This window comes from Numida meleagris, chromosome 2 (assembly GCF_002078875.1).
Source record: "Numida meleagris isolate 19003 breed g44 Domestic line chromosome 2, NumMel1.0, whole genome shotgun sequence".
Lineage (NCBI taxonomy): Eukaryota > Metazoa > Chordata > Aves > Galliformes > Numididae > Numida > Numida meleagris.
In genome coordinates, this window is record NC_034410.1 from 43,661,419 (window position 1) to 43,949,776 (window position 288,358).

Consider the following 288,358-nt stretch of genomic DNA (forward strand, 5'->3'; position numbering starts at 1 on the left):
GGCACAGTGATGTTTTCTGCTTTTTTCTCTGGTCTTTTACCAGTCATTTCTAATAACCTAGCTGTCTTTCTGATTACAGCTGAGCATTAAGTCACTATTTTCATTGAAAAAAAAATTATGCTAAAAGATAGACAGAATAGTTACAAGTAGTTTAGAGCCTGACATTATATATGCATAATTTGAATGATTTTCCTTATGTGCATTGCTTGACATTTATCAGTATTGAATTGCATGTCATTATGTTATCTTTGCACTCAGTATCTTGAAAACCTTTTGCAACTCTTCTGTCAGTTTTAGTTTTCACTACTGCAAATAACAGCAATATCAGGCAGCTCTCTCACCTCACAACTCATGACCTTTTCCTGATTTCTTATAAATAGCACATGTTGCAACACGGATCTCGGCAAAGCATTTTTTTTTAACATGTCTAAATTTTTAAAAGTGATCTCTATTCTCTACTTAGTAAATTTTAACTAGCTAGAAATAGCTGATATGTTAGAAGATAAGAGGGAAGGTTCACAGGTGGATTTTAAGAGTCTTCGGTGCACGAGTGTTAAAAACTTTTTGGAAATCCAAGTTTAGTATCCAAAATCAGAACATTTCCTTAATGCAGATTCCTGCAAGGAAAACTCTGCTAGTAAGGTTTGAGCACCCAGCAAAAGTTGTGCTCACTATTCCACATTTTCATCAGCCTCACAAATCAGATGGGTGGGAAGAAGAGCACAATTTAACATCAATTCTTCTGCAAAGTCTCTGTACTAATTTATTTCCAAAAAGAGAAAGAGAGACAAGCCTTAGTTTCAGAGTAATTAAGTATTCAACCACTGTGGCAAGGAGGTTTGTAAGAAACAACTGTGATTGCAGCCTTTTTGTCTCCACTGTTCAGACCATGTTAGACGCACATGACCTGCATAGCAAATACATGTTCTTACTTCGTTAGTAACAAAGAAACATTACCTCAGCTTTTACTTAGCCTCGCCAAACTAAGTCCAAGCTCCACAAATAACCAGAAAAGAGCAGTTATAACTCTACAAGAGCCCACAGTGGAAGGATCCAATACTAGCACAACCCTGTTTAGGAGAAGTACCCTATGGTGGAGTACTATACATCCAACAAGGATGTGTAGTCAACAAGGTGAATTCATGCAACATATACATACAACCACTGCGTATTAATGAACTAGCATATTAACAACCTTCTCTGTTATCACTTGTAACTTAGGGTACGCTTAGATGGGGAGCTTAACCCTGTTCTCAAGCCCAAAGAACACAGCCAACACTACCAGCCTAAAAAACTCTCATTTGCTTACAACTGAGTTTCAGAGATCTTCAGATTAGTGTTTATGGACAAATCCTTGACATTTGGTGTAACACTTGGTGGACTGAAATGGCAAGCAGGCTTAAAGCCTGGTCTAGTAGTACTTCCGAACCATGCTGTTCTCAGGTGAAAATCAGATCCAAGAATTAACTTGCGTGAAGAAACTATGTTATCCAATCCATGAAGTTATCCTACCCAAACTAGCAACAAATGAAATACATTATCTTCAGAGATTTTTCTAGAGGTCTGTTACTCTTTCCAGTGTGCACCTTTAATTTGCAACTACTGACCAATATCTTCTCCTAATCCACAATTCAAGTTAAATGCAACAAAGCAAAGACTATCAGCTTCCAAAACCTTTGTTCCAGTCACACGTAAGATCTACAACAACTAACATCATCTTGACATTTATTCTCATTAAAATTCCACATACAAAGTTGCTGTTGAGATTTTCCATGGGATTAGGATCATGCTGCCTTCAAACTTCTTTAAGCATCTGATGGAGGCACAGCATGATTCTCAATGTTTTTTATATTCCCAGTAATCTCTCAGAATGTAATAAAAACAATAATCTAATGAATGCTAGAATGAACTGGGGAGAAGAATGACATTTCTGCAATTTTTGTTTTAAAAGTCTTCAGAAATCCAGAATCTTTTTTTTTTTTTATTCCCCACTTTGGGGAAGAGACAGCTCTGATTGATTGACTCAATATGTCAATTAGTACAGAACTGGTTTCTCACACAAGAAAAAGTCTCTTGTCATGTGGATTAGCTTAATGGACAGAAAGCCACATGGGGTGTACATTTTTAATCTACTTCAAAAGGGAAAGTGATTGATGAAATGCCGTATAATATGTCCATATAGTTATGCCCTACACTGACAAAATTAAGGTGTCAGTAGTTAGATCAGAACAGCTTGTGGATGAAGAGCAACACATGCTGAATGCTGAATCAAGAAAAGACTAAGACGAGCAGAGAAAAGCACTTGCTGAAGTTTCAATCCCCTGTGTTGTCATCTTCGGTGAAAATAATAACTCTTATATTGTCAGTCAGTAGATTTCCATGTCACACAGCTTTTCCCTTGACTTCTCATCAAGCAAATCATCAGGCTTATGGTGCTTTTATTTAGGCTCAATTTTTAAAAATAGGTTCTAAAACTTTCAGGAGGAGAATCACTGCTGACAACTTTTGCCTGAACTATAGAATAACTTTTGTGATTCAGGTAAGAGATCATCTGTGTAGTATACAGAGCATTCTTGGGAGCTAGTTGGAGTATAGAAAAGACTCCCACAGGAACCAACTGACTGCTGTCATGAACCTCATCTCATCACTGTTGAAAGTGCACTGAATTACCATAGGTCTTTTTTCAGGAAAATAAACACACAACAGAGAAAAAGAAGAAAAATATAAGTGATACAGTTGGCGTAGAATTCTTCCAGTTAATTATATCCGAACTGTTACCAAAATTTTAAAATATGTATTTATAACATTTACTATACTCATTTTTTAAGTAGCTTTCTCTTTTACATACATAGAGGAAACAAACATTTGGACTTGTGTTAGTTTACAAAATCATCGTCTGCATTCCACTCCAGTCTATAGAGATTAGACGTTTTGGTCTTCATCGTAACTTTTGAGTACAGAGTTTTGTAGAAACTTGCTGAGTTGCACCTACTCAGCATTTGTCCCTGCATCTTGTAAAAAATGCACACAACTGCATACAAAACGACTGCTCACAAATAGCTCTCCATTGAACACTTTAAATTATTTTCCCTTGACTTTACCATACTTAGCAATATATAATATAATCAGTCACCACAGAAATGAATGTTCTCAAAAACTCTTGAGATTGATGTTTTTCGTAAACTTGATCACAAAAATCAATTTACTCAATCTTCTTTGCTGAAGACACAAATAAAAAGACAAATCAAACATGAAGTAAAACCTAGAAGAAGCACATATTTTCTTCTCATTTTGAGAAAGAACCTGAAATGTTACTCTTAAACTCTTCTTAATTTACACAACTTTGATTGCAGCTAAATTAAACCAGATCTGAACTGAAAAGTTACTGGTTCTGCTTGCTTAAAACAACTTCACTTTTTATTAAATTCACTAAATTTACTAAAAAATGCATTTCATCTCTGATCAGAAATTTTAAAGAAATGTCAGTTATAATGAAAAAAAATACATCCTCTCAATAAGGTTTTGGCTTCCCCCCTGCCTCATTCATAAAACACTGCTTGTAACCAATTTTATCTAAATGAGCAATCCAGGCTTCAGAGATCAGCCTAAAATACACATTTCTCTCCAGTAAGAGAGTTTCCTATTAACTGCTGTTACACTTAAATATTGATCTGGAACCTTGAACATGTCTTGCTTCAACTTTTTTAAAAGGCATTAAGTTCCGCTGGGTGTTGGCATTTATATTCATAGATTCCAGTCATGCTCAGCGAGCAGCAATTAGAAGACATCCCTTGAGTAACAGCATTTCTAAAAATATTCTGTATGCATCATAGAAGATGAAGTACTCCTTTCTTCTAAAGTAATGTAAGCTGTACATTCAAGTATAATTAGCACACTAGACTTCGTAAATAGTATTAAACTAATTACAGTTTGCACCACTAGTGGCAGATGTGGTTAGAGATTACTAATTACAGTGGACAATTTTGAATTTAACATACCAAATTGAAAGCATTTTTTCCACTTTATTTTGTGTCTGAATGGCTATTTGCTGAGTGTCAGGAGGGCTCTTCAGCCAGGAGGAACTGCTATTTATGGAAATGAACAAAGTCATAGGTTTTATTTTCTCAAATGAAGAAAAAAAGTTGTTCATTGACAAGGATACAGTTATTTTAAAATTAATAAATTTCAAAACACACTTATTCTGAATCAGGAAAACTATTCTACTGAAGTGCTACACATCATAAATTTAGTCACTGGACAGACAAGCTGTTTTTATGTGTATCTACATAAGCTTATTTCAGATGTTCAGGTGGACTTTACATAAACATCTAAAACTTTCAACACGTGTGATGAAGTAAAGTGGTCCTTAAGAATCTAGGTAAGTAAATAAAACTCACCTATCACTAGGCCAAGGGTTAATTGGGTTATATGGTACATATTTCTGTGAATATAAGTCACACTGATAACCCATAGAAGTAAAACAACTTTTTAAAAGTTGAGGTGGTTCTAGAATGATGTTATAATATAGTGAATTACAGGCAGACAGACATATAGGAAAATATAAGTAGGTATTCATACCTCACCTACATTTAGCTTTCTTTTATAGAGCACTCTTTGCCATACTAAACTGTTCCGTTCTATACTATTTGCTCGTTATTAATTGGTCAGATTTTTGTGGATAAGAACCATTTATTTGAATAATACTCTTCATAGGTTGTGAGAACCAATGAAAATAAACATGACGTTATTTGAATTCAATTTTTTATTTTATTTTAATGTTTTCACTTACTTAGGTTTTACTAGCTAAGCATTCAATTAATATGCACACCAAACAGGATGCAACATCTAAAAATATTTCATTTCTATGATCAGCCATTCTTCCCTAGCACAATCCCTAGGATCACTCATTCTTAATTAGCACAACTTGCTAGAATAAAGCTCATCTTTACTTAAGTGCTATATTCAGCATGCCTTTAACCTAATTTAAGTACAGACACACAAATTTCAATTTGAATTAAATGTCCATCCCAGGCATGCTTTCAGCGAGAGCTCACAGACAAATGGGACAAGTTACAAGAATTTGTCAGTCACTAAATCAAGCCTTCTGACTTACCGTTTTGCTGACAGTTATTTCCCAACACAATTCTGGTTTTAGCCATCCTATCTCAAAACTCAAACGAATTAAATCAAAAATTTTGAACAAAACTATCCATACTACCTTGAAAGTATAATGGCACACAAAGTGGGAAAAATTTAACTAATGTGTAACAACATACTCGCTTATAGAATCAAGTATGATATTTGAAAATAATTTTAAGAAGTGTTATTTCTAATTTTTAAGCAAATATCCTCCTCATTCTCTCTGCAATTTCTAAATATAGTAAACTAAGTCTGAATGTCTTGCATTTTGAGAAAATAAACCTCTTCATATTTTTTCCTCTTAGAAAATAATAATAATAATTAATAAAAATAATTTTTTCCTCTTAGAACCACAATACAATTTAAGTTATAATTCAAACAGCTTCTAAATTTCAAATTATTTAATTTGTCAATGGGATTCAGCCAATTACCCTGCAACTATTTAATTTGTTGCCAGACTTACAGTCAAGTGATGGGTTCTCAACAAGGCAGGATGCAGTGTTATTGCTTCAAATGTTGATAAAGTACTCTTAATCAGTTCTTCCGATGCAGCTGGACCTATTGGTAAAAACCATTACATTTCTTTAAAAAATGCAACACTTCTGCAATGCCTAAATATAAAAGTGCAAGTAATATCATGGGTTAACTTACCTATTGCTCCATCCAAATTTGTTTCTCCTGAATCTATCGATCTGATAAAATTCTACAGAAAAAATCATTTATTTCAAAACACGTCAGAAACAAGAATTAAGAGGCATAATCACTGAATAATTACAAAATGAAATTTAAGGGATTGAGTAAATACAGAATATTGATGCATCTACAGTTCTCATGATAATTTAGATATGAAAGACAAAATGTTCATAATCTGGCAATTATAAAATAATTTTGCAAGTCTTTAATGCTGCTGGACAATTAAACATAGAGTACAGTAAGGATCATTACTTTGACTAATGCCAAGAATGACAGCATTTCCAGCTAAATAGGCAGTAATTAAATGTCTTACTGTATTGTTAACAGAAAACTGTACTTTCTAAAAAGCCTTTGAACTACCTTGGATATGCCTATGCTAAAATAACTCACTAAAAACACCAAAGATTCTCCTGGAAAATGCAATTTTCTGTTATTTGTACATCTTTTTGATCTCCATGCCTGCTATTCCTACTATGGAGACACTTGCACACATGAGTACATAGAAAAAGACACAGCCTTCTACTAAATATCATCTAAATAAATTAGGAGCAATGAAGTATTAAAAATCTTAGATAAGTAAATACTGTACAAGTACACCTGCTATTCTTTTGCCTTTTAACCTTGATTTCATTCTCTTTCTTCTACTTTTATACACAGCTGTCTATTTAACAGGAGACACAAAAGACATATTAATGACTCTTGCTAGAAAAAGAAGAAATACCAGCCAATAATTACTTATGCAGTATTTAACATACAGTGAATGTATCACGTGGATACATGATAATACAATGGATAATATTTTCCAATTTTCAATGTGCAAACATATCTCTGTACTTGTATGTGATGTAAAAGATTAAGAAAACGATCATTCTGAAACACTGATTTCATATCACATTATCAATTAAAACTTTGTTGTTACATATTAGAACAGCAGAAATGCCTACATGGGTTACTTTTCCTCTGTATGTAAGAGACATCTAAAGGATGTCTCTGATAAGAAATTCTGATAGAAGTTAACTGCATATTTCATAATATAAAAGTATCTCAGAAGAAGTCATAAAAACAATTGCTTCTATAAAATAGCAGGTGTTTTATCTTCCTAATCATCTGAAGAAAATTATCTGCTGTAATCTAATTAATTTGTTTTGGAAGAGAGCAAATTATTTTATTTTGTTTGCTCATTTAAGATCATTTCTCTTACAACTATAGTGTCACGACCAATCTGGAAAAATCAACACATTTGGTGCATAGACTGTTTCAGCTACTTTTGCTTATTTTCTTTATTTTCTATTACAAAATTAAGAACAAGAAGAAGGTGCATTTATATGCCATCTGTTGGTTTTTTTGAGCAATGGAGGGGAACTGTGTGTATTCTATGACAACCAAGTCTGCCCTGTGCATTCCACTGGGAGCCTACTATTAGCTGTGCCTTTGGGGCAGAGCAAGTCTTCTCCGTGTCTTTCTATTTACAGCTGAAAACATGAAAGGACTGTCCCAACTCCTTCTCAATTTCTTTTCATGGGAGCACTGAGAATTACAGTGATGATAGAAATAACTTCAAAGCAACAAGAAAAAAGATATTTCTCAGTGAACAACAGTTACAGGAAAATCAATACTTTTTTTCCCTTCCAAATACCAAGTAGACATCTTTCCGCTCCTAATCATTTCTCATTGTAATGAGTAAGATTTTGGAATAAATTAGGAAAAAAAAAACTTGAAGGGCTAGCTTGCTCAAGACTTAGAGGCCTCAAATAAAGCACAGTACGTTGAAAAAGTACAAGCTGAGGACTGAATGTTCTTTTATGGATGTCAGTGGGAATTCTGGTAAACAAAATTCCAGAGTAGACTGTTCCCCAGTAGAATGGATAGTTACTCTTTCAGAATTAATTACATAGTTATATAAAATAGACTCTGATTTCATATATGTTTTTCAGTTGTATTACTTCCCCACAATTTTTAATGCATAAATTCAAATAGTATATTTAAGTTCCCGAATTGCCTAGCTCGATGGAGACAAGACATAGGAAACAGTCAGTCAAGTAATTTTCTTCTTGATCTGAGAGGAAAGCTGTAGTAACATAATTAGCCTTATTTCCTTAGTCGGTAGTTCAAGCAATTTGAAGAAACGTCAAAAGAAAATGTATGTTGTGCTTGGTTTACTGTACCAATACTGTTGACAAAAGAATTTCACCTCCTAAAAGGGTGATGCAAAATCATTAATAAGTCTACTTGCTATTTACAAGTGCTTGAGGGAGATAAAAGATTTTCTAGTTCAGTTTCTACTTATTTTTGTTTTATTCTACTGCAAATTTTTCTACAAAAACTTTCTCACTGATCATGAGTTCTAACTTAAACCCATATTTTCTTGGAATCAAAGTCAGAGAAATAGAAGTGAATACGAACAGTAAAATTTTACTTAGCTGTTTGTGGTGAAGCATTTTTTCTGCATGCAATTGTGGAAGTTAGTACATAGCTGTCATTTAAGAACATGTGTACTTAAAAGCTTTTTTTTTTTTTTTTTTTTTTAACTCCGATAGGCAACTTTAGAAATTGGCTATTTTCCTCATTCAGCAGAAACAACTGCTTTATACACAGAAATTACATTACAATTGTACTACTTCATTTTAACTGTACTATCTTATGGGACAGTTAAAAGTTCATTTTCCATCACTAACATCATAAATAGTTTATATATATGTTACAAGACTAATATCTCTGTAGCTTGTAATACTCAGCTTTTCATCAACTAAATAAAATAAGTGTAAAAGTACTGGCAACTTTAATTTATGTCTCATTTCTAGTGATGGTTTCAGCAAAATTTCTGGAAATAATATTGTGTGCAATTCAGAGGTAATTCTACTGTAAAATAAAGCACACAGGAAACTTTCAGTATATTATGTCAGAGATGTAGAGAGTATATTTGAGCACCAGACAGCATATTTTCCATTCAACTCAATAGATTACTAAAGAAAACATTTTCTGACAATATACGTAGCTTTTAATAGAATAGAAGAAAGTAGAACAGAAGAGTTCAGTTGTAAGGGACCTGCAAAGATCATTGAGTCCAACTGCCTGACCACTTTTGGGCTAACCAAAACCTAAAGGCACATTACTGAGGGGATTGTCCAGCTGTCTCATGAGCACTGACAGGCACAGTGCACCAGCCACCTCTGCAGGAAGCCTGTTCCAGTGCCTGACCACTCTCAGAGGACAGAAATGTTTATAATATCCAGTCTGAGCCTCCCCTGGTGTAGCGCTGTGTCATTCCTGCACATCCTGCTATTGGTTTGAAGTGGCAGAGCCAGCACATCTCTCTGCTTCCCCTTCACACACAACTACAGAGAGCACTGAGCTCACCTCTCAGCCTTCTCCAGACTGTGCAACCCAAGTGCTGTCAGCCCCTCCTCAGAGGATACACTTTCCAGCTCCGACACCAGCTTTGTCACTCTCCTCTGGATTTGTTCAAGTACTTTAACATCTTTCTTATACTGTGGAGCTCAGAACTGTACACAAGATGCAAGGTGAGACTGCATCAGTGCTAAATACAGTGGGAGTATCACCTGTTTTTGCCAGCTGGTTGTGCTGTGTTTAACGCACCCCAAAATGCTGCTTGCCATCTTGGCTGCCAGGGCACACTGCTAGCTCCTGCTGAACCTGCTGTCACCAGCACCCCAGGTCCCTTTCTGCTGAGCATCTCGTCTCCCAGTCTAAACCTGTGTCTGGCATCGCTCTCTCTCAGATGCAGAACCCAGCATTTAACTTCATTGAATGTCATGCCATTGAAGATTGCTGAAAATCAAAACTAAACAAATGTATTCACAATAAAGATGTCTCGCCAATGTATAAATGTAATGTAATTACTTTGCATTAAAATAATTCCCAAAATTGTATGCAAATTTATTTTTTGCAAACACCATTTAATTTAGATGGTTATACTCACAAGTAAGGTCCCATAGTTGAAAAGAAACTCCTCTGTGACTATCCGAGGACGAAATACCTATTTGAATTTAGTAAAAAAGTTAGAGTAACCACATATCTTATGACCAGAGAAAGTAAAAGATATTTCATAGTCATGTTGAAAAAGAAGGAAAAATACGCATTTGCTTTCATCATTAGAGTTATCCCACAATGCGCAAAAACAAGGTTACATTTTTAACACTGCTACTTAGCTGAAATACTTGTCAATATAATCATACATTAAGATATATTTGATCCATACTGATCCTAATCAGCAGAAGTTAGATTTCTGGAAATTGAAAGAGTTTGGGAAAAAGAAACTACCTGGGATGTCACAAGATGAAGCACTACAGGCATCATGGGAAGGCACATCTTCAGCTGTTTGGCCTGAACTGTTGATGGGTGTTTGCGTCCAGAGACACTAGTTAAGGTACTGAGAATGTCACCTACAGAAAACAACATTTCAGACTAATCTAACATAATTGGTTTACTCAACAGCAAATGACATATAAAGCATTTCTGTTGCAGTATCCTCTTTGCCATCCCATCTTCTCCCTCCTGATGAAATTTGTGCTCATGTGCATGATGATAAAATCAGGCTGATCCAACACTTTTATTTCCTATTTAGTTTTCACCCAGGTCAACCTCCTGCTCCAGCTACAGGGACAGGCACATAAAGGCTACCTCTGGCAAACTGCTGAGGCTAGAAATACGAGGCAGGAGTAGAAACAAAGGTGAAATTACTCCCCTCAGCAACGTGGACTTTTACTGGCTTATGGTGATTACATAAGCATGGAATTCCGCTGTTGAAATGCTATCAGTGCAATTTAATTCCAGTGAAATCAAAGGCAAAATTCTCACAACTTCCAGTTGACCAAGAGCTTCACCTAAGTCAGTGACATAATGCATCTTTTTCCTGCAGCAATAGTACTACCAGAAGAAAGAAACAAGCAACCTCCACCACTTCCTAAAAAGCCCTCAATTAGCTGTGGACTCATAAACACAGGTTTAACAATGCTGTAAGTTACCTAAAGCAAGAGAACTTTTCATTTTCTCATAGAAAGAGTTAGGAGCAGGTTAGTGACAGGAGTTGGTCCATAACAAAACACAGACACTACAATAAGGGAACAAAACTCTAATTTCAATATTGAAAATTGGAGTTTAAGCTTCAGAGGAGACATATAAAATCATGCTCAATTTGTGTTACATTATTGTTTTAGAAATCCAAGACTACTTCTGCATGGAATAAAGAACAGGAAAAAAAAGTACATCACAGAGTTTACTCACACTTAAAAATAACAATGCTTTTCTTCTGGTTCCCTGGAGTTTAATTTTCAACATAAGCAACCAAATTTGGTTGTAACAATACTTAGCCCTAAAGATTTGAATCATTCTATAATGTACCGCTCATAAAAGTGTTGTCTAAAACACTCTAAATGTGTAAAACAAAATATTGTTGTTTCACAAACGCATTCTTTAATGACTTACAAAACTGTAATTAACAGATATCTCTGTGTTTACCAATAATCACTGAACACTCCACTCTCTCTGTTTTAAGGTCTATATATTCACCAGATTCATCAGTTTCGATAAACAGATATAGCTAATTTAATTCTTAGTTTGATGTAAGCAATTTACATTTATCTTCCAGCAATTTACATTTATCTTCTAGCAATAGGTTAAATATTACAAATACCAAAATAAAATTACTCTCTTACCTACAACAACTGAAAACTTGAAAAAAAATTATCCACAAGATTATCATTTTATTTATTTCAATGCATCTTTAATGGCAATTTCTACAACTTGTCAACCTATTTGGTTTATAGCTACATCTGCTGGAAGAAGATGGAATCAGTAAGAAGCTCAAATAAATGCATATTAAGAACTAACTAGGATTAATTCTAAATCAACAGTTAAACTGCTTTTAACTGTTCCACTTCACAGATCTTGTCATTTTTCTTTGGAGATCATAATTTTTATCTCCTCAAGCAGAACAGAATCCTTCATGATACTCTCAAAAATAGAAAGCAAAAGCCTTTGACATATATGGACAGATAATAAAAACAATGAAAACACAAATCTAGACTGAAAAGGCAATTTTAATATAAAATTAAGCTTGAGATATCAATTTTCCAAACAATCAAAGAATGCATTAAGTTTCTATATCAATACTACAAAAAATAAAAAGCAAAAAAAAAAGCAGCAGAACCCTTTTTAAAGAAACAGACGCATTCTTTTTTAGTAATAGCAGTAACTACATAGTTGACATATCACGTTTTCAGGTTCTGAGACTTGCAAATCCTACAATATACTCAACATATGAACCTGATACTTCATTCAAATCAGCTGTTTGCAACAGGGCAAAAAATTGCATTGTCATAGCAAGTAGTTTCTTTTAAAATAGCAACATGACTTTTGCAGTTTTACCATTACATTTTCAATATTCTAGCAGTAATGTAGAGAATGAAAAATAAATCACCCATCATCTCACAGGAAAATAAATGTATGCTATTTTTCCCCCACTGTTTAACGACAAGCCATACACATTCAGGGTTGGCTTAGCTCCATTTCACTTTTTCAAGACTCAGTATTCCTTCCTCGTCTTGCTATTTATCTTTCTTTCTTTGTTCTGTGGTAGATCTCACCCACCAGAATTTTTAATAATAATTTTAATGCCTATGATTCAGACTACCCACATCAATCTCATATTTTGTCCTTCTTTCCTTCCTTTTCTCTTCTTCCTTCCTTTCCCTTCTTTCCTTCTCTTCATCCTTTCCACGGAAATTTTCCGTAAAAATTCCCTGAAGCGGATACTCAGTATATTACATTTAAGTTTCTAACACATACTCACAGATATGCTGTTACATCTCTCCTTGCCCTGTACTTTACAAAGCAAGTTTGCTTTTAGGTTTTCCAATCATTGGAATATCTTTAGAACATTGATAAAAGTTCTTGCACAGTTGGGCCCCTTTCCTGAGTTGAATCTTACATTCAAGACTCCAGTACAAAATGTCTGATCGTGACAAAACTAAGGAACTTCACGAAGTTGACAACATCCAAACTTCATATAATCAGAAAACACAACCTTTCCATCTGTATATGTATAGGGAGATATCTAAGTATTTCTCAAGGGAGTAAGTAAAGATAAGATTAGTTCAGTTAACCAGCTCAGCTTACCTAGAATCCCTGGCAGCTCCCGTACAATGTGATGGATGAGAAGATCCAGGCATTTTGACAGGTATTCATTGCCGCTTTGCTGCTCTTTTCCTGCTGTGGTCTTTCTGCTGTCTCTTTCAATATACATCACAAGCCTACGTTTAAGCACGTGCAAAATGTTACCTCTCATAATACCAAAATGATACTATATCTGTAAAATACTACTGCAGCATGCATTTCTAGTACTTGTGGTTATAATCAAGATAATACATTTGTGATAATTCAATCATTTTGTTGAAATTTCAGGGTTTCCCCTTCAAATAGATAAAATTTTAAGATAAAATGATTGTGTAGAGGAACAACAGGAAAAAAAAGCTACTGTAAATGCAGCTTTACTAATTTAAATGAAGATATGATACTAATATAGGGAGTGAATCAATTAGATGTAGAAATTCACTTTATTTTGAAACATATGACCAACATACACAGTACAAGCTGAGACTAAAGACAACCTTTCCCAACATGTAAATTATTCTGGCTCTTAGGATTCTTAAGTCAACGTAACAAGTGATCAATCTGTCAGTCAAGAAAAATCATTCAAAATTAATCATAAAATAGCCTACTCACATTTTAGCATTACTGAGAATAGCTATAAAGAAAGAGATAAAAAAAAAAAGAGATAGAAAAGTCTAACTAGCATTATACCTTCCTCTGGAAACATGATTTTCCAGATTTCTAAAGACAAAACCCAAAGCTTACATTCTAACTGACAAATGCTGTAAAATTATGCTGTTCTGCAGGATGACACTTTACGTAGTAAACTATGGTAACCAATTTATTAGCCATTGGCTAACTTACAAGAGATTGCTTTAATAATACACCTATAACAGAATGCTTCAGGCAATATTTTAAAATACTCATTTGAATAGACAGAAGGGCCAGATTTTCCTTTAGGGGCCTAATATTGACATCTCTGTTTCATACTCAAACTCCCAGGGGGGTTGGCACACAGAACCATCAGTCACTGGTGACTGAAAGCCATGCTCTGGAGTTTAAGAATGTATTTTAGTATTATCATTTTTCTTACACACTCTTCTTACAATCAATGCTAATCTTAATTAACCTGCCACAGGTGTATACAACAAAACTGAAGGATCAGTAATACAAATTTTTATGCTAGAAAGTGTATGTTTCCATTGTAGACATCATTCACTCAACTAAGTAAAAGTTACTCGAGAATGCATTTTGCAGGATCAGGCTTCAAAACAATGACCAGTTGCTCACCTTATCCTTCCTCAACTGTGCTACAAAGATGAAGATAGAGAGAAATCACAAGACCCATTCAGTAACACTTTCAGCTGCGCTTCCCATAGACTATGGGGACATCTTCGACATTTTAATACAACTTCCAGAGATGGCAAGATTACAATGGTTTCTCATTTGTGTGGTCGATGAGAACTACTTAAAAATCTGACAATGCTTTAAACAAAATTTTTCTTTCAAATGCCTTACATTTTTATATATATATACATATATAAAAGAATGTTTTAAATTACAACAGTAGAAAGGACACTAGCCTTTCCAAACAACTAAGTATTTTACACAAAAACTGTTTATGTAAATTCATGTGGTTTCTTTTTGTTGTCTTCCCTATCACAAAATTGTCTTTCATGAGGATTTTCTAAAAACATGCACACTGATTTTTCCCTGACAGTACTGTTCAAATAAATGCTGTCTGAGAAAATTGTACAAATTCATATATAGTCATGGAACATTTTTGTCTTTATTTTCCTTCAACAAGTCCCTCAGTCCTTTGCAGAAAATCAGTTATTTTTACTGCCTGAATAGTCTTAGTGTTCTGTCTAATGGGCAAAATCAGGCCTATGGAAATATTACACTTTTTTGATATATTCAGACCACATGTTTGACAAGCACCCAGCAATGCATGACGAAGATACACAGGTGTTACTAAATTAAGTTTCGTATCATTAAGACCGATTGCTTTATCACATTCAAACCCACCCCACAACATACACGTGAAGTATGTATGCATACTGAAAAATTTCCTTATATTGGCTATCTTTTTCATAATCAGATCATATAATCTGAAGAAATAAAAATCATGTTATGGTTATTAGCTGCAAATGCTAAAGACAAGCCAGTAAGTATAAATTACATGCATTGTACTACATAATCTTTATAATTCTCAAATATCTTTATAAAATGATTTGAGTATATAGAATCATTGAATGGTTTGGGTTGGAAGGGACCTTTAAGATCATCTAGTTCCAACCCCCTGCTATAGGCTGGGACACCTCCCTCTAGACCAGGTTGCTCAAAGCCCCATTCAGCCTGGCCTTGAATGCTTCTAGGGAGGGGGCATCCACAACCTTGCTGGGCAACCTGTTCCAGTGTCTCACCAGCCTCACAGTAAAGAATGTCTTCCCAATATCTAGTCTAAATCTACCCTGTTCCAGTTTAAAGCCACCTCCCCTTGTCCTGTTGCTACCTGCCCTTATAAAGAGCTCCTCCCCAAAGTTCCTCCCATATAAAACACTTTCAATAGTTAACCATGTTCTTTCTACTGTACTAGAAATTTTAAATTTATTAGTATTAATTTCTCTTACAGAACTGGAGATATTTATCTAAAATACAGTGTTGAATTACTATTAATAAAAATTAAAGAATATCCATTATCTCGGCTGGGCTTAAGAAAAATTCTTCCAGAGTTCAGGATATCACAAAAGTAGCTATCCCCACACAAAATAGCTCATTTTTCCTCTCTCATCCTACTGTAATCATCTTGCATTCTAGATATAAGATAAATGTTTTAGTCTAGATCATCTGCCCTGCGGAGATACACTGATTGTTGAAGAGAAGTTGTGAAGAAATCACAACAAATGAAGAATAGGAGTTTATGTGTTCAGTAAAGCTGCTATAAGGCTTACCCTGTTGTTTTAGCTAGTATGTTACATAATGTTTTGGTCTCTAATCTGCTCTGCCTGGAGCATCACAAAACAGCAGCACAGAATTCACAACACAACAGCCCAAACTTACAACACATTTTCTTCAGAGATGCTGCTCAGTGGAAAGCATCCTTAATTTAAAAAAAAAAAAAAAAGAAAGAAAGAAAGGAAGAAAAGAAAGAATAAATTGCCACTAAAATGTATTGAAGTTCCTCTCCTTCACGTAACACCTTAGGTATAGATAAATAAATATTAACAGTCAGTACAGAACAATGGTTAGACATTCCTCCAAATATGTCTCAGCCGTATGTGCTAGAAGAAGCACATAAAATCATCATACATTCTACACTATCCAGAACACATCATTTGATAAAGCATTTTTACAAGTACAAGATGCACAACAGCGCTTGTAATCAGCGCTTACTCTCTACAATCTACAAAATTTGGCATTTCTACAGATACGTATGTGAGTGGAGGGGTATAAAATGACAGCACTCCAAAAGATGTCCCCTCACAATGGTTTGATGGTATAACTCACCTGCTCCTTATAAATCCAGCCCTCTGACTCCACATACACATCTTAATTCTTCTCAGAAAGCAATATAAGATATAGGGAAATTATATTTGCTGTCAACAGACTATAGCTACCCACAAGACTCATCCTTTTTTACTTTCAGTTTCAAATCCACTTTATTCCAATCCCATAAACACTGGGTCTACACTGTATTTCACTGTTACAAATACTCAATAAAATTTCTTTCAACTTATTTCTCCAATCATCTCAAAAACACGGTGGCAATTTATATTCTAACAATCTCATTTCCTCTCATCTTATATGAGAGTACTATTGTGCAAAAAATTCCAATAACTATTCCACTGTGAATCGAATTGAATTGAAAAGCATCCATTTCCTGCAAAGCATTTTAAAACATAGGAACAAATAAAATATTTCATGCAAAAGTCACAGGAATTCAGTGATTGTTCTGCAGATCACGTCAACAACATAAACAGTCATGAAACTTTATTCTACTTTCAATGTACCTATACTGAAGAGACTACAGGTTATATCACATCCTAAGACGAGGATGGTACATGACAGACCTTTTTATTTTGCATTCCCACCACAGCAACAACTCACTGGTACAGTATTTGCCCCACCCAAAACAAAACCTGTTCCGTGCTTATCCTAACGGGGACCACCAGTTACTTTTAAAGACTCTCCTTGTAAGCCAAAGTGGCCTCCCCTTGTAAGTAATCATCACCTGACAACAAAAGACAAAACAGAAAACTTTTTTCTTGATATTCTTAGAAACAAAAAGATCTGCATTGCACAGAAGATAGTTCATAAAACACTGACTCCAAAATACACGGTTGGACTTGATGATCTTGAAGGTCTTTTCCTACTTGAGCAATTCTATGATTCTATACAACATATTGAAAGCGACTTAGACACAACTTTGAAGCACTGCAACTCTAACCATAAATTCCATTATCACCTTACCTTGCTTGACAGCTGAGTAGCAACATTTCCCTGCTATTTATTAAAACTTGCAATAAGACCAGAAATGCTTTCGCTCGTATAAAAGTTGAAGGACTTTCAAGTAAACGAATAACTGTAGTCACAAATTCCTTGGTGGGAATAAACACAAAAAAATTATTATTATCTTATGTAAAATGGTTACTTGCATTATATTTTATCACTGTATACATTTTAAATGCCAAATTTTCATTTGTGTTCTGTATTAGCATGTCTCTTTTCACTCCATTCCCGTAGCAAATAAAATCCATACAACACAACTAAATAAATTTTGTCCAAAATAGACAGGCCAAGTGAAAAGCTGCTCTGTTCAACTTCACACATGCCACAGCAAGAAAACACTATCTGTTCTACTGAGTCCAAAATGGACTACCAAGCATTAAAAAATATCTTATATTCATCCTTAAGACGAGATATTTTAACATACTTATCTCTAAGACTGACGGATTTTCAGAATATATATACACTTCAGCACCAATAAGACAAAATGTTTACCTATTAATTCCCAAACATGCAGAAAGATAAAACACCACCTTCGATGGATATAATCATGGCTACATCAGATCATAAACGATGCAGCAGATGCTCCAAATAGATGGTAATACTTGGTAGATAGTTTGTACCTTGTCCATCTGTACTTACCTAAATTAGTTTTATTTTAGGTTCATTAACTAAAGACCACCTTTTCAAGGAACAACTCAAATTAGACTTGCAAATCAAGAAAAAGGATAAACCAAATGCAGTAAAGAGCCAATACTTTCCTAATCCACTGATCGTTCCCCATTCTTATGATCAAGTCAATTCATAAAAGCCTAAGGTTCTTGCTAAATCCTTCCCTCCAAATGAAAGAAGCATTTTAAAACTTTAACAAAGAGAATGAGGAAAAAAAAAAAAAGAATAACAATACACAAAATACTTCCTTCAAGAGGTAAGCAATAGTTAGCTGACTGGATTCTGAAATTACAGCTTTTTTCCTTCTCTCTATTTTGCCCTGAATATAAAAATGATTTTCCTTCTAGTTTCTGCAGTGCAAACTGACATCTGGAGAGATGTGCAATGCATGTGTACCGTCTCAACTTTCCGGGAAATAAAGCTGCTGAGAATCAGTGGCAGGAATAAAGAGGAATTCTCACACTATCACTAACAGCAGTAGGTGTTACGAATTGTAAAAAGGGTAAGATGAGGATCATTTATGGTTTGTCCAACAGTATATTACAACTCCTGAGGAGATGGAGGTGGGGAAAGAATACCATTTGGAGGATCTGAGAGGAATGGATCCTGAAGATATTCCCATGTTATTAGTCTCTGAGGAATGAAAATAGCCTCTACTGATATATACTCTCCTTCCTGGCAGGAAGACTGTTTGGGTTACACAGTAACTGCAGGATGCCTTATTTTGAAAACATAAACCCTACCTCTAACCTGTCTCTCTGATTCAGAATTAAAAACTGAGTCCAAGAAGATGAGAAAGCACCAACGGCCTCATCACCCAGAAACTATCTTCCAATAACGTACACATTTGAGCTGGATTCTCAAGAGTGATACCATGGAATAAAGCAGCCACCCAGTATATACACCGTCTCCCACAGTATTCTCCTGGAGAAACTGGCACCCTGTGGCTTGGACAGGTACACTCTTTGCTGGGTAAAGAGGTGGCTGGAGGGTCGGGCCCAGAGAGTGGTGGTGAATGGAGTTAAATCCAGCTGGCAACTGGTCACGAGTGGTGTTCCCCAGGGGTCGGTGCTGGGGCCTGTCCTCTTCAATATCTTTATTGATGACCTGGATGAGGGCATTGAGAGCACCCTCAGTAAGTTTGCAGATGACACCAAGCTGGCAGGAAGTGTCGAGCTGCCTGGGGGTAGAGAGGCCCTTCAGAGAGACCTGGACAGGCTGGATCTCTGGGCTGAAGCCAACGGGATGAGGTTCAACAAGACCAAGTGCCGGGTCCTGCACAACCCCAGGCAGCGCTACAGGCTTGGGGCAGAGTGGCTGGAAGGTTGTGTGGAGGAAACGGACTTGGGGGTATTGGTCGATGCTCGGCTGAGCATGAGCCAGCAGTGTGCCCAGGTGGCCAAGAAGGCCAATGGCATCCTGGCTTGTATCAGAAATAGTGTTGCCAGTAGGAGTAGGGAAGTCATTGTCCCTCTGTACTCAGCCCTAGTGAGGCCCCACCCCGAGTACTGTGTCCAGTTTTGGGCCCCTCACTGCAAAAAAGACATTGAGGCCCTGGAGCGTGTTCAGAGGAGGGCGACGAAGCTGGTGAGGGGTCTGGAGCACAGGCCTTATGAGGAGCGGCTGAGGGAGCTCGGATTGTTCAGTCTGGAGAAGAGGAGGCTCAGGGGGGACCTTATCGCTCTCTATAACTACCTGAAGGGAGGTTGTAGTGAGCTGGGGGGGGTCAGCCTCTTCTCTCTTGTAACTAGTGACAGGACGAGGGGGAATGGCCTCAAGTTGCACCAGGGGAGATTTAGGCTGGACATTAGGAAACACTATTTTCTGAAAGAGTGGTCAGGCGCTGGAATGGGCTGCCCAGGGAGGTGGTGGAGTCACCGTCCCGGGAGGTGTTCAAGAAACATTTAGATATAGCGTTGAGAGACATGGTTTAGTGGGGTAACTGGTGGTAGGTGGATGGTTGGACTAGGTGATCTTGTAGGTCTTTTCCAACATAGCTAATTCTATGATTCTATTCTATGATTCTATATAACTGCACATTGTATATAAAGTTTTAAATCCTGCTATGATGCACATTTAACATGCTAAGTGTTATTCAAACTCCCTCTTTTGCTGACAGAATAACTGAAAGGCAACTTCTTCCTCATAAAACTGAAAATCAAGACCAAATGTAGTTTGTTAGAGGCAGACTGCAACACTTCACTGGAAGAAAGAACATAAGTGTGAAATCCAGCCAATGAACCATCAGATTTTACTGTGATACTATTTAAACTTCGTCTTCAAAATGTAGATTGCCATCAATGCAAACAATAAGATGTTCCAGAAGAACAAGCTATTAATTATTCCACTAATTCTTTCTCATCTTTATGTCATTTAGTTTATAAATAGATAACATTCTTCAGTCTCATGGTTGATGAGACTGAACTGCATAAAGTTAATACTTTAAACAGTTCAATTGTTCATGGAGCAGGACTTGCAGCTCCTCCAGTGTGAATCTGCAGCAATAAGTTTTTTAAAACAATAAACAAATTAGAAGCAAAGGTTGAAATTTTGGTAAAGTGGTATTTTGGCTTTTTCTTTTTTGTAAGAAATAACCCAGAGCAACCGCAAAAAAAAAAAAAAAAAAAAGAGCTTTTACAATAATAAAGTCTCAGGCTTAGAATAACAGCATGTACAATGCAACACTGCCTGCTAACACAAATGGACCTGACAGACCAAGCACTGAGGCAACATGACATAAACACATGCATCTACAAGCCAAAACACAGCTGTAGTTCTATTCCTCACAGTTTGGAAAGCAAGAACATTCCATTTGCAGGGGGTGCAATTTTAATTGACACAGTCAATTAAACTGTTGTTATATCAAACTTATCCAACTTACTTAAGAATGCTCTAATGATCTGTCTTAAGAAACGAATGTGACATTTTGTAATTTACTTTTTTGCCTGGTCTGAGGACTGCCAAACAGCAACAGTTTATCCAAAGAAAATCTGCAGCACAACTTTGCTGACCTGCAGAACTCAAATCAGAAAAAGCAAAAATTGCTGAAATACGAACATATTAATTATGAATTGTTTCACTGTTACATTGTTCCTCCCTTGCTCACAACTGTTTGATGTATCCATGGAGACTCTGCAGGGTAAGGACACTGCTTTCATTACAAGTGAGCAACTCTACCACAACGAGATCATGATTTTACATTGGATATTCTTAGCATTCTTAAAGCAAATTTAAAATAAATCAAGAAAAGCAATTAACCATTTAAACTGGTTAAACAAGAGGAAAACAGACCATTATTTCGCTATACAAGAAACTCCGAAGATGCTATAGCAAGTATTTGATGCTTTCTAGAATATTTTCAAATTTGCTTCTTATGAACTGCAAATATCTCCGTAACATTATAAATTAAGAGTTATATGGAAAAAAAAAATACAGCAATAAAAAATAATTCAGAGCTTTAAACACTTCCACAAGGCCTGAATCTGTTAGCTTTCACCATTTCATGTCCTGAAGGGCTGTATAAAAGAACCAGGAAGAGGATACCCTCTGATCTTAAGGACTCACATTGCTGAATAATGAGGGCATGGTTTACACAAGAGGTGACTGGTACCACTAGCACACACACTCAAGAACCACCACAAAAACAGAGATGGTAGCTGACTCATGTCTTTTGGTCAAGACAGCACCCAAAACATGCTGGCCATGTAGGTAGATCCAACATGCAGGCTGGCGACTTCCCAGCAGGAGCATGTCAGTCAGCTTTGTGCAGACTTATCAAAATGTCAATTGTTTTTCATTCATTCAAGGGTGATACTTGACAGCCAGATTAATTTTCTTTTTTATCTACTGTTATAGTGTTCAAAGATGTTTGATTCTAAGTTCTTCTTCCACATTTTACTTTAAAAACATCATTTCATACTATTACTGTTTTTGTTGTTGTTTTGTTTTCAAAACATGAAAGTATAATAGAAGATAACTGCATCAGAGAGGGATAAAAAAAAAAAACTAAACCTTTTAAGCCACTGTAGTTCTCCAAAGATTTATATTGGCACAGATGTCTACAGAACAGCATTTCTCCTTTCTATTCTCCTAGTTTTTATTTTGTAAACTATTTCATTCCGTTCTCAAAGGGAGTCAAAAATAAAGGCAGGCTTAAGGCTTGCAAGCTAAGGGGGTTTCCAGATAAAATACACAGAGTTAAATGACTTCCATCTTGAATTTGTATATTTAAACATAATTTAATATGTTGGTTTGCAGTTCTATTAAAAATTACCCTCCGTAAACACTGAGGTCTTTCTATTTCTTACGGTACAGTACACAAGAATTCAACAAAAGATAAAATACTTGGGAGACTGACACTGGCCACTTGCTTTTTCTCTTCCTCTTCTTTCATTAGGATGCATGTGTGCGTCACACACAAAGAATATTGAAAAGTGTCGACTTGGTGTAGCCATATGCTTGTTACACACTGAATTCTTTCCCTGAATGTTCAAGTGAATGCTCTTTGAACATGCTTCTCTCAATAGATCACCAATGTGCAATAAGGTGTTTGAAACTGTGGCATGACAGGACAATTTGCCACCTGTTAATGCTGTTGTAAGTGGAATCTGCGGAAAGCTCAAGGCCAGCTGATAGGCATTTACACAGAGCACATTGACAACTCTGACATGAAACTAAATGACTTTCAGGAAGAGAATGAGTAATTTCAGGCTGCAAGAAGAGATGAGTGGAAGACTATATTATTTCCTCATTTAAATATTGTTGTTAAAACCATATATAGAGAAACTAAACCAATGCGTTTCAAGTAAAGTCTAATGCATTTTTCAGTCAAGATGAGTATCAGGTTACAGCACATACAAAAACATCAGCTCCTCTCTTTAATTTTTTTACTCTTTGAGTAGAGATGAATTGATTTTGTTTGTGAATTGTGCAGATGTACTGACAAAAATTAAACATTATTTCCCTAAACATGGAATATTTTGGTGATGAATTAGAAAGCTTTCGATCATCTTGAGAGAAGAACATACTAAAAGCAGCTCTGCAGAGAAGGAGTTAGAGGTGCTGGTAGATGAAATACTTAACATGAACTGGCTATGTGTTCTTGCAGTCCAGAAAGCCAGAAGTATCCTTCAAAAGCAGTGTGCCAAGCAAGGTGACAGAGGGGATTGTCCGCCTCTGCTCCACTCCCATGAGGCCCCACCTGCAGCACTGCATTCAGCTCTGGGCCCAAGTACATGTAGCAGTTGGAGCAGGTTCAGAGAAGGCCATAAGGATCCTCAGAGGACTGGAACACCTCTCCAATGAAGAGGGGCTGAGAGAGGCGTGGTTGTTGAGCCTGGAGAAGGCTCCAGGGAGACCTGACAGCAGCCTATCAGTACCCAAAGGGGCCTACAGTAAAGGTGCAGACAGACTCTTCGTCAGGGAATGTAGTGACACGACAATGGGTAATAGCTTTAAACCGAAAAGGATAGGTTTAGGTTAAATATGAAGTAGAAACTCTTTTTTATGAGAGAACAGTGGTGAGGCACAGGCACAGGCTGCCAGAGAAGCTGTGGATGCCCCCTCCCTGGAGGTATTCAAGGCCAGGTTAGATAAGGCTCTCAGCAGCCTGATCACATGGGAGGTGCCCCTGCACACAGCATCTACACAGATCTGTAAGGTCCCTTCAAACCCAAACCTGATTTCTGCAAGACATTTTGCTTACGAATTGGTCAAAGTCCTTTAAAGAGAGAACAAAGTATAGCTTTAGATTCATTTAGGACACTCATTATCTCTTTTAAATGTTTAAGAGTGCAATGTCCAGGTAGTTATCTTTATTTCTTCATGTTTTTCTTTAGGACCATAAAAAACCCGGTTTTACAGTCATACTAGAGTTTTCTAGTATGTTTTAGTATTTAGATTGAATCCTAGCTGCAGTAGGAATATATATATATATCCATTAGTATCAGCTCTTAAGGATCTGAGAATAAGAAACATTATACACCTCATTATTTGTATTTTCAACAAACAAATATAAAAATAACACATAATCTATATTACATGAGCAGGTAGTAATTTTCTGTAAGTACTAATTTTTGAAGGACATTATTGAGCCCTCTTTTTTTTCCTCTAACAAAATGCTAAATTCACAGATCCTAATTTTGAGAAAATGGAGATCAGTTCCTAATTTTCTGTTATTCAGGTACTTAGCTGTTACTGAGCTGAACATTTTGAAAACACAAAAGCACTACGTAACAATTCGAAGGACCAAGATGATGGAAAAGGCATTACAAAAGAGGTGGAAGGACCAGCACAATAGCAAGCTGCTACAAAGGAAGGGAAGTAGATTGCTCACCCATATCAGAAGATTCTGGGTCCGCAGGGAAATGCTTCAACCAAGGAGGGATCTCCAGAAAGAGATCCTTCCTCAGTGGCAGTCAGCCCTTAAATGAGGGCTAAGAGGGGGTGGAGACAGGTCACACAGTGAATTGCCTTCACCTGTGCTCCCAGGGCTGACTGGGTCTTTCCTCCAGGTGCTCAATCACTGGCTCAGGCCATGACTCAGCAGTTCCCAGACACACCACCAGAAGGAATTTTTTTTTAACTTTCCATTAGTAAATTTCCATGCCATTGAATACTATTAATCTGAAATCAAACCTTTTCTTGCATCAGCCTCTGGAGATGAATTCCACATGACAACATTGCAGAAAACATGGTGAGCACATTCTGCTGAATTTTGCATATTCCAGTTACCAAGGAATTTAGTACAGCTGTTAATCCCACCTTCTCAATGACACTCTGGAAAGCACTGGGTGAATAACGAGTAATTCTGCATAAGGCCTACAAAAGCAAAACAGAAATACTGTTTTTTAATAGAGTTTTTAATAAAGAATGCACACCATTTCAGTCATAAGATAAACATAAGCAAACAAAAACCAGTAGTGTTCAGTGTTCTGTTCAATTCGGGAGTGTTTAGTGTACACTAACTTAGCTATTTCCTAACAAAAACTATCAAATTACCTCCAAGGTGGATTAGCCTTCAACTCAAGGTTTCTTTTAGCTTTTAATGCTTCAGGGAGTGCAACCTTCATGACACTGTAACTGCTTTTGCTGTATCCAGATGAGGAAAACATGACTCTTCAGACACTTAAAATAGTTTTGTTTTCTTTGGCTTGAATGTAGTGTTAGGATAAGGAAACAGATTATTTGATTCATGTGAAAATCTGAATTAGATTTAAGCAACTTTATTCTGAAAGAAGTAGTCAATATCATCATTTCTTTGCTCTCTCCTAACCAGCTATATTTAGAAATTGCTTCTAACTCAGTGCCCATTCAGTAGTGAGCTCTCATTTCAGAGGAGGAAAAAGAAAAAAAGGAAGGAACAAAAAAGACCAACCTAAAACATGTCTTTAAACAAGCACTTTATTGATGCCATTCACCTACTCAGTACCCACACCTTCTTGTCCTTTTTGGTCCTACAATAATATTGATTACAGCTTTTTCCTTTTTTCCTCCCTTTTCTTTCCTTAAAACATAGGCATTCAGTCTGTTTAAGTACAGCAATGTCTGTTTCCCCAGGGATACAATTCAATCATTCATCTCTAGTCTGAGCTCTCAAAATAAGCAGGCCCAAGGAATAATGCATCCTCAGGGTTAACATTACCATGAATTGTTGAGGCCTACAGACAAACTTTGTCAAAGCAAAAAGGACAAAGTTGTTACACTAACATGGTGTTTGCAGAGTTACCAGTGCCTGAGCTCCCTGCTACAGACCTAGTCAAAAAAGGGGTAGCCACAGCCACAAGGGCATTAGAAACATCCAGGCAAACCTTGCAGAGACATGGCTGTCTTCTAGGACTGTTTTGCAGCTTCAGAGACAGCAGGAAAGCTCCATCCCTCTAACAGCAAAGGGGAGAAACTTTCAACTCCTGTTATCATTGAGCGCTCTGTTGAATGATTGAAATGAACGTTTCAGCAGAAAAGCAGATTGAGCTTTATGGGGAATAGAAGACAAATTCTCATAAACCACTTAAGTAGATCTGCATTTTGAGAAAACAGATGAGACAGGTGAAAAAAAGCAGTTGGACAAGGATCTGGAAATTATGAGAACATGTAAGAGTAGAGGAGATCCCACATCATCCTCTGTCAGAAGCAGCCTTTGAACAAGACATGATCACAGCGATAGAAAGGCATTTGTAGAGCCTCTCTTAGAATGAACTATTCCACCTTTGGTCTCCATCCAGTCTTAGCACTGCAGTTTTTCTCCCAGCAGCCACAACCCCAACAATATTTGTGCCTTATCCATTGCTTCCCGGTCTTATACAATATATAGCATCTGGGTAACATTCATCCTCTCAGGATGCACTCTATGCGTCCCAAATTTGAGAATGAATGCTTTAATGCATCTGTGGTCGCTAAGTCTCAAAAAGAAACTATTCAACATCAATTATTTAAGAAAACAATTTCGTTGAGCTCTCCCATTTTCTTTTTCCACGTAAGTGGCTTATGTTTCAAGTAGTTACTTCTCCAGCAGAAGCTATTTCTTAAGATTAATAATTATTTAAAAAAATGAGAATAACTTTCCATATACTAGAAAAAAATCTTGCTGCTGAGCTTGTCAGAATGTCATTTAGGCATCTTACTGAATTATTTCTATTCTGAGTCCAGCAAAACAAAGATATAGTTAAATATAATAGCAAAACTAAGGCAGGCTGGACTACCCCAAAGTGAGCAAAAATACCGAAGCAATCTCCATTTGCACCTCTGGCAGGTAGGACAGCACAAAGTGTCATTTCTTGATGATAGTGGCTGAGGACTGAAAGTCGTCCTGATATATTTTTGTTGCTGATTGAAATAATTATTAAGTAAAATCCCATATTGCCTTACTGCTGATATACTTCATAGACAATGTGCTAGCTCCAGGTAAAGATACAGCACACATGTTTCTTAACATAAGTGTTTTTTTTATAGTGAATAAACATGTCAGTCAAGAATACATTCTTCAGGAGAGATTTAAACAAGGCAGAATGATACCATGATAAAACATAATAGGACACATTATCAATATGCAGAATAAATAATGCCTACATATCTGCGGCAACGATATGCCACAATGCTATTTAATGAAGGCAGAAAATATATAGTATGATATAACCTGAGAATATATTAGTATGCTACTCCAAAAAAATTTATGTTATTTAAATCTCTATAAACTTCAACCGGTGTAAGACCTACCTGTGCTAGATTTCAATATCAGTTGGTTATCTGAGTGTTTTCCAAAGTTAAGATTACATGCTCAAACAACTCAACAGTATTAGTACATAGCTATGATTTATATAAGATCTTGACTAATAACTGCAATAAATAGAAGTTCAACCTCTTGCTCCTTTGGTGCTCAATTACAAAGCAGCAAAAAGATTAGAGGAACATCTTCATGTATTTTACTTTAGAAAGCTGCAGATCAGTTCACTTCATATGCAACATACAATAATTACACCTCAAACATTCAGTAAAGGGTGTACAATTCTCAAAAAAGTAGAGGGGAAAATCCAGTAACAACTTCAGACAAAAAGTACACTTATGTGAAGTGACATGTATGAAAGAAGATGGAATTTGCTACACAGATAGCAATAATTTCCATTAAAAAAAGCACCAAGAAACAGGGCAGCTGGATCAGTGATGTAGAAGACCAAGCATCTCATACTCCTGCAGTCCTTCTCCCTGCTGCCTTCATTCAAACCTCGCCAGTATGCTGACCTGGAGCAAGCTCTGCCTCTAGTGTGACTGTAACCTCAGTAGTCACCCAAGTGAGAGGTGTGATCTTCCAGTAAGCCTGTTCCTTCACAGGAAAAAAAAAAATGTTGGAAACAATGGCTTTTTTTCCCCCTGTAGCGATAAGCAGGACTAACGCAATGGAAACAGCGTTCCAAAAAGTGGAAGGAAAATACAGCGCTCACCCAGATCGGAAGATTTGGGGCTCACAGGAAAAGGCTCCCACCAAGGAGGGATCTCCAGGCAGAGATCCTTCCTCAGGGGCAGTCAGCCCTTAAATGAGGCCTAAGAGGGGTGGAGCCAGGCTCCACCCCTTCTGGTTGCACAGGTGAATTGCCTTCACCTGTGCTCCCAGGGCTGACTGGGTCTTTCCTCCAGGTGCTCAATCAGTGGTTCAGGCCATGACTCAGCAGTTCCCATACACCCCCTTATATGATCCTTGCATACATTTATACTGCAGATTTGCACATATTCAAGAACAAGATGCTGAGGAGATTTTTGCCTCAGCAGAACTCTGTACACACACAACTTGGTCATCTCTTTAAATGGATGGCCTGATGCTGAAGCATGGTCTTGTAAGGAACCTGGTCTTCCCTGATAAAAAAACTAATAGAAAGAGCATTTAACAAATCATTCTTCTTTACGGAATCCTCGTAATTGCTGCTGTCATGACCTTAAAAACATAGCTTGGTACTAACATATGCCACCTACAAGAGGGCACGGCAGAGTAGTTCCTGAGGACAAATAGGCTTTGACAGCTACATTCTTGATTTTACATGAAAAGTGAAAAATAAATTTAAAAAAAATTAAGGAGTGAGAGCTTGGCAAAAATGGCAATATCATTGTAATGCTAATGAGCGCCAACCCAGGACTGTCAGATGATTCAGTTTTGAAGTACTACATAAATATGGTAACTCACAGGCTTCTATTATGTATATTTTGTTAAATAAGATGTACTTAAAAGTCAGTGCATTTTCCCTGTGTTTGAGCAGTTTATTCCCCATGCAAGTGTTTGCCAAAAAGGCATGCTGAGGTCAATATTTAATAAATACATATATATTTTGTAACAATATTTTTTTCTACAGTTTATTTCTTCAGGCATGCTTAGATGTTTTTAATTTTCTCTCATGCATTACCTCACTGCTAGATGTGTTTAAGTGCATACTACCGCAGCAGCAACTTTACCATTTTCTATTTGAGAAGCCAACACAAACTCAGTGAGCCTGAACGCTACTCAGGAAATCAGCATCCAGTTATCACACTCTGTTTAAACAAAGTCAAATTACTGTTCAGTCCTGAAATGTTACCAGTATTGGTGGCTACAGCTTTTATTTTGTAAACAGGAGATATGGTTAAACTCACAGCTTTGGTGAATATTGTCTATCTCACAAATCTTTTTGTTCCAAACCTTTTGTTTGCATGTCACAGCTCTTTGCTTGTCATACTATCAATCTTACACTAACTTATGAATTCTTCAGGCAAAGACTAGCTGCAACAATTGTACAGAAAGTAACATGATGATTTCAAATACGTCTTCTAAGCAAGCACGTTATAAACCACATAAATACTTCTGAAGTAAAATTCATCACAAAAAATTTTGGAAGAATTCCTTGATTCCTTGAAAAAAATAAAATTTTCAAATAAGAGTCACGATCTCTAGCATAGGAAACACATGTTCAGGAAAATGATGAATCGCAAGGACTTTCCATACACTTGTTTTCAACACAGGTAGCTAATATTAAGTTTTAATTACAGGTCACCTCAAGAAATGTAGAACAAGATGAACAAGGGCAGTTCCCACTTTATAAGATACTGCCAAAGAGGAATAAAAATATGAATCAAAATGCTACAAGCCAACTAACTAACACATCTCTCTGATCCATCTTTTAGCCCTTTTAGGCAGGTTATATTGGTCTGTTTTTACACTAAGTAATGGTAAACTGTATTCAAACTGGTGCAAAATATGTGCTCTTATCAGTTATCTGCAATACATTTCAGTATAACATAAAATACACATACACAGAAAGCAGGCTCAAAAACATTTTCATTTCAATTCAAATTACGTTTCAAGATAAAACCTTAAAGACTCCCATATCGTGAAAGGAAATTTCTTACCGAAACAGCAGTTATTTTCAAAGAATCTATGGTAGAATGTGTGAAAAGATACCATAAGACAGGTCCAATTTCTCCTGTAATAAATCCTTGTGCATAGCAGGAGAGAGTAGTGCAAACATTTTCAATGATCTTTGCTGCCAAATGGTTTACTATCCGGTCTTCCTATAGGAACAATGGGAAAGGAAAACTTACATTCAAATATTTGTAATGTTTCTGACTTGTTTTCAGAGCAATTCTTATGTTTATGTTTTATTCAATGTTTATTCAATGTGTATTAGTGTGGTTTCTTATTTCTGCTTGATATTTGGCAAAGTCTTTCATAGGAAATCTTAATTTGTGACAACGTGTTTCCAAATTCTATGCCCCCCCCACTTTATCCCTTACTATAAATATGACAATTAATACAAGTATAATTTAATACAAAACATTTCTGCTCCAAATGATCACAAAATTAAATGTGGCCACTGAAAAAAAAGGCTTTGTTACATAAGAGATGCTCCATGATCAGTGTTATTTGAATATGTGTGTACCAAAATTCATCACTAAAATAGCTTCTGAACAGCATGATTATGAGATGTACATAAGGAGAAATAAAATTAAGTAATTTAAACTCTCTTTATTAAAAATGATGAACAATTCTCTGGGATAAAGAAAAAGGCCTTACAAGGCCAGACATTCCAAAAAGCTCTTTTTTTCCCCCACACTGTGAAGCAGACAATCCTGACCAATGTGTGCAATAATACACTGGGTCCCATTTGCTACAGCAATTCCTAGATTTCCCTAAGGAATTCTCAATCCTGCAAGCTATTTTTAGTAAGAATCAAATCATTTACCTGCAAAATCATTTATGGAAAACCACTAAATGATTCTATAATAAAAAATGCAGCTATCTATGCATACCATAAGTAGTCTGCAAACATTGCTTTAGTACCTATGGAATACTATACAGAGATCAATTTCTCCAAGGAAGAAAAACCATGTCAGAGTAATGACAAGACCACAGATGTCACAAATTAACTTAACTTAGATCACTTGAAAGCAGTCTTTATTTCTCTCCCTCTCGTCTTTCTTTTTCTTAAATGATTCTTTTAAAGTCTCTGGTTTTGCTGTGTTTGTTTGTTTTTTTAATTAGTTTTTTCCAACTCTGCTTTCACTTAAAAGGAAAGCCTTTTAAAGCTTAACAGAACTGGAAGATGCATTCCTAGTGTTTGTTTGGCTGTGTATTGTCCCACCTTACTTCCATCTTTAATTACGAATAAGTGAAGTCTTTCACCAATGTCTTAAACTACACTCTTAAGTTCCGCAAGAGTTAATTTTAATATGAGAAAGACAACCAATTTAATTTGTCAAGTCTACCTCATAGTCTGGCTTCACAAATAATTCATCACAATATGTAATGTGTTTCTTTCTTATACTAATCTCCACATTATCCTACTACCCTTTGGATTTCTGACATTTATCTACACAGACTCACCAACAACTGTGAGCAATGATAATGAAACCTTTCAGATAGTGGTACAAAAGCCATCCAAAAATGGAGAACATACGCTTCATTAAAAATACATTCAATACTCATTCCTCCTCCGACAGATATGCATTCTAAAATATAGACACTGATGCACAAGTATTTCAGAAGTCCAGTATAATATTGTTTAAAAAAAATCTGTATTCATCATTTTTGTTTTAGTCCTTTGCTCTCCCAAAGAGCTACAGCTCTACTCAAAATACTTAAAACAAATACCAAGGCCAGTTCTCACTTAAACCAATGATGCTTTGCTGTAAAACGCTAATTCCTTTGCTCTTCCTTCTTATTTACAGCCATGAAAGCAAAGGAGATTTAGGCTTCTGTTTTTACACTTTTCATTACTGCAATAATTGCATCAACTCAGCCTATTAAATACCTAGATGCATACACATGTTTACCAAAATCCAGCTTCTCAAAACTTTTTTTTTTTTTTTTTACTTAACTAGCATTCATTTAAAATCTATTTCAGTATGAAACTTCTGATTTTTTCTCTACAGTTAAGGTAAAAAAAAATACACAGATTTATCAGATTAACTATATTAATTTAAAAATCAAATCCGTACTTCAAATGTTAATAGACAAGTTAAATGTCTCTTACGTACTAAGTGATTACTAAGAATACTAATTGAGGCTCCATTGCTACTTTGAACAAGTAGCAGCAATTAATATATGCAGTATATAGTCCTGCTCCTTCGGCTAGGAAAATATCAGGTATGGTCATAATGCACTAAAAACTCAATGAGGCTTTTATAATAATTCCATTTACTGCCATCTGAGATTGTCTATCTTCACTCCCCTGAGATCTATTTCTGAGCACTGCCTAAGCAACTAAGACTTGCACCATTTTCTGCTTAATTAGCTCTCCAGAAGAGAAGCCTGACCTAAACTAATATTTGACCTCAAAACTAAAGGATTCATCCTGTCAAGTTACCAAGATGTAATCTATGTTAGTGAATTAAAAAAAAAAATCAAAATAAAAATAAAGAGGTTCTGTGTAACTGCACCTAATCAAAATACATGAATAAAACTGTATCAAAAAGAAGCATATAGTTCACTTTCACTGTTTTAGTTTTATAAATTGCACTGAAAGACAGAGCTTCTAAATTTCAGTCATGTCAAACACTTGCAGAAGTGTCTGTTTCAGTCAGTCATGGACATTTAGCAAAAAGAAGCCCTAAGAAAGCAAATATGAGAGTGGTAAATAGATATTAAAAATATTTTATTATCATATTAAATGATGTATAGAGAAATATATTTAGTAGAAGTGTAATACTGATTAAAAAAATCGGAAAAAACTGACTGAAAATGCCATCGTTTTTCTAACTCAACTTCCATATAGTTCTTCCTTTAGCCTAAGATGACAAATAGAATAAAAAGAAACTACAAATATAATTTAATGAAGTAAAGCTGTACCATGCTAAGCATTCATTACTCCAAGAGTTAAATGTTAGTTTGGCAAAAATTTGTAATCTAATGCCGAAGAGAAGAAGGAACATGTAGAAATATACATGTTAAATGCCTTTTGTGGAAAAATAAAGAAATATTCCATCAGTGAGCTAGAGAAGAAGTTAAAGTGATGAAGTATACAAGTCAGTCTATTACTTTTTTATGATAGGCAAATCCATTAGTAAACTAGAGAACTGGAATCTAAAGAAGAAATTAAAGTGATGAAGTACACGATTCAGACTATGTGACTTTTGTACTATAGTTTATCCCATACTTTGAGAAAATACACAATGTTACTCTCCAGTCCAAATTCTCCATCTTCAAATTCACTGTAAAAGAACTGCTCTGGCTTAGAACATACATTAGAAACCATTTCCATGATCGCTTTACATATATTATTGCCCTATATTAAATATTGGCAGTGACATTTTAAAGTTAGTTTTTATTATTAAAATTTCTCATCAGATCAGAACCAAAAACCTTTGATTCATATCTTAATTCCTCATAAAGGAAGATAAAAATCTCTGCTAAATTAAATGATGAAAAACTAATTTATTTGAAATCCTGCTTTTGCAGCACCTTGGAAAACACATAAAAAGACAAAACTAACCTTTTTAAGCTTAGTCCCTATTTCTGATTCAAATACTTTCTTCAGGTGCCATGCTTGAAATGAGTTACGCACATTCTAATTTGCACAAGCAATATAATTAGCTATAGCTATCTATACTAATTCATCCATGCAACTATATTGCCTATACCTTTTTCCCAAGTTCTATGAAGTGATTACTAAAACTGTTTATAATGTTATCTTATATTTGCATACCGTTCTATTAAAGCAGAAATGGACAGATACCAAGCTCGAAGCCACTGTTTCAGTAGTTCCTTCCTGCCTTCACACAAACTTAAAAGGAGGCCCGCATGCAGCTCCTGACTTCACCATCTATTTTCCTAGCTTCAGTGAGGGATTAGGTCAAAGCAACATAGTCCAAGCCAAAGCGAGACAAGGAAAGTGGAAAAAAACAAACCACCAAAAAGCAGTCTGGATGAGAACTATGAACACTATAAAAAAAAAAAAACGTTCGAGAGAATCTAAAGGGGCAAACATTGAAAATTCAGAAACAGACAGTCTTGCACAAATAAATTTATCATTAAATAGCTTCTGACTAATGTACCCTAGAATAACATTTTACTCTTAGTTATGAGTTCTAAATAGTCCATAATACAAACACGGTTGTGTGTGTTCTTGATCATCTGAAGATTTGAAGATGTTAAAATGCATCTAGACCTTTTCTCTATTAATCACAATCTGTAGGCAATAAAGATCTCAAAAAGAAAAAGATGAAAAAAAGGTACTTCTGTTGCTTTCCCTCCTCCAGCAACCTCCGTCATGTTTCCTGCCTTGAGCTTTGCCTTGGGCAAAAATAAAGTCAAATGGTCTCATGTAAACAGAAAATACCAATCCTCTACTCAATTCTTTTTCGATTTACAAAATGGAATTATAAGCATGCTTTTATTCCCTTTTTGTAATACAGCTAAGTCAGCACCAAGAAAAATTAAGAATACAGCATAGTATATGTAGTACAATTAAACTAATTACTACTTTGGGGCCTCAAAAGAACACTAATAATCCAGTAGGATTGCAGCTTTCCAAAACTATACCAGTCACTTTAAAAATCAAAAGTAAATCTCATTCAAAAATGCACCATACAGAAAGTAAATTGCAAGAAAATACTATAAACTGTCAGAACATCTCTCATAAGAAAGTCACAGTGCTACTAAATTTACTAACAGTAGCTTTTATTTACCACTTCCCAAAACCAAGCAACAGTACATAAATGTTGGATGTAGAGAGAACAACATGGAATTTTTGCATTCATCTCTGTTTAGGTCACAGTCTTATCATTATTATTTAAATTCAAGAATACCTTGGTTGACAAGTTATTGCAGCGCTGCAGGCTACAATCCTCACACAATGCCTAAAGGGTTATTACAGTGGAGAAATCCTATTGAGGACAATGAAAGAGCCTTACCCCTTCCCGAAGACACCTCATTAGCACAGTGTAAGCCACCAAGGGAACAGCCAAGCATTCTCTGGGGTGCTCTTTTTTTACTTCCTGAAATGAAGCCAACAGCAGAAATGATTAAATCAAAAAAAAAAAAAACCACAATAATCTCAGCCACATGAATGGGTAAGATATTTTTAATAATGTTCATATTATATACACTTCAAATTAACATATGCTAGAAAATATATTATTTCAAGGCAGTATTAACATTTTATGTTAATTCATGTGCAAAGAAATTGACATTTTATTATTTTAAATAGTCTAAAAAAATCCATAACAGAATTTGTCCTACTACTCCTTTGTTTCATGATTTCCTTCCAACTCATAGACAAAGAGTGATCTTGTACTTCTCTTAATCATTTTGATTATTTCAGAAAGGGACAACTGATTATGAAATGCAATAATGCTTCTCTACAAATGTGATTTAATTATACCAAACAAAGTAATCTTGTTTGTCAAGTGAAATAAAGTAAATTTGCTTTGGAAAAAGATATTCGAAGTCATTCAGAGAGACATAAAGTACTTAATTAAACTTACTGCATGGAATATCCTTCATTACAAATCAATACTGTTCCAAGATCCTTACGTATATTTCCTTGAAATTACCCTGTTAGAGACACTGATTCACTGCTAGTTGAATCAGCATTTTGATTCTGCAATTAGAAGTTAATTAACTTCCTTTTTTCCCACCCCATCCTCAAGCAGTCTACTGTAAATTTTCAAATTTAAAAGAGGACATTGGGATATCGTTAAGATTTGACCAAATCAAGTGCCATCTCTAGGCTAACAGCAGAGAGATATTAACAACTGTGAAAAAAATAGACTATCTGGAAAGGGAAGGATGAGGCTAGGAGTTAAGACAGTTAAAATGACAGCGTATGCTGGAACAAGCATGAACTTGTTTCCCATTTCAGTCATCTAATTAAATAAGAAGCTTTGACCAGTTTTCTCCCACTACACATATTAAGGGTGCTAAAAAAATAAAAGCTTTAAGAAATGACAGTCTTGAAATATTAGTCGTTCTTCCATTTTTCAAACTGATGAGTGGTTTTGTACAAGGCTTAGTCTCAAATCAGAAATAAAAATTATCACTGTTGTTAATTTTCTAACCATACCTACACCGTTTTACATTTAATAAGTTTACACACATCACCAGACTTTTGAAGAGCTTCTTACTCTTTGTTCAAAGCTCCTGTTGATTTATTAAACTTTAGGTTCTCCACCCAAATAAAACAAACGGTATGAAAAGAAGAGAAATATTACATAGAATTTGAAAGTTTTCCCTAAATGCAATTTGCTTAAAAGGACCAGAACATCCTCTGTAGTCAACTCATGCTACTTCCAATTTGCTCTTGCATTCTTTTTGGAAGAGAAACACAGATACGGAGTGCAAGATCTCATCAATGAGATCTCATATGCAAGTGTACACCCAATACCATCATTTAGGATTGCAAAGGAACATTGTGATTATCTGGACTTTTTCTGGTATTTTCTAAAGTGCAGAACTGCAGCCAGGGATGCAGTAATATAACCTAATGAATCATGCTACACCTGGATAGTTGACAGATTAAGCATCTGATAATTTACGATTTACCAAATGCTCATGCTAACTGCAAAAATAAATTATCATTATCTAATATTGAGGTAGAACATAGAAGCACTTAGGAAAACTCAAGAGGAAAAAAAATAAAAACTAGGCATGACCCTACGAGTTTATTGCTTAATTGGTAAGTGTTTATAAAATACAGTTGATGTATAATTCTTAATGAATCAGACAGTTGCATTGTCTTAAATTAGTTAAGGCATAAAGCTCTGCTGTTTGAAGATATAAACTGGGAACAAACATTTCTGTTAGCTCTTATTACACTCCTACTGACTTGGTGTATGATCTCGGCAAGGTCACTCCATGCCATGTTCTGCAGTTTAAACAGCAATTAAATGTCCACCACGCTACAGTATTCTGAAGTTGCATATGTACAGTGTAGAAAAATGATTTTTTTTCTGAAGTGCTTTTTTAAAGAAAAATAATGATATGACTGAAGTTAGTTTCTCCAAGCACAGAAATCACACCGATATATTTGAAGTTTTAACGAGACACAGTGCCTTAAGATGGTAAGTGCAGATAAATCTTCCTATTCTCTAACTTCTTACTTATAACTGAAAGCAATTCAACACATTGCTATCGCTCTTCCTGAAACAGAGAGCTTTCATTTAAAAACAAGTTAATATGCTTCAAACATTGTGAAGTCTATAAATACATGTAGACTTTACAGTTTCTCAGCTCAAGTTTTCATAAGAAAAGGATGTTAGGATTAGCACATGTAAATCTCTTCAGTTATACAGCCAAGATAGACAGATTTGTTTTAATCACTAAGGATTAATTTGAAAATAAAATCAAGCAGTGTATAATACTCTTGCCATATGCAATCTTCAAGTTTCAGTTTTTATTAGTGGTTAAAAATTACATAGCTTGCAATCTGTCTGATAAGTACAATTTTTTTCCCCTAAAGAAAACTAAGAAAAAAGTGAAAACACCTAAAAATAAATTGTCACTGTATAAGTATTTTCATAACAATTTCTCAGTGTGAGAACGTGTTCTGTGACTTCACATGTTTGAGAGTGATTTTAGCAGCTGTCTAACCAGCAAATGAAGCTTACTGCCCTGCAAAAAAAAAAAAAGCAACCACTTCATTCTGTGGGACATGCAAAGAAGCTAGAATGAAGACAATTAAATATGAAAGCCATAATTACAGGAAGACCAAATACAAACCTAATTGGTGTTTTCATTCTTTCAGCAAGTGACCTCACACATAAACCGATAACTAAGGTGACAGCATTCAGACCAATTAGCTGATGCAGTTAATACAAACACTTCAGAGAAGCTAGGGCCAAGTTTCTTCTGTTTGAAGTTGCATTCACCTCTAATTTAAAAAATTAATATTTTGTTCTTGAAATAAGGGAAAAGATAGATAAGGGTTTGCAAGAGCTGTCATCTTCAATTCTAATGTTACTAGTATTTCTTGTTTAAAAGTAACTTATTTTTAAAGTACATTACTATTTTTAGACCGAAGGTTTAAACCAGTTCTAGTCAGGTATGCCCATTATTCCATCTGAAGTTAGCCTGATCAGCCCAGTCTCTTTTCCACAGCACTGTGAATCCAAACAAGCTAGGATAAGATCTAAACTGAACTAGATATATTAGTTTATAGCTATGATAGGTTGTCCTTATACACCCTGTTTAATCAGAATCTCTAGCTAAGATAGGCTAACTCTCAGATCGGCAAGCTGGAGGCCATCAGTCATTACAGTGACTTGATATAATTGTTTCACAAAATTAAAATTCTATATTTGAAGAATGCAATTAAATTTACATCAGATGAAATACAAGATTGGCTTAGCACGTTCCTTATACATCTCCCATACAAAGACATGAAACTGTTGAGAATAGAAATGACAAAATCTCTTGATTTTCTGCCTACTTCCCATGGTAAATTTTTTTTATAATCTATTACAAAATTTGTAAGGATCATTTGACAGTCTTACCTCACTGGCTACAAGATAAAGAAGCTCCCCAAGTGCTGGTAAAAGACATTGTTTCAATTTGCTATTTCTGAAGTTCTCTCTGATGAGTTCTGTTAGAAGTATAAATGCCTAAAATATAAAGAAATCATATAGTAACATGCATAATCCTTTCTCAAGCAAAATGTACCATTAAAGGTTACAGCAGCTTTATCTGAAATGCCATCTTAATGATATACTCCTCAATTCTGCTAAACAGCCATTCGCAAAGGATTTAGTAAGAATGGAAGGAAAATGATAATTACAAAACACATATTCAACATGGACAAAAATACAATAAGTAAATAGCCTAGGTGATAAATTGTCACTGTCAGGTTAGAAAAACAACAACAAAATGCTGTATTTTGTTTAGATATTAAATCAGAATATATGAACCCTTATAATTTTTCCTTCTGGAAAACACTTCCCCATAAACATTAGGTTAAACTCTGGCCTACTTGAGTAATGCCAGGCTCAGTCTAGAAAGCAAGACACCATTTAGGTACCACACATTAAACTAAAAAGCGTGTAATCTGCTGGCTGGGATACAGTCATGTCTCCAAATACGCTCCCTTATGTAGCAAGCATATAGCTACAGATGGCAGCAGAGGGGCAGTCTGACAGACTGGCATCCAACATGGAAATGCATATGAAGCAAAGGCATGGAACTGAATTCCTCCATGCAGAAACAACTGCACCCATTGACATTCACTGACACTTATTGAGACCAAACCATGGATGTGAGCACAGTAAGGCGGCGGGTGCTGCATTTCAGCAGTGATGACACTAATGTGAAAGACAAGCCATTTTCTGGACAGACAAGCACAGCTGCCACACCACAAAATGAAGCGTGTTTCAATAAGCTCATCCACACAAATCAGCAAATGGCAGTGACTAGGTTGAAAAACTGCATTTTGAAGCTGAGAATTTGCTCTATCAAATAGTGCCCTTCTGCTCTTTGTATCTGCTGTAGTTTCCACGGAAATAAATAAGAGGCGTTAATTTTGGAGTTTATAAGCATAAGACTGAAATAAAATACGTACTCTACTTTTGGAGTTTCATTTTTATAATCTTTCAGAACACTTCAGACATTACTCAGGAACTTTGAGTAGCCTGCCATTCCAGAGAGAACTTAACTTTTATATTTAAGTAAATAAATCTGTCTTTGGGCTTTAAAGCTTCTAATATATAAGCCTGAGAAAGTAGCAGTCAACTTGATTCAATTCTAAACTAGACGGTGAACACATAATGATAGCTTTTTATCCTTTATTAGATTTGTTTTCTAGAGCTGTATAGAATTACTCTTCCTTTTGTAATAAAGTATATGAACTTTGTTAGCTATTTTCACTGTGGATTCAATACCAACAAGATATACTTGAGTACTGTGGCGTTAACACATATTACCCGTATTCAGTTAACACCTCCAGAATTGTACTCCAACCACGCACAACTGATGAGCTGTGTGATAACATGAGTTGCAGACAACGATAGCAGCAAACTAGCTGAGGACATTAAATCATTATGATACCTAAGTTAAGATTGCTTGTTTGTTCATAAGCAGGACTTGATGAAGAAAATGCAACTCAAATCTGGCAAGCTGTTCAAAACTATCTGTTTAGCGATGCATGTCGGTCAGAAGAAAAATCTCATTTAATATCAACATTGATCTTGTTGAGCACCTGTAAACTTCATTTTTCCAAAGGCTGGTTAATGAATTGGTAAATTTTGATGATACGATCTAAACACATTTATGTTTTCAGTCCTAAGACATAGGAATCTGAAAATTTTAAGTTAAAAATTAAGAAGTTAAACTTCATATTTATTAAATTGTTCCTTTACACACTTCCACTATGTTCTACTTGTCTGCCTCCCTATTTAGGAGAAGTTAAGGAAAAGTCATTTATATTAATCATACTAGGTCTATTTTTTGGTTGTTCATTAAAATGAAGAATTTATGTTTAAAACTAAGAGGAAATCAAAAAACAGTATTTGATGTTGGTAAAGAGCAATTAGTATTTCTGATTTTGCTCTCCTTCAAGATTGTAGGACTTCCAGATTATTTTTATTCAGAAGCGATAAGAAGAGGAAGTTGTTCTCATAATATTCCAATTTCTGCTGGTTTTTTTTTTCACTTCATACTTAAACAAGTTGATGATTTAACAAAATTTAAACTAAGTTATTTTCTTCCCTATGCACTCAGACAAAAACCTGCAAAAAAGGCAGTCAGCTGTGCAATAAACTGAAGTTCTCATCTGAATAAATAAAAAAAATGGTTTGTTGAACAGGAGAGAAGACCTGTCTGAATAAAATCAGTGATCGACTTTTGATAAAACTGCTGAATCTTTGTTTAAAAAAAACAAAAAATGAATTGCATGATTCTTTTATACTGATTAGCTCCAAGATACACACAACTACCAGAATCCAAAGATTTACAGAACTGTGTGGGAGAGCTAATGCAGAAGGCAGTGAACAAATAATTACCACGTTACAGAGGATACCTGCTATTCTTAAAATAGATGTTCATGCTATTTTAAATACAAGCCTATATTTACTGTAGTCACATAATGCCTCTTTCTCTTTAAATCACATGCATTTGAGTAATCAAACATTATCCAAGCGCAGGAAGAAGGATCTCACAGAGCATGTCGCATACTGATCAGAGTGTTTGTGCTGTTAACCCTACTTAAGCAGCAGCTCTTCACATGTCCGCTGTAACAGAAGCTATGCAACAGGAAGTCATGTTTCAACATCTATATTATATACACAATATAATCACACAAAATAAATTTAAAATTATATACTAAATTAAAATTAAAAAATAAATATATACATAAAGGATTCAGGAATATATATTTTAACAATGCATATTAAATGTCCTAAAAGGAGGAAAGCAAGCTGTTTCCTGCTTTGTCATATACACAGATTACTTCTGTTCCTGATAATAGTGATTTTTAACAGATTTAAAATACTTGTTCATTCTTTCATAAGGAAATAAGTATAGTGTAAATAACTATGAAAAAATAAATTTGCCCAAAGATTTTGATACCAGGTTGAAGCATAATATGATTTTTAGGCAAATTAAGTTTATTAGCTGGAAAAACGTACAACAAAAAAGCTAATTTATGTTAACTGCACAGTCTGACAAATAAAATCCTTTTCTCATCTACAGCACATTCTTTCCTTTCAACCTGTCTACATTTTCCCTTTCAACGAGGTAAGCAGTAATGATCTTGAAGTCTCACATCTACTAAAAGCATCTTAAATTTAGCATAGTACTTAGACCTCTTACACTAGCTGTCAAGATGGATGGATGTAGCATAGCTTTCATAAGAGAAGAAAGATGCTTGGTTCATAGCTGGATAGATAGTCATTACCTTCATTTACAAAAATGGTATCTGAAATTGGTATATTATCTGTAGCAGATTCTCAACCCATTTCAAGTTACATCTAGAAGTTTCCCTGCATTTTTATCAGTCCAGAAGTGAAAGTTATGGCATATTCAAAAAGAGGAGGTATTTCATACATTAAAATTTAAGTGGCAATGTTCAGATTTACAATATTATGACATCTTTAATCTGTCAGTATGAATGCTGGCAAGCATTAGTAAAAAGTACAAAATTACATTTGTAATTTCTGCAAACCCTTATAGAGATTAAAAATCGTCTATGCCTCAAGCATCATGGAAATTACCCCTCAGCTTTTTTTCTTGTGAGTAGACACACATCGTGTAACATATGCAAGTAACGCCATGGAAACCTCACTTTCCTTGGAGAAAATAAGTCTCAGCAGGCTGAGAAAGTACACTGTACACAACAGCTGCAACTACAATTATATTTACCTCAAGTAAATATTTTTAAGATAGAATATGAAAAACCAAGAAAAGACTAGTGTCCTCTGAGCATCTCAAACACATTGCCTACTTTCTCCTTACTCAGATGCATAGGTAAAACATTAAAAGGGATAACTTAAGCAGGTGTTGGATCCAAGTATTCCTGTGATTCACTAAATTTCAGTGAAAGATGATTAAATATCCAATGAATAAGCGGCTTGACCGAAGAGGGCAGTGACAGGACAGAAATAGATAGTTCTGTCAAACTCACACAGATAGAAAAGGAAAGAGTCTGAACAAGCAAGATTCTCTAGATTTGCAGATTTTACATTCAGTACAATAAACTGGGTCACAGAACATGGATAACCAAAGGAAAATCTAACTCAGAATATGAACACAGTATAAATAGATTCCAGAATGCAGAAAAAAGAATCGTACAACATACTGCACAATTTACGCAGCAGTATAACACATCTAAGGTGCAGTACGTGTAACATTTGTTCAGGTAGAATATCATCCAAAATTGATTGATTATGAGAACTCCTACGTTTTTGAATTTTACGTAATTGTTGTAGGAAGAGGCCTTAGCAGCAAGCGGAGCAGCTAACCTATAATTCAAATGGAGGTTCTATTAATACACTTCGGAATCAACTCAAGATCCCAACTGAAAACAACGAGACACAAGCATTAGGAACTAGGGAGGACATTCTGAAAGTAATTCCACCTATTTCATTATGTTGGCCCATGACATCAAAGGCAGATGTCGGTGGTATGGAGTAGGGCTTGTACCCTCCCTACAATACTCAGTTACATATTGTTGCCATGCAACAGATAGCAGCAGAGAGACAGCCTGACATGGAAGTGCATCTGAAGCAAAGGTGTGGAACTGAATTCCTTCATGTGGAAAATATTACACCCATTGACGTTCACTAACGCTTGCATTACATTTCTGGAGACCAGTAAAGCAATAGAGAGCATAACAAGACAGGTGAGCAGCAAGGTCTTCAACTACAGCACGCAAGGATCTGCTTAAATATGATCGCAGTAGGCACAGATATAAGAGAAAGAAACTGCTTACCTCTAGAAGGTCTGCGAGGTCCTCAGTTGGGCAGGGAACTCCTGATGAGACACCCTCATCTCCACTGCTTAGCCCTTAAATCAAGTCTGGGAGGGAATGGATCCTGGCTCTACCCCTTCCGGTCACTCACTTGAGACTGCTCACACCTGAGCTCCCCTGGGTTGGCCCTGCCTTCCCACCAGGTGCTCAATCACTGGTTCAAGCCATGACTTAGCATTACCACTACACAACCAACCAGAGGATGTTAGTACAGTGAAAATTGGACTGTGTGGGCAACATTTTCCTATCGATGACATCATCATAGCAGCTGTGGAGGTGTGGGTTAACTCCATTGGTGCAGATTTTTATGAGCATGGCATGCAGGCTTTTGTTCATTGCTGGTGAAAATGGATTGCTAACAGTGGTGACTGTTGAAAAATAGCATTTTGTAGCTGAGAGTTTTCTCTATCAAATAATGTGCCTGTGCTCTTTGTAACTGTTGTAGTTTCCATGGAAATAAATAGGAGGCATTACTTTTGGAGCAACCTACCTAATTACAACTCTGTTACATTTACTAACAAATCAAAAACATACCAACTTAAAAAAAAACAGCAACAAACAAAAGCCACCTGTGTACTAGCTTTGCAATTTGTTTTGTTTAGAAAAAAATAGTTATTTCTTCTCCTCATTGTGTGAGATGTACTACAGTTTAAGATCTTCATAAACAATTCCATTTCCCCCGCCTTATAAGTTTGAAGCTTTTTAATGATGGGAAGTATCAGGTAAATACGTTTGCCTCAAATGGAAAGGATGTTCTGTTTTCATTTTTGCCAGTGGCACTAATGAAAAGGATTACTCAGGAGTCCAAGAAGTGATGGGTTCTTGAATTAGGAAATTTCTGCCTCCAAAACTGCAGTCAGTGACAATCACCTGAAGCAGATTTACATCTAAAAATGCTAACTAGAGTTCTACAAATCAGTCTTCACAGAACAAGATTTGTCAAGAGCATCTGAACAGGTAGTTTTCTTTCTTTTTCTTCTCTTCCATTTTGCTTCTGCATATTCCTCTATCATCAACTCCATATTTCTACCAGTCATTTGTGCCATTTACAAATAATACATTTCTGGATTCTTATTCTTTTCATTTACTATATGTGATCTACTCCAGATCATCTTTAGCTTCTGGGTAATGAGTTTGTTATCAACTTGAATTAGAAACCATGGTAAGGACGCTATTGAAGTTCATCAATAAAATACCCATGTAGAGATGCTTACATTTATTTATTTGTTTTATGCAGAGTATCCCATATTTTAAAAAATTATATTGACAGCAAGTACTTTCTATGATTTTTCTTTGAAATTAGCACTTTTTATTGAGGGAGGTCAGAACAGATGATCTTTAAGGTCCCTTCCAACCCAAACCGTACTGTAATAATTGCAAGTGTCTTCATTCTACTCAGTGAAGGTGACAACCAGATCCAACACCATCTGGCTAGAAATTTCTTTCTTAAAAAACAAATGTGCTTCAGGCTAATATTCAGATATTCAGAGGAAAAGCTGGTAGTACAACAATTATACAATTGATCTTGCATAACACTGAGGCTGCTTTGAACATCTTTTAGTGTGTAATCAGAAGACAGCAAGAAACTGAAAAAAAAACTGTAACTGCAGACTGGTGGTAGCTGAAAAACCTATCACAGAAATTTGTGGTAGCCCAATTGTGCCAATCAAGCAAGTATGTGCTTTAGAGGAAGAAACTGGATTTTCTTCTCCTATTACTACTATCTATAGTTTGATAAATTTGCAAACATAAGATGGAAAAATGATTATGTTCATTCTTCAAGCTACATATACTTAGTTGACATTTCAATAACCAAATTGAGTTAGTTAACTAAAAAAGAAATTAAAAGTATGAAAAAAATTAAAGCCCAATCCACAGCTATGATAAGCTTTAATTAAAAAAAAAAAAAAGAACTAATAGCCACACAGTATAGAACCACAGTAGTGTACAATGTAACCTTGTAAACACTATGAAAATACTATCAAAATTATGCTAGGAAATAGAAAAGAATTGCACAGACGTCTTTTCCAGAATTAATGGAAGAAGTCATGTTTCATGTCAAGAAGGTTATGCATGAAAATGTTTTTCAGTGTGGTCTCTTTTGTTCGCAGTAGGAATTTGAACTTCACGATTCATTTTCTGTGTGTTTCAGGGTTCTGCTGATACCCATGACAATGTAAGAACGAAGAATATTTCACTCCTTCCACAGACAAAAAAAAAAAAAGCTGTTCTTGTTAGAATAGTGTTCCTAAAATAACCTATCTAGCTCACCTGGCCTTTCATGCCCCATACACATCTCCGTGTCTGTGACATATCCATTTACTTATAAAGTAACGGATGTTGGCTCTACACTTAACTAGAATGAAAAAATAGGGGGTGGGGGTACAGGAAATCACACGTTGCCGATGTCTTAGACATAATAAACGTTAAAAGGAATCTGCTGGGGATCTCTTTTTAAATACATAAAGTTCTCTGCTTTGTATTACATCTCTTCAATACGTTAGAAATATTTGAGATACTTAGAAAAGCTCTCGACAGAAGGCTCCACTTAGTTTCAATTTTAAAAATGAGAGAAACATCAGAGAAACATACTGTTTTCAGCCTATTCATTTTAAAACTTATTTTTCATTTTCCATTCTGTAATATTTACCCACAGCATGCCAGCAAAAGTAACAAAAAGCAAAGGCCAATTTTGATGCATGATGCCAAAAATTCTAGTGTAAGAACACATCTAATTTAAATCTACAACACGATAAATTCAGCTGTCTTTCTGCCCCACAACGCACGCCCATGCAAAACTCCATACTTGTGTTTTGCTGTACTGTTCTCATGAGAATTTGGGATAGAATATGTGCTGTTAAATCCCAGATGTAGCATAAAAAGAAAGAAGAATTCAGACAATTCTTCTATCACATCTGCCTAATGGAGGAAGGCTTTGGCATTTCATCCTTCTCTGCAATTGTTTGAAACCTCTCATTCAACTTCAACTAAAACTACTAAGAGTAAAAAATTCTTAGCTGCCTTGTTTTTGTGAAACCTGTCCAAACGTAATAGCAATATAGAAGTGAAAGAAGACTGTGGTACAATTTTTTTTCTTAAGCAATGGAAAATACATATATGAAAACATTTTGAATACATTAAGCATAGAAGGTCAGAGACTACTCCATTAAGTATCAGAAAACATCCTCCTAAACCAAGGACTTACTGTTTAAATGTCCTGAGAGCTAACAAAGCAAAGAGGTGAAGATGGTAAAGATGACAGGAGCCTTTATGTAATTAAGTTTAAAAGTCAGCCAACTGCAAGATAGACATTCACAAGAAAGCCAGCTCATTTAGCTGACAAATCTGCTTGGTAGCTGTTCAAGTATCCCTATTGCATTTTCTACATATATATCTAGCCATTTAAATACAGAAGGGACTGCAGGTAGTAAGTGTTCTCAGAGCTCTACAATTTTTATTCCTCGTTGAAACAGCACTCAGCGCCCTCAAGAGGACAGGCTTTACAAAGAAAATTGGAGGTGTATTCCCAAAGGCAGCTTACCAGGAAAGTTGCTTACAGTTTATTTGTTAATATCACATTCATTTAGGATAGCTGACAGGCTGACTCTTTGCATTTTCAATGCTGCAGAATAACCACTCTTATATTTTCATGAAAATAATCACAAGCCACCTTAAATTGGCTATACAGAATTTGAATTTACTTTTGTGTGTGTTAAAAAAAATAAAATGCGTAATTTTTTTTTTTTTGCACTGTGTATATATGAATGTATGAAAAGCTCTGAGAAATCACTGAATATTTTCCATTTAGATTCCCAAATACAACCAATAAGGGCAAATTATTTCATGCATATACAGAATAAGACACAAGTATATATTCTAAAACCTCATGAAAGTGATGCTGAAGGAGGTACAAACTGAGACAAGTTCAGCAAAAGCGAACATAGTACAACAGTCAGGAAAACCCAGTACATACATAATAAAGGCAGCTACATGCAACTCTTCAAGTAATCATCATTTTCCTCTGGAAGTTAACCTGGAACTGTTTATCCCCCTAGGATAAAGTTAAAAAACATAAATCCTATTCAATAATAGCTGCCTTCCAAATCAAAGTAGCTTTCAGGTTTTATTCTTTGCAGCCCTCAGAAAGGATGATTTGCACAAACTAAAACAATAAGTAATTTCTTCTCTTAAACTTCTTAAAAACCCTTAGTCTAAAATTAAATCAGTAGATTTAGGAATAGGAAAAATAAAACATACATACATAATTATTTTGAAGTTTTCTATGCAGCCAAATTGAAGGGAAAATGACGATAGAGTCAACACTGAGCTATCAGCCTAACATTTGTGCTCATTTTACTTTAACAATAACTACTGGGTCATGCTGTATTTCTCAGCAGGTTTTCAATAGTACAAATTTCTTTGCATATTTCCTGCTCTGAAATGGAAAAAAAAAATGTATTTACCTCAAAATTTTGGAGCAAATTTAGTCCTCAGTATACATTAATTACTGTTAATATTAAAAGAAATTACTGACTAGACAGCTGCCATGCAGGTAAGCTCCCTTCAGTTGGAATTGTTCTCCAGTAAAAGCTACCTGGGAATAACTTAAGACATAAGAATACCCAGAGAATTAAAGACAGAAGTATAACTTCTATGTTATTATTTTAAAAGTGATTATTTTATAGTGAAAAAGAAAATATTACTTTTAAATATAAACAAAAATATTTTAATTAACCAAGACTTAGAACTCCTCACTGTACATTTACATTACAGTGGACAGAATGAAAGAAAAAATGGAGTTACTAAAATGTCATAAACAGCTTGAGCAGCTGCATTTTATACCACATAGAATTATTATTTCACTCTAACAGATAAATACTGAGATCTTCAGCTTCAAATACTCTATCTGTACTGCTAAAGAAGTCATTTAACAGCATTTTTGTAAGAACAGTTTCATTAACTGCATTAATATGCAAATAGTTATCTAAGAGAGCAAATGACTATGTAACATGAAAACAAATGAGTATGTAATACGAAAATACTGTGGAGAGGCCCAAGGTGTACACCATTACTCAGCAACAATCAAACCATCAGTGCACTATTAATCCTGTGTCAACTGCCACAAGGGCATGGGGAAGGCAGTGCCAACTCAAGCGATGGCAAATACTTGTACGCATTTTGATACATTGGCTAAATACAGCACTCTGAACAGCAAAGAATGTGCAGCTGTGCTTTCCTTTTTGATAAAGGAGTTTGAGGATAAAGGATAATGGAGTTTGTGACACCATTTTCAGTTGAAATAAATACATTCTCTGCAAATTTTCAAACAGAATATATAGAGTTGGAATCAGATACTCAACTCAAAAATCTGTTAATGTCTTATAACCAGGCTTTCACAATCCCTCTCTGGCCAGAGAAAAATACCCTTTGCTTCACAACCACACCTTATTCACATCATCTCTTTTTGACAATACACACGTTTTGAGCAACTATTGTCAAGGATGAAATACATTTATTAACTATACATTTATTAACTGAAGAAAAGGATCCTAGGAGCATAGCTCTTAATTATCCCCAAAATAATATATTTTTCTGAGGAAATAAAACATTCTAAGTATAAGAACACACTAACTTGAAGAATATTGCGAAGAGGTATACTGGCAGCCTTACTGATGTCATTTTAACAGAAGAATGTATTATTGTGTCTTTAGAAGAAAGTAAATTTAACTGTCTCTATGAAAAGAGTGTCAGTTAAATCTCTGTTACAAAGGTAGAGCTTTTGCATTCTTCAGGCAATTAATCTGAGAAAAATCACAAAAAGTGATTTAATTGTGCAATTAGCAATGTAACTTTTCAGTTACCAAACTGAAACATTCTTATTTTCTACTACTAACTTAGGCTTGGTTTATTTTTGAAGTCAAAACCAATTAATTTAGATAGATAGAATTAATTTTTTGAAGATCAAAAAAAGAATCTTCCAATGTCTTCATAGTTGGTCCAGCAATCCCGAATTCCCATGTAAGACAGATCTGTTGTCATTAACATTAGTTATATTTATATTTTCAGCTTATTAAACTTCTCAAATACTCTGAGTTTCTGCCAGCAGAACCTAATTTACCTGAGAAATATTGATCTTTTATTTGCCCATCTTCCTCCCGTGTGCCCTAGGCAAGCTAATGCGTTATAAACAGTGGACTAGACTGTTGAAAATAAATCGAAGAAATTTATTATAGAGTTGAAAGCTTATTAAGAGTCACTCAAAAAAATTAAATGTCATCTCATTGGGTCAAAAGCATTAGGTGACCATACTTGTTATGCTAGAAAGATACATTTTCATCACAATCATTTTGCAAAACAGTAGATGTTGGTGTGTGTGCAAATACACAAGTACTCCTACGCATACATTCTGATACAGCTTATGGTTATCTTATACTACTTCCTAAAGTTTGGGTGTTTTTTTTTTTTTAATTGGTATTATTTTTATGTAAGAAGAAACATTACATGTTAAGCTAGGTACCGTTGGAGGAAACAGACAAGGATAAACTAAAGTTATGATCACTTGTGAGCAGATTCAAATAATCCTTCTACAATAAAAATACCAAAACTAAACAGGTTGGAATAAAAGTTCAAATGAAACCTTTTATTTTAATTTGAATCTCCTTACAGTATGGGCAGATGTGTATAGGCCTAGAAACTTGAATAATCAGAGAGAAGCCGGGAACAGGACTTAAAGTCAGCATTGTGTGAGAATTTTAATGAGAACAAACTGTATACCTATTCCAAAAGTAGACGGAATCAGACTAGCTAGAAAAAGGAACCATAAAGCTGAACTTATAATGATGCAGCTGTGCTATGTAAGCTGTACAAAACAACTAGCAAATTGTACTACAAGAATGAGAAATAAAAAGGCTCAAGTTATATGTAGTTTCAACTTGGATGAAAACAAATTAGGACGCTCCATTGCTCTAACAAAAGACTAAGGTTCTAAGCTCAGTATTAGAGACATTCTGTCATTCTACGCGGGATATAAAGTTCATTAATTTTTCCATGGAGTTCCATAACCAAAAGCTTTGCAAAGAAACTTGCAAGTGAGAAAATTGTATAGCAAGGTCTCTGAGCTCTCTCTCAGCAGAGCAGTGGACCCACGTCCGCTGAAAATAGGCACAGCTGCCTAAGTTATAGTGCAAGTCTGACAGCAACTTAAGTCACCAAACTTAAAAGAGAGAAACAAGAGGAAACATTTTGCCTCTAAAAAGTAGAGGGACAGAAAGTGATTCCTTCAGTGGGGAAGGCTGGTCCTGTACCTGACAGAGAAGGGCATTGCTCCCTGACATGAAAGCATTTGGCGAGGTTGTTTTATGATCTCCTTGAAGATCACTAAAATGAAAGGCCAAGGCAGAAATTTTACAACAGAGTAGGTGCGCCTATCCAGAGGAAGGCACAAGGTATACACAGAGAGGAAAGAACAATAGTTTCTTGTCATCAATAAGATAAATTAGACATACATGGAAGCAAGCTCCCCTAACTTGGGAAGAGTTTTTCTCCCAAACAAAGGGCAAGCAGATTCTTCTAAGAACAAGCAGTTAGTTCTTTAAGAAGCAGTTTCAAACCATAAGTACAAAGCTTTAGCTCTTTTACTAAGTTAACTAGGAATAAATAAAAAGAAATTCTATTTCTGATTTGTAAAAGGCAACGTCGTAGAAAAAATACCAAAAAACTTGTTCACGACAGCCGTTAGCAGGTCAGAAAATAATTTACCTATTCAGCTTCAGCAACTGCCTCAACAATTTTTATTGCATCTGCCAGGTAAAAGAAATTGCACAAAATGACTTCAATCTTATTTGAAGAATAAATATACAAGAGATCAATCTCCCTTTCATATTCTAAGATCAGTCTCTCTTTTCTATTCAACAAAGTACTGTTCTAAAAAACACTTAACTGGAAATAGATCAATTGCAAGTGAATTTACATTAGAATATATCAGCAGTTTTAGAATATATGAGCAGAATCAAAATAGTATGTAGTTCCACTATCATATATCTGTCTAGACTTTTCCAGCAGATGATGATGTGTGAAATAGTAGTTGACTTGCATTTTATTTTTGTGTTTTAGTGACCTCTAGTGGTTATTTATGTAAAAGTGTTTTTCAGAGATCAGCTTAAAAACCTTTTTCCCTAAGGAAAAAAAACGGAGGAGGACTGTTAATTCTTCAAAGGGCAACAAATCAAAGCCTTTTGGCATAAAGCACGTGAAAATTTATCATGTGAAGTGAGGATTAAGTTTCTTTACTTTCCTAAAGTTTTTCTACTTCTGCGGCTCAATGTTGCTGCTATTTAACAAACAGCCTGAACAACAAAACCAAAAGATTAATGGTGCAATTTAAACTTCAAAAATAGAGGAAGTGTCCTTAAGTAAATGCGTAACTGGGTAAAAAATGGGAAATTAAGGGTAGAAATGAAGAAATATTTTGCCATGAAACAGTCAGCAGTGCTATCCTGCACAAGTCTCTCTGAGGTCCCATGCTACTTCTAAAAGTACAAAAGAAATCACAAACAACTGGATGACGGACTAATGAAGTAACAAAACTACAAAGGGACTGTAACGCAGCAATAAAAATGGATAAGAAAACTTAGACATAGCACAGTATGCACAGAGGCAACAGTAATTCTGCCTTTTCATGCCACTCTGAACTGACTTTTTCTACTTGAGAACAAAATACTGGGGCTGGAGGAAAGAGGTGCACAGAGATCAAGTCTGCCCAACAGTGGTAAAAAAATAAAAATAAATGTTAGTAGTTACTAGGAACAGAATGGAAAGCAAATAGAAAATCAACTACCAGTAGATAGATCGCTTATGTGTTTGCATCTTATTAGAGGAAACTGTCTTGGTCCCCAGTCTTAAAAAGGCGAAACTGGGATCTGGAAAAAGAACGTAAAATGGCAAGAAGGAGCAACAAGATGTTAAGAGCTTCAGCACGAGGAATTAACAACGTTAGAACATTTCTATCTGGAATAGAGATGAGCAAAAGAAACAAACAAAAAGCCTTAAGCATCCCAACATAACTCATAACTGGCACAGATAAGATAAACATGAAAGCTTCTGCTTCCTGTGTAGTATAAGAACAAATGGGCCTCAGAATGACCCTATCAAGGGCAAGTTCACACCAAATGAATACTGCCTCACACAGCGTATTGTTTAACTACACAGGCTCTTCTCAAAGGTTGTTATGGATGATAAAACTTTTAAAGGGTTTAGAGGATTACTAGATGCATTCAAATACCTGGTTCAGGAAATCCTAGAGATGCTATTGCTGGAGGTATAGAGCGTATCTTGGAGAAACAGGAGTACATTACTCCTCTGTGCTTCTCCACATTTCATGTATTTGCCCCTGTACTACAGAAAAGCTAAATTAGCCCTTTGGACTGAGACGCACCAACCTTAGCTCTCTTTAGTAAAGGACGTTTTTTTTTTTGTTAGGGCTTACAGTTCTGGGACTGTATGTTACAGATTGAAGTCCTTAAGAACTGGATTACACAGTCATTTTAGATTATTAAATTCTGACTAGTCACAGCTTGATCTTGACATTTCCTAAATTACATCAGCCATCAAGAAACTTCAGCTGAAGCATCAGTTGGTTCATATAAGAGGATAAAATATAGTATATTTTATTACATTATATAATGTTGTTCAAAGTTAGTTATTTTTGTTTTTTTCTCTTTTTAAGAAGAAACAAGAAAATAATTCTAACTTTTAAAAAAAGCATCACACAACATGCAATAGCTGACAGTCCCAAGGAACGATAAACTAGCAGCTTGAGGGAGGCAGGAATCATGACTGTAGACCAGAATTTACTACACTGAAGACATTAAAATATTAGAATTAGATTTTTTTCCTCATTCTAGTCTTGTAGGCGTTCTAAAATATTTTTTTAATTGAGAAATTATTTTAAGAGGAAAATTTGCAATAAGAGGAAAATTTGCAATAACTGTCCCTACAGCAAGCACAACAATTGCCTTTTGAACAGCATTTTAACTCAAACTCATTGTCTTTAAAGTCCTTATTTCCTATTTAGTGCATATAAAATTAATTTTAATTCACGTAACAATGAGGTCAAAGTGGTAGTGAGAACTAATTCTTGTTTCTAGTCCCTCAGTGTCACTGGCACCAGATTTAACTTGCTTTTTTAAGCAGAGGCATATTTCTAAAAATGCTGAATTATATTTGTAAATGACTTATGTTCATATAAAACCAAAATAACCATAATTATTCTAGATAATGAAATTACAAGGTGCAATATTCAGTAAGCGGGGAAAAAACAAAACAACAAAAACCAATACATCAGGACCTTGACAAAAAGAACCTCCTTAGCTCTATTGCCAAAAAAGTTAGCTATTAACCAGTAACTGCATTTACTACATACCAGATCTGCACAGTGTAAAGGCATATGATCTCATTGCTCTGTACAGCATTCTGAGGAGAGCAAGTATAGGGGGGTGCTGGGCTTTTCTCCCTGCTCCTTGAGGACAGGACACATGGGAATAGTAGAGCTGTGCCAGAGGAGGGTCAGACTGGGCACTTAGGAATATTTTCTGTACTATGAGGATGGTAAAACACTGGAATGGGCTTAGCAGAGCGGTGGCTGATGCCCTGTGCCTGTGAGCGTTCAAAAGATATATGGACAATGCCCTCAGTAAAATGGCTTAGCTTTTGGTTACCTCTGACACGGTCAGACAGATGGACTCAATTATCTTTGAAGGAACTTTAACTGAACTATTGTATTCTGTATTTGCAAAGTGGGACAAGAAGTTGTGTTACTCACATTCAAATACTGACTGCATCTCATGAAGCAAAACCAACGTCAACTTCACAATTTAAACAGATATTGAAAAGCAGATACTGTTATGTTGTGTAGTGCTTATGTATAACAAAAAAAAAACAAATAAGATCACATTAATTATTCTTGAGTTTGAGTCAACTGCTGAGAATACAAAATGAACAGAAGATTCAAAATAGTTTTCATCTCCACAGAAAATCACTTAACTTTTCATTATATACATTCGTCAAGAATTGATAGAAATCTCAAATGAGTCCCAACTCCATTACTTCTTATAGAGGGGAAAAAAGATCTGTAAGAAGCAGTTGTACTATTTTTATGCTAATAATAATTACATTTCAGAACAGAAAAAAAAGTAAACACTTACTTTGCACATACACAAAACAAAAGTATGACAGTGACTACTTTATGTTCTGTAAAGGAGAGGGAAAAAAGGCTGAGATTTATCATACTCCAGTGTTACCAGAGCTTTCTAAATATCACAACCACAGCTACACAGAATGAACGCACAGGTTTATATATTTAATTGAATTATTTCCATTTTCAAATATGAAAGAAATAAAGCAGTGAAAATCTGACATACAAGTAAAAGCATTAACAACATTAAAAGAATGAAGTGGAAAGTTACCTCAGACACAGGTACGTTTTCTCCAAGCTCAGTTGTGTGCAGTGCCAGCAAACCAATCACTCGAGCCACTTTAGCACGTCTGCATATGAAATACATTTTTTTGCAAGTAAAGAAAAACTATTTCAAAAAATACCACAAAAACAATTATATCCTTCCTACGCGTATTTTATATAGATTACCAAGGGGAGGAAATATTTGAAGTGCTATTTACAGGTGAAATATGTCTTTTTGTTTTTTTTATGCACTACTGTATTATTTCTGTAGTTAAGCTCAATTTAGCAATAAATCCATGCATAAGACGTGTTTATACCCTTCAGCAATGAAGAATGGAGATTCTTTACTTTGTTATAGTCTTAACAATCAGTCACGCTCCCATTCAGTTTTCTTAAAATACTGAAAAACCCAACAGATCCTTCTAGGATTTTAGTATAGCTAACAAAAATGAAATGTATAGCAGCAAATCTGTTTAAAATGCATCACCGAAGAAAAAAATAAATGGAGTAATATCAACATTTATTAAATAAGCAGTAGAGGGCACTATCACCTTCAAATATTTCTAACATTTAAAAAAAAATCTACCATTAGAGATATTTTCCTATTATTATGGAATGGCTTGGTTTATTCAGCGATTTTAAGCAATAATATTTGATATAGTAAGTCATGTAGCTTTTAGGTAAAATTTTAGACATTTAATATAAACTGAGGTCTTACAAAAGTGGAGCATATTAATTTAATGCCAAAAAAAAGAGCAATGTTACATAAAACATCATACTGCCAATCAAGTACCACAACATTTTGAAAGGCCAAAAAAACTCCCCCAAAACCCTTATGAAGTACATCTGTAATGAAATTCAGTAATAATTCCATATTTGAACAAATTGATTAAAATAATTGTTACTTACATATCCCAGTTGGCAGCGGCACGCAGCTGCTGTATTAACACTGGAAACTATCATTTGAAGAAGAGAAGCAAATATTAATGATATAGTTATCTGATGCATCCCAATGATAAATAATAAAATGAAAATATTAGTAATTATGTACAATGTTTTTGGATAGCATTTGCAAAAAAAATTATAGACAAACACTGTGGACATTGTCCTACATATCTATTAAGAACAGAATTCCTGGGTGTAAAAATGGGATTATTTTCAAAATTCTTGCCTTAAGACAAAATGATAAACATATACCAGCTTGTGAAAATAAGCATTTTTTTCTTCATGAGTACCACTATGCAATGGAAAAACTGATGCTTTCATTTACAAACATAGATTATTATACTGTGTTATTGAACAGTTATTTAAGAAGTGAAATTGTTGGAAAATGCTAAAATAATGAATTCAAAGTTAACACACAATCAGCACTTAAGCATTAACTGCAAAATTAATAGCTTATTTCTAAAGTGTTCTGCTAATTGGCAATTACGTTATTGGATTATTGTAAAAATAATTAATAACAATTCTCCAGTGATAATAGAATACATATTTCCAGCATTTCTCCATTAGGAAAATAGATGGGGAATTCAATGCATTTTGTTTTTTTTTTGTTTTATACTTAACTCGCCTTTTCTCTTCACTTCAGTAGTTTTTTTTAATATACAACTAAATGCAGCTGATTTTTGCTACAGTGCCAAGGCTGCATAAACCATATTGATTCCTTCAGAGCTTTATTATTTACCAGCTGAGAGTTAATTAGCCTGCTTGCAACTTCCTTGTGGACAGCCACAGCACAGAGGTAATACAGTAAATTCAGTTTAGAACGTGCTGTTCCTGGATTCTTCTCGGTGGAATCAAGCAACAAACATGCTTGTTGCAAGAAGTCGTTCCAGTCCACATCTTTCAGAGATGACAACTTCTCAGCTAACATAAGAAGCAAACAAGTGGTTAAAAACCCTTTATGTTGTCTTAATACACTAGAAAGTAACATCAACATGAACAAATTAGTTATAAAATTTTAATCTAATCAGAATTAGAATATTTCATGCTGTTTCATTACAGCAAAGTTGAGGTAAAAACTAATGAATGTCAGCAAAATTCTCTCAGAAGCAATTGCAATAAACCTACAATATTTATTAAAATTAATATAGACAGAAGACAGATATCCATCTGGTTGGGCCTTAGGAGTAACTAAACACAGATAACTTCAAGAGAGATACAAGTCAACAGCCACTAGGATGATGAGCATAATCATCATCTCCCTGATCACTGTATGGGAACAGAACTTTCCAAACACTTCCTTATCAGTCTCAAGGACTAAATTCAATTCACTTTAGTAATCATACATTTCCTCACTTTTGGTTAGTTACTTACTAATAACTTATCTGCCATCCTGGCATGCTCCAGTACAGAATATTTAAGGACATGCTTTCTACCTTTGATATCTATTTTATATGTAAGTAACACTGTCTAATGAACATTTCATGTTAGCAAAGGTGAAAAGCAGTATGAATTTCAGGTATTTATTTTTTACTCTGTATTGTTTTAATGGTAAGGAAAAAGTGTCAATAAGCAGCACCAAATTCATTATCTTCAAAAACAAATCAGGAAAAAAAAAGCTACAACCCTAGAAGAGTTGCAACCACAAAGAAATTAAATTCATGGTAAATAAATATAGGCAATAACAGCTAACCACATCTAAACATCAGACTGATAGATTACATGCTTAAATGCAAAATTAAATGAAATACCACTTCCTTAAGTATTTGAGTATGGTCATTTTTGCCTAGGACGTTAGCCAAATTCAGAATGTTTTCTGCTACTACAGTCTTGAATAGAGCATGTTATATTCCTTTCCAACTATCAAATTTTTTAACAAACTGACTCTTTGTACTTCAGAGAAAGAAAAAACAAGGAACTTTGTCTAGGTAGAGGTGCTATCTGAATTCTAGGAGTAACTACTTGCCTAACATCCCTCTTCAAGCACTGTAAAGCCTAACAATACTACCCTAAATAGACCAGAGGAAATAGTTTTCAGAAATAATAGACTTGCTAGAGGTTAAAAACACCACAAGACAAAAAAGCATCCAGAAATCAACACTGTCCATTGGGAACATTTCACAATTATATGCAGGACTGCCAAGGCTACCAAGTATTGTAGCCCATCAGCACTACGCATTTCAACATCCTGTTTTCTTTTGCTTCCTTGTCAAATCTTAATCTGGTTGAATATCTCAGTTATTTACAAAAAAGAAAAAAGGAAAGAAAATCTGCTGTTTTTCCATGCTAAAAAAGAAAGTGTTGGCTGTCTTATTTTTAAGAGCTTTTTAAGAATGGCTTATAAGATGGGAGAAGAAAGGGTATATATATAACATTTACAACTTCAGCTTCAGTAAAAACAATTATGAATTTTCCCCTCACCTCAGCTGATTTACAAAGGGAGGCTATCAATCTTGCTATAGTTATACCACCATATACAGAACAAAGGTTTCAATGTCAGCAGAGCCATACCTGAATATGCTGGTATATGTAAAGCTTTTGAGTCAAATCTAACTGGCACTTGCTTCATTATCTGGAGAAATAAACACATCACAACCTGTTTTAATGCATTTTTTGAATGTTTTTCAGCAGTTAAACATGAAAACAAAGACACAAAAATGGTACAGGATGGCTGTACAAACCAATGCTTATTCTTGAGGAATTTTTCAAGGTTGAAAGGAGCTTACAGGCAGGATGGGGACCAGCTTTTTACACAGGTGGATAGTGATAAGACAAGGGAGAATGGATTTAAACTGAAAGAGAGGAGGTTTAGATTAGATGTTAGGAAGAAATTCTTCACTCAGCGTGGTGAGATACTGGCACAGGCTGCCCAGAGAAGCTGTGGATGCCCCGTCCCTGGAGGTGTTCAAGGCCAGGCCTGCTGGGTTCCTGGGCAGTCTGATCTAGTGGTTGGTAACTCTAACCATGGGACGGGTTAGAACTAGATGATCTGTGAGGTCCCGTCCAACCCAAGCCATTCTATGATTCTTATAACTTCAGGCCTTCCTTTCCAGAGTAAACAAGTTCATACTTTTTAGAAATACTATGTCTAAAGCTTAGAGAATGACAAAAGTTGTTCTGGAAAAGTTTAACACCTGAACTATATGGCTTCATGAACAGCTTTGTTTTCTTTATACCAAAACACACTCAGCCTTGTATTCATTTAAGTAATAGATATTAAAGCAAATTATCAGAAAATAAATCTACAAAACCACTGAACACAGCATTTAATAGCTTCTATTTATTGTAAGACATTATTTAACATTACTATACAACCCCAGAATAACTCTATTCTCCAAATTAGCAATACAATAGGACTATAAAAGACAGCCAAAAACTTGCATGAGAGCTTGCCAGATAACTGGGTGGAACTGCTTTAAAATTTGAATTACAAAATACAGGAAATGAGTTTCACCCTGATTAAAGATTTGTCTGCAAAACTAGCCTCACCCACGAGTTCCTGAAACTTATATCCTATTTTGCTATACCTTTGGATTGTCAATGATTGGTGTTACGATAAGATCAGATTCAGTGTAAATGAGCTCTTTCAATGCTGATTCCATATCTTGCTGACTTGAGCACACATTTTTAGCCTAGAACAAGAACAAAGTTTTCTGAAACATTGTTTTGCACAAAAGAAGAAAGTTTATGCTTACCCCCACAATATTTCACTTAATTATTATACCACAGAGTTTGGTCATGTAAGTAATATATTCTAAATAACTTTTTATTTGTGTAATTACAGATAGAGCCTAAAATTCCCAACTAAAAATTATGAAAAACATGCACATCGGAAGAAAGACACAAGTCTAAAACAAGCTTGCAACTTAAGTTTAAAAAGTAGATAGATAAGAAATATCTCTATCTTTTATGCATTGAATTAAAGAGAGACTAAACATTTTTCTCCTAAATTGGAAGCTCTGCAAACATTTTTTTTTTTTTTTAATATTTTAACACACTAAAGGAACTACTACTGGAGGAACTACTTTTCTGTTATAATTATAGGATGAGAAAGAAAGCTGTCTTTGTTGTACACTCTAGGCTAAGATTTTGACTATGATTATATTACTGCCTCTTAATATTAATTCTTCTACTCACCCTTGTCAAGCATGAATCCTTTTGTGGAGAATTTTGGATTGGGGCGATAGCAACATCATTGACATCTACTGCAGTGCTGGTTCTTGGAGTAGGACGAGAACTTCAGAAGACACAGAATACAGATTAAATCTCACTGCAGGTTACTGTTGTGAGGTTTTGTTTGTTTGTTTAGGGTTTCTGGTTTTTTTTATATTCAAGTCTCACTAAAGTCTGACAAACAAAAATGTTATGTTGTCCCCAGCAACATAACGTGATCTTCCTATCTTTAAGCACGTCCTGACAAAGTTAGAATTTGTCTGTCAGTTAGAAATAGGAAACTTTCTGGGTTTGTTTGTTAAATAAATGTAGTCTGATTGTTTTCTTGCACAGTCAGGCCTCCATAATGGACATGACTAATTCAATTCCTAGTAACAAACAAAATGCCAGCAGAATTAACTTGACAAAAGTCGTAATTGTTATTCCTCTCTTCCAACTGCCAAATCTTTGTAAGATAATGGGAATTAAAAACTGCCTCGTTTTCATAAATGAATGTGAAGTGGGATTACTTTTCCGTTTTTATTTTTTAAAAATCCTGTTTCAAAATTAGAAAACAAAAGTAAGGCCAGAGAAACGTAAATCTGCAATTTTAATAAAGCTGCTAGTAAACTAATTTCTTTGATTTGAATTAATGTATACTATCAAAGTGTTTAACTTTAGAACCACTAAAATTAGCAGGCCAAGAAACACTGATTTAATCAGCAACTTTAAATAAGTGTTTTCTTGACTTCCAAAAAGTAATATAGACATTTAGTTGCAAACTGGTTTTATACATTATAAAAAGCAACTAAACTAAAAAATACCAGTATCAGACAGAATTAAAGATATTCATTAAAGTCAGTGATCAAATGATCAACAGTTCTCATTCTTATTTAGATAAAAAATAGCATCTTTTATATATTTTCAACTGTAACTTAAATTTAAAAGGTAGAAATGAAGTGTTGCCTAACTATTCCCTACTAGCTAGATCAAACTACATGAAGAGTAGAACTTCAGTTCTACTCATAAGCTTAAGAAATTAAATTTCCTTAACTAAAAAAGCATGATTTTGAGCCAGGAGGAAGGACAAATTCAAGGTTCCGACATGCATCAAGAGGCGTGTGTGCGTGTGTTAGTGTACACGTATATAGTGTATACATATATATAGATGTCTATAAGATGTAAATACATTTTTTCCAAACTTAATTTGCTTCTACATATGCTTGAGAGAAAATCTCTCACTTTTCCAGTTCTTGTCTTGTTTTAAACTGAGATACAAGTTAAGAAAACACTGAATTGAACTAGTTGAAATGAACAAGACCTATTCCCTTTGCATACATAGAAGTTACTTCTGTCAAAAGCTGATTAAATTTCTGAGTAAATTTCTGTGCCAAATGACAGGTCAGCAATTCCCTTCCATTTCAATTCTTTAGAACATTAGCTTTAAGAAATTAAATCATACAAGCAAAGAGAGTAGCAAAACAACAACAATCTACTTCTTATGTTTCAAATGTTGTACAAAGTTTACTCATCATGAAATACATGATTTTTAAAAATACATTTTTAGATTACATGTTTTTATATAAACTGTTTGTACTGTCATTGCAATTTTTCTTCTCAGCAAATTCCTAAAGCAAAGAGCAAAAGATATTTTTAAATAGTAATAATATTATTTTTACTGTAATGGTAGAATGTAGAAACAAAATGAGTAGTAACACTTCATTAAACTGGAAATAACTGGAAAAGTAAACATACTATCATGCACAAAAGCCCTATTTCAGGTTATACAAGAAGCTTGAACAAGTATTGAATTTTAAACTGGAATATTTCTATTTGATGAGGACACGAACAAGATCTATTTTTCTAGATAATCTTCTTGGCTTGAAAGCTAGTACAAGTTTCAGAAACTATCCCGAACTGAAACATAGCACTGTTAAACCAAACCCATGTTTTTATTTAATATCTAGTGCAGTACTTAGTAGATAGCAATATCTTGTGATGAAAAGCGGGAGGCAGAATTTATTAGTGCATTTCAAGCTGTACAGTTCTTTTATAGCTAAAGTAACCATATTCAAAGCATATTCTCATATATCAAAAGAAAGAAGTTCTAAGCAGAGTCTTATGTTTAGGCAAACAGTTAAGAAATCAAAAGGCTCCTATCAAAATCAGTTTCATAAAGCCAAAAAAGCATTGCTTTAACTGCACGTTGTTTTAACTGCATTTCAAGTGCGTCTTAACTGTTAGAAAATTCAAAAGTAAATACTTACTTTTTATTATTCTATTTGTAATATTTTGTATTTTAAGAGATTGGGGGGGGGGGGGGGGGGGAAGACTTTCAAGGGTTTTCTGACTGTTCTTTTGATTTTCATACCTGAGAAGAAATATGGATTCATTTGATTCACCAACTGCGTTTTTGGGGCGCAATTCAGTCGGATTTTCTACTGAAAAGAGAATATGAACTTGCATTTAAATGTTAAAATAAACAAAACACAGGGAACAAGCATGTTGGTAAGACCAAAAAAATAATTTAAAATAACATAATGAATACTACCTGTTTTGAAAGAATTGCTTAGTAGCTTATTATCTGCTCTTGAAGATGGTAGGTTTTTACAAGCGTCTTCCAGCTCTTTGGTATTCCATGACTCCATGTCTTCATTGCTGTTTAATAAGAGATATTAATTAAAAAGATTTTTAAAAATCAGCTGGATCATATCCATTACTTATTGCAACTATCAACATGGAATTTAGCTGTCATTCTCATAGATCAGCTTCCTGTTGTAACATGAGCTACAAGTACTTTTTATATTAGTAATGGCAATGATGAAAAATTGCTTTTGAAAAAACGACTTGGTGAATATTAAAGAGCTCTCTAGCTCTCATAGTACAACTGGCATTGAAGAAATTAGGAATACATTTATACTCTGGAATACCGGAGTAATCTTGTAAGTTTTAGAGATCGTTCAATCTTCAGAGAAAAAATTCACAGCCAATGTACTTCTAATATTAAAGCCTGTACCATGCATTAAGATCAATAAAAACTCTTTTTTTTTTTTTTTCCTTAAGGATCAACATGTTACACTTAATTTCAAGTTTTTCACTTTTGCTTCTACATTTCTCTGTACTGTTCACATGGAACTAGTTCACAAGCCTTCCCTGTGGGCTTCACATTTTGAAAGGAAGAAGTGCAGATCTTCTTTTGCATGCCAACACCATGCCCTCGGTTCTTCATGTGTATCAATTACTGCCTTAGTAAATATTTCAGAATCACTAGAAGACCCTCAAAAGTGAAGACAGAAAGTCCAATATTTTGTGGGTTATGATTCTTCTGATTCTCTGAGAAATGGTAAAGATGAATCTAAGTCTCACTGATATTTTAAATAAATTCTGATTTTGAGATATAAACTCAAAATCTTGATTATTTACCCTGGTGGTTAAAGTAATAATAAAATTAAAAGACAAAAAGCACTATCTTAAATTAGAACAAACATTAGTAACGAAAAATACTGCAGCACTGGTACCAGAAATAGGTATTTCAACAACACAAGACAGAATGTTAAAATAGATAAAACACAGAAGCATGCAGCAGTCTAAAATAAAGCTATTTCCATGCTTGTTCCCTGAATGGAACTAGAAGTATCATTCAAATATTCAGAGCAACAGATAGTTAAAAAAAATACTCTAAATTGAAATTGAGAAATTAAAAACAGCAATATTAACAGACATTTTGAAGAAGCGTAACTATTTCATGTGTAGAGCCTATTTTCACAGAAGGGCTGGGTGTTTCTGCTTATATAGGAACGCAGAGCATTAAAAATTTAAATATAAAAACATTAGATTAATGCTTTATGAGATAAACAAAGAATATGGATCAACTGCATTCACGAGGCTAAAAAACTGAGATACTGTGCGGATAGGTTTTTTGATGACTTGAGGTTCATGCATAAAAACAAACAAACTTAAATAGAGATAAAACTGACTCATTTATAAGGCTCTAATGAAGCTTTTGAAGAACAGTATTGTAAGTCAAATCACTGTTTATCATTGTTACATAAACCAATAAAAAATAGCATTCTATAGCTAGGAAAAGTTAGTCTCTTGAAAGCAAACGAATACTCTTAGTCTGATAGGATACTGTAATTCCTAAGGATTCCAAACGGCTCACTGGATAGTGTAAAACTTAACACATTAATTAGTTAACAAGATTAAAATCCTAAGCAAAATTCAAAGACTGAAAAATTCACAGGAAAATATTTAAAAATTGTAATATGTATATATTTGTTCATACATCCTACAAAGGACATCTGCTAGAACATTCAGTACCTTAAGCCCTGGCTGTCTGAAGAATCACCATCACAATGGTTAAGGGAGTCTTTCCAGAATGGATGTTGCAATAGGTCGGTCCAATTGAGCCTTTTGAAAAGCAACAGACAAACTGAAAAAGCAGGGGCAAAGTACAGCTACAAAGACATACCGGGCAGAATCCAGTGATACTATGAAGCAACTATTTCTGTTCTTAATTGGTATGTGGTCAACAAATAAGTTACCTTATAAAAGAAATGTTCTGCCTAAAATTGAAATGGATCATTCACACAACACAGAGAGATGAGATTAAACATTAAGGAAACTGTTTAGCCAGTCCCAATATTTACATTACTCTATAAACAATAATCTTATACAAAAATATAAGTGTAACATGTATAAATTAAAGTCTTATAAAAACAGATACACCCGTTGCTCTGGAAAAGCAAAGCCATCCAATTTTAAAAGCTATCATACCTGTTAAACAGTTACCTCTTTAATACCACCTACAAAAATACAAAACTATACAGAATTAGTGTTTTGATTAAATAAAGTTTTGCAGGAGAAAAAGCACAGTTTCTTCTTTTATGAAGGAGAAAATCATTTTTTCAATGTCACCAGATAGTATCATAGTTATTTTTTTTCCAGATATGAAAGACAATGTAAACAACCAGTTTACCTCTTCTGAGGATCCTTTTGAAGCAAGCCATCAAGTAAGCTAATGAACTCTGCAGAAGGTTTCTGAAAATCAGAACCTGCAAATAGAAGCAATTAAGAAGTACTAGACAACAGAATCAACTGTCAACTATGACAAAGTAAATCAAATCATGATCTGAAGATGACATTAAAGCAGTTTTATTTAACACTAATTTCATCTGAAAAAAAGAATGTATCAAAAATACTAAAGTCTTTATATTAAAATGATCTTCAAAAAGTCGACAAAAACCAATACTTGGTCAAGCTAATTATAAAATTCATATAATTTTATAATTATATATTTTAATGTATTCATAAATTCGTATATTTGTATATTTTATATAAAATATGATGCTTCCCATTTATCATATATATATTAGAAGAAAATAAAGTGGGGCTGAAAATTGCTCTAATTGAAATTTACCCTAGCTGTGGCAGTTTTAAGCGGACTATTATTGCATCCTGTTACACAAGAGGTTTCCTGAATTCCTACTTAACTGAGAAAGACCACTTCTGAGAGCTCAAGATCATGAAATATGATTGATCTATCCACTTCAAAAATAAAATTTCCCTTACAAATGAACAAGTAATAGTTTTAATTCAACAGATCACGTTTTTGCTGTATTACTTTTAATTGAAATTAGAAACTAATAAAGTGTCTCCATGAATACCACTGATGCCTTGAATGGCAAAGTTCAAAAATTATATCCCAGAACTTATTTTTAATCCTTAACACTAAATGATACACCTGTTTATCAAGAGAAATATAGGTATTTATCATTAAAGGAAGATGTCTATAGCAAAGTAAGAACAATGGTAGCATTCACTTTGGAAAGCTAAACAATTCATGCAATCAGCCTCAGAATAAACACTGCAAAGCAAACCTAACTTTGTTACTATTAATGTGATTTGGCGCATTTAACAAGAAAAGAATGTTACCCTTTGGCCTAGGTGGCAGTGGATCTTCATACAAAATCTTCTCAGTTAATTCAGAAAAGTTGTCTGAGAGGAATGGTGGTCTTCCTAAAAATAAATGGAAGTTTATTTCCCAGGTTATGGAAATTTCCAAATAGCTGTCAGGTGCAATTATATATAATGAGCTCATTTTCCTAAGGAAATATTCAAAGCAATAAACATCTTTGATCTGAATTCTATTGTAAAGGTTCACTTAAAAATAAATCCTTGAATTCAATTCTTCTACTGTGAACAGCCAAAGAGACCAAGGACTGAACATGTTCTAAAGAGAGCTTGAGGTAGGCCACCACGAATGCTCTATATGAATCAATAATGAGACAGCAGCCAGAGAAGGTCAAAGCAGAGTATACTGATCCAGCAGATCTGCGTATTGTCTAAGATTTCAGAATACTGCACTGTAATTCTTTTGCATTGAAAATTTCCTTCCAGCTGCAGGCAATGCTAACTTTATCTGCAGGAAAGCCAATGACTAGTTTTAGACTAGTTAAAGTTTTCTCCCTCAAAGGTCAAATTAATGCATCCAGAGTTTAATACCGAAGAGATTAAGAACATTACATTGCCCAAACACAACTACTGCTACAATTTCAAATCATAGTATTTGATGAATATAGGTTGGTTAATATCATTATATTTCGATCTCAATCAGAAGTACAATTTAATAGTATTGTAGTAATACAATAGTAATGTATGCTTCAAGAAATATTTAAAACCTGTCTTACATGTATCTGTTTCAACTTCTTTAAAAAGTAAACAAGAATTTAAATCGAGATCACAAAGTAGGTTTTCATTATCACAGATATTCAAGAAATACACAAACTTACAACCTGAGAACATTTCATAAAGTAAGCATCCCAAGGACCACAGATCACTGGACTTGGAGAAGTCTTCTCCCTTTAGTACTTCCGGAGCTGTGTATAATGGAGAGCCTACAAAATACAGTACATGTACACCTGATTGAACATTTATCCTGTAGAACACCTAAAATTTAACCTCTAACTCACTGAAGTGTGGAAAGAATCTTCACTTAGAGATAAGAAACATGATGTAATTGTAAATGAATGTCATTTGAAAATAATTTTTTTCCTCCTAGACTTTTATTGAATTATGTAGGATTGCAGAAGCCATTTTCTTGTTTACTTCACTTCCATCAACCAACTTGGTTTGCTTGGTTTGTGCTTATACTTTTCTAACATGATTAACGTAATAAGTTGTTTTGTTTTGTTTTTTTTTTTAATCTTGACAGCTTCCACAGCTAAACCAATTGAGAATATTAAACCAACATAAATCTCATGCGATTCACAAAAATTATTAGGTTACCTCAGGTTTTACATACATAAAAAAATATCCTAAGACATTAACTCACATGTACTTAGAAAACCGTTAGAATAAACAAGGTAGTCAATAAATTGGATCACCGATCTAGTTATACCTATTCTAAATACTAACTAGTTTCTCCAGAATCTCCATAAAAATTACAAAAACTCAGCAAAAATGTAAATTCCATAATCCTTTAAGAAGCTTATTTTGGATTTTGCTATCCATTTTATTTAAGTGACGACAGGTTATTAAACAAACATATCAAAAAAACTGTTTTGAAAGGTAACAGGAAAGAGATTGAATTTGTATTTCCTCCTGGAAAAAAAACAAACAAACAAACAAAAAATTGTTCTTGGTCTTCATAATTCCAGTAGGTGCTATCTGCAGGAGACAGTATTAAGAAGATCTCTTTGTTCCCATAAAACATTGCCAAGATTTCCATTGTTCCAGATAACAGTAACTGCTATGACGCCTCATTATCTGGGAAGTAGATGTCTCTGAGATGCTCCAAGAAACAAACTATTGAAAGATTCTGAAGAGTAGAACCCAAATTCTAAAGCTTTCTTATTTGATGAAAACAGAGCATAGCAGTTGTAGCCTATTGGATTTGCATGGATTTTCCTGCGGAAATTAAAGCACAGTAACAACATTCTCATACTTCAAAAATAAACAGTCTTTCTAATGTAAACTGTATTGAAACAATCATCATACTGGAAATTACATAGATCATTTGCAGCAAAAAGGATGGTGAAAATCTTATGTCAAAAATCATGAAAGCCATTCTCTAAACTATTGTTAAATGGATACAAAATCTCCAATTAAAGAAGTAGTAATTCTGTATAGTACTTTCTGAATTGAGCGCACATTTAACAAAGTTAATGGAAATTAGTCCTAGACCCTAGAGAGAACATCTGCGGCACATACTTTTTTCATATATGCTAAGTACTAAAATTATAATTTCATCAATTAGGAAAAGCAAGTTAAGGCTCAGCATTTCTGAAGCTTTAGTGATTTTCTTGTTTTTATAATTCTACTACTTATACTACCAATATAAATTGGTGATATGTGAAATGCATCAAGGACCAATGGTATTTCACAGATTTTTTTTTTTAATCCACATTAGTTTTCATTGAATAGTGAATTTAATTAAGCCCCGTTAGCAAACTCAAATGAAGAATTAGCATTTTCAGTTAACTAACTACTTCGAGCAGTTTCAGATCTCATTCATGTATAATATTTGCTCAGGATAGGAAAGCAGTTTGTATACAGGATGGGATGGGATGTCAGTCGCAAAAAGCATTTAAAATAATCCAGTTACATGGAACTCTTATAGACTATATTATTTAACAATTGCCTATATAGAAGCTTCAAAAATTATGCATAAAAACATCTTTTTCCCACTTTTATTCCATTCGTTTCGTTTAATTTCAGCTTGTAAAAATATTGTACCTCGAAGCCTGTTTTTCAGATATCTTTGTGGAGTGCTTTCAACATCTCCTCCTGTTTCTTCAGATCCAACTAAAGCGAAAAATTCTTCCAAGTCTTCTCCATCTGCTTTAGCCAAGCAAAAGTTACTGAACTTCAAAGTACCAGGCCCTTCCAGCAGAATCTAGAGGAATAAACATAATCCAACATACAAGTACCGGGTATTAACACTGGTGACCACTCAAATTTCTGGTACAAAATATATTAAATCACAATAATTTAATCATTTAAGTAAATAGAGATGATCACTATCAAATCTAAAAGCACTGAGAAGTTTAAGTCAAAACAAATCACTTTTTTTCTTATAATCAAAAAGTTACATAAGGTGACAACAGAACCATTTATGGTTCCATTCACATTTTTGTTTACTCATTATTAAGCTGAAATGAATGATGATGGATGATGTTACGATAGAAAAGAAAGTAAAAAAATAGAGTTAAAGTAAAAATGTGTTGTAAAGTAAAAGGATAGTAAAAGGAACATTGATTCGAGGGGAAAAAAATGTGAATTTTTTAATTTTACGCTGGATAAAATTTTAAAGATTTTGATAATGAGAATGAGAATTTTCTCTATGTAGTCACTGGTTATTTTCTTAATTAAAATATTCATAGTCCCAAAAATCTTATCTGGAAAAATAACCCATTTAGTTGGGGGGGGGGGGGGGGGGGAGGGAGGATTCCCCCCCAAATCTTGCTTTTGCACTCTGTACTCTGTGTTCAAGAGTACTTTACAGTTTTCTCTCTCTTTTTTTTTTTTTTTTTTTTACACATTCATCTTCAGAAAAATACACACGCATTTCACTATGCTTTATTTACATATTCACTTCTATTTACTGTTCTTGGACCCACAAATGACAGAAATCAAGTATGACTGTGCAAGTTCTACAGAAAACTCAGACAGAAGAGCAACTTGACCTCTTACAAATCAAGACCAAAAACAGAATTACTGTTATGCAACTGGTTTCCAATACTAGATAATTCTCTCGAAAACAGTACAATATGAATAAAATGTTGATTGCATACAAAATAATATGTGATATCCACTATAAATAATACTCCTTGTTACCTTTCCAGGTGTCAGCTCACAAAAGATAATCCCAAGGTTATGAATGTGGTGTAAACCAGTAATCAAATCTACGCCAAATTCTCTCACTACATCTTCAGGTAGATGTTCATCTTGAGCGATAACTGATTCTAGAGAACCACCTGAAATATGTTTACGCATGGTCAGCAAAGGAATTACTTGCATGGCATTTGCCGTGCACAATTTGTATGCACAATGACATGATGCAAGTCTTCAAAAACTATCAAGCAAAAATCGTTCCCAATACACATTAAAAATGTCAAAATGTATACAAGAGAAAAATCTACTTCCAAGATTGTGATATAAACCTTAACTTTCACTACAATTAAATTGAGTGCATGACTTTAAAAACACTTATATATTGCTTTATTTTACAAAGGAAGCAGAAAGGAAAACATAAAACTCATACTGTCACAATGCAATAGTTCCCGGTGGGTTTATTTGTATGTCTTCCGCATGAGAACAAGCGGTACCAAGATTAGGCTATCAACTTCTGTGAACAAGCTGTAGAACTAATGACATGGAATTTCCCCCTGAATTCATAGACAACAAAAATAGTAAAATTTTGGGGTCCTGGGGGCCAGAAGTCTGTCTGATCCAGCAGATACATTTTGTTTGTTCTTCACACATGGTATTTTTATACCATACTATTCTTGATTCTTGTCCTGCCTGGTTTTCATTTTCTTCCTTTCCTTTTTCTGTTTGTTTAAAAAAAAAAAAAAACAACTCAAGAATAAATTTCCTCTTTACAGGTTTATCATACAATTCCCATCTGACTGGCCAAGCAGGTTCTCTTAACTCTCTGTACTTCGCATCCTAACATAAGTTTCTTCTGTGTCATTACTAAGTTCCCACTCTCCTTCTTCGCTAACTTCGGACCAACGCTTCCTCTATTTCTGATCTAAGTACACGTACAAAGCATGGCAAATATCCCCTACATATCCTCTGTATCTTTCCCCAGGTTTCATATTTGCTGTCTATGCTTTTCCCCACTGATTGTTACTATTTCTCTGTCCTTTAAAAATCTTGCTTCCTCCATCACCTCCTTCCTCAAATCCCACAGATTCTCAGGTCTGTACGTCAGACTCATCCCACTCCTGTTCTAACTGTTCCTAAGACTTGGACTTCTCCTAATTACCTGTTTCCTGAAAGCTCATTGCTCAGCCAGTCTCTCTCATACTTCCCTCCCATACAAATTTCCCAACCTAAATCCCACATTCCCATCTCCCCCATGATGGTATTCCTCATACTTATTTGTCCATTTACTACTCTTGCACCTAGTATATTTCCCCGAGACTCTGACTTGTATTTCATGAATTATCTATGTGTTTCTAGATTATCTACCACTCATATATCAACCAAATCATGCAGAGTAAAAAAAAAAAAAAAAGAAAGAAAAAAAGACAAATGTGTCCGCAAGTGGAAATAAAGATTAAGAGAGCTTTTCATGGAGAAGGATAATAGATCTTTTATTCCAAACCACATATTTTCCCTGAGCATTTTTTCTCCTTTGCTTACTAATTTATTTCAGAGAATACTGAGATGCTAAGGTTTTTCACCACAGTATTCCTCAAATTACTCAACGATGTTGAATCTTAAAGTTATTTTAAGTCTTTTTAAGTTGTTTATTAAATCAGTCATACCTTCAGAACCAGCCTCAGACTGTATGACTTAGTAAAGAATTTTCCATCGTTCTTAACATTTTTAAAATATATTTTAGAGGGCTGTGTAGATATGACCAAATATATCAGGAAAAATTAATAATGCAATTAGCAACACAAAAGTATGCTGCATTGCCATTGTGAGGCAAGTTTCAAAACCAGTTTTCAAGGCTCTACAAAATTAATATGAAATTCAACTCTCATTTCCATTTACATTTGCTGCTAAGAGTGTCTTGAAACAAACTGCTGTGGGAGAACATAGGGATTCCAAGTGCACAATGACACAAGTACAGGTCAGACTGACCACAAAGAGAGAACATTCAGGCAGCTTTTACCCCTCTACTCCCCTGCTCTCTGCCAAGTGATTGCAGAGACCCAACTCATACACTGTTTCAAAGAAAACAGAAGTGAGGAAAAAGTCACAGGAGTGTTAACAAAGTCAGGTGTCCACCCTTGGGAGAGATGAACTCCAGCCAACTATTCACAAGCTAACAAGGCCAAGTACCCATGTTTGGGAGCGATGGGCTCCATAAGATGCTTGCTAACTGCCACAGTTCACACTATGGAGAGATGACTCTTAGATGGCCTGAAGGAATAGGACATTAAATGTAAGATAACACTGGGGATTGTGCACAACCCCAGACTGCTGGTTTTTATTTGAAATTAATGTTCTTTTAGTTAGGATAAACTTCTTAGCCAGACCTCTCTGGGATCTTTAAGAACTTTATCCCCACACTGCAATACTGCAAGATACAATACACAGTAATTGCTCTAACTGTTCTTAATAACAGGCTGTCTGCCTAATAAATTACATACAAGCCAGTATGTTAGACTAGGCAAATAAGACAAGACCTCCAAATCAGCCATCTAATTTTAATTCTAATAACTGAAAGAATGACCTGATTATTTTTCAGGTCTTGTAGCTTCTCCAATAATTCTAGGTAGAAAATAAAAAAGACTGTGTGTAATATTGGCTCTTACTATGAAACAAACTCCATGTATCAAAACATCAACATGCTTCACTTGCACAAACAGGCCTTCTTTTCTTTCTACATGGAATCTATCTTCTGCTTAAAACATGCAGTCACAATTGGAGAAAGCTTTAAAAGAGTTCTTTAAAAGATTGTTGTTAACTTATCAAAACTCCATGAATCACTTAATACAGTTTTGTGCTCTCAGTGCTCCCAGATTAATGTCTTAGCATAAATCTTTCGTGAAATAAATTTTAGATAACTACCCTCCAATTACACACAATTTGTTTTTAAGTTCCTACGTCACCTAAATTAATATTCCAGATACACTGTGAAGTAGAAGAGAAATATGAGTTCTGGGGATTTCTAAAATCGTTTCAAAACCCAACATTTTTAAGCATGCATACATATATCATATACAATACCTGATAATGAATTTAACTTTTTTCAAAGATCTAAAAAAGTACTTTTTGTGAGAAACATTTATTATAAGAAAACTTACACATATCTGTACTATATATATATATATTCATCCATTTGAGCATCTTACCTGTGCATAACTCTACTACAAGCCAGAGATGGTTGCTCGTTTCATACCATTCATGAAATGTCACTATATTCTTGTGTCTGATTTCATGAGTCAGACGAACCTAGAACACAGTTCTTAACATTACTAATCGGGAAAAATATCTGTATATATGGACAGGAGGGGGACTGGAGACAACACAGCTTTATGCTAGTTAACCTACTCATTCCTGTTCCTATTTGAAATGTTTAACTGTATCAATTACCATTTCTTTTCCAAAAAGCAAATGTTTAAAACTTTGCCAAGGTTTTACAAACCAAAATTAATTTACTTTAAATGCTATTCTTTCATAAAAAGTAATTTCTTCTTAGGCACCATTATGACTGGATTTGCACAACTGATAGAAAAATAAAGTAGACCACTACAGACTTACATTTATAAAAGGTTCTTTGACGTATCATAGAAACAGTAAGTTTATAAGCATGGTTTTATGCATGTGACTTAAACTAGAACAAAACCAGGTGAGAGAAATAAACACTTTAAACAAGCACTTTGTGTTTTTCTTTCATATTACCTGTGCTACAAGGATTCTTTTTAAGTTTGATCTTTTCCCAAACTTAGCAGGAAGAGTATTACTTACCCAGTTTGTTATTTCAGCTCTTTTGCATTTATCAGTGCAAAGAATTGCAACAAAATTGATTGTCCCCTTTCTTCTTCCTTTATAAACAATGGTCTTGTTTCCTCTTCCTATCTCTTCATAAAGAATGAAGTTCTCCATACTTAAGGATGCTTTACTGGCAAGGGAGTGGAAACATGGTATTTTCTTAGGCAGATAAACCTTTAAAGGAAGAAGGGGAAGAGGGGAAGCATTCCAATTTAAAAATCATTGATATATCACATTTACTCTCCCAATTCTTAAAAATAGAAATTATGTTTGATCTTGCTGGAGGGATGTAAGTACTTCAAAGACCACCTTGGGAAATCTGAGCCAAAGTTTGAATAGGTGACTATTTTCCACTTGCAAAGCTCTTAATACATTCCACAACTTACAGGTGAGCCAGTAACTATAGATTCTCAATATTTTACTGTAAATAAAAATTCCTAGCAATACTAAGATGCATGTAGCTTTACCAGTTATAGGAGTTGGCATTAGAAATTTTTTCATGGACAGAAACAATCAATTTTAAAAGCCATGTAAATTCATTGGCTAATTGTGGGAGTCAAAGAGTTCCACAAGAAAATTTTAGTTCAGCTTATAACTATCATTTTTTGTCTCAATAATTTTATAATAGCTTAATTTACATAGTGAAACAAATTAAACTTTTGTCATTCGTTACAAAGGTTCCAAAACAACAGGTTATGTTGCTACCTAGTACTCAACGAGCACATTGTAGTAAGTTCTTCTTGCCTCTTCTTATTATTCCTTCTTTCCAAAGAATCCTTCAAACTTGACATGAACATTTCATCATATTAATGAAATGCATACATTACACAGATGGAAGATACCTTCATGATGGTCATAAGAAAGGCATTATCACTCACTCATGCAACAAACCACATGAACGTACAGCACGCTGACTGACACAGATATTTCTGATTGATTGACAGAAGCAAGGTCAATGACAAATGCATGCTGGGACCCAGTCATCATGGTCACAGGACAGGGAAGCCTTCGCTGCTACCTCATAGCAGGCAAAACCTACAAATAAGGTCTCAATGGTAGCTCTGTGAAAGGCTACAAGGAAGAGAGCAGCTGTCCCCGACGGCTCTCTGCCCCTCGGGAGGCCTTCAACCAGGGTGCCGCCTGCATTCACACCTGGGGGCTGCGAGCCCGGGAGCAGCGGGAATGCCGGCGGCCACTGAACGACCGCAAGGCTACAGCAGCCGTACCTTCAAGAAGGAAGCCACCCGCTACCGCGCCGCCATCAGCTGAACCCGGCGGAGCGCTCCACGCCCCGCTGTGGGGGGATGTGAATGCGTCCCGACGAGGAACCCAGCGCCACGCACTGAAGAGAAAGAGTCAGAAGGAGAAGAATCAGGACAAGACACTGAGTGACTTCGGAAGATGGCTTTTATTTTTCTTGTTCTAGCAAGGGAACAGGGTTCTAGCCTGCCCGCTCTCCCCCGCGCACCGCTCCGGTGGTCGCCGCCGTGACCCCGTCTCCAGGAGACAGGACCGGACGCCGCAGCCGCTATTGGGCCGCAGCGTGTCCACGCGGGGCGGGGCGTGGAGGAGGAGGCACGGTAGCCTGGTTGCCAGGCAACCGCCAGGCCCGGCCTAACGGTCGGAGGCTGCGGCAGCGCGCGCCGTTATTTGGCGCGCTCCCCTCGGGCCGCCATCCGCCATTACGGCGCTAAAAGCGTTCCGCTCCAGTGTCGGCGCTGACGTCATGGCAGTTTGTGATCGCCCAGCGCGAGGACTCGCTCTTACGACAAAATTTAGCCCTTACAATGTCTGTTAGCTCACCTTGCCCTCCTAACAGTTCTTAGCCCGTCAGTCCATTTCCACATGGTTTCATAAAAGAAAAAATACAATGTCGTTGTCAGGAAGGTTTCAGTGTTTGTAAGCTGGATGATGGTGGATTTTGACCTTCACTGTGGAAAAAGCTTCAGTATGAATGTAACTTCACCCTTAACACTGCTAAAATAAATGTCAAAAACCACCCTACTAGGGAGAGATCTTTTAGGGCAGCAGCAGAGCTGAAAGCAATATGCCTGCTCTTCATCCCTCAGGCAGCAGAGCTGTAGGCACAAAGAAAAACGTGACGGAGATCAAGCTTCTTTCACAGAATCTCAGAATCACAAAATCATATTGGTTGGAAGGGACTTCTGGAGATCATCAAGTCCACCCCACTGCTAAAGCAGGTTCCCTACAGTAGGTTGCACAGGAAAGTATCCAGGAGAGTTCTGAATATCTCCAGAGAAGGAGATTCCACAACCTCTCTGAGCAGCCTCTTCCAGTGCTCTGTCACCCTTACCATAAAAAAATTCTTCTTGTGTTCCGGTTTGTGCTCATTGGCCCTTGTTCTGTCACTGGGCACTGTTGAAAAGAGCCTGGCCCCATCCACTTGATTCCAACCCATAAAGAGCCTGGCCCCATCCACTTGATTCCAACCCATTATCTAATTATAAGCATTGATAAGATCCCTCCTCAGTCTTCTCCAGGCCAGAAAGGTCCAGGTCTCTCAGCTTTTTCCTCATGAAGGAGAAGCTCCAGGCCTCAGCTCACCAAACCTTTTGTTGCTGTTCACAGGTTTGGTAGGGAGTCTACAAATTCATGTGAGGTCAGTGCTGAAAACAGACAAGATTATTGCCATTCTATTCAATTGAATGGGCTAGCAAGTGCTGAAAAATATAATGTGCGTATGTGCAACAAAATCAATCATTTCTCAATAACCTTGGATCCTGTCCCATTTTGCAGCATGATTTCAGCAAGTAGAATTGAATACCAACAACGCCACAGCTTTGAAACTATCCAGTTCTTTTTTTAATATAAATGGGTAGTTGACTAGATATAAATAAACTGAATATATAAATAGAAGTCACCTAGTTTCTTTTAGTTGTCACAACGAAAGTCAGCTCTGAAGAGGGATTTATTTAGATTTTAGAAAGCTATATATATTGTCTTTAGCTTTGATGAGGGCGACCGATATAAATCAGAAGGAACAGAGCATTAGCTCAAGCACATAGCCAGTTCTGACAGCAGCATGATGCAGATCTTAGAAAAGTCACTTAATTGAATTGTCCCTGCCTAAGAGGACATAATAACAATCAAGTTACTGCCTTTCCTTTAAAATTTCTGATGTTTTGTCCTGTGCAGAGCTTTCTACTAAATTAACCCAGGTTGAGACTGTTTTTATGCAAGGATAATTATCTCATTTTTTGAGAATGAGGTGGTATGAACTTTAACAGTCTTTTGAAATCTTCATGTAATAGTGGCCATAGCAATACTGAGCACAGAGAAACACAAAATGCTTTAATAACAAGGCGGAGATTCATAAAGAACATTTAATTTGAAAGTCTATAATGAAGAATGTTCAGTACAATTAAAAGCAGACTAAGGGGACGTGTTGATTCATACCTCCCATTTTTCCAGTTCCTCTTAGGATCTATGCATTTTTTTTGTTTGCGTTATTGATGAACACTTCATTACACATTTGCATCCTTCTCACCATCCAGATGTACAATTTCAAAATACCCTGGGTTGGGATTTCTTCTCCTTGTTAAAAGAATCCCTTTGGTATAAGAACTGGGAGTTATCCCTTCAAAAATGTCACTTGCTTCCTGTATGAGATTTATCTTGAACAATTAATCTATATACAAATAAAAATCGGAGCTGTAATTCTGCAACTCTTATCATTGGCCCTTTTCCTACTGTTTTCGTCTGTTGCTCCTTCCACTGTGGGTTACTGAATATGACTTCAAGCATTGTACTCAGCTGAAGTAAACTTTTCTGTGGGAATATTTTCAGTATTCAGGAATGGAATGCTAAGTATTCTCTTTGCTGTTTACAGCATTTTAAAACTCTTCGCAAACTCTACAGCAAACTCAGCTTTGCTACTTACTTGCCTAGCTATCATAAGGGATAGTCAGATAAAATCAAATTCTTGTTCTCAAATAAATATGTGATCTAATTTAAAGTAAACTGAGATCTCGTGATTGGACCTACATAGTTCAGGAATGCTTAAACACTTCACTGCTATGTCCTCAATGAGTGCTGTAGAAGCTTCTGACATTCAGCCTGATTCCCAAAAGTCTGACTACTAGTCGCTTGTAATATTAAAATGTTTCAATCTTTTGTTTTCCTTGGGTAAGAAACTGTTATTTAGTTTGCTTTAATGCCTGTTGAAGACCCGATATGCTTCTGTTCTATTTTGCCATATGTACTAGAATTTCTCCCAGCTGTGATGATTACTCATGTTCTATCCCATCTTCTCAGTACACGGTGTTTCCTACTCTCTTTAGCTACATCTTTTCCAAACTGACCCCCCATTCCTGTGAGAGTTTCTATTCTCAGTGTTTTGGGTAATTATGACTCAGTTGCCTGTATATAATCTTATGTTCCATTTGCCTTGACAGTTCTGTCATTCCTTGGAAGTACACAGGGCCACTCTTCTGGACTTAGACCATTTTGGCAGGATGATGGATGTGAACATGAGCTCATCTTTATCTTGTACTTTTTATTCTCAGATTTTTTATCCAGCACTCTTGAAACTAGCATAGACTGTCACTGAGGAAAACTGTGTGTGCTTTTCCTGTTTCTTCAGTTCTGTGGTACTACTGTGTTCCTTGTGTTATGAATTAGTCAACTTGTTTTTCTGGTACAAGACTCAATAAGGAGTCAGCTCTATTCAGCAGTCCTTCTTGAAGTTGTTAAATAAATTCAAATGTTAATGTTTCAGTATCATATGCTGCTGATATTTGGGAGTAGCAATGATTTTTCAAATTATTTGCTTCTGAGATTTTTCTTTCTGGAAATTTGTTTTTCCCATGAGAGAATGTCAACTTTTCACTCTGGAAACATTATTGCAAAACAGCCCTTGCCAAGGTGCTTGTTTTCTTGGTGAGGCAAAAATTACCAGTGGTCTCTTTTATAATAACAGTGCTGCCAGTCTTGCCTCACTGGATCAACCTGTAAGGTCACCAGTTGTGCATGTATAGCATGCTTGTGTTCTCTCTTTCTCCATTATGGTCTCAATGCTTTGTTTATGTCCGAGGTTTGAGAGAGAGATGATAAGATAATCTGCAAAATCCAATACTACTCGAGTTAATACCTTTAAGGGTAGGCATAGTACAATCTACTTTTACTTTCTCATAATCACTGTGTTTCCTTGATTCCTTCTCTGTATATGATACTGAAGTAGAAAACAACCTCATCTTATTTTTGTTTGCATTGAATTTTATCTACTAATAAAAAGTGTTGACTGTGATGGATTACCATAGTTTCTAACAGGCATTCCTTACGTCACATTTCTGAATATCATCAGAGGTGATAATGACTTGTGAGGCTGGCTGGCAGAACTGATATTTGGCTGCAAAATTCACTACTGGTGAATGGTACCAATGTATGCTAAAACGGCTACTCTTGCTCATCCAGGAAGGCTGAATAGGCCTGGTCAAAATCTTGCTTTTTCTATGGCTAGCATGCTGCTTATGTAATTTGTAGATTATGTAAAATTATTAATGATGCTTTACTTTTCTGTCTATTTCAGTGTTAAAATTATTCCTTATTCTAATGCTAGAGACTGTGTAAAGCAGATGCTGTACTGGTTGAATTACTTTCATCTGTTGTATGTATAGCATGTTGGGAGGACATCTCATTTTCTTCAAACACATACAGCAGCTTGGACTTGTGCAGGAGTCAAATGCTTTGTTACCGAGTAAACAGATTGACTGTTTCAGCAGAAAGCAATGGCTTTTATGTTGCATAGTCTGAACTCAGGATAGCCTTTGCATCCTGATTAGAATTCACAGTATCTTGAAGGGTATCATCATCGTTCTACAAAGTAATTTTCATTTGACTTTGCCTCATTGAACTGTTTTTTTCCTTTTCCTCCAAGGTGCAGCCCGGTACATTTATTATTATCTCACTATCCTGCATTTAATTTCCTCTTTGTTTTTCTACTTGTCTTCACTTCTAATGCTAATCAGAGCTTTACCAACTATTTATTTCAACTTGCATTTCATTAATGTTCAATATGTGCAAACCCCCATCCTCAAAGTCATTCTTTGCTTTTTCAGTGCTTTTTTTCAGATTGTAAGCTCTGGAATAATGCTTTCTTTTGCTATGATTATTACATATGATTCTCTATGCAGGATATTTTTAGTGAATTTTCTTGTTAAGATCTTTCTGCCTTCATTTTATTTGTCTCTTCAGCTTGTGTAGGCCGTAGTTTGTGTGTAAGATTTCATCTTTAAGTTAGTCTCTCACTTTGCTTGTGTTCTTCAAATTTTGTGTCTGCTCTACTTAGGTCACAGCTTCACTAACACTTCAGACTAATGCCATAAGCTGGCATTGCTCCTGAAAAATGCAGGAGCAGGAAAGAAAATTCAAATAGGGAAGCTGCTGAAGAAGGGGTAAGCATTAGTGCTGACATGCCAGCTGAAAGAAGCTTACAGCTCTGAACCACAAAATCTTTACAGCTGATTTGATTCTTCCAGCAACATCTACGCTCCATATCTAGTTGTTTATATATATATATATATATATGTAATCAAATCATAGAATCCTTTGAGTTGGAAGGGACCTTTAAAGGTCATCTAGTCCGACACCCCTGCAATGAACAGGGAAACCTACAGCTACATCAGGGTGCTCAGAGCCCCATCCAGCCTGACCTTGAATGTCTCAAAGGGTGGGGCTTCTACCACCTCTGTGGGCAACCTGTTGCTGTGCCTCACCACCCTTCCTGTAAAAAAACTTCTTCCTGATGTCCAATCTAATTCTCCCCTGTTTTAGTTTGAAACCATTTCCCCTTGTCCTGTCACAACAGACCATGCTAAAAAGACGTCCTCTTCTTTCTTACAGCCCCCGCTTAGATACTGAAAGACCGCTCTTAGGTCTCCCCAGAGGACTTAGAACATTACTTAGTTCATGCCGATATAAAAGAAGTGTGAGAAATAGGGCCAGTAACACCAGGTGTCAGCAGAACAAAAAGAGGAAGCACAGCAGTTCCTTCCCTTAGATCCACTACAGCTATTGAGATACATTTGCAGGATATGATTTAGTGATTTTTTTTTCAGATCATTTATTCATACCTGTAGGAATTGGCTTGTTTTCCAAGATTAAAACCATCCACTGGACAATCATAGCTGTAATTAGGATCTTCAGCTGGCAAATAAACCAGAGATTTCTAAAACTATTTTCAAATGCTTTTAAAGCAATATTGTATTATTTAATTGTTTTACAGGGACCATAAAATAGTTGTAGAGAGAGCAGGTGAGTGAGGAACATGCAAACATCAGCATGTGCACTCCATGCTGAGTGTACACTGAAGCCTTCAGAAGCAAAATTGAGAACGAATGTGATAAATATTATATGGCAATCAAGAAAGGAGAGGAAATTGAGAGAATAATGAAACAGAGTGCAGAGAAATATGGGAAGCTTTTTCTTAAATGGTAACCAGATACTTTAAGTGACAAGCTTCAGAATTACTAGGTGGGTGAAGTGAGACAGGAGTAAGAAAGCAACACAGTATGTTCTAGGGCACCATGCAACAAAAAAAATCATAAGGAGGATTTGGTGCAGCAACCCACAGACAACTGCTGTCATATCCTGTGGCCAGCACAGACATGCACCACACATGCAAGAGGCTGCTAATCCCTTAGCCCCAAGTTCTCAACCCTGACATACTCTCTCCTGGGTAGCTGCTGGGATTCCTCCTCGATCTTCTCTGTGTGGCATCTGCTCTCCCTTCTATGCTGGCAACCTCAATGATGCTAGGCAGATCTCATCACATCAAAATATGTATTAACTTACATCTGTTGGGACATTGTGTATAGGCAAATATGGAGACAGTCCAGCTGTGGTATGATACGGTATAGACAAAAACTGCTGCTTTTAACAGGAGGTCATCTGGTCATAATACACAGAAGAGTTTCCTAATGAGAAAAAGGCATGAATTTGCTACATACTTCTGTGCAGTTCAGATTTTCTTCAATCATTTCTGAGAGTAAACCTTGCTAAATAGCCATTGTTAATATTTTGTGCATGCACATACTAATTTTTTTCAAATCTGTAGTATCCAAGTATATCCAGTTTCCATATTTGGAACTATTTAGCCTGTGATTCATGAACAAATTTCAGTTCCTTGCAAATTGACTGTACACAAAATCTGCACATTTAAAAATAATATATTTATTCATAAACAAAAATGTAGGATTGTGTATTTTGCTTTTGTTTAAAAAGTTGTTTATAAATACACAAAAATCACAGTTGTGTAAACATAACCAAAGAGGTTTTAGTTTAAAAGCTACTGCTTCAAAGAGCTATATCGAAGAACTATAATGGACATTTTAATGAAATTTTAACTCTATTTAAATTAAAGTTTCTTCTTGTGTATATACAGTGCACACCACTGCCATTTGTCCCACTGTTAAGGGCTTGTGCGCACTCTCACAAGACCCTTCTCAGTCTCAGCAGTTCATCTCAAATCCTTGTTCCTTACAGATAGGACAGACCAATTGGTTCTTCTCTCTACCAGAAGTCTGCAGTCATGCAGACTTGTTTCTCTCTGCTGTTGGTGTGGATCTTCATTCACTTTTCTACTTGGTTTTCACTCTGTCTTTCTGTCTTCTGTGTTTTTCAGCACTGGGTTCTAATGCCATGATACTTTTGCTCTGCGCCTTCCTCTGGTTTTGTGGAACTGAAAGCTCTTTTTTTTTTTTTTTTTTTCCTTATCTCATACCAGTCTATCTTCACTCTTCTTCTGCTTCTCACTGACATTCTTCAAAGCATGGAGCAAGCTCTGTTCCTCAAAACCACTTCCCTTTCACCCTACAGACCCTTCCTCCTCACTGCTCTCTTGGGCTATGTTACACATTATTATTATAATTAGTGCCCTGCTGCTGCTCAAAGGATGGTGCTGCCTCTTGTTTACCACTGCACAGATTTGTTCCTTCTCTTGTGCAACCTCCATTTTGGGAATTTATCAGAAAAGTAACCTTTAAATCCCTCTGATTTTCCTCATGGTCCAGCCCAAGGGTCACATCCATAAAAGACTGGGCACGAAGGAAGCAATGCAGCATGCAAGTGAGGGTGAGAAGTAGAAAGGTAAGGGTTGGGGTTAGGGTGATGTCCAGGCGTTAAATTTCCTAGCAGTAGCATGAGGTTCCTGTTTTTGGGATGAGTTGGTTTCAGAATACTGACATGATGTAAGAGTGCAGTGCTACCAAAGGAGTGGTCTTATTCCTCCAGTACACACAGTTTCACCTCTTCCTTTATGCTCCCTCCTGATACTCGTATGACCTGAAGGCGAATCTACTTGTTTCATTAATTTGGCAGAAAACATACAAAGAAAACATTGGTTCTGTCCTGTTTGCGAACTGAATCATGACTCAAGAACCATGAGAGGTAGAGGCAGCCCCAGGAAAACCCAGCAGTGACTGGCTGGCTCCTCCACAAAGCAGGGGAGAGCAGTCCGCTCCCCTTAACTGTTCCCCCTTTTCTGTCACCCAAGCTCACCCCTCTGTGTCTTTGTTTGTATCTGGGAACCATTGGGCCATTTCTTCTTATGGGTTACCCAGAGTCAAACCCTGAATCCATGTGTACTTATTTGTGGTTAACATACATCATGTGCTTCCTGATTCCTGTCATTAGTACCACTGCAACGTTCTTGCCTTACAGCCGTAACCTCAGACACAGCTCTAGTCTTCCTTCTAGTAAACAGACCTTCCAACAACAGATAACTCGGCGAGCTGCAGAAATGGCGAGTCGTGATCCCTCTGGTTTGCTTTGTTTTATGAACCATTAAGAACCCAGACTGAAGCTTTTCTCTATCGGTGGCACAGCAGCCAGAAGTCCTTCCCCCTGGGGATTTTCTGTTATTGACGCATCTTGCCCTCATACTGCAACTTTCCACCGGGACACGGGCAGCACTCCCCTCCCAAACTCGAAGCGATACCCATTCGGAGCGCTTAACTTCCACCACGACCCCTACTCCCGCCTCGCCTGACCCGTTCCCCGGCACCCCCGGAGCGGGCGGGCTGCCCCTCCCAACGGCAGGGCTGGGCCATGAGGTAATGGCCGCCGGGGGTTGCGCTGCGGCCGCCCCTCGGTGCCCGCCCACCGAGGACGCCGCGCGGCCCGGCTGCATGCCGCCGGCGGGAGGGGTTTGCGGCGATCTGCGGGCGCCGCGCGAGAGCGGGCGGCTGGAGCGGCGGAGAGAGCCGGGAGCAGCGGAGAGCTCATGAGGCGCCGGCGGGCGGAGGGCGAAGCAGCAGCCGCAGCAGCGCGCCGGCCCCAGCAGCCCCCGCGCCCTGCCCGTGCCGCCGAGGGGCCGCGGGCCGCGGGCGGGCCGTGAGGGGGGAAGCAGTCCGGCAGTGGCCGCCGCCGGCAGTCAGGCTCCCCCCGCCGGCGGGGGCGCCGCCGCCCGCGTCCCGCCGCCCAGGGGGCCCGGAGCAGGGTGAGTGCGCGGGGCGCGCTGAGCGGCTGTGGCCGGTGGGGGGGGGACGCGGTGACCGCAGGTGAGCGAGCGGGAGTCGGAGGCGAGCGCGCGGGGCCCGCTCCCTTGGCCGGGCGGCGAAGTGGGTCGCCGGGCGGGATGTTGCGGCTCCCGCTCCTCGCAGCCCCGGCGACCTTCACAGCCGGCTGGCTGGGAGCGGGCGGGCGCCGGGCTGTGCCGCCTGTGTGTGCTCTTTTGTCCCCTCCGGCCGCTGACAGGACGGGGGCAGCCGTGTCCGGGTGCTCACCGAGGGTCAGGGATCGCTTGCAAAACCGGACCTGTAAATTATTGACAAATACAGTGTTGGCGCCGTCAGCCGGGAGGACCCCCCTAAGAGAGGGAGCTTTCCGAGCCGCTGGGAAGGACTTTAAATATTGAATTGGTTTCCTTAGCGTCGAGGATAACAGATAGCTTTCAGAGGTATAGGTCTTAAAATATTCCATTATATTTTTAGCGTCCGCTGGCTTGCAGCTGGCTGCTTTGAACTTCGTGTTTAGATAAGCTAATGTTTTGTGTAAAATTAGGAAGCAGGAGGAAATGTACAAGGAATGGAGCATCTGTCAGTGGGTGGGAGGCCAGACTTCTCCTCCTCCCATGCACACAGTTCTTTGTGAGAAGCTGCTGTGCGGACTCTGCCTTGGCCGCTGTAGCCTTATTTGAACCCTTCAGTCCACTGAGATTAATTCATGGGTATAAAGACTTTTGGAGAGCAACAATGACAAAGAAAAACCAAAACAGAAAAAAAAAACCAGTTCTGATGATGACGTGAATGCTTTACTGTTGTACATTACACAGTTTCATGTACTGTGAGTGAGACCCTTTCTTCTGTCCATACTGGAGCTGTTTAATGGCGTGGAGCTGTGGCAGGGGAGGGTCAGGTGGGGGTTAGGGACAGGTTCTGCACCAGAGGGCGGTGGGCATGGAACAGGCTGCCCAGGGCAGTGGGCATGGCCCCAAGTGCCGGAGTTCAGGGAGCATTTGGACAATGCTCTGAGACATAGGGTCTGAATTTTGGGTGGTGCTGTGTGGAGCCCAGAGTTGGACTCAGTGATCCATATTGGTCCCTTCCAACTTGGGATATTTTATGATTCTAGGTTGCTTCTGTTAACGGCTCTTCTGGAGCTTCCACAAGAAGCGTGGTGGAATGTGTGTTCTTTCCCACCTCAGAAGCTGGATGCACAAAGCTGTGTCTTCTATTAGGCACTGTAACCTGTTATAACTGAGCCTGATGTCAGCAGATAAAAATAATTTTAGCAGCATATATGAAAGTGATATTAAACCATGATCACAGCCATTTGTCTCCTGTTTTCCAGTGAGCATCATTGTGGAGGAGGAAAAACAGAAGTGTAAATGAGCCGCTGTGTTAAGAGGAGCCCAGGTGGCTGAATACATGGATAGAGCTTGCATTTCTTTTGAAGTAAAACAAAAGTTTCTGTCAGTTGCATGCATGGGTTGTCACTTGACAGAGGAGTTAACCACATGGTGGATGACAACAGTAGAACTAACTCTCTGGATGTAGGGCAAAAAACCCAGCAAGCCAGTCAACAAAACTCCTTTGTAACAGGTTGGTTCTAGAGCATAGGATAGTGCAGCAGTGTGTTGAGGTGGTGTTAACGTCATTTGGCACGTATGTAAACACGTTTGGTGTTCCTTGTTTGTTATGTGTATGCATAAAATCTCAGTGAAATGTGAAGTTGTTGCTGCAATGTCTGATCATTGGACTGGTTTAATCCAGAGTTCTGGCCAGAGAAGCAATACTGGCATGTGACCTGCAAGTTTTGCCGTGTATTTTAATGGATGTTAACTTGGCACTTCATCAGCTTGTGGAATGCACATGAGGGTTGGTGAAGTTGCCTGTGGCAGGGAGCAAGATCAGATGGAAGAGATTGTCTGGAGCGGTTTGGATGTCCTGCCTGCAGGTTCCTGGTGTTCTTCTCTGCTGCAGCCCCCAGTTGAGCTCCTGGCTGCTTCACGTGTTCTCTCTCCTGTAGCAGTGCCAGCTGCTTTTGTAGCAGTAACTTGACCGTAGCTTTTCCACATCCTCCAATGGATTCCTTTTGCGTTCTGAAATATCTAACCAATCCATGTAGGGATAGAAGAATGAGATTAGAATTGGACAATTAGTACAGGTTAAATATTTTTGGTTTATATGTTTTCTTGACCAAAACTAGTATTTTGTACTGTTTTCACTGTATAAGTATGAAGCAATTACAAGGAAAAATGCTGAAGCTTCCCACTTTATCTGCCATGGTAGTACATTAATGCAAGATTTATTGATTTTTAATGGCTTAGTAGAAAGCATTCTTAGAATGAGTGCTGTTGAGGCAGCATCTGCAACATTTAAAGGCAAGAAGTTAAAAACAAAGCTTTCACTCTCTGACAGCTATTCACGTTTTTCTTCTGATTTCCTATGTTCTTTAAACCTTCCCTTGGGAGAGGGGAACGAATAAGGGGGAAGTAAATACATAGGTTACATTTTTTTCTTGCTTTGTTTCCTTGTTTTTTATGAATGCATTTATTTGCTGAGTCCTTAAAATATTTTTCTTTAACTTCCAGAATTGGAGTGGTTTAGCGCTCCTGCTACTAGCATCAGAAGTAGCATTCGTGTCACGCCATTTATTTTGTGTTGCCTGGATGTTGTACGTTGTTTGTGGTACTCAAGGTTAGTGGAGTGTTTCTTGTTTGTAAAAAAACAAAACAAACAAACAAACAAAAACGTTATTTGCTTCAGATTTTGGAAGAAATACCTTTCCCTCTGTCCCAGTAATACTATTCCGTGTACAAAAACTGGTGCTTTCTCTAGCAAGTCTCCCGTTCTAGGCCAGTGACATCATTGGTGTAACTTTTGGAATAACCCCATTTTAATTCTTAAAAAACTTATCAGTTGCTTTTGTGTGCTGTTTATTTTCCTAACACTTCTGTATGAATGCAAGAACAGATATAGGAAGTCTCGTTAACCAGAGCATGGAATTAGGAGCTGTATTTTAGCTTGTTGATCAGAGAACTATTACTGATAGACTTTTATTATAACTGATTCTGTTTCCCTTCTGAGCTGTTCATGTTTCCAAATGTACAATAAGTTTTGCTGCTGTAGAAAGCTTAGTAATGCCACCACGATCACGATTAAAGAATAAATAACTCTCAGATTGCTTGTAAAGTGACCAAAGGCATAGTGCCATTTTCCTGTGTGATGATTGTACTGTTCCTCCTTTCTGTTTTGAATGAGACTCACTTCTGTGTTGTGTAAGGGCCATTAAGAGGAATAGACTCCAGTTGCAACTGTTTGCCGAGTGTCTTTCAGAGCCATCATAAAAATGTAATAAATAGGATAAATACTTTCTAGTCTCTGTATGCATCTGAGTTGTAGACAGTGCACTAAATGTAGTCAGCTTTGTAATTCTGGGACTGTAGAACTGGTTTGTGATCTACGATGCCTGTGCAGTGAAGGTACGTGCTTCTGAGTCACGTCTGTGTCATTGAAATTCCATGAGCAATACCATTGCCTCCTTGGAATGCTGCACTTGTGTGGAGGAGTCAGTTTTGTGGAGTCAGTTGTGGGATCAGGGTAACTGGGAGAGAGAAAAACATGGAAAACTAACTTTCTGTTAATGTAGGCCCTCTGAGATGCCACGTGCAGTCTGATTTGAAGCTCGCCTGCTTGTCCAGTTTGATTGAGATATTTGCAAGTTCACAAGCATTCTTCTTTTACTTTATAGTGAATAATGTGATGCCACCTACATTGATTTCAGGAGTTCGCTGTTAATATTCTTTATTTAAAACTGTCCTTTATTTGAACTTTGATTCATCATTTGCATTGATCACAGTGCAAAAAGTCATGCCCTATAGTCATCCTGCTTATGGTTGTCTGGCTAAGAGTCTTATTGATAGCACAAACAGATTAGCTCAGAGACTTAGATTCTATTATGTTGGCAGATTTGCTTTAGTTAAATCAGTTAGTGACGAGTCGATTCTTTGCCTTCTTACTGCTTCTCTGGACGGGATGTTGTCTAACTTTGCAACTTGCAATCCATTAGATGCTGTAAACCCAAACAATACTGTGGCTTGTAGCTGTTCTATTTCCTTGAGAACTCTTTTTTTTTTTTCCCCCTTTTTCTTCTTCTTCTTCTTCTTCTTCTTTTTTTTAAAGTATTCTGATGTATACTAGAGCTCTTTTGAGTCATAACATCATAGAATAGCTTAGGTTGGTGGGGACCTTAAAGATCATCTAGTTCCACCTCCCTGCTGTGGGCAGAGTTACCAGTCACCAGATCAGACTGCCCAGGGCCCCATGCAGCCTGACCTGGAACACCTCCAGGGATGGGGTATTCACAGCCACTCTGGCAACCTGTTCCAAATTGGTTTTGCTTGCATTTACGGCAGAATTTTGGAGCACTGTAGGAGTCAGAGAAATAGAAGGAAATGTCAGAGGTTCTTGGTGTGAAAGCTCTTGCAAAGTTCTGTTATTGGCTTGTCATGACACAAGACCATATTGCTGCCTAGTGGGTCAAGTTTTGCTCTGACTGCGGATTCCCTTTCCCACCTCCTCCTGTGTCACAGTGTGCTGGGAAGCAACTCCATGATTTAGTTGAGAACTGTTTTTTTTTTTTTTTTTGAGGTTAGTTTTTAATAGGATTGTCTATCTGATCTGACCCAATCCTTTGGGCAGCTGAGCACGTCTTAGCAGTGAAGCGAAGGAAGCAATAGGAGTAAGTGGCTGAGGCTTTGGTGTCAGGTGAGAAAGCCTTCAGTGAGCCTAAGCTGATTGTGAAACTGCTATGCTCTAAGCTCTGGTATAGTCAAAACCCAGTTACATGTTGGTAGGTGAGATATTATTTCTAATATTGAGGCTGACAGTAGCCAGCATGTATTTGTGTGCTTATGAAATACTCTTGGCTCTCAACATCTTTGTGAACAGAAGGGGAAATGCTGAGCAGTTGAAATTTTTAGGGTATACGCATACATTTTCCTTTGTGATATGGAATGAGAATGTGCTTAAAAATCAATTTGAGTATTTTCATTCCACTAATTTTCAGTTCAGTCTGTGTTTCTGAGTGCTCTTTCCTGAGCAAGATGCCCACAAATTATATTCTCTGTTGCGAATAATACAATCCTCAAACTTAATGTGTAAAATGTTTTAAATGCATGAAGTAATACAAACTAACTGAAAGACCAATTTACTTATACCTTCTTCATTTATTTGTTCTTAGCAGACTTCTCTGGAAAGACTTTTCTTAAAATTCATACAAAATCGGTAGAGCATATTTTCTTTGGTCGTATGAAGACCTGTGGATGTTACAAAGCCAGAAAGAACTACTAGGTGGTTATCAAAACTATGAGATTATGACTCCATGCTGGAGTGTTTGGGTGTGAGTTAGAACTTCTATATAGATGTTAAAGCACTCTGGGGAAAAATTGTCCCGATATTATGAATTAAATGTAACTTTCACAGTGAAATATCCTGAGGAATCAGACATTCCCGCCGATCTGCAGAATAGTTGAGGATATTGTTTGCCCCATCATTCAGATAATTAACTGAGATGTTAAACGGGATTGGACCCTTGGGATACTTGCATTGGTCACCACCCTCTTGGCCATTCAGCCAGTTTCCCATCCACCTGACCGTTTATTCAGGACATCCATTAACATCATGTCTAGGAAGATCTTACTGAATTCAGTGTAAAAGGCTGTATGGGAATGGCTAAGTCAAGGCCTGAACCAATGATTGAGCAGCTGGTGAAGGGACACAGCCAGCCCTGGGAGCACAGCTGAAAGCAGTTCACCTGTGCGACCAGAAGGGGTGGAACCTGGTCCCACCCCCGTCCCTAACCTCATTTAAGGGCTGCCTGCCACAAGGGAAGGGTCTCTTATCTGGACACCCCTCCTTTTGGATTATTTGGGGAGCCCTGATGCTCGGGATGGGTAAGTAAATCTTTTTTTCTTTAACTCGATTGTGACTATCACCTTTTTTGGGGATAATTTAGGACCGGATATCTGTCATCACCTTTCCCTACATAGGTGTTATTTAAATCAAAGTAGACAATATCCACTTCTCTCCCATTATCTAGATCGTTTAATCCTAGATGCTTATCAAGTTGGTCAAGGGTGAGTTTCCCTTAGTGAATACATGTTGATTACTACTAACGACTTCCTTGTTATTCGTGTGCCTGGAAATGGCTTCCATGATGAGCCGCTCCATCGCCTTACCAGGGATGCAGGTGAGGCTGGCTGGTCTGTAGTTACCCTTATCTTTCTTTTTGCTGTTTTTGAATATCGGAATGATATGATCCATCAGAAATCATCAACAGTGGCCTTTCAGTGACAACTGCCAGCTCCCTCAGCATTGGTGGGTGGGTGGGTGGGGATTTTTTTTCTCTTTTTATTCGTGGTTGGTTTGTTTTTCTCTAACCGTTTAGAGTAATACTGGCCTAACAGAAGGAGCTGTGTTTAGCCTTTCTGAAGTTGAGAGAGGTTTTCTGCTGATGGGTTTCTGAGAAATGTTATAAAGTGAAAAGCAGTCCTGAAAATGCTCCTCAAAGAATACGTGTAAGCGATAGAGGGATGCAGAGAATGCCCAAGAAGATTAGACTTTAAAATGTTAGTATCGTTCATTCATTTCTGTAGATAAACTTGTAATCTAGTTTCCTACATCTATTACTTAAAGGAGAGGGACCACACCCTGCTCTTCCCCCAGTGTAATAATTGCAGCACTTCAGACAAAACAAGGAAAAACTGCTTATCATCAGTGTTCAGTACAGTTCATTATAATGCTACGTTGATTTATCCCATCCTTTAATAGAAACCAAAGGTTATGAAATGTTCATGTGGTGGAAACATTTATAGCTCGCGGGGGAAACAATGCAAACTGTGGATACGTTTAAGTAATTCCCTGCACCTGTTTGAGGCAGTCAGGTAGTTGCTGTAAGTTATGATCATTTAGTGCACATCGGTGTTGTACGTTCATATCGCTTGTACTTCTTTTTAAATACAGGTGCTGGCAGTGTTATACTAGACTTCAGTTTCGTGCCAGTCAGGTCTTTGCATGACTTATGGTCACAGTAGCCATAGTTTGTTGTTCCAGAGAATATGAAGCGTAGTTGTGTTTGAAGAGAAGGTTATATTCTTAAAATGGCTTCTTGTTACTTAGTGTCCATTGCGTGTTGGTAATGGAGACTTTCTCACTTACTGTTTGCTGAAATGGAGCTTGTTTTACTAGCAGGTGCCTGTTCCAGGAAGGCTAATTTGACTATCCAACGCTGCACATCTGCATGCTTTGCAAGGAGGGCACCTTCTGCTCTGCTGCAGTGAGCAGAAACACTGTAGTTCAAATCCCTAAAAAACATACTGTCCCAATAGTACTTGTACAATAAGCAGAACTGGAAAATGCCAGAGTGGTATCAAAATCCTCTGACTGGTTTTTGTTTCGTTTTTGACCTCTCGTAGATGAAATTTCTTTCTGTGCAGCTCTGACTGTATAGAGCAGCTGTATGTCAGAGGGTGTATAGACGTCAATGTAAGGTGATGAGGAGGAAATCAATCTTTCTGATATTGTCATTTCTTTTTCAGAAACTTCTCCTGTTGCAGGATAGTCACAGATTGCTCTGCATTCAGAAAGAAATGATAGACTTTTTTTTTTTGTGGCAATACAACAGTGATGATCATTTCCAGGAAGGAAAGGAAGGGTTACTACATGGAAGGGATGGTGATTGGTGTTTACCAAAACCATTGCTTTCTTTAAGGCATCCTATAATAAATTCTGCAAACCTGCATGTGTGAAGGTCATAGCAAGAGTAGTGCTTCTATAGCTGTATTTCCTGAATGTTATGTAATCTCGTCAGGTGGTAGATAAGCGCTTATGGTTTGACCTGGTGACTTGTGGCTGATCTGAGTGCCATAAATTTCCAGTATAATGTGATCTGAACTGAAAATGCTTCTTCTGATTGTTTGAAGTGTTTGTAACCTTTGATTATTTTCATATTTCTCCCTTGAATATTATTCCCTAGCAGCTCTCTCCGAAATCACATTTTGCAAGATAACTTACTTTGTTAGAATAAAAAGACTGAGAAAGGTTAGATGCTGTGCTCACCAGACAGAATACAGTCCTGTCCCAAAGTCCAAAGGAGTTCCGACTGTAATCCTGTTGGGTATTTGTTATGCTGTCATTTTTTTTCTTTAGAGAACATGAAGTTCTCTGTGACAAGTCACTTGTACTACTTTTATCTACTAAATGAGATTTCATTTAGGAACTGCTGCAACTTTCTTAAATACTTTGCCCTTTTGCATTGCGTAAGTTAAGAAGCATTCAACTTCTAATGAATTAAGTACTCACAGGTCAACAAAATTAGTCTTCGCTCATTTTGCAAAGGATGACAGGGTCAGCAAGATCAAAACACTTGACTAAGGTCATTCAGGAGACAGTGCTAGTACTACAACTAAATCCAGTTCTTGTGCATCTCTGTTCTAAGCCTGTCAGTCACTTAGATCAGTGTGTTGGCATGCTTTTTCTGCTGTTAGCAGTTTTGGACCTGTCAGAGTGGAGTGTCTGAGCCAGGCAGCCTGAATGGACAAGAGAGCTACACCTGCCTTTTCTTAATACTAGTAAAACTGGTAGCGTATATTACTAATTCCTCCTACAACAGAATAGCGCTGGGTGCAATAGAGTGCATTTTACAAAAGCTTGAAACAACAACTCATGTTATTTGGGATAAGGCAGTGCTTGTATTATGGTAGTGATTTTAGTGAAATCTATGTGTGTTTTCTTTTTTCTTGCTTTCAGTAACACTGGACTGGGAAGCTAACCTAGGGTGTACTGCTCTGAAAAAGACCAGTGTTCCAAATGGGAGGGTGGGGTTTTCAGATGCTGAGAACACAGCACATCCAGGATAGAGTGCCATCTCGCTTTGCTCGCTGTTGGCTGTTCTATGTAAGTCAGCCTCGTAGCTTCTTTGGCCTCATTACCTCTCCCCTCCAGAGGTAAACACTGCACCCATTCTGTTCCGTTCTATTTATTAGCTTTTGGAGGATTGCTGCTATGTGTTGACATTATAACAAAGCTTGCAATTTTATTTCCTTTAGTGTCTCCTGTACTGATGTACTGCATAGGAGGAAAGAGGGGATTTTGTTTTTACTGAACGTGTCTGGACATCATTTTTTGTTGTTGTTGTTGTTGTTCAAATTCACTAAAATTTAGAGTACTCATTCCACAAAAACAGCTACTAGAGATCTCAGTCTGTAAAAGCAAAGATGTGAGGTAGGTGTAGTTTGAAGGGAATAAACATAGAATCAGTGGTTCACAACAGATGCCTAACTGTAATGAAAAACTTCCGAGCCTCGGTGGAGCAGGGAGCTCCATGCTGCTACGGGTGTGGATGCTGAATGTTCCTCCTGAAAATAGAGTGGGTTTCTTAAATTCAGCATTCATTATTTTATTATAATCTTAGCTCATTCAGTGCAAGTTATTTGGTTTCTTATTCTGTTCCCATGTTACCGTTGATGATACTTGATGGCAGAAAATGTATACTAGTATACACTTAAATGTGGTTTAAGTGATTAGTATGAAAATCCTCAAAGCTTTGTATGAAATTTGGGAAGTGACTGTTTAGAAAAAGTAAGAAGCAAAGCCAGGAGTGGTTTAGATGTTGGACTCTTAAGAGTTGTGGTTTCCTGACAAGATATGGAAGCTGCAGAAGAGGGCAGTCCTTCCTTCTTCCCCCTCCACTCTACTCATTTAAGCACTGATTCTTGTATGGCCTTGCAGTGGGCCAGCTCAGGGAGCTGACGTAGCTGAAAACTGCTTTAAACCAGCCTCTGTGTGGTTTGCTTTCTGCCCTTTTCCTGTTTCAACCAGGTTTCTTTCATTCACAAGCACTAGTGTTTGTGTGAGGAAAAAGAAGTGATGGGAATGTATAGCTTAAGGGTAGGTGTTTGGTAGGGCAGGTGTGCCTTCAGGACAGCCTACGCTAATGTGAGCCTGAGATGGCTGGGGAAGTGTGTGCTGAGAGGCTGTGCAGCTGGGTCAGCCTGGTCTCACAGCTTGCTGCCCCTGCTGGGAATAGTCCTGCCCTCCACTGTCCCTTTACTGCTTTGTCCTCGCATCTTAGTGCTGTTACCAATACACATACATGCATATGTGTTTGTGTATGTATACATACACATATATAACACTGCAGTAAACATCATCTTAATAATCTTGATTAGCAGAATTTCTCAGGGAAAATTGAATACCTGGTGCTATTTCTGTTATATGAAATAGTAGATTAGCACTAATTTCTTCGCCAAGAAGGCTGAAGAGGAAATTCCTAAGTACACCTAGCAGCAGGCTTATTGTTTTGATCCTGTGACCAACGGGAAGGACTTGATGATAAAGACATGATATAATGTCATAGCAAGAGAAATGAGTAAGAGGAAATAGGAGGGGCTGCGTCGTCAGGATTGGCTCATAGTGTAGTTTGTTATAGCAGATGGAATACTGTGTTCTCTTTGTTTCTCAGACTTTTATCTGAAAAAGAGAAGATAAGCAAGCAGTTGTTTCAGTGTGGGTAATAAAAGATTTTTTTGACTTAGCAAACTCTTAGATTGAACAGCTATAGAATACCTATTTCTAACTGCAGAAATGTGGAAAGCATGAGATAAGAGGGCTTCAGCCTGTTCTGGTTCTGATTTGAATCCTGCAGTAGATAATTCATTTTTCTTCTGAATAGTAATTGGTTGTTATTGATTGCTCTGATTTCTAACTGGAAACTGTTGTTTGTTTCATGATAAAAAGCTAATAATGCTGTGGTATAGCAACTTGGAACTCGCTATACATGAAGCTGAAGAATAGGCCTGGGGGAACTGTTTTTGTCACTGCATTGTTTGATGCTTTTGTCAGAGTTATCATTGAAGATGTAAAAGTACTGAGACGTTTTCTAATTGAATGTCAATTATGAGAAGTGGAGGACATTCCTGTAACTCAGGAATGGTTCCTTGGGTAAAATCTAGATCGTGGGGTTGTGTATTAGCATTTACATTTACTTATTTGTTCTTCCATCTTCACGCCCATCTTTTGGGACCTGGTTACAGGAGCCAACCAAAGAAGTCTGGCTGCAGTGTTTGTACTCTAAAAGAGAAAAAGCAGGCTTGGAATCGCACTGGTTAAATAGGTTGTTACTTGTTGCTTTTTGTGTGAAGATCAGCCATAGTTTGCGTGCTGTGAGAAGGTTGGAGAAGGAAAAAGGAATGTAGGCAAAATTTGTGTTGTTGTGACATTTGGATCAGAATGGTTAGGGTTTTGTCTTGGGAACCTGTACTGCATACCTGGGCTGTTCTATTTTTTTTTTTAATTACAACTCCAATTGCTATTGCTAGATACAGTAATGCATCTGGCTAAATATAGTTAGTATCTACAGTACCTCATCTGTGGAGGCAGAAGAGTCTAGAATCCTTGATGCCTTAGGTGTGTCTCTAAATCACAGCGTCTTGGATCTTGCACCCTGCAATGCGTGGCTGCGATCAAAATGTCAGCAGCTGCTTTGCACGTTTGTAGTGCTGATAATATGACCTTCAGGTTAAGAGATCTCCACTGACGTGAGCTCTGCACAGGGTATGTTTGTTTTACTCTGTATGGAGCTTTTGTGGTTGCATTCTTCCAAGAGACCACAAAGTAAAGAGTTGTTTCATACACTTGTGAATGGCTGTTGTAGGACTTCTGTACTGACACTTGCACTTTTTCATGGTGCCCTGGGGTATGGCAATTTGAGGTAAAGTGTGTGGACAGCTTAAAAGAGAATAAAGCGTGAAAAAGAGGAAATGTATTTCTTAGCAGCACCAACACTGATTGGATCAGCTTCTGTTTGTACCTAGGTGGGTGGGTTTGCAAATGTGGGATTTGGCTTGGGTGATGGTGTAGATAGGAGGGCAGAGTTGGTCCGTCAGCCTGTCTCACCTCATTGCTGGTAAATGTAGCTGGGCATAGTGATGCTGTCTTGGATATCTTATCTAAGTTTTGCCTCTTGTCTACGGAGCATGCTCAGCTCAGAAATCAGTACAAAGCTGTAACAACACGAATGTGCTCACCACTTCGGTTAAATACTGCTTTGATATTTTTTTCAAGATAAGGCTATTAGATGGCACAGGACTCAGACATACTGAAATAGCTGACTAATAACTCATAGGGTTTGTTACTTCGAGCTAAGTTTAGCCAAGTGACTTGAATTGGAGCCTGTCACCTCCTTATATAAAGTGCTCAGCTGATGTGAATGAAACTGCAGCAGCTCTGAATATTAAGGTTCTGTGAGGGGGAACTTTCCTGTTCAGTTGTGGCTTGGAAGGCCTCTGGACTACTCTGGTTGCACATACCCATGATCTGGTATGATTTATGAGCTTTGTGATTACAGCATTAAAATTGCTCCTACATCCACCCTCAGTCATCCACGTGTGGAGGAAAAGACGGCATTTTGGCAGTACTGTTGGGTGAGGTATGTTCACAAAAATGGGAATTGTGCCAAGCTGGAGTTATTACAGGTTACGGTAACTATCAATGACTGTACTTTGCAGTTACACAGTGTTTGCATTGTGTCTTTGTTCCCTTACGCTTTTGTTTTGCATGCCAGCCTTCTGATTTTTCAGTTTCCTGAGTAGCAGACGACCAGCTCTATCAGGACAGCAGCTGAGTGAGGTACATCTTAAAATACTTCAGAAGGGAAGCTCTTCTCTTGGAAAACTTTAAATCATTGAGATGGTCTAGAATGTAGGCAGGTTAAGATTCCTGTTATCTTCCAATCAATGCCTTGATCTTGTAAGTGAAGAAAAGCTGAGTATTTGTAAATTGTATTCAGACGTTGTGTTGAGTGAAATAGTGCGAGTACAGCATAGATGGTTAAAGACAGTTGCAGACTCTTTAAAGTATGAAAATGCTAAACCCCTGATGGAGCTACTGCATGTGGCACCAGAGAGAAGGGAAAAGAGCTGGGGCCTATCAGAAGCAAGAAAATAGTTGTGTGCACTCTGAGCCAGCAAGTATGAGCTGACTTAGGCAGGACATTTTTTCTGTACTCTGTGCCTGAGACATTGTAGAATCATAGAATTGTTTGAGTTGGGAGGGACCTTTAAAAGTCATCTAGCCCAACTCCCCTGCGTCTACAGTAAGATCATGTTGCTCAGAGCCTTGTGCAGCCTGACCTTGAATGTTTCCAGGGATAGGGCTTCCATCAGCTCTGGGCAACCTGTTCCTGTGCCTCACCACTATTATCGTTTAAAAAAAAAAACATTCTTTCTTATGTCCAATCTATATTTCGCCTCTTTCAGTTTAAAACTGCTTCCCCTTGTCCTGTCACGACAGACCCTGCTGAAGGGTCTGTCCCCTTATTTCTTACAGTCCCCCTTTAGATACTGACAGGCCGCTCTCACGTCTCCTGGACACCTTCTCTTCTCCAGGCTGAACAGCCCCAGCTCTCTCAGCCTGTCCTCCTCATGGAGGAGGTGTTCCATTACTTTGATCATTTTTGTGGCCTTCCTCTGGACATGCTCCAACAGGTCCGTGTCTCTCCGGTACTGAGGACTCTACATCTGGACGCAGCACTCCAGGTGAGGCCTCACCAGTGCAGAGCAGAGGGGCAGGATCACCTCCCTCACCCTGCTGGCCACACTTCTTTTGATGCAGTCCAGGATACAGTTGGCTGTCTGAGCTGCGAGGGCACATTACTGACTCATGTCCAGCTTGCCATCCAGTACCACCAGGCCATTTTTGGCAGGGCTGTGCTGTATCCTTTTGTTCCCCAGTCGGAATTGATAGTGAGGTTGCTGCGACCCAGGTGCAAGACCTTTCACTTGAGGAAATCATGCAGAGAAGGCTGCCCTTCACAAAACAAGCAGAGTTGAAGGGCATCGAGTATCTTATTTGTAGTTACTGTATCTCTTACACAAGCAGCAGCGTATCAAGGGACTTCTTAAATGTGTCTGATGTTAAATTTATTTTTAAAAAGCAGTGTTATTCATATCTGGTGCTAGCCTTTGCTACAGCCAGGCTCAACATCTGTGATGCAGCTATTGCTGCTGTGGCTCCTAATTGCAGTTTAAGGTTGAGATGAAATGGTTTTCCCTCACTTGTGCTGTCAGAACTCTTCAGTCTTCTGTGAAGGTCTAGAACTAGACAGTGGTGTTGTGCAACTTCTGGTATTGTTATAAATGTTAAATTTTGGATGAGAAGGTGGAATAGTTTACTTAGTTCCTTAAAATGCTTTTTTTCAATATGAAGTCAGAAATAAGAGTGTAGTTTAATAAACCTACTTGTGAATCTAATGGAAAAAATCCTGCCTAAAATCTATCTTGATTGTAATGGCTCTGAGAATAATTAAATATTAGATAAAGGGCACATGACTGTAATTATGTATGTCACAGCCAACTGATCGCTGTAACAGGGCTGATCATCTTTATTAGCTTTTCTCAGATCTCAGCGCTTCACGCAAACCGAAAAGTAACTTCTGTGTTTTCAATTCTTCTTCCTTTTGTTCAGTGATGTGATGGAGATTAAGTTATCTGCCAAATGGCTCTTACTTTAAAATGAGCCAATATTGTTGGATAGTGTGGGCATGTATCTGCTTTTGTGTTTGTTCACTCTGTCCGTTGTGGGAAACAAGAATGGAAACATTATTTAAGGAGGATGTTAGTGTCACATATGGGTGTTTTAGAGTAAACTGATTAAATGAATTAGACGTGGAATTTGGAGCTCAGTATTCAGTCCCTTGTTACTGTGGATACAGCAATTTTCTTTTTAACATTTTCTATATGTACCCATTGTCAAAGCTGCTGTTAGTTCTTAACTTACAGCTCAGCGTTATTTTATGAAACCAATGGAGTAATGGGGTGGATTTCTATGTTTGTTTGTTAATTGGGAATGATCTGCATCTTCAGTCTCTGGTGGAGAAGTGAAGTTATTGAAGTGTAATGATAGCTTTGGGGTATTTGGGTTCTTTGCATTGTGTTTCTTTCAGGAAAAAACATTCAAATCAATCCAGCAGTAAGATCCTATGCTTGTGTGCAGTTAGAGAATTCAGGAGGGTACAAGAAATTTGTGTAGCAGTGTGCTTCTTAAAGCTTACTAGCCTTTCAATTTGTGATGCGCATTGTATCAAAAACTAGTTACAAATTTTATATGAGCATTTGTTTTGAGAAAAGCATTTAAAAGCAGAAAATATGCTGTGGAGTTTGTTACTCAAAAGCAAAGAATCTAGACATTGATTATTACCATTAAGAAACCATTAAACTGATATTGGAACTATTGCTTCTACTTCCTTTTGGGAGACAAAATATGAATTCAATTTGAGATGTCACTATTAAATAAATGAATGATTAAAAGGACATGACAAGTGAAACTGTTCAGTATTCAAACATTTTATTTCCAGAACCAATAAATAGATAAATAAATGAAAAGACCAGGGAACAGAGAAGGTGTATTACTCAAGCATCTTTCCAGAACTGTCTGTGAGGTCTCAACTTATGGACCTGTAACTAGTGCTGCTGTCCCCACTGTGGCAGCTGCAGATGCCACTGAGGCTGCCCATCAGGTGTCCCCAGCATGGCTGCTGCAAGGGGTGAGGTGAGGAAGGCCCGAGGAGCTGCTGTTCTGCTGCCTGTGGGTGCCATGGAAGCTCCTGCTGTGCTGGGCCGGTTGCAAACCTGGGTCCTATTTGAGGAAGAGGAGCAGAAGCAGCAGCTGAGGTCTGGCTGCTGCTCGGTGGCAGCAGGGAGGGGGCCAGAGGCTGGCACGTTTCCCTCTCTGCTGCTGCAGCAGGGTCTGGCAGGGTTGCAGCAGCGCCAGCTTAGGTGGTGGCTTGAGATACTGGCTTGGCTTGCCTCAGAAGAAATGTGAGGGAAACATTTGGTTTGCTCTTCATCAGAAGAAGTTTGTGAATCCTTTTCTTCCTTTATCCACGCTATAGCAGCATCCCAAATTGTTCCTTTCCATCCTGTCCTGGAGGATGAGGAGAATGGGAGTCTGAGGACTCACCCAGCTTCTCTGGCTCAGAAACAGAAGACCTTTCTGATTCAGGCAGCTCAATTTTAATTTTTCTTGTCTCAGTTGGACGGAAGTTCTCACACAGAGGCATTTCTGTGTCGAGCCAGTCTTTGCCCTACCAGTTGCAAGCAAAATCCAGTGGAACCTTCAGGGAGTTCCACTGGGACATGCTCAAACATCACGTTGATGCCCATATGTCATCACAGTGATGTCACTGCGTAGCACCAGGGCCTGGCTGGCTGGAGCAGCCAGAGCAGATGTCACTGACCAGCACTTGTTGCTGGTCCTGCACAGAGCCAGGGGTGTTTGAGTCCAGAAGCAAAGAAAACTGTATTTAAAAGGGATTGCTCCTCACCTGGACTTTGCTTCCCTTTCCCTTTGTGGTCCCTGAATAGCTTCCTTCTGGCCTCCCTGGTATCTCTTTGGTTCTCCAGATGGGAGAGGGGTGAGGAAATCTGTTTCCCAAGCAATGTTAACAAAAGAAAATGGCAATCTCTTTCCAGTTTGTCTCCATTTCTTGCAAATGCTCCGTGATTTCAATACCATGGCTTCTGCAAGACAGTAGCTGCATACCCAGGTGGTGCTCTGCTATGTCAACAGTGTCCCAGAGGCTGCTGTGTAAGTCAGGTGGGAGTTAGGGAAAGGTTCTGCACCAGAGGGCAGCAGGCATGGCCTCAAGTGCCAGAGTACAAGAAGCATTTGGACAGTGCTCTCAGACACCGGCTTTGAATTTTGGGTGGTGCTGTGTGGAGTCAGGAGTTGGACTCGATCCTTGTGAGTCCCTTCCAGCCTGGGATATCCAGTTGCTCAGGTGACCCTCCCTTGTACTTTCCCAAAGATTGAACTTGTCTGCGGAATGCTTGCACTCCTTTTGGTGCTTTGTAGAGGTGGTCGGTTAATTTGTCAGCTTTACCCTTTTGTGGGTGGACCTGCACACATTATATTAATTAATAAACTGAACTTATGCCCGTTGACTGCAGTAAGCTTCCAACATCTGTGTATATGAAACAGTAACTAGGACAGAGGGTGGATGGACGTGTAATGCAGCGGGCACCCCACTCCCAGCAAGAAACTGCTTTCTTTGTTCCCACCTTCAAGCCATGCATAGGGTTTGCTAGCTGCACCCTTTGGCAGTAGGAATCCTCAGATTCTTCTTTATAACATCTGTATGATAAATGCCTATTAATGCCCACAGCTGGCTTGGTGTGAGCTAAAATGGAGTTCAATTTCCTGAGTTCCTTGCTGTAAGGATTTTTCTTTTCCTTTGTAATACAGCTTGTGAACATCTTTAAAAGAAGGCATTTAGAAATATTGGTTTTTAAGTTAACTAAATGTTCAGGAACGGAGGGCAGTCCATGAGTTTAAAGGGATGGATGGAACAGATAATGGGTCTGTAGTACAGTGAAGTGCAATTAAAGCATTTTGTTTCTCATCCTAGATCACTCAGATTGCAGTTATTTTCTTGAGTCGCTTCATTTTTTGAAATATGGAGTGCTCCGTTAAACTGGAGCGTAACGAAAGGTGCATGGGGAAAATCCTATGGAAATGGTGACTGTTGTAAAGCTACTTGAAATGTAAGCATTTCAGTTTGCTTTCTGTGTCCATTTGTGAAATGCAAATGGAGTTAAGAATGAATGACGGTGTCCAACTGTGGAGCATTTCTGGGCTCAGGCTGGGCTGGGGGTAGTGTCAGGAATGTCACGTGAGTCTGCTGAGGTCATTAGATTGGGGACACCAGCTGTGCTATTATTAGGGGCTTTAAAGTCTGTGGCAGATGTTCCTAGGCTCTCTTCCAGTCCCCAAATGTGGTGCAGTGGAATACATGGAAAAAGAAACATCTGACTAATTGTTTTTCCATGCAACAAACAGATTTTCTTCCCATGTTACTGAGCAAGATATTTTATGTTAACTTGCATGTATCAAAAATAGTTTGAAGTGTTTGAAGCAGAAGAATGAGAAAAGTGATCCTATGAAAATAAATACAAGTGCTGTGTTTAGAGAGTGTGACTCAGGAGACTAGCCAGGGCTCAACTACTTAGGTGCGCATGTTTTACCACTCGTGTTTGGTTTTATTTTCTTTGATACTCCTGTTTAGATGGTGACCATTGTTGTATTGCGTTTCGTATTATGTGTATGTGATAAGACATAAGATGAAATGTAATGTGCACAGAGAAAGAGGTATGAACAATATTGTGATTGAATATGTATACAGAACTGTTGTTATGGTGATACAGCATGTAGCAATCAGGGAAACTTGTGTGTGTGATAGGAGAAGTATATACATGTCTTGTTTCATTTGTCCCCACTGGAAGTCAGTTAAGTAGTTTAAAAAACCCTGGAAATATAAATCCCAGGCTGCCTAGCATTGTATGGATTTCTGATGTGCTTGGTGTTGTACAGAATGCAAAAGGGAGGTATCTACCAAGGAGATACAGGACTGATTAAATAGCAAAACAAAGGTATGTGAAGCTGAAAAATGTCAATTTTTTTTATAATAGGTAACGAGTATGTCCTCTCAATTTCTTGTATTATGAATTGCTTTGACCCTGTAAGCATGTTGTTACTAAGCATGACAACATATGTTTAGACAGTTCCCCACTGTCATCTTTTCTTTTGTCGTTAGTGTTTGGGTCTTTTTGAGCTGAAGCAGCTGAATGGTGTCCTGTGTTACAAAGAGAAAACAAGATTTCATGTTTATGTCTTTATATGCCCATCTGTCAACTTCCTAACTCAGACTTCTCTCATACAGAGATTTTTGTATGATTAAAAAGAATAGTACTCAAAGTAAGTGATGCAACATGAAATTCTTGTTGAGGTTCTCATGGTTTTTTCCATGTATTTTTTGCTAGGCACGTTCTCTTCTGGTTCTTACAGGTACAGACCATTCAGTTGATTAGAAAATCTAAATGCTCCTTTTCTGTCTTTTATCTGATGCTGCAAAAAACAATGATGTAAAGCTGAAGTTTTTTTGCTGTTGTTTTCCTCTTTTTAAGTCAGTGAACTGGGTGCTTAGTCAGGTGCTAGGACCAATTGTAGATGCACATTTGTGGCAATAGGTTAATCTCTAGCTCTTGTCTGAATGTGATTTTTTCCCCCCCACTCTGTCCCCAAACAGTTAGACTTCCTAATTTCTAGTAGTAGTGTGTTAAACCACTGGAGACCCAGGCAGCTTCTTCCCACTGAACTTTGGGAACAGCCCGAAGAACAAAGTGCCTGTGCTTACTGCAGTGGGATCTGTGGGGAATGTGTCCCCAAAAGTCTTCGGTTGCTCACGTGGATGAGTGTAGTTTTGCCCTGTCATTTGAGAGCGCTGCTGTATGACTGCACCCAAAGTAAGCTGCTCTGTGCTGCAGCCTGGATGCTGATTGCTTGGATTAGTAGCGGGGAGGAATCAGCTGCTAGTTGAGTAAGGTTGTGGCAGTCCACACGGCCACGTAGCTCCTGGGAAAGGAACAGTGCCTCTGGTGTTACTGAGATTATAATGCGGGACTCAGAGAAAATTTAAGAGGATTAGTCATGGCATATTGCATTAAGCCTGACTGCTTAATCAGAAGGGTTTTTTTTTCTCCCCGAAAATTTTGTTGGCAAAATGGAGAAAATCAGGATCTTGATCTACAGGGGCTTATTCTGAAGGCCTGGAGCAAGTGCAGTCACAATGTGCTAACACGACTGGTTAGAACATGTCTTCCCAGGGAAGGGATGAGCTGTCAGGTCTTCACAATGGGAGAAGGCCCTGTTAAATGTGCTTGGGATTACTGTACTTTAAAGCAGTTCTTTGTTGGGAGTTAGTCCTTGTTTGACTGGAATCCAGTATTTATATATCCTCTTACAGTATCAACAACTTTCTGACTGGGAAATAATTGCTCGGATTAAAGCGCTCAAGACTTGCACTGAGGATATTAAGCCCTAGACAGAGCCCCCCCCCACCACTACCCTGCCATGTTCTGAACTTCAGCAACCTGTCCGGCTCCTTGCATGGGAGGTAAGCGGGCCAGGAGAAGAGGATTTGCTTATAGCAAATTTCAGAAGTTCCAGAAGCACGTTTTCTCCTTCGTCCTTCTACTCTCCCAAAGATGTACTAGAGGAAGCAGTCATCCCTGCTAAATCCTAAATTCTGGGCTCTCTGCAGCTCCAGCAATGCCAGCAGTGGTGCAGCAGTTGGATCTTCTGGCAGAAGATGCTTCTCCTGCAGTTAATCCAAGGTAAACAGCTGCCAGTTAGAATGTAACTTATTTAAACCATTATACATTTACAAATATGCAGATTCTCATGTGAGTGTACATCTTCCCGGGAAGATGGATCAACTTTTCACAGATGAAGTCTCATCCTCTCACTGAGCATATGTCCTAAATCTCTTCTGGGAGAATGTGTGGGATTCTGCTTGCCAATTTCTCTTCCTCTTCAGCCTTAATCAATATGTTATAAATCATGTAGGAAAAAACCTTGTGATGGGTGTGTGTGTATTTAGTTATTGAAGGCTAATTTAGTGAACTGGCAGATTGATAGGTTAATACATGCTCTTGCTTCTTGGGGGGGTATTGAAAATGGGCTGTGATTTATTATTATTAATTTGCTTAAGCTTGACACTTTTTTTTGTTGATATCTTACAGTACAGACCATATTCTTGCTTCAGGTCAGCAATAAAAAGATAAATTTACGTATTAAATGAGTGAGGCTTGGAAGAAGCAGATCTCTTGCTCTCTCACTCCTGTTAGGTTAATATCAGATCTGCTGGCCTCACAGAAGGGGCTTACATATCTTGCCCGCTTTCCAACTGCCGAGCAGAGGCTGTAGTCATGCTGAACAAAGCAGCAGCATTCCTGGATCCTTTTAATGATGTATTCAGAACTTCATTGCCTCCTGATTTAATGAGTACAGTGAATGTATTCACAACTAACAAGAGCATGCTCATTAAACAGCAGTAAGTTAACTGTCCTATTCTCTTCTCACAATCTGATTCATAATTAAATAGTGCCATATCTGAATACAGTGCTGGGTTGCCAGATGGAGAGGGTGGATGTTTTGAGAGTATGCATGGTTAGATAGGATTGTTGCAGTCCAAGTAATTTAGCACAGCTTGCCTCGCTGATAGGGCTAGTTTCCTTGGTGGGAGCCTTGTATTCTGTATTTTTCCAGTCAACCGAAACATTTAGACTTAAGCAGTTAGGAAAAACATAGATTTCAGTAGCCTTTTACTTCGTAAAGCTTTGGGTTTTGTATTCTATGGTGTTGTACTGTGGCTGTTATGTAAATCCAAGGTAGCGTAGCTGTACTAACTGGAATCACTAGGGTGTGACTGAGGGCAGAGCTGGACGCTTGGTTTGCTTCAGACTGCTGTATAAATCCAGTCTGAGAGTCCTGATGGTAAAGCTGGAACGTTTAAGAATAAAGAGATGAGCTTGATGTTTTGGGTTGGCAACTGCAAGCTGAGCGAAGGGCTGTGCAGCCCAGAAGCATGCAGGGGCTTGTTGGAATTGTCATCAGTGGTGTTGAAGTAAAAGTACTGAGTAAGTGCTTACAGAAGTTATCTTCCTCCCCAAAGTGCACTTATTTTGATTTTTTTCGTGGAACTAAGGGTGAAAACGTAAATACAGAGTATTTATCTTCGCTCTTATTCTGATGTCTATTCTGAACTATTTTTGTTTTAGTAATGGTAAGCGCTACTGAAAAAGAAATGTGGAGGCAGAGGGAATCCGAGGCTGTGAGGGAGATGATACGTACAGTCTGCTTTTCTAGTGGCCACCTCCTGACACTGTTTTGGGGGCTTTTGGCATAATCAGAATGACAGCGAGCCAGTTCTCATTTTAGGAACAGCTTTCAATCTAGTCTGCTTGTGCTTTCTTTTATCCTTCAAACTGGCTTCATAAGAAAAGCCTCTCAGCCTTCAGTACCTGTTTGCCATATGGAACAGCAGGCTCCCAGGAGGATGGGGGCAGATGTCTGATGCAGCCGGCTGCAGCTGCTGCCTCTTCCTGCAGGCAGTCTGTGCATGGCTTGATCTGTACTCTCTAGCCAGGGAACACAGATCCCTGCAGGTCCCTGCCTTGGGAACCCGTCAAAGCCTAGCAAACATATGCTGAGTTTTCTAATAATCATTGCTTTTGTCTCTCCTTTTTTCCTTAAGAGCCATTTTCATTCAGATACGCTGAGTAGGCAGCCTTGCTTCTCCTTTCTATCAGTCCATTTACATTAATGAGAATGGTAAGGTTCCCTTTTTAGATGTAGACTTAATGTTCTGTTCAGACTGGTGTACGTTGCGCAACCTATGCAAGAAGTAATCCAAAATAAAATGACTACTGCATGCTCGGAGTATGGAAGAACATGTTCTTTCCATCATTAGGAAAGAAGAATGAGCCAGAGTGGTTGATTGAAACTGGGAACCACTTGTTTACATGGGGTGTCGTGTGGAGACATGCTCACAGCTGCTGGGGGCTTGTGCAAGGTGGAGAGGTACAGTGAGTTGCTGTGCATACAAAAAGAGGCAGGTTGGGGGCGAGACGTCAGGGTTTCTTTGGGTTGTTCTCAGTTCCCAGCAGAATTTCCCTGCTGCTGTGTGAAATGGGTGAATTGGGTTATGGGGGTCTCTCTTGTGTCTTGGTGGTGGAGGGGAAGCAGAGTGTGTCAGGGGGGTGTCATACAAAATGGAGCATGGAGTGATGTTTTGTAAGTTGTGGTGCTCTACCTCTGGCCCCAGTGTGTCTATATTACTCAGATTGGCAAAAGGCCTGAGTAGTTTTTCCCTCGTATTGTTGATGGCAGAAAAAGACTATTTCAGGAACAAGTTGCTTTTGTTTTATTCTTATTTTTGACCTTGAATAGCTTGAACTTTTTTTTTAATACTGGACCACAAATGTACATTAGAGAAGGAGGAGGAAAGTGGAAGCAGTTCCTGTATTACAGTGCTCGCTGCTATTTTTTGCAAGATCTTTCTAAAAGCATCCCCAACACTGTCTGCATTATGGCTTCTGATTTGTTTGCAGTAGCATAGCACTCACTTTATACTTCTGATGTTAAGGCAATCTGCTACTCTGCCAGCTTGCTCAGAGAATCTGTTTACTGACTCTGCCTGGGTATTGGAGAAGCTGGTAAATATTCTAAATGTTCTAGCTCTGAATAATAATTTAGCCTGCCTACATACAGAGGTTTCAGAGAAGCTGCATTGAACTCCTATTTGCTTGTGTGGGTGCGGAATGGCTGTGTAGGGGATATTCTTCACTAGAAAATGATGCACTGCTCACTCTTTAAGCTTTCTTGCCACATCTGCTCAGTTGGATCTTTGCATCCACCATATCTAATAATAGGACATAGAAGATACCGACGTTACCTTGCATTAGTAATAGCAGCGCTAGCTGTTAGCACTGACAAGATATTCCCTTCTTCAACCTCTCATTAGGTTATTTTAAAAAGTCAAAGACCTTTTACTTCCTCACTACCCTAGTGGCGTGCTGAAGTGGTGCTGAAAGCTATATTAAAACTTATTGAAGGAAATAGTTTAGAAAGGCTGAGTAGAAATACATTGCAGGTAAAGGGAATCAGAAAAGCCTGTGCTTTGCATGTAGAGCTTCTTATGAGGGTTGGATTTTTTTCCTGTTGCAAATGGACTATGAAAGAATCTATGTGCCAGAGAGAATATTTGGTGTCACTGCAGAGGCATTTTGATAAACCCACAAAGACAGTCCTGAGGATATGCAGTGAGTGTAGGTCATGTAGTCCTGGATTGTTTCTACTGTGGTGGCATAATGTATTATGGGTAGGCAAGAGGCAACAAATGAATCATTTAAAGATGAATGGAACAGATTGTCTTTATTACATGAGGTGTATAGTTCTGGCAGTTCACATCTATAGTTGCATAAGCACTTGTGCATGGAGGTGCTCAAAATACGTAGGAAGCAATGACTTGTGTTTCAAACTGAACTCTTCCAAATACTGAAGCTTCTATAAGTTGCTTGGATTTATTAGTCAGTCAGTTGTAGAGTTAAATCCTAATTTATCCTGCTGAATATTTAACGATGTCACAGTCTGGCAAAGGATAAATAGTCTTATTGTCTGTTCATTCGTGATTATAGTGTCAGCAAATTTTCATGCTGTTAAAGATGCATGGGCAAGACAGATGGAAGATGGCAATTACATGCACTTGTTGGAAAATTGGAAGAAAAATGTGCTGGCTGAAAAATTCCTTATTCTCAGGAAAAAGCTTCATAACTGAAAAACGAATGAAAAAGAAAAATGCATTTTCATTAGACACTTCATCTGCTGGGGCTTCAGGGAAATGTGGAAATCCCAGCTTGCATGCAAAAGGTATGAACAGGAAATCTTCATTCTTAGTTTTGCATGGTGGTAGAAAGAAAAACGTTTTTTCTCTTAAATGTAAGCCTTTAAAAATAGCGTGGGTTTTTTTGTTTCCCATCCCATTCCCGGAGCACTGAAGTGCTGCATTTGTATATTGCTATGTACAAATGGGGATGGGAAGATGTCTTCTTTGAAACTCGAAACAGCTGTGTGAAATATTTTCACTTGTGATTACTTTTAAGCCAAACAGTGAAGCAATGAGGTTAAATTTTATTTCTCTTATTTCAGGGATTTGCGTTCAAGCTTACGGTGATGCACAGAAATGCTCACGAGAACAAAGTTATATTTGCTAATCTAAATTACCTGATGAAATCTACCATTCACCATATGGTGAATTTCAGTCTCCTGTAATGACAGCCTGATGCTCATAACAGTCCTTGCACTTCAGTAAAGCTGCATGAGTCAGGACTGTCGTGAAGCAGGAAGCAATGGTGTGAAAAGGCACTGGGAATATCAGCAGCTCTGCTGATGAAGTAAGTGATGGCTTTCCGATCTTAAAGGCTGGACTTTGTCCAGGCACGTGGTTATGCTCAGTCTTTAACAGAAGAATAATAGAATGACTGTAAATCAACCTGAAAAACGTGTGTGAGTGTGAAGGATTGATATGGCAAGAAGACAGTCTGAAATGAGGATTTTTTTTAAACTGAAATTGCATAGTCAGCATTCGAAGGCTGTTGTTGTAGGAAGCACTGTAAATAACCATCAGTGTAGGTGTGAGTCTTTTGAGTAATTACAGCTGATTTTCACAAAAAAAGTCTGGATAGTTAGACAGGATGGGAGGGAGAATCATAATAAGCAGGAGCAATTGAGAAATGCTTAAAAGTGGATTATGCTAGGAGGGAGTTGCATTCCATATCTGTGGTGATTCAACCGTTTGTTACTGGTGTGGACTTCCCCTTGGAGTACCAAGCTCATGCATCCTTAGTTTAGAAGCAGAGAAGTGGGGGGTCAGGCTGCCAAGAGAACTGCTGCTGGGAGGGGAGGTGGCTGCAAAGTTGCCCTTGTAGACAGGAGGTGGGCCGAGGAGTGTGGTTGCGATCTGTTGTATATGAGATGTTAGCAAGTTAAGCTTGTCATGCCTCGAGAAAACTACAGAGCAATTATTCCCAAATTATTAAAACTCAGAATTTGCTGAGTGACAGCTCACGTATTATATACAAATGCCATTTTGAGAGGGACAGAACTTGTGTTTCTCTGTCCTTTAGAGCGTAAACTCAGCACAACAGGGCTTACTTTGTGGGAGTGCTTGTGCGATTGCCAGATGAGCTCATGGCTCGGTCGGTCCACCGGTGTGTCTGGACTTGCAGCAGAAGCCTTTGTCTGTTGAACTGTGTGCAGGTCTGAAGTGCTACTTTATTCTGTAGTTAAATGTTTCCACCTCTGTGAAGACTCTGGAAACGTTTTGTGGTGTATTCACCACCGTATGCATTGCCTTGTTTCTGCTTACGTTGTTTATGAGGAGAAGATTGCTAACCTCTGTTCTGTTCAGAGGGTGTTTGGCATACAGCTGTCTGTACTGCTGTGTGCTGAAACTAGACATTTTGGACATGATTAAGAATGTAGATATTGAAAATTCATTTTAAAGATCACAGTTCCAGTGCAGCTGACTGAAGAGAGGAGTAGTCTAAGCCTTTCTCTTTGACTCAGTTTGGTAGCTCGTGTAACTGCTCAGCTGAGAGAGGGCGAGGAAACTTGTGCGGGAGCCAAAGTTACAATAGCATTCAAGTGACCTTACAGCATCAAGAACTCTTCGTGTGGGGAAAACGCAAATAGAACAGAGGCTTAAAGCAAGCGTGCCGGCCAAATGGTGAAGTTCTGGAGGAGAAAAGCAAACTTGGGAAAGGAGGAATGCTACGCAGATGATCAAGAGCAAAACGGGCAGCAGAGCAGGTACAGCAGTGGCTGTTGTGAAGTTGCAGTTTGCTGATACTGTTTGTGAGTTTCATAGAGCTCAACTTTGAATGTAGTAATGTATGCAATGTGTGCAGAAGCATTGCTAGCTACGTTTTCAATCAGCTCAGAGCATGCAAATGCTGCTTTAGTGCTTTTCGGATTCCCTTACTCTGCAGTTCAGCTGAATATTGTTTTTCAGCTGCTGTGCTGGATAACACTGCCTGGACTCTTACTCCAATAACGCTGAGCTGCTGTTGTACTGTCACACACAGCTTTTGTACTGGGGGGGAAAGGAGGAAGTACTTATGCTTTGGTATGCAAAAGCAGGGCATCAACAATGCACTGGTGCTTGGAGGGGTCCAGTGTTGCTGGATTTGAGTTAACGAAGCCTTTAAAGTCTGTGAATGGAGCTGCTTTGGCCATCAGCTGTCTGAAGTCATGGTGTTATTATTATACAATTATTAAACAATATCAAACAAAAAATCCATGCAAATTTACAGGCTTTGGGCACAAAGAAGTTGCAGTTATTTGGGAAGCCCATAGGATGATTTGTTTGTTGCATACTTCTGTTGCTGATCCTGGAAAGGGCAGTATATATATACATATGCTGTGTATGCTGATCTTAATATATGCTAACATACTTCAGTAACTTCAAGCCCCATTATTGAAGCAATGCCTGTCTGGCTGGTGTGCTGGACTTTGTTCTGTTGTTAACATGGAAATAGAGCACAAGATGACCTGTACTGGGGTTTGCATCATTTTATTAAGCTCATTTGAGTTTGATTTTTTTTCTTGTTTGTAGGTAAATTTGAAACCAGAACATTCAAACAGGAAAAAACCTGAAATGGTTACAAATTACTGCATGAATTTCAAAAGTATCAACTATCTTTCATAGAGCTCTATTATTTCAAGACTAATTGCTTAAATCTTGATGGATATGAGAAACTTAATTGCAGTTGGAGAGTTAAGTGCTTGCATTCTGGTGACTGGAAAGTGGGAAAAATAGAATTTTTTTTCCCCCTAACAAACATAATTACTGCAAACTTTAAATGCAATTGCTGCGAAACTTAAATGTAATAAATGAGGAAAAAAGTATATGTAATTTACTGTTTCTTTTTACTACTCCACAGTTTGGTTGTCTGAATTCTGTTAAAAGAATGAGTACGCTCAGGGAATCTGTAAAAATGGGCAACTGCTTCTAGTCAAGTTAAAACAGGAATTAAGTGTAACTTCTTTTTTCCACATGTTCTTTGTTACAAACCCCACTTTATCTCTGTGCCAAAACAATTTAAAGGGCCTTTGCATGTCTGGGCGCTTTTCAGCTTTGGAACAGTGCCTGCAGTGCTGCTCCTCACTCTGTGATTGGCTGACTTGAGGGAAGGTGAAATTGCTTCATCAAAAGCCTTACATTTACCAACTTTATGGAAATGCAGTGGACTGGCAGTACCTGCAGTGCTTCAAGTCCCTAACGCTCACAAAATCTTGGTGCTGTTCTTAGACAACTGCAGGAGAGCAAAGGGAAGGAAATGAAGAATTTTTGAGTTGTTAGCATCTGTAACATGACTTTGCAAATTATAGGAGTGTAATTGTAGTTCGACGGGGATAGTTTGTATCAGGCAGAAAGAATGCCTTTCTTGTTAGCTCCCTTTCTCTTTCCTGGTCCCCACTAGTTCAGGTTGGTATACACTGCAACCAGAGAGCACCTACTTTTTCGTAGGAGCCCTTGTCCATAGGAGTAGACTTTAAAAAAAAAAAAAAAAAAGTATTATTGAGTGGAATACATTGGACAGATGTACCTGATCATTTTTATGTGACTCACTTTCCTCTTGTAAATTCCTGTTTTGCCCCGATAACACTTGGGTATAATTAATTCAGAGTTGCTGTTTGCCCTACGCACTTAACGTACCTATGCTTATTGTTCCTTTCCACTGAGTGCGCTTCCTTTGGGGCTTCTGATTCATTCCACAGCAGTTCAGAATTTGTCCCCAGTTATCTTTATTTGTAAAATATGGAAGAGCACTTGTCTTGCACAGTTGTTGAGCTCCCCCCCCCCATGTGTTCTGGGTGTTGCTGTTTGGTATATCTACATCTATGCTGTGGACTACAATAAAAATAAATTTTTCTGTTGAACTGTGTCCCAAAATGTGTCATTAACAAAGACTATAAGAAAGCTAGAGGCAGAGGAAGCTGCGTGAGAAGTGCTATTAGAAACTGCCTGGTGAGTGGGGCTGAGGTTTTGTTTCATGAGACTGGTTCTGAATGTGGGAAGGTGGCATGGATAAAAGCAGAGTAGGTCTGCACCAAAACCTGCATTCTTTGTAGACTAGAAGGAAAGCTGCATAAATTTTAATGTGATCTTTTAAACAGGACTGGAAGTATTGGAACTAATTTATAATACATTTACTAGCCTTTCTAATGAGGATTTTAATGTGGATTATTCTGGGACAAGTAATTTCTCATATGAAAGTAGAGATGGAGATGGATATGTGGCCTTTTAGAGCTTGACTTTAGATCGCTGGTAGTCATTATGGGGCTGTACTGCAATTACTGGGAAAACATGAGGATTAGAAGGGATAGGAGTGCATTTCATATTGTGGTTTGTGTTATGTTTTTAAATACTGAAACTATTTCTTCAACTGTGGTACTGTTCCCTCTGATCACATCTCATCCTGAAAACCTTTTACTCTAACAGAGATGAAATGTGGTTCCTGATGTCATTTGGCTTCACACACACAGAGTTGCATCACAGAGCTGCAACTGGAGTTGAAAAATGTAGTTGACAAGGAAACTTTCAATACATCACATGCAGAGGGAATAGCTGCCTAGTTAGGCTCAAAAAATCATGTGAACTTGAAAGCCACTCAAGAGCTTAATTTAGTGGAAGACTGGCCTGAGCGGCTTAATATAGATAGCTCAGATGTCATGTGGAAATTCTAATTTAGACATGTATTGATATAAGAGACCTTGGGATTATTTTCACTCGTTCCCGGCTGGATTGCTTGTGTGGTTTCCTTCCCTTAACCCTACTCCTTATTCTCAGGAAATACAGTACGCTGGCAACTGGTAATGCACAACTACACCTAACTGTGCCAGGGAAAGTGAAGGGAAATGGGCCTTTCACCATTGGTGCTTTCCCTGTGTTAGCCAGTTCTCAGTATGAAGTCTTCAAGCAGTTTGGTCTTCAATAAACTTGTTTGGTATTGCTCCCAGTAACTTTGACAAGGAAAGTAAAATAAAGAGACACGTCTCTGGTAAGGATGACCTTCAGTGTGATAAAAGGTATTGGTGACTTTTGAACTGGGCTTTTCCTTCCTGTAAGTGAAGCTCTTGAAGTGATGACAGAGAGAATGCATGTGAAAGGGAAAACACCTCTGACAGTTGAGAGGAAGGTAGGTAAGTTTAGTTTCAGGACTGTCTCATCCTTCCAATGGAAAACCAAAAGAAATTTGAAAGGTTTATCCTAAAATGGTGGTTATTTTTTTTTAAATTGTAGGTAACTGGTGGTTTACTTGCATGTTTTCCAATGCTATAACTTCAAATCACAGCTATCAGTATCAAGAGCACAGTAATTTTCAAATAGATCCTGAAAATTTTGTTTCTGGCATGGTCATTAGCATAACATCAATAGGAAGGTCATAGTGCAACTGATGAGACTTGCCCTCCAATGAAAATGTCATGGGAAAAACAAATGGACAAATGGGCTCCCTCTGTACCTCTTGTAGCCATGGAGAATCCTGCTTTGCTAAAATCTCTTTGAGACTTAAGAAGGAAAAAAACACTCTAAATCTTTACTTAACAAAACATCGACTTTTTTTTTTTTTAATGTTTTGAAGCATCACTTCAACTCTGGACAGGAATTTCTTTGGGATAAAACTGTCCTGTTTGTCTGGAAGCGCTGGGGATTTTAGCTGCACGAGGAAAAAATACTTCTAGAGCATGCGTTCGGTGTGGAGTAACTGCTGATATCACTGCCAGGCTTCTTAAAATTAGAGCTCTTAATGCATTCGCAGCTTATGACATGTGACTGTGCTGATGGATGTATAGCTTCTAAAAGGGCGAGTTACTCTGGGAGGTGTCAATGGCAAGGTTGCTGTTTTCCGTGTGAAGAATTAAAATGCCTCAACAGTTCTGTCTGAGGTAAAATATCTCAAATACAGATGCTGTGAGGCAAGATGATTTTATTCTTTAAGATGCCTTGAACGTTTTAGATGGCACTTAAGCATAGCTACACGGTGTAGAGCACAATTTCATGCGGTGTCTGAAGATGACCTGCTTCTTAATGTGTCTCTTACTTTGTATTTACCATAACTTAAAATCAAATAGAATCTGTCAGTTAACATAAAACTGACTTTTTGGAGGAGGAAACAAGGGAAACACTTATGTTACAGCTTCACTGAACAATATTGTGTTGATACTGATAAGAAATAGTTTCCTCAAACTTCTGAGAACATCTACTGGGAGACAGCCTCAGTCTCTGATTCATTTGCATTAGAAGTAGATTTTGTTAAAACTACCTTCCAAAATGCAAACCAAATGTTTTTGTTCCATTAAATGCATGCTGTTAAACAGAACTCTTTTCCAATGGCATAAAAGGGAATAAGCAACCTTTTTTATGCTAATGCATTCTTGCATTTTATGCAGTGCTGTCAAAGACCTTCCATTTCCAGTTCTGACAGAGACATGCCTCGTGTTGCTTTTACTTCTGCAGCTCAGAAGTTTGGGTAGTGAAGGATCTCATGCATTTTCCCTGGAGTAGCGACCATAGCATGCAATGAAATAACAACACTTGTGCCACAGGTACCACACAGAAGTGACCTGGGCAAAACTTTTAACCTCTGCCTGTTTTATCACCAGTTTATAGTGAGGAAAATAATTTTGGAAGTGTTCAGTGTTGCCCCATGGCCTACGAGGTATCATGTACTTCATTACATGGTGCTTACATACATCCGGAGAAAGAATCGTAGAGGGCTGCAGAATTGCCATCTACTGTACATGTATATATACTAGAGATTGTTGGTGGGTTTCTAGCATATTCCAATTTTACAGTCAGTGTTGCTTATAATGCACTTATGCTCATGGGGATGGGGGGGGGGGAGTGGAAGAAAAACAATTATTTCCAATTCAGTTTATTGAGGTTGCTTGTGAGGCATCCACCACTGTGGGGAAAAGTATACTTGTTCTGTCTGCAAAGTGCATGCAGTAAAGGCTTCCTGAACTCGACAATTCTTCAGTCTGCCTCTTTGGTCTCTCCGTCATCACACTGAGCTGTGCGGCTGCTGCGAGGCCTGTGTGAATGTTTTCTGCTGATAATGTGCATGTCTTGTAGCCGAGGCTATTTTTAGCAGTCTGCTTAGATGCTCGGAGTCACTGAGGGACAGAGTCCTGCAGAGAGCTCTGAAAGAGAGCTGCCCGTGGTTTGCAATGGGAAGGGGGAAAAAGGTTCCTTTCATTCCCAACTTTTTTTTTTCTATTTTTGATTCTTCATATTTCCTGGTAGCTTGCAAAGAAAAGACATCTTTCTCAGGTTTGCTAGCTTGAGAAAGAGAGCATATGTTGAGCTGGGAATAATCTCCATGTTACTGAGGGCGAATTACTTGAAAACTTCCTTCTTGTGGTGGGGGTCCAGAGGCTTTGTGATCTTAAGAAAAAGAGACCTTTTGGCTAGAGTGAATCTCAGAGCTCTTCATGCGTTAGTGGAAAGGCTCTGACCTGAGGCAGTTTGGGTGAAGTGGGAGTGACAGTCATTTGTGTACTGCATTTGCTTATGCACGGTAACTAGAGAAGGGTGGTACAGATCATGCCACCAAAAAAACAAATTGGTTATAAATGTTGGAAATAATCAGCTACAGGCAGTTTTTTAATGTTTAAAATTTGATATATTAAAAATAAAGCAGTGAACTTCAGTATGATCTTTTATTCACAGAACCCTTGTATTTAAGGACAGCCGAGGAAATAACACAAAGCACAAGAGGGCCCAACGGTGAGCACATCTCTGTCCTCCACTATGAACTTGAGTCAGGAAGGCTGCTCTTTTTTCCTGGTGGCAAAACAGCTAGTGAGACTCCCCTGAATACACTGTCCTGCTTTCCCTGCATCCTGCCTTTCAGCTTTTTTTTTAATGTGTATTTTGACTTAGAACAGAGAGAATAGTCAAAGGTCACCCCAGTGTTTTGATCTCCATGTGCATGGCTGAGTGGATGTGCTTTTCTTGGCTTTCATGTTTATCTTTGCAAATAAAATGTACAGGTAGGGAATTCAAAATGGAATTCTAGGCTGTTAGAGACTTCTCTAAATGACATGACTGGGAACTCTGCCACATAGCAGAAACATTTCGGTGATGTGTATTTCATTGCTGCGGGGACACTGAAGACAAAGTAAGCTAAGCCATGTCAGTTGCTACTGTGCTTCATAAAATGAAGTTCCATGAAATTGAACATTTATAGGTGTGCTGAAGTAAAAGATTGCCTGGCTCTCTTTCTGTGGTTTATTGATAAGTTTTATATGTGCTGCCATACTGTCCCTTCATATCAGGCATACTGTCATCTATCTGATGTGAAAAACTTTTCTCCTTCTTTCTCTCAAATGAAAATATCATTTGAAGTGTGTGTCTTCTTGCTTCCGCAAACCAGTCTGGATGTGTTTGTGCTGTGTGTCATCTTCCTTCCTTTTGACTGGTGGTATTGGCCATGCTGAGACTCCTGTATGGGAGCTGACTTCTGTGCTATTTGTGCTGTCTTGCCCATTTTGTTGGGCCTAATCTAGTTGTGCAACTCTGCCTCTGTGGGATGTTTAACTCTTGGAACTTGAATTTTAATTTTAAAACTATTTGTAATGCGTCTGAAGAGCACAGACCATAGTTAAAACCCAGAGGCTATGGTGGTGCCCATGCCTCGCAGCTAGAGGAACTGATGATGAATGCAAACTATACTATGGTAGCTAGACATTAAATATTGGGTTGAAGGCTGCTGACATTCATAACTCTCACTGAGCTTGGTGACTGATCTTGGGAACAGACTTTCTTCCTGTCTCTGTAGGAGTGTGCTCTACCACTGTGCTCTGATGTGCATCTAAATTACTGGAATTGAGTTTTTAAATAAATAAAGAGTAGAATTAAAAAAAAAAAAAATCAAGAACTGAGCAGGACAGATCAGTGACATAGTTGAGATGCATGACTGTAGAAAGAAACTTCCTAATAAACAGGAATAAACTTGTGCAAGAGGAAAAAATTGTCCAAATCTGGAAACCTTCTGCAGCAGCTAAATATGCCAGTAAATCATGTGTGGGTTTCAATAGCAAGAAAATAGTCTTTTGTGCTATGTGTCTGTTTGGGTTTTATATGGTTTCTTAATTGCACTGTAAATTTGTGCCTCTGTGTAAAGGCCTTTGAGAAGTTGATGAATGGCTCTGTTCTTTGCTTGTCTAGTACATGTAGGCCTGAACATGATGTAAAGCTTGAGGCAGAATGGAAACCTATGAAATGACGTATAATGCAGAAGTCAGGAGGAGAAAAGGTGCATAAATTAACCCCAAAAATATGGTACCAGCTGTTAAGTGATCTCTTGTCTGCTGTCAGACTTGTCCTGTGTTGCTCCTTTCCCACCTCGCTGTAGGTAGACTTCGCCATAGCTGAAATGAATGCAAGCTGTAAAACACCCTTCTGTTTCTTATCAGCATTGGCATGTTAGCACTTGTTTCCCAGTAGGACTCTGTGGGAGACCTTACAGGTGTATGCTGTATTGTTTCCTTGCAATTTCATGGTGTGACTGGAGAAACTGGTCTCTTATCTGGCCCTTTTGGTGTCCTGTGCAAGTGATCTTAGCCTAGAAAACCACAGATCCGAGTCAAATGGGTGACCTTTTCTTTCTGTTTATTAGTAGATCTTCTTGTTTCTATGACAGCGTACGTAGAGAGACTGAGGAAGGGGGCATTTTGGCAGTGGTTCATCCCTCAAAAGCCAGCAGGAGAGTACCTCACTCAGATTGCAGGGGTCGCTTGTGCTGAGGGCAGGTGCCAACACATCCAGCTCAGAGAGGCAGTGCTAGATTTAATGCTGCTTAAAAGCTGGCTGCCCTTTTTAACTATAGGAGAGTGGCTGGTTTTGGCCTTGGCATGTCTGTTGCTGGAGATGGTGGAACTTTGCATGGGAGTTAGTGCACCTGTGAGTCACAGGAAACTGCTACTGTTCTTCCTCCCAGAGAGGCTCCAGTGCGACGAGGAGCTAATTACCAAAATGACCTACCAATATTTTTATTCCAGAGAAGGGCAATGAAGCTGGTGAGGGGTCTGGAGTACAAGTCTTATGGGGAGTGGCTGAGGGAACTGGGATTGTTCAGTCTGGAGAAGAGGAGGCTCAGGAGAGACCTGATCACTCTCTACAGCTGCCTGAATGGGGGCTGTGGTGAGGTGGGGGTTGGCCTCTGCTCTCAGGTAACAGCAATAGGATGGGTGGGAATGGCTTCAAGTTGCACCAAGGGAGGTTCAGGCTGGATATTAAAAAACATTTCTTGTCTGAAAGAGCAGTGAGGCACTGGCACAGGCTGCTCAGGGAGGTGGTGGAGTCCCCATCCCTGGAGGTGTTCAAGAACCGTGTGGGTGTGGCATGGAGGGACGTGGTCAGTGGACATGGTGGGGGTGGGTTGGTGGTTGGACTAGATGGTCTTAGGGATCTTTTCCAGTCTTAATGATTGTATGATTCTCCATTTAATGATATAAATGAAGTATGTGCCCTCTTTTCCCTCTTTCCCCCCCCTCTTTCCTCAGTGAGGGACAGGCATGTGAAAACTGAGCTTTTCTGTGGTTGGCGATGGTTCATTAGGGACAGAAGAGCCCATAGAAAAGCACTAATATTACAAAGCACAGCTCTGAATTGATGGCAGAATGTTCTGCTGAGAAGAGCAGAACACGATTCTTAGTAGTAATGAGGTGCTGTGTGTGAATCTGGATCCAGAACAATGAGGGAGGTAGGTATGATCTAGTGTGCCAGGCTTCTACTTTGTAGTAGGAATAACTGTAATGTTTAATTTCCTGCATCTTGTTAGGGAAAAGAAGGCAGTTTTTGTTTTGGAATACAGTCACTACTTTTGCTAGAACTGGTGTACGATGGCTTGTACTGTGGTATTTTTCTGACTGAAAGGATGCCCAGTAATTTGTTTAACAAATCCCTGACTGCTAGTTGTTAGGGGGAAATGATGGCGTGGAGATCTCTGCTGCTATTGGATGTGTTTTGTAACGGCAATTCGGTATTTCTTGTGGAAAATTCTTGGACCTGAAAATCTCAGATGCTCTATAATATGTCAGCTTGCTTGTGCTTAAAGCATGGCTGTATTTGGATGGAAAGATTTTCCATTTAAACTGTAGGAAGAGTTAAATGAGTTGACTTCATTTCAGGGAAGCCAGTGTCCATAGAGAATACAGAATTATTTTCCTGACGGTGCTGTTTCAATGATGTGATGTGCAGCTGTTTTCAAGTGGGCTCATTCTTCCTGGTCTACCAAGTTAGGCTGCAAGGAGGTGCTCCCCAGGCCCTGTTTACAGTCACATGGAGAGTTTCATATTCTCTCCTGTTAGTGGAAGAGATGCAATAAAGCCTTGATGTCTGTTTCTAGAACACAGTAGACAGAGAACGAACAGCATTAATGAGGGCTAAGGAATGAAATTTGGGTTGCGCTCTCTCAGGGCACTTTGAAATGTTTTTGGCTTCAGCTGTAGATCTTGGCCATGTTTTTTACCTGTTTTCAATCAGTGAAGAGTTTGTATGCCAAACGAGCAATCTTCATGGACAATTTACAGAGTAGGTAAAGTGATCTGTTCCTCTCAGGAAATCCTGTGTTTATATTCAAGATTGGACATGCAGACCTGGCTTTCCATTTTGGTTGTTGATCTGGAAATATGAATCTTCATGGCTCCCTTGACAGACACTTGCTTTTTTTTGTGCACTAGCAAAAGGTATTTAAAACAGTCAGGCAATTACTTCGTTTTTTTTGTGATGCTTTCTTCTGTTGTCATAGGTTATCGTCTTCAAAGATAATCACTGGTACTGGAAGTCCAAAAGATGTCCTAAGTCAGGGTAAATATTATTATATCATTTTTAGAAAGCTGAGTACTAGATAACTTTGCTTGTGATACCGTAGAATATGTGTACAGGTCAGGAATTCAAATCCCAGTTGTTGTTCTGCAGCTGATAAGGCCTTTGCCTTCCTTAGGCCCGTCTGCTGTGTTTATGCTTTCTTTTCAACTGGAGGACCAAAACAAAAAAAAAAAAAGCATTAGTGAGATTTTTCTGTTTTCTTCCATTGAAAGAAATGTGTGTGAGTTTCAAATGCTGTTTCCTCTGAACTTGTAAACCCTCATGTTTTTCTGCATACTTTCAGCTTCGCTCTGTGTTTGTACTGTTTTACTGAATTTGTCCTGTTCCTTTCAGTCACTATGCAAAGGTTGTTTCTTCTGATACTGTTCTGAAAAGTGGGTTTTCAGAGAAATTTCAGTCTCCCAGTGGAATTGTGAAGCACGCATAGAAAGATGCTTAGCACAGGAATAATGTCTATCAAAGAACTTCTCCTGGCGAAGAACTGGCTTGGTTGCTTGCCTGAGGCTATTGGTATACTCAGAATGCTTTCTGACTGGGTGCTAAGATATGAATAAGTCATGAGGCATGCTGATAAGTGAGAAACTGAATTGACTGGTGAGCAGTCAGCTTGCCTAGCCACATACAGCAGTTCAGTCTTTCCTCCATCAGCAGAAGTTTGCCATGGAGGTAGTGGGAGGCAACTGGGCTCAGTGCTTGCTTACTGCCTGTGTTGTGACTAGCGAGTAAGGGAAATCCCATGTCCAGAACTACCCCTGGTGCATTCTGGAGAATATGTATGTGCATATAGGAATGTACCCAAGGATGTCTTCAAAAACAAAACAAAAACCAAAACCTCTCAATTGCACTATTGCACTTATTTTCCAAAATCAGTTTCCAGACTTTTGGAAAAATGTGATCTTTCTCTATATAGTGACTTCAGATTTTTATTTTGGTGATCCTTTAGGAAAGCCGCAGTACTGGATTTCAGCTACATTACATAATTTGGAAAGATGACTTATTCTTGAAGTGAAGTAAAACTTAACTACACTAAACTTGCATTCTTACATCTTAGCTTGTGGTCTTGTGTAGTTCTCCCTTTTGTGAGATGTTGTGCATAAAGGCTGTATTGCATTGTTGCTATTGCCGTGTTCATTTAGTGCCCATGGAATTTTTGAAAAATACTGTTCCAAACTCTGCTAGTGTAACTTTGACTTTAATGGCACTAAGCCACAGATGAATTGGCCCAGTTTCTTAAAATTCCACAGCCTGTTGTTATGATAAACAATTCTGGGTTCCCAGGAATACAGATGCATGTATATGGTAATACACTGGGTATACAGGGCGACCTTTAAACAACCATCTGTTATTTGCCTCTTTCATTTTTCCCACTTCATTATTGATGCTTGCACACAAGCTTCATAAGCAGAAAAATGTCTTGAGAGAATAATTATGCCAGTTTCTAAATGATGCTGTCATGTTTTAAGAACAGCTGTGGGGTTTCTCTCTTCTGCTGTTGACTTGTGCGGAGGCCGAAGGAAGGCGGTCCCACAGAGATGGTTGTGCTGAGATGCACCCTGGTTAGTCAGCAGCTCGTGTCCTGGTACCGGGAAGTCCATGTGACCACAGCTTGGGTAGAAGGCCAAGAATTGCTGGTTGCTTAGGTTATTTGTGGTCTTGTTGTGTCCCTCCTCAGCACTGGCACCTAAGAAGCTTTTAAGGCCTGTGTATCCACAAGTGTTGGTCTGGCTTTGTACTCCTTCAAGAGAGCATCAGTCTGCATTTCTTCCCAGCCCGCAGCTTTGGAGAGGGGCTGTAATTACAGAGCTTCTGTTGAAGCTAGGTTCAGTTCACACACTCCCTCTAAAACACAGTATCGTGCGGTTGAAAACATTGCTCCCACACACAACTACATGAGAAAAGACAACAAAAGAGGATGGATATGAGGCACTTTGACTTTAACAGCCAGTTAGGAAGCTGTGGGGTAGCTTCCAAAGAACTGTTTGCATATTTAGAGTTATAGGGCAACCTCAAAGAGTGAGGGAGGTTCTCATTGCATAGTACCAGTTGCTGGAGTACAGGGAGAGGCTTGCTGCCTGTGAATGTGGGCCACTGATGCTAGCAGATCTTCTTAGCATCTTGTGCAGAGCAGGAGTTGGTGGTATGGCCTGCTTTAATGGTAAGCCTCCAGATTGGCATTGCCAAAATGGCTGCTGGCAGTGGTAAGAAACTTCTGGTGCTCACTTTCTGGAAGAAAGGGACCTTCTTACTGAACAGATTGGAGGATTTTTTTTTTTTTTAATCAAGGCACTTCAATCTCACTGTCTCTTTGTAGTAAGAAATAGTGAAGAAAAGCCCCAATCTTGGTTCTGTTCTGTGGTATTTTATGTAAATGAAAGACAGCTATCAAAATTTGAAATAATTACCCTTTTCCAATCCTATAAAACAGTACCTTTTTGTTCATGTTGCGTTTTTTGATTATAACACTATATAGACTCTTAAATCATTGTGGAAAGTGGGAAAATAAAAAATTATCCTGTAATAGGAGAAGAACGATAGTCATGCAAAACAAGATTAAAATCCACCCCCTCTGGTTTTAAATCACAAATTTCTGGTTTGAGTCAGTCTGTTCTTTGTTTAGAATTACTCGACTAAAACTGTGCAGTTGACTAAAGCTGTTGGCAGTTAGGTTAATGGTATCTTTGTTTAAATACAGATCTGGCCAGGGGAACCACCATTATAGTGAGGTCTTTCAGCTCTTTTCACTGTTTTCACTTGTGCTCTCATCCTGAGGAAGAAGGATTTTGGCTTGGAATGGTAACGTATTTTAATGTGAATATCTCTACGTGCTGCTTGCTGTCTTAGGCCCAGGTGTTGTTCAGTAGGGTTGTTGGTTTGTTTGCTTTGCTTCCCCCCTTGCTATTAGCTAGTTGGTATGTGTTTAGTGTATTTCTGCCTCACTTCTGGGCAAGTCCTTTTGCTCCTCCGTCCTGTAGGGAAGAAATGGGTCCAGGCAGTGTTTTGTTTTTCTGCTGGGTTTTGGAGAAGCTGTGGTCTGCCTGCCTCTCTCTCCTGTGCCTTCTCCCAGCTAGTGGAAGAGTAGTAGTTAATACTTCTGTGGTCTTTGAGGTATATGGAGAAGCAGAGAGCTGGGAAATGTTATGTTCCTGTGGTGCGTAAACACCACTTCTTAGGCTTCTGTTGACACCATTCTTGTCTATAATTTTTGAAGACCTGGTTTGCTGCTGGTGTAATAGTTTCTGTCATACGTGAGCTGTTTGATGGGTCTTTGATATGTGTATTTTTCAGTCGTATTGGAAGATGTGCTGTTAGGCAGAATGTGTGTTTATACACTGAAGCTGACATTCATGCAGTGTAGGTTGAGTATTGGTTGTGTCTGAGACAAGAGTTTGTGTGCTAAATATGGCAGCAGCCTAATTCCAAATATTCAGTGTTTTTGTGGATGTTGGTGGTACTCGATTTTTTTTTAAGTCATTAGATTCTTTCCTTCAGCAACTGTTGAACTGTGTCCCTTGAGCCATGCCCATCTTGCCTTGTTCTTCAGTGAGCACACTGTGCATCCAGTAGTGTGAATAAAAAAAAAGAAGTCCAGTTTATGGCTTGCAGTGCTGTACTTCTGAGCTCTGTGTTATTACCTGACGGGTTCCTCGTCACTGCCTGCCAGGTAGGCAGGATGTCTGGCTAAGGTCTCCCAGCCAGCAGCACGGTGCATTGCAGGGAAGGAGGTGCACTGATTTTTTAACTGTTTTCAGTTTATTTGCCTCACTAAGCAGGAGGGGGAAGAGGGGAGGGCAAGTTTGGTGGTCTATGTTAAATAAAAAGAGAGGGAGCTGTACAGAGCTCCTGATGTAACATGAAACTTAGACAAGGAAAAACTATTAATAGAGCCCTGCAGCATTTGCCTTGAGGAACTTTAGAGGGGGCAGCATGCATGAAGAGGCTGAGCACACGTGTGTGCTCTCACAGCTGCCAAGGTCACAGCAGGGTTTGTCCTGCAGAGTGCTTCCACTTTCCCTTGCCCTGAAGGAAAGAGGTTTATGGGCTTGTTCTGAAGGCCAAGTCCTGGTGGTGAGAAACTTTGGTTTGTGGAGAACAGTGGGGGTTTTCTGTTATTTTTTTTTTCCTTTTTCTGGCTTTTTATTTGCAGTGTTTTGGCTTGTATTACTTTTTGAGAAAACATGACTCAGTCTTGGTGACTTATTAGTCAGACAAGGCCAAGCAAGGTCACGGAAGCAGCTTTGAAGAGACAGAGATTAAGGTTTTATGCTTTACGTGTTTATGTTTTCACTTAGGCATCTTTTTGTTTATCGTTGTTGATATTCTGGCTTTTGCTTTAATGCTGACTTTTTTTATTCTAAATGACATTGCCATATGATTGATTGTTAACCAGATATTGATCTCTTCTTGGGTGACTTCATATGCTTAATCCTTGCTGGTTATGAGACTTCTATTAAAAAAAAGTCTTGAAGGCATCTAGAATCTTCAGCTTATAAATGTTCTGTAGTGGTTTCATATGAAAAGTCATTACTGGCAGGTGAAATCCCTGGTGACTGGAAAAAAGGCAATGTCGCACCCACTTTTAAGAAGGGTATAAAGCATGACCCAGGGAACTACTGACCTGTTAGCGCTGTTATCTCAGTGTTGGTGAAGATCATGGAGTAGGTCCTTCGGGAAGCTACACTAATGCATGTGGAATAGAGGGAGGCGTTATGGGATAACCAGATGGCTTCACCAAGGACAGGTTTTGCCTGACCAACCTTGTCCCATTTTAAGATGGTGTAACTGCATTAGTGGATGAGAGAAGAGCCATTGATGTAATCTGTCTGGACTTCAGTATGGCCGTTGACATGGTCCCCTGTAACATCCTTTTCTCCAGATTGGAAAAATACTGATTTGATGGGTGGCCTGTTCCATGAACGAGGAACTAGTTATGAGATCGTACCCAGAGAGTGGTGGTAATCAATGGCTCAGTGTCTGGATAGAGATTGGTGATGAGTAGCGTCCGTCAGATGTCAGTTCTGGGACAGATGCTTTTCAGTATCTTCATCAGTGACACTGACAGTGAGGTCAGGTGCACCCTCAGTAAGACTGCAGATGACACCAAGCTGTGGGGTGCAGTTGACATGCCTGAGGGACAGGATGCCATGCAGAGGGACATAGACAGGCTGGAGCAGTAGGCCCAGGAGAACCTCATGAGGTTCAACAAAGCCAAGTGCAAGGTTATGCACCTGGGTCATGGCAACCCCCGCTAATGGTATGAACTGGGGGATGTAGGAATGGAGCACAGCCCTGTAGAAAAGGACTTGGGGGTACTTGGCAAGCTGGACATGAGCCAGCAATGTGCCCTTGCAGCTCAGACAGCCAACTGTATCCTGGACTGCATCAAAAGAAGCGTGGCCAGCAGATCGAGGGAGGTGATCCTGCCCCTCTGCTCTGCACTGGTGAGGCCTTACCTGGAGTGCTGCATCCAGATGTGGAGTCCTCAGTACCGGAGAGACATGGACCTGCTGGAGCACATCCAGAGGAGGGCCACAAAAAATGATCAAAGTAATGGAACACCTCCTCCATGAGGAGAACAGGCTGAGAGAGCTGGGGCTGTTCAGCCTGGAGAAGAGAAGGTGTCCAGGAGACGTGAGAGCGGCCTGTCAGTATCTAAAGGGGGACTGTAAGAAATAAGGGGACAGATCCTTCAGCAGGGTCTGTCGTGACAGGACAAGGGGAGATGGTTTCAAACTAAAAGAGGGGAGATTTAGGTTGGACATAAAGGAAGAAGTTTTTTTCAGTAAGGGTGGTGAGGCACAGCAACAGGTTGCCCACAGAGGTGGTAGAAACCTTGTCCTTTGAGACATTCAAGGTCAGGTTGGATCAGACTCTGAGCACCTGATGTAGCTGTAGGTGACCCTATTCATTGCAGAGGAGCTGGGCTAGATGACCTTTGAGGGTCCCTTCCAACTCAAAAGATTCTATGATTCTATGTAGGAGTACCTGTATTGTGGAGAGCATACCCCTGAGAAGGTCCTTTGTATCAGGACACATGACACAACTCTGGGAGGTGATTCCTACCTGAAATAATTTAATTGGCTAACTGAAAAGGTTCCCAACCCACCTCAGGAAAAAAAAAAAAAAATGAAGTGTGGAGTATAGTTCAAAAGTACTACAAGGATTGAGTAAAGGAGTCTGTATGATGTTGGGGCAGCAGATAGCTTTCCCTGAGTCAAAGCATGACCCAAAACTCTGTTAAGGGAGGGGTTGGGTGCAGTGTTATCTCCAGGGAAATCTATGAAAGACTTTTCATTGAAAGGTTCTTAAGTGACTTTGGATAATGGTATAGTCTAAAGTTTTCCAAGGTGGTTGTCCCTTTAATTTGCTGTGAAATTGATCGATCTATTCTAGCATCAGAAATGCAGCACTTACACAAAAATAAGTTGCTGGATGGTAAATAAACTGCTTGTTGCTTTCTGTCTCGTACAAGTGACACTTTGACTGTTATGTCTCCCTATTTAGGTCTGAGCCATCAGCGTTCTTCATACATATTTAAAAGCTAGCTTCTGAGTGAAAAATAAAACCCCTCTTATTAGGTTATGTAATAAAGCACAAGACTAAAATGACTCAGAATTATTTGGGATCAAATTCAGTCTTGAACTAAAAAGTGAATCTACATCTTAAAGTCAGTTCTATTGCACGTAGTTGAGTTTTTATGGTCTGACAAAGTGTGTTTAAATGGGTATAGGGATTTAAGCCCACCCACTCAGGGAGGAAATGAAGAAGGAAATACTACACACATGCAAAAAAACAGAACAGCGAAAACTTCTGTAGATGCTAATTTCTGTACTTATGCATATCTTGCAAGCTGTATGCTTGAATCTTATGAAGTTGCTTTGGTCAACACAACCACTATTTCTGAAGCACAGACCAAGGACTTTGTTCTGAATTACAGGGGGGTGTGAGCATGTTAATCTATTTCACAGATTGGGAAGACATCAAAACTGGCTTTGATTCGCTCCAGTCTCTGGATGGGGTATTTTGCATCAGAAGAAAGTTTTTCATGTAAATAAGAAGCTTGAGGGTTCTTCTTTAAGAACTTTGTAAAACTTAGCAGACTAAGTAAAATGGAGATGTTTATTGAATTTACAAAATGCTGTACAGAACGGGGAAAACCTTTCTGGTGGGACTATTTTGCAAGTATGTGAAAGGGAGAAATTTGCACACCCTGAAACCCTCTGAAGTATATAACCATCAGACTTAGCCTGGAGCTACAGAGCTCTGATCCTGTACGTGCTGAATGCAAAACTTCCTCGATCCTGTGGTACCCAGAGGCTCTGTCTAAATTAACAGAAACTTTGGTCAGTAAGAATGAGTGAGTAGATAAAAGCTGCTGGCACTGACACTTCTCCATCTTTATTATAGATTTGGGTGGATTACTTTAGATCAGATTTAGTTCGGCAGCTTGTGCTGAATGCCCCCACTATCTGTGCAGCCTGAAGCTTTCTGAAGGAGAACAATGCTGTAGATACACGTTCAGATGGCTGAGCAATGATGTAGCCCGTATAGTTACTCGTAGCCTCATCGTGTTCCTGTTTGGTAGCAGGCTGCATCTGAAGCATGCCCTGTGGCAGTTTTCAAGTTCTCTTCCTTAAAAGTGAATTGAGTTCATGTGAACTGAAGTTGTTCTGAGAAACCAGCTAGCTTAGCAGCAAATGGTTTTGCTTCAAAACTGTGTTCTTGCTCTAAATTAACAGATAAAGTCTGAGTGTTTGCAGAGCAAAAGGATGACCTGGAAGAAGCGGGTAGATTTTGGTAGCAGCACTAGAAAGATTCTTTTCTTCTTTTTTGAGAAAATATTTATCTAAATTTGCAGATGTTTGGTCATGCTGATTAAAAATCGTTCCAAGTGTAATAATCAGCACAGAGGCAGTCAGTGGCTTTTGGATAACATGTTGGTGGTAGGAGTTCCTGTTTTGTGACTATAGTCAATTGCTGTCACTGCAATCCAAGGTGGTAATGAGACTAATGTTACAGATTCTGCATGGCTGGCGTTGCTGGTCTTTGGTCAGTCACATCAGAGAATAATTCCATCTCTTGTGGCTCTTGGGGGAAGAAGTATATTAACTCATTTGCATCATTAGATTCAAAGCTAGGATGTGTTTAATCCTGGCTGCAGGAAAACTTAATGTCAAATGAGTGTGGAACAAGTGGCTTATTTCATTTGTGTTTATCTTAAGTACATGGTGTATGAGACTTAACTACCTTCCCCTAAAATGCTCTGCAAATAATGAAGAATTTCTTCTAATAGAACCTAGAAATTGCTAACTGACATGGAGAATTGTTTTGTTCTTTACCGCAGAACTGCCAAATTTTGGCTATTCTCTGATGTAAATGTGTTTCAGCTTTGAACTGTTTTGCCTCAATAGTTAGAGCCGGCTAACTTCTCTCAATATAGAGTGCAGTGCTGGCTAACCACAAGTCAATTTCTTTTTTTTTTTTCTTTTGTAGTCAAAGCTACCACAAGTATGCTGCAGTCCACTTTTTGGTGAAGTCTTTATTGCCCTACAGTCATCATCCAAACTATTATGTAGATGTACTTACTATTAGATGACAGTAGTATTTGGTGTATGTAGAATTCAAGCTTTTCATATAGCGAAGTTCACAAAGGTAGCATTTTAAGCATTATTGGATTAAGCTAAAATCTGTATATGGTGCAGAGGAGGTATATAGGAACAAGTCTTCATGCTTGTGTTGTACTTCTTTAAAGTGCAAGTTTTACAGAACCACAGAATCACAGGGGTTGGAAGGGACCTCTGGATGTGATCCTACAGGTTCCCTGTAGTTGATTACCCAGGAAAGCATCCAGGCAGGTTCTGAATATCTCTAGAGAAGGAGTCTCCACAGCCTCTCTAGGCAGCCTGTTCCAGTGCTCTGTCACCCTCACAGTAATGGATTTTTTTCCTCATGTTAAGATGGAATTTCCCATGTTCCAGTTTGTGCCCACTGCCCTTTTGTTTCTGTCCCCCATAGCCACGCCCCATTGTTGTGCACCACTGAAAAGAGCATGGCCCCCTCATCTTCGCACTTGCCCTGTAGATATTTTTAAGTTGGTAAGATCCCCTCTCAACCTTCTCTCCCTCTGTCTGAGCAGCCCCAGGTCTCTCAGACTTTCCACATAAGGCTCCTTGTCATCTCTGTAGCCCTCCACTGGACTATCTCTAGAAGTTCCCTGTCTTTCTTGAACTGAGGAGCCTAGAAATGAGCAAAGCGCTCCAGATGCAGCCTTACCAGGACAGAGAAGAGGGGGAGGATCACCTTCCTTGACCTGCTAGCCATGCTCTTTTTAATGCACCCCAGGATACCACTGGCCTTCTTGGTCTCAAGAGCACACTGCTGACTCATGGCCAACCTGTTGCCTTCCAGGAAACCCAGGTCCTTCTCTCCAGAGCTCTTTTCCAGCAGGTCCGCCTCTAACCTGTACTGATGCATGTGGTTGTTCCTTCCCATGTGTAGGGGAGGAACTTGCTCTTGTTGAACCTCACATGGTTCTGTTCTGCCCAGCTCTCCAGCCTGTCCAGGTCTTACTGAAAGGCAGCACAGCCATCTGGTGTGTCAGCCACTCCTCCCTGCTTCATATCATCAGCAAACTTGCTGAGGGTGGACTCTATCCCTTCCTCCAGGTTATTGATGAAGATTTTTAACAAGCTTGCACCCAGTACCAATGCGTGGGGAACACTGCTAGCTACAGGCTTCCAATTAGACTCTGTGCCGCAGCTTGCAACCTCCTGAACTTCGCCATCAGCCAGTTCTCAATCCACCTCACTGTCCATTCATCTACCCTGCACTTCTGAAGCTTACCTACAAGGATGTTATGGGAGACAGTGTGAAAAGCTTCTCTGAAGTCAAGGTAGACTACATTCACTGCTCTCCTCTCATCTAACTAGCCAGCCATGACGTCATAGAAGGCTACCAGATTGGTCAAGCATGATTTCCCCTTGGTTAATCTGTGTTGACTACTGTGATAACCTTCTCTTGCAAATCAGTGTTTTTAACCATGTCATTTTACTGTGCAAAAACATCTGAATGTTAAACTTTAGAGAATTGCAGTCTTTCTGTAAACAAGTTAACTATGAAGAAATAAGTTAAAGCATCCCAAATTTAAGTACTTTTTAGAACCCAGGTCTGTTTATTGACTCCAAACTGTTATTTTGTTTAGACTGGTGGAAATGGTGCATTGCAGCCATTGAGGCAAAACCTGAGTTAAGTCATACTAGGTAGAATAGAAGAGTTTAATTAAAATCCTGTATGCTGACACAGACGTCTTATGTTGCTGCTGTTCACATATGGAGTAAAAGGAATGAAATGCATAGGTTTTTGATCAAGAAAAGTCACAATTTGGCTTGTAAATTGTGTACTTGTTTGGCTGCCAGAAGGAGTAAATAGGAAACTGCAATGACAATTTTATTGTCTTCTAGTTGTGATTACTGCATATGCTGTTGGGACTGATTAAAAAGAACACTAATTTTTCATATTTCATGGGAATAGTAGTGTCTGTCTCTCTTTATGGCTGACTTGGGAGTGTGGTAAATACTGCTCAGCTGTAATTTGTTTTTTCTTTTCTGCAACACGAAAATTTAGATGAAATTTTAAAGGTGTAGTGGTGGAGAGTGTGCCCTTCATCCAGTGGCTAAGATCTGCCCTGCAAGGGAGGCCGTGCAAACAGTGCCTCTATGGACTTCACAGATAGGAGTGCAAACAGCATTTTTCCCACTGTGTGTGGAAACTGAGAATATTCCATAAGGTCTGAGAGGGAACAGGCATATGCATTTATTCCTGCTTTGTTCTCTTTGTGATACAAGATCATAACATCAAGGCAAATTCTCTGCCTTAATCCAGAATCTGACTTTCTCGCATGGATTTTACATGGGTTTCTGCAGCAGACCAGTCAAATGGACTTTTTTTTTGAGGGGATATAGTTTTTATTGTGTCTTTGTATTTGAAGCTCTATTTGTTTATAGTTTCCATAAGTACCAACAGTGAAACAGCTTGTGTGAAGGAAAAGCATGGATGACTCTCTTTGTTCCTGGATGTCTCTCTGTTTATTTGCTCCTAACAGTGCAGTTATAAAAGGCAGAAGCTGAGCTGTTGGGGTGTAACCTACAGTGAAGGAGGAAGAAGCTTAGTCCCGTGGTATTTCCCTGAGGTGGATGTTAACCTGGGTAAAGGAAGGAGACGAAACTCATTCACTGCAAACGTCTAATGCAATTTGCAGTGTTGCATTCTGGGCAAAGGTGGTTTTAATCAGGAGTGTGGGGTGTAACATAATGAATCTGCAGAGACAATCGGGTATGTTGGGCATGGAATATCAGCGTGTCCAGAAAAGTTTCAAGTGAATTTCGAGAATCTGAGATCTTGTAGACTTCTACACACAACTTACACCTCAATTTATCAGTGTTGTTTCATTTGGTGGTATTTTTATTTTGCTGACTTTCTGGAGTTGCTAAGGCAAGGTGTGTGGAGGAGGAGAAGACATGGCATAGCGAGCGTGAAGGCTCCTGTTGACATTTGGTTACCACCTCCCAGCCATGTCCTTGTTCACAACGTCAGATTTATCTTAACAGTTTCTCATAAGAAATGTGAATTGCAGCTGTGTGGTAGCAACTATGACAAAATGGAGCTCGTTTAGTTATTCAGTCTGCATTTCCAGTGTGTTTTCTTGCTTATACCTTAAACTGATTCCGTCATCACTGCAGATAAAATGAAGCTTTGCATTTCAATTCCAACTTAATTTAAACAACGGCTTTCTAATATTGGTAATCTCTCCTCCGGCTCCCACAGAGCCACTTGAATGGGGACCATTTAGCAGTAATCATACGAGGTGACCCCATTGTTCTTCCCAATGCATACTGTGATGGTGCAGGCTTAATGGATGCTCTGCAGGGGAACTGTAAGATTTTCTGTTAGAACACTCGAGTGAAGTTTACTTTCCCACAGCAGCTGCGGTGGAGCACCATTTATATGAGTATGCCATCATGAATCTATCATTGGATTTAATCTCTTCCTGTAGCTGTTATGATTGTTAGAAAATACAGGTGTTGAGCCTCTGAGTATGGGAACTATTTCCAGGCTGTCCAGTGCCACACAGAAAGATAAATACATGCAGTTCAGGAAAATCTCACGCACAAAATGACATCCTGTAAGGTTTCATTTTTTCCCAAGGTTAATACTACCTGTACTTCTTCCAGTTTTCCAGTTGTGGTATTCAGATCTCAGTGCAAATGAGTCCTCACTGAGACACTGAGAGGAGAAGAGAATTTTGATTTGTCGTTCTTATGCCTGCAGTGAAAGGGAGGGAAAAAAAAAAAGGTTGGGGAAGGGGAGCGTGAAAATTGCTATAGTGATATAGCTTTAGTGCATGGTTTCCTTGAAACTTTCCCCCAGAAGGTCTGGAATGCACAGTCTGCATCGTGGTTGTTTAGAGGGAGATGCTTCAGTCTTGCAGAGTTTTCTAGAAATAGTCATAAATACTTTGTTGAAGCAATAACATTATTTACTGGGAATGCCAGAAAAATAAGATGCCAAACTCCTCAGCGTTAACTTTAGGAATATGTCCAGATAATGTTATTTTACTGTTAAAGATGAAAGAGAGCCTTTTTCTTAGAATACCCCAGGCAACTGTTTTATTCCCATCTCTCAGTGAAGCAGCAGAGCATATTATGTTGCTGCACATCCATATTGAGTTGCTGCATACCTTTTGCTTGCAGACCAAAGCATTTCTGTCATCTTGCTGATTTGCTCTCTGCTTTTCTTCTGTAATCTGAGTGTTCTTCTGTGTCCTGTTCCTAAGACACTAATTAACCCAAGGCTTTGGCAAGGAGTTGCTCCTCTTTTTTCTTTGTCTAATATAATCTCGCTGGGTGCATCGATATCCCTTTTTGAGGGACTTTGTCCCATGTTTGAGGTGGAAGCACTGAGTGGCAGTGATGAGTAGACACTGTTGTCGTGCAGTGCACCTTTACTTCTGTTTCCTTGTGTAAAGTGAAGGGCAGAGATGGGAACAGAGCAGGCAACTCCAGGCTGTGCAGGGTGGCCCGGTGGAGAGAATAAGCTTAGGGGGTGATGAATCTAAGATCCTAATCCTTCCTATATTGTTTGGTAACAAGCAATTTCGAATGCTGATGTCCCTGAAATATCAGTAGATGTACGGGTGATGTGCAGCCTGTCTGCTGCACGAGTGGCTCATGCAGGAGGCTGACCTGGTTTACAGAGTGCTCTTGCAGCTTGAGTGAGAGGCAGGTGGTGAGTGAGCCACGGTGGCTGGACATAGCTTACACCAAGTTGGGTTAGGCAAAATTAGCTGTTGAGAAATAACACTATACAAGGAATAGCACTTTTCTACTCTACAACCCTGCAAGGTGCAAAAATAGACAGCTGCCCTATATACTGTATTTGGCTTTCAGTATTTGCTGAATTTGTCAGGTTAAATTAGTGCTTAAGGAAAAGAAAATTATTCTGATTTATGCTGTTTGGAATGGACTGAATTAAGCGTTTGTTCCTTTTTTGTTTTGCAGACTTTGTGAAGCCGACTCCAGCAAAGAGAAGGAGTTCTGTTTCTGCCAGCCAGACCCAGTCTCCAGTGCTGGTCCCCCTGATGGCAGTTTGTACAACCCTCTGAAACCTGCCAAGCTGGACGCCACAGATTTGCACGACTGCACTTTGGCCGCCACTGTGCCTCCCTCGGAGCTGTTGAACCATGCAGTCCAAGCCTGTGACACGGGCATTCATGAAGAGCACTATGTAAGCGAAGCAGTGGAAGATGATGTGCCAGACTGCAGGGAGTACAGAGATGCCTGCACCATTACTGGTAAGCAGTCATATATTTTATCTTGAGAAGGCTGTGGAGATGTGTAGTTAAGCTTCTGTTCTTAAGCTCGTATCCGGCCCATGGATGGTGTTGGTGCTGCTGTTGTGCATGTTTTTACTTACTTAGTAGGAGGCTTTATGAGAACCTGAATTTTCAGTAACTCTTTATGAGGCTTAGGGTTCTCACAGACGGGCTGGACTGATGACAGCTGTGAAACCAGGACACTGTACTTGCACGCTTGGGAAGTCAAACCATTTGGAGCATGTCTGGAAAGCAAACCAACTGAGTCAGGAGTGAGAGGAAAAGAGTACTGCAGCTTAACATTATGTTTAGCATAACTGAGATTTCTATGTTGACGTAAGAATTTCTTTGTGGGAGAAGGGAATAGGAGAAACGATACAAAGCATCCAGTGTTTTGACTGTCTATCTTTTCACTTTTCAAAACTGTTCTGGTTTTTGTCATGTTAGTCCTGAAACTGTAAAAGTTTATGTATAAGGAGGAGCTTCTGCATGTTGTATGAAGAATTAAATGCCTTTTTATCACACAGTTCATACAAATGAGTGGAACGTGTATTTAAATATGGCATTTTAAACAGAATTAGCTTCTTAGTTCTGTGGTCAATTGACCCAATTCTTTTATGCTTGAATAATCACTGTAGCTCAGTTTAGTCATGGATATGGCCGCAAAATAAATGACGGGTTGTTTCCATTCCACATGCATGGGGTTTTAGCTGAGCTGAACTCTGTTAGCTTCAAGTGACCTTGTCAGTTCCTGGGTCTTCTGGGAATGTTTGAGAAGTTAGCTGAGTCTTCAAAAAGAAGCAATGTGAGTACTGAAATAAACAAAAAGAAGACTGGGGCTCTTCTAGTTAGCTGCCGGATAGCTGTATCCCAAGAAAGTTCCAGTCATTTCTAGAATTCTCTGAGGTCAGAGAGCTGGATAATAAAGTCTTTTGACAGATATTTCTGTAGTGTACCTTAAATCAGCCAAAGTGTTGTGTGGTTGTTAAGGGTTGATACTCTCAAAAAAAAAGAAAGTTAGGCGAGGAGTGATGGTCTGAATGCCTCTGTTCTTTACATTCCAGGATGCTGGAATCTGAGTAAGGGCACACATGCACATTGCACACAGAAGGGGAAGTGTGAGGAGATGACAGTTACTGCTTTGGAGTGATGGCTTTTAAGGATAACAGAGCAGGCAGCACTTCTGTGAACAGAAAAAGGAGGCTTGCAGTGCCTGTTTAGGTATTGCAGATGAAATTGTGATGACTAGTCTAGAAGTTAAGGTGACATACTAGTGATTTGGTTAGAATAGCTGCTTGTGTTTGAGAAACCTTCTGCTTCATTCTTAGGGAAGGTTGCTGTTTGCAGCTAGCCTGCCCTCTGGAGTTGCTTGCCCCTGCCATTATAGCCTTTATTTCCATTCTCTTTAAAACACTATTATAGTTCTTTTTGCAGCGCACAGGCAGTATGTCACTTTCAGTCAGATATGCTTCCAGGTAAAATAAAGTTTTTGGTAACAAGATAGCTCCTCAACCCTGGTTTTTATTCTATGCTTTGTTTTCCTGGCTCCTTATAGAAGTATCTTTCTTGCAAGTTCTGTTGGTTGTGTCCTGACCCTCCAATTCTGTTCTAGCTTTTTCTGACTTTTTTTAAAGTAGTTTCTCTTAAATTGAGGTCAGTGCATGTCATCCTTCCTCATGCTGTTTCAAGCATGCTGTACTTTCTGAATCTCATCTTTTTCAGTTATCCGCCAAATGTGGTTTGCCAATTGCTCCTGTAATGTTTTTTTTATTGGTTAACTGTTCTGCAGCAGTAAACTTGAACTACTTATGACCTGGAGGCCAGACAGTAAGATTTGCAGTAGAATTAGGTTGGTGTGTGTGTGTGTGTGTATATATATTTTTTTTTAATTTCAACTCTTTGCTGTGCTTTGTAGAAGTCTCAAAGAGTGAAGACTGGGAGTTGGAAATTGGTTTTCTACTTGCTCTGCAAGATCTCTTCTTGGTCAGTAATACATGCTGGTATATTTTGTAAACACTTGACACAAGGAGGGGAAGAATTGTCAGAGGTTTTAATGTGAACTCTGTGTAAGCCTGGCAGGTCAGTACTGTTTACATTTTAAGATCTCCAGAGGAAAGAAATTCTTCATACCAAGTCTGCATATGCTGTAGTTTTTCTTCTAATGCTGAGCCTTCACTCAGCTAAGAGCAAACAGTTTCAAATACAGCAACTGGGGCAATTTGTTTCCTTTTAGTCCAAGGCTAACATGTAGATTTTATTGTAAAAGTTATCTGCAAAAGTTCTTGCAAATAAAGGCTTGAACACAGCAAGCAAATCCTGGGGAAATGAGTGGTAGTGCTCTGTGGTGATGCTTTGTCAAATGTAACCAGTGAATGGCAGTTGACTATGATATATCCTAAGCCTATGAGCATGGTATGCTTTTTAATGTTCAAGGAGGCTGTAGGTGCTTGAAGAATTTTAAGTTCTCGTTGCTTTCTTTGGATCTATTCTGTTTGCTTGCAGCAGATAAGCACTCTAGTGCTCTGTCAGCAGTGTGGATTTTGCTGCCTGGGACCTAGGGGAAGATGCATTACAGCTGAAGGTGTACTGTGTATTCTGATTGAACTGAGCAAGCTATCTCTAAGGGTTGTCTTAAACATTTCCTGTCCTCAGCCTGCCCCAGCAACATGTGTATGCAGATTTTTGTGGGACTATGTCTTTTGAGGTATTTTAGACAGCTGGTCCAGATAGAATCTATCCCCCACTTCTGCAAAAGAGGTGATGTGGGCGTTGCTTCAAGCTGGGTCATATCTCTGAGCTGCTTCACCCTCTGGCTTAGGAGCAGCTGTGTTGGCATAGCCAAGGGAGTGAGCTGTATGAGAGCAGGACTGCGTGACCAAAAAAAAAAAGTGAGAAGAAAAGTTTGCATAAGCTAATGCTAACACTGGTTGGAGGCAGCACCCTTGAAGACTTCTTTCCTACCAAATTGGTTGGTGATGAAGGAATTCCAAAGCTTGTAGTTGCCATAACTGAAGCGTTACACCTGTGCATGTGTACAGTCTGAATGTGGGCTAGTTTGAGCAGGGGGCAAATAAAATAGGCCAGTTGAGGCCAATTGATTCATTTAAAAAATTGTGAATGTTTTAATAGCCATTATTAAAAAAAAAATAAATCACGGGTGGATCACTTTCAAAACAGCAACAGTGTTAAACCTGTAAATGGATTCAGTATCTATGTGTCAAGTATTTTGGAATTATGATTTCGTTTTTTGTTATCACAGTTTAAATGAAGTTTCAGGTTCTGAAGCTGATGGGCAGTGGGGCAGCGCTGTTTAACATGGAAACATCACTCTGCTACTACACGTGTGAAGGCCGTATCTTGTCCCAGCTGTTTCCTCCATTGAACTTTTCTTTTTCTTGCTGCTGCTATTCCAGAACATGGATACGAACACGAATGTAGCGCCATCTAGTGTCCTTTTCCATAGAAACGGAACGAAAGCGCTTCTGAAAGTGTAGGTGTCTTTCCTTGTAATTGCAGTGCAGGCCTAGAGGCCTCCAGTCGGGTAAGTGTTGACAGTAACAATACCTGGGGGTGGGACTTCCTCCTCCAATCTAACACCTCTCATCTCTTCATCTAAAGATGAAGGGCTGCAATCTTGATAGGATAAAGCGGAGTATCACTATTAAGTGTCTGTTGCTAAATAATCCAATTATTCCAGAAGCCTCTTAATCAGATTGCCTTTTCCATCTCCGTCATCTGCTGTCAGACAACTGCTGTCCTTCTGGAAGTGGAGAGTACAATGGAAATGGAAATCTGAAATATCATTGGAGCATAGAGTTACTCTTCTGGCATCCTGGCATCTGTCACAGTGGATTTCTGGCTTTTAAAATTTTTTTCTCTTAGTACATATCTAACACAGGATTGTTAACCATCTTCAGTAAGTTAACTTTACATGCTTTCTCATATCTGAAGACTGTATTTGCAGCGGTTTTGGCACAGTGTACTTTGTAATTCAAGTGCTAACTGTTTAATATGCTGCACAGGTTTTCCTCATCCTTCTCTGAAAAAGAAGAGAATGAATAGACTGTAATTGAAATTGCCCAGCTCGTTCATTAGTTTGCAAAATTCATTTGTCCATTATACTGATTACTCTTTCTGAACGTATGTGGGAGAGTGTTCTCTGGCTGTCAAGTTCTAGGCAGTTCCTTGAGAGTTCTTGGGAAATTATTTGTGGTGATAACCACTTCTGTTTCTTGTTTGTGTTTAATACTTCTCAGTAAGCTCTATTCTTAATGAGGAAAAAATTAATTACATCACTAGATAGGTCAAACTATATAATCTCTATTTCTCTCATCAGAGAGGTCTCTCTGAGAAAAGTTACTGTTATTTGATCTTGCAGGTCAACTAAGTTCCACCTTACTTCAATGATGGGCACTTAGCATCCAGAGAAACCACCTTTCTCTTGCTCTCAAGCCTAGCACAAGCTCCTGCCAGTGAAGGTTTTCCTTGGATTATCATCTTTTGTCCTTATTAAGGCTTTAATTGTGGTCTCATATAAACAAAACTTCAGTTTCCTTCCATCAAATTTTGAAACTCTTCATGGTAATGATTTGATCACCTCTCCTACAGTAACTTGTATAATTCTCATCATTTTTCTTCTGTAGTCATTTGATTTTAAAGGGCATCTCCAGAGCCTACAGGATTTCCTTGCTAGTTCCCCAATCTCCATGACGAAGTTGTGTCTATCTCCTCCAGCAGCAATGGCAGATGTTGGTATGGAGAGCCCTTGTGCAGCTGTTCTCGGTCTTCGTTTCTCAGCACATGTATGCCCATCATGTAGAACTGCTGTACTAGAGATATAGAGGGTACAGCCCTGCCTAGTTCTTTTTGTGTCCACTAGTGTTGGACTCTGTCCATGACTTTTGTTCTAATTCCCTTTTGAATTTGCTGATTGTATTGCCACGTGAGTTCATGGATTTTACTGGCTGTGTACAGTGGTACTCAGACCAATCTCCAACTGGTTTCTGTCTTGTGTTTGTTCTAGTTATGTAGGGCTTGAGTAATCAGTTCTTCATTCACCTTACTTACCACATTCACGATAGTGGAAAAACATCTGTCATTTTCACTCACCATCCTTCTCCCCTCCTATCTCTTAGTCTCTCCTTGAAATAAAAGTTTGGGAATGTGGCCTCTAAACTCACTCCATTTACCTTGCTATTGCTGTTAGCAGTCTCATACCGTAAGCTTGACTTAGCAGTGCTCTCTTCTCCTGCTTGTTTCCTACCACTTCATATACCAGCTGTTGCTAAATTTAGAGCACTCACTCTTTCTCTAAAGCATGCCAGACATGCTGGTAATGTTGTGTGATACAGCTCTCTGCACACAACTGGATCTATGAATCTGGCTTCTGTCTGGTGTACTTGAAAAAGAATGATATTCTCCATGCTTGCTGCGTTATTGCCTCTGCTTAAATTTTGAGTGGCTTTTGATGGATTCTCATTCCTCTTCACACAGCTTCTACTGCTCCTTCTTTTACTTCTGCTTCATATCAGCTGTTTGCCAGCATTTGTTCCTTGCCAGTAACTTAGTGTTCTTCCTGACTCCCTTCCTGTATTAGGTTGTCATGCTATCTCTTAACCTGTATCCTAGGTTTGCGCTTTTTTCTTTCAAGATTTACGTGTATTTTTTTCCAAGCAGTCTTCTGCAGCTGCTTATCCAGCCTTCTTGCTGGCTTGCATCATAATAAGAAAAGGGGTATATGGTTTTTAGTGTAAATTGTCAATTCTAGAGTCGGCGTGAAAGTGACTGCAGGAATTGCTGGAATCTTTAGTGGTGTTTTTTACTTAGTTGCTATATTTTGCATGGTTTGGGAAGCATGCTTGTTGTTCCCGAATGTGGAATTTATTCATGGTAGGGGAGAGCAGGATGTGTAAGTATTCCTTGGTGTTCTGGGTTTGTTCTTCGGAGAATTAACTCCTAAGGGCAGGTACCTGGTGATTGGTTTGTTTTTCCCTTTTTTTTAAGCACATAAAAAGTACTGGAAGACTAAAAACTTACTTTTGTTTATTGGTGCATTTAAATATGTGAAAATACTCCATTATTTTGTCTCGCTGGCATGCAGTCAGGGTGTAGCCATGCGCTCCTTGGATACACATGTATGTATCCATCTGAAAGCAACATCTTTTCCTGTTAAAATCAACATCTGTAAAGAGTGAGTTATGTAAGAATTAATCCTTTTTTTCTTTGTGATTCCAAAGCATTATTGACAGCTGTTGTGCAGGGGCTGGCACATCTTGTAGCAGGGCTGAAAAACAAGCAAAAGCAGGACAATTGCTTTTCAGGGTTTTCCATACTCAGCGACTTATCAATGGGCTCCTTTGCCCTTTCGAGACATTTTTCGTCTGTCTTGGCAGCGAGGAGGTTCTGGTGGTTAATGAATGTGTTTATTCTTACTGTTGCTGAGCAGTGTTCTGCCAGCGTGCATTTGATACATGAATAGCTTTTGTTCTTGCTCTAGAAGAATGGCTGCAGTGGTAGAATTTCCTTTGATTTTCTGTTAAATATAAAAACAAATGCATGAATGTGGCTGCATTTATGTAGAGAGAGAAACATTTCCATACTGAGGCAAAATTCATTTAAATTGATGCCACTAACATACACTAGAACCTAATAGTTCAGAGGCCTCTCCTTGCTTAGATCTGTTTCACCCTGTTACATCCAGCAGGAATTTGTGTGTAGGATGAAACCAAGCAGAGACGTTCTGACCTAATAAACAACGATACTGTTCACAATGAAACTGCAGTTTGCAGAGGTTTTATCTTTGTTAGCTTTGGCATTCCCTGTTTTGTCCCCATCTTTATCCGTTGTGTTTTGCTCAGCCAAGTTTCTCTCAGCTTACCTCTTCAAGATGCTTTCAATGGCTGAATTTAAGTAGAATTTCCCACCAAGGAAGCTAACGGGAAGGAAGTACAAATGCTTTACACACACAAAAGTGCAGACACAGACTGTGTCCTCCCATACAGGTCCCCGGACTGTTCTTTGACTTGTCCATACCATGCACAGGCTTGGCCAGGGCTTGGCATGGCAGTGGGGGTTGATCTCTTCTCTCAGATAACTAGTGATAGGATGAGAGGGAATGGCCTCAAGTTGTGACAGGGGAGATTCAGGTTGGATATTAGGAAAAATTTCTTCTCAGAGCGGTGAGGCACTGGCACAGGCTGCCCAGGGAGGTGGTGAAGTCATCATCCCTGGAGGTGTTTAAGAACCGTGTGGATGTGGCACTGAAGGATGTGGTCAGTGGGCATGGTGGGGGTGGGTTGATGGTTGGACCAGGTGATATTTAGTGGTGTTTTCCAACCTTAATGATTGTATGATACTAAGGAGCAGGTAATTTTTATTCTACTTTGCTTGACAGGTAGTGTAATGATTTTTTTCCTTTGCAGCGGTGTTCCTGGAGATGAGATTGAATGACCTGGTCCTTAATACCAACTCTCCTTTGTAGCAAAGGATTGTTGGAATGTGTTCTGTGCAGGTTCCCTCTGACTTTGCACAAATCATTTAAAACCTCTGAGAAGAGAGGAAATTGTTGTTGTTGTTGTGTTTGTTTTTTTTTTTTTTTCCCCAGTAGTAAAACTTAATTTGTTCAGAGGGAAGGAGTGCTGGGATGGGGGAAGAAAAGCAAACTATTGAAGTCTTTTTGTTGTCCGTTCCTATTCTCACCCTTGTATGTGCATGTTTCTATGAACTGAAATATGAAATGTCAGATATTTGAAGTAAGAAATGGTATTATATGGAGAATACGAGAATCCCATTTTTGGCCTCTTATTCTTCTCCTTGGACTTGGACTTCTCCCAAGTTCCTGCTCTGTGAGGCAGTGTGCCAACTGAGCTGCCATGCATGCTGCCTGCCCTGCCATTCCATGGCATGTGCCCTACCTGCGTGCCCTCCCTGGTGGGAGCTCTGCATGCAGAGAAGGAGCTGTGCTGGCATTGAGTTACACAGGTCAGTTGGAGCACAGCTGTGGCAGCCTGGAATGGGGCTCCCAGAGTCTGACATGGGGTGATTTATTTTCCCATCAAAAGCTGAATTTGATGTGATATTTGCCATGTATAGAGGCAGAACCACTGCTTAACCAGCTCTGGTTAAAGGCGTGTCAGGACTTGCAATTCTGAAATCCTGTCATGCCAATCAAATTGCAGAAGCTGCTGGGGCTGCCTGAGGAGGCTGAGTTTTAAAGATATGAGACAAAGCTTTTCAACAAGAAAGCTTCTTCATGCAGTTTGGCTTTACAGTCAGCAATGAAAATTGTCATGTTTAGGGGGCTAAAACCATCTTTCCCCTGTGCGCATCAGCTAGTTGAGAGGAAGGTGAATTATTCTTAAGAATAAGTCACTTTCTTTGTCCCAGAAGCTAATGACATCTTTACAAACACAATATGTGAGTTCAGCAGCAGCACTTGTGAGACTTCAGTATAATTAGCTGTATTCTCGTCATCCTAGAACTGAAGGTAACAACATGGTGGATTTGTTTTTTTGACCAGTAACAGGTCAATGTGTAGAGTAACCGTTAACTTATATCCAAGACGTGCTTGTAATTTGGACCCCCGTTAGTATTTAATGCCTGTCTCCGTGCGGGTCTTGAGAACTCGAATAATGGACAACTACAGGCTGTATTTCCTTCCTTAGCAGACTAGCAAGCAGCCTAACTGTAAGGTTCAAGTTTATCTATAATCTAGCTTTCCATTTATGTGTGGATCTGTTTGCAGGATTAACGAGTAGTTCATTCCAGTATGGTCTGAATAAGCAGGAAGCATCTGAAAAAGAATGCTACCAGGCTGCTTCACACAGCCTGGGAAGTGTCTGCTGCATTTAGAGAGACCATTTTTCTTCTATCCCAGAAGAAGGATTAGACTTTTGACTTGAGGCTGATGACAAAGGAGAATCCTGATGTAGCTACGGCCTCTTGGTTGGTGCCTAGCTGGACTAGGTGACCATTCTCCAAAGGAGTTTCCAGATGTTTCTCAAGGTGGTGGAATGGAATAAGTTTGATCACTGTGGAGTTGCATATTACTTTACCCTTTTGAAAATGTGGCAGTACGTTGAGAACCATAAATGGAGCACTTCCTATTTAAAGAGTAGAAAATAGCATTCTGTTGTCTGAAGGTACGTGTACTATAGAGTTTCCCCATTTTACATATGAGGATACGAAATTCCCAAGTGCTTACCTATCTTTGGATTCTGAGAAAGAACTCAAAACCAAAATGGAATCTGTGTTCATGTTCCCTGCATGCATGTGTATTTCAAAACTTGCTATCGCGATTCACTAGTATTTAGCATGAGTTAGCTTCAGGTTGATGGACTTTAATTTCTTGTGTTACATGTGGCTGGACTTTAGACTCCATGCAGTAGCCCCGTTCTGCAGAGAAACTTCCTTTTGCCTAATTAGTGGGTAGCTGGCCCTGGAGTTGACCCATTTTCAGGTACTGTGTGCTTTAAAATAAAAATAAAAATTGTTACTTATTGATGAGCTATTTTCATAGAGTTTTTAAGTTCATCTGTTTTAAACATTAGAGAATTACGTGTCAAGGGAGGAGTATAGTATGTGGAGGGGAGTGGGAAATGGGATATGATTGTAGAACAGGGAGAGGAATGGGTAGTTCCAGGAAGTAAAGTGGTGACTTCTTCATTCTTTCTTCAGAGAAATTTCCTTGTTTCTCTTATCTCTTTTTCTTTCTGTACTCTTATCTATTTCATTTTTCTGCAGCCACACAAGAAGGCTATGACAAATTAGAAAGCTTTAATTGTTGTGGCAAATGCAGGAATTTGCCTGTATGACTACCGTATCTTCTATTATTTTGATTTTTATATTATTTCTTATTTTTTCACATACATTTTAAAGTTTATTTTTTCCTTTATAAGGAGAGGAAATTTGGAATACCCATTTCTGGCTGTGTGCTGAGCTCTAGCAGCTGGGAGGTGATGGATACAGTGGAGTCTATTGGAAGATGTCCAGGGCGGGTAAATGATACAACCTGCTGACCAAAACTTGTGTTTTGAAGGTTGCCAGGTAGCACAGCAGTTCCCCGAGGCCAGACCTTGGTGTAGTTCTGCTGAATTTACTGCTTCTGCACAGCAGTGGCTCCCCGTTTCTCACAGGAGCCATTTCAGGGTAGCACAGCTGCTCTGATCTGTTTGCATGGTGTCGACCTCTATAAAGGACACAGCTGGGGAGAGTGGTGCTCCAGGAATGGTGCAGTTTCTGTAGTTTCTGAGCAGTTTTCTTGTAGTCTCTTATGATTTTCCTTATGCGTTCCCACCGAACCCTTACTGAGTGCAGCCCTGACCCCAGGGTGGCTTGCCTCATTGTTGGGATTATGAGGAATTGCTTTTGTGGGCCTTGCTCCATTTACTCCAATGGTAGAACATGCTAGATACTGATCAGGGCTCTCATCCCAGTGGCCAGGCAAAGAGCGTTCTCTTGAGAGGAACTAACCCCTGCAACTTCTCAGAGACTTTTAAGAAGGCAAAAAAACATAGTCCAGTGAGTACTGCACATGGTTAGTTCTGCAGAGATACTGATAGTCCACATGAGGAGAGACAACTCTCATGAGAAACTGAGGAACTGTTGTTTGTCGTGTTGAGGTACTGGGTAATAAGGCCCTTCTTGCACCAGGTGGCAGTATCCACTGCTTGGAGGTGCTTCAGTGACCTGGAAGGCCCTTTCACCTTGACATGGGAGACTGCTTGAAAACAAACCAATTAAACCATAAAGACTGAGGACAGTTTGGACTAGCATTCAGCAGATCCAAACTAAACACTTAATATTCCATGCACTGGCTGTATAGTGTACTGTTTCTAAAAACAAACAAAACTAACCTGGAAATACCAGGCTTTGAGAATCACAGAACTTGTTTGCTGTGTGTGTATTTGTGCATGTTTTGTTTGTTTTACTTATCCCTTCTCTATTATTTTCTTCTCTCATTTATCAGTATCTTTATGTGAATTCGATACTAAAATTGAAGAGATACTCCTTGTTCATAAATCTAGCTAGGTATTATTTTTACAGTATGGTACATAATTGTCTATTCAGACGAAACTGCGAACAGGTGAAACTCAAGCCTGGTAGGGAATGGAGTGTGACAGATCAGCTGCTTTAAAGGAGCCATGTTGTTTAGAATGAGATCTTCAGATCTGTCCATGTGTATTTCCACTGTCCCTCCACCACCTTTCTCATGTACTTCATCCTTTCTTTTGTCTTTATAGCTATAATTAGTAGTAGAGAAGGCAGATATTAAAAGCTAACTTGAAAGCTGAGGTTGAATTGCCTGGTGACAAGGTGCTGGCATAGTTCCTCCAATCCAGGATGCCCAGAGAAGTAGAAATACCCTAGTTAGTCAAATGCCAATGTATAAGAAAACATGGAATGTGTTAAGAAAGTGTGTTAATAATTACCCAAGATAGTTAAGCAGTAAGAAAAAAAAATGCAGAAGCTAACTCAGCTGGAGTATTCTGCCTGATTTTGAGTTGTCTTTATTGAATGGGAGGATTGGAAACTGAAGCAACAAAACATAAGCAAAACATAAGGTCTCTGGAAGAAATTGTTTTAATCTGTTTCATATCTGAAAATATGCAGAGGAAGGAGAGGAGTAATGTCAGAAAATCCGACAAAGCACGCTGAGCAACTTCCTTATCTTACAAATAGGACATGCAGAAGTTTATTTTGTATCAAAAAAAGTTGAGATGGGGTGTTCCTGCATGTGCCACATCTAAGCTATGAGGATAGCAAAGCAATGGAGCATACTACTTGTAAAAATAATACAAAAAGGATTTAACAAATTCACAGATTGCCTTTATCTATAATTATTCCTATGGAGTACCATAAACTGTAGTCTTCTGCAGTATGCAGTAGCCTTAGCAAGTCTTTCTTCATAGCTCTTTTCTTTCAAAAACCAAACTTGTAATGACTCATGCTCTGGGAGGAATCATGAGTTTGTAACTCCTGAGAGAAACATTCAGCTCCTCAGATGCGTGGTAATTTGCTTGTAGAAGTTTCTGTTAGCCAAGAAAGTCCAGAAAATGGCAAGTTGAAAATCGCTTAGGCTACAGAAAAAATAGATCTGTAACAGAGCAACTTCAACTGTAGTTTCCTGAGTCGTTTATATTAATGAACATCTAATTGGTTTAGGCTTATGATGCTGTTTAACTCAATAGAATAAAGTTACCATGTAAGACAAGAGGAAGCTGCAAGAGTTTTACGCCTGCTGAATTTCAGTTAACTTAATTATAAAGCATGAGTAATGTCTCAGGTGCTCTGAGTAGAGGGCTTATCTTACTTGCTTATCTTCATAATATTAATCAGAAATATTAAAAAAAATTGGAAACCTCTGTACCTACTTATGACATAAAGTTCCAGCACCTCAGAAAAGCATGGGGAAGAAGAGTGAAGACTGCATGACTGTGGCACTGAGCGTATTGCCATGATTTAAATGGTGAGCTAATGTTTAGTCATACACAACCATAATTACTGTGTCTTGTTTTTTCTAAATAGGCAGTTGTATCAGAGCCTGCTCCCATTTCCTTCTGGTAGACGGATTTTAAAATCACAATAGAAGTTGATAACAACAGTATCAGAATATGTTGCCTTTAAAGTTATTCTTTAATCTATCTTTTTCAGTTGTTAGGCTTTAAATTGCTTAGAAACACTCAGAATTTATTATGTAGTAAAGCAGAAAAAGTGTCTTGCTTGACTTGTATTGCACTATAATTTTTAATTCTCTATTGTATGTCCTTTTGTGTTCACATGGATTTCTTTTCCACAATAAAACTGTATGCATCTCTTTTGTGTGTGTGTGTGCATGTGTGTTTTTCCCTCAGATTCAAATGAAAACTTCTTTTGTTTTTCCTATTTTGCTACATTTTGACAGAGCAAACCAACTTACTTCTCTGCACAGAAGTACTTGCTTGAAACAGTAAGATAACTCAATTCTTTTGAAATAGTAGCTGAAATTCAGACTCTTTAATTTTCTTTTTCAAACATTTTTATATTCCTGTTTGCAAGAGGACCACCTTGGTCAGGTTGTGCAGGACTTTGGTACTTTCCACAAGAGAAGAACTACCATTTCAGCAGAAAAAGAAAAAAGACAAGAAAAAACAACCTTGTATTCTTGACAGTGAGTGCATTAGGTAACTGAAAGAGATATAGAGTCTATAGGCATGTAGACTTTATGTATATTTTTGTAAGGATACATAGAAAAACATCTTTAAAAAGTTTAGTTTACAGCAGCAGATGTTTCTTACAATATCAGCTGGCTTCTCTGTAGTCAGATGTTCGCAGACACTAAAGTGGACATGATCTGCACTTCAGAAGCAGCCAGGCAGAAGAAACGTTTGTACGTACTTAGTGCTCAGCTGCGGAAGCAGGGGAATAAGGTCTTGTTTCCCTGTGTAAGTTAGTACTCTCTCAATCTGGCAAGTTGCTGCAGGACCTCTTGAAGTGATGTGTGTGGACTGACTTGCTCTTTGTAGAGAACTCCACAAAAATAGCAGTGCTGCATATGAGTACTTCCGCTAATCTTTGTATGTATTTTTCTGCTACGAGTTTTGGAGAACACTTACATATGTCTAAAGGGTAGCAGAATACTTTGGATAAAAGCAAAGAGCATATAGATCAGTGGGGACCTTTGGATCTTCTACTCAAAGACACTCTTTTATACTGGGTGCTCAGGGCCTTGTCCAGGTGAGTTGTCTGTCTCTCCAAAGATGGAGATTTCTCAACTTTTCTGCACTCTTATTCCCATGTTCTACCATCCTCATGGTGGAAAAAGTGCTATGTTGAAGTTTCCTACATTAAAAAAATTATCTTTTTTCCGAAATTTAAATCGCCAGTGTGAATTGCATCATGTTTGCAGTTGTTGATGGCCCTCAGTATTCATTTTTAAAACTGCATGTAAAGTTGATTTCCGTGTGAACATGAAGGGTTGATATCACAGAATGTATGTTGAGATAGTGTTGAAAAGTGCTCTAGAAGTTCTTGCAGCTTGCCTTACTGTGCATCTTCAATGTGAATTGTAACAGTTTGCTATTGAAGCCCTGGATTTCTTCTTGAGAAAAATCTGCCAGCAGTGAAGGCAAAATTCAGCAATACTCAACTACGATCAAGGAACAATTTAAGAAGAAATATAGAACTTGCAAACTAAGAATAATCTGTCAAGTAAAACTTAAAAAAATATAAATTCCTGTATGCAGTATCCTTTTTTCCATACCCGCAATTTTACTGCTCTTAGTCAGTGTTCTCTTGCTCTCTATTTTGCTCCCTTCCCAAAACTGTATTGTTCAGTATATGCATCCCTGCTGTAGGGGTTTTTGTCCCCAGTAGCATATCCTTTCATTTTGAGCTAGTTGGTATCTCATCTGGGAAGAATTTGAGCTAGTCTTGTTTTCTAAATAATATCTAGCTGTTCATGAAGAAAAATCTTGTTGATAACTGGCATATTTCCATATTTCCTAGCTTATACGTGTAGCACTTGGTTTAAAGCAATTACAGAGGCCATCTTCTCTTTCTTTTGTCAGATGTGTGCAATAGTACCAATCTTCCTGAAGTTGAAATCATCAGTCTACTGGAAGAACAGCTGCCTCATTATAAGCTAAGAGCAGATACAATCTATGGTTATGACCACGACGACTGGCTTCATACTCCTCTCATTTCTCCTGATGCAAATATTGACTTAACAACTGAGCAAATAGAAGAGACCTTGAAATACTTCCGTAAGTCAAAAATTTATGAATTTTACTGAGGAATAAATAAAACTGTACTATTTTTGTTACTGCCTCTGAAGAATCTGTAATTCTCTAACAGCTGTGAAAAGCAAGAGAACTGTTGGTTTTCAAGTTTTATGGTGGTTAGTAAAAAAAAAAAAAAAGGAAATAATCAAAAACAGCAGTTGTATTTGTAATTTGTCCATGTACCTCCCCACATTATCAAATATTGGTGAAACTACAAGACTTCTTTTTGCTTGTCATCTCTCTGGCAAGAGGCTGAAACTTCTATATTTATAAAATGTAAAAGGCTTAGGCATGTTGCCTTTCTTGCTTTTTTTGAGAATACTCTCTGACTCACTGTAATGTTGTCTGTTCTACTGTATGCCTGCAGCACAAGATGATATCAAATCATTTTTCTACAGCTTGAATTTCTAAGACAGACTTTTGAAGAACCAAGCTCTGAGCATTTAGTGAAGATGATCTGTCCCCTTGTTCTTTCTTTTGTTCATATTCATACTGTTGTACGGAAAGGTACCGTTTGTGCCTGGAGAGAAAGCTTGTAGTGTTGTGACCTAATGCATTTTTCATTCTTTTGTTTGAGCCTGTAGATCCTTTTATCGTGGTGAGTGGATTCATGTCTCTATGTTCTTCTACTGTGGATGTTGACTTAGCTGTGCAAGAAGACCAGACATCTGTGATTCATCCTCTAGTTGCTCACTAATCATGTAGTTTATGATTAAATGGTTCTTCTCCTCTCCCCCCAGCTTCATGCGAAAATGCAGTTTTGTTACATTTGTGAATGTGTGTTGTTAAAATAGTCTGTAGAGCATCAAGCCGGTAGGTGACATACTAAAGTTGTAGTAGTTAGACTTGCATAGTACTGGATTTACATAAATTATAGCGGTAAGTAGATTTAGGTAGTTATTGAGGCACTGTGGTGCTCAAAAGAGATGATGAGTTACAGGGCTCAACACAAGCCTTTGGAAACACAACTTCATTGTATTGTCATGCACCTGGAGAATTCACTTTCTGTGAGTTCTGTAAGCAATTACAAAGAACTGAGTTACTGACTTCAGAGCCTCAACAAAAGGCATGAAATATATTGGTAGATATTTTATATCTACCAATCACTGAAACAACATTGAGACATCATTGTGGCCTTCCAATATTTAGTTCATTAAAACTTGATTTCCCTTATGTTTACACAAGTGTAGGTAATGGAAGGGCAAGTGGAATGGTTTCAAACTAAAGGAGAGGAGATTTAGATTAGGTGTTAGGAGAAAGTGGTTTTTTTTTTTTTTTTTTTTTTTTTTTTTTTTTACTGAGAGAGTGGTGAGGTGCTGGTACAGGCTGCCCAGAGAAGCTGTGGTTGCCTCTTCCTTGGAGGTGTTCAAGGCCAGATTGGATGGGGCCCTGGGCAACCTGATCTAGTACTTGATCTAGTGGCTGGCAGCCCTGCCTGTGGCAGGGGGGTTGGAACTTGATGATCCTTGAGGTCCCTTCCAACCCAAGCCGTTCTATGAGTCATTCTATATACGTTCTCCACCTTCTCCCAAGTCAGACAAAAACAGTGCAAAATGGCAGATGTGGGCAGAAAGCTGATCAATGGGATGAATTAATTTTTGTTTTGTAGCAGGCATTTAATGCAGTTGAAATGATGGCACTAGTTGGCCTTCTGGAAAGTCGGTTTTCCAATACCTGTAGTAACAGGATTAATTATGTCTAATCCTTAAGATGGTCTATGCAAAGGTCTATGTTGCATTAAGTACAGGAAAGATGATTTACTAATGGGGAAAGGAAGGCAAAAATCGATATGGGAGTATCCCAAGTCTGTTACCTAAGGTGCTCATGGGATATGTTATCAGTAATAGTGCATGACTGTTGAGAATAGGTACTTAATGAAGCTACTTGCATCAGAGAAATCAGATAGCAGTAGGTGCCTGTAACTGTGCACACTCAAACAATTTTATCCAGCATTTAGCTTACAAGCATAATGGCTGCAAGCTTTACCGTGCGCTACAATTTGAAAACTTCACCCAGTCAAATAGCTTGAATGCTAAAAAAAAAAGTGACAATATTTTTTCTGTTTTCATTGAAAATTAACTGCTTAAAGAGAAGGAGCTAAGCAAGGAGAACTTCTGTAAAGGAAGTTTGTGGCTTAATGCTTATGTACAGGCATGTGTACAATAGTGGCTTAAGAAGTTGAAAATGGGCAAAGTAGAATTAATCCCTAGACTGGGAGCTGAGATTACTGCTTTTACCCTTGTTCAGTTGTCGTGAACAAGTCATATAATGCAAGAATACAAGATCATAAAACTCCAGCATGTTTGGAAGTTATGGCACTGATCATAAACATTGCTTTATGAAAAATGAACCATCAAAATAAAGATATTAAGTACGTTGTCATGAAAGTGAGTTGTACCATTACCACTCTGCAGAGTGTTTTCCAGGGTGTGACTTCTAGCACTGTGATTCATTTTCAGAGCTGCAATCAGGGCACTCCTTTTGTACATGTTTACTTTGTTTTAAAAACCTTGATGTAGGAGGAGGGGGAGGTAAATATATAATGTAACTTGTCTATGGGAAAACTTTAGGACAACCTTACAGATTTCCACCTTATTCAAAGCATTATTCTTGTGGTATGAGTTCTGTGAGTGTATTTTTATATAATAAATAACAAAAGTGAAATTTATAATCTGTCAGATTTTCTTAAGTGAAGAAAGAATTTTCCTGCATCAGCAAAGGATTTCCTGCAAAATCAACACTATTATCAGAATTAAAATGTACTATATGTACAGATTGTTATGTCTTCCTTGAGCTTTTTAGAAACACTTTGAGTAAAATATAGTTGATGTTCAAGTCTGAGCTTGTGCAAAATATTATTAGGTCTGACAATGAAATCTTTTCTCTGCCTATGGTTCCTAGTATTGCAGTATCGATCAGCTTTGAAACCACCATATATTATGAATAGTTGAGAAGTCTGAAGGAAGGGATACATTGTGGCTTTATTCAGGAATTGTGTACAGACTGAGAAATATTGGACAGAGACAGTAATGTTTGAGCATGTTTTAATATATGTAAATATTGTGCGTAGATAACATATGCAAATATGTATTCTGTAAGGCTTCCTGTTCTTTTTGTGGAGAGTTTATCAGGAGGAGCAACGTTTTATTACCCGAGCTCTCACCACACCAGTTAATTAATGGGTAACTACTTAGTTTGAAAATAATCTGAATAATAACTCAATTGTGTTACTCTCACAGTGTAACTGAGTTGTTTTAATAATGTTCCGATACCTACAGTAGACTACTGGAATTAGGCAAGGGGAACACTTCTGTTTTTCCACTAGCTATAAATGTTAGTGATTTTTGTTTGACCATGGAGTGGTGTAATTTTTTTTTGTTGTTTTGGCAGCAATTGAGAGCAGCTTTTTGCCTTATTCTGGCTGCAGGCTTTAAACGCTTCTGTGGCCAGTTACCATACTCAGTGACTCTTTAAGTTCTGCCTTGGTTCTGATCCATGTCTCTAGCTCTTGACTCAGTTTGCTAGTTTTGATCAACATGAATGTCTGAACCTTTGAACCTCAGTGCTGTATTACGTGAAAATAATTTGAGACCCATAGGTGTAGGAAAGCGGTATGATCTGGATATATATATTATATGAGCATATGTAATAAGATATACATATAGGTGCATATATATATAATATGCATATATTGATGTACAATTGGATTTGTAGTTATCCTTTTGAAAGAACTTTAATATCTAATGACCAAATTTCAAATCTCTAATCAAAATGAAAGTGGTTCCTTAAATGCATTTTTGGTTAAGTCTTATAAAGTGCCCTGAAGTTCTCCGTGGACTATCTATCTCTGAGAACTGTACTTCCAAAAAAAAAAAAAAATTACTTGCTGTTTAAAGTCTCATTTGTATATGAATTATAGTACTACTTTTATTAGGTATGTGCACGTAGATTTTGACGTATCTGTGTTACATTCTGTAATGCATTCTCATTATCAGTCAGCATTTCCCTTTTTTATAAAACAGGCTTGGTACTAGGAAACTTATGATACTACATACTTACGTATTTGACCCTGATTTTTCATTTCCAAATAGTATATTTAATAATAGAGATTGTGTGTTTGTTTTGATAGATTCAGATGTCTCCGAAGACCATTGTCTGTGAATGAATGTAAATCACTTGTAGTGACAATATTCTCTACTTTGAGTTCAACTGTGTTTGTATTTGCTCCCAGGAGAGGATCCATGAGATAAGCTACTTCCAAGAGTGATTCAGCTCATAATGTAGCTAGCAGCTGCCTTGCTGTCCTTTGAAGTAGAAGCATTGAAGTGATGGAGCTTTTCTGAAGAGTTGGTGGGTGTATGGAGTAATGTATTAGCAAGCTTTCAAAGTATACAGATAAGTTTTCACTCAGTTAAGAAGCGGATTAGTAGCAATTAATGTTCACCCATACCAGTTCTACTATCACTGAACTGTGTTTCAGAGGATAGAGGGAGAGGAGATAGCATTACGTGTGTGCTGTTTCCATTTTACTGTAGGAAACGTATCTCAAAGGATCACTTGTATTTAGGAAAATAGACTGTCTTTTTGAGTGAAGGGAGAAATTGTCTTTTCTGGATTGTGAAGTGACAAGAGTGACAATGCTTTTAATAGGGCCACTATCTTAATGGACATCTCCATTTGGTCCTTGATCTTTGTTAATCGTTTCCTTAGGTCTCCTTGGGTTTGTATATTCATCTTTTTATAATGGCATGCTGTACTAAACTGAGAAGAAATCCTGAAGTACGCCACCTCTTTCTTGATATTCAAAGAATGCAGTGTATTCTTCTATTATTTCTCCTTAAAAATATAAAAGAAAACTTCTAACAGGTACTGGAAGCACAAGGGTGTGGGGAGGAGGGAGTGCTTCAGTGGAAACATAGATTAATGAGTTCACTATGGTATGGGAAGGTTTTCAGTGAAATGAAAGAAAAATATCTACTGTGGCTTGTGTATAATGAGAAACTTGAAACTAAACTAGTTTAATTCCTTTCCAGACTAGCAAGACTCCTCATATAGAGGTCTATAAAGGATAGTTCTTGGTTACTGGAGTGCTTTATGCCAGTTATAAGTGCTTTAATACAGACTCTTTTCATTCGCCAGTCCCCTGAACTTGTTTGGCCTAGTTTTCTAATGACGTATGGTTACAGCTGAGTGAAGATCTGGCCCATTAAATAAAAAAAAAGCAATGAAATTTTGAGGGGTGTTGAAATGCGTTTGTGCATATGGTGATAGTGGCAATCTTGCACCTCTCTATTAATTCTTTCTTGACTTTAAAAATCAGTCTCATTTTGTTAGGTGACATAGTGCCAGTATTCTAGGGCTGGTTAAATTCAATAGGATTGAGAGAATACATTTCAGTACCTCCAGACAGCGCAAAGATCTTACTGAAGAGTATTCGTTATCAACCGTAAAGGTTTTGGCTTGGTTAGTATTTACAAAAACAGTTTTTGTGCATTTAGTGGCTGCTTGTGGAACGCTCAAATGTTTAGCATCTGCATTCTGTTTCCTCATTGCAGTTTGATGTATAAATCAAGCTTGCATGTTGCAAAAGTCTGTTAACAGTAGGAAAAATGGACAATAGTTTTCATCTTAGCAGTGGGTTTTTGTGCGTGTATTTTAATAAGCACTAGCAGTCTTTTGGACTTCTAACAAGGTAGGATTCAGGTTGCCCCTTCTCTATAAAGCTGGACAGACAATTTCTTAAGTTTGATTTAAGTAGATATTTGCTTCTTAATATTTGGGGATGTTCTAAGGCAGGAAAAAAAAAAGCAATTATCTGTTTTCTCCATTCTGCATCTATTTTTCTCCATTTTAAACGCATCTAGTAACTTTATTTTTGTGATGGTGCTGTTGTTGATTAGGATCTTAGACAATGCCTCATGTAATCCCTACTCACTGTTCATGGTGACTGCAGCTGAGCAAGTCCCAGGCTTCAGGAGGTGCCTGGGGCGTTGGGAGAAATGGCCTTCTTCCCTGCAGGTTTGTCCCCTTTGCTGAAGGGCTGTGTCACCAAGTAGAGACACTGAGAGAAAAGAGGTAGTAGCATCAGGGAGGATAAAAGACACAGAATCTGAAAGGAATGGCTAAGGGTTGTGCTGCTATTCAAGAGGACCTTGACAAGCTGGAGCAATGCGGTGAAGAAGAGCCTTATGCAGTCCAGCAAAGGGAAGTGCCTTGTTCTGCACCTGCAGAGGAATAACTCCAGGCAACAGGACATGCTGGCTGACCAGATGAAAAGCAGTCATACAGAAAAAGACTTTTAGTATTCTTGATAGATGTATATATATTTGAGTATTCTTAAAAAGTAGCATCTTGTGGAAGTGGTTGGGTCTTGCTATTACGGTCCTACAGTATTTAAGCATGACCAGCGATACCTTAATGAATAACGAAAACAGTTTTGCAGATATGTTTGAAGACAGCATAAATTTTCATTTCATACAGGTGCAAATGTATTACTCTTCCAGAATCATTCAGGAATCACCAAGCGTACCACAGAAAGTAACAAAGTTTTCCTTGGTCCTTTCCAGGGGGAGGGGAGAAATAATCCTATCATGTAGAAAATCAGATTTTGTCCTTAAGTAACTTAATCTGCCTGCTTCTGTCTTGCATTAAATTGTCTTGTTTCAGTAGGAGAATACTTAAGATATCTGCTTCATAGGAGTCTTTTGTCTGTAGTGGATGAGGTCATTTGGCCCTTACGGTGTTCGGAGGGGAAGAGAAGTGACCCTAAACTCTGTTCCATGTGTAGAAAATACTTGTACCATTTTGAAGCCTTGGACAGTAATTATATTTTGACTAAAGAGACGTGATCAAATCTGAAGCACTCATTTATTTTAAATACTGGTTCTGAAAGCTGCTGGTACAAGGCTTTCAGTGTTCTGGTTCCACTCCTTTCAGGTTAAGCAAGCTGCTGTGACTTCTTGCTTAAGCAAAATACTACATTGGAAGAGGTCATTGTCCTGAGCTGCAGAGTTGCTTATTATTACTACATGTGCAGTCATGGAATTACTCTTGCTCTGTGTTATTTTAGAAGGTGAAATACACATAACTGTTCACTTCAGTAAATGAGATCCCAGCTTAGAAATAACAGTATGCCAGCCTGTCCTTGAATGTTGTACATTTAAATATGCTCTGTTTTCCTTTTTAATGCTCTTTAATAACTTAGAAAAGAAAAAAAAAAAAGGAAGTTGAAAAACATCAACTTGCAAATGAGCTATTGTGGCAACGCCTGATAAGTAGCAATACACAATGCATAATGGTGGGCTGTACAGCAGCTCATCTGGCAGAAAGGACTCCAGCTGATGTTAGTGGTATGGGTAGCTTTATCCTGTGTGTTGGTAGCTCTGGAAAATGATGAGAGGATATAGTGTTTAGTTATCAGAACATCCTGATTTGATGCTAGAGCCAAGAGAAGAAATGTGTCCCAGAGGTAATTAAATGGGAGCTGATACACTATTTAAGCTACCGTTCGTCCAACATACTGCATCCAGCTCTCATGTTTGTTTTCACAAGATCTTCCTGGAATTGGGAAGGGTTTGGGTAAGAATGCTGGGAATGACTAAGCATGGGGAGGCATGACTGATGGTGATGTTTGAGATAAGTATATTATTTGCTTTCTTTGCCAGCAGAGATGACTTAGTGCTTCTTTGCTCCCTGGCAACATGGTTGTCTACCTTCTTGGGTGTGCTGCTACAGGTTTCTTGGGAGGCAATGTTTGTAAGTTGGGCAGCTGAAATTATCTTTGTCAAGTATTCTCTCTAAAGAAAGAAAAGGATTTGTATTGTTTTGTGACCTGGTTAATTTGGGCAGTTCAGTTTAGTGTTGGCCTACGGCGTAGACTCATTGCAACAAGAGGGAAGGAGGAGAGCGCTCATAAACTTGGCAGCCCAGCTTTTCGGCCTAAATATACCCCTTTCCGACTGCAAACTTGAGTAGTTGGTCTATTTAGCTTGTCAACATTGGCTACTAGAATTCTTTATTAGTCTGTGTGTTTTGCTGTCTGGAGAACAAATAGAAGTTTCTTTGTTTTGTTTAAACTAAGTGTGGAAAAATGATATAAAATCTGGTAGCTGGAAGGGAAGACCAAATGAATGTGAATAACCGTATTTGGATTTGGAATATGAAACATGTCATGGCTTGTAATCTCAAATCTAGTATCTGGAATCTTTCCTAAGCTCAATTATCTGATAAGTATTAGGCAATTATCATGGTGAAACTGAAGTCAAATGCAGTTTTACAATACAGAGGTTTGAATACAAGGAGGTTTAATGTCAATAGAAACAGTCCACTAGAAAAACATAATGTTTGATAGATATTTCTTACATAAAAACTGATACGTAACTATGTGAAGTAAAACTGGGCTGCAGAAGTTGAAAGATGCTTCTGCTGGTATGCAGCTGCTTTGCTGGCCTGGCCACACTTTTATTTCCAACCCAGCAACCCTTCCAGCGTGCCCCTCCTATAGCTACAATTTCTCATGTAATTGAAGGGCTACTTCCCTGTGGATACCTGGATTTATAGTATTCTAACTGTCAAGGTGTCTGTCTTCAGGTTGGGAAGGTCACATACCATCTTTCTGTGTCTCTTGAGTATTTCTGAAATCATTTGACTGCACAACTGGCTTTCTCCACAGAGAGATAATGCCTTTCTGGATTATACCAGTGTGTTTTCAGTTAGCTCTGCAGAATAATACCAATAAAACTGAAAACAAACAAAACCCACCACCAAAAATAAAGAAACAACAACAAAACCAACAAAAACCGACACTGAAAACTGCATCCCACCTTGAACTACTTTTTCCTCTCTCAATGAAGTGTGTATGTATAGAGGAAGGAGGAGTGGGAAGAAAATTCCAGTATGTTTAAAAAGTTTTCCTTTGTCTATATTGTCAGGAAATAGAAAGGAGAGAGTCCTTGCAGCAATTTTGATCTGGTAGCCGGCATCCACTCTTTGTATGTTAAATGCAGATTTAATAGCATTACCAACCTTAAATTACCTTTTAGACAAAAATAATACAAGTGGAACAAATTGCCTATGTGCAGAGCAATTGAGTTAATGTTGCCACAGAAACCTTTATTTTGTTATGACAGTATTTTAACAGCGTAGCCTTAACTGCACTTAACAGCATATCCTTCTCTCACCTTGTGAACATTTAGAACTGAAACTCTGCAGGGCTGAGCTAGAGCTGGAGTGTCTCTTCACATTCCTCTATTTCAAGATGGTATGCCCAATGTGAGGGCAGGTTGATCCCATCTGGCAAAATTGCTCACAGAATTCAAAATGTTAATTATTTTTTCAGAGGTGTGTGTGACCTTTGCATGTCCAAATGCTGTTAGTGGGTTTTATATAACCTTTTTCTATTTACTAACCTGAAATTTATGTACGCTTATTTTGTTGCTTTCCCATCAGTATTGAGTGTAGAATGTAAAAAATCTAATCAGCAGTATGAAGCCAAAAATAATACGATCCCTGTCAAAATGAAAGTAGGTTTTATTTTTCAGAGCCTTTTTATCTCTTAGTGTGCATCTTGATTTCAGGATGCCAGAAATAATTTCAGGAGTAGTGTCTGTTGGGAAATAAGAATGATTTTTGTGCCTTTCCCATTGTGAGGCTAGAAGCTACTGGGGCACGACAATTTCCTGGCTTCTGGTTGGTATGGAGTAGTAGGAGCTGAAGATAACAGCTTGGGGGCAAGGTGCCAGTAAATGATTTGATTAAAGCTCTGCTTCTTTGTTTTGAGGTAGCCTCCCGAGAATGGCAGTGCTTCCAACCAAGAGCAGCATGGCTGAATTTTGCTCAGGTATTACACCAGCTCAGCCATCCATCAACAGAAACTAGAACACAGATGTTAGATCTCGTTGTCTGGAGCCTGGCTGGTCCCCTGACTGGGAGTGTAGGAGGAAGGATGAAGAACAGGACCATAGGAGTAAAGTTAAACAAAACCATGGGTTTGAGTAAGCTATTTCCTGGAGTGCTCCACCCAGGAAGACCTCATAGGTGCGAGATAGAGCTGTGTTTGCAGAGGAGCTCTTAACGCTTCACTCTGTGATTCTTTGAAATTCACAGTGGTCTATTTAGGAAGTTAAAAATAAGTATTTTCAGTCATGAAAAAAGTTCAAAGATTCTTAGTTTATGGCAATACAGTGAATGAAGTAAAAAAAAAAAAAAAAAATCAGAGGCCCATGAACTACAGAATGACAGCATGGCTGAGGTTGGCACAGACATCTGAAGCCACCTGGTTCAAGCCCTGCTCCAGCAGAGCAGCTAGGAGTAGATTACCCAGGCCCATGTCTGAAAAAAGCCTGGCTCCATCATTACACCTTCTGTTCAAGTACTTATAGATATTGTTGAGATTTCCCTGAGCTCCTCCAGACTGAGCAATCCAACTGTCTCAGCCTCTCCTCAAATGGAAGATGCTTCAGTCCCTCAATTGTTTTAAATGAACTCTCTCTAATTTGTCTATGTCTCCCTCCTGCTGAGGAGCCCAAAACTGGACTAAATCCTCACCAGGACTAGTTAGAATCCTGTGTGCATTGCCAAAGAGGTTACATTATTGTAGGAGATGAAGACAGATTTATTTATTGATTTTCAGACTGAGAAACACATTGTTTTCTGATGAAATAATGTATTTGCACTCAGCGCTGTCACTGAGTTTGGCCCTGGTCTGGAACTTTGGAGGTGAGTGAATAATGTAATTCATTGCTGCTAGCTGCTGACAATGTATGTGAACAAATATCTATGTCTGTAATTCAGCAAACAATATGCAGAAGAATGTGATATTCTCCAAGCTTTATGTTACTGTGGTGATAATTACTTACACGAGTATAGCTGAAATACTAATATGGTCATTTTAGTATTAGCAGCTTACATATTTGCCTCTGGATTGCTTGGCTGCTCATTACTTCAATTTTTTTCTAACAGTAAAGCTAAGTTGTAGCACTCAAGGAGTAGAATAAGCAGTAACAATCTAGAAAATACACGAGTGAGGGGAATTTAATAGAAACCTGAAATGAATGAAATAGAATGGAGAGAGAAAATGAGTGTTCAGTTCACTCAGAGGGTGGTGAGGCCCTGGCACAGCTGCCCGGAGAAGCTGTGGATGCCCCATCCCTGGAGGTGCTCAAGGCCAGGTTGGATGGGGCCCTGGGCAGAATTGAACCAGATGGTCTTTAAGGTTTCCTTTCTAACCCAAGCTGTTGCATGGTTCTATGATGTCCAGAGCTGGAAGCATAGAACCCAGTAAGAGTGAATTTGAAATCAAAAGGTGATAGTTACTTATATCATAAATAGTAGATATGTGGATCCTTACAAGAGGATGTTGGAGGTGCTATAAACATTTCTAGGCTCAAGAACAGATGGTTCTCCTTTGAGAACTGCCAAGAGTGGAAATTGCATCTGTGTCAGACTGTATTCAAAGCTGGAAAAAGTTGAGCTTGGGAGGGCAGCTGAGGGAAGCATTGTCAGGCCTCCCTTATCTGTTCATGGTTGTTCCTGTGGATGGATGGAGTCTGCTTAGACAGACAATTCCAAGGCCAGGCACCAACACGGCTTGCCTTGTGTTATTAACATGTATTGCAACTGAATCTATTCTTTCTACTGGTGCTCACAGAGTAATATAGCTGCCTAGAAAGGAGAAATGGTTTAAGAGCAAAATGAAATGGATCTAAATCCCTTGGCATCTGTACCTGAAGAGATTCAGGCATGCTTTTTGGATGGCTGTGCTTGATGCTGATTTAAGGCAATCTATTCTTCAGATTCTCTTACTAGCTTAAACACATTAGGTGCTATATAAGTCTGTTCTTTGATTTTGTAATAACTGAGCAAAACGTTACACTATCCTGCTTGAAGACCTTGTATGTTTTTATGAAGAGTGGTGAAAATTCATCCAAACCTCTTGATTTCAGCTTAAATTCTTAAATTAGAGGGGGGGGGAGGGGGAAGGGTCAGTAGTTCACGGAGAAGGCAAAAGGCAGAAGATTAGCTTTATTGCAAGAAAAATGTGTTGCTCTACCCATTTTTCAAGTTCCTTCATTTTTTGTTTGCTGCTTTTTTCAGTAACAGTATGCATGAGGGATTCTATTATATCAGCCCGGAATAATATAACGAAGCAATAATGTTTCATTTTCCATGGGGAAGGCAGGCTTTTATCAGTACATGTGGGAGAGAGTAGTAATGGACTGGCTTTTCATTATTAATGTGCAGCGTGTACCCAGTGTATTACGATGGCAGGATGCTGTTCAGCCAGCAGTCAGCAGAGAATTGGATCCTCTTTCTGCAGAAGGATTTTTCATTTCCAGCATGGAGGGGCACTTCTAGTCTGCAAAGCCAGAAGCAGCAGAATACATTCTCTGCATCTCCTCCTCTCTTCTGGAGCCGGCTCATCTCCATGGCAACTCGTTAGGCTGAAGGGGATGTGGAGCCTGGGGAGGGATGGGTTAGAGACATCCGGGCGGTGGTGTGTGCCTCCACGTCAGTGTATCCGCCTCTTGATAGGGCGAGCTCGGTAACACCCAGCTGAGGCTCCTGTGCAGAGCTGCTTTATTCTAGCAGCTGCCAGGGCATCTGCTTGAGAAATCTCCCTTCTGCATCCTTCTATATATATATTTATATTTTCCCCCCAAAATTACATCCCGTCTTCCTCCACCCTTTAGTTTAGTTGCAGCCTCGTTGAAGATGTGCAGCTCATTTTTGGCTTCCTGTGAGCTGCCTTGTGATGTGCTGGTTTGCACAGGCAGGAAGGCATGGCTGCGTTTCACTTGACCTTAGCAGCGAAGTGCAGTCTCGTCTGTTGCTGAAGGATACTGACTATGCAGAAATTTATTGAAGCAGATTACTATGAACTGGATTGGTATTATGAAGAATGCACGGATGGTAAATCTTTTTTTTTCCTCATTTCTTGGTGCAGAATCTGAAGCTTGTAAGACTGGAGCATTGTTATCAAATGCTTTTAAAAATGAAGTACCTTATAGAAGGCAGCACCTTGGTGGGGCAGAGATGCCTGCATCTCTGCTGCACCTCAGCATCTCGTCTGAGCATACTGCAAGAGACTGCTGTAAGGCTTTCTCTTTTCTAAGGGAGTGGCAGAGGAACATAGGCACTGTATGAAAACTCCCTAGGTAGGGGGGAGAAATATTTGATATGCTTGCTGTATGTATCATAATTGAGCTGGATTTGTATATGCTTAATGTAAGATTCTGTATTGGTTTGTGGTTTAAAGCTGCTTATTTTTCTGCAGTGCCAGCATAATGGAATATCTGTATAGTTAATGTGTTAATAGGCAGTATGTTTTCTCTCTGGCTATTTGTCTATGAAAGACATTTGTTATGTGGCTTCTTAATACTTCTGGAACTGAAAAAATTACAAACTGTGTTGAAGGTGATCATTTGAGCCCCTTGTGATCTGTCTGCTTTTTGCCTAGATGGTCAGGGTTTTTTTATCACACTTCAGATAGAATGCATGTGAGGAAGATGAGGAGTGCCCAAAATTGTCAGCAGAGTGGAAAAATCAAGATTTTTCATCACTGGCACGGCGTGGTAATCTGTAAAACAGCATGCAGCCTTTGGGAAGGCGGTAGTTGTATTTAGATTTTATTCTGGTTGGGGAGCTTGGTTTAAATGAGGCAAACCCAAGCTCACAGCAAATCAAGGAACAGAAAGCAGTAAGGAGTGAAGCTCCAGGGGTCTGTGGGTTACATGTATGCAGCACAGAGAGATACTTTGTAGTGCTTTAATAAGTGCCGAGAGGGGACGAAAGTAGTGAAGATGTGTGACAAAACTTGAGTGGGTTATTGTGGTCTTGTGGGTGGCACATCGCTCCATTTGTGTCTCTGTACTGCATTTCTGAAGTGAATACAGTGTCAGAAGGTTGTTAAACGTGAACTTCACTGTTTCAGTGATTATTCCTGACAAGGTGTTCAGGGGATCAAAGAGCAAAGGTGCATATTTATTTGAAAGGTCTGACTACTTTTAGTAGGACTGAATCCATTATGTAACTTTTATCCTCTCAGTTTAACCCTAGTAAATACTGTAGCATCTGATTAATCTCTGTGATGTAACAGACTGGGTTGGCCTGCTTTTGGAAGCTTAAGAAATATGACAGTTGTACTGTCACTAAAAACAGTAGCTGACTTTTTTTCAGGTTAAGGACAGAAGGCCTTCTTTTTATCATTCTTTTTATGATCTTCTATCTGTCTGGTCGAAGTGTCATTATGCAGGAGTGTGACATGTCTGAATATCTGAGCTAAGAACTCCTTTTCTCATCAGCTTGGCCATTAAGGTGTGCACTGTGCTGGAGAAACCATGGGAGTTCCACGGGAATGGAACATGCAACAGGTATTGGGCAAGCACTGCAATACCTTGTGGGATCAGGGCCTCCAGCACCACGGTGGTTGGTCTGATTCTGGGCTGACAAGTTCCTGTGTGAGCACTGAGCCCCCACCCAGCATCTATCTTCCAGGAGCCAAGATCTCCTACAGAGTCATCCAGAGCATGTGCCAAGTGCTTGGGAGAGAGCACCTCTCTGAGACAGCAGGGTTGGATGTCTGACAGGGAGAAATCTCTCCTGTGGGTAAGGCATAATGCTGCTTTGTTTTTTTTTTTTTAATATTCCTTTTGAATTAGATGGAATGATGCTGCTGTCAATCCTATCTCAGCCTCTTAGGTGAGCATCAGTCTCAAGGTTTAATGGAATTTCATGGCTTTTAGCTGTCTTCTCCTTGTCCCAGTTAAATGTATGAGAGAGGAGAGGGTTTGAAAGGTGCGGTGGAAGCTCTTTGGCCTTTGGTACTGGTATTTTAATTTGGATTGAAAATAGCATCAGCATTTCCTGCTGATGGAGTAAGGTATTCTGATGGTGGTGGGTGACAAAAGGCGTTTTAAAAGCATAGTAGAAAACTGAGCTTTTTCAAAGAGCACGTGGTTTCTTGTGAGGTGCCTGTCTCGGTGTTTGATTTTCTTGCCATGTATTTGTGGATGCCAGAGTCATCTGCCTGAGATCCCATTTGTATTCAGTACAGTGATAGGCAGCTGCAGCTCAGCCAACCTGTTTTGAATATCTATTTTAAGACAAAATGAAGCATAGACAGCTTATTTCTCTTCTAGACATGGACTCTCTGGAGCTCAGATGTGTGTGTACATTATATCACAATCCTACCCATTTTATCAGTTTTGGTAAATATAGCATTGAAGGAGTCAGTGATACACTGAGAATCATAGAACAACTCACAAGAGACAATCTTATAGAATTATTTTTTTTCTGATGAAATTGCGCATTTGCTTTGTAAAAACGGGTGGGATTTGGATTTCCATCTAAAAGGTGTGATTTCATGTTAACAATTACTTTAACTGTGTATGGTTTCTTGTTCTTCCATAATCATTCTATAGTTACACCAGCATATAAGGCTTTAGTGCTGTTGTTTGACTCAATAGGAAAAGTAATTCTCTCTTAGCTCAGATTTAATGAACTTCTGTATGGATTGATATTGTAATGATGTCTTCAACTTGCATGTGGTGGCAGTAATTTTTTTTAATACTTTGCGATGGCAAATGAACAAATGCTCAAAATTGACAGCTTACAAATCTGTCAGTACTCTCTAGGGTTGAAATAATGAAGTAATACCTTTATGTAATGTCCTTTACAGAGTTTATTTTTGGCAAGAGTAAATGGAATTAGAAATAGTGTTGCCTTGTTTGAATATTGGATCATCAGTGTTAACTAACATTACAATAAATTGAAGCCTATATGAATAAGAAATACTGCACTGTGCTTTTTAGATGCGTTTTCCAGTATAGGATTTTTGTATAGTGTGACAGTTGCCACCTTGTCTGGAATTAATGAAATATGTGAGTTGCCGTGTAAGTGATGCCTCCTACTTATTTCCATGGAAACTGCAACAGATACAAAGAGCACAATAATAAAACATAATAAAACAGGAGGCATTACTTTCCGAGCAGCCCTGGTGTACTGCTGAAGTGGAATGGAGAGTGGAAAGAGTGGGTGTGTACTGGAACAGGACAGTGGTTACTTCTTAGCAGATTTTGAGATGGACAGCATTAATGATAAAAGAGGAGAAGGTGAAGCCTTTGCAGGTTTGTATCATGAAGGAGAACAGCGTAAATGTCTAGGTTCATCTCTGTTTTTGATTTGATTTTGTTTGTTGTTTTTTAAAGAGGTAAAATAGATTCTTAAGGAACACAGAACTCAATTTAGGTGGAAAAAAAAAACAATGCAAAGAACTCCCACAGACTCCCAAACAGAAAATAAAGCAGGTAAGTAGATACCCGTGTAAATCTTTATGAATAGCCTTCTCCCGTGCTTCTCTCTGGGGCCAGCCTCCTCCACCCTCTCAATGAGCAATGCAAGAGAAATCTGGGTTGACTATGGAACAAGTAATTTTTTCATATGGTTTCTCTCATTACCCATTTATTTCTAGCTTAAAAACTCCACTTTGGTGCCTGAGAGTTCATTGCTTGTGATTCCAGGTGACTGTGTGTGTGTGTGACTGGAACTTTCATTTTTCATTTGTTGTCCATGAGCTTCAGCAGCTGCTTGTGGAGAAGACAGCATTTTTATTCCTTTTTTTTTTTTTCCCTCACAGTCTCACCATGTCTCCCATTTGTCTCACACCAAAGCTTCTGTCCTCTGTGTTTGCCCAAGTGACTTCATCTCACTTTCTTGGTCATTCTGGCACTTCTTGCTCTGCTCTGTATCTTTTAGCTCCCACCCATACTTTCCTCCTGCTTGTATGGAAATGCTTTCCTCTCTTGTTCTGTCTGCAGTTACTGTTTGATACTGCTCTCTTCTGTTTTTTATTCCATTGTAACTGTTATTAACAAGTGCCTGAACTTTCTCTTTTAGCTGGACAATAATTAACAGTGCTAATGTTTGTTCTCCTTGTCCTGCCAGCACAGTTACTTATTCCGGTCTTACTTGTGTCAGTGTGCCTTTGCAAATGTGAGACAGTGTCCTAGTTATCTTCCTTTGTGGCTGTTTCTTTTTTCCTGATTGCTCCTTAAAGGCCCCATTAGGAGAATATTTCCTATTCTGTGCTGCAGTTCCAAGTGTTCTTGGATCTCCGTGGTTCTTCATCTCAGTTACCAGTAACCTCACAAACATGTCTGCCAGCTCTATGGTGGGACAGTCAACCTTTAAGCTTGAAATAGGGCTTGACCCTTTCTCGCTCACAACAGGAGGTTGGCTGGTGGTTGAGCATTTCTGAGGAGTCCTCATATGTTTGCCTCTTTTATCTCCATGCCTGTGAGCACGGTAACTCTGGTGTTGCTCTGGATGTCATCACTGAGCATTACCTCTACATCTTTGAGAACCTTACAAATGCTTGTGTTGAAGGCTAATTCTGAACAAACAAAGCTGCCTTTGTTACGTATCAGAAGAATAAATACATAGTATCCTTAATCGGGGACATTCATCCCAAAGCTTGTAGACTGAGCTACAGTTGTATTAGGTATCAGAAGAATAAATACTTAGTTTCCTTAACCAGGGTCTTTCCAGAACCAGTAGTCCTTGAAGGGAAAATTCATCAGGATACTGCCAACTTGGCAAGAAAACCCTAGATCCACGAATCCTTATAACTGTATGAAAATTACTCATTGTGAGGAGAAAGGACTGGAAAATTAATAACTTTTGAGTATAAATACTGTGTGGATAGTTTCATGTGTGTGCTTGATTTGTGGGAAACCACCGAGCACCTAGGTTTGTGCAATCCTGAGATAAATAAGCAATGCCTCTCCTGAGTGTGCGATTACTGGTTACTGCACACTGGGCAATGAATCCACTTTTCGGACAATGCTTGTAACACGTCCTCTTGGAAACAGACCTTGTTCCTTAGGTATGTGGCTAAAATTCTCCTTCAGGTTTTTGCTCCTTCATCCTTGAGAAATATGGTTGAACTTGCTGATATGCATGCGGTCATTGATATAATTTTTCTGATTTCCTTCTTCTGCCCTGTCACTTTCTTTTCTTTATTTCTCTGTTGACTCTATATCCATTTAGACCTAAGCTACTGCTACTTGTATATCATCCTTAAGTGGCATATTTTTCAGTGTAGAGGTATAATTTCCTCTTGAGTCTGCTCAACTGCTAAATTTCCAGATAAGCTCTCTCCCACTTCATTGCAATTTATTTTCTTTCTGGAAACATAACATGTCGTCCTTTTGGCTGAAGCAAATTAATTGGGTGTGTTTTTTTTAAGATAGGGTGATGCGCATAATATACAGATGTACAAATCTGTAGACATTTGAACAATCTAACTTTATTTGACTAATGTCCTAATAGAAAGCACATCTTCAGCAGCCAATTTATGCTCCCTCCCTGGAAAGCCCACCCCAAAACACCCCTGTTTCTTCAATGTATTCTAGAATCTAGATGCTGCTGTTTCAGTCATTGTTTTTAGGACTTGTTTGCCTATGGAGAAGCTTTTTGTTCTAAATGCAGCATTGTTATTATTGATTAATTGTGGTGATTATGTGCAAAAGCCTATGTTTTTATTGATAAAGGAGGTTAGAATGCTTTGAATGCACCAGAATTGCACAAATGAGTCAGGATAAGAGGGTTGTATGCATTGTGTCCTGCCTCACCCTTCTTAAACTAACTCAGGGTTTGTTTCCTTTTCTACTGCGAGGTTACCAAAGGTAAGGTCCATACCTTAGTGCAGGCATTGCATTAGAAGTGTGCACGTGTGTTTTTAGGCATACTTATTTAGCAAGCTTCCTGAAAGGAGGTGAATGTCTTCTGCTAACAGAGTAGCCTACATGCCGAGTTGATTAACAGCTAATATGAGAAATTTACTTTGCAGCAGCAGCCCTTGAAAGTGCATATTTGTCCTGGTATGCTATTTAAGTCCTTAAGTCTATGTTTACAGGAAATATTAATATCTCTTTTGAATCTTTCCCGATTAGAATGTGTATTTTCAGAACCGTGTACAGTTCAACTTTTTTCTTCCATCGCTGCTTATTGTTTCGTACCTGCTGGAGACTTGGCTCTTAATCTTTGGCACATAAATATTCCTGCACTGGTAGAAGGGCTTAATGCAAAGTACCACTAAAAGTGAGATGATAGCCTGGGAGTGCAGTAGACTTTCCTTCCCCACTCACTATAAATATAGATCGCCTATATAATGTGCTTTAACAGTATTAACAAAGTAGATACTGCAATGCTTGTCTGTCTTCTGGTTTCTGAATGTCAGAGTCCATGTTGTTTGCATTGTGAGCTACAGTTCAAAAGTCAGCACGTGAGAATATCAATTATATTGCTCTCTGTATTGGGCAGCAACACACATGTTTTTGGTGTCACGTGCTATCCTGTTCTCCTTTTGAGTTAATTGTAGCTGAACACTTGGCAGGAACGTTAAAGCTATAGTATGTCAGAGTTGGCAAGGGTGGGAGTTCTTGTCCCTAAGATTTGAAAGGTGCTTCTTGCATTCATTTAAAGGTGTCTCAGTTTGTTTTAGTATCTTCCCGAATTTCCATTCTTTGCCTATTAAAGTGGTAAATTAATGCTAGATTATGGGTTATGTCTCCCCACCCTTACCCTTTTTTCCTTTTTTTTTGAGTCCTCCTGGTAATTACGATAAATGTGTATCACATCTTACTTGAGCCTCTGTGAATAATGTGTTTCTTAAACCATCCAGTCTTGTAAGCCTGCAAAATGTGGCATTTGGCTGAAATCTAATGGCAGGTGGATGTTCAGCTCAGTTGGACATGCGTGTAATTCCCATTTCTGAACAGTACCACTTTTTTCTAAGGAGCAAGTGAAGTAGAGCAGTGAACTGTCTGTAAGGAAAGATAACTAAAGGCAGTATTGCAGAGGAGGGGCTTGGATTCATTTGTTGCAGGGCCTGATCCTGGAAAGATCTGTGGTCTGAATTGGAAAAGGTATTGTCAGCTCTTATATTTGTTACACACTTGATGAAATTTGTGGGTGCTCACAAGTCCTGGAACTGGTTTGAAGTCCGAGATGCTGGAGGCAAATGGGATTCTTACTGTGATTACTGTTGGTGGTGGTTTTAAATTTGATTTATTTTCAAGAGTTGTGGTCCACCGTTAGAGGGGAGAAATGGAGACAGCAAAGCTTTAAGAATTCAGACATGAGAGGCAATCCCCAGTCCCTGTGATATTACTGATAAAATGACATCCTGCAGTCCCCCCGCTTGGCTGCTTTGCCCATGACGCAGGTTGAGGTGTTTTCTGTAGGAGGCAAAGGGCACCAGTCTGCCACTGGTAATGAGGGAGGAAACTTGGCAAACACTGAGTATCCATAGCTGCAAGAAGTTAAATAAGAAAGTTAACACTCCCTATGTTTGTCGTGAAGTTTAGCAAAAGGAGTTTTGTTTGTTGCTCAAGTAGAGGAGAGACACGCGTGCCCTTGGATATGCACCGGGGTGCTGCATGTGGGCTTGAGGTGCTTCGTTTCCCGTAACGTATAGTCAAGGTGACCATGGAAAAGAAGGTATTTTAACAGCCAGACACTGGGCAGGCTGTGGTGTGGGCAGATGGCCACCACTGCCTGAGAGGGCCAGGGCTGAAGAGATGGCAGTGCCAGGGCTGTTGGGGAGGGGCTGTCAACACGCTCATGGCTGTGTCTGAAGCACGCTGACAGCACCCCTGAGTACAAACTGCCCGCCCTCCGGGCTGGTATGAGGAACAACCTCAATCTCACGGTAATTATTAGACAGATGGTCTCGTCACTCCTCCACCCTGTCTGTACCAGGTAAAGCTGCTGTGTGGAGGGCACACGCAGTCACTCAGGAGCTCCCTGGCTGAGCATGTGAGTGAAGAAAGATGGTACTCTGCTCTGTGGAGCCCTGCCACTGCTCTCCCCAGGGGTACCGCCGTGGGGGGAATGACATCCTGTCGCCTGTCAGACTGAGGCGCTGCACTGCATCTATCTGGGACAGCTTCGGCAATGTCAGGAAACGAAGAGGAAAGCTTTGAATATGAGTATGAGGAGGAAAACGAGAGGGAAAGCGCATTTAACAGGCAGAACCTTGAGATCTTGGAAGAAGGTACTTTCTACTGTTTTCCTTTTAAACCTTTATGTTAGTAATGCATGGCAATGTGCAAGAGACTGCATAAATGTTAGTGATTTTAAACCTACTGCATTTTTCAATCCTTTTTAATTTGCACCCACTGCCTTCGGGTGAAAGAGTAATAAAATAGTTGTGTGGGGGCAGAATGAATCTTAGCTTAGGCACGTTTCTTAAAGAATAAATGCATGATCAATAGGTGTAGGCTATACAGTAGATTTTTATATAATAAAACTGGATTTGAGAAATTACCTTTCTTTAGAAATGTAGTGCATTTTTTATATGTGCAGCTCATACATGTATTGTGAGTCTGAGTATGTCAGTTTGTCATTCGCAGCAGGGATTTCTAAAAATGAGCAGAAGAACTAGGTAACAGTCTTGTGCTTACCCATGCACTTGAAAGCATGTAGACAGCAAGTTTGGGATCATGTGGCTTTACCTTTCAACAAAACAAATGACCCCAAATCTTCTCCTACGTTGTGGAAATAATAGGGATCTGCAGAATTGCTGACAACTGGCGTGTTAGGGTGGGAGTGTAAGTGTGTATGTATCGGATATTCTCTTGCTCACTCACTGTGAGGAGCCTGTACTTTCCCATTCAGGGGCTGCTCCCAGCTACTCTAGCCTTTTTTTCAGGGCATCAGGCACTGCAAGCTAAATACAGCACGTATGTTATTTCACGTGCTGTGAATTTTACTCTAAAATAACGATTTTTGCATTAGAGGTGTGGTACTTCCAAGAACACTATCCTACAGCTGATATAAGGATACTTGGAAAGACTGACGTCAAGGGAAACATTTGCCATGTCCAAAGCTTGTATGTGAAAAGGCCTTTCATGGACATAACACTGTCATTGAACCTGTTACGCAGGACTTTTCTCTAAAGAATTCCTCAGCATGGAGTATTGCACCTGGATTTCGGTCACAGTAAATCATCCATGTTCCTTGTTGTGTCTCTGAAGGAATTTAAGATAATTTGTCTGTCTGCATAATAGAAGGGTGCTTGAGAGAATACTTGTGAAAGAGCAGCATTAAAATTGGGGTTGGGGATGGAGAGGAAGCTGTTATCTAATTAGGCAGAAATACTTTGTTTTATATTTGATTCTTATTTTTTTGGTGGTTAAATGGCGCTGAAACACATATAATGCTGTTCTTATTCTTCCTGTGTATTTTGCCTTTCATGGAGATCTGAGTACGTTCTGAGCCTATTCTTGATGATTTCAAGTGAAAAAGGAACATTGAGTTCCATCTGGGATAAATATAGTCCTGTGTCTCTTCAGTGCCTACCACTCAAAAGCTCCAGTATGTATGTGAAATGCCTTTTAAAGATGCCTCTCTCCTCCACCTGTACGTTCAGGTCACCTACATACTTAATGTAGAAGCAGTGTACATGCACAAAAATGATGTCTGCTAATTGGTATCTTTTCATGTGGGCACACTTCTTAATGACAGTGTTTCTGTTGGAGGTGAGCCAATTCATTCTGTAAGTAAAGCAGATAGAAACACCAGCCTCTATCCTTCCCTTACTGAAGAGAGGAAACGTTTAGCTCTAGCTGGCTATAAATCTAGCATAAGAAAAGGGAAAACGGAAGAACATGTTTCACTAGTGATTTACAGTTGTTTTGTTGTTTATTCTGAGTTTCTTAATGTTCTCATGGAAAGAAGGAGGTAAAAATTGTGCAATTAAGACTCCTTAACTGTTCAGCCTATCCCCTGAATAGGACTTGATACTTGACTGTTCTATCCATGGTCTTTTTGACACAGTGAGATTTTTTCCTTCCACAGCATTTAGAACCTTTGACTGAAGTCAGTCCTGTTTTTAAAATCTCTGTCACAGAATTAGTGTTAATTTGGGCAGCATTACAGAATCAGTGCTCCTGATAAGCATAGGAGGCACATTCATAAAGGTCTAGGCAGAACAGTCTGAGAGTCAGGGTGTTGCTTTTGAGTTGTAGTTTGTCCAGCAGTGATGTTTGCTCTTCATTTGATGGTCTTTGAGCTGACTGCAGAGTCAGTTGTTGATAGCATCTGTTCAGTTTCTGTTGGTAAAAACTCTTTCTTGGTTTGTGTGCTGCTGGGTCAGGTAATTCTGAAACTAGATTGTGTTGTGAACCTTTCTTTTGCAGATAGGACAGGAAGATGCTGTATTCCTTTTTCAAGACCTGTGATGGTAGCCCATCATTACTATTTCAGTTTACTAATGTTGCAGATTAAATCCCCTCTTTATCTATCCCGGTTTAATTTTAAAAACTCCTGTGATCGCTTCTAGAATCTTGACTTCAGGCACACCACGTGTCTTAATTACAGAAAATGTGAAATGTGTGTTTTGTCTTACAAAGATGTTCACTAGAATTGAGGTCACAAAAGGGTCTGGAATCTTTAAATGGTAGCAGCTGACAGTACATGGCTTTTAATACTGCATTGTGACTTCATTTTAAGATTTTGAAAAGGTTTCGAGTCCAGATTGTGGTTTGAGCCCTACACATATTTACTAGTTGTAATGACTGCAGTTCAAATACTTCTTGACAAGAAATGGATGAAGGAGGAGAATGTCAAGACAACAATTCAGTGAACGGTAGTCAAAAAGCCCTGTTGGGCGGGGGAAAAAATTGCAGAAGAGCTGTGATGGATTTTATCAGTAAATGGTAGGTATTAAGATTATGGTAAGTCATGGGGCTCAGACGTTGGCACAGTTTCCTTAGTTTTGCTTTGTGGCTGTGCTTTCCAAGGTACTACACTTGATCTGTGTTTGTATTAATATATGGAACAGCTATATGATGTTCTTGTTGGGGGTGGAAATCTGCTAGTGTTGCCTCTTGAAGGTGTTATTTGTCACACTGTTATTGTGTAGTTGATGAACAAGTGTTTATTGCTCACAGCACCATTCTTTCAACCTCCTCGCCCACGGTGTGACTGTGAGCTGTAGGGCAGTGACTGTGCACCGGGCCACACAATGACCTCCCATCTGCCATGAGTGCACCTGCCTCCTGCAGAAGGCTGCACTCCTGCCGTGGGAGAGGGAGGCCAAGGCCGTGGGCCCGCAGGTGTGCTGTGTGTGAATTAGGGCTCCTGGCAAGTCCTACCTCAGAAGTGCGTTTTCCAAACTCCTGTGACAAAAGTCTCTTAAGATGACAAGCTCCTCAGGTGAATGTGTTCCCCGAGGCCCATCTGGGACATGCCAGACCCCAGTGGCCAGAAGCCTCTGCCTCAGTTTAGCCAGGGCTGCCAGAAACTTCCCTTTAGCAGAGGAGAAGTTAATGTCTTTACACACACAAAAGCTTTCTAGCCTAAATGATAGCAGAGCTGGTGGAACATTTTATTTTTGAGTTAATCTGAAAAGAAAGGCATATGCTACGACACCATTCCAGAATGGCCCTATGCCCCTTGCTTGATCAGAGTAGTGCTTACAGTAGCCAGTGCCGGAGCAAAACAATTGGTGGTAGGACTGAAAGTGTGGATTTTGGCAATTACTTTATGCTCAGAATGCAAAAGCTAAACCAGTGTGAGCTGAGGAGTCTGAGCCTGCTACAGACTATATTGTCAGGCTGTGTAATTATGTAGGTCAGTATTGCCTGCCCTGAAGGTGGAACTTCACCATTATGTCTTATCTGCCTTCTGCTGGCAATGATTAGAAATGAATGGGAAGAGGAGCAATGAGAACTGAGCTTCCCTCCTCAGCCTTGGTTGCTCTCTCTTAGTTCTTTAACAGAAGAGTTAGAGGGGATGTGCAACAGGGAGGGAGTGCTGGCTCTGGCCAGCCAGCACAGCTGGGGCTGACAACACCTACGACTGCTGGCTCCTGTGATGTTTTTCCACCAGCACCCGCTGTTTGGAGAAGGGGGCTCAGTGCAGGAGTTCCCAGTAGTAACGCTGTTGATCCCCTTCTCCTCTGTGGCTCTTTCCTCTTCCTGGAAACAGACTTTTCTTTTAAACAGCATGCTACCTGGCTGTGTGCCTTTCAGGCACAGTCCAGGAAGGCATATACTTTCTTTCCTGGGCACCTCTGGCTTTGCAGTTGGTGCTTTAGGCAGTGCAGAGCTCAGAGCCCAAAAGAAGCTTCTGAGCAGATGCTGCATTAAATAGGTGATGAGAAATAAAATGGGTGATGAAAAACAAATGCAAAGTATATCTTCTCAATTGTAATCTGATTGGGAAACACTGTAATGTGTAAATACGGAAAACTGTAAATCTACAAGCCTTAAGATGGATGAAGATTGTGCTAGGTACTTTGTCTATTTATGTGCTTGACTTCAAAAAACAAAGAAAAACCCCAGCTCTGCTACCAGTGATCTATTTGAGTTTCATATATTTAATACAGTCTTGAAAATAACATGATAGAAGCATTCTTTATTCTTTGTTTTCTGTTTTGTATCTGTTACATTAATTTAAAAACTCAACAAAGCTTATACTGTGTGCTCTCTCTGCTTTCTATAGATTATTTTTTTGTTTGTTTTAAAGTTCTGTCTTTATTGCCTAATGGCTTTCTCCATAAACTGAGAGATGTAAAGTACATTGGATTTGGATGTATGCATGCATGCATTTAGATACTACAGTCCCTATCATCCTCAGGCAAAAATAATGCTAGTTTGCAAATGAGCAAAAAGAGGTCAGTGAATTGGCACGGCAGGTTTTGTATTGCAGAGCACTGTCCTTCATGTGCTCCTGTTTTATCTACAGTAGTGTTATGAGGCTCTCATATTTATCCGAAAGCAAAGCAGGCTAGAAGCCTACTGTGCAGAATCCATTAGAAGGGTGGGTGTTTTTTTCCTCTGTATTTCACTTATCAGAGCTCAAAATATTGCATCTTTTTCACTTGGTAGATTTTTTTGGACGTACTTGGAAAAAAAAAAATTTATTTTTTTAGGAAATGAAAATCACTGCTCTAGCAGCTGGCCGAATGTTAACTTGAAAAGACTGACTGCATAATTAAACAGTTTTGAATTTGTTAAATGCTGCTGAATTGCTTTCTCCCCATTCTTTCTGCCTTCTCTTCCCATGCTGCCTATGTTTCAGAGGGGTGGGGAACAGCACCTCTTTAAGCTTGCTCTCTGAAAGCAATGCCTTCCTCTCTCATAGTCACTCTGCTATTTCTGCTGGGTTCCAGGTTGAGTGACTGTAGGATGCAGCTGACATAGGGTTTTATTATATCTAACTCTTTGAAGTTTCCACTTGAATACTCGGATGAATAATGTATCATTTCAGCTTTGAAACCGTTTCACATTGTCAGAGTAGTATATGAAGACCTCTGTGTTAACTGTGACCAACAGAAGGTCAATGTAAGCTCTGAAATACAACAGCGGTTGGTGACCAGATTGCTACCGCTCTACCAGTAATAAGTCTGTTGTGATAGCTTCTCTGCCTTGCTGGCAGAAACAGGAAAGGAATATTTGACTTTGTCTTCTATCTGTTTGTTGGCAAGGTCACCTTTCCCTTGAAGCTCAGAAATGTTGATTATACATAGAAGTTTGTATCTGTGTGCCACTCATTCTAGTGTTCCATGTATTGAAATGCCTGTTTACTAACAGCGGGTTATCAAGGCAGTCTGATAAAGATTAAATTGTAAAATCAGAAGGAATAGCTACGTGAGCAACTTCATGATATCAGCCTTGATTTCTCTTTCTCCACCCAAGTGACCTTATTCTGTCTGTGGGAGCACCGTCCTTTATCAGCTAGGGTACACGTACACCTGAATTAGAATGGTGTGGGGTTGGCATAGTCACAGTCGGTGGTGATTATCAGTATTTATATCTCAAATGTAATTTTATGGCAGTTAGGGAATGTTGTAACCAAGGGAACTACTTAGTGTGCCATTGTTTTGGAAAATAAACCCTTGATGTCAAGGCTTCTGATAAATGTAATTGCATGACCTTTGAACTTACCTATTAATTTACATCACCACAAAAATGACATTTTATTGTGAATTATCTTTTGTATCTCTCTGTTTTCATAGGGAGTTTTTATGGAAAACTTCTTTTTACCTCCTTTGGCTGACACAGTTGATGTTCTCTTTAAGATACGACGTGCCTTTTTCCTGTGGCATCCTGCCTATACAATGCTATAGTTATTCTTCATATTGCTGTGTAATTTTGGTCAAATTACTACTTTGAAGAGTAACCTTCTTACCATTTCTGCTTTTAGGCATAGTTATTTGGATAAATGTAATTATTTTTTGCATGTATTTGAACAATGTTTTCTCAAATTCCCTGGCAGTACTCACACCACTGAAATGTTTTCAGGATTTGATCCTCAAAATTAGAGTTTGAGAAACAGGAAAATAAACAAAATAAATGTAATTCTTGCTTTAGCTTGATCAACTTTCTGATGTTCAAGTATGGGGAAAAAAAAAACATATTTCAACAGGTATCTAACTACTGCTCTACATGATGTATTATTGATTTGCCTTAGTGCTGATGGACTGTATATTTTTGTGCAGGTATCTTAAATATTTGTAATGGCGCAGCATTATTTCTTTATTGCTGCACGCAGTGCACTTTGTTTTTTAATCTTATTAGCCCTTGTTTTTGTTTCTCCCAACCCCCTTGATGTGTGCTGAAGTGGCATTAGCCAGTCTGTCAGGCTGAGCTTTAACTGACATTGTCAAGGGTAAATCCCCTGAAGAACAATTTGCATTTATAACAGTCTGCTAGCCAATAGTCAATACAATCAGCTCAACTTTATTAGCAATCCATTTTTTTTTTTTCAGAAGTACAGGGCTTGAGCAGCTGAAAATAAAAATAATTTGTAAGAATGAAGAAGCAAGTGCTGTTGTTTTTTCTGATTACTTATGAATTTTTTTTTAGAAAACTTGCAGATCTCTGAATAATTTTGTGCAGGTTCTTAAAGGATTACATAGGGTGGTAGACCAAACTTTGGCATATATCCTTTAATCTAACAGAGCTCCCAGTTCCACCTTAATGCTTAATCACCAACACCCAGTTTTAGTGAACATTTTTATGAGTAATACTGTGGCCATGGTGTTGTAGTCTGAGTGTTATAAAAATGGGTTGTTATTTTGTATGCATTTTGTGTTGGCTTTGCTGTCTCATACCATAATGCTTAGTTCGTATCAATTTAATATGATGTAATATTTATGGTGAACAATGTTATTAAAGTCACTTATTCGTGGAACAATTCTGTTGCATGCAATGCAGTGATTAGGTGACATGACAGAATCCTGCTCTTGTGTCTAAGAACATGTATTCACTTCTTCCTTGATTTTTTTTTTCCATGAACTTGAAGGCATTTCTCTTTGGAGAAGAAAATTTTAACATTTTAGTGACTTATTCTGCCACCAGCAAAAACAAATTCCCATTACAAAACAAAAACATCAGTGTTCTCAGTTTAACTTGGAGCTTTGATATTGTATTTTTAGATGTTTTTATACACTTAACCTGAAAGCTGAAATAAGTAGTTTTAAGATGAAAACCTATGTAAATCTATATTATTCTAAAGATATATTTTTTTTCTCCAAGTGGTGTTGCCAATATTATTAACATTTTCTTATTTTCTTACAGTTTTATGTGCTGAAAGAGTGGGCCAGATGACTAAAACATACAATGACATAGATGCTGTTACACGTCTGCTTGAAGAGGCAAGTATTGCATCTCTTTAAAGACCTATATGCAAAATGAGAAAGTAGTACAGAAATTATATGGTACTAATAGTGACTGTTGGTAGGTGTTCTTCCCCATTTGAGAAACAAGTGCCCCGAGTGTGTGTAAACTTCATCTTGTTGCGTACTAATGGGTAAGGCAGAAAATATTTTTAAGTAAAGGTCATTTGTTTACATCGGTCATATGGATTCATTACTTACACTTATTTTTCAGATTAGACCATTTAACTTATTCTTGGCCAAATATTTGCTCAAATGAATGAGAGGGAGTACATGTAAAGCCAACATTGTTATTATTGCTCGATTATTATAAAAAAAAAAATAAATTCATGATTACAATTGTATTCATAATTATTATCTCACAAAGTGTCTTTCCAGAGGAATGCACAGACAAAATTTTTAAAAAATTTATAATGTTCCATTCATCTCCAAGTCTTTTCTTCTTAGCTTTATGTTTGGTTTTGGTGGTGTTCTACCACTTCTATGTATGTCATTATGGCCATAATCCTTGGTACTCAGGGAATGGTGAAAAGCCACGGATGGAATGCTTTTGTTCAAGAATATAATGATAAATTGTTTGACTGAATTTAGCTGTTTTTCTGTAGTAAACTTGAATGATAATTTTCCAAATTATGTTTAGGAAGATTTATTTGGGTGAGTACTGTTAGAATTGTATTAGTTTGAGCATAATTTAGTCCTTCAAACCTATTTGCTTACTTATTGCGATCGCCATGTCAAAAATAAGGTCTGTCTAGCCAAGGTGCATTGTGTGGTCTGTTCTTCCAGTTCTGCAAGGGGACAAGCACAGGAACAAGGGGACAAGAGAAGCTCACATCTCTCTCCTACGTTTGATAACTGATCTCAGTACAAGTCTTGCTTTTTATGCTCTGAGTTGAGCTCTCTTAAACAACTTTCTATGAAATTTCAGTTGAAACCGATGCTTTTTTAAAAAGCCTTGTTCAGGAATATTCCTCTAACTTACAGTAACAGTCTGCTACCTTTCTGAGTCCTGCTTCTTTTTTCTTATTTGGCTTGGATTTACTTGTATTTGTTTACATGGCTCCTTCCAGCAGTGATGCAGCACTTTGCCAAATTGTTTCCTCCTCTGAGTCCACGTAGCCAAATGTCTATAGATCCAGAAATCACACTCGTGGGAACAATGCTAGGACTTGCAGGGCCAGCATTATGAAGCATTTGATTTACTTTTCCATCTGGATAATACCAAAGGGAAAATGAAGGAACATGCAACAGGTGAACCTTAAATTAATATATATATATATATATATACTTTCAGTTAGGTTTTTGTTTTAATTGATCATTGTTTCTTTTTAAACTGCTTTTCTAGGCAGATGTATACACTTAGAGCTCCTTTCCCTATTCTGTAAATGGTCATTATTACAAGAGACTACATCTGTTTGCAGAAGTTAAGGTGTAACTCCTGCTGCTGCCATGACACAAACAAGAGAAAAACGAGCCCCAAAGCTACCCCTGTCTTCCCGTTCTTGTTGGCAAGCTTCAAAAGAATTTATCGCAAAGTTGTGGAGGTGGGAGGTGCAGCATTTTGGTGGGTGGCAGACAGGAAAGACAAGGTATCAAAACAATGTGCATGTAGGTGTTCTGAAAACCTGTGTCTATTGCCCTGAAAGTGAACAAAAAGGAAGTGACACCAGGTCTGTCTGGATATGTGGTAAGAACAGCAAGAGATTCATCTGTGAACCTGCTTTCTTATCTTTCTAATAACTGTTTTATTTAGTGTTTTCATTACTCATGTTGCCATAATGCATCAGTTCCTTATGACAGTAAGAGGCATGACCCCAAAATGAGATTTAGAGCTGAACTGCTAAAAATTATGAGGAAATCTAGGGAGGTTAATTAAAGAGCCTAGAAACACTTGTGTTCCTCAGCTTTGAGGTCAGAAACCCCATTGCTAGATAGTTCTGCCTCTGATAGAGTCAAATTTACTGGGAAATATTTTTGGTTTTTGCATTTATAAAGTGAGATAAGATTATTGAATAGTAAGTTAGCCTAATAGGTAAACTAAACATTTTGATAGCTTTGTGGGAACTACTGTTATGAAAGATTGTACGTAAGGTAATATCAAGAGTTTAAGACCAGATAATACCAGTGAATGTAACACACATAGACTGACCTTCAAAAATCATTTGAAAAATGCTATTTGTAGATACAGCAATGATCAATAGCCCATCTTTTCTTATTATTACAAAACTTTCTTTTTTGTGCTATGAAAGCCTCTTCATTCAAATTAATTTACTTGCTTCATGTCAATGGTCCATCTCAGCAGCAGCTTCAGGTTTCGTAGACTTTGTCATGAGTGTATGCACGTCACAGAGTGGATTTTAGTCATGTAATCTGTATGCCCATCAGATGAAATAAATAAGCCCCGAGTAGTATTTTCAGTAGATATCTGAAAGGGAAAAAACTGTTCCTCAAATGATGTTGATCTAAAGGTAAGTGGGTAGTTGACCACTGTTCTATTTTCCTACTACTTTATAGTAATTAATAAGAAAATCATCAGTGAAAATGCTTAATGAATGTTTCTGTGCAGATTTCTATGCTGTTTGTCATCTTGTCCCAGGCAGATTACAAATCAGTGTATAAGTACATGTTATTAGTGCAACAGACCTCTAATTTGTTTTGGTACATTTGTATGGTATTTGTATTGGTAGTGTGTACATGGGTTATTTCCAGTTCCTTTGCAGAGATGGGTAATGAGTGGGCAAAAGTGGAATGAGAGTAACCACTGTGGGCAAACTTGGGCCATCGACAAAAAAGAAAGGGATAGGATTTACTTCTATAGGAAAGAGCTCATGAATGTGCTTGCACAAAGAGAGTTGGAGGCTAAATACTCATTGTGATGGAACTGGCTTCTGCTCCTGCACAGCCTCTGTTTCAGGGTGGACCAAGAGAAAATTGAAGAGCTCTCTGAAGCACCTGAATTCGTTAGTATTTTTACTGTGTTTCTGGAGTTGTTAAAATGTGACTTGTGAAGTTCTGCGATTGCATTCTGCAAATCGTATACCAAGGTGGTGGAATGTTTCCCTCAGTAGTCTCTCAAAGCCATAGTAGAGAACCAAATCCAGTTTAACTTACATTGTTTGACATTAGACCTTGAAGCTGTGCTTTCATGTGTATGGTTCAGTGACTCTGTATGGGTCAGTCTTTTCTGAATAATGTCAGTGTTACGTAATAGAAAAAGAAAGTTAGCACAAAACAAACCCTCACAGAAGTGAGAAAGGCTCTTTACTGTCTTAAATACTTGTTTCTTCCTTCTGTTCCTTCAGAGAATAAAAACAAAAATATATTTGCTTTCTTTTCTTAATGCTTCACAGAAAGAACGGGACTTAGAATTAGCTGCTCGGATTGGCCAGTCGCTCTTAAAGAAGAACAAATCACTGACAGAAAGAAATGAGTTCCTTGAGGAGCAAGTAGAACACATCAGGGAGGAGGTAAGTTTTCTTCTTTTTTTTTTTTTTACATCTGACTGATGTGTCTGAAGTGACGGGAAGATTTTTTCTTTTAATCTTTACCTTGTCCATACTTAATTTTCCTATGCATCCTATCATCCTATCTGTAGCTGGTCATCCTGTATTGTAGCAGTTAGCCATCTTTATAACATGTACACTCTTAGAACCACGACCAAAGAACTCATTTGACCCACTAGGTCAAATCAGATGATTAGGGGGGAAAAACCACCCAAGACACTGAAACTTACACTGCCATAGATTTTATTTTCCTCTAAATTCAGCTGCTCTTTTGGTTTTGAGTCACTTTACCCACAGTTTTCTTCTATTGATTTTGTCCTTGTTCCCCCTCTGTGCCTCATATATAATTCCCCTCACTAATCACTCCCTTTTTTCCTTTGTGTGCAGCTCACTCTTCTGTCTATCCTGAATCTTTCTCAATCTTCTATTTTCCTCTCCAGCTGATGTTTAATTGCTTTTTGATTAATAATTTTCTGTTTATACCTGAATTTTGACTTTAAGACTATAGCATTTCAGTTCTGTCAGCACTTCCCTTCTCAAATGGAGTATGACTTCTCTTTCTATTTGTGGAGATTCCAGCAGTGCACACTCACTGAAATGATGTGCATTCTGCCTTTTCCAAGCTTCAAACTGACCCAGTTCAGAGATAAATGGGTCAGGTTATATTTTAGTTATTAGTCATTACATTCAGTGCACTCTATGTGAACTTATCAATGTTAAGAAGTATTAGGTTTTGTTGGGAAGCAAAGGGTGGGACTTGCTACCATGTCTGGATTGAGAAGTTCTTACAGCTTCTTGCTGTTTTGCTGTTTCTCTTTTCAGGGAATTGTGGTGGAATCTGTTGAAACGTGGTTTGTTGGCCTGCTGCAGTACATACCTTTGAGTTTTTGACTGCACTTGCCTTAGATTTTTGATGAATGTGTTTAAAATGTAGTATGATGTTGCATGTCTTTCTGAATTAGTGTGATCTATAAAAACATGACTGAAAACTTTGATTGTTTGGTGTAAGTACTTGGGTCATGCACATACTGTTGTATTTCTAAGGAAGTGTTTATACAGTTGACATTTCGTACCGTATTCCTCTGAATGAGGGGTTGAATATTCTAGGTACTGGCAGGTACTCAATGGATGGATCTCTGTTGGAACCATACAGGATGCTTTAAAAGAGCTTTATCTGTAACTCAGTGTCCCTGTTTAAACTCTGCTGTCTTACCGACTAACTGAGCTAGAGGCAAATGTTTCTTGTGTTCAGGGACAGTGATCTTAGTTTGTGAATCTCACCCTTGCGTAGCTATGAGCAACAGGAAGCAAAATCCCACAGTTGTAGGGCAAGCACGAGAACAATGAAACAGAGTGGATTAAAAGCTTTAAAAGTATCTGTTAATGTTAGGAGTGTATAATGTTCAATTATATCCAAAATGTGTTGATGAATACAGCGTGGATGGAGAAATTCTGGATGTATAATAAATGGTGATGGAGTGTGCACAGAGAATTAGCATCTTTCAGTGTGGCCCATTCTTTTTGGTGAGGAAAACGGATTCTCTTTGGTTTCACACTTCCATTGCTTTTTGGTATTGGCAGGGACTGGCAGACATAAATGTGGCAGACATTTATTTTTGTGTTGGTTGATAGGCATTTACTGAGTGTGTGCGTGACTGGGCAAGATAGGGAAGGGTATTCATACCCCATACATCCAGAACAGAGGATTTGATTGAAGAAGGTGGGGAACAGAGAATGGTTTCCTCTGACAGGAATGACTTTATTTAGAGGGACTCAGGAGCATCATTAGGAAAAGGAGCACCAAAAATAAACTTATTTCCAGGTGGCTTGATGTATTGGGCCATATGTTTTATCAGCATCCATCTTTCATACTGTCATTTTGACTCTTTCAGAAATTGATGGTTTTGAGGGAGGCTTTAAACTGGTGACATTCGTATGTTAAAAATCTTCCTTTAGTGATTTCACATCTCCTATTAATGCTGAATTTTGAATATATGAACAACGTGGTAACTAAGACAACTGTCTCTACAGACAAGGGGAAAGAGAATTGAATAGGAGCTTTTAAAATTCCACGAAAACTGCTTAAAATGGTTTGTTTGGGGGATATGTGGTTTCTGTACTGTAGAGACAAGGATGTGTAATATATTAAGTTAGGTTTTATTGGCGTGTATGTCCTGGCATCAGTAACCTAGAGCAGGGTGCCTGGGACCACATGGTGTAGGTGACTTCTGAAGATCTCCCAGAAGGGAGGCTCCACCACCTCTGTGGGCAACCTGTGCTAGTGCTCTGTCACCCACAGCGTAAAGAAGTGCTTCTCATGTTCAGAGAGAACTTCCTGTGTGTCATTCTGCTTGTTCCCATCGCCTCTTGTCCCGCTCCTTTAGCAGGTTAATCTCTCTGGCTGTTCTGCCTTCTTTTGAAGAACTAGAGTGCTTGAAAATAGCAGTAAAAATAGGATGTTCTGTTGCTTTGGTTCATAGAGGAAGAGTATAGAAAAAGCTAGAGATGAGCTAGTGCCCACCCACTGAAAATATCAATTCCTTGCTACTTGAAGAGGCTGAGCTGGGAGGAAGTAGATTTGTTATTGCGGAATGCCTTTTAGCTGTCCCTGAAATGGTGGAAAATGAATCTCCCCTCACAAATAAAATGAATTTGTTTCATGGCTGAAATGTGGTTTTGTGTCTTTAGAAGTGTGCAATTCCTTTTAGAAGCCATGTCTCGAGGACTTTGGTGCCTTTCACGGAGTGTAATTCTGCAGACTAGCCTTAGTAAAGTCGATGACTTTGTTAGCTTAAAATTCTGCACAGTTTAAGTGCTTTGTTGTATTGTTTCATCTTTTTGTTGATGGTAATGCAACATAAATCTATTTTATTGACAATCTTTTTTTGCTACTAATAACTGGAAGTATTAATATGTCTTCGATACAAAAGTAGAAGTCTAATTAAAAACAAATGTGCTCTGCAATTTGTGCATTGCAAAGTGGTAACTGAGGACCAAGGCTTGCAATGAAAGTGGGAGGGAACAAATTTTTCTGATCATTTATGCTATTTATACCAGTGCAAGGGAAAAAGAGAACCTCTTTAACACTGATGTCTTAAATTGCAGCTGTAAAGTGGCATAAGTATTACTGTGTAACTGAGCCTTTAAACCAAATTGATATATGAATTAACCAAGGTTAATTTTGTGGAATTACAGGAAATACTAAATTTTGTTCATTTTTATTTCATGGGTGAGACTGCTTCATACTGCTTTTCTATGCTCATGTTTTGGAGTCACCAGCGACCCAAACTACACCCAGAAACTGGGTGGCAGCCACCTCAGAATGGCACCTGCCACTTTGTGTTGTTGTGCAACTCAACAGGCAACTGAGTCCCAAAAGAACCTTACTGCATAAGCACTGTAATAATTTTATCTATGGTCTCTGTAAGATCTGTATCCAAGCCAGATGGTGACAGTCATTATATAATGAGGAAAATAGTGTTGCTTGGTTTGATTGTGTCACATTCGTTTCTTGCTGTATCATTTCAGTAAATGTATTTCTTTGAATGTGGATCTGGACTAATGCATTAGCGATTCAGGATCACTCATCTTACCTTCCCTAGTAGCGCTGGATAATTGCATTTTTGTATTTTTAAAAAAGAAAATGGCTGTTTTAAGGGTATCCTTTCTTTCCAATAAATAAAGGAATGGTTTCTGGTCTGTTCCATTTTTGGCCACTTGATTTAGTCTGAAGGTGGTGCTTGGAAGATGAATAACTAATTGATAGTGAGTTTACTTGACAACGTGTCTAGAAAAGCAAGTTACTGATCTGCAAGTTATTTCTTTGTGCAGGTTTCTCAGTTACGGCATGAGCTTTCTATGAAAGATGAGCTGCTCCAGTTCTATACCAGTGCTGCTGAAGAAAGTGAGCCAGAGTCCATCTGTTCCACCCCGTAAGTTATCAATCTGCAACACTGAACCTTTGTCTGGTACTAAGCAGGGGTAGTTCAGACAGTTTTCATAGCTTTGAATGGTAGTATAATGATCCCTGTAAAGGCTGGACCTATAAATGGAACTCTGAACTTGGTGCATGGCACCAGCTGGAAAGATTTGCATTGAACTAGCTGGCTGTACTGGTGCAAACAAGAGTCAGGAGGGGAAAGTAGATAGGAAGGCTGCTGATACTGCACTGTGACTTTCACAGGAACTGTATCACTGTGGGTGTGAGGCCAACATTGATTCATTCCACCTACAGTACCCTGCTGCTCCACATTCCTTTTGCACGCTGTTCTAGAATGTTCCACATGGGTGACCTCTGTGCTTGAAGAACCTGAGGACACAGTGAAAAATGCCATGCTGTTTTCAGCAGCAGAAGAAAAAAAAAATCAACGTGGCTTATTGTGTGTTCCAGGCAATTAGCTGGCTGAACAGCATTACAGGCTTTGAGGGGCTGTCTGCACTCGCTTGCAAAGTTGTTGCTGCATTCTGGTGAAGCATGTGCAGCATTAATCATGGAGCTATTAAATTGCTATGGTAAAGTTGTTTCTTTTCTCATAGTCTTGGTGTATTTCATGTGGCTCTGGCTGTTTGAGACCCCTGTTCAGCCTGTTTTCTTGTGAGGTTGGCCATGATGCAGGTACAAATGAGTTAGAACTTGCTGATTTTTATTCTTTTTTTTAATCAAGGCTGAAGAGGAACGAATCTTCCTCCTCTGTCCAGAACTACTTTCACTTGGATTCTCTTCAGAAGAAACTCAAGGACCTTGAAGAAGAGAATGTTGTGCTTAGATCTGAGGTGAAACTGCACACTTTGTTTTGCTTAAGACAGTTCATTTGAATGCCAGAACACAGGTAGTGAGAAGTGTATATTAAAAGTTGTGGAAGCATCTAATTAAGAGTATGTAATTCCATGAGTGACAAAGATCTCCTTGTAGTTATTTAATCGCTGTCCTTTATTCCTCCTAAATGAAGGAAAGACTGAAAATTAAGAGCTCCATGAAGCTACATTCCTAGCAATTTCCTTGCCAGCAGAGTATGCTAGGGCATACAGCATGGATGTCTCACCTTTTGTCTTGCCTGGGCTGTGCTGTGTGAAGAGGAATTGTCTAGGGCCATGTCTAGGGAAAGCTGCTCTAAAAATAATGACTCCTAACTATTTCCATGGAAACTACAACCAACACAAAGAGCACAATAATGCTGTTTGATAGAAAATTCTTAGCTACAAAAGACTCTTCAATGTAGACACCTCTAGCTATGCATTTTCACCAGTGATGAACAAGAGCCTGCGTGCTGCGCTCATAACAAAGTGCACTAGCGGAGGTGACCCACTGGTGAAACACACCACTCACTGCCTCACTGTTCTTACATCCACTGTTTGGTCTCCATAAACATTCAGCAAGTGTCAATGAATGTCAGTGGGGGCAGTTTTTTCTGCACTGAGGAATTAAATTTCACACCTTTGCTTCAGACAGACTTCCATGTCAGACACCATTTTGTCAGACTGCCCCACTGCTGCCATCTGTTACACAGCAACAACATGTAATGGGATATTGGTGGGAAAGTGCAGCTACTTCTGCCATACCACCAGCATCCACCTCTGACGTTATGGGCCAATGTCATAAAACAGGAGCAGCCCTCATAAAATACATAATATACTTAATGTATATAAGTAACAACACTTACTTTAATTATTAATGTTCTTTATGAAAACATAAAAAGAGAGCAGCAAAAACATGAAATTAGTGGGATATTTGACCTTGGTTTTCTGAAATTAATTCTCAAATACAGGTAAGTTCTCAAGTATAGCACTGTGGTTTGAAATCTTCCTTAAAAGAACTGACTGAATAGCCATAGATGACTTTAGCTGTAGAGATCACTCTGCATTTAAAAAAAAAAAAAAAAAATTCAGTGTTTGTTAAAGTATAAATTGCTAGGCAAAATTTGCATTAAATATATTCAATTGTTTTTCAAATCAGGCTGTTAATAATCTAAGATTGTGACCTTGCTTTTTATGTGTGATAGAATTGATTTCCCTGTTTATCAGAAATGACACTCCCTAATTGAATATCTTATCAAGAATTTTATATTAATTTTCAATACAACCTTTAAACTTTGGGAGCATATTACCATTTTGCAATCACGTAACCAAGTATACCAGATGAAATACTTTTGGGCTAAGAATGAGTGTATGAAAACATAGTATCTTTACTGTTTTCTACTGCAAATGTAGGGTCCATTGAAAATAAGTAGATGTCACACCTTTGGGTGAGACACCGCGTAATAGAGAGTGCTGTGCACTTCTCTGAGAAGTTGCACAAGGAAGATGAGCAGTAGATATCGTCAAGATAGGGTTAGAATGGAGAGGAACGCTGCTTCAGGATGTAATAGGAGAGCCCTGTTATAGCAGTAACTTCCCTTACAGAGATATACAGTCTGTGCCAGTGAGGCACAATGTGGAGCCAAATCTGAAGCCCCTGAGCCTTTGCAGCTTCCAGTGCCTTCTGTGTGTCTATGCATTAGATATACATTCCAGGCTCATCAAGGTGGTGCCAGACAGAGCCAGCTGGCTGGGGGAGAAAAGACAAATCAGGAAAGGAGACTACACTAAGGTTTTATGTGGAATATACAGTGACAGTGTTAGGAATTTTAAAATATGGTCTGATGGTTTTTGTTCTAATTTCACGTGTTTAAATTATGCATTTAATTAGATACCTACCTTTGTTAAGGTGACCAGATAAAAGCTTTGCATATGTGACTTTTGTACACATAGGGAATTTTTTTAAACGTAAAGTACACAGGTGACACCTTGTGGAGATAAGGGAATACTGGTGCAACTTCATGCAGTAGCATCTCTGCAGAATGTTCACCTGGTCTCTTTATCCAGAACTTAAAGGAGGGCAGGCAAAAACTGTTACTTTTTTCACTATCATCTTGGAGGAGTGATTAGAAAAGCTTGTCTTTCTGAAGCAGGTGGAAATGCAGCAGCATGCTGGCAGAGAACAAACATGCTAATATAGCATATTTCTTGTGAATTTCTTGAATAGGCCTGTCAGCTGAAGACTGAAACAATTACTTATGAAGAGAAAGAACAACAGCTTGTCAATGACTGCGTAAAAGAGCTAAGTATGTCTTTTTTTAGATCTTATTTAAGGTGGTTTGGTTTAAAAAAAAAAAAGAAAAAACAACTGCGTCAGTCAGTCGTTTATTCCTGTAACACTTATTGTCATTATATAAATGGTTCTGGGAAGAAAATTTCAGCTGACTTATTACAGCCAGAATTTTCTGCTGTGTGTAAGTTAAATCTTTCTGAGATGCGAAATAGTTTTGTGTGGAAAATGTTAGCGTTAGGGAAAGTACAGCATCCTTTGCAACATGAGCACTTTGTGTCTTTCTGGTTTTGTGTCCTACCATTTTTTCCAAAAATGTTGCTGCATTCTGGGGAGGGATTCTGCTGAATCAAGTCACATTCTGAAAGAACATCCTTCTGCTTACTTTTCTGCCTTTGCATATTGTAATGGTGATTGTAATCACTTATCTTAAAGGGGATGCAAACATACAGATTGCCAATATCTCCGAGGAGTTAGCAAAGAAAACTGAAGATGCTGCCCGGCAGCAGGAAGAAATCACCCATCTTCTCTCTCAGATTGTCGATCTGCAGAAAAAGGCAAAAGCTGTAAGGAATCCAGTTATAAGAGCATTGCTGTGATTTGCTACTACTGTTAACCAGAAGATAATTTACAATTTATAAATGCTGGAGCCTAAAGGGAATTTTGAACCCTGTTATCTGGATGTCATTGTTTGATATTTAGTATGTATTGTGCCTGAGTGGAAAGCATATGTATTTCGTATTTTACATAAGCATTTTTAACATACAATAAGTACATTTATTTTCAATATTAAATAAAATTCTGCAGTAAACTTAAGTAAACCAGGAATATCAGTACAAGTATTTCAGTGAGCAAATAGTCATAATATTATGGTCTTGAGGGGTTCATTTTGTAGGGTACAGGCTTATGCTGGGTGCACTTGTGTTAACATTTTAAAGTTTAAAAACAAAGAGAGATGGGTTAATATTTCTGCAAAGAGAGTCTTGAGAAGAGTTAGAATTTTCCTATTTACTTGTAGTATATGATACAAACATTACACAGGTCAAAACATTTCAGTATTTCTAATGTTTCTTGTCATGTTTTAGTGTGCAGTTGAAAATGAAGAACTTGTTCAGCATTTGGGAGCAGCTAAAGATGCCCAGAGGCAGCTCACAGCAGAGGTAAGTACACTGCTTAGTATTAGAATAATTTAGTAGTAGAACAATGGATATTTGCTTTAACATGGGAGTTTTAATGTAAGCTGGATCAGAAGCATTAAAAAATGTTGCGTATATATATATACATACACATATATGAATGAAGTAATTTCTCCTGTTCCCAGAAGAAATTAGAACTTTTTCTTCCTATTCTTTCCAGCTTAAATGGCACACGTTTTGAAAAACTGAGGCTTATGGACTGTTTAAGAACCCCTTTGGAGGGTACCTTCTCTAGGCTGGTAAACCAGGCTTATCCTGAATAGTGAGATAGCATGGAAGAGCTCGTTTGTAGTGTATTTCTTCAGTGGGTAAACCGAAGACAGCCCAGAATTGCTGGCTGTCTTCTAGGTACTGCACTCAAGATGTGCAAAATAGACAAAGCAGAATGAAAAAAGCCTGATCCCTTTAGGATGTGTCTAGTACTTGGACTACCTTGTGTCAAAGATAGGAATGCTCATTGAAGCCTTTCAAACTGATAGTCCTTTCGTATATGTGGTGCTTCACAGAGATCAAGCTCATGCTTTTCCACTGGAGTCTCTGCTTCTAAGCCAAGTAGCTTATTTTTATGAAACTTGGACAACTGCACTATTTCAGGCTTCTGCCTCTTTGCCTAGCTTTGTTGAAATGGGTGATGAACTGATAAACCATGAGGGTATGCAGACATCTGCACACAGAGTGATTACATATGGTATGTTTTCTGAGGAGGTCAAGCTATAAATAAGCCATGGTGTTAGACTGTCGAAAGTTATATAAAATATATATGTATAAAGTCTTGGCTTAAAAATTCTTAGGTCTTTTAGGACACTGCAATATCTTGTTCTTTTCTCATGCTGTTTGCCACTGTGGTCATCATGATGATAATCAGGCAGATAAGAACTGCTGCAGCTGATCAGACTAAACACACATTTAGTTCCATATCTTCTCTTTGACAATGACTTCATCTAGATAGAGAGAATAGGAATTGGAGCCACTAATTCCTTCTCCTCCCTTGTTAATCATCAGCCTAAAACTTTACGTGTTCCCTTCCTGTTACTGATCAATGTTATTCATGATTTTCAGTGATAGTAAATTCACCCTTTGGAGTTATTTTCCTTTAAAATGGGATATTCTTCCTTAGACTGTTATCCTTATTCATGTTAAAACAATTTTGGGCTTTTCGTGACTACAGTGCAGCTCACAAGGTCTTAGACTGTTTTCTTTATTTTGTAGTTGCGTGAGCTGGAAGACAAGTATGCAGAGTGCATGGAAATGCTTCATGAGGCTCAAGAAGAGCTGAAAAACCTTAGGAACAAGACTATGCCAAATGCTATTTCACGTCGGTACCACTCCCTTGGCCTCTTCCCTATGGTAAGCAGATTTAAGGAGAAAAAAAAACATTTCATAAAACAAGCAAACAAGGGAAACGTGAGTGCTTACACCAGATTTACAGCCCTAAGGATGGGATGCAGACAGGAGCATGGGTGGAATATGTATGTGTAGTGTTACAGGATACCTCAGTGATTGATCCTACATACTTCGTTCTGAAACGGTGGTGCTGTGTGGTTAGTTGTTTTAACTGTATATGCAACCTGAAGCTGGCTGGGCTATAAATCATGAGTAGCGTTAATAGGTTTAAAGTATGCATCTTCTGTATGGTGGAGCCTGGTTTTCGATAGGAGCTTCCTGGTTTTCTTCAATATCCTTGAAGATGTAACTTGCTGATAACATAACTGATGACTCCTGGATGTGGCATCCTTCTTGACACTTATGCTATACGCCCCTTCAGTAATTGAATGCACTACGTAGGCATTCTTGTTTTAGTGATACTGACAATTCATTAAAGGAATAGTTGTTAAAGTGTATTATGACAATGTCAGTTATGGCGATCTCACTGGTTTTATCAACATTATTTAACTAATTGCATTTGATTTTGACAATTGTTTGTTTAAAGCATGGAGAATATGCAGTACCCTTAACCAAATGAGAGAGAGTGGATAAGAATGTCCAGGAATATTCAATGCCTGGTTTTATTTGCCTATGTATCTCTAAAATAATTTCATTACTTCTGAGGGGATTTATACCAGTGAAATTTCTTTTGAGTCTCCTTAATGTAATTGAACAACAGAATCTTGTCTGCCCTCCTTGTCTTCAGCCACACCTCATCTTAACAGCTGAGAAAGAACACAAATAGATTGGTTTATGCTCTTGAGAAGGAAACTGCCTTGCCTTTTCACTGTCCCTTCTGAGGTAGAGCATCAGCTAAAGTGCAGACATATAATATTTTAAATTGTATTTGCACAAGTACAGTTGAAAGCTGAGAAAAAGATACTTGTGCTCAGATGCATTTGTGTTTTGTATAAAAATGGTTTTCAAATGTTGATTCAGGGAACCAGGCATTTAGACCATGCACTTCACTACGTTTAGGCAGTAATGCATACTGACCAGCAGTGGAGAACTGATAACCTTTAACCCTGTGGGGGAAGTGTATTGATATTTTATTCCAGTGAACTTTTTTTTTTTTATGGGTCAGGGGGTAATGCTGTAAAAGGAAAGAATGCTTTCTGGTGGCTTTAAATAAAAAGAAATTAAGTGAAACATTTTATATGAAAGGAAGGTGTCATTGAGATGGGAATTTACTCTTAAAAGCTGGGTGACCTGGAATCTGTTGTTGCTGTAATGTTTTTTCAGGATTTTTGTCAGATGTTATGTCTCCTCAGAAGATGAGTACTATAGCAGTATGAAGCTAAGCTGTAACTTGTCACCTGTTTAAATACATTCATTGGTCTTCTAACTTTCCTGTCTATTTTCATTTTTAAATCTATATTTTTTTTCTGGAATGACAATTTATTAGGTACTTTATAGAACTAATCAGTTGTTTCCTGCAGTGACAACCTGTTAATACTAAGATTTGTTTTTCTTTTGTACTTGTCTTTAACAGGATTCTTTGGCAGCAGAGATAGAAGGGTCAATGAGGAAGGAGCTGCATCTAGATGAACCTGATTCTCCTGACTTGGCGTACGACTAAAAAGAATTGGTTCCTAATTGATTGTTTCTATCTGAAGCTGATTAGTTTTTGTTAAGAAAGGAAAAGACAGGTTATAATTGAGCTGGAGATTTAGAAGTAAATATTTCTGGAAAAGTGTCAATTATAGCGGGAAAGGAAAACAAATTATCTGGTTATTGGGATGGTTATATATATATATTTTTTGTTAAGCTACCTTAAGAAAACTTTCACATAAAGGTTTTGCCTTGCCTTGTGAACTTTTCATACTCTTTGAGTGCTGAAAACGTGATTCTGAGAATGAAAAAGATGGATTCTCTTGTGTGTTACCATGTTACGTTTCGTCATTTAGTGTTCAGGGGATGAGTTCAGTTCCTTAAGTTCTCTTTTCTGGTGTTAGAGCAGAAGTTACAAAGTAGTTATTGATCTAAACCGATTTTTAGAGAAAACATCAATGTAGACAGGGATTTGGAGTGGGTGCGTACTTACAGTCTGATGCCAATTACACCTGTGTAAATTAGCTCACATTTTGCTAATGCTCTCTTGAAATCAACAACAGTAGTTTGAAACAAGTTAAGTACTTACTAAGGCCCAAAAGCTTAAGTTAGCTACAGCTTGGCGGAAAAGACTTTACTGATGTAAATTGAATGTGTACTCCAGCAGGTTTATCTTGCCTAATTGAACAAAGCATGGACTGGTTAATTTGAAACAATTTAATCCTAATTAGGAGGTCTTTTAAAGCTTTTACTTGTTTGTCCTGTTATTTTATGAGGAAAGGACTGGCCGCATCCAGGAAACCTTCCAAGTGTATTTACAAACAGTCTGACATATACTTAATCTTTTCCAAGTAAAAGTCAAGAACTGTAAGGGAGGCTTTAGCAGGGAAATGTTGGTTAAAAAAATGTAAGGTGGAAAAGATGTGGGCATGCTCAAACTCTATAGGATCCTTTTGTCCTTCCAGAGTAATCTAACTTAAGAATAGTTTAGTTTCTGTAGGAATTCTTTTATATTGCTATGGATATACCAAAGAATACCACCTCTTTTAGGTTTCATAGCTTTCATGGGTCTTATTTGCTCAGCAGTGAAGGCTCCATGAGATTTTTTTTTATTGATAGATGCTCTTAGATTCATCCTCTTGCAGACAAACAGCTATAGACTTGAAGTCTGCACGCAAAGGATGCAACTGTTTGGCACTCATGGACAGGACAGAAATTGGAATGACATTGGAAGGCATGATGTCATTGTTGTGCTACTGCAGTATTACCTCTAAGCTGGAAGGGATGGGGTGTTCTGTTCAACCAGTGTTGAAATATAAGACAAAGCAGTAGTACTTTTGCATCAGGATGTAGGAAAAATTTATTTTGTCAGGAAATTTTTGCTGAAGTGTCATCTGATCTTTATCTTGAAGTAAATAACAGTTTGTGATGTCAGGACAATGGTGATAAAGAAAAAATGTATAAGTAGGTCAAAAGTTATATTTTCATCCTTGACCACCTCTGCCTAGACTCTTGCTGTTATATTTCTGATTTTTTAAAAAAAAAAAATGCTACTTAATGAGGTGGGAAATTGGTTACAGAAAGGAAGGATGAAAGACTTGCTTGTCATAGGGAAAATCCAGATTCTCTTTTGAAATGGATTATCCAGCTTATAGTTAAGAATTGAATGGGTATTAGTTTTGTTTCTTGAAAACTTATTTCCACACAGTGACTTTAAGGGGTTTTTAGGTAATGTACTAAAATGCTCTTTCACTTAATTTGTGTTAATATTTGAGGGGATCCATGCACATAATTCTCCAGTAATCTGCCTAAAATATTGTAGCATGATATAAGTGTTATGTTGATGGATTGAACGTTGTGGCCAGACTGTAATGAAAATGAAACCCTGCATGTACTCTTTTACAGATACTATAAGGGAAAGGTGAATAGTGGAGCTGTGGGTAGGGTCATTAACAAGTTGTTACCTATTTATCTGGTTGTTTTTTAAAGTATTAAGTAATTATCAACTTTGTGTGTGTGTCTTACTAGTCATCAGAAGCGGGTCTTCGAAACAGTGAGAAATGTTAACCAAGTTGTCAAGCAAAGATCCATGACTCCATCGCCAATGAATATCCCAGGCTCCAACCAGTCTTCTGCGATGAACTCACTCATTTCCAGCTGTGTCAGCACTCCACGTTCCAGTTTCTATGGGGGAGACATCTCTAACATTGTGATAGACAACAAGACCAACAGCATCATCCTAGAGACAGACTCTGAGAATGGGTCAGTACTGTAGCACTAGGCTTTGTGGACTTTTTTTGTTTTTTTGTTTGTTTTGTTTTGGTTTTTGTTCTTAATTCTGGCATATAGGCAAGGAGCTTCTGTCTTCCTCTTCTCATCTAATATCATGCAGCTATCTTCAAATGTTCCTTTTTGTGCTTTTAGTTCCTCAACACTCAAGTGCTTTTTGAAAGCACTGTATATCAGTTTCTGCAATTTGCACTTCTTTGGAGATGCATCAGCACTAAATGACATAAAACCACACATTCTCTTCGCAAATGTGGATCAGTACTTATATTTACTTACATTTTCACAGGTTTACATTAATGCTATGGAGTTCTGACCTAAGTTGCAGCTGCAGCTAACTCTTTTGATCTTAAATAAAGTGGTGGATGTATAGATAGATGTTGGAAACTTACTGTGAAAACTTATAAAGGAAACTAGTTAGTAAAGTTAGAACTTTACTTTCCAGCTACTTGTCTCTTCCCTCAGTTTAGCTTTAGCTTATGCTTCATATACTTTATAGGAAAAACTACTTAACGTCTCAAAACAAGCAGTGAAAGTTTATCATCATAGAATGCTTGTGTGACTTATTGATTTATTCTTGCAGCGTTGTCCCTAGAAGACTTGGCCTTGTCAATTGAGTTTCTATAATCATAAAAAAGAGACTAGTAAACATCTCTCAGTTCTTTGTAGAGGGAAGTTCTTAATGCACAGCTTTTCCAGCCAGGAACTAGAATTCAAAATGGTTTTGTTATTAAAAGAGAAAATACTGGTGTCTGCCTTAGAGCAGCTCTCTGGTAGCGTGGCGAGTTGTTTCCAGGCACAGTAATCTCAAGCTTGAATGTCTCAAAACTATCACATGAAAATTTTAATTTTCTCAAATAATCTTTTTCCCACCCCCACCTTTTTCTTTTTCTTTTTTTTTTCTTTTGTCCCATTATGCTTTAGGAATGAAGACAGAATGAAGAAGCCTGGAACTCCGGGGACACCAGGCTCCAGTGACCTAGAGACTGCCCTTCGCAGGCTGTCCCTTAGGCGGGAGAATTACCTGTCAGAGCGGAAGTTCTTTGAAGAAGAGCAGGAAAGGAAGTTGCGGGAACTGGCAGAAAAAGGCGAACTCCGCAGTGGTTCCGTTACTCCCACAGAAAGCATCATGTCTCTGGGAACTCACTCCAGATTTTCAGAATTCACTGGATATTCAGGAATGTCTATCAGCAGTCGCTCCTACCTACCAGAAAAGCTTCAGATTGTGAAACCACTAGAAGGTGATAACAAAGGGCCTCGGCCTTTATCTGTTCTTCTAAGTGACTCTTTGTGGTCTCTTATCCATTATCAGAAAGCAGGAAATCTTTGCAATACGTATTCTTTTTACTTTAGAGACAGTAATCCACGCTGTTGGTTTGAGATCTTCTAGCTAATACATTTTTCTACAAGCCTTAAAAGTGTTAGGAAACAAATCCAGCCAAGGGAATAAGATGTTACAGGCCATACATGCATAAGCAGTACACCCTTACATGTGAGTTAAATCTCAGTGTTGCTGTTTCATACTTAGAAAAGGAAGGTATTTGTGTATCTGAAAATGAGTGACAGAGTATTAGTTCATCAGCTCTCATTTCTGCGGGTGTCTGCAAAAACCTTTGCTTTGAATAGACCAGTTTGTTTAGTAGGACTACCTTTGTGATTAAAAATGACCTCTGCACTTTAATTGACTGAGTGGCCACACGAGTCTCTACGGCTTTGGTTTCAAGTGTGAAATAAGTTGCTTTAGCCAAATTTCCTCTGCATATTGTTGTCAGGACTAGAGCTTAATTTCAGAGCAAAGTGCATTTCTGTAGTCTGCCTAACAAAGCTGGTGGTACACGAGTAGTATTGTCTGCCTGACTCTCTTGAGAACTTTCAGGTTTTTGCTGGCAGTGAAAACTGAGTAAATTCCTCCAGATTTTAAACAAAAGTCTATAGTACTGCAGAAATAATTTAGTTATGCAATGTAGCTTTGGTTTCTTTGTTTTGGTCCTTCCCTGCTCTCTCTGAGACAGAACTTTTGTGTTACGTTATGTTGTCTGTGTCGTTTGTTCATCTTTTTAGAAAAAATTACTTTGTCTATAAGAAGCATTTAGCATAACACAGAAGCAAAACCCAACCCTTTTTGTGTCCTGAAGAAAGTACGTGCTGTATCTGCCTATTCCAATGAAACTATAGCGATAGCACAGGAGTCCATGCTGTTTAGCAGTTTGTAGTAGTTTGTTTTCATGATTGCTTTTAAGTGGTCATAAAAAGCCTGTTACATCATGAGAAAGGGGATGATCCAGCTTCATTTGAGTTACTGTTTGCTACCACTGTAATAATTTGTCACCATCCCATTATATCTGCTTTTTTTCTTCCAATAAACTCTTCAATTCCTTATCATCTTTCTATCTGACTGTTTTGTTGGATTTTGTTTAAATAGTTCTGTTTATTATTCCCACTGGGTAATTTTTTTTCCTTAAAATTATCTGCTGAAGTACTTTCAGCATTTGGTTTTACATCTCATTTTGTGTCTGTTTCATAGGTTTACTGTTTGTCATCTTTTATTAAACACGTTTATTATTTTGTTCCTCACGTCAACATAGTTTCTTTCCCATGTATTTTTCATGAAGTTTAATTCTGTTTTTTGTTTTTAAACTTCACGCTACTGTGGCAAAATAGTACCTTCAAACTGCTACCAGTAGTTGTGCTTTTTGGATTGTATTGCTTTCCCAAGGATACTCATGCCCTAAAATGGGGGAAGAAAAGATTGGTTCTGTATTATACTTCAGGTTAGTGCCTTCTACTCCTTTAAAGCAATTAAGTCACACAGTAAAATAAATAGCGTGACAGAGGCCCTAAGGAATGAATTATTTGTTCTTTACATCGTTTAAAAACAGAATAGAATGTCTGCTCAAGTTGACTTGCTTTAGTTACACTCTGGTGAGGTTGTTTTTTGTTTTTGTTTTTTTAACTAAACTACTGTATGTGCAGCTTCTTGTACTTTAAGCACAAAATAGCACTCCCTGTGTCCTATAAGAAAACTAATATAATTTGTAAAACTGTCTAGTGGGAGTCTGGGATTGAATATAGGACAAGGACTCCTCCCTTCATTTTTATATTTATTTATTAAGTCAGTTCACAACTGAATGTTCACAACTATTAATTGCTTTTTGCATTTGTGTTAATTTTCCCTATGGAAAAGTTAAAGCTCGCTTACGTGCATTGTATGAGATTGAGGTTTAAGTAATAGAGGTGCAGAGCAATTCTGATCCTCCTCCTTTCCAAAATAAATGGATAACATGTAGCATCACTAGAAGTATTAAAACTCAAAATACAGGTATTCTGGTGAATATATTTCCTTGGGAAACGTTAAAAAAATTGTTAACTTAGTGCATTTGTTCTGCAGAGTTTCTGTGAGTACAGGCTTTGGTGATACATGAAGCGAAAATGCTTGTGTCTTCAGAAGCTTGTAGGTAGAAGTTAGTTGGCAACAGGATTTTATACTTACATGCAGTGCAGAAAGAAATGCTGATTTTTGGCATTTTTCTTTAACTTTTGAGAGTATTATTGTACAGCAATGCTCTGCTCTTTGCTAGGACTTAAAGGGCAGTGTGTTTCTTCTGAACAGAAGGAAAAAACTTTTTTGACAATTCAGAAATAAAAACAAATTTGTAGGGATGTTCTTTTTGTTATGGTTATTTATTTTGGCACTGTAATGATCTCTCTCTTGAGCCTTAAGGGTACCCATCAGTCTAAGTCCTCCCTAGCCTCTCAAAACTTGCTTAAAAATAAACTGGTCCATTCTCCAAAGTAACCCAGCAGATCCAGTTATTCTGTACCGTGGAATCTTTTCATGCTCAACTAAAAATTACAGATTTTAAGAAGTGACATAGACATCGTTACAGCACTACTCGCTGAGCTCAGCTATTGCAAGGGAAGAAGTTTTCTCAGTTCATTTCCTATTTACAATAAGCTTAATGTAATGAAATATCTTTGAGAAAGTATTTTCTTTCAATGGAATTTTTCTTTCAGGTGCAAAATTATGTGCAAAAGAGCCGTTTCTCCCCTAGTTATTAAAGTGTGTTCGATTTTTACATATACCATGCAACAAATTGAACATTCTTAGTCATTTAACGGTGGTGAGACATTGTATGTCAGTTTGTTGAATGAGTGTCACTGTTCTGTTTTGGGGAGAGAGGGCTGAGGCAGCACAACAAACTTCTTTGGTCTGAGCTGACAGAGATCTTTATTTTCTTTACTCTTTCCTATTCTGGAAAGGTACATATTACACAGTTGTGACTGGTAGCCACACATGGGGACAATGTTGGCTCTTGCAAGTGATGTTTAGTTGCTGTTTGAGGAATCAAACAGGTTCTCCCCTGATTTCAGTGGGCACATCCTGGTATATACCAGCTTAATCTGACATGTTGCTCTTTGTGACTCATTGTCTCATACTGAACACTCTATGTTGAATGCTTTTCTCTGGAAAATGCGCTCAAAACATTTTTTTCTGCCGAGGATGAAGGTATGGTAGCAGGTATGGTAGCATTTAGTTGCATAGTAGCTGACTGTGTATAGTGTAGGGGCCCTGATAGGGTCCATGTTTGGACTGGATGTATAGCCCAGAAGTCTTACTTGCTTACACGTGCTTGGAGGTGATGTGGCTTTCTAACACATTAGAATGCTGACCCTGCCATGTCCTCCTGTCAGTGACCAGTAGTAAATACTAGCATGTTTCTAGCACCTTTCTTACTGTGAGCTTAATGCGGGAGTATGTGGTTTATGTTCTTCTTAGAGCTTTCAGTTCAACTCTTAAATATAAATTTTTTTCTACTCCTGCTTAATCGTGTGAGTTTAAGGAGATGAGAATATTGACAGGGAGGAGATGTGCATGTGCACAAGTATGCCACGTCCTGCCACCAGGCTTTGCCTAAGTGCTGGTGTGATCAGTTTATTTCCTACTTATCTGGAAATGCTGAAGCAGCTTTGCCTTGTAGCATGTCTTCCGAGAAGTATTAAGACTGGTTCAAGGAAGCTCCAAACTATTAGTGAGTCTGAGGTTTGGGCTTCTGGATAAACCAAGTGAGGTATTTTGCCTTTTGGATGCTGGATTGATTACTGATCTATTGTGGTTGTCTTTTTGTTCCCTTTCAAGGTTCTGCCACTTTGCACCACTGGCAGCAGCTGGCTCAGCCTCACTTGGGTGGGATCCTGGACCCGAGGCCCGGGGTTGTCACTAAGGGCTTCAGGACCCTGGACCTCGACCTGGATGAAGTGTACTGCCTTAATGACTATGAGGAAGATGAGACAGGTGACATTTCTTACAAGGGCCTAACTACCTCGACGCCAGTTCAGCACACAGAGACCTCAGGTGAGAGGTCACAAGCACAAGTGACTGTTTCAGACAACAAGAGTAACCCCCGCCAATCTCAGGCTTTCACAGAGGAGATGCAGGAGTCCACGGCTGACGATGATGAGGGGTCTGGTGAGGGAAACTCATTAAGTCCAGTAAAACTGACATCTTTACAGGATTTTGATTACTGGGCCATTCTCACATCTCTCCAGAACAGCATCCATAATATCGCTTTGTGTGTAGCATCTGCACGGTAATGTGTGCAGTAGTTAGAACATAACCATTCTAACATTGGCTCAAAAATCCTTTCTTTAATAATCTTTTAGTTTGACTTCTTTTCAGTAACAGAATCTCCGGTCAATATTTTACTTTTTGATAAGAGAAGGCTGCTAAAAGAAAATTATTTATTCACAAACCTATGTGTGGCATGTGTGGGATTTGTATGTGTATTGAGTGCACTCTCTCACTTCAGTGTGTTTAATGTATTGACCATATATATTTTGTATGCTTACAGCGTAGTTATTTTCCTAATTGTTCATAGAAGGTGATTCCATACTTTAGATTTTATACTTCGGAGGGGGGGAAGATGAAATGTTGACAAAAGGTGCATCTGAGTTGCCTTTGCTGAAACAAATGGAAGTGCCTTAAAATCAAGCAAGGAAATTCTGCATGTTTAATTCATTTACCTCAGATACAGGTATCTGGCCTTAAATTTTCTTTGGGATAAAACTCAAATTGAGATTAAATAATTAAGAGGATGTTTTGGTGCCAAAAACAATGGTGTTTTCCTCATTTCCTGTCCACCACACTATTCTTAACTTCTATCCTTCATATTTATACTATATAAAGACTTATTTTGAAATGATTCAGTACTATATGGATTATTAGGTACTCTGAACTGACGTTTTCGGTCCATTATTGTATGAAATTACAAGTTCTCAGAATATAGATGTATTTTGAGTTTGCCTGATTTCTTTCTCTGTTGATTTTGTTTGCTTGGTTTTGTTTTAATAAGCTTTATAGGATTGCTAGCTCTTTAAGATTTGCCACTGGGTAAAGAACTGTAGTTAGTCCTGAAATAGAAAATTGCCAGAACTCCCTTCAGACTTGTTTTTACATAACTATTTTAAATAAGGATGCTTCCTTCACCCTCTCTTTTTCTGGAATAAATTGTAACTTATTATTTGACTGATCTTTGAAAGATCAGATCATTTCTCAGGGCTAGACAGTAATATTTCTCTGCTCTCTTTGTGAAGAGCAGAGTATCCTTTGCTCTCATTAAAGGGGCAGTTCAGTGCTGTCAACCACTGAAAATAAGCTACTTTCAGTCAGTTGTGATAAGACTAAACTTCATGCAAACCCTTCAACTTCCCTTTCCATTTGCAAAAATTGACTTTATTCTATGAAGTTGTTCAGGAATAACAATGATCTTAAATTTTTATATTAATATGGAAATAAATAGTGCCTCCGCAGATGTGTACAGTTTTGTCCAGGTATTTACCATTTGAACAGTCTAAATAATAACAGCAGGAAAATCATAAGTTCTAGGAAACGTGGACTGAAATAAATGACTTTTGGTCTACTGAAGAAAATATTCAAGAAAAGATATAATTTATTTTAAAATGCGTTGCTGCAAGGAGGGAGGGAACAAGTTGTTTTTAATGCACTCAAGATAAAATAGTAGTGCAAAGATCTATTTGAGTTACACTTTGGGCAAAGAATCTTCCAATTACAAGAACAGTCAACACAGAAACTTGTCAAAAGTTGTGAAACCCTATTGTCATGGGCTATATATAGAGAGGGTATAAATACAGCTTTTTATTCTTTTAAGAACAGATCAGAAAAACATCTGTGGCTAAGGATTTGGAAAAGTTGTTTGTTTGGAGTACAAATATAAATTTAGGCCTGTGTTATGGTTACAAATTGGCAGAAAAAGACTTGTAACTGAGAAAGGAAATGGAGATAAATACAATTTCAATACCAGTCACTGTAGAACAGGCTATTCCCTAGCGACTGCTGATTTTTCCTGGAAAACTTTAATTATCTCAGATGAGGCTTTTAGCATATTCCCTACATTATAAATTAGCGAGTAAATAAAGTCTTTGAAGTTGTCCTCGTAATCTTATTTGGATTGTTTGCTGAGTAATTTTGATGCATTACAGAAATTGGTCAAAATGATTAACTTTTGTCTAGAACAAACAAATTGGCTGAGAACTTATTTCCCTTTTGTTTTCCTTCCTCCAAATTGCCCAGTTCCTTAGGATTTAAGAGTATCCATAAGCTACCACGTTACCTATTTCATCGCTCAGAAGTAAGTAAAGTAAAGATACTGCTGTGTCTGCTTTTTGTTGAAGCAACTTGTCAGGTGGTATACAAGATACAGTGGATGTTTTGAGAGTAGGCACTTATTAATGTGGCAGTGCTTTTCTGAATCCTCAGTCTGTCCACTGAAGAAGAATTTGTGGAAGCAGACAGATATATTCCTAGCTTATGACTTTATTTTGTATTTTAATATTGAGCAGGCACTCTCTTGAAAAGCCTCCTCGGCATTTTTTGTGCCTATCCTAAGTTTCTTAAGAATTGCAGTGCAGGCAAGGGTGTGTATGAATGTGCAGTACCCCAGAGGGCTGTCATAGCCACTAGTTAGCACCTCATTGCTTGCCTGATTCCAGGAGCTGTTCTAGACTGTAGTGTACAGAATAAATTTTGCTAGGGAATGTGGAAGTAAAGCAAAACAAAATGGGAATGAGGTAAATTTGTTGGATACAATGCTTGATTGCTTATGAGACAAGATAGATCTGTTGTGGAAAAATCAGATTTAAGTGATTCGTGGAAGGCAGAAAGAAATCTCTCTACAGATGCCATTGGAAGACCACAGAGTGTGTCAGTCCAGAGCTACAGCTCTTCTAACCTGGAAACAAAATATCTTTGGAAACAAAGTGCCTATCCGGACCACTCCTGGCAGATGTAAGTCATCTTAGCCTTTTGGGTAGGCATCTGCACTGATTGCGAGTATGCTGTGAGGGTTATATCTTACCCTTTTATTTTCTCTGGTAGAGTACTGTGAGGTCCTGTTCTTCCTTCGATGTTGTTGGTGTGTAGAGAGCTGCTCTGGGTAAATTTGAGATGAGCTGAAAGCAAAGTCCAGTGTCCAGAGAGCAGAAATTCCTGGTAGTGCCAAAGATGTCTTGCAGCCAAAGTAAATGTATTCAGAACAAAATATCAGTTGCATCTTGTTGAGTGATAGTCAGAAATCATTGTGACTAAATAAGAAAAAGTTACAAAAGTTACAATCCTTTTTTTCCCAGTGTTGAGAAATTTAGTATTAATTGACACATCAAATAACTTCCTTACCACCATATACAGATTGTATCCTAATGATGGCACTAAACATTTCAGAAGAAATTAATATGCCTGCAGTTTATGATCTGTATTTGGTCTGTTGGAACTACGTATTTTGTGTGGGCTCTGTAACTTGACAGAAGATTGATCATAAATTCCTGAATTGCAGATTTAGCTAATACCCAGAAATAGTTTGAGATTTGTGTACAACTTGAACAGAGACTCTTCAGCATTTTTGGAATGGTAAAGAAGTTATAGGACAGGGCTATGGTAACGCCATCTAGGAGGATTAACTTCTTCAGTGCAAATTTTTATTAGCCTCAGCATATTTCTTATTCTTTGAAACTGTAGTATATTTTAAAACTGTACGAAGTCTGTTTGTTGTTGTTTGTTTGTTTTAATTTGCTGCCTTTCAGGTACATGTTTCCCTTAAAAAAAAAAAAAGAAAAGAAAAAGAAAAAAAAAAGAAAAAAGCAAAGCAAGCCGTTCAAAGCACTTAATTTAACTTGAAGAATGTTGTGAACTTCTTTTGAAGTTAAAAGGACTACTTAATTCAAGTTCAGCATGGATGTAACTGAGCATTAATCTTGGGTACTCAAACTGATCTTCCAGTATTTGGGTTTGCTATGTGCACTGATGGGTTGCTTTGCTTTTAACAGAGTATGTGTACATAATGTTACAGGATCGGCCTCCTGTACTTCATTTTTAGACATAAATAATGATGTGGAGATCTTTTCAAATAGATGCCTAAAATCACGAAAACGCATCATGAATGTCTTACATTTGAGTTGTTTTAAGCAGGGTTACTATATATGCTTATAGTTAGAGGTTTTCATTGTACTGAAAAGCAATAAATTTTGTTACTCTTAGAACTAGGGTATTGATGCATATTTAAATATACTTTATTTTTAAATAGCATGAATATTTCACAGTGATTTTTTTGTTATTTGTCAGCATTTGCTGTTTGTACTGCTAAAATGCTAGAATTTCAGTTTGGGGATGAAGTCATCATGTTGAAGTCATGTTAAATACTTCAAAACTCTTTTTACATCTGTACTCCATGGTTATATGAGAAGGAGACGTGAGCCAAAAAAAAAGCTAAGAAAATCCTGTCAAAAGGATATCTGCCTTTTTTGAGGTTTTTATCTCTCACTTTTTCCAAAGGCAGAATAAATAGAAGGTTTGGAAAGTTAGATATTCAGTGGAAAAGTTGTTTAAGGAACATGACAGGAGTCATGTTCCTGGCATAGACATATGTATTCTTGGAGGTTTAGAGTAGTCAGGCTTACCCCCAAAGTCAACTTTACTGAAATACATTGTTGTCAGGAGGCACCTTAATCATTTTAGGAGAGCACTATGCACGCATTACAGAGCTTTTGTGTTTACCACCGAACTCTGTTTTATTTCAGTAGTTAACCCTTGAGTTAGATTCAGCGTATCCTCTGTTCTCCCTGTTCTGTCAGCCAGGAGGTTTTGGTAGGTGGCACAGGGCGTCAGAACATTCACGTTCAGTTTCCTGCGGGGAATGAACTCCTCAGAATTTAGAGAGCACATAAGCTGCTATCTATGTCCTGTGAATTCGGTTAGATACTGGCACAGGCTGCCCAGAGAAGCTGTGGGTGCCCCATCCTGGAGGTGTTCAAGGCCAGGTTGGATGGGGCCCTGAGCAGCCTGATCTGGAGGGTGGCAGCCCTGCCCATGGCAGGGAGTTGGAACTGGGTGGGCTTTAAAGTCCCTTCCAAACCATTCTGTCATTTATGTCCTAGGTTTTGGAAATTTCAATTTACCTGTGAGTAGAGTTGTTGGCGTTGATTTGTAAAAGCAAAGTCTGTATCTTTATCTCAAATGGTAACACTTTGAGGAAGAAGGTGCCCACCTAACAGTCCTTAGTTGTTATTCGCTTCCAAATCCATGTCTAACCAGCTTGTACTATAGGGAGATGTACAAAGTCCTTGGTTTCCTCCTTTTGCTGAAACACAAAGGGGAGGGGGGAAGATTATCAGAATGGCTTGCTCCAAAGTTGAACTAAAACTTTACTTTTGTGTCTGTCTGGATCAAATCATACTCTGAAGATTTGTGGTTTTTATTTATTATTTTCTAAACAAGTTCATTCTTGCATAACCCTGTATTTGCTGGAACAGACGTTTGTATGAAATGCAAAGATTTATTGGATGCTGTGAGCTCTCTATTCCTCACTATTCATCAAACACAACAGAGAACTTGAGGTTGGAACCTCAGGTTGTTAAAAAAGTTAAAGCCATTTCAGCATAGCTGCCTCTTACACATCTCCCTCAAATTCAATTTGTCTGACACCTTTTTGTGGATGACACAGTCCATTAGTTTACCTGTTACCTTTCTCTGTATAATTGGGTTTAAAACCCAGATTATATGGTCTTCTGAGGGTTCCCTGAGCAGAAGATTGTGTCCTAAATGCATCTTGTTTTGCTTTTTACACTGAGCAGATGGCCCATAAGCCCTGAGTGTACTCAGGGTGGATCTGAAACAGCCCTGAGCTATAGAAAAATCAACTTTGCATTTTAAGTGGGGAAGGCTCTACTTTACCAGAAGATGGAGCTCTCTGCAGTCAGGTTCTTGATTAGTATCTGGGTTTGGTTTTTTTCCTCAGTGTTTGAAAAGATATCTTTACTGCGGTGTTCGCGCTTACAGGAGAGTCTCTTTGAGCTGTAATGTTTTGCATTTTCTCCCAAATGCCTAAGAATTTATAGAAAAAGCTTAATAAGTTAAAGCATTGTTAATTACTGAAAGCCAAAACACAATACAGCTGCGATCTAGGGGTTAGATTTTTAATTTAGGGGAGAAGTGTGCGTACTGTTTAGTTTGGGAGTATTCCTAATGGAGAAAATTACATGATTTTTCTGTAAATTTTGTTAAACAATTATGTACGGTTTGTTTTTCATGCAGGTATGGAACTTGTTAATCGTCTGCTTTTTGGTAGAGGAGGGTATAAATAAAACAAATTTGTTTTCAGCCACAGTCACGTGAAACAGATTTTCCTAGGATCAAACCTATGTAAAACAGATGGAGGAAGAGTTATTCCGATACAATCTCTTTCATTGCTATTGCAGATGTTTACTGGCAATACTAGCTCTGTACATTAGAGGAAAAAAAAAAAACAGTTCTTAAAACCCCACTGTTTTCTTTATAACTCAATGTTACAATATCTTTTGTGTATGTGAAAATAGCTTCATTATAAAATTACATATTTATCCAAGTTTATACCAATTCAGGATATTGCCATTCTTATGAAAAATTACTGAGTTATGAATGAATTATTTTGTTTCTATTTTATGAACTTTGTACATTTACAGCAACAGGTTCTCACTATCTTTGTATTGTGTCCAAAGGATGGAAAATGCAACAGCAGTATGATTCACCCCATTGTTGACTGATGGAGGATGAAGCTGGTACAGAACTTTCTTAGTGGTATTTGAGGGTGGAATACATCCTTGGAAATTGATTTTCATTGATTGTTTTGATTTGTTTCCTCTTGCTAGGGTCAAGAGATTTCTCTACTTTTAGCAGCCTTCTCCTATCTCTGACTCATTAATAACAATGAGTCTTGCTTTTGCTAATGCAGCTACATATCTTCAATGTGCCTGTTTCCAATCTGAGGGGATACCCAATGGATATTATGAATGAGGACGATTCACTTACTGTATTACAGCTATGTGCTTCTTTGGGTTGAGCTTGCAATCTTAAACTGGCATTGCTTTATTTTGTTCTCTATTCATCATCCAGGGATAACTTTGTTTCTTCTTGATTTGTGTCACAGTCGTTTGTTTCCTCTAAATAACCAGTTTTCTTTCATGTCTAGTTATTTGAGCTCTTTCTCCAGACTTTCTTTTAACTCTCTACAATATGGAGAGAATCATGATTGCTAGGCTGTGCTCCCTTGTAATAACTTTATAGTGCTCACACTAATCTCTAAAGCAACTGGATTCCCGAAGCATCATAATTACCATCTCTGGAGGTGAAGTAGAGTTTGTTATGTTATGCTGTGCTAACATTTGAGTGTATTAATGTGACACTCCAGTGTTTTTTTTAAATATCCTTCTTTAATGTGCAGCAGTACATTCTGGTATTTATATAAGTTAGCTTGAATCACACATCATATGCTTAGCCACTTCCGCTTCCACTGTTCACACTCCCTGTGCTCTGCCCTTCACACACTGCTTATATGTGTTCCTAAGGGACTACCTAAGTGCACACACTATTTTGAGCTGTGATACTTTATGTATAGAAAAGGGAACACAGCCACAATTTAGACTTGCCTTGCTTTTGCTGAGCATCTCTGGAAGTTCAGAATGGTGTCTGATCCAGTTGGTCTGTCTGTCCTTTGCAATGTGTTGGATATTTGTGTACTGTGGTATTAAAATGTGGCTTACTTGGGGGAATGGCTCAAGAGGGTTGGGTAGAAACAAGAGGGAGGGAGCTGCACACAGTTTCTATTGCGCATGTCTTTTGACCACTGCTAAGTTTGATGATTAAGAGAACCTATGCAATCATGATATCTTTGATGTAATACTTAACTCTGGGTGTTCTTCAATCAGCTTTTCAGATGCATGGCTCTTAAATTTTCTAGTTATTTTACAATGACCCTGGCTGCATTATACAGCAGATTAGTACATCCACAGAAGTATCTCTGCTAAGAAGAAAGCGATTGGCCAAAGTCCGTATGTTTTATAAACTATGAGCTGCATTACTACTTTTCCCAGTTAATGATACATTTGCATAGGGAAATCTCTACAGCTGCATTTATGGGGAAAATGCTTTACTACACTGTTCAAAAATATTCAAAAACTGCTGTATTGTGGAGCTGAGGACATACATTCTTAAAGAACCTAAGCACATGCACAGGGGAAATGTCACAGATGCACAGTAGTGGATCCAAAAAAATTACCACTTTTGCTTACTGCGGATGTGAGAAGAGAGAAACAGTGCCATGTGTCCATCCCCTCACCGCCCCAACTTTTTTGATCTGTTCCTGTAGCACTAGCAAGCCGGATCCATTACTGAAAAGTGATGGGGATACCTCTTTGTGGATCAATCTCAATGCAGAAATGCACAAGCATTTAGCCAATCTTAGTGTTCTCTAGCTGGTACTAGGGAATGTTTGTTGTTATTTCTGGCCAGTGAAAGTTGCTGGTTTAGATAAGGGCTAGCGTTTCAAGTATTGCCTTGTCTAAATCTGTTTTTGAGCAAGACTTTTCTGCAATGGTATTGATCATGGGGAAGTTGCAGAAGAACATTGTAGCTCTGGCCTTGGAGTCCTAGATATGTTTGGAGAACAAATGTGTTAGAACATCATGGCACTTGTGTATTTCACTTCTCTTGCATTGATCGATCCTCTCTGAGGTATCTCATCACTTTTTGCATCTGTCTTATCAGCACACAGAAGTTTGTTTTTTTTTTCTCTGTAAAATGCAAAGAATTTGCTTTTTTTTAATTTAGTACCTCATCCTGGGAAGTGCATGTCACAAACCAACTCCACCTTCACCTTCACCACCTGCCGCATTCTGCACCCTTCTGATGAGCTCACACGAGTCACACCAAGGTAAGGGTTTCCCGTGATGGCAAAGCCTTCAGCTATGTCAGTTTCCCTGTGAGGAAATGCAAAGTCATTGCATGAGCAAAAGCATTAGCCACACTGGTGAATTACGATGCACCTCTGAAATTATTCCTCCTCTTCTCAGTTGCCTCAAGCTGATTTCATTTGAGAGGCACTTGTAATGTTTTAGACAACCAGTCAAAATAGCTTAAATTTTATTGTCTGTATTTAAAAAATATTGCAGGGTCAGAAATAACTTATGTTTGTTTCCGGTATCCAAAGCTAGTTATCCCAAACTAGTCACAAATGCTATGCACAAATGATCAGAATGTGGTGTTGACCCAAGTGTGCATCTTTTGCCTTGTCTAAAACAAGAAGAGGGAGATGTTTCTCTGAAGGACAAACTGAAATCTGTAGTGTGGGACAAAGAGAGAGATGCCTGTAAAGAAACAGAGGTAGATGCTTCAGTGGTACCCAGGAAGTACATTAGGAATGGAGGAGGAAATGTGACTTAATCAAACCAGGGAGCTGTCTACTCTGTTCCTTGGCTAATTGTTGGAAATGAGTTCTTAGCAGCCAGACTGAAACCAATGGGCTGGCTTAATAATAGTAGTTGGTATGTATAGGCAAACCCTAATGGAAGACAGAGAGCTGAGAATTGAGGAGGGGGAGTGAATTTCATACCTAAAGAGGGAAATTTCCTTCCTTAGCAAATCAGAAGTTAAAGTGTGTTTTTCTGTTTAGAAGACAATGCCTCATTGCTTTCTCTATCCCTTTCAGCTCCTATGGGGGAGTGTACCCCTGTGTAGGTACCCATTCAGAGATGGTGTGTCTAGACTTGTTTAGACATCAGATGGGCACTGGCTACCTAAGGAACGCATGAGAAGTAAGGGTATTAAATATGAACACCTCTGAGGTGATAAATACATGTAAAGGAAATAGGTGATGATTAAATGTAACTTTTCTGCTTCCCTTTCCAGTTGTAGTGAGCTAATCACGGCCTGGCTCATTTTTCTTTATTCTCTCGTCTTTCTCTCTCCTCAACTCTGCTGAAGAGACCCTTTTGGCTGCACTTCTAGTTTATTCTTTTTATCGTTGAATTGCTGTTAACTGTGGTTGTAATAAACTCCCTGATCATGCTGGTTACTAAATCTAACAAATCAGCCATAGCTGACAGCTAAACTCAGTACATCGTCAGGTCACTTGATTACCCCCAAATTCATGACTGGTTCAGGAGGAAAAAGACCAAAATAAATGCTGCAATGTTTTCAGTGGGCACATTGAAGGAGCTCCTCCTTACCAACTATAAATGATTCTTCACAGGTCATGTGAGAAGGACGAGGAAACTGCATTATGTCACGTTATGCTGAGAGGAGATGTAGGGCAGACACTAGGACCCAGCGTGCAGGGGGTGAGCAATGCTGCCTGTGCTGGCGGGGCCACGTGGAAGGAATGCCCGTGTTTGTGGCACCAGCTAACCCCAAGAGCTCAGATACTCTCCTGCCTGGTTTAATTCGAACATGGCCTCTAACCCAGGCTCTGCTCTAACCTGACTAAATTTCATCCAGCTCCATGAGATGTTCATTTGTTTGTTTCTTCTCTTAGTCTAACTCTGGCACTGTCCCTGGACTCATTTGCTGAGCCCAGACTGAGCCTGTTTCTGTGCCGCTCTGCAGTGTTTGGTCAGTTTGAAAGGGAAAGTATTTCTTGTTTAAAGCAATATTGAAATGATCAACCAAGCAAAAAAAAAAAAAAAAAGTACCTACATAATACCCACTTCCTTGCAGGGATGCAATTAATTGCACTGTAATACATATCAGTACTGACAAGTAGAAATGCTGATCTAACTACTGATACTGAAATCTGGGGCTGGGGGGAAGGGGGGGAGGCCATTCAAGTGCTGTAGTTTTCATTTCATAACTAGGACATTTTAGAAGCCTCTTGTCTTGAGTTTCCAAAATGCACTTCGTCCTATCCTGTTGGAAGTCAGTTCACAGAGTAAGCTCCCTTCCTCTTTCTTCTCCCTCCCTTGTGCTTTTCAAGATTTCTTTTGTACTTGTGTTAGGGGAGATGCATCACAAACTGTAATTGCAGCTGTGAAGATGTAGCTCTAATCAGTGCTTATAAGAGGAGCCATGAGCTAACGCTTCATTTCTGCTCAGCCTTGCCTTCAGAGTGTGTATGCGTGCTGCAGTGGGCATGTGTGGTCTTAGCTCTGCTGGGAGTCCTCCCCTGCCACTGACAGTCCTGGCAAAGCGAAGAGAATTCATAATGAGACTTCCCTGTAGCCCAGCTGTTGCCTGCACTGACTGCCACAGCCCACGGGATGGTGCGAGATGACAAATTTTGGGGCAGCTCAGCAAAGCTGCTATTCGGATTATGCCACCCTAGGTATCAATTCTCTCAGAAGTGTTTCACTACAATTTACAGATAGGAACATGTGGGATTCTTCTTGTGGAGTTGAAAATGCAAGGTCTAAAAAAAAAAAAAACCTTTACAATTTTACTGCTTTCAGTATAAGTTATTGCAGTTCTAATCATGGTAGAGACAATGTTGGTCAAATCCTATTTAGCCAGGGAGAGAAGACATGACCCAAGACCTGCTAACATCAGGCCAGTGTTTCATCATTTAAGGAGTACCGTAAAGATGTTAGTGCTGCTGACTTTTAGGAGATCACTGGACTAGAGTTTGTTGTATCAACTCATGTCAGCTGATTGCTGTATACCATTAGACAAAACTCTCATCAAAAACTCAGAACAAAACCTCCCAGGAGGCCCAGTTTCAGCTGTAGTAGTGTTGACTTAAGGTTAAATGAGGCTGTAATCCTATAGGCCCTTTTGTCCTTGTGGACAAAAAAAGATGTGATTCTTTGGCCTAAGACTTCTCTACACCTGGAAATCTAGCCAGATTGTTTTGATATGGCTATTTGATGCATTTTTTGGTGCAGAGAACCCAAATACAGTTGAAGTTGCATGCTATGGCTGAGCTAATACAACAGCTTGGCTCTGTGGAAAAGGGAAATCCCACCCTTACCCGTTTCCCCCTCCCCCCCTGCTTAGTTTATCACTCTCTGGCTTTGGCGCTTGTCTGACGCTTTGCTGAGTGTCTTTTACTTGCTAACCTGGCAAGGTAATGGGGAAGATTTCCATCTTTGAGCAGTGATGAGCTCTCAGGTCAGTAAATTCTTGTTAGCATCAATTTTTGCATTATTCAAGACTTCTAAAATGCCGCTAGAGGAATGAGTCAATGCTTAGGTAATATTAATGTGGAATTCATTTTTTTTTAATCTGAATATACTGGCAAAAAAGTGATATCCTCAGCGTGGTTAGGAATTGCCAGAAAACTTTTTTTTAAAGCTCCACAGAACCCTTGGTATTCTCCCAAAAAGATGCGAACTTGAAGAATTATGGGTGACCTACACACCTTATTTCTGCACTGACTGAGTACACCATGGCTTATTGATGAATAGTGTACCTTAGACTGCCACAAATTTTGAGTGGGGATTGTATGTAGGAAAATGTGTGTTAGCTGACCAAATCTGTGACTACCAAGTATTTTTTTTTTTTTTTTAAGAATGACATGGTAGTGCCAGAAACACTTGAACTTTCAACATCTATAAGATGTCATGCTGTGGTACAAAGGATTTAGAATGTTGCCTTTGTGCTGATAATTCATTTGAAATAGATGCTTGCATTAAGTCTCTGTTCATTCAGATCGTCAGCTTACTGGGAAGAGGATGATCTAACAAAATGAATGCTATTTGATATGCCTTGAGAAATTTCAAACCCTAATAACCAGCTTAAGAAAAAAATAGTAAGATAGCAATAACCATAAGTATGTAATGTTTGCCACTTGCGTTGGCAGTGTACATTCAGAACAACATTTGCTTGCTCTCTGCTTAAACATAGTTTATTTTGAAAAGAAAGAACTAGATTTGGGAGAAAATTTAGCCATGTTTCAAACTATAGAAACTACTGTTGTAACTGAATTAACAGTAGAATAGCTCTATGTCATGCTTGATTTGCTGCTAAGTTATCAGTTACCTGTTGGCCAATTGATGACCAAGAGTTTGACTGTATTTTTCTCATTTTGATGGTTGTTCACACCACTGTGCATCACCATCAAAAGTCAGGTCCCACATTCCCTACATAAGAGGAGAAGGGCCAGACCTTACAGAAGTGCATGTTGGTGATAACAGTTCCAAATTCCAGAAGCAGTGCCACGAATGCTTCTGTAGCAAGTATGTTCCCCTCTTCCCTTGGCTCTGCTGTGACCCAACAGTACCAAAATGACCAGCAGTTAGGTGCACTCAGAAACCACTCTAGAAGCCTGTCCCACTGTTTTCTTGTCTCAGGGAAGCAAGTGAGAACTCTTAGCTAGTAGATCAGGAAGAAAAACTGAAGAAGTTGATCTCAAACCTGTCAGTTCAATAGTTTATCAGAAGAAATGTTGGAGTGGGTTGTTGAGAAACGCACTAATCCCGTGAAACTGCCTGCATAGAAGAGAGATGCATTTTGTAAGAGGTGTTTCTGTATTGCTCACATCTGTGAGGACCTGGGAAACTTACATTTTCCCATGCGCTCTCAAAATGGATATAAGTCCCTGCTTGATGCTAGAAATCTTGCTTACAGTTTTAATTCCGTAGTGAGAGAATAATTTGACTGCTCCTTTGCTTTCAGCCTTAACGCAGCACCTACTCCAGCTTGTGGCAGCGTTAGCAACTTGAAAGGCACCCCGGTGGCTACCCCCTGTACTCCTCGGCGTCTGAGTTTGGCTGAATCCTTCACTAACCTGCGGGAATCCACAACAACAATGAGCACATCTCTGGGGCTGGTGTGGCTGCTGAAGGAAAGGGGCATCTCAGCAGCGGTGTACAATCCGCAGAGCTGGGACAGAGCCAGCAAAGGCACCCTCCTGAACACATATTCCCCTAAGATGGCGATCATTCCTTCCACTCCACCAAACTCACCTATGCAGACACCTTCTTCTTCCCCTCCATCTTTTGAGTTCAAGTGCACCAGCCCACCTTATGACAACTTCTTGGCTTCAAAGCCTGCCAGTTCCATCTTGAAGGAGGTGAGGAATAAAAAGAACATCAGGAACAGTGAGAGTCAGACCGACGTGTCTGTTTCCAACCTTAATCTTGTGGACAAGGTCAGGAGGTTTGGTATTGCCAAAGTCGTGAGTTCAGGGCAAGCACCATCTCCTCCTTTAACTGATGACCAGGGACCTCTTCTCTGTGGGGCACAAGGGCCAGGGAGGGCCCTTGTTCCCGGAGGCCTGGCAGCAGACACTCTCCCACTGGGCTGCCCTGCTGTGACCAGTGCCATTGGGGGCATCCAGCTGAACACTGGCATCCGAAGGAACCGGAGCTTCCCCACCATGGTGGGTTCCAGCATGCAGATGAAGGGCCCGACATCCCTCACCTCGGGAATCCTCATGGGAACCAAGCTCCCAAAGCAAACTAGCTTACGATGAAGGACTTTTATTTTTACAGCTAGTCTTTTTAAATGGAAATACTCTGATTCTTTCTCCAGTCCTCTTTTCCTCTCCCCACCACCCCTTCATTGCCTCTTGAGTTTGACAAATCAACTTTGTGCCTACTGGGAGAAATGTGTAAACTTTGTATAAATGTGTAAATATGTACCAGTTCTGTTGTAACTAATTGGATTATTTTACTGTTCGATTGAGTGCAAAAGGCTCTACATTATGATTGCTGTATTAGGGTTAACTTGCTAACCTTTTGAAAAGGTTTTTTTTAAGATGCACTGAAAAAAAAATAAAAACCGACACAAAAGAACATAACCAAGATAACTTGACTAGGAAAAACATGAATTCTGTAGCTAGCCTAACTTGAGTTGAAGGTGCATGGGAAGCTGTTGAGTATGTTATGTGAGAACTCGCATTTCATCACTTGAAGCATGGGAGCATTTATGCTTTGATAAAGCACTCAGTTTAACACTTGATAGTTTTGATTTTGCTTTTGTAGATGAGTTGAGCTGAGTTACTGGAGTGCCTGGCTGTTATGCCTGAATGGATGAAACTTTATTCTTTTCTGTTCTGTATTCTCCTCCTCTCTGATATGATAAACTTGAACTAATACTGTGTAGAGGTCAGGAGGCCTACTGGGTACCTGGAATATTGACATATTTCTACCACTGCTGTCTCATTTGGCATGCTTACGTTCTGTGTGACTTCTTTGTAGTTTTCGTTTTTCAATGCTGCACTGGGTTGTGGAAGGGGAAAATGCTTTACTATGTGTTGCTGCCACTGAAACACACTTTGTCAGTACGCCCAAAGAACAGTTTTCACAACTCATGAGGTAAACACGGCTCTGACTTCCTAGAAGTTGGAGTTGCGGAATAGATTGACAGATAAGAATGTTATATGAAAACATGTAGCAAAACCAGTGTTAGGGAAAGGTGCGTCATTGGAACCTCAGCAGAGAGCCACAAAAATGTTTAGTAATGGAATGGTACGAGCTGGGAAACGCACCTTGCAGTCAGTAAGCTGATCTTCAGGTTTTGTGCCTGCAGAGGACCATGGCCTTATAAACAGAGTGAGAATATTCCCTGCCCAGTTTGTTTTCTTTTTTTGAAGAAACCTTTTTAATTCAGATTTTGACCCTAACAGAGGTAAAAGTATGTGAAACCCTTTATTCCACAGTGGATTTAAATTGAAAAGAAACAAAAGCAAACAAAAAACAAACAACAACAAACGCCACCTCCCAGTGCCAAACCAATAACTTCTGTTAAGAAGCTAAAGACATCACCCACCATTGAGTTGTGGCCAGGCAATCCTCTTTTGACTTGCAATTTTCTTGCCTGTTTCTCCCAAATCTCTGCTGGGTGCTTGTAGAGGGAATTGAAAGGAATGGGAGCGGACTGGAGGGAGCTTGTTTCTATAGCTGAGCAGAGCCCCGATGTTGTTTTTTAAACTGGGTGGGGAAAGGAGCCTGTGGGGCTGTTAGCATCTGCTTTCTTCTCCCAGCGGTTCTGGTGCCATCTAAACCAAGCTCCTTGTTTGTAGCCACCATAATCGCGCTCCGTGTCATTGCCGTGAATTGAATTTGTACCAGACTGTTACTAAATAATTAGCACTGATAATTTCTTGTATAAATGAAGTTGTCTTTTAGTCTTTGTGACGAGAGATAGGTGATTTCTTTTTCTTTTTTTTTTTTTGAATGAAGTAGTTATTGCGGTAGTGCTATGGACACTAAGGATATTTTTTGAGAGAGAAAAAACACATCGGTCAGTTACTGCATGTGTTTGGAGACTTATATTTATTCTATGAACTTAAAATGTTTTAGTAAAATGTCATCAGCTCTCTTTGCTGTTGTATGTGTGCACTTATTGCAAGTAAATTTAAGTACCTTTTTATTTGAATGTATCTTAAAACAGTAGATAGAATAACAGTTGATTCTGAAGGATCATGAACTCAATGGACCATTTTATATACCCAGAGGAAGAAAGCAATACTGTATGAGAACTTAAATTGTAAAAACTAATCATGCAACTGGGAGGCATTATTCAGCCTTTAAATAAGCAGTCAGAGCTGTCGGCCCACCAGAGAAAGCAACTGTACCACATCAGAAAGATGAAATTTAAATTTTCTTCACTAATATCAATAAAATAACAACAAAAAAAAGTTGCATTGTTGTGTATTATTCAGCTTTTTCCCATTCTCTTATGGTGATAAATGTTCCACCTTCTTCTCCTGCTTTCATCTCTCAGTTAAAGCAAAATGAAGAGGCCATCACTATGTTTGGTTTTTAAATTCTTAGTTGTAGAAGTGGCTGAAATATTCTGACTGGGAAGACTGCCAGAACTGGTGAAGCACACTCAGATCAGGTCAAAACAAAAAACAGTGAACTAAGTGCCATTTGTTTCTACTGGAATTCCAGGAAAGAACAACCAGACATTACATAGCTCGTGCATATTAACTGGGAGAGGGATGTGAACTCTCCTCCTCACTATGATGTAAAAACCATAGTGACAAAATGTGCAAGTACAGCGATGAGTAAGGAGGGACTTGCTGAATTCTGCTATTGATCGTGGGTACTGTCCTTGGTACTGAGCGAACTCCCAGGCTGTATTGTAGTTGCATAGTTGCTTTCAAACAATTGATCAGAGCTCTTGCTCCATTTTCTCCTCGCAGCAGCATCCCTATCCACATGCAGCTCACAGTTTGCCTCCCTGCCTGATCCCCTTGCATGTCCCTCTGAGCCACTGTTGCTTCTCGCAGGGCTGTGCAGGTGCTGTGGCTCCCTGGTGACGGCTGAGGCCCTGGGTGAGCTCTGTATACCACAGGAAAGATCTTTTTGGTGTATTGCCTTTTTACATCTTATCTCTTTCCAAAAATGATAGCTTTTCTTTTTTTCCTGTCCTAACTCATCCATACTGGTGTGAATGTCAGCTTCTGCAGTGACCTAAATCCCTGACTTTGGGAAGAGCAAGTACATGGAGTTGGCTACTTGTGCTGTATCGTTATTTTCTGACTTTTCTACATGGATGCAGGACAGTTCTGCTCTGTGGATGTGTCCTCCAGAGACAGCAGTGGATTTTGCAGGATATGAGGCATATAGAAGAACACCCGGTTTCTACTTCTGGAGACAGTGCTGGTAATGGGAAGGTTTCCAGGTTTCTCGCTTCAGGACAACAAATTATGCCACGGCGTAATGAAGACTGCATGAACCACCTGGAAGCTCAGCCCATGCTTGGGTAATTTCAAGGCAGAACAGAACTAGAGCATGAGCTGAGCCTCAGAAGGCCAAATGGCTGAAGAACTGTTGCCTCTGTTCAGCAGTGTTCCTCCTCTTTTCAGTATTCAGATATCTCAGAAACTTCACTAGATGCATCTTCACCACACCACGGCCAGGAACGTGGTTGTCCACCTTGGGATGCTGGGTGGGAGGTAAGAGGAGGGTGTGTGCTGAGAACCCCTGGAGACAGGGCTGTGGGCATGAGAGGTGTTCTTTTGGGAGCACAGGTGGTATTTCAGCCTCGTGGGGTTCTTTTCCCTGTTCTTTTGCATGTTTCCAAAGCACTGGACACATAATGCAGTGGTGCACAGATTGAATGTTAGTCCTCAATGCATTTGTTAGCAGCTTCCCACATTATATCCAAAAATGCAGCACTGCAGTGAGCTGTGAGCTGCTTCGTGCTGCTATGAGCAGGGCCTGGTGGTTGCAGCTGAGTTCGTGCTGAGGAATCAGCCCTGCCCAGCTGTGCTCTGACATCTCGCCGCCCTGCTCAGCCCTCCAGTTCCTTGCAACAAGACAAATGAGAGTACAGAGCAGCAAGAAAGTAACAGAAGAGCTGAAAGTTACCTTAGCTGTAACACAGGCAGTGAGCTTTAATGTGAGAATGGCACACATTGAGGAAATCGATAATGTTTGTATTTAAAAGATTACTGAGATTTTTGTCCTGCTGGACTAGGCTTCAAGCTGTGCTGCCGAATCCAACTGCTGCTCCATTGACACAAGCACTTAGGAATGATTAAAGCTCTAACAAGCTGACAGACAGATTTTTGGTCCTCAAGAGGAATTTAATGAACTTGGGAGATACAAAAATCAAAGATACAGAGAAGCCTTTCACCCCTTTGCTAGGATGCTGCCTTTCTCCTGACCTGCAAATTCCTGCACAAGTTGGGACAGGGAGTGCCCGTTTTGGGCTCAGGGCTGGAGCCAGGCCCTGCAGCGCTCCCCTCACTGCAGCAAGGATTGAGGACAGGGGCTGCTCTGAGGCTGCTGAGTCTCACCTTGCCTGCCCCTTTCATCCAGCCTCTTTTCAGCCCTGAGCGGGCAGGGCCCCAAGCTCTCCCCTGTTCATTTACATGCAGTTTGCAGCAAGCTGCTCTGCTCACAGTGATGTGCCTGGCACCTCTTTGGAAACTTAATTGATAGAGCTGTAGCAGAACCAATTAAGTCAAACCCACAGAGAAAGCAAACTGCCTTTAAATGCAAAAAGTTATTGATTTGCTATTTAGCCAGTGTTCATTTAGCCCCTTTGCAAAGCGTGGTTTCCTTTGGTGGTTATGTCGGCGCTCAGGATGGGGCCCCCATTCACTTGCATTGAGTGGCTGAAGCCCTCAGCCCAGAGACCGGAAAAAAAGAAAGGAGATGACCCACCCCAGCAGGGACCCAAATCCAGAAATACCACTGAGCACTCACAGGGGGGATCCTGAAGATCTGGGCTGGGGCAGCACATAGAGGTCAAGGAGGAGATGTGGCTTGTTAGGAAGACTTTACTATGTCATTACCTCCTATGTAGTCAGTCTCCATTTGGATGCCAGGTGAGTCACCACAGGTCCCTTTATTCCCTGTGTCTGTTCTGCACCCTGCTGCAGCATGACCATTCAAACAGGACAATGACTGAAAAATGAGATGGGTTTCTCTGAAGCTTGCCAGCGCCCAGGCAATGTGCTTCCTTACAGCTGTCACGCTGCTGGTTGGCTGGCAAACAAAATAGTGCTCTCCTAATTGCTTACAAAACCAAACTTGCAATGGTATTAGAGTAGTATCAGAGGCAATGTTGCTTGTGGTCTGGCAGGGGTGGAAGCATTGTTTTGTACCTGCAAGTTGCTCACCTGCTGGGGATGCAGAAGGGCTCAACCCTGGTGTCTTGCAGAAGGGCTCAACCCTGGTGTCTTTCAGAAGGGAGAGGAATGGCTTGAAACATCTTTATCCCTCCATTCTCCTATCTGCAGGAAATAAGACGGGATAAAAGAAAAGGAGGGTGGGTGGGTTTTTTTTGTTTGTTTCCTAATGAGAGCATTCTCAGCAATAACACTAAAATCTGTACCCATTCCCTGCACCTGGCAATAATACAATCCTCAATATGCTGGGGAGAGGAATGTTTTTAAGTGTTGTCTGAACGTTCTTGTCATTAAGTTGAAAGACAGTGAAGTTACTTTAAAAGAAACGATCCCTTGGGAAATGCTTTCATCTATGCACTTTTAGACTAATTTGTATTTTTCTCAGTTTAAAAAGAAAAACTGGTTTTAATCTCTTGCTTGGGAAAAAGTGGTAGTACAGGCTGTTCTCCCAAAACACTGGAGAGGATGCGGCTGCTGAGGCTCGTCATTTTTGTAGAGGAGCTGAGAAAAGCCGGACGAGGAGGCTTGGCAAGGGGCTGTCTGGAAGGAGCTTGAGAGGAGGAAAAATGTGTGTGGGAAAGCAGTTTTGTGCTTTCAAGATGAGATCCTCAGAAAGGGGAGAATTCTCTGCTACCGCTTGTTGAAGCGCCTCTTACACTGCAGATCTTTACAGCGCTGTCTGGTGCAGCCTGCCTGCCAGTGCTGACAGCTGACTTGGCTGGGCTGCCCCCAACAGCACCCCACTTTAATGCCCTGTGATCTGATCGCTCAGATACCTCGCCCCTTTTTTCCTCAGGATCATCCTCTGCACAGCTCTCTGTGCCCCTCTCCGAGTGAAGGCTTAGCTCACCACGCGGCAGGGAATCATGATTCGCAGCCGTCAGTGGAGCTTTCACATTTTGTTCACAATATAAAATAAACGTGCCAAGGAGGTGAAGCCCATTGGTGTCATTCCTCTTTTCCTTCTCCCTTTATCCCTGCCGGCGATGGGCTACAACCACTCCGTCCTTTACAGCTAGGGTCATCGTGAGGATAGCGGGCCTTTTCTGGCAGCATTGTGCTGCTGTGTTGGCATTTGGACAAGTTCTACCTTAGAGCGGTCACAGCTACTTTGAGTGTCACGAGATTTCCCTAAAAAGTGGCTCATGTGTCTGAGTACTTATCACCTGGAATATACATATGTTGCAGAATGAAGGTGTTTTCCTGCCCTCTCTGTGTAGTAAGATACCCAGCGACATGTGGCGAGAGGACGAGAAGGGGTAAGTGAAATCATTTTAATATAATATCAGTGTATGAGAAACCACAAAAGAAAGAAAACATTTTTCTGGAAAATTCTGCATATGTATATATTGCCTTGTCTTACAGACAAATTTACATCAAATACATGATATATTTTAAAACACTGATTCAAAGAGGACAACAAATTAACTTTTCTCTTTCTGTACAGACATGGGAGTGTGATTTCTTTCCTGCCGCTATGGTTTGCTGTTCTTTAGGAGGAGTACTCGTATTCTTCAGCACTGCGGCGTCCAAAATCCATCCAGCCCATGTAGTCTCTGTCATTTATCCTGTGCGTGGGATCAATGCTCTGTACCCTGTTTCCTAGGACAGAGAACCTCCCAGTGGAACCTACAGGAAAAGAGTGGGTGAGAGGAGAAAGTAAGTGGGTGCATTTTCATCCATTTCTGATCTGCTTGTATTTATTGGCAGATGCTTGCATGATGCTCAGTGGGGAAGATGTCTTAGGAACATTGTGGGATTGTCCTGAAAGTGACTTCAATTTTTTCAGATGTAAAATATATAGATCATGTTCTTTCTTCTTAAGCTCCTAGGAAGCAAGAGCCATAGATGCATATATAGGACAAGGAGGAATGGTTTTAAGTTCAAGGAGGGAAGGTTTAGATTGGATGTCAGGGGGAAGTTCTTCACAGAGAGAGTGGTCAGGTGCTGGAATGGGTTTCTCAGAGAAGCTGTGGATGCCCCATCCCTGGAGGTGTTCAAGACCAGGATGGATGGGGCCCTGGGCAACCTGGTCTAGTACCAGAGCTGGAGGTTGGTGGCCCTGCCTGTGGCAAGGGGGTTGGAACTTGATGATCCTTGGGATCCCTTCCAACCCAAGCCATTCTGTGATTCTATGATGTGGGAGCTCCTACAGCGCAAACTAAGAAACAGGAGGCATAGAGTTAGGAATAACGGGTTTTGTCAAGAAGTGGGAATAGTCCTGAAATTCAGGGAGTTGTATCTGGAGTTCACAGCTAGAGATGTCTACTACTGCAATTACGCAAGGCTTCTTGCTACACCAGCAGCATTTCCACTGCTTTTCTAAATTTTCATAGCTTTTTTCGCTGTGGGATGGGATGCTGATCTTTGACCTTTTGCCCTTGTTTAGGGCATCAAATTGATAGAAATGATTTGTGGGGAGAATTTACGTTTTTGTTTTTTTTTTTTTAAAAAGATACTTTGACATCATCACATTACGTAACTAAAATTGCAGGGGAAGGTAGATTACTTCTCCCTGTGCTCCATGAAAAAAGCCAAAATGGACATAGGCCAGTGATTAGATTAAATCTGAGCATTGAGTGAGGAAGAGGGACAAGTCCAACACAGTAGTAGTTAATGAGGAGTGAAGCTTGAGGAATGCTTGAACTGAGCAGAAAGGAAAAGGGGTCCAAACCAAACCTCACAAATGCAAATCTACACAGTTGCGTTGCTTACAGATTGTTAGTTTTGGAGGAACCCTTGGTGACTGTGTAATGACTTGTAGTAAACATGACTCATTAAAAACAAAACCAGTGGCATTGTTTTGTTAATGGATGGAAAGAGATACAGACAAAGAAGTACCATAGGAAGAAACCAAACATGCTTTAGGCATTTTAAACAACATGGCAAAAAAAAAAAAAAAAAAAACCCTATGGAAATATGTTTGTCTATCATTAAACTCTCAATACCATTAAACCTCTGAAATTCACATAGGTAGCTCAAAATACAAAGTTAAGTTATGAATATGGTTTCCTGGCACCAGGCAGGGCTAGGACAGTGCAAAACCATCACTCGGGTGTTGATATTTAAGAGATGCTAGAGCCTGCAGTGACCTGTGGGCTGTAAGTGCTCCCCTGATGCTATTTTGGTCTGGCCTAGCAAGGGCTCCTTAGAGGACAGCAAATTGCATGTGTCACTGACTTGTCAGCCACATTTCTCAATGACATAGTGCCAGATTTATGCTGAAAGCCTGCAGATGAAGTTAAGTGAAAGCTAAGGATTACAACAAGCCTAAGAAATTCCCTAAGAGCACCTTAATTACTTTCCCTTAAATCGCCAGAGATGTCCCTGCGGATACTGCAGCATCAACATACAATGAACAGCTTCAAACCTGTAGCAGTCTGGCTACAAGGCTGCCATCTAGCCCCAGCCTCCTGGGAGAACTTAACTCTCACTGTTTTAACTGGAGCTATTGTCCAGAATGAGCCTTCCTATTTGCTAGCTAATGCTAGCAAATGCCCAGCCTCCCTGTCCTCTGAGATGGAATTTTCTAGTGAGCATCCAGACAAGATAAAACAGCAGATATGAATGTTCTGCAGAGGTTTCTGAAGTGTTGCCCTGAACTCTTATGTTAAATGAGAACATATTTTTTGATGGGAAAACCACTGATGGGCACTGTTTTAAATTAATACTGCTTTGTCGCAGTGACTCTCTTCTGTACCAGCAAGTACATCTACACACTGGTACCCTGCTAGCTCCAGAATTCTATCATTCACCAAGAGTCACTTTGTAGGGTTAAAAATATACATACTTATGAACGTGTATGCAGGCAATTCTCCTTCATAGGATGTATTTTTGGTAAGCATTACTAAGTTTAAACTCTTTTCCCCACATCATCTGGTTAAGCTAATGGGAAATGACAGCCAGGTATTCAAGGAGAATGTAGTGGCAACACAGGAGAAAGGAAGAGAAGACCTTGTTGACATGTCTGCCTTATAGACTCCTGTGGCAACATTCTTACTTATTAATGGCTTTAACTCTAGCAGTGAATTGTGGAATTCTGTATCTGAATTGTCTTTCCGTTAGATCATGTGAACTGCTAAAGCAACTTCCTTAATGAATACTGTGAAAATTCATAGTGAGAGGAGAAGTCCCTCCGAATGCATCAAAAGTGTTTTTCTGTTGTTTCTGATTTGGCCCTCTTCTGCATACAGGGATGAGTGTGTGTGGCATCACACACAATGCATAAAATGCAGGTTGCATCTGTTTATTGCAATCCACCACCAAAAATACAAGTGGGATTCTGCCTAGCACAGAGCTCAGCAGTGAGGCTATGGAGGGGAGAGTACTGAATGATGTGCAAATGGTTGTGTGGAGAGACAGGAGCAGAGAAGGCCCTCACTTATCAAATGAATTTTATCCTAGACAAACTCTGAGACTGCAAGTCAATTAATGTGCCACTCCCTATATGCTCAAGTAATCATAACTTCTAATGCAGTCTCTTTCCCTGCAGTATAAGGGATAGATGAGAGAAGCTATTGCAGGCAAACCATATTTGCATAACCTCACAAGTTGTACTGGACTTTTTTCTTGAGGTTTGCAGTCATGTTCCTCCCTTGGTGCCCAGAGCAATTACGTTGCCCATGGTGTTGCTCAGTTTAGATATGTGACACAATTGTTTCTTCAAGCGACTAGTAAGTCACACAACAAAGGTGAAGCCTTTTGATTCCAGTACTCTACTGGAGCTTCACGATCCCATTGCTGAATGCTGGGGAGGTTTTAAGTAATTGCATGATTCTGCCCCAGGGCAACTCGGGATGGAAAACCTAACAGGAGTTGCACGTTTTGAACCAAATGCGCTTTCACTTATCACAGCTTTCTGTTACTCTGTTCATCAGTGCAACTTCTGATCTTTCCAAAGCTCACACACTTCTGTAATTTCCTTCATTGACAAATACAAGGAAAATGCAATACTTCAAAGATCTCCCTGTCCCTGGTGCTTCTGGCTGAGCTTAGGCTAGCTTTCTCATCTGCGTTTAGGCACTGTAAAGCTCTCCTGCTATCCTAATTTAAAAAAGGAATGGAAGAGGCTAACTAAATAATAAGGGTTTCAAGGAAACACGATTACTCTTTTCTACCTCAGATAAAACATGCTGAAAATCATACCAAAATACGTAGCGGGCTATGAAAATAGAATCTTAACAATGAAAGATGCAATATGACCTGGCAGGTGGGCTTAATTTTCCCTGGTTACCTTTACACAGCTCTCAGTCAATGGCTGCTATGTAAAAATATGTTGTTTTTTTTTTTTTTTTTTTTTTTTTTTTTTTTTGGAGTTTTAGAGTAAGTGAGAAAGAAACGGTCTCTACTTCAGGAATAGCCAGGCAAAAATCTATTCCCTATCTCCTATAGGAACGCAGGAATTAGTGCTAGATGATGGCAGGGTTAGTATCTGGGCACCTGTGTAGGAAGTGCCCTGCCACAGAGGCAGCAGATCAGCCGTACCTTTCCGGGCTTGCTGCAGGTACTTGGCCAGCAGTGCGCCGATACTCGCCCTCTGCTCGAAGCTGCCATCCAGCCGCGGTGCAGGTTTCAGCGGACCCGCCGAGGAGGGGGCACGGGCGTGCCGGTGGGGTTCTGTCAGGCTCTGCTGGAGCTCAGCAGCCAGCGGGCTGCCATCGTGTGAGCCCGCGGGCTGCTGGCCGAGGGAGCTCACCGACAGCGCAGCAAGGAGCACGCAGATGCATACACCGCCGTACATCGCTGCGGAGAGAAAGGCACGTCAGGTGGTCGGAACGACCAGATGGAGCACATCGCGCGTTATCCCCACCCCTGTCTTCTTCGAGGGGCGCTGGGTTCTGAGGAAACTTAGTTCTGTTCATGCAGGTAGCTGTGGGATCTGCATTGAGCTAGAAGGCACGTGTGAGTAGTTAACTATCTGCTGGGAAAATGAGATAACACCACAGCGAACTGGTTTTATCCCTCCCAGTGAATGTGCCATGCCTTCTTTACACAGTTCTTCTCTGTTTTGGAAGCTGCGTTTCAGTAACAACTAAAGAAAACCTATGCAGCTCTGTAAAAACTCCCAGGATGCGGGCAGCCACGTGCTTTGCTGCTGTATTGAAACCTGCTGTTATTACTAACACCCAATTTTGACAAGTTCTGCGAAGACCATTTACTCTCTGCCCCTTCCTGAGTCTGTAATTCAGCATGGAAGAAGCTGTGTTGCACAAGAGAAGGAGGAACAAAGTTGCATCACGACAGAAGAAAGCCCCAAAATCTCACACCACCCTATCACCCCGTTTAACAGCATGAGCAACGAAGTGCACCAGAACCGTGCTCTTCTTCGTATAAACCAGAATTCAAGCGCAAGTCTTTTTTTGTTTTTTTTGCCGCTTCCATAAAGAACCAAAGATTGGATGAGACGACCCATGGAAGCGGCACAGTTTGAGCACAGCAACCGAAATACGGTACTTCTGGAAACGGGGTTAGCAGGAGGAGCGAGGCACCCGGCACTTAACGGCAGGAGGGCAACCTCCCGTTACAAAGGCACATGAATTACCCCGCGTACGTGAAACGCAGCGCCGAACATCACCTTTTCACTTCGAAAACAAGGGGAAGCGAAGCTCGTTCGCCCGCTGGCAATGCACAGAAGCGAAGGGCGGCTGTCACCCCGCGGGCAGCGCTGCTCCCCGCCACGCCGGCCGCCCCCGCACCGCGCAGGTGCTGCACCCTACCCACCGCACGCCGGCTGCTCCCTACCTTCCTTCTTTCTTTCCTTCCTTCCCCGAGGCCGGAGCGAGGAGGACCGCGGGAGCCCGGAGTGCGCTCAGATGGGATGTTAGGGGCTGCTTCGCCGCGGCCCCTTAAATAGCGGCGGCGGTGTTTGCACAGCTCTGACGCAGCGGGGCCGCGTTCGAGCCCCGCCTCGGGGAGAGTGGGGCTCCCTCTCTCCCTCCCGCCCCGCCTCCGTGCTGAAGTTCGCAGCCGGGCACGGAGGCTGCTTTCCCGGACGGGGAGGGCAGCGCGCAGCCCGGCTTGTTTATAAGAAGTCCGCGCTCTCTCGGGAGCCACCTGTGCCGGGCTGGCGTTGCGGGGTCCGCAGGGAGAAGGGGCTGCCGCGGAGGGAGCGGTCCTTCCGCCCCGTCTCGTCACTCCCGCGCGGTGTGCCGCCCGGCTGGGCCCTCTGCCCCGGCCTCGGCTCGAGGGGCTCCGCTGCTCTTCGCGCGTCGGTCGGCAGAGGGCGACGGGGCCCCGCTTGGGGCCGCCCAGCGCGGCTCCGCCGACCCGGGGTTCCCGCAGCCCTTCAGGGCGGCCCGGCTGCTCCCGAGCTGAGGGACGGGGCGCGGGGAGGGCGGCAGGTCAGAGCAGGGTGGGGTGTGCTGGCTTTCTGTGCCCCACGCTCCTGGCAGCGGGAGTGTTGCGGGGAATGGTGCTGTGCGAGCGTTCTTGCCACGTTTCAGCCTCTAACCAGGGTCTCTGTCGCTGAAAAGGAGGGCAGGGCTGAGCAACAGACTGCTTGTCATCACAGAATCACAGGGGTTGGAAGGGGCCTCTGGAGGTCTTCAAGTCCAACTCTCTGCTAAAGCAGCTTCCTTACAGTAGGTCGCACAGGAAAGCATCCAGACAGGTCTTGAATATCAAAGGAGACTCCACAGCCTCTCTGGGCAGCCTGTTCCAGTGCTCTGTCACACTCACTGTAACAAAGTTCTTCCTCATGTCTGTATGGAACGTCCTATGTTCAATTTTGTGCCTATTGCCCCTTGTTCTGTCACTGCACACTGCTGCAGAGAGCCTGGCCCCATCGATTACTCCAGCCAGATATCAGATGTTTATGAGCATTGATAAGATCCCCTCTCAACCTTTTCTCTTCCAGGCTGAACAACCTCTGGTTCCTCAGCCTTTCCTCGTAAGAGAGATGCTCCAGGCTCCCAGTCACCTTTGTGGCTCTCATCTCCTGCATGAGATGGCAGTAGATGAAGTTGCCATCCTGAGGCAGTTAGAAAAAAGAGCAAATCCCAAATCTCCTGTGAGAGCAGGAAATTCAGTTGAAAGCACGTTTCCAGGGGAAGGAACGGCGCTGAAACTGTTCCAGCAGTACCCATCCAAGAACCAGTTTAATGGCTCTGTCTCTCTCTGGATGAAAAAAAAAAAAAAAACAACAACAACAATAAGCACCAAACCAAACCAAACAACAAGAAGAAAAAGTATTTCTGATAATTCATTTTCCCTCTTTTGTCTTAGTGGAAAAGGTGCTCACTGCTGTTAGACGATTAAATAGTCAACAGCGAATTGAGCCATAGAAGCCTGGGAAAAGTATCACCGTCTTTCTGGGAAAGGTGCAGTGCAATAACAGTTCTGGTAGAGTTGTATCAAGCCTTTGTGAAATGCACTGGAGATAATGAGTTCCCAAGGGGACAGCCCAGAGCTTAATAGAAGGGAAAGACAGAGCGCTTGCTAATGTATGCAATATGCATAATTCATGTCAGAGAGGTATAAATATAAAAGCAGCCATTTAAGCCAACGTATTTGTCTGGTTGAACAATTACATGCTATAGGAGTTCATTTACATTGAGCTGATTTTGAATGTCTGTTCTATTACAAATATAACCAGGGCTGCACAAATGGAGTGAGAATTTGTGTCTGTGTTTATACATAAGTGGCAGCCAAATTTACCCTATTTGTTCCTGTGAGCGTACAGGTGGGCAACAACATACAAAATCAAACATGAATGCAGGAGTGTCTGTGGACTGTTAATCACATGTATTACCGTGGGAGCTCTGATCCATTGAAAGACCATGTCCCAACTTTTTCTTGTACCTCTGCACTGCTCAAATCACTATGTTTGCAGTGACAAGGTCAGCACAACATGAAATTTTCTGCTTCGTTCTGCCTACGCGATCTCATACAATGACTACAAATGGTATTTTCCTATCTAGCCAACATAGCGAATGAAGAAAATTAGTGAGGCTATGGCATGACATTATTAAAGACAGCAGTAGAGCACTATCTATAAGTCTGGCTGTAGGTTTTTTAACACTGCATTTTCCTCACCAAGTTCCTTAACACTAATATGTACAATCCTCGGAGATCTCTTTCTGATTTACTGGCGTTTTCTTTGGTGAAAAATGTTCAAGTCTGTTTGAAGTTGTGTGCAGCTTGCAGTCCTTGGTAAATAGTTATTAATTATTGGCATTTTAGTGTTACTTTGGGCAGAGAGGAGAGAAATGAAAGCCTGTTCAGCTAGAGTGAAGTGACAGCAGGACTCTGAGGCGAGTTCCCTGCAGAAACTTAGGCTGCATATAACAATTCCAATGCGTAGTATTGGAATTTCTGTATCCTTTGCTCCGTTGCAATCAAAATATCTCTGCTTTCAACTGTTTTCTCTATTTTTCTGCCAAAGTTTTTCCTCCTTGTAGCAGAGGTAGCTAAAGTGTATGGCTGAGCATTTGTTTTGTGTTGTTCCGGCACAAAGCTCTGAGCTTGGCTTGAGCCAAGAAGGCAGCATGAGGTATGAGGGATGCACACACAGTTTCTTGCCTCTGTTCTGCGTGGAGGTGGCTGGTGCCAATAGCAGAGTGCAGCAGGGCATTGTGCGCGGTAACATTTCATTCTTTCTCTGCTGTGAGATGGAGCAGAGCTGTTTCTAAGCATGATGCCCTTTTCTGATTATCACGATGTGGTGTGCTTTTTAAAGTTTTCCTCCAGACCCTGATACTTAATGTTCTTTGCTACGTTAGGGCGTTGGGGCAAATTCTTTTTTTATTTTTTTTATTTTTTCCTGTGAAACTGATGGAGCAGCAGTCTGGAGGATAGCAGGGAAGTGAACAGTATAATTTCTGGAGCTAATGGACAAATTAGTGAATATAGTATTTAGACCAGCTACCTGGATTGTAGATGTATGAACAGGGTCTTGAATATATTTTAAAATATTGTGTTGTTCTGCTACTGGTTTTTTTTTGTGTTCATTCAGCTGTTACTGTTTTGGTCTTTTGTTTTTTTCTAGTCTTTGAATTTTAATTTCTATCAGATGACCTCAGGCTTCCACTTCAGTGTCTTTTCTCTGAACTTGTATTGCACTTGACAAGAAGATAAGCTCTACTTGAAGTCAGCCCAGAAACAGGGGGAGAAATTTTGTTCCTGGGGAAGAGAACAGGAATGCTGAATTCTTTCACAGAACAGTCTCTCAAATTAATATACCACTCTGAAGATCAATCAGACTAATACATCAGACTTTAAGAAGAGTCCAGTAGAAGCAGATCAGCAGGGATGACGCTGAGGACCCAACGAACACCCTAACCACGTTAGGTTCCAGGGACTGGAAGTTCATTGGTAGTTGAAATGCACTAGATGCAGTGCTGGCTGGCTTCTTTCACTTCATTTTCATCCAAAAGGAACTGGATACTCACAGTCTGCCCAGCAGTGAGTGGGAAAGACCAGGAACTCTGTCAAAAGTGTACTCCTGACATGAACTGTGTGCACTAATGTCAGTTCATCCATTATCTTGGGATTATACATTGCCTGCATTTGTGTGAAGAAGGAAGTAAGAGGAAAATTCTATTTCCCAGGAGTAGGATCTGATTGTTTAGGAAATCAGATTTCAACCGGTATCCCATGAAATTCAGACACTTGATGTGGAAGCTCCCTACAGATCAACTGGAAAACTTACTTGTGTAGCATTTCCAAAATCAGTTCCCTGTGGTTTCAAGAGTAAATGGTGATATGGAAAAGAGAAAACTCCAGAATAACTTTCTAGGAGACCACCTAATCCCAAATCACTTGCTTTTTCAAAATATTTATATATTTTTTTCTCTGAAAGACCAAATTGATCGTATGTGGAAATGGGCTATCTGTTTTGCAAATCTGACCACAAGATGGAGGCTTTTGTGCAAGTAGAAGACGAGAAAAGGAAGTCAAATTTCTACAAAAAAAAAAAAAAGACAAGGTTATGTAACGTATTTATTCCTGATAAATTCTCACTGATTCTAGCAATACTTTGAGAAGTACAGTAGAGTTTGAAAAGATGAAGGAAGGTGAAGATGATAGCACTGACAAGCAGAGAATGCAAGTGCAGTAATTGGACTCTCAGGAAGAACGAAGTCTGTTTAACCCTTGCTTTGTGGAATGGTCTGGCATTTAGTAGTCACCTTTTCTTTATTGGCTGTAACAAACCGTTGTTATTTTGCCACTTACGTTTCAACTGGAAATGGGTGAAAATAGGTAATGTGTAACACATCAACATAGGAGGAAGAAGAAAATGGTAACCTGTGCTAGCTGAGCCTAAGGCATATGAATTTATTCACTGCAGTCTTCTTCTAATTCCTACTCCTGTTAGGCATGTGCTTAAGCCTCCGAAAATACAGAAGTTATATAAACTTATGCAAATGTGGTTTGTTAGCTCGAGTGGGCCGACACAACTTGAAATACCTCCCTAATGCTCTCCTGTGACACTCATGAAAACCACTTGTTCTTTGAACTTGTTCTTGTGCTATTTTGAGACCTCGGGGCTGTGATCTCCCAGATTTTATGGCTTTTTCATGTTTAAAATTCAAAATTTCATTCAGCTTCCCTCGCTTATTGTTACTTTAGATATGTATAAAGCCCCTCAGGAGAATCCTTGCCCTTCTTCAGTGCAGAGGTTTTGTGTTGAAACTAAAATACGTATTCACAAGTACTGGAAACTGTTTAATATTGTTGGGATTGTTTATTGTTTTAAATAATTGTATTTTAATCTGTAGCTAATATTTCTTTTTATGTAGGAGAAACTAGTCCAGCACACTTCAACATATATATTAATTCATTTATTATAGAAATAGCCTAGTACACAAAGGACATAAATCATACTTTTCAAAATACTTTTTATTTTTTCAGATCTGCTCTATACTTTGCCATCTGGACTCAGAGAAAAAGCATCTTCTTCTCTGTGTAGTAACACAGAATACTGCAGGAAATACTGTTCTCCCCTCTTGTGAAAATGGAACGTCAGCCTAAGCAACATTTGTCAAACCATCTAAATCCCCAGGAAGGGAGTTCTGTGAGTGACAGGTATGATGTATTAGCTTCTTGTCTTCCAATCATCTGTGTGTTTCATCTATACTACAACCAGCAGTAGAATTTAAAAGCAGCAAACTGGCTTGACACTAGTAAGACTGGATAGCCGATGAAGTGTTTGTTCTTAGTGTCCTTCAGAAGAAAGGGAGGCTTTCTGCTTGAGATGTAAGTGGACAGGACAGCTGGAGTCTTGTTATTCCACTTCTGCTGTGAAATTAGACTTTGTAATATAGAAAGAAATTGAATTAACCTGGGTGCAAAGTATGAATTGTTACTCTGACAATTCCTATTTGAATGGAAATACCAGAAATGTCCATAGAAGGCATAAAAGCTGTGTAGCTGAGAGGCTAGAGTGGGATGAAAAAATGATAGTTTTTAAACAGCAGCCCTAACTGCATCGCAGTGAGCCCGTGGAACTTGTTATAAGAGTGTTGTAAACAAGGTCCTGGGATTTCTCTGAGGATGCAGTCAATACTCTCTGCATTTGACAAGGCTGCTCTTTTACTAATTGTTCAGGAAAATCCCTTAGAAGTACCAGAGGAGTGTTACCTTCCATGCAGCAGAAAACAGGATGAACAGAAACCATTAACCAGGCAGCTCCACAGTCTAACACTTAACTTTTTGTGGCCTGGTATTTCCATTCTCAGAATGGCTACGCTATGACCATAGCAACCGAATTACAGACTCTCGGAGATGAAATTAATTAAATCTGTTCAGCTGATTCAAAAGCTGAGAAAAAAGAGACAGTTAACTCAGAGCTCCACTTTAAATGCATCTCAGCTGCCCCTTGGTGACTGAGATTTCCCTTAAATGCAGAAGGAATGTTTCTAAATTAAGCTAGTTTACTGAATCATTAGGTATAAATGCATTTTTAAAGCACTGGGAACCACGAACACACATGATAGAAATGAATTATCACCCAGATAGCATAGCTAAATCTAAGGGGAACAATTATTTGGAAGCAAACCAATCTTTCTATATTCTGCTCTCTTTTTAGAATTGTTTCTGACTGTTTGTGTCTAATCTAGGATTTTCTGAAAAAAAACTTAATATTTACTGTATTCAGAGGGGAGTCTGGAATTACTTTAAATCAGCAGTTCTGCACAGTGCTGTGTCTCCCATGACACATTTAATGAGACATTTAAATAAGTATGTTTTCAGGTTGACTTCCTAAAATTAACAAGACTAATTAGTGGAATTGTCCTGTACGTTAACAATGTCACTGTTTGATAGTATCAATATATATATTATTTATCAGCTTACTAATGTATTTTATTTATCGTGCTCTCAGGGGAAATAAGCAAGCTCTATCAAAAGACTTCTCAGGGTCAGAGCTAATGCAAGATCCTGGTAGTACTGATCTGTTATTCCTTTCTAATGGAACCGGAGTAAAAGCAGTTGGAATGGGATGGCTCTGAGCTCTCTGGCTCAAATTTTCTCTTTTCAGGTGGGAGAGCAAGATTACTGGTGACTTCAGTGATATAGCGTGGTGGCTGGTTTACTTGCATTCTACTGCGAGGACCTGGTGCAACAGTGAAAAGGTGCTGTGAGGTGTGTAAGTATGTAAAATGAAGCGGGGGTTACAGTGTCTACATTTTCTTCTGTGTAGTATTATGGAAGTGCACACTGCTTCTTTTTGCTTTCTATTATTTCTCTCCTCCATGTACTTCATCTTAGCCTGAAACAAGCCATCTAAACTGAAGGGTAATGTCTGCCTTTTGTACAGTCAATTAAACAGCTCCACCACTGAGCCAGTGGTTTATGCTTTCAGTATAACCTGGTTCTGGGAGGAGGGCAGTAAATGTGGGCTGGCATGACCTGGTCAGGGTGGGTGAGAACTTCCATCTCAAAGCCTAAGCTGAGTGTGGTGGTAAAGGAGTGATAAGATTGGAGTTGTAGCTCTAGGGAACAGGTAGGTTCTGTAGGCAGCCAGCTGGTGAAAGTGTCCTGACATAAGGGGGTTAGGAACCTGCAGTAATTTGTTTAAATGAAGCAGACTTAGTGTCCTGTGGCCTATATAGGATCACAGAATCACCGAGATTGGAAATGACCTCCAAGATCATTCAGTCCAACCATGCCACCTACCACCATTATTTCCGCACTAAACCATGTCCCTTAGTACAACATCTAAACATTTCTTGATCATCTCCAGGTACAGTGACACCATCACCTCCCTGGGCAGCTCGTTCCAGTGCCTGACCACTCCTTCGGAGAAGAAATTTTTCCTAACATCCAACCCGAATCTCCCCTGGCACAACTTGAGGCCATTCCCTCTAGTCCTTTCACTAGTCACACATGAGAAGAGGGTGACCCCCAGTACCCACACTACCTTTGTCCCGTTCTTTCCCCACCTGACTGACAATGGTGGTGGCTGCCTGCATAGTGATGTATGTTCAGTACTCATTCACACTGTTCACAAGGATACTAATGTTCCCAATGTGATCTGTGTGGGGACACAGTCATATAAGCATGTTCTTTGGGAGATAACAGCAGGAGGAGGACAACAAAACAAACACATTTTAACTGTCAGCTTTATGGGAGCTGTAAGCATTGTCCTCCTTCTGGTAATATAACAGTTCATCCACTGTTTAGACCTACGTAGGTTCTGCTAAGTAGTTGTTGGCTATAATAATAACAGAAGAAATCAGAATAATCCTTACCTAAAATATTCATCTGTGTCTGTCTGATGAGCATCTTGATGAATGCGCTGCTGATGGCAATCGATAGATTGGCATTCTGTGACATTCTCCTACTAGAAATTCTGAAATCACAAACAACATACTCTCAAATTCTTATGTGTGTCCAGTAAAATTGTGTTAAATCTCTTCAGGTTTTTTTTGAGGGGGCAGATATTTCAAGTTCATTACTACTGTATCAGAAAACATGCAATTTTACTAAATAATATGATAAGCTGTTTGATAAAAATATTTTTAAGCAGAATCAGCCACCTGGTCTTAGGACTTCACTGCAGTTGGGGTCCATACTTTACCTTAATCAAAATCTGATACTTCAGGCATATTTAAACAGTGAATTCAGGGTCGTTTATTGCGTGTGTGTTAAAAAGCTCTTCCCTCTTATGAGTTTGAATCACTGTCTTAAATTTATTTGAAGACAATCAAGCCTTTCTTTTTAAAATAATACTTCAAAAGTTAATTACTGTAGGTGCACAATCAAATTGAAACAAATCTCTGTGGATTTATTTTTTGTGTTCTGTATTTGGGTGCTTTTCTCCATGGTATATGGCATTTTCTCCATGGAATATGTCTTTTTTTTAAATTCCCTTGATAGGAAATCAAGGTTCATCATGTGTATCCCAGCTGTATTTTGTCCTAGTTGAGACTCTGAAGCTCGCAGGGAGTGTGCAGGTATGAAACAACTAAACTACAGATGTAGTGAAGGTACTATTTTCTGATTATATGCTCCTTAAATATTAGTATTTTTAAACTGGAAGACCTTTGCTTTTGGCTGAACTAAACAAGTTTTCAGACATTTGTATTTTTGATCAGACTCATGTATTTCAGCAGTTTGGCAGGTTTTTTTTATCCCCTCTGATGGACTAGTTAGCCACAGTGGGACATCATACAAGTTGTTGTGAGTAGTATCCGTAGATGGTGAAAGCAGTGCCTGAGCACAGAGTGGAGAGCCCCAAAATTTGTGCCTGAAGACAGAAGCAGATTGTATTGCTCTGTTTTTAGGGGCAATAGATCAGTTTTCCATTGAGAGAGGGAAGAGAAACTAGCAACACTCTGTGTGGTGTTCCTCAGTGGAGTTAACAGCAAAGCAGCGTCTGGTGCCTCTACCTGGTTTGTCAGGATGGCAGCAACCACAGTAGTGCAGATCCTTCCAAACCTGTCTGCGTAGCTAGCCACCTATGTACCACTTTATGCTTGCTTTAAAAAAATATTTCCAAAATAATTTGCTTCTAAGATTTGACCATGCTCTTGTGCTCCTTTAGAATACAGGCAAATACAAATTTTCATTACCACTAAGTAATGGTGTGTGGGTGTGCAGGAGGGTTGCAACTAAAATTTCCTTGATGCTATGTTTTCTTTTCAGTCTAAGAAATACTCATGGGGCTGAGTCTGCCTCATCCTTTCTGTTTTTCATCTCAAGCAGGATATTGATAGATGTGTTTTTTCTTTGCCAAAATGGATTTTCATTTTTACAGAGAGTACAAGATATTTCATATTAAAATGCACTGGAAATGTTTATGGAAATGAGAGCTTTGCAAGCAGGTTGCAATTTTACAGATTGCAGTGTTTGATATTAAATAACTTATTCAAAACGAAAGGATGAATCCTCAATTGAACTTTATTGCTATTATTATTTTGACCTGTTGAGGTCTGCTACTATGTGCCTAGAATAAGTTAATTATAAGAATGCTCCTGTGAACTAGGGGCCTACAAACCATTTGCTCCAGTGATGTAAACATTGGAGCATTGATGCTGATGGTTTAGTGAAAATGGATCTGAGGCTCCTGAATCTTCAAGTTCTTGAACATTTCTGCCCGATCTGGTTTATCATGCTATTAAAAGATTACTAGCAGACCTCATCTAAAACCTCTCTGAAGGCATTCCTTAATTTGGAGTTGTTTTAAGTGCTGATGAGGTTTCAGCATGATTTACAAGAGACTGTAAACAAACCTTGGGTATGTACAGCAGATATTCCAAAAGGGAATAAGATGTTTGCAGCATGATTACACTGTCTCCAAAGTTGTTTACACAATGGAATAACGGTTTTAGTGTTCCAACAGCAAAAAAGAGATGGTGGCTCTTAGTCAGGAATATACTATAGAGAACTATAATACTGGAAGTGTAGGTCAGAAATAAGTTTGTTGTATACTTTTGTTCTGCTTTTAGTTGTGTATGGTATTTCATATGCTTGAGGATACTAATGGTTGAGGTGGGATTTTGGATGTTTTCTTCCAAGTACAAGAAAAACAAACATTTAGTATTTCAAAGTCAGACTTACATACAAGAGAGAACATCCTCCTAAACATAATAATTCCTCTGTAAGATAGATGCAGTGTAAATAATATCATACTTTCTGCATTTAGTTTAATATTCTGCTCAGTAACAATGTAGGAAACCAATACAGTATTTCATTATGCCATTTTAGGAACAAAGTAAAGCATACATCCTGGTCAACTAATTATCTTTAAGACTTTACATTTTAAGGCATATCCATTCATATGCCTTCCTCATAATGTCACTAAAAGCTGTATGTGGCAGATATTGTAAAATCATAGAATATCCCAAATTGGAAGGGACCCACAAGTATCATTGAGTCCAACTGCTGGCTCCACACAGGAGTGCTCAAACTATATTTCTTCCTGGAAAGATCTGAGTACCTCTGAAGATGGGGGTTATGACTCACTGTAGAAAACCTCTGTGTCTCTGAAGATATTATATGGGGGCTGCTCTGAAAGTAAAGCCTCCTATTTTGTTATGTTGGCCCACAATGTCAGAGGCAGGTGTTGGTGGTATGGTACTAGAGGTTGAACCTTCTTGCCAGTATGCCATGAAATTTTGTTGCCATGTGACAGATGGCAGCAGAGGGGCAGTCTAGCAAAATGGTGTCTGACATGGAAGTGGAGATGAAGCAAAGAAGTTCAACTGAATTCCTCCATATAGAACCCACTGACACCCTTTGACATTCATTTATTCTTGCTGAACATTGATGGAAACTAGACGGTGGATGTTAGCAGTGAATGTCAGATGGTGTTGGCAGCGTTTTCCTAGCAGCTGTGAAATAGTGGGTCACCTCGACTAGTGCAGATTTTGACAAACATGGTATGCAGGCTCTTGTTCACAGCTGTCAAAAATGCATAGCTAATGGTGGTGACTATGTTGAAAACTAGCAAAAAAAATCTCAGTTGTAGCTGAGAATTTGTTCTATCAAACAGTGTTATTGTGCTCTTTGTATCTGTTGTAGTTTCCATGGAAATAAATAGGAGGCATTACTTTTGGAGCAACCTACGTAAGTACAGATAATTTACTGTGCATTCGCACAGCTCTTTGCTGCAGAGTTCTCATTGTCCCCCTGTTTTTATAAAAGCTCTTACCTCTAAACCTCTTCTAAAGTCAAATGCCATGTTTTTTCCACCTTTCTCTTTGTTGTCTTACTTGCTAATTAGCTTCATTAAAACCAGGCTAATAAGAGATAGTTTGACATCATTACCCAACTCTGTGAAATGTACTAAGTGAGAGGGAATTGTGAGGAAGATCTCCTTAGATCAGCTTGATTTTGCTTGTTAGCCCAAGGATTTTGAAGCCAGCTAGGGCTCATCGTCTCCTGTAAAAGTAGTGAAGTGTCTCTTTTTAGTCTTGTATAGTTATCTCTCTGTCTAATTAATAGCATTTTGCTGTGTCCATGGTATGAGCTGCAGAACATAATGTTTGACTGCGCTCTCCATTCTTAACTCAAGGAATCTGGATTTATTTGCTAGTAAAAGTTGAAGAAGAGTAGGTATTACTGTCAAATCTAGGCTGCATACAAACTCTGCACATATAAAATTGTACAACATCTGCCATTGGCATTTTCCCCTTTAGCTGTGCTTCAAAACTTGAACATTGCTTCATGGCTTTGAGAGAAAGTCTCAAAGTGGCTACTTTAAGGAGTGGGGTAGGGACTCTAGATGACAAGCTACGGATTATATCTGTCTGCAGCCTCAGAAGGAGAAAATTTAAAACAAATCCTTTTGTGTACTGACTTCAGATCATTTCCTCCACTTTCTGGTTGATGGAGATCACTCTTTATGTGAGCTCTGTGTGGAAGGTAGTTGCCTCACTGAGAATTTATGTTCTACTCCAGGAAGCAGTAAGCTTTTAGTCAAATTGTATTATGAAGCATATTTTCTTTGTTAGCCAAGTCAGTTGTTAGTAGGTCAAGCTCACAGTACTTGGCTGAAGTCAACAGACGATGCTGGGCAAGTCTGAAGTATGGTTAATTTAAGATTTATCATTCTCCCATCCACTCAGGCATTTTGCTTTGCTTAGTTTGTGATAGGGCCTGGAGCAGACAGTAAAAATACCAGTGTTTTTTCTGTAACAGGATACGAATGACTGAACATGATTAATAATGGAATCTCTTGTAATTGTATCTACATGAATATTTCATATACTTACAGCCGTGAATTTATCCCATGTCTGAAAATCCTCTGAAGTATCTGACAGAGCTTAATTGTTTCCTTTTTACATCCCTCTCATATTAATGACACAAGTCCATGGCTGCTTAAGATCAAATCATATTTCAATCCTTCAGTGTGCTCATATAGGAATGGAAAACCAGATTGAAGGCTGTGAATCTTCACCCTTTTGTAGCAAAGTCTGGAACAGTGGAAGAGGGAGGAAGCAAATAAAATTAGTCTTGTCTTTCTCCAGAAGTCTGCTTTTCTCTTGTACAGTACAGATGCAATGGATTGGCTGCAAGAGTTAATTATGAGTAAGTTTCAAAGAGCTCACAGAGGCCACTCATGAGTTCTACCTGGCAACCAACGATGCAGGAACATGCAAGGAATTTCTCAGTGCAGGCGTACTCTGAGAGTGGGAGATAGGGAGTTCGTTAGTATTAGATATGTTTCAAAACCAAACTGGATAAAAATATATATTTTTAACCATTACTGATTGAGTAGTTGGAAATTAACACAATATATCAAAGGTATGGATATGGCCATGAAATTAAAGTATTTCTCATTCTCTAGGAAGGGACAAGGGGGAAATACAAAAATCAAAACTGTGGTGTTTGGGAAGGTAGATTTCAAGAGACTTTGAGCACTTATGGGATGTTTTGTGAGAGTGAGATCCAAAGGAAAGAAGAAATTAAGATGGCTCACAGCTCCTTGAAAAAATAAATTAAGGGTACAGTGTCCTACTGCAGTGTAAAGACAAGTTTGTAAGACACCAGCTTGGCTAAATCCTAAATTCTTCACTGGCCTTTAGCACACGAAAGAATACAGAAGATGGAATGCAAGTCAGGTGCCTGGAACATATCTGAAAATGTGACGTAGGTAGGTGGAGAAAAAATCAGGAGGGGTCAGTTGGTCAAAATGAGATGCGCTTAGTGAGGGATGTCAAGGGTGACTGAAAATTCATTAATACTGAGAGAAGTAAGAAAATTTTGTCTGCTACTGACTTGGGATAATTATGCTGAAAGGTGGTTATTTTGCATCAGTTTTCACTAAAAGCTCAGTAGTAACCTAATCTATTGTGAAAGACAAGCAAAGTAAATCTCATCCTTTAGAGAGGCACAGCAGGCCAAACCGTACTTTGATGTATCTGACATTTTTGAATTGATGAGAACTTCTGCCTTTATTGAACAACTGACCAAAACTAATCCAGTTATCTTGAAAAGTCATGAATGACAGACAGCATAACAGAAGATTGAAATAAAACCTACCTTAGTGCTTCTCTTGATGAAGGGCATGAAGAGATGGAAATTTATAGCAATAATATTAATCCCCAGAAAAAGTACTGGTTCTGGTAAATTTTTGTAAAAGCCTGAGGAGTAGTAAGATGAGTAAATGTCTCTCTCCTCCTCATTTCTGCTTGCCTCTCCAAATGTGAAAATACAGGAGAAATGAGCGTAACGTAAAATGGTGAGACAGGATCTGACTCTGCACAAGCCAATACTTACTTGCAGGAATCCATATATTTCAGATTTCTAGCACTATGCTCCAAACATCTCAGAAGTTCCTGTAGTTAGATGTAGGTATTATTGGCATGTCTGGCAACAAGAATACCAAGCTGGCACTCTAAATGAGCTTTCTGGACTGTCTCGTGTAGTTGGATGAAAGTATTAATTTCTCACCGGAGAATTTCTTGCTTTCTTTGATTTTGTCTGTGTTTTATGTTAAGTATTGCCAGTTCTGTTTTAAAAGCAGAGTTTAGTCAGTCACATGCAATAGCACTTGTTCAGTTTTCCATGGTGGTAAGCATCCAAAGAATACTGAAGGGTATATAAAAAGGAAATCTGCATTCACATATTACCTGATATTGAACAGAGGATGTGCCATGAAACCTATAATGAATGTTTATTAAAGAGAGGAATAAATATTGCATGAGTTTCCAGACTTATATATAGCTATCTCATTCCATTTAACAAGCAGAGGAGGCTTATAGTGTTTTCCCAGCAATTTCCCAAGATAGGTTTTTTACTAGACTTCGTCAGGATCATTACTTTATTGCTTCTTGTGTTAAGGTCCTACATTGTCTTGTCTGTTCTCTAGTAGAGATATATTTGCCTGAAGATCAACTGCTATGAATCAATGGACCTCCAGTGAGACTGTTACAGCAACATAAATTTACAGCAGCTGAACAGTGACTTTTGTTCTTCACAAATTGCTAGTTTCATTAACTGTTCAGAAGCCAAGTTTTAAAACAAAAATTGTATTCATCACAGGCCAGAAAAAAGCCCTGTAATTCCATTTATTGAAAAATATGTTACAAATTTGTTTATTGTGAATTAAAGACATTTTTTTTTGAAATGCAAGTGTATGTATATAAATGGAAATAAGCCAATTATTCTAGGAGAGAGAGCATTAGATGATAAGAATATTAAGTAATGTCATGATTAGGACATCCATCTGAGATTTTAGTGCCCAAAGTTTTCAGCCTGTGCTTTGAGTACAAGGAAGGGGCTAGGAACCTTCCTTCCTTCCATTCTCACTGAAATACCTAGCTGTGGAATTGCTCCATATTCCATCCTGTATCTGGTGTGTTTGAATTAAAATCAGTATGTCTGAAAGCTTTTTTTTTTTTTTTGACATTCATTTTTCTTCATATAGCGTAGTCGGTATTTATTGGTGAGCTCTAATTTTACTCAAATCACAGCTGGTGTGCGAACGATGTCTTTTGCACATAAAAAAAAGGAAGCCAGCTTGGTATCAGTTCAGAAGCACAAATGTGGATCCATGGAACATAACATACACAGTGTGCAAATGGTTACATTTGGAGGAGATGCTCTCCTTCTGGGCTTTTTTAACTATACAGTTCATTTACAAGTTGCTCATATAGTTCTTGATGAATGCATCAAAGTCTCTGTATACTGTTACGGTCTCATAAATCCCAATTCGTATGCAATTTCATCTGTACTGCATTGCAGCAGTTGCTTAAACCAGTTTTGAAAGTCTTGCTACTAACAACATTCCAGTGTTATTCTGATTGTTTGAAGCAACTGGCTGAATGGGATGAAAATACACTCACATTTCTCTCAAAAAGGAAAAAAAAAAGAACAAACTTAATACATACATTGAATCCCATTATTAGACACCATTGAATTTCTAACAAGCCATATATTGTTATTATTTCTAAGCAGTAAATGATTAGTACCAGATCATTTATATGACTGTTTGGGTCTATAGAAACTGCTTTTAAACTGAGGGTAGGATAATACTGTGGAAATGTAGCAGAGGTGTTGTTTAAACTAAGGACAGAATATTTCTGTGGAAATGCAGCTGAGAAAGTAAATTTTTTGCCTTTTTCTTTTTTTTTGCTCCCGTATGGCTCTTATCTTCATACATATTAATTTTCTCACCTTTAGGTCTTTTCTTTATCTGATATATGATTTTGTTACTTACAATTTCTAAATATGCTGGATATTTCAGAGCATTGTGATTTGCACTCGGATGCCTGTACAAAGTCTGTGTTAGTGGAATCTTAAGGCAAATCTGTTCCTTGCTGTTGTGAATCTGTATGAGTGTACTGTGCTGCAGTGCAACAGTTTTCCTCATTATAGTAAAGTCACGAAGGAAGTGTGGCAGTCTTTCAGAGAGCTATCATCTCCTGAATATGAAAAGACATTTCACAAGGTTGATGCAGAGCGTGGAAATACAGAAAAGGGAACCAGTGTCACACACAAACCTGGGACTATGTGACTGCATCTTTTCAGTATTAATTTATGTGAAATTAGTACTTCAATATCTGTGTGAAGTGTGAGGAGAGAGAGTTCTTGCTGAGTGTGAATTTGAGTCTGTGGCCACAAAGGGCTCACTTAACACATAGAAGAATATATGAATAGAAGTTTAATTTGTACTAAAATTACTTTAATTATTTCAAGTGCACATTTCTACACTTAAAATATATTATTTTTAGCTTTTGTGTCAGATACCACAATCCTCTGTTGTGGTTAGAAGTCTTTTCTTGGGAAATTTAGCGATGTTTTCAAGTCAGCTAGGGGTGGTTTCTGCCTCATCTAACTTCACCTGAGAGATGATTTTGGAAGACAGAGTTTTTGAGTTCTCTAGCTGTTGTTTTTCATGTATATTTATGTAATGTATTTGTATGTGTTTGTATAAAATATGGTTATATAATTAAATAATAATTAAAATTATATAAATATGCTATTGTGTTTCATACATATTAAGCATCCCTAAGTTTCATCAGTTTGTCTAAACAGGTATGCCATCTAATCATGTACAGGCTATTGTTGGAGAACACAGGGATAATCTTTCTGGAGTGAATCAGTCATTTATTAAAACCAAAATTACAAAAATGAGTTCTATCTCTACCTCTGTAGAAGGACTTTGTCCTCCCAGTTCTATGCTAATTATGCAGCACTTTACACAACAGCGTGAGGTACTTTTTTTCTTCCAACAAACAGATAATCATCAGTTACTGTCACGCTATTATAGATTCAGAGAAATAAATAATGTTACAATATGAATATCTACATATGCAAATCAGCTTATGCTTTGGAAAGTAATTTTAGGTAGAATTCAGTCGTTGTTCTATGAAGGAGTAGGCTAAACTCATGTAAATTTGGCTTGTAGTGGTATATTTTACTCCAAAAAAGGGAGGATAATTCACATAGATCACCCAAATCCTTCATTAAACACCACTCTGTTATCTGAATATGAAGGTTCCTTTTTTAAAATTTGATTACATCTTTGCCTGTTCACTGAACACTTTTCATATGCCACTGAAACCTAGATTTTTATCTTGTCTTGCTTTCACATGAATGCAGGTTTTCCCCTAGCCTTATTTAATAAATGTAGCTATGTAAACAAGTTTTCAAGGACAAAGTATTTTTTCTAGTTTGATTTTCAACTTGCAATATTCTTCCCTCTTTTTGCAAGTGAAACTGATGGTAATTTGCAGATTTATATGTTGCATTTCGTTAGTAGTGAAAATGCCATTTGGGTAACAAGTAAGTGAATGATAATGAGGAGATATCTAATATTCTCTGATGGCTTCAGTTTGTGGTCATTTTTCATGGTACTGCAGCTGCAGAACTGGAAGTATATTTCCATTTACCTGTAATGAGAGGTAAGTGGCATTTGCTTTCTCAATCTGTCACAGAAAGAGAGAAGCTAATTAGCTTATCACTCTCGACCTAAGTGCCAAGCTTTGCCTGTTGGTCTCATTTCTTTGCTCTTCAATTCTTTTGCAATCAAGATGAAAGTTGGGTTTAGACAAAATGCATGCTTTCTATACTTTCTGATAGTTTTGAATGTGCTGTGTGTGTCTTCACACTTTGCTGGAGTGGTTATAAATTGATTCCTTTCTAGTTAGACAGTCAACAAAAGCATCTGTTTATTTTTTTTAAGACAATGCAAACCAGGGAATTTTCATGGATCAGCTTCATGGATGTCCCTTTTTAGCTAATAATGAAATATTTCTGAATCTTATGTTGTTGATACATTTTACAGTTGAATGTGAAACCAGTATCTTTGTTAGCAAGAGTTTATACACATACATGCACGCTCAGGACTTCATCTGAAATAAAATGAGATCATGGACGTGGAGAAGTTTTGAAACAGAGAAGGGGTTCATAGCTGGGCCTTTTTGATGAGGAGAATGAAGTATGGTTTAGCTTGAATGTTGAAAGTTTTGATTGTTTGCCCAATAGAATGGTGATGGTATTGTGCTGGCATAGTTAGAGACCCCTTATTGACATCACTGTGCTATTTCATTATGTTCTGTAAAATACATGCAGCTGACAGGTAATTAATGGTCTATAGAGCTCACAGCAGGAATGTGAAGACTCATGGGCTATGTGACTTCATAGGTCAAGAACTGAACAGAGAGGCTAGAATAAAAAATGGAGTTTGCGTTCTGAATGAGATAGCTTATGAGGTTTAACAATGATCAAACAACCAATGAGTATCTGAAAGACAACTGCTTTAAAAAGATTAAAAATGGATCCGAATTTTGTCAGTAAAAACAGATCTCTTAAAACCACGGAAACAGAGTTGGAGAAAAGACAGTCTCTTAACTCAAGCTCTGCCCCTAGCCATAACTGCAAATACCTGAGCCTTTCTCTTTCTTCCACCACTTCACCGCCGTTGTGACAGTGGTGAACATGTAAGTCTACAGACCTCTACTGGAAACCAGGAAAGGTTTTGACAAGAAAGAGGATTGTTTCAGTGTCTTACGATAAGGCCCAAGGTAGAAACAAAGAGTTCCTGACAAGCATGGGATTCAAATCTCCCACTAGGGCTGTTTCTGTTCTCCTTGCTGTTTGTTTTATTTCTCCACCTTGGACAAGTGAAAAAATGACAAGTTTGCTGCCATTGGAGGAGCTGACTATATGTACTACAGTGCTGATGGCCGCTCACTTGCAATTCTGTGTACGTTGCTATTTTGTCTCACTGCAACATTAATAATCTAATGCACTGTGGACAATGGGTCAGTCTGGGAGAAATTTTGAAATTTTCTTCTACAAAAAAGCCTTATATATATCCCTGTATCCTGCTGCTCTCTAGGGATAATTTTCTCAGAGGTTCAATCAAGTCAGCATACTTTCTGCTAAAATTTTGTTTTTGAGCTAGATGCTAAAAAACAAACAGCGGTGGAAGATGAATTGGCAATAATTATGATGAGATGAAAAGGAAATAATATTCAGTAAAGTAAATCTAATTTTCCATCATTATTACTGTAATGAGAACAGGCACCATTTTGGCTGATCCTCAGCACCCTTTCGTACAAATACCTAGTCAGCTTTTTAAGGAATTGGAACACATATAGGTCTCTCTAGAATTCCAGGAACTCTGTAACTAGAGATCTACAAATCATTAGAGGTACGGAAAAAATAAATTGAGAACAACCTTTTCTTTTTCCAGTTTAAGAAGTTGAGGCATCAGCTGGAAGTATCACACTCTCTGTTTAAAGTCCAAAAAAGATGATTGTAATTACATTGTGGGATTTCTTGCCACAAGATGTTGTGGATGCTAAGATTTTACATGGGTTTAAAGAGCAAATGGACAAGTATCTACACAAGTCTATCAAATACGAAGACTCCACCTTGGCTCTGAAAGTCCCTGATTCCCATATTATTAAAGTGTCATCCGAAATCTGGGAAGAAAACTCTCTAACTCCAACGTGGTGTTAAAAAGTGGTGTTCCTTTATTCCTGACAATACGTACTGAGCAGACAAATAAGCATGCACTCTCAGTGTTCAGGTTCTACATTTAAACAGTTAATACATACATATGTGGTTCATTTGCATACATATTCCTTCTTTTCCAAGAACTCATTAATACATGCGAATGTCCCTCTGGGCAATGCGTAGTTTCATATAGGGTGGTCGTATGCCCACTTACTTTATCTCCATTTTTCCATCATCAGCTTCATCACTGAGACTTTTGGCTGACCTTTGGCTGTTTTTCCCTAATTTAGCAAATTTCCATTGTTTGTTAGGCCATAACGAGCAACTTCCAAAGCAATATATGTGAAAATCCGACGAAAACATCCTTGCACCTGGTGAAATGCAAAACTAGGCCATCAATTATGACCCCAGTGTTTCTTGTGAAGCAGAATTAAGAGAAAACAAGGCTGTTCACACACCAAGCAAAGTTGAAATGGAAACTTTCAGAATTAGCACTCATTGATTTCTTTTGCTAAACTAATATATTAGTCCTTAAACTAATTTACTGATCCCTGTTCCTAAACAAACCAGCCTATATCAAAAGGGTGTGAGTTTTCCTGAGTCACAGACAGAGATTACCAGATTGGGTGGGCCTTTTTTTCTGACACAAGTTGTCTGACCCTGGATTTTTGCTTAATACTGTGAACTAGATGAATCCTGTTCCTTTCTGTTTCCTCCCCTCTGTTTGACATGTAGCCTGGTACTAACATTGAGTCAGTTTTGGGAAGCCTATCTACCAGCCTAATACAGATAACTCAGTATCTTTCTTGCTGTCAAATTAATTTTAAAATTTTATGCATCTACTTCAAAATACTGTCTAAGAGTAATAGGGAGATCATAAGAGAATCTTCTGCTAATTGTAAACCAAAGCTGAATTATTTCTTTTGGCTAACTTCAGTTCTAAATCAAAACATCCCCAGGTTTTTTCTTTATAGAATTATCCTTTTTTACCAACTATGAGTGTAATTTACTGCAGTACTAATCCTGTACTCATCATTCCTGGAACACTGGAATAGATCTGTTCTTCAAATCACTCAGAGTATAATTAATTCCATTATGTGGTAAGTATAGTTACTGTTACCATACTGCACCAAAAAATTAAATAAAATGCAAAAGTGCTTTTGAAATGTGGCATACTTAAAACATAAACATAAAATTGTTTTCTTTGTAAACTGCACTGCATGTGTGATATACTTAATCCCGTACTCTAAGTATAAAGACATGCGGGCAAAAAAATTGCTGATTTCTTTCACTATAACCTGATTCAACACTTGCTGAAATGAAGTTAGTTTCCTGTAACACTGGCCCGAGTTATACGTTCTGTCTTAAAGGAGAAAGACTGGATGCCACAACGGGGTGAATGCTCTTGGTTACCTGCTCCCTCATCATCTTTCACTAGCTTGGGTCCCTGACTGCAGTCACGAGACCAGAGCACAAACCCGAACTCTGTTCTGCTGCCAGTGCTGCACGCAGTATGGTATCATTCACACTTTACTACTTTAAGCTTATTCTCTTCTGAGTCAGAAACGTCAAAGCATTTAGCTTCAACTATCCTTTCTTTCTGTCTCCCTTTGGATTTTATATTTTAGTATTCTACACATTCTGCTTTATAGATATGACCTTTTTTCAAAGTTGTTTTAACAGCATGTTTTGCCCTAGCTGCTTTTGTTTTGTTTTGTTTTCTTTGATGTTTTGGAATTTCCTAAGATACTATACTTCTGTTTTTTCCAGTCTTAGGACATCTATAGTGTCACATCCTAGGGCTATATTATCAGAAGCAGCTAAAGTGCAACTTTGCTGAGTGGCAGACAACTGCATTGCTGTGAGGACTGCTGAGAAACCTGAGGCCTTTTCTTCCTTCCACTGGAGTCAAAGTATCAGAAGAGTTCTTAGAGGTTTGCCTTCTGATGCTTCATTTCTACTTGGGGAAAAATAAGAATTTGTCAATTCTTCAGTTTTATTCTGAGATTAAATGGAATAAACACCCTGAAGAATCCAACTGAACATGCCCAGAGTTGCAGCCTAATACAGAGGAGGTGCTACCTCCCTAATGAGGTTGCACAGCTGCTGACTTCCATTGCCTTCCTTAGCATTCCCATTACTCATTTACAGCTGCAAGCATGTAAAAAAGTTCTTGAGTGTAAGTCTTCTCTGGGCCCAATGGGATGCTTTTGCGGCCTTGCTGTTACTTGTCTTCTTCAGAATTTGTGGATATGGGAAGTCTGGACTGCAACCCTTATGGTGGTGCTTCTACAGCATCAAGCTGAGGATCTGACTTACATGCTCTCTGAAGTAGCATGTGGCCCTCATCTGGACATGTTCCAGCAGGTCCATGTCTTTCCACATCTGACTCACCAGTGCAGAGCAGAGGGGCAGGATCATCTCCCTCGCCCTGCTGGACACACTTCTTCTGATGCTGCCCAGGATACAGTTGGCTTTCTGAGCTGCGAGGGCACATTGCTGACTCATGTCCAGCTTGCCATCCACCAGTCTTCCAAAGTCTTTTCAGCAGAGCTGTGCTCAATTCTTTCATCCTCAGCTTGTATTGTTAGTGGAGGTTGCCATGACCCAGGTGCAAGACTTTGCACTTGGCTTTGTTGAACCTCATGAGGTTTTCCTGGGCCCACTGCAGCTGAGCAGGGTGTTCAACCAGGAAACCTTCCTTCCAACCTCAACTATTCTGTGATTCTGTGATTTATACTAGCAAATAAAATGATTCATGGCTAGTTTACCATCTCTCAGGCAAGTGGTATAGCATAGTCGAGTCCACTTGGAGCAATCTCTGCCTTATCCTCCCTTCCAAGAGGTGAAAGTGGCAGCTAGTTGGATGGCACAACACCATGCCTGGCTGTGGAAGAGCCAGCTATACTGTGTCAATGTCTTTGTGGGAGTGTGCTTGAGTCTATGGTCCATGTATATTTAGTTTGCTAATAAGGATATAGTTTATATGTTAGAGGAGATCAGCATAGTTACAGGCAGATTTTTAGTATATAGTTTTTTTCCTTCTTCATTTGTTCTTCATTCATAGAGATTCAGCATACTTCCTTGCCTCACAGACTCACTGGCTCTTCTGCATTAGCCTGACCTTCATGGAGTTTTCCTGATCCTGTCCAGGTGGCTTACCTGTGCTTTCACAAATCATTACTCAGTTCAAGAGATTTTTCTAGAAGACTAGTGCTCATGCACTTGCTTTTCTTTCCTTAACAAGTAGCTGAGGCTATGAAGCACTGCCCTGGGACTTTCAAGTTGGTTTCTGGTGTGTAGTAGGGAATTGATTGCAAAGATGTGAAGCAAGTCAACTACATTCCTAATGGTGGCCCCGTGTAGATGCTAACAGTGGCACTGCTGACTTGGCTGCAGGGAGGAGGGAGGGGAAAAGTTCTAGAAGAGAAGAGAAATGAAAAGAAACCATGGGGAAAAGAAGATAAATGCTAAAACCAGAAAGAACACAAGAAAAAGAAAAAAGGGAAATATTCCAGAAGGAAAACAGTACTAGAAAGGAGTATGGGGCTAGCAGATTGGAAAAAGGAAATAGAGGAATGTGATGGAATTAACATTATAAAGGGACAAAGGAAAATACATTTTGTACATTCTTTCTTTACATTATTTTGTCTACTAATATATAGTCTAAGCACTGTGCAAACAGCCATATCTCTTGACTAGTATTTTGCAGTAGTTCTGCTATGCACGTTTTGTAGCTTTCAGCAGCATTCCAGTTGAATCACAAGAAGCTTGTAACATTTTTTTTCCTTTCTGTCCCCTATTGCCCTCTCAACATTTCCTACATTCTGCTGACAGTAGACAGAAGGCTTATTTGGCACCACTCACACTAGACTGAGTGGAAATGCATCTTGGCAGTGATTCCTGGTAAACTGCATATGTTTTGTACATGGTACCTTCCCTGCAAAATTTTCAATAATACTGTGCTAATTTTCTCTCTCATTTGTATTTCCTTTCCTGTGTGGTCAGACTGTGAGAGTGAGCACTGGTATAGTGCCTACCTTTTGCTAATTGACTTTCTATTTAATGTACACCCTTGGTGACCAGTGTTTTTGCCTCTCTCTTCTTTCCTTTGTCTGCAGAATTTTTCTGTTACATGCAGCTAGAAGCTTCTGCACAAGACAACAGATTTTTACCATGCACTAAAAAGGCACTGACAAAATGACAATAATGTTCTCATAGAATCATGGAATTGTGTGGGTTGGAAGGAACTTTTAAATATCATTTAGTCTATTTTATTGGGTCATCCAGTCTGAAGTTTACTGAGCGTACAGACTCTGCAGTATTTTCACCCGGTCTATAAACCCTTTTCTTCATTTTTCAAGAGTGTACAAGGTTCTGTTTCTTTGAAGAAAGCAGAAAACAAGGAGACAATGCTTTTGCTTACAGTTCCCAACCTCTCAGCTAAAGTCCAAAAGCTCTACTGCTGATCTAGCCTATTTCTGAAGCTTGCTTCTCAATCTGTTTCTGAGGAATCCCTTTGTTTCTCTCTTGTTCACAGGTCACTTGACCAAAGAACAATCAGCTCAACCCCTTTTCCCCAAAGTTCAAATCACAGGGGATCCATAGATAAACAATGCCTTCAGAGAATTCTTCCTTGTATTATTTCAAACACTGTTAGACTGGTGAAAAACTGATACTTACAGGCTGCAAAGTGATGACCTTTGGTCATTCCGATTGATATTCTCTGTCCCCTAAACAGCCAGTTCTCTATATACCTTACTTCTAGTGCAGAGAATTCAGGAGTCCATGTTTTGATGAGCCACTTCAATCTTACTAGCTTTCTTGTTTATTTGGACTTCATTTGAGTGGTGCTACAGCCTAAATAGTAATTAAACCTTCCCATTTCCCAGGGCAGCTATTCTTCATGTAACTTGTAAGAGTACTGAATAAGTATCTGATGGTAACTCAAGGTATTTTAGCTTTTGTTGAGGAAACTATTTCAGTACTCTTGTAGTTCTAAGATATATTGCTGAAACTGTTAGAACTTTTACGTTTAGGCTGTCTTCCCTGTACTATCCTGAAGAGTCTTCAGGTATCTAACTAGATTTTTTTGTGTGTGTGCATGCTTTTTTAAAAGGATTGCCTACTAAACAGGAGATGCATTTATATCCAGTGTAGTTATTAGCAGTACAGAGCACCCTGCTCCTCTCCTAGCCTAATATTGTTAAATAGATTTATTAAATTAAATAGATGTAGCAACAACACGGAATTACAAGAAGTCTGTGTCACTAGTCTCAGCTGCAAAGGTGCTCACGCTGGCATGCCCTGAAAGCATGCAAGGGATGAAATCCACATATTGCATAGTTGCTTTTGTCCAAGTAGTCTGAAGGGAATGAACTGGCCATGCCACTCTTGGTCTTCTGTGTGTGACCACATACACTATGGCCCATTCTACTCATGTAGCTGAGGGCAATTTGGGAGTAAACTGGCATGCGAGAGAACCCTCCAGACCTGCAGCAATCGATGCTGAGATGTAGTTAGATTGTCACGAATGCACAGAGGACATTTGGGAGATTGTTTTTTCTTTTTGAAGAAAATTACAGTTATTGGCTTTCTTAGATAACTAATTGCACAAATGGGAAAAACATGTATTTGACTAGGGGAGGATTAACAAAAGCATGAGTGTTCTGATTTCACTCCCTTTTTGTCAGAGTTGGACCCCAACTTCTGCATTTTATCTGTGCTCCGTAAAACTCACCGAAGTACCTTTTTCTGCTGTGTTGAAACATAGAATCATAGAATGAATCATAGAATCATAGAATGGCTTGGGTTGAAAAGGACCTCAAAGATCATCGAGTCTCAACCCCCCTGCCAAGTGCAGGGTCGCCAACCTCTAGACCAGGCCGCCCAGAGCCACGTCCAGTCTGGCCTTGAATGCCTCCAGGGAGGGGGCATCCACAACCTCCCTGGGCAACCTGTTCCAGTGCGTCACCACCCTCATGTGTGAAAAACTTCCTCCTAATATCTAACCTAAATCTCCCCTGTCTCAGCTTAAAACCATTCCCCCTTGTCCTATCACTATCCACCCTCACAAACAATCGATCCCCCTCCTGTTTATACGCTCCCTTCAAGTATTGGAAGACCACAGTGAGGTCTCCCCGGAGCCTTCTCTTCTCCAAACTGAACAAGCCCAGTTCCCTCAACCTTTCCTCATAGGAGAGGTGCTCCAGCCCTCTGATCATCTTGGTCGCCCTCCTCTGCACTCGTTCCAACAGCTCCACGTCCTTCTTGTGCTGGGGGCCCCAGGCCTGGACGGAGTACTCCAGATGGGGCCTCACAAGAGCCGAGTAGAGGGGGACCAGCACCTCCCTCTCCCTGCTGACCACTCCTCTTTTAATGCAGCCCAGAACATAGTTGGCCCTCCGGGCTGCCAGCGCACACTGCTGGCTCATGTCCAGCCTCTCGTCCACCAGGACCCCCAAGTCCCTTTCCGCAGGGCTGCTTTCAAGTACCTAAGGGCTGCTTTCAACAAACATGAGGAATGTGAATAGAAATTTATAAAAGGTGTAGTTGTTGGTGCCAATAATTTCCCTCAAGTAAAGATTCTCAGCAGGAATTCTACCAAGCCTTTTTTAGGCACATAGCAGATGGCAGTGCCCAGCAGTTCCGGTGTTTTGGTCTGGTTCTGTTTCTATCAGCTATTGCTGTTACTGTAAAAAGCTATCTGTGATGTGTCCTTCCCAGGAAACTTCCTTCCCAGTCCTTAAGAGGCATGTACATGTCTTTTGGGCTGGATTACTTTCCAAGTCAACACCTTTACAGGAATAACAGCTTCTCTGAAGATTTACAGTAAATGGTTGTTCTAGACAAGGGCTGGAGGCAATTAGGAATGTGATGATGTGACCAGACAAAAATGTGCTGCGGCTCAGCGGGCAAATTTGGTGCTACAGCCTGCCTGCAGTACCTTATATCTCCTTGTTTTCATTGAGTGTCTCGGTCTGTACTGCTTTTTTTTTTTAAACATTACTTTTTTTTCCCTTCAGAAGTAATTGATTGCTACAGTACTTAAAATGACTTGAAGTAACAAGAATATTACAATTTCATATTTTTTGTCTGTATTTATTTTCACAGTATTAACAATATAAGAACATGACTGAATAATTCATGTGTGTTTTACTGAGGCATTCTCCCCAGCAACCAAAAGCTTTCCTAATGGTGTGCCTTGATGGAGATTCCAGTCTCTACTTTAAGTGCTTGACTTGAAGTGTCCCACCACTGTGTTGATGTGGTTTTCTTTCGTATCTATCTCAGTCACATGAAATTGTTTGCCTACATATAAACTGATAAATAATTTCCCTTCTTTGGCTCTTCTGATTCATACGAATATTTTAAGCTGTTCTAAGTTGATCCAGATGTTCCCATTAGTGAACACACTTTTCTGACTCTACTACTCTTGTATTTAGTCAGCTCCACCATTTTTTAAGAAAACCACAGATCAATTTGCATGCGTTTTTCTGCTGTAGACAATCCGTATCTATGTGATCTCATGTACCTTATCAGCTCCACTGTCATCTACCTTACATCATGCTCCCTCAAGGTCTTTTAGGCAGACCGTAGTTATGGATTTCTTTTACCGAGTATTTACCAAGAACTATAATTGGCTGTCAGGGGAAAATGAATGTTTTCTAACTGCTTGTTTGTACTCTGTATTTGAGCAGAACACTCACAAGCTCAAGCACCTGAAAATCCCCTTCCATCTTACAGCTGTTTTCCTGTCCTATCTACCTCTGAGCAACACAAGCTGTGCAACAGCTTGTTTGTAGAGTATTTGTATCTCTTTCAGCCAAAAGTCTACTTTAGCAACACTTGGGACTAGTTATCTAAACTGAAATCTCTCCCTGTTCCGATACATCTGTTAAATCCTCTGACTCAGGCACTCCATAAATGCTGTTCTTTTCACTTTCTTTGACATAATCTTACACAGCAACACACAGTGATATTATGATGCTTGCTAACATATTAACTTCTAACATTAAACATCAGTCTACTTCTACCTGAGACAGCCATGTAATTTCTTAGATGAGATGAAAACTGAATCTTAAAAGGGGGTTACTTTCAGAGACCCCTTGAAAGAGTTTGCTGCAGTGGACAAATGAGCTATGTTTGCTCGTAGCTCTTAAAAAAATGAGGTGGTGTGCAAAAATGTTGTCTGAAACAAAGATATTCTGGTGTTTGCTGGGGGGGAGATTAGGAATTCCAGGAACTGCTTATTTTTACTGAGTCATGGTCTTTTCCTGCTGAAAAATAACCTTTGCAGAAGTTTGTAACTAACGAAGCCTGAAAATCTGATTCTGCCCTTGAACATCGTGGAATGGGATGTGAGAATATCCACTGCCTTTCTCATACTCCCAATGACTCAAACTGGATTGAGGATCTGTAAAGCTACAGATCTAAAGTCTGCCTATCTGCCACCCAAATTACAGGGCATGAGATTCTATCCAGTGGACAGGCTAAACCCCAGAGGCAAATGAATCTGGGTGCATATGTCCCTCTTCTGGTATGAATTTTCAAGTGCCCAGTAAAGGCTGCGCCAAACAATGATTCAGATGGAAAAAGCAAAAAAATCAAACTGAAATGAGACTGCAGAACAGTTCTGCACCTTACTTATCTCCCTCTCAGTGAAAGCCAGTCCCTCAGTGACATGTCTGTGATCTTTAAACATTACTGGGGCAGAATAAGGTGCCTTAGATGCGACTGCTTCATGCTGTGCCATGATACACACATAGCCTATTGTCCTTTCTGGAATGGAACTGCCTTATCCTTGCTTACTGAAAGATCCAGAATGCTACCAGAGAATGGAGCGTGAGTAAGTCGGCAGTGGAAGCAGTTGCTTTTAAAAGCAGTTGCTTTTAAATCTCCAGTTCACTCCCAAATTACTTCATTTTAATACTCTGTCCAAACTGATTTTGATATTCCTTTTGAGTCCTTCAGGGCTTTCAGATTCTACAAGTGTTTGTTGTTCTACCCAATTAGTTTGAAAGACTGTGCTTAATCCAAAGAATAAGTTGACGAAATTTTACACAGATTGATCTGTGATAACAAATCTGAAGATGGTTCAAGTACAGCAAGCATGGGAAGTCACAAATACATTACTTTTCTAAGAGAAAAAAAAAAAAAGTGCCCTTTGTTGGGATTGTACAAGATAGTGCTCAGTGACCTTTTATATCACATCGGACTCTTACTTGTAGTAGAAGTTCGAGTTTGTTCATTCTGAATATAGTGCAGCCATTAGCCTCCTATCTTACCCTCCTAGACAGATGTTTCAGAAGGGGCAAGAGAGCACTATTTCCTTTCCCAATTAATAACACCTCATGCAGCCTAGGAAAGCTTCCTACATGCCTATGCCTACATTGCTGGTCTGGCCTTCATTTTAGCTTTAACTATGTCTGCTGCCTTGCCTTTTGGCAGATCTTAGGGAATTTTATTAACTGAATTGGCTTTGAGCTTTCACAGTGCGCAGTCTCTGTGCTCACACCTCAGCTGTGACGCAGGTACATGCCATGGTATTTTTGGGGTGCTGTTCTTGTCACACGGATGAGAGACATGGTGGAGTGTATGACATGGCTCTCTTCTGCATGTCTGCCTCTGCAAGTCATGAATGCAAAAAGGGAAGGTGTTACAGTGCTCACTTGGGTCTTATCCCACACAGGGCTTACTTGACTCTAGAAGCTGGCAAGCGTGAATGTGCCCTGAAATTTGGCTATGATCTGTGAGAGTTTCCAGTGCAGAATTCTCTGGGTCCTACAGCACAGTGCCTACGGCACTTTTTGGTAAACTCATTGCAACAGCTGAGAACTGAGCTGTCCTCTGCTCCCAAGACATAGCATGGTAGATTGGGTTTCCTGACCTTGAGGAACTCTGTATTCGTGCAGCAGCAGGGCTTGACCCTGCTCCATGAGAGATAGGAGCAAACAGCAAGGGAGGCAGAGGCAGAGGTCTTACTGGTTGGCAGAGCCAGAGCAGGGTGATCCTGGCAGGTCTGAAAACAGTACACAAAGTCAGCCAGCAGCACTGACATTGCCAGAAAAGCCCATAGTGATGAGCCAGCTCCAAGATCAAGCTAGGAAGCCAATGCACAGGTCAGGGTTTAGATGAGCAGGGTACAAGGCCATGCACAGGCATGGTTGAGTCACAGCTGAGGCACAGCTCTGTAAGGGCCAAGTGCAAGAACCCCAGCTCCCTCTCACTGAAAGAAGGGGAGCCCTGCTGAGGCTTCTGTGAAGAGTTCTTTTCAATTAACCTTTGCTGAAACTGCAACTGAACTCTAAGGCCACCCAAGGCTTCTCAAATAGCTATGTGTTCTCAGCAAGCTGGCCTTGTAAGCAGGCAGCTCAACTCCAAGAATGGATAAAATTTGTGCTCCAGACCTAGCACTGCACAAGTAGATACTCACAACCTTAGACTGGAGTAATGTCAGTACTCTGAGAGAAAACCACACCTCAATTGCTCTGAACAGATTTGCTGAGCGTGCATATTGTGCTATCATTTATGTTGATAAAAATAGTAAATATTAATACTAGCGATGTGCTATTTCTTGCCATCTGGCAACCTAATGTTGAGACATTGATTATGTATGGCCAGGTCATCATAGCTCTAATAGCCCTTAATATCCTTGGGCTGCCTCACCTGGGGCCTCTACTCATGCCTTCTGACCATGGCTCCATTTAAGTTTAAGCTTGGGCATTCATTCCTAGTCTGTTATGTCACAGGTATACATATCTCTGATTCTGTCTCTGGACTTGTGTCCTTGGGGGACCTTGGGCCAGCAATTTTGGTAGCTTGTCTGTGGTGCCGTGTCCTGGATGGCTATTAAACTTACATCACAGCATTTTTTCCAGTCTGTCTCTGGCTTCATCTCCTGCTGCTCCTTCATGGGCCCCTAGGTTAAATGCTGTACTTGGTTCATTACTTTGCTTTAGCTGGAAATGCCAATGAGCCCTGTTATCACCATCATGCTGCTTGCCATGGTTAAACTCTGTTGTCATCATCTTTGGCTCCTGGCTTGTCACCCTTGTGGAATGGCATGTGTTATTCTCTCCCTCTCGTTTATTATTATTATTATTATTATTATTATTATTATTATATTGATAAAATTAATATTAAAATATTAATATAATAATATTTTTACCTTTTTTTTAAACAAAGTTTAAACAAATTAGGATGTTCTCTTACACTGAAAGGACAAAAAATCTATGGTGGATCTAAAGGAAGAATAATACTAAGGAAAAAGTATAAACACTTCCAATTGCTAAATACTTACTGCTCTGAATCTGACCTAGCTTATATTTGCCTGTTTTAATTGTCTTTGGTGATAGGTTATTGACAATACTGTATCCAACAACACCTTTCAAACACTATGTTTTTTGTTGTTCTCCTCAGGTGTGAAGATTTCCCACAAAGAGCATTTCTGAGATGGTCTGTAGCAGTGATTGAGGGGTCCAGTGGAATAAAAGAGCCCAGCAAGTATAAAATAGACGATGAGATACTCAAACCCACTTTCATGAAAGGTAATAACATTTATGCTTAGGGGAGATTGCGCTACATTGGAGGGCTTTTTTTGTTTTGTTTTTTGTTTTTTTTTTTTCCCAAAGGCTAAAGGTGATCATTCATGCAAGGTAAGGAAGATGAGTCCATGCTATATAACCACAGTGAACTCACAGCAAATCATAATGTAAACATACAGTGCACCTCTCTCATGATTTTTTCATGTCTTAGTGCTGGTAAATTTGAAATGGGAATAGTTATCTTTAAGTATTTTTTTGCCCATGCTGGACTTGCCTGTCTCTCTGTCTTTCAAAACTTTATCTGCATGCAGCATTGGCACTTACGCCTTCAACTTCGCTCCTCTGACCATAACCCGTGGCCAACAGAATAATAACAGTAGCAAAATCTTGTTTCTGAGTCTGGAGTAACCTCTATAACCTCTACTCTTAGAGCGCTGAAAGAGAAGCATAGACATTTCAAAGGTGCTTAATTGGTGTTTTCATGATGCTAAGCTCAAACACAATTAACTGAAAATGGTCAAATACCATACAAAGTATTTGCCCAGAAGGGCAACTGCTTTGTACCAAAAACTGCTCCGAGATGTTTACAAAGATGCTTAACATTAACCTAATTGTCTCCAATGTGGTAACACTTTTATTCCCTACTGACAAAGGGCTCTTACTGGACTCTGAGTTTTGACAGTGACAGCTACAAATATAGCAAAATCTCAATTGTTCACTGAATTTTTTGCTAATAAAACTGACATTGTGTGAGTAAACTCTACTGTTCATCACTGTCTCTAAGCTGATGTCTACATTAACTACTGCAAATTTTCAGAGTGATTGGTGTGCAGTGGCTTTACAGAAAAGGGAGAAAATTAAAGAGAGAGAGAAGGACCCAAGCTTTTTTCTTTAGCTGCTTCAAAGCTGCTCTTGGTGAGCCGTTTACTGAGTTGGTGACACTTGAAGTGTCCCAACAGATAAGCAAGGACTGGTGGAGTTGTAGAAAGCAGAACCGTTGTATAAAGTATCTAACAGGAAATCCTTGGTGAAGTTAGATATGGAGTCCTCATAGAGTCTCCTAATGGACACGAGAAGGAGAGACCTTGTATGGTGTGCAAAGGGAAAGTTTCTTTCCAATCCATAGTCATGGAGAGGAAATAAAGAATAGCTACTCAAAGCTATGTTTGAGGCATACTGTGTGGCTTTGATGAGGGGGAAAAAATCATGGGAGTGGTGAACTGTATGTGGGAAAGAATTAGGTTGCTCAGAAAGGCTTATGGGTATGACTGGTGAATGAGGAGAGGCTGGTGTGCAATAAATAGAATTCAACAGAACCTCTGCAAGAGAAGAGAGGGAAAGTAAGGGAGCCTTTATTAGAGGTAAATGGAGACCTGGAATAGCATAAGACAGAGACACAAACAAGGCTCTTTTTGAGGACAGTAGGAACAACCTCACCCTTGTCTGAGAGACTACCAAGAACTGTGATGGAGAATGTATGAACACAGGGACTTTTTATTTGGGAAACTGAATTTTAAAATTGGAATTTGGATAAATGTGGATGAGTGAGCACTGATTTAACTGTCTTATCAACTAGGTAATTATCAACCATATTTCAGAAGTACTTATGGGGCAGTTTCAGATCTATGAGTCTAAAAATCTAGTTCTTTTATTCCAGATCTATCTTTCTTGTGTACACAAGAGGATCTCAATTTTGAGCAATTAGAAGCACATTTGTTCACTGTGGGCTTAGCAAAGAAACTTGTGGGTCAAATTTTTGAGAGCACTTAGGAATCAAAGTCCTGTGTTTTTAAAATAGTCTGTTATACTGAAATGGTTTTGTTGTATGAAATTGGTTTCCTGGAATTACTGCAATTTTGAGGGCAAGGGACTAAACAAACTATTGTGAGAGAAAGTAGATTGCTAGTGAGTGTTTTGACTGGAAAGTTCACAGGATGTTGCAATTTTAGGACTCTGAATACATACCTAGACTTGCTCCAAGATTCAGCAACGGGATCTGAGGCTGGTTATAGCAGTATTTTAGCTTTCTATATGGAAGGGCTAAAAATACAGAGCAGATCTTCCTTTGTTTAACACATGCTTTGTATGCATGAACATGTCAAACACAAGGACTCTGACATAATATTTATTTTCAAAAGTAAATATCCTCATTGCTAGACATCTGTATTCTTAATTCTGTTCTCTAATTAAACATCTGTTACCGAAAATGCCATGCCATCTTCTTTTCTGTTTGTACTGGTTCCCAGTTTCAGATGTTACCAATGAAATGGGAAATAAGCCTGGAAAACTAAGCAGTCCCACTGATGACATTGTGACAATTGGCATGCTTGGCAATCTGTGTATTATAATACACTTAAGTGAATCATGCACAAATAACACTGAAGCATTTAAGAACTCAGTTTCCTTTAAAACAGAAGCTAAATTTGGATGAATGTTCCTCTTCCCCTGACCTTTCTATGCTCTTCCCATTGTATTATCTAGTCATTATCCTTGTTCTTTTTGTCTTTTAGCTGATAGAAGAAGGTAGGTTTGACTTATTAGCATCCAAACTAAGCCTAGTGCAGGAAATTGCCCTGTAAAGATCACCAGGCAGATGCATGTATAACCATGTAACCGAATAGAAGCCCTTACTACTTCTGATCAAAATGCAGGCTGTGAACAGGTAAGATATTGATTGGTGGCAAGAGACACTCTTTTGAGACAAGAATGTGGAATGTGAAATCAAAAGAAAATGTGTGACCTGTGTAGTCCTGGTGGGCAACAAGCCAGAAATGCAGCCCTGCAGTTATGATGCCACCAATCCCGGCTTGCATTAGAAAAGAGTGACCAGCAGGTTGAAAGGTGATCCTTCTGTTCCACTCAGCACTGCTGAGGCCATATTTGGAGTGCAGTGCCCAGTTCTGGGCTCCATTGTACAGGAGGTAAATAGGTACGTTGGAGCAAGTGAAAGGCCGTGGAAATGAATGTCATACAAGGAGAGTCTGAGAGGCAGGACTGTTTAGCGTGGAGAAGAGAAGGCTCAGGGAGATCTTATAAAGGTATATTAGCACCTTATAGGAGAAGAAAAGATGGAGCCAAGCTCTTGTCAGTGTTTTCCAGTGACAAGAGGAAACTGCTCCCAAACTGAAATGCAACAAAGTACAGTACATTCCATTTAAATATAAGAACAATGTGTTTCGCTTTTACATTTTGGTTAAATGCTGGAACAGCTTCCTCAGTGCTTGTGGAACCTCCACCCTTGGATGTTCCTGGTGGAAATGTGTGTTAGCTCCACTGTTGTCACAGGAGCACAAAACTGGAAACACTGATGTTAATTACCTGACCCGGTGAGTCTTCCTATTGCTGAAATTTCACGTATCTTTGTGAGTTGTGGCTCCATGATCTGAGGTTAATGCCATATGGTATGTCAATCAAAAAGCCTTAGCTTAACATTAGCCTTGTCTTCACAAGATCTCATATTTGCATTGCTCAGGTGACTAGAGTCCAAACTGTATCACACTTTTTTTTAAAATATGAAAATAGGATGAAGATCAGCTGCCTCCCCTCAGTGTGGTTTTTTTTTTTTTGGTGTCATATTCCTTTAAAAGAATTAATTGTGATTTAATAAATGTGCTCTCTGAATAAATTGTATGCTTGAACTATGCTCTCCTTTTGAACAAATAATGAATGCAACAAAAGTTCTTGCTGTGTAAGGTTATCAGTAGTATTACTGTTCACTGGAGCATGAAGAGATTTTCAGTTCTTCTCTCAATTAAATATTCTTCTCAAATGACTGGGACACTAAGAGGTGGATGAAATGGAAGTGCTAAAAAAGAACAGTCAGCAGGAATTGTAAGAGATAGTTTGAAGTGTAATGAGAGCGTAGTTTGTTACGCCTGTCTTACATCTCAGCTTCGTCTATGGAAGGATAACAATGACAAGAATCAGTCTTATTTCCTGTTTGTTTAAAGGCATCAGCTCTGGAGTCTTCTCATGTTATTCAGATATCATCCAATTATCAAAGCAGTAGCACTGTCTAGTGGCATAGTGCCTTACTCTAAGGCCATGTTAATCTCCTTCTGGTGTACTACTTAGGCAGCCTCCCCCTGAGGCCTCCTCTATTTGCACTAGTAGATGATTAATCTTCTTGAGAACAAGTTTTCTTGTAGAGCCCGTTGAGCGATCTCTTTCTGTGTGTAGGTGGCACTGTGCTCTGTTGACACAGGCATCATAGAAATGTTCTGCACCTGATGATCCTCTTGATTCTTCTGCTCTGGTTTGAATAGTTTTGCTTTGTCTGTACACCATCCCCCACACCAAAGGCCACTACTTCCCTATGTGGAGAAATGGAAACTGATAATTGGTTCTAATATTTTTTTGTCTTGTTCGGTAGGGAGATTCGTATTCCTGAAGATGTAATACTTTGAGATATAGTAGAGACAGCCTCTGAAACTCCACTCTGTCTTCTGGCTCCACTTGACACCAAAAGCCTCTCATCAGCTTGGCTGTGACATAGCAAACTCCAAAGACTTTCCTTCTTTATGCTCTCTGAGCACACTCATGGTTTGGTGGAACAGTTCATTCAGGGTGTGAAAGAAGGAGCAGAAGAAAGTTAAAATCGAGCCATACTCTCTCTTCTTTCAAAGTGTTCTGTGTGGAGAACAGGATACCGCAGAATTTGTCTGCTTTTGGCCTAAGTTTTTCATGTTTCCTGGCAAGTTTCCAGTAGTAGCGGTGGATTTGTTCAGTCGAATTTTATGTTCACTAAGAAATCAAAACCAGACTCAGATAAGTAAAGAAGATTCACATTTTGAGAGGAGAATGATGAGAATTTTGTATTACAGAACAGATCTGCACCACATTTATGAACATCCAAGAACTGCTGAAAATACAAGAATTAGAAGAGTAATTCCATGGCAGATTAGACTACAGCAGAGGCCTTTCAGTGAGGCAACTCATTTGAGAACATCACTGACAAAAGAAAGGGCTTAGGCAAATTTTAACTATGTACTAAGTAAAGTGTGGGCCCTAAACGTGATTTCTTGCTTGCTTGCTCTTTTTTCATTATTTTCTCCCTTAACTCTTCACCTGTCTGCATATCCTGCTTTAATATTTTACAATAAGGAATGTGCACAGCATAAATAAAGCAAGCTCTGGTTTACAAAGTCTGTATGCCTACTGTTGCTTAAGAATTCTTACCGACTGTAGCAAGCCAGCTTTAGATGGATGTCAGTGAAAAAGAATGAAACAGAAAAAGAAATTATTTAGCAAAAGCATACAATGACATCCAAAATTCACTTCCTGCAGGGATTTCTGTGTTTCTTTATGCTAAAACGTAAACACTAAAGTTCTTTAGTGTAAAACGTAAACATTAAAGTTCTTTAGTGTTTCAGTAAAGTATTTCAGTGACATGGTTTCTGATTACTCAAGGGATTTATTTTCTGGTTATAATTTGCTAACTTCCTGTAGTGATTATTAAAACTCTTGGAGAAATCTAGCAGAAACTCAAGGGAAGGAAAGTCAAATTTATCATCTCTTTATTTAGCAAATGGTTGTGAACTATTGCTTCATGATATTTTTAAAAGGTTTAAATATCAATAAATAGAGTACAAAATTATCACAGAGCCCTGCCCATGGCAGCTTACAGTTGAGAAATGGGACTTATTCTTTGAATGCAAACAATTTTTAATGAGACTTACTGTAAATAGCATTACTATGCTCTCCTGGTCAAATTCTGTACCATTTTTTCTTATTAGTGTCTCGTTCAGTGTGAATTAGCTTGAAGACCCTCCTTTGATACTGTCAATTCATATGGGATGTTCCTTTTTCGGAGATGATTCTGAGAATTCAAAATTGATACATTATGCCTATATGCAAAGTGGTTATGAGTAAATATAACCAGAAGTGGTTGCCAACCACATTTACCAGCAGTAAACTGGGGAGGTCCCAGATGAGTGGAGGGTGGTGAAGGTGACATCCATCATGGTAATGGAGCAGATCATCTTGAGTGCCAACAGCACATCTAGGACAACCAGGTGATCAGACCCACTCATCATGGCAGGTCCTGACTAACCTCATCTCCTTCTATGGGAACATAACTAGTATAGTGGATGAGGGAAAGACTCTAAATGTTGTTTACATGGACTTTAGAAAGACATTTGATACTGTTTTACATAGTGTTCTCCTCAAGAAACTGGCTGCTCATGCCTTGGATGGATTTTCTGTTCACTGGGTGAAAAACTGGCTGGATGGCCAGGCAAAAAGGGTCACTGTGAATTAAGTTAAATCTGGCTTGTGGTTGGTCACCGATGATGCTCCCCAGGTTTCAGTATGGGGGCCGATTTTATTTAACATTTTCATCAGTGTTCTTGATGAAGGGATCGTGTATGCCCTCAGTAATTTTAGAAAGACCTTTTCAGATGAATGCATTGATCTGCTTGAAGGTAGGAAGGCGCTGGAGAGGGACCTGGATGGACTGGAACAATTGGTTACATTCCATTGTGTGGCATTCAACACTGCTAAGTGCCAGGTGCTGCACTTGGGTCACAACAGCCCTATGCAGTGGTATAGGCTTGGGGAAGAGTGGCTGGAAGGCTGCCTGGAAGAAAGGCCCTGGTGATGCTGGTTGACAGACAGATTGACGTGAGCCAGCAGTGTGCCCAGGTGGCCAAAAAGACCCATGTCAGTCTGTCTTGTATTAGAAATAGTGTGGCCAGTGGGATCAGGGAAGGGATTTTTCTCCCTGTGCTCAGCACTGACGAGGCTACACCTCGAGTGCTATGTTTTGAGCTCCTCACTATGAGAAGGATTTGAGCTGCTGGAATGTGTTCAGAGAAGAGCAATTAAGCTGGTGAAGGGTTTTGAAAATAAGCAGCTGAGGGAACGGGGGCTGTTCAGTCCGAAGAAGAGAAGGCTAAGGGGAGACTTCATCTCTCTCTACAGCTACCTGATGTGAGACCGCAGTGAGGTGGGTACTGGTCTCTTGTCAGGTAATAAGTGACAGGATATGAGATAAAGGCCTGTGTCTGTCCAGCTCTTTCAGTCTCCTGGTTAACCTACACAGAGCTTACTGTACAGTGCAAGAAGAGCAAAGAGCTCTGCCTTCAGGGGTACTGGTTTTGCTCTCATCTGCCATGCATACTTATCTCTCCTTTGTGCCATAAACTGACCATAGTAACCCACAGTACATGAAGCACTTCTGGATCTACAATAATGAATATATTTACATAATCACAATTACTATGATAGCAGTTTTCCCCTGATGTTAGAAACATTTGCAATAGCACTCAGTTTTCCTTTTCTTGGCATAAGTTTTGGGAATAGTTTATATCCTGGAGTTTTACTGTTTCGTGATGGTTTGGGAGAGAGAGCTCTGAACAGGCTGTCTGTATAATTTTGATGCTCAACCAAGGATGTGAAGTTCCTATTAGAGGCACTGGAAAACCACTGATGGATAATACTCATCAGATTGATGGGAGAAAATACAGAGAGGCTGCATCAGATTGCTTAACCTAAAGAGATTATAGCTGCAGAACTGTCTTATGGATGCAACTGCTATTAAATAGACAAAATACTTTGGGAATAATACATTACAAGAAGGGAGAATTCATGAAGAGTTTGCAGCCTAGTGTTTTCCGAAATACATATTTTAGAAAGATATAGGAGAGTTACTGGGAGAATTCATTGTCCTTATCAGAGATTTTAACAGTTTCTGGGACTGTCTTGTCGCTATATACTCTTTCACTCTGGTCTGCTTATTTTTCTGTTTTCAGCAGAAACAGACACCTCTATGGTAAATATTTTGCAGTCAAACATTGTAGATCAGGACATTATTTTACAGATGACATTTCATAAAATTTTTGAGAATATTAGCAAGTAGCTTGGAAAGATACAGGAGAGGCATGGTAATAGGTCCTTTATTTAATGAAGTATTCACAGTAGTTGACATGCAACACTTCCTTAATTGTAAGACAGTTGTCAAATGTAAAGCCTCACTGCAATGCAATTAACTCATTTAATCTTGTATATCTTACATCACTGGAATCGTTAAAGAATTTCAGACTAATAACTTTCTGTTGGTATGCCTGGTTGTGTGCTAGACATTTATATTCTATATGACTGCTCCAGGGAGCAAAAATAGCATCCTTTTCATGTCAAATTCAAGGCTGGGAAACAAAGAAGACTTACCTAAAATCATAGGGTAATGTAAGCTGTATTTCTCAGGCTTATGCTTCCCCTGATCTCTGACCAAACCTTGAGGAGTATAAAATTACTGATCCATGGACTGCAATCTGTCGCTTTCTATTGTATCCCATTCCTTTTCCATGTTTTCCCAATCTCTAAAAAGAGGACTTTAACTGTCACTCTTTTAAGCCCCTTCCTCATCCTTTTCAACTCTAACTAGTGTTTCTAAAACTGAGAATATGGGAACTTTATGCAGAACTCTGCCAAACTTTAATTTGATTTTGTTTCCTTTCTGGGTCCACCATCTGGCCTCAGCAGTTCTGAAGGCTTGGGGTAGAACAGTCACTGAATTTAGGATTTGAGCCATCCTGTGCTGTGCAGCTTATGCCTGCCTTACAGTCAGTTGAGATCTAGTTGGTACAGTTACTAGGGTGCAGTTCATTCCATTATAAAGTGGACATTTAAGGGAGGTCTGCTGAATTCTACCCTGAAGATAGCCATTTCTATCTACCCATTTTAAAATGCTTATGTAGTGAATTACACAGTCATATACATTTAACCTTGAGTAAAGTGGATCCCAGCTATAAGAAATCATGGGAGTAAAGAGCGCTAGGAGCTAAATGCGTATAGAAGTAAAGTATGTTTATCATATTTTTGTGCTTTACCCAAAGCATCCTCTTGTAGCTACATTGACATGATGTTGATAGAGATACTTGGGTATACAACTCCAGTATAGCTGTTCTTAAGTCAAACTAGATTCATGAAATGATCTGGAAAACCTACATGTTATGTTCCTCAACATGCATGTCAAGAGAACAGACATAGATCATTATATCTATTTGGTTCCTGGCCTTTTGCCAGTGTAGGTTGTGGTTTTGCTTTCCATAGTGAATGGCATGGAGAGGATGAAGAGGGTTCAGTTGTTCACTATCTTCTACAAAAGAAGAATTAGAGAGGCAACAAATAAAGTAATAGTTACTAGATTCAAAGTGAAAGGAGGTAATTCTTTATCCACTCTGTAGCTTAACTGGGAGACCGGAGAAGTCCATTGAGCAAAAAGCCAGTAGTGGTAGATGAATGTATAAAAAACACCTCTGTCCCATTAAATATTCAAGCTACAGACTGTGAGAATTGGGAAAATTATTCTGAAGAGACTTATAGAAATATCATTGTCCTGTTAGTATAATCTTTAGGCATCAAGTTTAGTCCACTGTCAGAATGCTGACAAGATACTGGACTAGTTTTTGGCCAGAGTGGTTCTTAAGACCGTGAGTAAAATGTTTTATAACATAATCAAGAGTCCTTCAGTGGCAAAGGTGCTCATAATTCCTAGCTTACTTAAAAAGAATAGGAAATGTTCGTGTGTTTATATAGATATGTGGTTTATATAATATGTGATTTATATAGTTCATTATTTGTTACATATCATCCTTTAAAACTATGCATCATCAGTAACATATCCAGTGTATCACACTTTCTCGTAAGCTTCCCAAATACTCAGTTTACCTGAATATTACCCAAAGGTAAAGAATGGTAGATATGAAGGTCCAGACAATATTTAGAAGGATGAGTCACTGAGACTCCAGTGTTTTCCTACTAAAACCTACCTAATTTTGATGAATTGTTTTATGAATCTACACTTTCCAGATATGCAGCTTTTCATGAAAGCTCTGTTTAGCCTCTGTATAAGTGATAGCTTTTGGCTTGATGAAGGAGATTCTGAATTTTAGGATTCTGTGATCCTCACCATATGTGGCAGACTTTTGGCAGCGCAGATGATAAACACAGCAGTTGAACATGTAGAACAAAGCTCTAGAGCAAGGGAAGTGATGGCTTTCCGAAAACAGTTGTGCATCCATCTGGATGGAGGCACTTCAGTTACTGCAATTGACTTTTGTAACACTCCTGGACTATTTTGCTAATGAAAGCTTTAAGGAGAAAAGGCTGATCCTCAAGACCTTGAGAGGTAACGCCTTTGCACAAAGATACAAACAGAGTGTAATCTCCGTAGGGTGTTCAAAGTGTTGCTGTTATGCAAATTCTAGTCACAGTATTGACTTAAACTGTGATTTGTCTAAGAGCGAATCTGTCACTCCCTAAAGAATCTCAGCCTTTAGGTGTTTTAACGTTAATATTAATCTAATTTTGCTGCTGTGTGAATGAGATGCGCAAAGGAAAATTACACCCTAGTACTGTTTAGGTTAAATTGGTTTCCATGATTGGCTTATTGTTCCAATTAATTTTTACTAAGAGTGATGTAAACATGGAGATGACATCCACCTGCATTCCAACCCATAAATACTCAGCATCTCACAAAGGCTGAGAAACAGTAAGGCATTCAATAAAAGACTATTCTGAAGGCTGGAAATCAGTAAATGCTTAAACGAAATTGTAAGGGAGATCCTTAGGAATAATTAGCGACAATAATCTTCAGACATATAAAGCAGCTAAGCAAAAACAAATACATTTTTCATTTGATTTCCAGTTGAAATCTCTTATTTTTATATTTTTTATATTTATATTTCTACCTTGACATTTATTTTATTTTTTATTTTATACACATCAAGGAAAGGGTTAGAAATTGTTAATAAAGGCATTTAAGAAATATTTTTATGATTTTTTTCTCCCTTTTTTTTTTTTATCTAGGAGATAGAAAACTGAGGGAAATTAAAACAGGAAAGCAAAAAATGAACTATGAATCCAAAAAGTTTTTCAAGAACAAACAAACAAGAAAAAAAAATAGTTGTTTCTAAGTTGCTTGTATGCTGCAGTACGTTGCAGATAAGAAGGAGATCTGGTAGCCCCAGTCATGTTCAGTCATGGATGTTTTGAACCATCTCTGAATAACTGTATGAGGCAAATAGATGTGGAACATATTTTGTAGTTCTCTGCTCCTTCAAGGTGTACATGTGTGACCTGTGTGTATTTTATTTGAGTGTTCATGTATATGCACAGCCTTATGAAGCAAATGCTTCCTTCTTTGCTCTACTTACGTCTTTTTATAATATTTTTAACTGAGTGTCCTACCTTACAGGTAGCATTGTAGCAGTGTTTTGTGAGGGTACATAATTGCAAATATCCTAATGCTTTAGGGAAAGGGAACCTCAAACTAGCCCTTATGGTACTTTTTTGTTTTGATATATATTTAAAATTTAGAACTGCCTTCATAAGGAAAGCAATAATATTTGTGGCAACTAAAGGAAAAGATCAATGTTCTAAACTCACTGAAGAGAGTAAGTGGCCAATTACACTCCTAGTGAGCCATCATTACTTCTGACTTGTCAAAAGCACTTGAAGGTCTGAGAGGAAAACCTGACATCATTGCAAGCTGAACTGTGGTTCATTATGTGAGCACTGGGCTAAGTGCTTTTCTTAGGTGTTGTTTTGATCTAAAAAGAAATGTCTTCAATTTACTGCCTTACTTATTTGACAAAAGAGAGGGATTATTTGCTTGTTTTCTGTAATTATAAATGCCAAGGAAACATTCTCTTCAACATAGTGTGGTGTTTTCGGTTCACATTACTGTGCTCCAAATGGTAAGACATACGCATAAAAAAGCTCTAACAGTATCCATGACTGTTTCTTCAACTCTATTCCAAGAATTTCAGAAAATCGGCCTTTGAGAACTTTGGAGAGCACTTTTGCTGAAATTTGAATACCCTATCTTAGTCCTTAAGGTACACTGCTGCACACCATACATCTTTCAGAGCTGTGAGTGTCTCACCACTTGGAGCTCCAGGACTGGGGTGTTTTTATGACTTGAGGCCAAATGCTCTCCTCCATTTATGAAGAGAAGCTTATTGCTTTGTGTGACTTCCTCCATCCATTCTTGCATAAGAGGGAAACTAGGACATTTTCTTCCTTTTCTATTCTTCTGCTCACAAGAAGTAGTGGGCATGCAGCTTTTCTTCTACCAGATGAAGATTTATTACAGGTGCGAGAAATTAGAGATGGGGCTATGTATCTTTTTACAAGTAAAATATGCTCTGTGTCAGTCTTGTCCATTGATACTTTCATCTTTGAGGCCATTCTTTTTGCTGTAAGGAAGAATGTATTCAAGGTGAGAAGAGATTGTAGATTACTTATTCAAACTTCTTGAGTATATTAGTCCATAAGTCATCACAAATTAAACTGACTTGAAGAACTTTGTAATAGCATATCCTCCAGACAGTCTCTAGTTGTTGTTAGAATGACTTCTGAAATACAGTCTGACTCCTCTAGATTACTGTTGGTGTTAATACTCTTCACAGACGCAAATCTGAGCGTTAAGCTTGACTTTGTAGTCAACTATTTTCTTTCAGAGGCAGCCACACTATAGGAGACAAAAAATATACTACAGGTCTTTCACTATGAGCTCTTTCCCTTAATTTATGAATGACTTTCAGAGATTGTTGTGATTTTATTATCTTCTATGCCTTAAAAAAAGAAAGCAGCACAGTACTTCGGTGTTAACCACCGAACTGATACATTACACAGAGATAAAACAACTTGCTTGGACCAGAAGGTGGTCCTTAAGGGTCTTATTAACCTCCTTTGCCCCAAACATTGTAAGAGCTCTGCTCAACTTCTTGTCTGAGTCTCTTCATTTTTCGGGCCACTATTTAGTACTTCAATTGGAGGCTGCTTTCCGCTAATTTCTAGTTTGTTTCTCCACTATCCAGTTCACTCTTCATATAATATGTACTTTGCATTTCAGTTTTTAGAAATTGACTGTTGCACAGTACCTTAATTGCTTCACAAATAGCCATTATATCTATGTAATATTCTTTTTATAACCTGTTCTTGCAATTTATGAGTGTTTAATTAATAGAGATGGAGCTTGACCAAAATCTTTTATCGAAATATCAGTATTACCTATCTTTCTGTGATGAGGAAGTTAATGGGAGTATGTTTATCACAGTTATCATAAAAAATTCAGAATTGCCAGCTGTTTTAACTTGTATGTGGACATTAGTTTCCCAGTAGGAGCTGTGTCTGCACATGTACTGCCAGGATTCATATGTTTGAGAACAGTGTTATGAAGCAACAGATCATGTTGTTAAAGGACAGGGCTTTTACTCTGATACAAATTTATACACAGGGAAAAATGGTAAGGAACAGACCGAGCAGGAATGAATACAAATCTCTGTTAAGTGATCTTTAAGATCTGCAGGAGCGGAAGTGAATAAATTCTCATCAAAAAACGAAATGCTGTTCTCTAAGGGGAGAGAATGAACTGGCAGTAGAAGACCACAGACAGTGGGTACAAACAAACACAGGGGGTTTCCTCTGAACATCAAGAAGCACTTTCACTATGAGAGTGTCCAAACACTGGCACAGTTTGCCCAAAGATATTGTGGAGTATCTCTCCTTGGAGATCTTCAAAAGCTGTCTGAAGACGGTGCTGGGCAGCTGCCTTTAGGTGATCTTGCTTGAGCAGGGGGGTTGGAGCAAACGGCCTCCAGAGGTCCCTTCCAACCTCAACCACACAGTGATTCAGTAATATGAGGCACTGAACGGTTGGACTTTGATATCAATATAATGAAAATGTAGTGAAGAATCTTCACTAGAGTAGAATAGGTTCTCATTTTTAATATTATATTGATGTTTCATTTCTAAATGATTTGCCGATGACATGCACAAAAAATAGGTATTTCAAACCTGAGCACTACATAATGTATCATTTTCAGGTACAGCAGAACAAATTTATGACAAAGCTGTTGACTTTCTGGACTTCAAAATCTCTACAAATTGATTAATCATGAAGTTGTATTTTAAAGATTTATTAATACTTATAAAGTATTTATAATAAGGACATTAATATGAAACCAGTTTCCCCTAGCACTTCTTGGCTGTGGGAGAAGGTATATTGATTTAATGAATCTTTTATTCTATCAGTACATTCAATGAACCTGATATGCTGGACTTTCAAAAGTGGAGGAATAATATGAGATGGAGTTGGTACAAAAACACTGCATTTGAGGATGTTCAAGTCTAGAGTCAGATGTAAACCAGCTTTTAGTTAGCACAGGTGGAACTAAACTGGGTGCTGATGTGGAAGCAATGCTGTGAGTCAAGCCCAGCTATTTCCCACGGCAAAGTTGGAACTACATACAACTCCTGAAGCTCCATATGACTCTTCACACTCATTTATAGAGAGCCCCAGGAAGACATTGTCCTCACCAAAGATGGAAAAGAAGATGTATGTGAAGCAGTACTAGTACCCAGTGACGATAGCCTTTTCCAGTGCATCCTCATTAGAATAAATTTCTGACAAAAATAATCACTATCATTAAAATACAACTTCTACCTGGTATCATTTAATTCCTAAACACCATACTGGACATTCTAAGCATAAAAGTGGTTTGCTGGTGGGAGTTCAAATGCAGAGAAAAATCCTAAGAGCAGGTGGCTCGATGTGTTTTGAAGTGTAAGGATTCTTGTTTGCATTTTGCCTAGCTTGGGACACTTTACCCAAGTAAGAAAAAAGTTGAAAACAGAAGCCTTAGAATATAGTTACTTTAATGGTAGGACTGAGTTTTTATGCTTTCACAATTGCTTTGTAATTGAAACAAGATAGACTTTATCATTAGACTATGGTAGTTTTCTAAATGGGAAATAGCACCAGTAATGACTGCTCAGCATCAACTCAGATAATGTGGTGCATTGCAGTTACACGCCTGTTTGCTATGCTGTATCATCTCTTCATCTCAACCATCTGTGGGTATTCTAGAGATGCCATAATGTCCTTCCCTGCTGCTTTGACTGGTTTGCTGTGCTATCTAGCCTATTTGATAACAAAAGGATGATGCTACGTATTTCCAATATCTGCAGTACCTAATAAACAGAGTGGAAGAAGCAGCTAAAGCAGACAGTTTCCTTGATGTTTTAAAAATTCTTGGTTTCTGTAGTGGTGAGCAAAGTCCTGATGACCTGACCTGTTGTAGTTCAGACTGTCCTACAAAACAGCTGGTGAAAATGAAGCTTACAAGAATGCAACTCAGGAATTTTTGTGCAGGGGCCATCATAAAATGCTCCCAGTAAAATGCTCCCTCCTGGCCTTAGGAATGTAAGTACTGACAGACTGAAACATTCTTCATTGCACTGAAAGGAGCAGCAGGTGGAGAGAAGGCACCTTTGCCCTGGCCAGCTTTCTTCTGTAAGTCTAACTGTGTGCAAACTAGGTTGACAGTGATATTATCTAAAGCGAAGTGCAGTGCATGCTGCAGAGCCTTTTCTTAGTCCTAAGAAAAAAGCCACCTAAAAGTTCCTATTGTAAGATGTTGTAGAGTCTCTTGATAAAGCTGCACGTGAATGAACGCTGTTGAATGCATTAAATGTTCCTGCTTTTTCTGTGTGAACTTGAACAAAAAGAGACAAAAACCACCACCATTAAAATAGAAGAAAAAGCCTCCAGGAACCCATTTGCTGCTGCTGTAATAAACATTCATTATTAACACTACTTTGTGAACTAAGAACAAAGCTATTTTGCAGGTATGACAGACATAATGTGTATAGCTCTGAAGCATACTAGTAACACACACTGCAGCAAGTATTGATATTTAGAAAGTGTCTTTGTTAATGCTTCAAATTTATCCTTTTTGTGGCAGCCCAGTGGGAATACTGACATACTTAATGGAACTACTCAGTAGTTAACATATGGGTGGCAAGGGTAACATGAACAATCAAACCTATTTATAAAGGACTTTATCTATTTATGCGAATCCTTTTACTACTGCATGAGTAGTACTGCACACGAGTTTGCATTAATCCCCACTGTGCCCTTCCTGTGGGTCTGAAAAGTGCATTCCTTTGATTCTGGACACTCAGAAGCTGAGAACATTCTCTCTAAGTCTCTGTTAGCACTTAACGCCAGGTTCTTCTGTAATTTATCTGAAAAATGTCAACAAAACAGCCCACTTACTGGAACTTAACAGTGCAGCAATATTGACTATCTAATGGATAAGTCAGGTAGGTCTGTTAGTGGGCTGTATTTAATCTCCACATCAGAGCAGCAGTTTCTTGAGAAGGACCTACAGATCTCAGTGCACAACAAATTGAACATAAGCCAGCAATATTCATTGCCAGCAAAGAAGGCAAACAGTGTAAGAAAGACATGGAGTTATTGGAATGAGTTCAGTGTAGGGCCCCTTAGGTGATCAGAGTACAAGGGTATCTCTCATATGGCAGAGAGACTGGCAGGGCTTGGATTATTTAGCCCAGAGAAAAGAGGGATTGGAGTGGGAAAATCTTATCCCTTGTTACAAATATCTAATGGGAGGATGTAACAAAGACAGCGTGACTCCTCCTGGTGTTGCCCAGTGAAAGGACAAGATGTAACAAAACCAAGTTGGAACACAAGAAATTCCAGCAGAACACAAGAAAATACTTTTCTATACTAAGGATGTTTGAACACTGGATTAGGTCTCATGGAGAATTTGTGGAGCCTGCACAATTTCAATATTTTGAGATGCTGAAAACCCACCTTGACATAGTCTTAGGCAACCTGCTCTAGGTGATCAAGCATTTCACAGTGGGGGCTGGGCTACATGATATCCAGAGGTCCCTTCCAACCTCATCCATTCTATGATTCTACGTGCACCAAGGCCCTGAGGAAAGGTAATATTGACCGCTTTCCTGACAAGGTGGTGTTTTAATTCCAGCCTGCTGCAGCTTATGTGCATCAGTTTTATAGTTGGGGTTGGTAGCATAAATAATTGCTGGAGTCTTCGGACATTTCCCACTATCTGTCTTTAGGTTCTCATGGTTTGCTAATTTTTTTTCCTTATTACAACTGCCAAACTGCATAAAAAGAATAGTTAACACATCTTTAATATTGCTTCTCAGTCTTGTGGGGTTCTCCAGACTCTTCGTGGAGAGATTTTGGCTTGAGAATGAGACTGCCTCTTTCATCTCATCTAGGAAGACTGAATAACAACATTGTTACAAAAGGTAGAGGGGAGAAATTGCCCCTTTTTGGGGAAGGTGACATCAGACTGCTAAGGTGGCATACTTCTGTAGGTCTGCCTCTCATTCCCCTCATCTCTGCTGTGAACCCTAACACGAGACCCCATCTTCCTCCTTCCCGCTTTTATTTTTCTACCAGACACACAGCATTCCTAATGATGCTTCTGAATGGCTCAAGTGAGATGTCCAAAATGTCTTAAAAGGTAAAGTAGCACACAGAGTAATCAGTATATTCTGTTCATCAGTATTTTTATACCACACACCTTATGAATCAGAATATCTACTTAAGCAACATGTTTAATGATTTAGTACTTTTTTACATACGTTACAGTCATATCAATAGTGGTTAGCACATTACCTGAAAGATGAGGCTACAGGGAAGAAGCCTGACAGACAGTTCTCTGTAATATTCTCAGATGCTGCAGTGGTGTTCTCAAGAACCACAGATTTATCTTTGTGGTTTTGTTCTGCAGGAAAAGGGGGGGGGGGGATGGCAAAAAAAAATGCAATAGTTTTAATGAAATTAAATGGGCTTGAATTTCACTTGGTATCTTGTCAGAATAAAAGGCAAGGTGAAGTACCCTACATATGAATATATGATAGAGTATTCAGGATGAACTGTGATTTACTCTTATTAGGCAGCAATATGGAGTTCTTCAAAAGAATACGAGGACAGCATTGTTGGTGCTCTCAAGAGAGCTGTCCCATCACTAGCACTGTAACTAGCTTCAGCAATTTAAACTACAAAATGCAAAAGTCTTGTCTTTTTCCTTTAATTAAAGCTTGAGCATAAGGGTAGGCTGCCTGGCAAGGGCCTGTTCTTATCCCAGTTTAACTGAAGTATCCTATTAGCAAGTTCTGTTGGAGTGTTCAGCAATTAAAAAGGACACTGAGATAAATTTTTCTAACATTCTGAAGAAACATTCTAAAAATAAGAACATATTCACTGTGTTTCTGACTATTTCATTTCAAATGCATCAAAGAACTGGGACTTCATATCTGCTTCTGTTGGCTTCAAAGGCAAAGTTTTGGTACAGGACAGATGATGAACAGAATTAAGAAATGTTTTCTCCTTGAAAGACTGTGTAGTCTGCCAGTCCATCTTTCAACTGTGATTAATTCTTCTCCTAGCCTTTTTAACACATCACTTGTTGTAGGAGGATTTGTTCCAGAAAAGGGTAGAACTGCACAACCTCATTAGCTGACCACATTGAGACAGCAGGCAAATCTTTTCTACTTGTGAGTGTGATGATCAATATAGGAAAAGTTCCTCCGGATAGAATTTTGGTCTAAAAGAAAGTCTTTGCTTTGAGTACCCAGAGAGCTGAACTGATCTGTAACTATGTGTAGGTGTTTGAATAAAGCACAGTTTGAGTGTCTGACAGATTGTCTCACTAGGATGCCATGAGTTGCAATTGAATTTGCTTTTTTATTGATCATGAATCAAGGCCAACTTCTCACTCAAAATGCCAAGGGCCAATTTTTCCTTGGGGTTTGTCATTGCTATTTCCACTCACTTCCATAGAGGTTCTCATTTGCACCATCTTCTGACCAGATTCCCCCATTCCTGTTGTCTCTGAACACCTTTAATGTTAAAGCCTATGCCAGAAGCAATGGAAAAGCACCCACTGAAAGTGTGATTGCAGTACTATTATGCCCTATTCCAAGCAGTGAAAGAGTTTACCAAGGCATAGATTTACATTTACTCAGCAGATGCTTCTAATGGCTAGAGATTTAACAGTCATTTATCCCCACCAAAACTTGTTTGCAGTTGTACTTTTGCTGGAATTTATCACCTCTTTTGGCTCATTGGCAGAAGGGATTTCGCAAGTCTTCCTCACTGATTCAGTGTGAATTTCACCAAATTAATTTAAGCTCCTGAGAGAGATGGTTTGAGTTAATCTGTGACACTTGCAGCCATTTACTGATCAAATGCCTTCCTAGATCTATACTGAGTGACGATTAAGAAGATGAATTGTGCCAATCACAACCTCTTCTAAGGTGCTCTGGGTTTAAATCTAACCAAGTTAGTCCTCAAGCCCTCCTGGAAATGTATTTGTCCTGCAAGAAACTTCATCTAGGACTCTCTCTGTTAATCTCTTCATCTTAAATGTAACATTCTCTTCCAGAATGTTGAAAAATTACTTTCTTAGATGTAGACCAAGTGAGAACAAAATGTCACATAGGAAATAGACTGAGAGAAGAAAGGGAGTGTTTGTATTCCACATAGGTTTTTTTAAACAAAAAGATTTTTTTTAAAAAAGAGTCTGCTTCAGGAAGTTTGGAGACATTTGGTGCTTCAAGCACTGTATGTAGAGAAAGCTAAAAATTATATCCGATTGAAAATATTTTTTATTTCCTATCTTTGAATATATTTCTCTACATTATTATTGGGATATTGAGATTAAACCCTCTCTAAAACAAAGCTTATAAAAAAAATGTTTAGCCCAGCTGAATTTGTCTTACAATAATTAAACTAAGAACTGTCAAAAATGGGAGTATGTAGCTATTTGAATTTTGTAAAAGTGCTGAGTATTCAGCAGTTTCTATAGAAGATAATGGAGGCAGGTCATAATTTTGAAGAAATAACTTATGTCTATGTCTGTGTTGGGAGCAAACACTGCATCAAAGCTCTGTGCTTTTTAGATTCTTGAACAAACTGTTGAAGTCCTGTTCTTGCCTATAACTGCATGTCTCCCTTAAATGGATATGTCCACAAATTGTCTTTAACATTTCCCAACGAATCATAATCTGTATTTATTTCACATAATCACTAGTAACCTATAAATGTGTGCAAAAAGTCCAAATGAAGCTTAATACCTGTGTGTATTCAAACAGTGAGTGTACATGTCAGAGTGAAACCAACATGGTAACTTATTGCTGGATGTTGTTTCTGATACTGTTCCCACACAATGATTTACTGAGAAGAGCTTCCTTAGGCTATGTCACTATCAGTCTGGCCAAACTGTGGATAAGTAAGCAAGCAATGCAAAAGGATCTATAGAAGAGTCACTTATCATCAGCAGAACAAGCTAATGACACACAAGGAGGTGCACAACTTCCTAGTGAATTAAAATGTACAAAGATCCTTGTCAGTATACAGTGCAGTGCAATGCCAAGAGAAGAAGGAATCGTTCTCACCCATACTAACAGTACAGAAGGATAAGCAAGGAAATGCTGAAGCTTTAATTGTAGCCATTTTTATCCAATGTTGTTTTTTGATTGGGCAAGCAAAGGCCAAGAGTCTCTGTGTTTTAAGAAAATTAAAAAATATTAATCCATGTTGGCTAAATACTAGCCTTACCACATGTAATTTGTTTCATCTATTTCAAGAGTAGAATTTAATGTTATGTGGCTTGCACTTTTTAGAAAATAAGGATAGCTAGAAAAGGCAGTTCTGTTCCATGGAAAGAGAAATCCACATATTTTGCTTCAAGCTGCTATAGAATCAAGTGAAAAAATTTCAAAACGTTTCTCCCTCCTTCAGAGTTTTTTTGAGTTTCTACATATCCAATAGTCCCGGTGATGTGGACAGATATCTGTGTGAACATTTCATATTCTCCTGGATTCTGTAGGTGCTTTGCAAACAGCACTACCTAGGCTCTCCTGCTTTCTTGGCAAGATGGAGGGAAACTTGGGGCTGCTTAGCCATCACATTGCCCAATTGCTCAAGCTTGCAGTATGCCATTTGTGGCACAGTGATCAGAGGCTCTGCATTGTTGTAGGAAGGCTGCTGTTGAGCATGGACCAGAGTAGCCATCCTAAAAACAGTCAGTGACATCAGCACAACTCTCTGAAGCACTTCTCTTTCAATAGATAAATGTTTTGCACAAATTTTTGTTTTTTGACTTTATGGAAAATAAAGCTGTAGATTAATTTTTTCTCTCACTTGTATGCCTTAGTAATCCTGAGTGATTAAAAACAGAAACTAGAAGTAGCACCCTCTGCTTGCCTGTGCCTTCCATATGCTGAAGAAGTTACAATCACTTCCGATCCTGTGTTTGAAAAGAGAATTTAGAGGATGTCTGTGCAGCTTCAGACTGCAAATTTAAGTGCAGATGCACCTATGTCTTAGCAATGCTGTTTAGGAAAACCAGTTAGACTGCTAATCACCTCTGTTAAGATGTACTTGATTGTAGTACTACAACATATTCCTATCATTCATTTGCTGTACTCATTGCCAGACCCAAAGGAGAAATGTAATACAACAGTAAATATTATTGGATGCAGCTTCCTTTCAAAAAGATGTAGCTAGTATAAAACATAAACACTTCTGAAGGCAAAACTATAAGCCTGTGGAAAAAAACAATCACTGTGCTTTCAGTGAAGCCAGCATCAGATGTATGTTTCACCAGGTGGATGTTCTCCCAGCTTTTTAGGAAGGGGTCACACTTTAATTCTCTGTGTTAGACTCAGTCTGCAACTTGTAACAGTGATTGTGTCATGCCCTCTTTAATACATGAAATATACACCCTTTTTGTGTTACAACTATACAAATTGGATCAATCAGCATTTATTTGCTTTACTGTGCCTGCTTCATTCTGCCTTGACAACCAAAGCAAAACACCTGTTTTTAATGGCCTGGAAACACTGTCATAAAAAGTCATAGCTGTCAGTGTAAACAGAATGATAAAATGAGTTGGTAGTGGTTAATCCATTTCTTATTATGATTAAACTGCTTAGGATGCTGAAACTAAGAATGAAGAATGTGATGTTGAGAAGAGGTATATCCTTCACTCTCTGTTAATGACCTAAATCCTGATCTGATATCACACTTGGTTTGAGAGATGCCTAGCAGAACTTTTAGACAACATATCACAGAACTGCAGGATGGTTGAGGTGAGAAAGAACCCCTGGAGATCATGTGGTCCAACTCTCAGTTCAGGCAGCTTCCAACTAGAACTGCTTGACCAGGACTACATCCAGGCAACATTTCCAAGGAGGGGACTCCGCAACTTCTTTGGGCAACCTGTGCCATTGCTTTAACCACACAGTCAAGAAGTGCTTCCTGATATTCAGAGGGAGCCTCACATATTTCAGTTTGTGCCCATTGCCTGTTCTCTTACAAGAGCCTGTCTCTCCCCTCTTTGAGTCATCCCTTCAGGTGTTTATAGACATTGCTTAGATTCCTCATGAGCCTTCTCCAGGATGAACAGTCCTAGCTCTCTCAGCCTTTCTTCATAGGAGCGATGCTCTAGACTGTTAAGCATCTTTGTGGCCCTTTTCTGGACTTTCTCAGGTAGCTCCATCTCTCCTTTGCACCAAGAGGCCCTGGACAGGACCCAGTACTCCAGATGTTTTGTTGTTCACTTTTGTAACTTTGAATTGTTGCTGTCCAGTGTAATTTCTCATTCCTTGTTCTGATTATTAAAGAAAATAGTGTTTTTCTTACCTTTTAGTCATTACATGTGCTGCCGCAAGGAAGAACACAGCTGAAAGGCCAGTACTTAATACATTCCATGGAAAATGATTAGATTTACTTAGTGGATAATCAGAGGTGCTTTGGCTGCATTATATTTATCTCACGTCCATTGGTCATCTTGTAATTAAAGCATGTTCTTTTGCAGTGAGCACAGACCTGACCCTAGACTTGGTATCTGTTTCAATGATGACTTTGAGGGCAAAAAAGGCCTCTTTGTAGCCCTTGGTCTACATAAATATAGTCCTACTGGAACAAATGTTTTTCTTTAGTAATTGGCATGTCAGGAAGTTAATGGCAGTTTATGTCATGGCAAGATACAAAGGACATAGAACTTTTCAAAAATTCTGTATCATAGTTGATTTCAGAAATGCTTCAAGTTGTCTTATAAAACATAATACGCCCAAAAATAAATAAAAAAAAAAATTAAAGCTCTAAGAGAGCAATTGTATATTTTGAATTTTCTGTGTCATGGTTTGTAGTTAATTAATATTTTCATTCCTACTGAGTCAGGATGATAAAAGACTGTTAAACAGGATGGTGGAAGCACTGTAAAACAAAAAGTGTAACTAAGTGAAAATATCTTTCTTTAGAGTACCTGTTTTATATTTCCAAGTGCTTCAAGAGGAGCAAGGTCTCACCAAGGGCAGCAGCACTGTGTGAATGACTGTTGAGAAATCCTTATGTCATTTGCCAGCCCCGGGAAGCCTTTAAGAAGAACAAAGCCAAAATGCTGAGCCATACAGTTTGATATCATCAGACCTGACCTGATTTCTGTTAGTAACGCTTTGACTATTGAAGAAAAAGTTGTTGTTCCTGTTTCCAATTAATCCAGCGGCTCAGGGAATTAAAGCACTGTAGCTCAAGGGATGACCTCAGTTGAAAGATGGAGTTCAATCTCAAAATTAAGAAAGAATTAAGGTGTGGGAAATGAAAAAATTCCATCTTCCAATGCTGGAACAAAAAGTTGTAGGTAGTTCTTATGGAGCACTGAGAAAACATCTAAAGTTAGTTTGTTTTTAGTGTGAGGGCAAAAGGACTACACAGTGGGAAGATAGAAATAAGGAAACAGATATAGTCTTTTTCTTGTTGTTGTTGAACAACCAAATAAAGTGGCTATCATGGACACCTGATAAGCTGGTGATAGGGAAATGGCATACTGGATGGATTTGGAAGAGACAGAGTGCAAAGAAAATGAAAAAACAGCTGAACTTAAGGTGGCAGATGAGTCCCTAATTTGAGGCTAAGGGGACTTCTGTGCACATTCAGCTACAAAATGTGCAGGAATTCAGAAGAGACTGACACACAAGAAGATATCACATCAGTGGATTAGGGCTAAAGTTCTGTCATTATCACTAGGGAGTTGAAAGATCAACTATACAGAGAGAAAATGCTTAATCCTGAGTGAAAGTGAGTGACGGGAATGGTACTCCTTTGATGTAGTCCTATGCGGTGTTGAATATGAAAGAGTCTAGAGTTTACTGAGGTTGTCTGTGTCACAGATAATTGCTTTATTTAATCCGGTGAAGCATTTGTAGAAACAGCTGCTTGGGCTATGTTTTAATGCTAAGCAAGAAGTATGAAAATATTATATGCATATCAAGGATTTATAATCTCTTCTGATCAAGACAAGTTGCAGTCACCTTAGCTGTTCTTAAGACTGGGTTTTTATCTGTTAGCATCAGCCATCATATTTGCTTCAAGTCTTCCTCAGTGCAGGTGCTTACACTGGATGATACTTAAAGATTCTTCCAGCACACCATTTCTTTGAAAACTTACCATTCCTGAGGAAGTGAACTGAATGAAGAATAAAAGAGACCGTGTCACATCCTTTTATAGAATATCCTTTCCTAAAATTTTCAGAAATAGAAATAAAAAAGAAGAAAGTGGAAATAAAGCAATTCTCCAAGGGGATATACTAAAAATGTTAAAATATAGTCAACTCTGGTATAAGCACTGTAAATAAATGGTGGTTACCAATATTCTATTTAATCTGAAATTATATTAGAGCAAATGCAAAGTTATACTAATGTAAGCGTGCATCCAGAATCCAGCTCTCCTAATTTTTTTTTTTCTCAGAATTATACAGATTTTCAGTGTATGATAAAATATAGTTCAAACTAAACACTTGTACTTATCTATCCTTTGCAAGAGTAAAAAGTATCAGATAAGCTTCTAAGTGTGCAATTTGTTTTCTGGATTGTTAGTAGAGAAGTTGGCAAAGTAGATGCACTAGGCTGACTATGAAGTGTTGGAAAAGTTTCTCATAATCAGCAGTAGCCCTCTGTTACCTGACCTACATGCTCATGTAGTTCTGGGCCATGTGAGTTGCACAACTTTCCTGTTTTATCTTTGTGCTGTTTTCTTACAAGTCCAAGTGACCTCAAAGTTGTAGCACCCTTGTTCTTGGAAATGATGCACATTGCAAATGAGGTTTTTACTAGTGCTGAAGACCTGTATTTCTAAGTATTAATGTTGCAACTGTTAAAATATTAGAAATAAATTGTTGTGACCCAGAGGAGAAACAGAACAATGCATCAGCCAGGGGAAATTTCCACTCATCATAAATAATTGTTTAAGACTGGTAATAAGAAGTAAGACCAATGTAACCTCTTTCTTAAACATCATCTTCTGATCAGTACAAGGCTTTATATTGTTTCCTATATTTAGCGGAGCTTGTATCCTGAAGAGTTAGAGTATTATTTGTTTGCCGCTTTCAATGTATTTTCTTGTACTTTAAGACTGAATCAAAACGAAAACTTGGCCTAAAAATACTACATTGTGCTTCTGAAGGTTTCACCGTGTTTTGACCCAGCAACACTGAAATTGAATTCAAGAGCTTTGCAGTGAAGTAAACCTGGCATATACTTGTAAAGAAAACTGAATACGAAAAAGATTTGCATCAGTTATTATTTTATCACATCAAAATTATTTGTTAATGATGTCACAGCATCAGAAATGTCTTGGCTTACCAGCTTCTCTGCTGTTCATCAGCACAAAATAGTATGTTCTTCAAATGGGAGAATAGATCCCATTTGACCCTAGGTGGACATGGCTCTACTTGTTTCATAGAGATTGTCTGAGCAGAGGACGGCCCATAAATAACTTATGGATGCCTGCTTTGGAACAGTGGACATCCACACTTTCTTGCAATCTCTGCATTTTTGAAACAGATTGAAATTAATTTATTGTAGAAGCAGGAGACAATCTATGTAATACACATACATACATGTTCAAGGGATGTGAAATAGTTTGATGCTTTTCCAGCATTTTACCAAGAGCATGATATTGACTTCAAAGGAAATTGTATGAGAGTCAGACTAGGAAAGTTTTAATGTTAAAATATTGGGGCGAGAGGTGGTTAGTGATGGAAGAGGCTTTACAAATATCACATTACTACAGTTACACATCTCTTTTCTCATCTCTGAGAATCTTTGCTAAAGTCCTCGTGGGTTAAGGTACAGCTCCGTGTAGGCAACTGTATCACATTGTAGTTATTTATCTACCTGCAGCAATAGAAATAGAACATAAAAAGAACAATTCAGCCAAGATTGTAGCCCTAGGAGTCAGAATCTGGAAATGTCCTGCACAGAATCTCCATCTTATATATCATCTTGTGATTATTTCCCATACTGCATAGGTGAATAGTATTTGATGGATTACTGCTGACAGCCAAATAATGGTCAGAGAGATACTAAAATTTACTCTAAATAAGAGATTTTGACTTATCTTCATTAGAGATTTCAAATGACTGGATAGTTTTCTGTCTTGTTAAGTACTGGATTAATCAATTTCAAAGAATCACAGGATCATTTATTTTGGAAAAGGTCCTTAAAATTATCGAGTTCAACCATCCACCTAACACTGCAAGTCCACCTCTAAATCATGTCCCTAAAAGCCATGTCCACATGTCTCTTGAACATCTCAAGGGATGGAGGTTCCACCACCTACCTTGGTAACCTGTTCCAATGCTTGACCTCCCTTTCTCTGAAGAAATTCTTCCCAATATCCTGTCAAAACATCCACTGGTGCAACTTGAGGCTGTTGCCTTGCATGTTGTCACTTGTCACCTGCAAGTCAGTCACTTTAAAAGTTGAAAACACGAAATAATGAGTCTTATAAAAAAAATAAAAAAATAAAAAGCAGGAGGAAAAAAACAGAAAATTGAGACTTTTTAAAATCTTATTCTTGAAAAAAATCTATAACGTACTGCACATATTAAAAAAAAATGAAAAAAAGGTTGTTACTCTCAGTAAATATGCTGCTCATATTCATACTCTTTGTTGAGCAATGTTCACCTCAGAACTTTCGCGTTACCTCAGAGAGAATGTTGTGCTATAGCCACATCATATATTGTTGTGTACTGCTTAAGCCTCCTGTAAAGTAATACTGTTTTCTGTGTATAAACAGTATAAATGCTAACTTGATGTAATGGCAACAGAGACACTTAGGATGTATGATATCACCTGTAATGGATGTGAAACGTTCCTAGCACAAATGGTGTCTGTGGGACTTCAAACTTGGTTTAAATTACTTGAGAACTGATTATAATATAAAATTTTAGCTTATTTGTATCTATAAGCCAGGTTATTATCTTCTATGCCTTGCTCTACTGGTGCAGTCAGAAAATTTGATCATATTGAAATCAGCAGGAGTTTGCAATTAACTTAGGCAGAGTCAGAGGACAGGCAGCACATTGAATCTTTTTGGTTCTGATTTTGCCCAAGTTTCAAACTATCTTTGATCAAGAAATGTTTCAGTATGTCCTGTTGTATTTCATCTGCTTTCCATTTCTCTAGTTAGAAAATCTAAATCTGCTTTGATACCGCTCAGCGTGGATATCAATTGAGCAAGAAAATAATTCAACCTCTAGGCAGCCTATTTGTCTCTGGAAGGTCCCAGCCTGCAGCGCTTCCCTTGGCCTACAGTGATACTTTTCTAGTAACAGTCCATCACATATAATAAAGAAACACCAGGAGTTTCTTAAACCTATGTGAGGTAGATGTACTGTGATTGATTAATCTGGGTCCCCTATGACCATAACATGGATTTATCTGAGTACAGTGCAAACTATAATTGGCTGGCTTGTTATAACACAATACAGTTTGTTTTTCATTTGCTTGGAATATATCTTTGAAACACACATTTTCCTCGCTCTCTGTCTTTCACAAACACACATGCACAATTGTTTATCAGCCAATGTCATCCTTGTCTTAAACAGTCTGAAGACTAAAACAGAGGCAAATTTGTAGTGATAAAGGTCTGTCTCACTTCTTCTGGTAAAAGTGAGTTGTGAAAGCAAAAAAAAGGTGAAGAAATACAACTGCCTTCCATCCTTCTATCAGATTCTGGCACAGTGAGCTCTGTCTCACAAGGGAGCATTAAAGTCTGTTTGGTAATGAGGTAGTGAATGAGCTTAAGAAGAAAACATCATAAATACTTTTGGCAGCTGATCAGTAGTACTGACTGGAAGGTATTAAGTAAGCTGCATGGAGCAGGCACATCATGGATTTTCACTGCATAATCATATACAAATTTGTCTTTTCAGTTTAAAAATCAAGACTAACTAAAGATGCCTTTGCTTTTATGTTGTGAGAGTACATTTGACCTATTTGTCTATTTTGACCTAATTTGTCTGCTGATGATCATAGAATGGCTTGGTTTGGGGGGGACCTTACAGACCATTTAGTTGTAACCTCTCTGCCATGGGAAGGGCTGCCACCGACCAGACGAGGCTGCCCAGGGCCTCATCCAACCTGGCTTTGAGCCCCTCCAGGGATGGGACAGCTTCCCTGGGCAGCCTGTGCCAGGGCCTCACCACTCTCTGAGTAAAGAATTTCCTTCTAATATTTAACCTAAATCTCCCCTGAGTTCTAAATCATTCCCCCTTGTCCTATCACTGTCAGACTGTGTGAAAAGTCAATCTTCTTCCTGTTTGCAAGCTCCCTTTACATATTGAAAAAAAACTCACTTAAGATAGCTCCTATAGAATACTTCTCAGATGCAGAACGCATCCAAACCAGGTTAGTAGGAACCTGCTGTGTGTAAATCACTTGTTGGATTTAGGGTAAATACATCTTCTTACTAAAAATGGAGATCACCTCTACATGGATTGTATAAATGATAATATCAAATGTACAGAAAACAAATAGACTTTTGTTATTTGTGCATCATGAAGTCTGTTTGCAATAGCTGTTCTCCTTAATAGAAAGCTACAATTGCAGACATTTTCCATTAAGTGTTTTACATAAAGCCCTCACGCTGACTTTGTAGGGCTTTGCACAACATGTTTGCCAATAAACATCATGAGTAAATGTAACTATGATATGTTTCTTTTCCAGGGAACGGTATTTAAATTATTGATTAGAGAGCTAGTGATGAGTTAAAAGGCAAAGGTATTAAACAGCAGGTCAAATTTAAGCACTACGTAATCCATGTCTAGGGAATTACCTTCATACGCCTTTCAATGGCAGATACCACTTGTGCACTTCAGAATCTTTGAATATTGAAAGAATAGCTGATTTTTCTTGGTAGTGTTCCTCATCGCATCTTTTTTACTTTCCTTGATCTCATTTCTTGCAAGGACTCTCAGAGCTGTTCTCTCTAACTGGCTTCTCATTCATTTTCTGTCTCCCCTCTTTTGAAGCCTGATGCAAGGCTTTTGGACCACATAGTCCACGATCAATATTCGCTTTCTGCATCTGTTTCTCATACATTCTCTCTCCTTGTTATTTTTATTCTCTTTTCTTCCACAGGTCTGTTTTCAGGCAGTCTTCCTCACCTCTTCATTTCCTGTTTGCTTCCTTCCCTGTTCTCTCTAGTGAAAAAGAGCTGTGTGTTAGAAAAAAAGACCACAAGGGTGATGAAGACAGAAGGAGTGGAAATGGGAGAAGGGTTCAAGACAACAGACAAACACTGGATACACTTTGTGAGTTCAGATACTATCTATGTATGTCTTAGGCATATTTACTGCTTTGTTACTATTTACTGGGATGGTCTGAACTCCACTAGATCTTAAATTTGAGTGCCCTGGACAATAATTCATTTTCACTTGGGAGATTTTTTTTTTAAGGATCTTACAGGGTGAATCATTGATAAGTCTCAGAATCAGCCAAGCGGAGATTATGGCAGTTGGTATAGGTGGGAGGTTCCTTTTTTTGAAGTTCTTTGGGGTTAAAAATAGATGACTACTGTGGTTCTACGCAAAGACATTCTTTGTGTTTCAATCCATACTGCAGGTTCTGAGTTTTCTTACAAGAATGGTAGGTATAATGGTTGAGAGATGGAGAGCTGAATAGATAGGGTATTGTGGTGAAAAAGGGGACAGAGATGTCCACAGCTGCTTGGAGAATACTGGCAGTACTTGCAGGTTGTGACAGATTTTCAGGGGAAAACAGAGGAAAGCCTGGAAATTTACCCTTCTTTTGGGTTTTCACAGTGCAAACCCAACCTCACTTAGAAGGTCCTGGCCACAGGGTAAACATTACTAACACCTACATCTTTCTAGAATACTTATGTCTGGGAACTGCTTCTCTCTCTCTTCCTTTGGGGCAGCAGACCCTGTACCATTTCCTCTGCTCCCTACATTTCTAACTTTCTCCAGCCTTTCACTTGTCCTTGCAATCTATGGGAGCTGCAAATGGTTTGGGAAGAAATTCAGGTTCAAACAAATAAGGGAATCTGTAGTCAGAGTAGGATCTCTGAGGTCATGGAACTATTTGCCCATAAAACAGAGGGAATGGTATCACATGAATGAGCCTGGATAGAGCAGAGCACTAGAAATCAGAGTAGAGAGGATGCTACAGTAAGTAGCACCACATCACTGTCAGGATAGATTACATCAGGGCTAGTGAATATAGTGATTTCAGATGTTAGTTTTGTTTCCTAAACTAGAAGAGGGAATACCAATACAGTATCAGCAGGTGTTCCTTCTCAGAGAGGCAAGATACAGCTTGTCAGCTGGAAACTTCTGTCTCTCCCAGATGCCTCTTACAGACTGATCTGGGACCCACCACACAGTTTCATGTTTTTAGGTTGGCACAAAGGAAACCTCATCTCACACACATGCAAAGGGTTTACTTCTCCCATTCATTCCTACATACAAAGATCTCAAAATTTCAGGGAATTATGAGGAATCGTATTGTTTGCTGGATGCTGTT

General features: G+C 39.0%; 3 protein-coding genes and 1 long non-coding RNA gene across 21 annotated transcripts in view; 1 reads left to right on the forward strand and 3 right to left on the reverse strand.

Annotated features, from left to right (window-relative positions):
* Positions 1–75,358, reverse strand: part of ULK4 (unc-51 like kinase 4) — a 221,747-nt gene extending 146,389 nt beyond the window's left edge. For 2 of the 11 annotated variants that reach the window (XM_021389309.1, XM_021389310.1), the window contains exons 1-27: positions 74,982–75,358; positions 73,732–73,929; positions 73,116–73,215; positions 69,916–70,055; positions 68,815–68,974; positions 66,873–66,974; positions 66,013–66,096; positions 65,057–65,132; positions 64,399–64,488; positions 62,630–62,736; positions 62,450–62,519; positions 60,064–60,163; positions 59,454–59,558; positions 58,438–58,498; positions 56,669–56,850; positions 55,894–55,940; positions 54,992–55,070; positions 38,569–38,676; positions 34,990–35,073; positions 29,989–30,150; positions 24,760–24,942; positions 17,416–17,543; positions 12,970–13,103; positions 10,114–10,235; positions 9,773–9,829; positions 5,791–5,842; positions 5,603–5,697 (exon numbers count right to left, since the gene is read on the reverse strand). In XM_021389309.1, the coding sequence (XP_021244984.1) occupies positions 5,603–5,697; positions 5,791–5,842; positions 9,773–9,829; positions 10,114–10,235; positions 12,970–13,103; positions 17,416–17,543; positions 24,760–24,942; positions 29,989–30,150; positions 34,990–35,073; positions 38,569–38,676; positions 54,992–55,070; positions 55,894–55,940; positions 56,669–56,850; positions 58,438–58,498; positions 59,454–59,558; positions 60,064–60,163; positions 62,450–62,519; positions 62,630–62,736; positions 64,399–64,488; positions 65,057–65,132; positions 66,013–66,096; positions 66,873–66,974; positions 68,815–68,974; positions 69,916–70,055; positions 73,116–73,215; positions 73,732–73,869 (2,766 nt within the window). In that variant the 5' untranslated portion in view covers positions 73,870–73,929; positions 74,982–75,358. The other 9 variants (XR_002436196.1, XM_021389306.1, XM_021389301.1 and 6 more) reach the window with 9 other exon arrangements.
* TRAK1 (trafficking kinesin protein 1) lies at positions 84,097–216,646 on the forward strand. 8 transcript variants are annotated; one of them, XM_021388942.1, is made up of 17 exons: positions 84,097–84,211; positions 134,124–134,416; positions 148,984–149,178; positions 177,786–177,862; positions 181,234–181,350; positions 185,218–185,318; positions 186,051–186,159; positions 188,408–188,486; positions 188,906–189,036; positions 189,556–189,630; positions 190,876–191,013; positions 192,584–192,660; positions 194,671–194,904; positions 195,853–196,169; positions 200,066–200,395; positions 209,078–209,180; positions 213,854–216,646. In XM_021388942.1, exons 4-17 carry the CDS (start codon positions 177,812–177,814, stop codon positions 214,650–214,652), a joined length of 2,661 nt encoding a protein of 886 aa, XP_021244617.1. In that variant the 5' UTR covers positions 84,097–84,211; positions 134,124–134,416; positions 148,984–149,178; positions 177,786–177,811; the 3' UTR covers positions 214,653–216,646. The 8 variants fall into 8 exon arrangements, with proteins under 8 accessions (XP_021244617.1, XP_021244614.1, XP_021244615.1 ...); XM_021388939.1 differs by lacking the exon at positions 84,097–84,211 and adding an exon at positions 110,330–110,480; XM_021388940.1 differs by lacking the exon at positions 84,097–84,211 and having other exon boundaries at positions 200,066–200,281.
* CCK (cholecystokinin) lies at positions 221,031–226,903 on the reverse strand. The gene is made up of 3 exons (XM_021388948.1): positions 226,512–226,903; positions 225,255–225,512; positions 221,031–221,399 (listed from the first exon to the last, which is right to left on the reverse strand). Exons 2-3 carry the CDS (start codon positions 225,508–225,510, stop codon positions 221,263–221,265), a joined length of 393 nt encoding a protein of 130 aa, XP_021244623.1. The 5' UTR covers positions 225,511–225,512; positions 226,512–226,903; the 3' UTR covers positions 221,031–221,262.
* LOC110394425 overlaps positions 283,951–288,358 on the reverse strand; it is a 6,228-nt gene continuing 1,820 nt past the window's right edge. Inside the window, exons 2-3 of the long non-coding RNA XR_002435615.1 lie at positions 286,650–287,016; positions 283,951–284,269 (exon numbers count right to left, since the gene is read on the reverse strand). This is a non-coding gene — a long non-coding RNA (uncharacterized LOC110394425). The remainder of the gene's footprint in view (positions 284,270–286,649; positions 287,017–288,358) is intronic.

Bases quoted from the DNA above. Each gene is read 5' to 3' on its own strand.
- CCK (XM_021388948.1), bottom strand. From the start codon at position 225,510: ATGTACGGCGGTGTATGCATCTGCGTGCTCCTTGCTGCGCTGTCGGTG. The intron at 221,400-225,254 runs GTACGGCTGATC...CTTTTCCTGTAG, and splicing joins CCTGCAGCAAGCCCGGAAAG to GTTCCACTGGGAGGTTCTCT.
- TRAK1 (XM_021388939.1), top strand. From the start codon at position 110,395: ATGGTGAAGTTCTGGAGGAGAAAAGCAAACTTGGGAAAGGAGGAATGC. The intron at 188,487-188,905 runs GTATGTCTTTTT...CTTATCTTAAAG, and splicing joins TGACTGCGTAAAAGAGCTAA to GGGATGCAAACATACAGATT. The intron at 192,661-194,670 runs GTACGACTAAAA...GTGTCTTACTAG, and splicing joins CCTGATTCTCCTGACTTGGC to TCATCAGAAGCGGGTCTTCG.